At 35.5% G+C, this 288,358-nt stretch overlaps 1 protein-coding gene across 3 annotated transcripts; it reads right to left on the bottom strand.

Moving 5' to 3' along the window:
- Positions 1 to 143,056: 143,056 nt before the first annotated feature.
- LOC131075899 (uncharacterized) lies at positions 143,057 to 281,178 on the bottom strand. Of its 3 annotated transcripts, XM_059218583.1 has the most exons (12): positions 280,866 to 281,178; positions 280,634 to 280,779; positions 280,515 to 280,550; positions 280,393 to 280,422; positions 235,006 to 235,053; positions 181,028 to 181,078; positions 150,003 to 150,065; positions 148,850 to 149,874; positions 148,178 to 148,444; positions 146,805 to 147,941; positions 144,155 to 144,745; positions 143,057 to 143,886 (listed from the first exon to the last, which is right to left on the bottom strand). In XM_059218583.1, exons 1-12 carry the CDS (start codon positions 281,123 to 281,125, stop codon positions 143,404 to 143,406), a joined length of 4,137 nt encoding a protein of 1,378 aa, XP_059074566.1. In that variant the 5' UTR covers positions 281,126 to 281,178; the 3' UTR covers positions 143,057 to 143,403. The 3 variants fall into 3 exon arrangements, with proteins under 3 accessions (XP_059074566.1, XP_059074568.1, XP_059074567.1); XM_059218585.1 differs by lacking the exon at positions 146,805 to 147,941; XM_059218584.1 differs by lacking the exon at positions 235,006 to 235,053.
- Positions 281,179 to 288,358: the final 7,180 nt, after the last annotated feature.

The raw sequence follows: 288,358 nt of genomic DNA, 5'->3' as shown, positions 1-288,358 counted from the left end.
AGCAACCTTTGGTCATAAGCAAAATCAGTACATATTGTTGGAAAGGTCTTAACATGTGTTAGAGGATCACCCTTACCATTATAAAGCTCCAAATGCGGAATTTCAACATGTTTAGGGGGGATAGCTCGAACAATGTCAAGAGAAAGTGGGCTCGCAACATCAAATGTGGGCGCACTAAACTTAGATTGATTCATAGAGGCAATTTGTTGCTGTAAAGAAGAGACAGTTTGTGCAAGATTGTTAATGGTCGCTTCAGTCGAAGAGTTCATATTAGACGTGTTAGATTGTGATGGAGGTGTTATGTTATTGAAAGAAGGTAGAGAGTAAGGTGGTGGGACACTATGATAGTTAGTCATAGGAGATGATTGGAAAGGAGGAACACTACAAGGAGGAATGGAATGGTTAAATGAATTGCCCCCTTGCGTCATGTTTATTTGTGGAGATGTAATAGGGACACTCATTGAAGGAATGAATGAGGAAGTCAGATTGAATGAAGGAAGAGGATTGATTGAAGAAGAAGGATTGCCCCCATGACAGGTGATCATAGGTGGAATGTCTTGTATTGAAGTAGTCATTATGTTTGATGTAAAAGTAGGTATACTAGCAATAGAAGTTGTCAAAGGAATAGAATGATTAACCCGAGTAGGAGGTTGTGTATAACCTAAAGTTTCAGCACAACTCTTCATAGGCATCACATTCGAATCCACAATGTGTGCAATACCATGCAAAATATCAATTCCATTCTTATCACTTTGAACCATACGTTTTAGACCCTCAATTAATGAAAGAGCTTCACTATCGGGGTATTCTTGAGACATCCATTGTCGAAAATCATCAAATTGGTTATCCAATTTTGAAAGTTGTTCTATAGAAACCTCATGGAGAGCTTCTTCATCATTAAGAGGATTAGAGGAATTACCCATGTCCTCGTTAAAAAGGCCATTCAAATTAGGTTCCATCTCCTCAGTAATTAAACCTTGGAAAGACTTAATTCTAAGGCTTCGTCTAATGGGAATAGTGTAAGTAGGGCTTATTGTTGTAAAACTCATGCACTAAAGAAAGAGAGAAGATTTTGAATTTTAGAGGTAGCAAATTTCAATAAAACCAGCCAATCTCCTAGATTTAAGTTGTTAAATGCAATCAGGACAATCTCCCGAAATTTCAGAAAAAATGTCCTGGACCGTGGCGAACGGAGTGCACACGGTCCTCGCAACTTTTTTCGAAATTTTCAAGGATGAAAGTTATGATGATTTCAAAGCTAATCTGAAAAAATTGAGTGATTTTACGATCTGTAGATAGGCCAAATTAAAGTTGCAATCTCAAAATTGAACCCTACCAAGATTGTTGAAAAAAGTAAAATTTGAATTTTGAAAAAGAGGGGGAAATTGAAATTTTGAATTTTATGATTTTAGAGGGAATGTTGAAAGCAATGCAGGCTTTGAAATTTAAAATTTGACTCAATTTCATGCAAAATTCTAATTTGAAAGCGGAAATCAAAGTTGCCGTAATTAAACACTTAATTTCAAAAGTCACAAACTGCAAAAATTTGAATAAAGCACTGAAATTTCGAATGAATGCCAACACACTTTTCAGATTTAGGACTGTAAGAAACACAATTTTGATACAAATTTCAATTTCAACAATTTTTGAATGATTAGAAGCCTCAATCCAAGCAATTGCTAGACCAACTTTAACTTTAATTTTGAAAGTGTTAAAATTGATAAAATCAGCCAAAATTCTGGATTTTAGTAGAAAAATACAGTAAGAACTAGCTCCCGAAATTTCGGAAAAAATGTCGGGGACGATGGCGCTCAGGGTGCACACGGTCCTCGCAACTTTTTTCCAAATTTTCAGGGATGAAAGATATTGTGATTTTATTGCGGAATCCAAAGTTACAGCCGATTTGGAAGTGTTTTGATTAGTGAAATTATCAGTCAAAGGTTGAATCAAGAAGGTCTTAAAAATTAGGGTTTTGACATTTAACCATTTAATTTTCAGAATTAAGGCACAAATATGAATTGACAATTTGCAATAGAAGGGTAGATCTGAAACAAGCATTAACAATTAAACATTTCACAAGTTTAATTACTTAAAAGAAAATTTTAGGGTTTTTATGCAATTAGCCTCTAAAATTTGCAAAAGATCAAACATGGAAATGTAATTAAGGAAGCAAAATTTTCAGATCTAACCATGAATAATCAGAATGAGGATGTTCACGTCGGGTTCACCAAAATGTAAAGCGGAAAAATCGAACCCTAGTTGTTCTCCCCTCCCCAACTCCAAGGAGAGAGAAGGGAGAGTCACTAGGGTTGATGGTTTTCACTTAGGAGAGACTTTACATTCAAAAGAGGGGTTGAAACCCACAAGATCCAATCCCACACAATGCAAGATTGGATTCTATATGAGTTTCAAGGGTTAAGACATCAAGGATACCCTCTTTTGTAAAGAATGTAGATAGAAAGATTGAACTAGGAATGCATGTAAAGTAGGAAAGATTCGCTTATAAATAGAGATAGGGATATGGGATGAAGCTGCGAACCTGGAATTAGCAGTAAAATGTCGAGACAGTGTTGTTCTGCAAATTTGAGCGAAAGTTGACGGGACGATGGTGCTCGGCATGCACACGGTCCTCCGAAAAATCCGTGAAACGAAGGGGGATCTGTTCGTCTCTGCACAAGGATTCCAGATCTTCAATTACAGCTGCGTAACTGCAACCTACACATAGAAAAGAGAGGACGATTGGGGGGTTAAGGATGAGGGGTTTGCCTTTAGGTCAAACCCCGGTTTTGGAATTAACCAAGAAATGAGAATGCTGTAAATGTAAATGTTTGTAATGTAAACAAGTATTGATACCTTGTTGTAAGAATGTTTGTATTCTTACATGCGAAGGTGTAATGTATGTAGTATGTTGTATGTTGTATGTGATCTCATCTTCAATGGTTGAATCCTTGTCTTGAATGCAACACCTAGCCTTGAATGGAGACTTAGAATGCTCAATTGCTTGAAGGAATGCTTGAATGCTTGAATGTTTGAATGTTTGAATATCGCTTCCGCCTTTTGCACACATATGATTTCCTTCCTCCCTTTCTAGGAGAGGAAAAGTAGTTTATATACTTGTCAATTAGGGCTGATAGACTGATTTTCCCGACCTTAGGCCGACTAGGAAACATTATTTTCCAATTTGCAAACTTAAAGACCCGATGCCCAAAAGAGACCGAGCCCAAAATAGGGCCAGGGACCAGGGCGCTGGGCGCCATGGTCCTGGGGGATCAGGGCACTGGGTGCCCTAGTCCTGAAGGACTAGGGCGCTAGGTGCCATGGTCCCACCTCCCGGGACAACAGGGTGCAAGGAGGATCAGGCCAGGGTGCGGAAAAATGCAGTTTTTGGTGTCGTAAACAGGTTTCGGGGTCTCCATTTAGGTTCAACGTTGCGCCGCCATCGTGAAGAACCAAATGCAGTCGAAATTGCAAGTGTCGCAATTTTAGGACACTACACAGATGAAAAATCAAAAGGAGATGAAGTTGTGTTTCTTTCCATTAAGGAAGATGGACCTGTACTTGTTGATTCCACTAGCTGTATTGTTGAGGAGAAAGATTTGATTGCTAAATTAGAAGAGAAAGATGAATGGGTGATTGACAACAATTATTCACATCATATGACTGGTGATAAAAGAAAACTTGTGAGTATGGAAAAGTATGATGGTGGAATAGTTAGATTTGGAGATGACAAATCCCGTGGGATCCATGGGAGAGGTTATATGTATTTTGATGGTAAGCATAACACTGATGATGTCTTGTATGTTGAAGGTTTGAAGCATAATCTTTTGAGTGTTGGACATATGGTTGATAAAGGTTATGATCTACAATTCAAGGATGGAAAATGTTAGATCCTATATGCCTCCAATATAGAGATTGCATCTAGAACTAAGACTGAAAGGAACATTTTTTATTTGAATGCTGGTGAGAAAAGTTGTTTGATTGCTCAGATTGATGAGATTTGGTTGTGGCATAGGAGAATGTGTCATGTTAACTTTGATTGAGATTAATTCTACACATGTTGTTAGAGATCTATCAAGTTAACTTTGATGAGATTAATTCTACAGATGTTGTTAGAGATCTACCTAAGATTGTTAAGCTTTCTAATCCGGTATGTCAGGAATGTCAGTTTGGTAAGAAAACAAGGATTTCTTTCAAGAGCAAGCAACATACATCTGATGGACTGATAGATCTTATGCATACTGACTTATGTGGACCTACAAATGTTAAAAGTGTGCAGGGTGATAGATATTTTATGTTACTAGTTTATGATTATTCCAAGATGACGTGGGATGTCTTTTTGAAGGAGAAATTAGAAGCATTGGAAAAGTTCAAGATATTCAAAGAAAAGGTGGAGATTGAGTCTGGTTTGAAGGCAAAGTGTTTGAGATCTAACAAAGGTGGATAATTTTGTTCTGGTGAGTTCAATTCATTCTATGAGAAGCATGGGATTAGAAGACAATTATCTGCTCCTAGAATCCATCAACATAATGGAGTTCTTGAAAGGAAGAATAAAAATGTCTTATATACTACAAGGACTATGTTGATTGAAGGAAATATTCCAAAGATCTACTAGAGAGAATATATTTGCACTGATATTTACACATTCAATAGAGTTCATATCAAAGGTGATACTGGTAAGACTCCTTATGAGCTATGGTTTGGTCATGTTCCTACTGTGAGATATTTCAGAGTATTTTGGTAGCAAATGTTTGTCAAGAGAGATGAGGATATAGGAAAGTTTGATGCTAGAAGTGATGAAGGTATCTTCTTGGGTTATTCTGCAAAGAGAAAAGCCTATCGGTGCTACAATAAGAGATTGAGAAAGATAGTAGAGGGTGCAAATGTGAAGGTGGATAAGAACCTTGGAAAGGAGATCAGATCATGTGGTTATGATGATGGACAATATATTGTTCTAGCTCCTATTTAGACTAAAGAGCCTAAGAATAATAATTTGGTAGAGTCAGTTAACCCAGATTTTATTGCTATCAATGAAGAAGTGTAGGAAGCTAAAAAACAAAACAATCAGAAGACTCCAAGGTATGTAAGATTAAATCATTCTGAAAATCATATTATTGGTGATAAGAATTAAGGTGTGATGACTAGAAGAAGTTTAGCTATTGAAGAAGCATGTTTGATTTCTAAAGTTGAACCTAAAGATGTTGATGAAGCCTATAAAGATAAAAATTGGATGAGAGATATGGACGAAGAAATAAATTAAATTGAAAAGAATAATACTTAGGAAATTGTGCCTAGACCTAAGGATAAGAATGTTATTGGTAGTAAATTGGTATTTAGAAACAAATTGAATGAAGCCGATGAAGTTGTCAGAAATAAAGCTAGATTGGTTTGCAAATGATATTCTTAGAAAGAAGGAATTGATTATGAGGAGAATTTTTCTCTAGTGGCCAAACTTGAATCTATTAGACTTTTGCTTGCATATGCTTCTTATAAAGATTTCAAGGTATATCAGATGGATGCCAAATTTGCCTTTTTGAATGGTGAGCTTGAGGAAGAAGTCTACATTGAGCAACCTGATGGATTTTTATTATCTAATGGAGACATGGTATGTAAGTTGAAGAAAGCTCTTTATGGATTGAAACAAGCCCCTAGAGCCTGCTATGCTCTAGAGATTAGACAAGTATTTGTTGAAATTGGGATTTATTAAAGGTGTTGCTGACAGTAATATGTACTTTAAGATTAAAAATGAGAACATCTTGATTGTTGAAGTCTTTGGTGATGATATTATCTTTGGAGGTGATGATGATATGAGCATGGAGTTTGTCGGCGATATGCAAAAAGAATTTGAGATGTCTATGATTGGTGAGATGAAATTTTTCTTAGGTTTGCAGATTTCACAAACTGGAAAAGGTATATTCATATCTCAAACTAAGTATGTGAAGGAATTGCTGAAGAAGTTTGGGTTAGATGACTCCAAGCTAGTTGGAACTCCTATGGTGACTGGTTGTAAATTGTCTAAGAATGATGAACCTCCTAAAGCTAATCATAGTTTGTACAAATCTATGGTTGGTGGACTGCTATATCTTACTCATACTAGATCAAACGTTATGCATGTTGTGTGTATGGCTGCTAGATATCAAGCTGATCTGAAAGAGTGTCATGTCACTGCTGCGAAGAGGATATTTATATAACTGAAGGGAATTGTGGATTATGGTTTGTGGTATCCGAGGAATTATGATTTCATTCTATGTTCCTACACTTATGGAAATAGGGTTGGTGATGTTGATGATCAAAAGAGCACTACCGGTGGAGTATTCTTTTTGGGTAAGAAGTTGGTTTCATGGGCTAGTAAGAAATAAGATTTGGTGTTCTTATCTACTACTAAAGCTAAGTACATTGCTATTGATAGTAATTGCACTCAGGTGGTTTGGATGAAGTAAATATTGAAAGATATCAGAGTTATCTATGATGAGATTACTGTTATTTACTGTGATAATTTCAGTTCTATTAACATGTCAAAGAATCCAGTGCAACATTCAAAGACTAAGCATGTGTCAATCAAATATCATTACTTGAGAGAGCAAGTCAGTGAAGAGAAGGTGAAGCTAGAGTATGTATCTACAAAGGAACAAATTGCTGATATTTTTACTAAACCTTTGCCTATGGATACATTTGTCTATTTTAGAGACAAGTTAGGGGTATCCATCCCTCCTATTGAGAACTAGATGAATTGAGTTGCATCAATCCAATGGATTTTAGAGCCTTATCCTTTTATCTGAATTGGTGAGTTGGTGCTGCTCCTCTGTTGGAGTAGTCTGTTTTTTGGGAGAGACATTCATGTTTCATATTCAAAGGGGAAGAGTAAGTTTGATTATCTGTTTGAGATCTTTGGCATTGTTATAAAAGGGGGAGAGAGACCATGTGAAAACTGCTTTATATATCTTGATCTTAGGGGGAGTTTGTTGGAGATATCTTCTTTCTTTGCATTGATTATTTTTCACATTCATATGTTGCCATCAATGCCAAAGGGGGGGATCGTTGGATATTGTTGTGCATTGCTGCTGCTAGGATATGTTGTTGTCATTGATATCAACATATTCCTATGTATTTCTCCAGTGTATACAAATTGGGAAGATCTTATGATCTAGTTTGTAGTGTTGTTTTGCTGATCACTATTTTGCAGAGCTCAATATTTTCTCTGGTATATTCCAGTGTGATCAGATCTTGTGCTAAGATTTTGGGATATCATTTGGGATGGTCTTGTCTGTATCTTTAATTCATATAGTTTATGATTTGGTGCTCTACAAGTTATCTTTCTTTGTGACAGTTACTAATTGGTTGTGTTCTTGAGCTTTCAGATGTTGATTGATGAAGATTTTATAAGTGGTGTTGGTGTAGCTGTTTCTAATGAACCTAATGTGCTTGTTGGTGTTTCCTAGTCGTTGTTGGAATCCAAGAACACTGAAAGGGGAGGGGGGGTGAATCAGTGTTTTACTGGTAATTACAGTTTTGAACTTATTTATTATTAACCGGTTAACAGTAAATAAAATTAAAGTGCATACACCAAATAACACACAGAGAGGCAACACCATAACACTAATATTTATACATGGAAAACCATGCAAAGGGAAAAACCATGGTGGGGCCGATACCCACAATATCTATATACTTGATCAAGGTATACAAATATTACATGAGGGGGTCTGCACATGCAGAAAGGCCAACTACCTAGAGGTCACTGCTCAAACACAAAATAAGAAGTCCCACTGACTTACAAAATATTACAAAGTATTAACATATGAAAATGAACTTATAAATTGCATCTGACCATGCTGGATAAGTTCCAGTGAATGCTCTGATATCCTTCTCTGTCTATCAGTTGTCTCATGCTCTGTCTTCCCCTATTCTGCTATCGGTTATGATGTGCACATGAAACTACACACAAACGCTTCTAATCATTGACCAAAATGTATACCGATACTCACTGAAACATTCGCAACCAAAAATTTGCATTCCATCACACATCTGATCTATCGCTGCAATGATCTTCTTAAATATCCTTCCAACTTTACCATGTTAGCTTCAATGAGAAATATAAACATGTCGGTACAAATGATTTAAAAAAATAATCCTCATGACCATGTCGGCCATCACACATTACCTCAAAATCCATGAAAGAAATAATCAGGACCAAAATATTTCCTATCTAGGTCCTATCCATTACCAGGTTCCATATACACATCACGGGGATCAGGACTTAGCCGGGTATGAAGTGAATGCCGATGTTAGTGTAAAGCAATGTGAATATCGGTTAAGTGCAATGAATGCTAGTTAACCAAATAATGAAACCATTTACCTTGAGATGATGAGTTGCCATCAATGATAACCCAAAATTCCATTAACTCTTATCGGATGAGTGTCAATTGCCAATAGTTGTGTCCTATTTGTTTTGGTGATCTGTATTGATCGGTGTACAAATTTTTGGACGTTTTCATCAACCGGTGATGATTTGCATGTTATGCGGTTTTCTTGGTGGTGTAGCGTGTTGCAGTTGATCTTGGTGTGATTTTTGGTGGAGTTGTGCATTTGGGAATTTTAATTAGGTCCATGTAAATCATTGTATTGGTCTAGTGATTGATCTTTGTATCATGTGATGTAATTTTGTAATTGAGGGTTAAGGGTTTAGTCGACCTTGTTATCAAGGTTGATGAATTGTATATATAAGTGATATATTCATGTAATTTAGGTATCAATGGTGTGTCTACATTATCAAAGAGAGGATTATGTGCGATCAAGTGATCTATCTTTCACTGTTGTGATTGTGGAGAGATTGGTGTTGTAGAGAAGACATATGTGCTTAAACGGAGCTGTAATCAGGCATTTCTTTTAGTTTTGTTATTTCAGATTGTATTCTGAATCTTATTGTAAGTCAGTGAGACTTCCCTAAGGGTTGTCGCCTTTCAGACAATCACTTTTTGAGCAGTGAGCTCTAGGCAGTGTGCCTAAATGCCTGTGCATTCCCCATTATAATATTTTCACATACTACTGCAGAGTATCATCTTACTGTGGGTAGGCTCCCACCATGGTTTCTCCCTTAACCGAGTTTTCCACGTCAAAAATCTTGGTGTTGTGTGTTGTTATGTTAATTTTCTTATCTTCATTATTGTTGCAGTTTATCGGATCTATTTTTGTGATTAAGTTTTTGTATTCGGTGAAGATTGATTCACCTCTCCCCCTCTTAGTCTTCCTTCTTGGTGGCTGCTAATAGGACAAAGAGGTGATATGTCCAAATGGATTAGGGTAGTCTCCAATGTATATATTCTTAGTGAAATCAATGGATGAATACAACTAAAATACAAAATAATTGGCACATAATGGTTGAGAGCCATGGAAAGATGAAAGGAGGAAAAGTATCCTTGTTTGGTTGGAGGAGATGTTTGAAGAGGGACTGAGGAGAAAAGTGAGGGTGGAGAATTTATTTGGTATGAATGGGTGGACAAGATGGAAGGGGTACTTTGAAGTACAGTTAAGGGATGAGCAAGTTCTTTGACCCATGTGATATGGTACCAAGACCATATCACATGCACAAAGGCTTGTACCTTATGTAAAAAGAGAAATGCTTATACATTTCATAGAGAATGTGGAGGTTTGAAGGGGATTGAATAGGGTTTGTTATGTTCTTGTGGAGGAATTAACGGGTTAAGTGGTTTTAGACCTCTTAATGAAATAGTGTGGAAACTAAGTAAATTAAGTAAATAATATATTCATGTAATTTTTAACATGAGGATGGGGGATTTAGGTAAAGATATAATTATGTGTATTTACCTAATATGATCTAGAGAAGAGGGATTATTAAATGATTTAGGATAGCTATAGGTGTAGGTGAATAGTGATTTTATTAATTAAATAATAAATTATTATTTAATTAATAGGGAATGAAAATTAGATAATTAATTAAATAATTAAGATTCTATTAAACCAATTACAAAGGGAATGTTAAATTAATAATGAGGCAACAGTTTTAGGTGCCTACATTTTCCCCCTCTTTGAGATGGTACCTACAAAACACTTAGAAGAAAATGGTTAGATTAGGGAAGATGCCTCAATTATTTGAAGGAATGACTAGGAGGAAATATGATGAGAGAGAGAATGAGGATAATAGTGGAGATGCCCCTCAAGAGGACATGAATGTTCAGGAGAACATGAGTGTGGTCTTAAAATTGATGAGAGGATACATAGTAGATAAGGGAAGAGTATGCAAGATGATGAATAGGAGGGGGTAAAGGATAGGTGATGAGATGATGAGTAGATAATATAAGTAATAAGAGGGATGGATGAAATGCATCATTATCATACATTGGATTAAGAACTATTTATTCGATATAGTATTTAATATTATGTTCTGATGTATAAGGAGATAGGTTGACAATGTTTCACATGTATTGAAAAAGATAAACTTAAATCACAAGAAACCAGATATTATAGAAAACCATGATATCAATATGGTAGGTAGGTTACAAGGACCAATATAAATGCAAGATGAATGATGATGCATACAAACAAGCAATAAAACATACACAAAAAAATTCAAAGACAAACATGATATTCCCTCAAGGTAAACTTGAAAATCTAGGATGTTGTAGTATCGTAAATTGTACTCCTTTAATTATGGAGTCCAATTTCACACTCTCCTAGTGCTCATTTTAGTGTTTCCCACTCTTCTATATTTTTTAGGACCTTTATAGCATTAAATTAATACTTAACTAAAGAATATGAATCCTTTCTTATTTCAAAATCTCACCATAGTCTTATTTGAGACCTTATTTAAAGTTTGCCATTTATCTTTTATCATTTTAATTCATTATGAGTCCTATGCTATTTTAAATTTAAAAAATGCTTTTTCCTCCACTTGAATATTGTTATTTTTCATATAAATTACAAATACAATATCAAGACTCTATTATCTCATGATCCTATAAAATTGGGCCTATTTTGTTGGAACTATGTGGCTTAGCCACATAATTCAATACTTTTTGGCTAAATTTTTGGGAGGATAAAGTATTGGTCTTGACATTTCCAAATCTCTCCAATGTAAAAAATTAATTATTTTAAGTTGGTCGTTTATGAATTCAAGTCAAAATTTCATATATAAACAAGTTACCTTCCTCATTTGTGATATCAAATGATATTATGACATCCTTATGATGTGAAAGCTTTGCCTTGTGTGAAGATATGCAAATTCAAGGATAAATAAAAAATATCAAGTCTTCATCAACATTTATTCATCATGATGGAATCTTCAAGGGATGCTGGGGGATGATAGGGAATCACCAATAGATGATTGGATTGTACCTCACTCTAAGGGGTTTTGTATGATTTCATGTTATTCTCACATTCCTACTATGAGATTTTGCCAAGATCAAGGGCACAATGAAAAGAACACATAAGAAAGACAATAGTTTGACTAGAACAAACTGTATTCTCATCAATATGCAAAACTGATCAACTGGATTAACCAATACAATGAATATGAGCCTGCTTATATAGGCAAGGCCAAATGGATATGTGAGCACACAATTGAATAACATGTGGCTCAATGAGGAACAAGGGTAGGTAAGAAAAAGTAGGGGTAGGTAGGAGAAATAATATAATATTCCACAAGAGGTGGATCACCCACCGAATGTGGAATGTAACAGCAAGATAAGACCACAAAAGGTGGAATTTATCCTACAAGCAACATCCCTATGTGCACACTTCCCTAAGTGTCTCATATCCAAACTACGATAAGATGCATTATCCTAAGTTTACTTAATTAAAGTGTAATTATATCCTATAATAATAAATAATTACACCAACACCACCCCTTAAGTGAAACTTAGGGGAATGAAGACTCAAGTCAACAATGCAAGATGGGTCCCGACTACTAGGCCATGATAGGTACCCATGTACAATATGCAAATGCAAGAAAACCTATGCAATGTAATCTCTAACAAATGGAGAAAGGGAGAAAACCCAGTGGGAAAAAACTCTCCCCAAAAGAGAGATAAATGTACAAAGAGACTCTCAAAGAAGAAGGACAAAACCTCAAAGAGGAAAAAGTCCCCCCCATAAGAGAGGAAGGAGAAGTTAGCTGACCCCCCTAATGAAACATCCCACATGCCCAAGAGAGCTCACAACTACTGGAACTTACTCTCAATGAAGGGTTTGGTGAATATGTCTGCAACCTGCTCTGCTGTAAGACAATACTGCAAGACAATGACCTGCTCTTGTGTCATTTCTCAAATCTAGTGCATAGGAATATCGACGTGTTTGGTCCGCTGATGCTTAATCGGGTTCTTTGAGATTACAATAGCACTCTTGATTGTCACAATATAGAATTATCAGTTGTGGAGTGGAAAACCCAAACTCTGTGAGAATATGTTGAAGCCAAATTGTTGCTATTTTGATAATGTTTAGTTGTGATTGTCATTGATGGACACAAACTTATTTGATGTATGAGTTATTCTCAATTGGTAGTTGTTCCAACCGGTATTGTATGTCATCAAATGTATAATCTTTATTTGTTGAAGAATATCAGTGTTTTGCAGAAGAAGCTTACCAGTCCAACCATGACCAAAGACCCCAAGTGGTATGAAGACCTCAAGCGGAATGAAGACCCCGAGCGACACTTAATCTTTCGATCGGAGCACTTTGTTCCAATTTTCCAGTCTTTATTTGTTAACCGATAATCGATATATTGTGTTAAACTGGTATAATTGTAATGTGTGATGAGTTATCATCCACTGACACTTTGGCGGTGTTTCTGTGTCGTGTTACCAAATGTGTCTAGATGCACTGTACCTAGGAAATTGTAGTCTAATCTCATTGGACCGACATGAAATCAGGTTCCTATATGAGGACATCATGTCTAGGGTTTTAAATTTGTTGATGTGTGTGAGTGTTGGAGAGAATATTAGGTCTGTGCGAGAAAAGGTATCGCATGACAGAGATTGAGAGTGCAAAATATAGAAGAGTGAAGTAATGCTGGAATGCATTAACAGGGAGCTGTCAAGGATCTAATCTAGCATTTTGTGCTACTATCTAGATCATTCACTTGTTGATTACTAATATCTTCGACAAGTCTGAAACCCTTAACCGGGTAGGCCCAACCAAGCCTATTGTAAATCCTCTAACAAGGTGGTTCATACTTATGGATCTAAAATCCTTTAACAGGGTAGTCTTTAACATGACTTATCTCCTAACAGAGACCTGGATTCCTAACAAGATTTGTTCTGGTGAAGAACGTTGTAAGGCCTTAGCCGGTTTGACCTTAACTGGTCTGGTTACTATTCTACAGATAGTTGACTTGTGAGTTTTACTCACCGTGGTTTTTCCCATTTGGGTTTCCACGTCAAAAAATCTTGTGTTATGGTGATTGTGCTTCTGTGGGTGAATTATTTATTTTCTATTTGGCTTGTTTGTGTTTTAATTGATTTATTGTTTAATCTGCTACACCGGTTTGTAGTTAAACTGCTTAAGAGTTTTTAAAAGTTTTTGGGTATACTACTTCACCCCCCTCTTAGTATTAATCACAAATAGTCTCAGTCATTGCGTTAACAACCCCTTGATACTCAACCTCAATCAAAGAGAGAGCAATAACATGCTGCTTCTTGCTCTGCCAACAAATGGGGCCCGAAACAAGGTGGAAGCTGTAACCAAAAGTAGACTTACGATCATCAAGATCGCCAACCCAATCAGAGTCTATGTATCCAATGAAGCTGTAGCATCCTAAAATTGCAACACTTGCAATTTCAACTGCATTTGGGTCTTCACGATGGCGGCGCAACGTTGAACCTGAACGGAGACCCCGAAACCTGTTTACGACACCAAAAACTGCATTTTTCTGCACCCTGGCCTGATCCCTCCTTGCACCCTGCTGTCCCGGGAGATGGGACCATGGCGCCCAGCACCCTGGTCCTTCAGGACTAGGGTGCCCAGTGCCCTGGTCCCCCAGGACCATGGCGCTCAGCGCCCTGGTCCCTGGCCCTATTTTGGGCTCGGTCTCTTTTGGGCATCGGGTCTTTAAGTTTGCAATTCGGGAAATAATGTTTCCTGGTCGGCCTAAGGTTGGGAAAATCAGTCTATCAGCCCTAATTGACAAGTATATAAACTAATTTTCCTCTCCTAGAAAGGGAGGAAGGAAATAAGCAAGAGCAAGACGCGGAAGCAATATTCAAACATTCAAACATTCAAGCATTCAAGCATTCCTTCAAGCAATTGAGCATTCTAAGTCTCCATTCAAGGCTAGGTGTTGCATTCAAGACAAGGATTCAACCATTGAAGAGGAGATCACATACAACATACAACATACTGCATACATTACACCTTCGCATGTAAGGATACAAACATTCTTAAAATAAGGTATCAGTACTTGTTTACATTACAAACATTTACATTTACAACATTCTCATTTCTTGGTTAATTCCAAAACCAGGGTTTGACCTAAAGGCAAACCCCTAATCCCTAACCCCCCAATCGTCCTCTCTTTTCTGTGTGTAGGTTGTAGGTACGCAGCTGTAATTGAAGATCTGGAATCCTTGTGCAGAGACGAACAGATCCCCCTTCATTTCGCGGATTTTTCGGAGGACCGTGTGCACGTCGGGCGCCATCATCCCATCAACTTTCGCTCAAATTTTCAGGACAGCACCGTCTCGACATTTTACTGCTAATTCCAGGTCCGCAGCTTCATCCCATATCCCTATCTCTGTTTATAAGTGAATCTTTCCTACTTTACATGCATTCCTAGTTCAATCATTCTATCTACATTCTTTACAAAAGAGGGTATCCTTGATGTCTTAACCCTTGAAACTCATTTAGAATCCAATCTTGCATTGCATGGGATTGGATCTTGTGAGTTTCAACCCCTCTTTTGAATGTAAAGTCTCCCCTAAGTGAAAACCATCAACCCTAGTGACTCTCCCTTCTCTCTCCTTGGAGTTGGGGAGGGGAGAACAACTAGGGTTCGATTTTTCTGCTTTACATTTTGGTGAACCTGACATGAACATCCTCATTCTGATTATTCATTGTTAGATCTGAAAATTTTTATTTCTTTAATTACATTTCCATGTTTGATCTTTTGCAAATTTTAGAGGCTAATTGCATAAAAACCCTAAAATTTTCTTTTTAGTAATTAAGCTTGTGGAATGTTTAATTGTTAATGCTTGTTTCAGATCTACCCTTCTATTGCAAATTATCAATTCATATTTGTACTTTAATTCTGAAAATTAAGTGGTTAAATGTCAAAACCCTAATTTTTAAAACCTTCTTGATTCAACCTTTGACTGATAATTTCACTAATCAAAACACTTCCAAATCGGTTGTAACTTTGGATTCCGCAACAAAATCACAATATCTTTCATCCCTGAAAATTTGGAAAAAAGTTGCGAGGACCGTGTGCACCCCGAGCGCCCTCATCCCCGACATTTTTTCCGAAATTTCGGGAGCTAGATCTTACTGTATTTTTCTGCTAAAATCCAGAATTTTGGCTGATTTTATCAATTTTAACACTTTCAAAATTAAAGTCAAAGTTGGTCTAGAGATTGCTTGGATTGAGGCTTCTAATCATTCAAAAAATTGTTGAAATTGAAATTCATATCAAAATTGTGTTTCTTACAGTCCTAAATCTGAAAAGTGTGTTAGCATTCATTCAAAATTTCAGTGCTTTATTCAAATTTTTGCAGTTTGTGACTTTTGAAATTAAGTGTTTAATTGCAGCAACCTTGATTTCCACTTTCAAATTTGAATTTTGCATGAAATCAAGTCAACTTTTAAATTTCAAAGCCTGCATTGCTTTCAGTATTCCTTCTAAAATCATAAAATTCAAAATTTCAGTTTCCCTCTCTTTTTCAAAAATTCAAATTTTGCATTTTTCAACAATCTTGGTAGGGTTCAATTTTGAGATTGCAACTTTAATTTGGCCTATCTACAGATCGTAAAATCACTCAATTTTTTCAGATTAGCTTTAAAATCATCATAACTTTCATCCCTAAAAATTTTGAAAAAAGTTACGAGGACCGTGTGCACTCCGTTCGCCACGGTCCCGGACATTTTTTCCGAAATTTCAGGAGATTGTCCTGATTGCATTTAACAGCTTAAATCTAGGAGATTGGCTGATTTTATTGAAATTTGCTACCTCTAAAATTCAAAATCTTCTCTCTCTCTTTAGTGCATTAGTTTTACAACAATAAGTCCTACTTACACTATTCCCGTTAGACGAAGCCTTAGAATTAAGTCCTTCCAAGGTGTAATTACCGAGGAGATGGAACCTAATTTGAATGGCCTTTTTAACGAGGACATGGGTAATTCCTCTAATCCTCTTAATGATGAAGAAGATCTCCATGAGGTTTCTGTAGAACAACTTTCAAAATTGGATAACCAATTTGATGATTTTTGACAATGGATGTCTCAAGAATACCCCGATAGTGAAGCTCTTTCATTAATTGAGGGTCTAAAACGTATGGTTCAAAGTGATAAGAATGGAAATGATATTTTGCGTGGTATTGCACACATTGTGGATTCGAATGTTATGCCTATGAAGAGTTGTGCTGAAACTTTAGGTTATACACAACCTCCTACTCAAGTTAATCATTCTATTCCTTTGACAACTCCTATTGCTAGTATACCTACTTTTACATCAAACATAATGACTACTTCAATACAAGACATTCCACCTATGATCACCAGTCATGGGGGCAATCCCTCTTCTTCAATCAACCCTCTTCCTTCATTCAATCTGACTTCTTCATTCATTCCTTGAATGAGTGTTCCTATTATATCTCCACAAATAAACATGACGCAAGGGGGCAATTCATTTAACCATTCCATTCCTCCTTGTAGTATTCCTCCTTTCCAATCATCTCCTATGACTAACTATCATAGTGTCCCACCACCTTACTCTCTACCTTCTTTCAATAACATAATACCTCTATCACAATCTAACACATCTAATATGAACTCTTCGACTGAAGCGACCATTAACAATCTTGCACAAACTGTCTCTTCTTTGCAGCAACAAATTGCCTCTATGAATCAATCTAAGTTTAGTGTGCCCACATTTGATGTTGCGAGCCCACTTTCTCTTGACATTGTTCGAGCTATCCCCCCTACACATGTTGAAATCCCGCATCTGGAGCTTTATAATGGTAAGGGTGACCCTCTAACACATGTTAAGACCTTTCAAACAATATGTACCGATTTTGCTTATGACCAAAGGTTGCTTGCAAAACTGTTTACTAGAACATTAAGAGATAAAGCCCTACAATGGTATTGCTCATTGCCTTCCTATTCTATTACTTCTTTCGAACAACTTGCAAATGCTTTTATTCAACAATTTCAAAACAATATAAGTCCTAAAGTTACTTTGATTGATTTAATGCATTTTAAACAAGGTGTTAAAGAAAAAGTGATTGATTTCATTGGTAGATATAAACATTTGTATTCTCAAATTTCTTTTCCAGTACCTGACAATGATATTCAAAGAATCTTTATTTCTAATTTACAAAAAGATATTAGAGAAAAACTTTTGTTTTCTGAGTTTACTTCTTTCCACCAGTTGTGCGCAACTCTTCACAATTATCAACTGACTGTGAGTCAAATGGAACAAGCAAATCCTATGGCTCCGAGTGATAAGGGTGATAGTAGTCAACAACCATTTGGGAAGTTTAAACTAAACAGAAAGTCCATTAAATTCAATGAAAACATCATCAACAACAATGTGAATGCAGCATCAGGTGTGCCTCCTATTTCTAAGTTTTTCAAGAAAGAAAGAAAGTTTACTCCTTTGAATGAATCATTGCATAGTATTATGAATAAGTTATTGGAACAAAATGTGCTTACTCTTCCTCCTATAAAGAAAATAGATCATGCAAAGATTAATTCATCCTATTTTGATAACAAATCTTTTTGTCAATTTCATTGTCATCCTGGGCATGATACTGAAAAATGTTTTGCTTTAAAGGGTAAAATTCAAGATTTGATTGATAATAATACTATCTCTGTTTCTAGTGTGAATGATAAAGGCAACACATCTGTAGCTCCTCCTAACCAAAATCTTCAAATTTTTACTGATCCATTGCCTTCTCATACCTCTAATGCGATTGATACTACTGATTCCTTTGTCTCACCTAATGATCTTGTGTCCATGACTCAAAATGTGATTAACTTTGTAGAGCAGCAGAAAATCCCTAAAGAACCTTCCATCACATTTGATTCCAGTGAAACTATCAGGGCACCTGATGGTCCTTTATATATAGTTGCAAAAGTCAAGAATACACCTTGCCGTGGAGTTCTTATTGATCCTTCTTGTATGGTTTATATCATTACTGAAGAATTTCTTTTTACTTTGCAATTGAATCAAGTGATCTATGATGAAACAAATGTGGTTGTGAAACTATTTGATGCATTTTCTTCTCCTGCAGTTGGTTCTATTACATTACCTATTGAGGTCCATAACAAATCCCTTGATGTGGACTTTGCTATTATTCCATTGTCTGAACAATTTCGTGTGAAGCTAGGCTATCCTTGGCTGTCTTCCATGAAAGCTATTGCTTCTCCTATTCACAAGTGTTTGAAATTTCCCCATAATGGTGAAGTTGTTACTGTCAATCATAGCCTCTTTAAACCAGCTGAAAGAACTTCTAGTGTTCCTATTGATTATTTTTGGCCTAAACAATTCAAATCTCTTCCTCCATGAAGTGATCATCTTTTTAAATCTTATCAAAAGTGGAAAAAAGACATGATCCTATCTCTAAGTGAACCTAGAACACCCAAACTTGATATTCCTATCATTCTTGAGAAGGAAGTTCTTCCTTTGAAAGATAAAACTAATGTCTTTCCTCAAGAAGATTCCCAACCCATTCCTATGAATGTGACTATGCCTATATCTAATAAACTTCCTAAAAGTAGACCTATACCTCCTCGTCATGATGGACTTGGTCTCCTTCCTAAACCGAATATTCCTCCTTTGTATGGAGCAGTTCCTCCTCCTTCCTCTTATGGAGAGAAGAGACCTTCCTCTTCTCCTATTGTTCAACCTAAGAGACCACAACCTAAACAACCAAGTGATAAGGATGAGAACATTGCTCCTCCTTAGTCTTCTCAACTTCCTACTAAGACTAGACGAAATCGTTCTACACGTGAACGCCGACGAAAGTGTCATCTTAGAGCTCAGGCAGCTACTTCTCAAACTTTGCAATCCCCAAAAATACCTTCAGCCAGTATTATTCCATTTTCTCCTCGGCCGAAAATTGAGCCAAAATCTCCTAAACATAAGATGCATGATGGCCTTGATCCTGTGCAAGTTAAAGATCCTATTTTTATAAATCCTGATGATGATATAGATGAAAATGTTATTCATGATGAAAATGTTATTCATGATGAAAATGTTACTCCTGTTCATTCTGATAGTGAATATGAATATGTTGATGTTGATAACCATTTATCTAACGAATTTTCTAAAGCACTTATCCTAGCTCCTAGACAAGAACAACGTGGCTCGGAACATGAACATAGCCCTTGTTTGGATCTTGTGATAGCTCCATCTGCTGTGTTGGATGTTCCTCTTCTAGCGTGTTTCCTACCTTCCTGAAATATTGATCAGCAAGATCGGGGGGTAGATGACGTGCTAGACTAATTTCATTAGCATAGCAAACTCTCTCCTCCTCTCTTGATCTCTTTTGTTACTTCTTCTATGTGTTATTCTCATTCTTCTATTTGTTGTCCTTAGTGTTGTCTACTTGAGGACGATGCAAAGCATTGAGATCTCTTTTGGTCTCTCTCATGTTGACTCAAAAGACACATGTGTTCCCTTCTTCTAGGTGACCTTCCTTGATTGGGGAATGAAGAACAATTATGCATACATACATATGATATACATGAATTATCATACAACATACTGACCCCGAGGAAAGCGAAGTCACCTCGTGCTTTGTGTTTTGTGTCTATTATCCTTGGGTTTATCTCACACTTGGGGGCTAAATCCTTGTGATAACGTGCTCCTTTCCCTTCTCATTTCTTATATGTATCACTACCTTAAAGCAATCACCCTCGATGAGGCATGTGCGATCGCTTTAACATAGGGGGGCATACATCCCATTCATATCTTTTCAAGATACTTGAAAATTTCTTGACAAATTTAGCTTTGCCTTGAAAATTTTTGATATCTTTCTTGCATGACTCATAGTGAGGGAACCTTACTACTGACAGTCATGGTTCTCCCTCATGATCTTCCCTTTTACTTTGTCAATCGAAGTCGTAAGATCCTTAGGCCACTGGGGGCTTGGTGTATCTTGCCTCCTTAACGTGGTGAAAGTCTTTCAATGTTGTTTCCTTGTACTTTACTGGAAGTATGGGCGTACGCTTATACTCTCGTTAAAGTGGGGGCTAAATGTAGCATCCTAAAATTGCGACACTTGCAATTTCAACTGCATTTGGGTTTTCACGATGGTGGCGCAACGTTGAACCTGAATGGAGACCTCGAAACCTGTTTACGACACCAAAAACTGCATTTTTCTGCACCTTGGCCTGATCCCTCCTTGCACCCTGCTGTCCCGGGAGGTGGGACCATGGCGCCCAGCACCTTGGTCCTTTAGGACTAGGGCGCCCAGCGCCCTGGTCCCCCAGGACCATGGCGCTCAACACCCTGGTCCCTGGCCCTATTTTGGGCCCGGTATGTTTTGGGCATTGGGTCTTTAAGTTTGCAATTCGGGAAATAATGTTTCCTAGTTGGCCTAAGGTCGGGAAAATCAGTCTATCAGCCCTAATTGACAAGTATATAAACTACTTTTCCTCTCCTAGAAAGGGAGGAAGGAAATAAGAAAGAGCAAGACACGGAAGCAATATTCAAACATTCAAACATTCAAGCATTCAAGCATTCCTTCAAGCAATTGAGCATTCTAAGTCTCCATTCAAGGCTAGGTGTTGCATTCAAGACAAGGATTCAACCATTGAAGAGGAGATCACATACAACATACAACATACTACATCGCATGTAAGGATACAAACATTCTTACAATAAGGTATCAGTACTTGTTTACATTACAAACATTTACATTTACAGCATTCTCATTTCTTGGTTAATTCCAAAACCGGGGTTTGACCTAAAGGCAAACCCCTAATCCCTAACCCCCCCAATCATCCTCTCTTTTTTGTGTGTAGGTTACAGGTACGCGACTGTAATTGAAGATCTAGAATCCTTGTGCAGAGACGAACAGATCCCCCTTCGTTTCGCGGATTTTTCAGAGGACCGTGTGCACGCCGGGCGCCATTGTCCCGTCAACTTTTGCTCAAATTTGCAGGACAGCACCGTCTTGACATTTTACTGCTAATTCTAGGTCCGCATCTTCATCCCGTATCCCTATCTCTATTTATAAGTGAATCTTTCCTACTTTACATGCATTCCTAGTTCAATCATTCTATCTACATTCTTTACAAAAGAGGGTATCCTTGATGTCTTAACCCTTGAAACTCATTTAGAATCCAATCTTGCATTGCATGGGATTGGATCTTGTGGGTTTCAACCCCTCTTTTGAATGTAAAGTCTCCCCTAAGTGAAAACCATCAACCCTAGTGACTCTCCCTTCTCTCTCCTTGGAGCTGGGGAGGGGAGAACAACTAGGGTTCGATTTTTCCGCTTTACAGAAGCGAAGTCCTATTCCTGTTGCATAATGAATCCCATAATGATGTGTACCCTGGATGTAGTGTAGTATTAATTTGGTGGCTTTCCAATGAAGCTCATGTGGTTCCTACATGAAGCAGGAAACCATGCCAACTGCAAACGAAATGTCAGGGCATATGTGAGTCAAGTAGATGAGACTACCCACAAGCTGACGATACAATGTGGCATCAACTGGTGGAGAAGAGCAGTTAGCCTCAAGCTTGACTCCTGAAAGAAAGGGAGTGGATGCAAGCTTACAATCAACCATATGAAAGCATGCAAGTAGATCAAGAGCATACTTGGGCTGCGAAAGTGTAATCTTGGAAGGTGACTGTGAAATCTCTATCCCAAGAAAGTAGTGCAAAAGACCCAAGTCAGTCATAGAAAACTTGTCATGCAAAGTAGATTTTACATTGATAATGATGGATGCGGTGCTCCCTGTAATGATCAAATCATCAACATAGAGAACATGTATCGAGTATGAATCATCCTGTCGCAAAATGTAGAAATTTGGATTAGAATGACACTTGGTGAGCCCTGCTGAGAGAAGAAAGGAATCCATCTTAGCTTACCAAGCCCTAGGGTCCTGCTTAAGGCCATAGAGAGATTTCCTTGGTTGAAAAACCAATGAATAATCCTGGATGAAACCCTATGGCTGCTCCATATATATCTCCTCATCAAGATCCCCATGAAGAAAGGCACTCTTCACATCCATCTGATGAACAACCCAAACATGAGTTTCTGCAATAGCAAGTATCAAGTGAATGGAGTTAATCTTGGCTATAGGCGCAAAGGTCTCAGTATAGTCAACACCTGGAACCTGAGAGAAACCTTTCACAAAAAGTCGAGCCTTATAATTATCCACACTGCCATCCACTGCAAACTTGGTCTAATATATCCACTTACATCGAACCATCTTTCTCCCCTTAGGGAGAGGGACTAACTCCCAAGTTTTGTTCCTCATCAAGTAACTATATTCTTCCTCCATAGCTTGGTCCCACTTGGGGACCCCTGATGCTTCCTGATATGTCTATGGATCAAAAGAAGTAGCAATGTAGGCATGTGGAAGGTCCTGATGCTATGATCGAATCCTCCATGTATCTGAAGGATCCCCAACAAGAGAACCCATTGACTCAAGTGTCTATCGAGCCCAATGAGGTCTAGGTGGAGATGGAGGATGAGGCTCCTTAACTGCTAGTGGACCCTGCGAGTTGAAGTTGAAGGAGTCTCATCTTCTGAATCACTCTCATCACTATCCACAATGGAGGAAGGTAGAGGAGGAAGGAAGGCTAAGCTAAGAGAGATTTCCTCAAAATGAACACTCCTCTCAATAAACACCTCACGTGTCTCTAGATCCATCAATCGATATGCCTTAACACCCTCAAGATATGCAACAAAAATACAAGGCCTACTCTGAGGTTCCAATGCCTTGCATTTATGTGGAGGAATGGGAGGCCATGCTGGACACCCAAAGACTCTGAAATATCTCACAATCAGTTTCCTTCCAACCCAAGCCTCAAAAGGATTAATACCTGTCAAAGCTTTGTGAGGAACCCAATTTTGGATGTGTGTGGTACAGCTGATAGCCTCTTCCCAAAAGGTGGGATCAAGAGAACATTCATGTATCATACAAATAGCCATGTCATTGAGAGTTCTATTCTTAATTTCTGCAACTCCATTCTACTATGGACTGTAGGCAACTAAATGCTGAAGATTAATCCCCTCAAATGTACAAAAATCCTCAAGTCATTTGTTCACATATTCCCTTCCATTATCTGTGCAAATAATCTTGACCACTTTCCCTAATTGCTTCTCCACATGAGCCTTGAAGTCTAGAAATCTATCAGACACTTCACTCTTATGAAAAATAAAATAGACCCAAGTGAAGCAGGAGTAGTCATAAATGAAGGTGAGGACATAGTGGGCCCTACTAAATGAAGGTGATGGAAATGGACCTACTACATCATTGTGAACAAGTTGAAGAACTTCCAAAGCTCTCCAAGCTTTCCCCTTATCAAACTTCTCCTCGAGATGCTTGCCCATGGAACATCCTGAACATACACCCTCTGAAAAACTGATTCAAGGTAGACCTGTGACCATGTCTTTAGTGCTAAGCTGCTAAAGATAGTGGTAGTTGAGGTGACCAAACCGTTCATGCCATAGATTACTTTATGATTTTGAATGAGTAAGAAAGGCCCTAGAAGGAGAACCTGGTACAAAGGGAAAATGAATAAAGTCTTGAGTTGTCATTGACTTATCCCACTGCTACCAAGGCATCATTATCAAGCTCTTTTACCACAATTGAATTAGGTGTAAAGTCAACCTTTTTCCCATTCCCATAGTTTGTGACTTGGTATATAGAGAGAATATTGGTAGATAAGTTAGGAACATAAAGAATATTATCAAATGTTCCATCATCCATGGCAACCGAACCTTTCCCTTCAACCTCAACTTGTATATCATCACCTATGTAAATGTGAGTTACCTTTGATGGCTCCAATGAAGAAAACTACTCCTTTGTAGAACCCATGTGATAAGAGACATCCAAGTCAAGTATCCACTATTGTGAAGAACCTGTTTTAGCCACAAATGCTTGTTGTTTTCCCTTAGACTATGAGGAAGTGGAAGGAGATGATTCCAAATGGAAAATTGATGTTGTTCTTCTTAAGGAGATGTGTCAACTCATCAACTTGCTTGGTGTAGCATCAATGCTCATCATGACCATACTTCTTGCAATAAGCACAAGTTGGTTTATCCTTCTTAGGTGGATTCCCCTTCTTAGAAGAGGATGAAAAATCACCTTGTGATGGAGAATATGATTGTCCTTTTTTGTATTTTGGCTTTGACTTAGATTGCTTCTTCTTCTTATTGGAATCTTTGCCTTGACTTCCTTGACTCCCTTCATTAGCTACCAAATCCTTGGACTTTGAAGACTTGAGAATCCCAATGTTCAACAACTTAGATTGTTCCAACATCAACATTTCTATGAAAGCATTGAATGTAGGCATAGTGTTTGAACTCCCCATTATCAAGTGATGGGTTTGGAAGCTAGAAACAAATGTTGTATATTTCGGTGAAAGCTTGTCCAACAAGTTGAAAATCAATTGAGCATCCTTTTTGTCAATTCCATAATCCTTAAGCTTTTCTCTTAGCTCATTTGATTTGGTGACATAATCTTGGATTGTATCAGAACTGTTGGGATCCAAGTTGGTGAGCTTATTATCAATCTTTTAGCCTCTGATTTCATCAACTTGACCATACAATTTCTGAAAGATATCCCAAGCTCTTTGATTGTATAACACATCTCAATGTGAAAAATAAGGTCATCTGATACATACTTACACAAAGTTCCAAGAGCCATGCAATTTTTAGTGAGCCATTCTAATTGAGCATTAGGATCATCCTTAGAATTAGTTGGTTCTACTATCGTTCCATCTATGTAATGTGTGAGTCCCTTTTCCATTAGTTTTTTCCATGCTTTAATTTTCCAAGATGCATTGTTATGTGGAGTTAAATGTGGAAATTTATGAGGACTCATAGCAAAAAAAAATGAAAGAGCATAAGGAAAGAGAGACACAATCACACAAGACACCCCCTCAAATTCACTAAATCAAAGAACCCCCCCCCCCCCCCAAAAAAAAAAAAATGATGATTTGACACTTTATACTTAGTGCCTGTACAATGGGCCACTTGAAAAAAATAGCAAAGTGGACTTCTAATTTCAAATTTACAACTACTTGAAAGAGGCCAAAGGAAACTCAAACTGATAATGCAAGAGATCTAAACTAAGATCCAAGCAAATTACAAGTACCAAGTAGGCTAGAAAAGACCAATGTATGAAAGTAAAATATCCACTCAAAATCTTTGCAAACTGATGACAAATTATAAAACTAGACGAAAAATATGCACTTTCAAAAAAGACAACACCTAAAAAGAAGGTCGTATGAGCCCAAACGAAGCCTTTGAAGTTGCAAAATTGAGGATTGGACAGGTACTGTTGAGAGGATCTGAAAATTCTGAAAAACATATGCACCAAAATTTAAAAAACAATCATACCACTATAGAGAGCATGAAAAATTAGCCCAAATAAAAAAAAATGCACCCAAAAAGGAGCAAAATTGAGCAAGTTATGGGCCTCCAAAGTTGACCCAAAAAATCAAACTGCCCAATGGAGGGGTCTAAATTTTTTAAAAAGGTGCTGATGCAGGCTGATGTCAAATATTTACAATGTTAAATTTGATGGTTTTATGACCGTCGCACCCCCTTGCCCACTGTACAGATATGTTGATGTGGCGGATGACTATAAAGATGACATGGCGGCCCACTGGGTAGCTGATGGGTCACAAAGTCATACCCATAAGCCAGTGGCCACCTGCCATGTGGAAAACATGGGTCCTATTGGAAAAAGGTTACGGGCACGTGGCAGGTCGGTGGGAGGTCGCTGGCGACAGGCGGGAGCTGGCGAGCAAGGCTGGGGCCGACGATCGGTGGTCGGTCGATGATCGACGGAGCTGGGGGGCTAGCGAGAGCCCATAGGAAGTTGAGATGGGGGTCGACAAGGAGCAACAACCAGAGGAGAATTTCACTAGGAGGAGGTATGATGGTGATACACCTACAAACTGTGCAGGGTGCAGGGACGGGGGGTGGGGTCAACGTACCCCCCTGATAGAATATGTTTTTTTTTTAAAAATTTTTTACAACTTTTAAAAAAAAATCTGTGAAAATCTACTTTTCTTTTAAAGATTGAATGGACATTTTCACAAAATAAAATGTAGATACATATATTTTTAAAGTCCATACCGTACTACCCAAATTGGGTAAAAAATTCCTCCAACACCCAAAATTTGACTTTCGCCAAAATAGACTGAGTTTATACTCAATTTTTATGGAAATGGCCTCCCAGACACAATGGTGAGGTAAAAAATGCTCTAGGATGCCTCCAAAACATGCAGTACCTCAGATCCAAAATTACGAGCCTTCCAAGATGTCTCTCGAAACTAATCAATGAAGCCCCAATGGCTCTGATACCATGTGAGATTTTGCCAAGATCAAGGGCACAATGAAAAGAACACAAAAGAGAGACAATAGTTTGACAAGAACAAATTGTATTCTCATCAATGTGCAAAAGTGATCAACTAGATTAACTAATACAATGAATATGAGCTTGCTTATATAGGCAAGGCCAAATGGATATGGGAGCACACAATCATGATATGTGGCTCAATGAGAAACAAGGGTAGGTAAGAAAAAGTAGGGGTAGGTAGGAGAAATAATATAATATTCCACAAGAGGTGGAATTTCTCCTACAAGCAACATCCCTATGTGCACACTTCCCTAAGTGTCTCATATCCAAACTACAATGAGATGCATTATCCTAAGTTAACTTAAGTAAAGTATAATTATATCCTATAAGAATAAATAATTACACCAACACCTACAAGGAAGCTTCAAATTTAATTTTTATTATTAAGTTATGTGATTCTTTCATTCTTGAGTTACTTCATGTTTGACATTTGATCATTTTATTTAGGGTTTAATCTAACTTACTTGAGTATAACTCAAGTTTATATTTATGCACTAAGATCATTACAATCTTATATACACTTAAAATTCAGAGGACACACACTATTTTTATTTTTCAACTTGGCTATTTGTGGAGGTGGAAATCACCAAAATGGGGGCTTGACTAAGCCAAACCCCTATATAGCCACACATCATATTTTATTTAGTTTGTATGTTTAACTATAGGTTTCCAATAGAGTCTATGGACAAGGAAGTGATTAGGATCCAAAATCCAAGAACCTCTACAAATTTCATCAAACAATACTTTGACTAGGGTGCCTAGCACCATAGTCCTCCCAGTTCAGGTCCAAATTTGATAGGAATAAAGTGAAGAGTCTTATGGTTACAAATTTAGTCCCAATGATTCATTAGTAAAGACTAGAGCACCTAGCCATAACGTCTACCTAGTTTTAGTTCTTCTTTCAACAATGGGTACATTTATGACTGCCTATTTCATTTTTGTATTTTTTTTGTACTCTCAATTTTGTATCAGATAGTTTCATTAGTTTATGTGTCCATTTATGCATTCTTAGGATCTAGTTAGTTTCATTTTGAATCAAACAAGTAATTGAGAATAGAATTTAAGCCCAAGCCTATTTTTATCATTGCAACAGAGAGACTGTGTTTTCATCCTACACTAAAACAAATTTTAGCATTTTTTTTCTCTCATGCTGTTAGCAATTAAAAATCCCTATAAAGCTTCATATAACATTCATCAAATAGTATATATTGTAACCTAGAAATAACCTTGTCAAACTTGTTTTATTATAATCTATGTATCCTTAAATCATGATAAAATGGATGTCTCCAATGTTGAATGAGTAATATAAGGTCCCATTGGATCTCCTCTTTTCATTTGGAAATGAAAATCTTGAGCTGTAAGCTGCAATCATTAGCAATTGACCCTTGGCAGCACGAGATTATAGAGGTAAAGGAAAGATTTCACTCTTTATCTTTCACCCATATTTATAGTGAATTCAATACCTTGGTAGACCACCTCTCAAAGAGGGATCTTCAATTAACTCTAGGAGTCTTGTATTTTGAAGAATACCCAAATTTGGAACTCAAGTTGTGAGTGTCCATAAAGTTGTGGTAGTTACATTTTATCTCATCTGCTCCAGCTACCATTTACTTTCTATTTTTCTATTGCTATCTACAAGTTCCTCTAAGTCGGTTTAAGGTTCAGTTTGTCTAGGGTTTTCATACTCCTTATAGTTTTCTGAGATATTTTGTTGTTGTTATGACAATAACTTTGCTCTATTTGCATACTCGCCCATGGGTATTTTTTCTATTGGTATTGTTAGATATTGTAAACTATAACCAATCTTCAATAGAGCTCCTGGTTACAAATCAGATGATGAGATAGTAGTCTTGGATACATTTTGTGCTTAAGGAACTTTTATAGAGATTTTGTATATGACTAGCATAGTTATCACATTTATGTTATATCTCTAAACATGCCTTTGTGATGGTCTTTTGAAAAGTCAGTGAAACATATATATTAAATGATGTAATATTTCCTTTGTTTCCATGGAATATCAAGGATCTAGACCTTTAATTTTTTACTCTGAAAAAATGTTGACATGAAGTTGAGGATGAATTTGTAAAAATAGAAAAATGGAGTGGGTAGTGAAACAACCATTTGTAGAAGATAATGTATAGTATATAGTCATTTTATATTGCATAAGAAAACAAGTTAGATATCAAAATGAGTCTGTTACAAACTCTATTAAGGTATACATATAGATATGTAAATATACAATGCACATTCTTTAAGAAACCCTCATGAACAACACTATAAAATATAAAAATTATCATTGGGAGCGAAATTGCTAGTGTCAGAATCAGATGTCGAGTCAAATTGTTTTTTTAACAACCTTGAATTTCACAAGCTCTACATTAAGACCCTGAAGAAACTTTAATGGAAATTCATCAACAAATAGAGATGGATGATGATTTATCAGATCTAGAATAAGCTGCAACATTTGTTTCTTTTCTTCACAACACATCAACAACTCAACAATTTTAGCCAACGTTGGTGATAAATTATCATTCTCATCCTTCCACAAATTGATACAAAGTTGAAGAGAATACTTGGAATATAAGAAGACAACACATAATAACTATAGGAACTCAAATGATTAAAATAAGTTTAGATAAGATAGGAAGATGCAGGTTAGCTAAGAAAAACCCAACCAAGAGTGCAATAAATGATGAGGAATGAGCAAGTACCTATCTTGGTTAAGTAAGCCAAGGAAACTGAGTCTAGCTCTGCATAGCATGATGACAAGATTGGAAACAAAACCATGCATAATATCCCCATATGATCTGAGGACTGAAAAAATTGGAAGCTTACCACATTTGAAAGGACTCTAAATCATGAAATCAACAAAATAAAATCTACTTAGTGATAAAACCTAATCCTATTTGCATTGGAAAGGGGGACCAAATTTGATTGAGATTAGAGAGGATGATAGTTTTATACTCAATCACCTCAAATATTGATGAGGCTCAGTAGCAATGTTTGACTATGCTGTCCTGGAATATGAAGACCAACTGAAAAGTCTTGTCGAGGGTTTTTCTCATAAGAAACGTAAACAAAAATATTTGTTTTGTTAAAAAAAACTTGATGCCCTATGTGTGTCATATCCAATTTTGTATATAGTAGCATACTTCAAGGATTTAAGCTTTGAGGTGGCACTATCATGAGGAACTCCCAGTAGACAAGGTGAAAGGATAGGAAATCATTTTGTAATGTCCCCTACTAGGGTCTCGTATGTTTTAACCTAAAATTAATCTATTTGAAAGTAATTATGACTTAAATAACTTGATTAAGAGTCAAGTCTATTGTCATGTCCCCCTTCTTGATTGTTATATATATATATATATCCTAAATAAAGTAATTATTATTAATTAATATGACAATTATCAATAAAAGATTATTTGAAATTATTAAATATTATTTTCCAGTTAACATTTATTATTAATGTGATGAACCTTATAGTGTGTTTCTATCTTATAATATTACGTTTGAATGTTTTATATTATAAACATAATTTATATATTTAAAATTTAATTCATAAACACAATTTATTATAATCTAATTCTCACGATCCTAATGATGAATTATTGAGGAATACATTATGTGCAAGTAAAGAAGACTATCAGAGAAAAGACAGATTGAATAAGACAAATCTTGGAATAGGTCAAATTGAGTAGGTCGTGCATCACTGTACATACCATCAAGATCAAGGGTGTATCATTTTATCAAATTGTGGCAACAAGGAGTTAGGTGGGATTCTACTTATAGAGGACCAAGTCTATCTTCTCATTCATGACCTTCAATGAGAATGTAATAATCCTTTGGAGTGAAATGCAGGTGTGCAAGTTTAAACTCAGTTGATGAAATGTTAGAGGAACCGATGTATCATCTGTTCCAGTAGGAGAATGAGGAAGAAACAATGGTCGTAGTCAAGATCCTTGGCCCTAATTTTTGGTTTGGGGGTCATGTGCATGATGGAGCAGTGAATGAAAATTTGTTTGCCCCCATCGTTCAGATCTTGGGATACACTCTCAATGCGAATGAGATAGTGAGACACACAGTCATGGAGGAGAATGTATTAGGTGTTATGTCGACCTTGGGCCAACTAGAGACGTTGTCCGTGTCTCAGATAATGATGGGCTACTTTGATTTAAATGTTGAGGGCAAGAAGACCAACATGCTAAAGGCATGGAAGCTGCATAAGAAGGGAGCTGGGCAACTATATCTCTAGACAAGTTTTCCACATTCATGGAGGATAACAAAGATTTGATCCATGAAGCGATTGTAGAAACACTAATAGTAATTGGAGATAACATCGATTATCTCTATCACTAATGAAATCTTGTTTTTTGAATTAATAGAAAGGGTATTGCCCCTTACTAGTAGACTTGTCCAAAAATAAAACAAAAAGTCTAGTTCTAAATATTTCCATATCATGATTGAACCCATAATGGCATTCTTTTCTAAGCTTTGATGAGGTTAGGGAAAGAAAATAGTGGTTCAACATATCGTTATGACAATCAATAAGGTGTTCTTCATGTGTTCTTCATCCTAGTTTAAATATTGTTTTGACAAACAAAATAGTGCTTTCCATGGTCGACATTACTAAGTTAAAACATATGAAGGATAATAATAGTTCAATGGAGGGGATAAGAGTTTTCTAAATACCTATATAAGTATTGTTCCTAGATCCTCTTCTATTGTAAATCTTGATAATGACTTGAAGTTGTAGGTTTCCTTCCACTTCACTGCTTAGCCACTTCCCGCCTTCTAAATGAGCACTATTTGACTAGAGTGTATTTTATGAAACTCTAAATGAATATTATCTAAATTCAAATATGCATTTATTGCATCCAACTTGTCTTCCGTGATGCTAATTTGTGGCTATGTTGAAATTGTTTTCGATTTTTGCCCCTACTTCTGACATTTGTCAAATAAAAAATACCTTATAATATTTGTATTTCAATGTTAAATTTATAAAACCCCTATGTCCTTAATATATTTGCAATATATTATTTTTTATTTTCAAGATATTAAACCCCAATATGAACTCACACGATATAATATTGCCTAGCCAATGAAACCCCTTGTGCTTTCTTCTACCAATGATTGTCACAATTGAATTACAATCTATGGTAGTGGTCTTACAAAATTTTGGGCTGCAATTACTTTTCCAATAATCATGAACAATTTTATTTGGTATCTTCTAGCCTGAAGAATGATCTTGGTTGACCTTCAAATCTCAATTCTAAATTTAATGTATAGTCAACCAAACAACTAAAAGAAACCCTTTGGAATGAATGTAACTATGATAGATCAAACAATCTTAATGTGGTTTATACCATAATCTCCCCTAGATTTAATAAACACGAAAATATGTTCCTTTATTTCCACACACTTTAAAGAAGACTACAAATGGTGAAACTCTAATTTCTAAATTTTTTTACCTTATCCATCATAATATCAATTCGGTTTGTTACATTGGCAAACAAAATGACTCAAGCAAAAACTTAAAGGAAAATGAATCCTCCTTCCTTCATCTCTTGTCTTGCTCATTTCAAGTACTTTTTCTCTAGCTTTGGACAAACATTGCAATGGAACATAAAATCAACTTGAAATGAAAGATTTGGGATATCTGCGTGGGGATGGAATCCATTGCTTTTCACGTGGCCGCATGCCAACTCATTCTCCCCACCCAATGGGAATACCAATGCCAACATCACAGTCATTTCTGTCTTTCCTTTCATTGAAGATTTGTTCGCTACATACCATTTATTTGTACCAAACTAGTTAGCCAAGCCTTCACTTTCCATGATAGTGTGAATACCAGGAGTAGAAAATATTAAGGCAAGACAAAAGAAGATTCATATTTTTATATGGTCAAGATATGGGTATACAATTTTGACGACATTCATTCATCACCAATGGAATGCATATTGAATGCGGACGTACTTGTATATGCTAAAGATGCCATAATTACAATTTACAGTTAAATATCAAGATGGAATTTTAACAATTTGATGGATTGAATTACACCATCCTCTTCTTTCAAACTTGATTTTGGCATGTGGAAGATTTGTTTGATATTGTAGATGTCTAAAAATGGTCAACGCTTGCGGAGTCATACTTTAACATTTGCGCATTGCCTTATTTTAGGGTTTTTTGTGTCACATTAACATTTCTCCTATGATTCATACTTGGTCTTTATCATTTGCGAGCATCAAGTCTTTCTTCTGCATTTCTTCATTTATCTCGCTTTCGATTTTGGTCTTGTCGACAACAATCTTCAGTCATGATTTTGGTCAATCTTATCCTGTTGCATCAATGTGTGTGTTCATTTGTCATCATTTTGGACATCGTCAATCCTAATTAGGGTTTTGTCCTCTTATCAATCTTGTCACTTTGTGATCAATTTGTCATTGATCATTGTCCTCTTATCAATCTTGTCGTTTTGCGATCGATTTGTCATCGATCGTTGTCCTCTTATCAATCTTGTCGTTTTGCGATCGATTTCTCATCGATCGTTGTCATTTTCAATCTTGTCATTTTGCGATCGATTTGTCATTGATCATTGTCATTTTCAATCTTGTCATCTTGTGATCGATTTGTCATCGATCGTTGTTATTTTCAATCTTGTCATCTTGCGATCAATTTGTCATCAATCGTCATCTTTCTCAATCATGTCAATTTGGATCAATTTGTCATTGTTCCTCGTTAATTGGCGCATTTATCAATCAAATCGCTTATCAGCATTGGTCCTTTGTTAATCAGAATCATGATCAAAATGATCCTTTGTCAAGACCTAATTGTCGTCCTTGCATTTCTAATTCATCTTCTAGGGTTTAATGATTTATTCATTTAACCTTGTTTGTCCTTTCTCCCTCTAGGTTAAATGATTTATTTATTTATCCTAAGTCTTCTCATCGCAATTAAATGTTCATTTAATTGGCTAATTAATTCCTCCCTCTTTGTGAATTAATTAATAAATGAAAAATTGTTAATTAATTCACTTAATTCCTAATTTCCTCATTTTCTAATTTGCTAATTTCTAAATTCATCTATTTTTCTAATTCTCCTAATTTCATGGGAATGACATTTCAATTTGTCATAATTTGTCATAATTGACAATCAATCAATTTTGACATAGAAATTTGTCATAATTTTGTCAAAATTATCAATCAATCAATTTTGCATAGAAAGTGCAAATTTGTCATAATTTGTCATGTTTGTCATTCTTGATTTGAAATTTCCTTTCAAATCTCTTCATGCTAATCTTGTCTTTTCTCCAATTTGTCTATAAATTGGATGAATTTCTTCAATCAAGGTCCCTTGTCCCTGGTCCCTGGTCGAATCAATCACGCTTCTAGTATTCTTGCGCTATCGTCTTGTCTACTTGCTTTCACATCATGCTTATGCACTAGTAGGTGAGATCCATAGCAAAGCTATTTGAAGGAGAAAGAAGGACAATGGAGCCACATGAAGGAGACATTCAAGTTTGCAATGGTTTGCATTTGAATTGATGTCTTGTTTTCATGTCTTCATTGAGTGTAATTAGGATTGGTCATTGCAATTGAGTTTTTGTGATTGAACTAGGCTAATGTTTATATTGCTTTGATGATTTCCACATTTCCTATCTACATTAAATGGTGAACCCGACGTGAACATGCTTGGATCTAATATTTTTTTTTGAATGTTTTGTGAAGTTGCAGATTTTTTTGTGGAGAAATTGCAGATTTTTCTTCTAAAAAAAAATAGTCATAATCAATTGATCATGTAAAAAATTTCGTGCAGAATTAAAATAAACGATTTCTGGGTATATTAGATCACGTTTTTACCTTTCCAGATAATTTGACGGTTTGTGAGTTGGATAAATATTGAGGAAGTTGTGACTTTTTTAATTATGCTGCTGTAAATGGTCAAAATTTTCAAAAACAAAATCATGCAACCTTCATCTAGATTAATTTAGCTTGGCAAATTAATCATGCATTCATGCAAATTTTATCTAGATTAATCTAGGGTGGTAAATTTGATAAATTTCACATAGATTAATCTAAGAGGACAAAGAATCACAACTTTTATGGATTAATTTTGATGGTGATTTATTTCTCTTGATTCTCTAACATTGTTGGTAGCTTTGTGGCGAAACACTTGACAAAGAATTATTTCACAAACTACTAATGAATTGTTTGTAGGTTCACTAGTCAAAGACCAAACAAATCAAACTCCTAACTTAGTGATTTTGCAGGTTGCCTTATATTCCAACCAAACTTTGTGTTTGTGATTTTTAATTAGGCACCTAGTATGATTGCTAAGTAGGATGGAATGAACATGTGTTTGCTTTGTTTGTCGAGTTTGACGTTGGAGTAGGAGAGTATGCTCTCATCCTTCTTAGGGTGATCAGAAATCTAGATCTTCGATACCATTCTCATGTTTTGGATTATGTGTTACCTTTAGAGGGCCTGCCTTCCTGACCATTTGCTTTCTTTTGCAAGCAAGTGACAATCATGAGAAGGGAATGACCCAAAGTGAGCATAGCTAGAGTACCTTGGCATTCTAACTCGCTATAAATAAATACCTGATGGGTGAAAGCTTTGAAGGAAGGGTTACGTGGGAATTGCAATTACTTGGGAAGTGATGACCCTTGAACTCTTTCGCATATCAACATCTAAGCAGGACCTCATGGTCTAAATCATTCTTGCGCGACTACATTTGTTTGGTATCTTGGTGGGCTTAATGTCTCAATCACGCTTGCGTGACACCAGGGAGTAACGCTTAACAGAAATCCTGACTAAACACCTTGTATTTAGTGGCCAAAAATCCTTCTAGTTGCTTGAGAAGGACAAGTTCAGATACTTGGAAGAGATACTAAGTTCGCCATGGGGAGATTTCCATGGGGACTAATGCTTGGCTGCCCTGAGAAGTGAGTGCCGTGGAGGGGAGCCTATGGGGTCAAGCATCTATGTATTCTCCTTGAATCTCATAATGAGTCTACCTCTCAAGTACCTACTGCCCTTGCCATCCATAAGAAATGTGTGAATGAGCATGATTGTCTTGAGTCTAAGTTGAAGTATCTTGTCTTCTTTGCTTGTCAAAAGTTGAGTTGTGTCTCATTTCAAAAACAAGACAAATTGATTCAAAACAAGGTTAAACACAAGAGTATTTCATTCAACAAAGTTCAAAACATCTTCAAACATGGTTGTCAAACATTTTTCAAAATCTTGTCTCAACATTCATGTCACTTAGATTTAGGTTCATCCTAGGTTTGCATTTTGCAAATTCATTGTGAATTACCAAGGTTAAGTTTCACCTAGGTCATACTCCTTTGCATATCAATAAGGGTCATCCATTTGCATGTGTCCTCTTGCATTAGAAGTAATACCATTTCATAATTCAACCTTAGGTTTTGTCTTAGGTTGACATTGTCATACATTTGCATTTGCATCTTTGTCCTCATAACATTAGGTCACATTTGCATACCCTAGGTCACTTCATTAAGCTTAGGTCATTATCATATCATATTAGGGTCACTTGCATAGTAATTGTCCCTTCGCATATAGTGTCAAAACTAGGTTTTGTCATACTTGAGTAATGCAAATCTTTGATAAACCCTAAGTCATTGTTAAGGAGTCTAGACCTTATCAAACTTTTGTCTTTTTGTCATCAATGTCATTTGGTCAAACCTAGCTTAGTATCCAAGCATATAGGGGAGACAGTGTCATTTTGTCCTTTTGTCATTTGGCCTTTTGTCCTTTGAGGTCTAGACATCATTTCAATTTCCTAAGGGTCTCATTTTTAGAATTTCATTCATGAGTTTGTCAAAATCTTGAAAAACAACAAAAACATTAAGTTGCATTGTCATCCTTTAGGTTGCATTTGTCAATCCCATTAGTTGCATTGCATAGTGACATGTTTGTTGAAATGAGGTCTCAACCTTCTTACGAAGCCATGTCATCACATTTGAGCAATCAATCATGTCAATCCAATCTCTACATGTCTCAAAACTTGGATCAAACTTATCATGATGATGTAAATGTCCAAATACAAAAACTAGAGGAGAAAATAGCTCAAGAAGAGGAGATATTGGAACAAAGAGTGAAAAACATTGAGAAGAATAGATCACAAATGTCCAAAATGTTTCAAAAATTTCCAGGTCGAAATCCAAAGATTGAGCCAATTGATGTAAGATCTCTTCTTGAACAATCAGACATACCAGCTCTCCTCTCCCAAATAGAGATGATGAAACAATTTCAAGAAAAGAGACAACATCAATTTCAACATTATGTGCCTCCACAACAAGAACAAGAAGGTGTTTACTATCAATCAGATTTTCAACCAATACAGCCAATGGTTCAACCAATTGTTCAACATATACAACCAATACAACCAATGGTCCAATTTCAACAATATGTCCAACCAACTATACAATGTCCACAAATAGTTCAACCAATGGTGGAATATCAACAAGTTCAAGTTCAATCAACATATCAATGTCAACAACTACAACCAAACATTCAGAAACAAAGGTTGCAGCACACACCAACCCAAGTTTCAAACATGTCAGAACAATTGAACCAAGTCCAATATCAAAACATGACATCAGACCAGAACCAACTCCTTGCCAAACAAGTTCAAATTTTCGATACAACCATGTCAAAACCTTGAAAGAAAGGTGGCTTTATTGCAAGGATCTTAAGGAAATTACCAAGTGAGTTCTTTGAGGAAGATCAAGATAATACAATTATGTCTAGCAATGCCTCATCCCCCCACAAGCAAATTGACTATCCAGTGGCATCTATCCCTACAAATTTAGAAGTCTCCCAAGAACCTTATATATTGTCCTCATCAAACAATACACCCAAGGAAGCAATTATCCAAGGGTTATCCATAATTGATTGCCACGATAATCCAATTCATGATGCACATCCTCGTCATGTTTCAGAAATGCAAGACCTAATGCCACCATGCACTTTATTGCCATTACCTGTTTTAGAGGACCCCAGAATCCATCACAAATGTTCAAAGTGCATTTCCTTCATGCCAAACCATTGATCCCTTGTCAGAATCCCCCATGCATATCCACAGTCCAACCTCATGTCAAGAGGATAATTTAGAGCATAAAGAAATGCGTGTTAAAACAGATCAAGATCAAGATCCTGAAACCTTATCATCCCATCCAATTGTTGACCAGGATCTCACCTTCCCAGAAACTCATGATGATTCCCCTATTCTTGTCCATCCTATCCAAAGTCCTATTGACACTCCATTCCCCAGGCACAATCAAGATATCCCAGTTCATCCAATCCCAAATGATCCCCTTCCATTTCATGAACATAATGTCCTTTCAAATCCCATTGACATTCCAATTCCTAAGAAAGATCAAGATATCCCTTCCATCCTTTCCGATGATCCCATTGAAAGTCAAGAGAAAAGCACCTTTAAAGAGGATTCCAATGATCTTCCTCCTTGTCAAGATCAAATTATTCCTTCAGATCCTCCACAAGATCCACTTGTTCCTCCATCTCCTTGTCCTAATGCTCCATATACACTCCAAGATCACATTTCTTTTGATGATCCCATTATTTCTCCCATTCCATCTCTTGAAGAGCCTATCATTGAACCATGTCCACTACACAATCCTAGTTCCCCTCATGATCCTAATCCCCTTCATGATTCTAACATGTCAGTGCAAGATGTTCATGAACCCTTGACATTCATAATGGGTTCTTCCACTTTGGTGCAATCCGATCCGCTTCAAGATCTCATCATTTCTCTCATATCATATCCACCTCATAATGGACTCGCGTCTTCTTCCCAAAGAAAAGAGTATCCTACAAGTAGTCCTATGAGGAGGTCTCCGAATGCCATCGCTTTGCCAATGCGGTAAGTAGTCCTATGTTTGCCCTAATCTCAGGCATGAATGTGATATAGTATATCCCAAGTCTTGCTAATGTATCTCTATCTGTGCTTCTGAGTCTATGTCGTAACATGAAGCAGTCAGGTCGGTTCTCCCACGTGATCAAAGGATACTGTCGACTTTGCATCACAATTGGGGCACATTTTGTCAGTTTTAGGGTTTGCTCCTATGGGCTACATTTCCTTGTTTCATGTCCAAATCAGGGTGTTTCTAATCTATTTTGACCTATCCTACCCTTGTCCCCCCTTTTCAAATCATTCGCATGCTGTTTTTGACCAAAATTGACTTCCCAGGGGACAACTGCGCCTGTGTGATAAGTCCTGCACTTGTGTAGCCATAAACTGCGCCTGTGTACCCTACACAAGTGCAGGATACCCTACACAAGCGTAGGATGTGCTCACATAGGCGCAGAAGTCAGTTTCTGCATTCCCTGTGGTCCTCGCAATGTCCCGCAAGCGATCAAAATTCATAAAATTGACAATATGGGTTTTTGAGATACATACAGCTACTCCCACGTCATCCGATCATTTGTACATGTGTACATGTTCTCTGAGGTGATCTGCCATTCGCCATCTCTCTGCAAGTGTCCTTTTCTAGAGCAACAAATCCTCCTCTTTGGCTAGTGCAAATGAGCAATTTTCACTCTCTTTGTCTCATTTATAGACCTTTGTCAGTGCATAGATGGATGTGCACCCTCTCCATCTTATGCTGGTTGTAGTCTTTTGCATCTTTAATTGCTTATCCTTTGTGCATCCGGTCTCTGATTGTTAGTCTGTTTGCTTCTATCATGTTCTATCATTCTTATCGATCAATTGGCCTCTTTTCTGGATGTTTCCAGCCAATTCCTCGAGGGGTCATCCATATGTCATTGTCATTGTCTAGGGCATTTTCATTATTGTTCTTTGAAACAACGCTTAAAATCACATTGTCTCAAAGAGGGGCAAAATGTAGACGTCTAAAAATGGTCAACGATTGTGGAGTCATACTTTAACATTTGCACATTGCCTTATTTTAGGGTTTTTGTGTCGCATTAACATTTCTCCTATGATTCGCACTTGGTCTTTATCATTTGCGAGCATCGATTCTTTCTTCTGCATTTCTTCATTTATCTCACTTTCGATTTTGGTCTTGTCGACAACAATCTTCAGTCATGATTTTGGTCAATCTTATCCTGTCGCATCAATGTGCGTGTTCATTTGTCATCATTTTGGACATCGTCAATCCTAATTAGGGTTTTGTCCTCTTATTAATCTTGTCGCTTTGTGATCGATTTGTCATTGATCATTGTCCTCTTATCAATCTTGTCATTTTGTGATCGATTTGTCATCGATCGTTGTCCTCTTATCAATCTTGTCGTTTTGCGATTGATTTGTCATTGATCATTGTCATTTTCAATCTTGTCATTTTGCGATCGATTTGTCATTGATCGTTGTCATTTTCAATCTTGTCATCTTGTGATCGATTTGTCATCGATCATTGTTATTTTCAATCTTGTCGTCTTGCGATCAATTTGTCATCAATCGTCGTCTTTCTCAATCATGTCAATTTGGATCAATTTATCATTGTTCCTTGTTAATTAACGCATTTATCAATCAAATCGCTTATCAGCATTGGTCCTTTGTTAATCAGAATCATGATCAAAACGATCCTTTGTCAAGACCTAATTGTTGTCCTTGCATTTCTAATTCATCTTCTAGGGTTTCATGATTTATTCATTTAACCTTGTTTGTCCTTTCTCCCTCTAGGTTAAATGATTTATTTATTTATCCTAAGTCTTCTCATCACAATTAAATGTTCATTTAATTGGCTAATTAATTCCTCCCTCTTTGTGAATTAATTAATTAATGAAAAATTGTTAATTAATTCACTTAATTCCTAATTTCCTCATTTTCTAATTTCCTAATTTCTAAATTCATCTATTTTTATAATTCTCCTAATTTCATGGGAATGACATTTCAATTTGTCATAATTTGTCATAATTGACAATCAATCAATTTTGACATAGAAATTTGTCATAATTTTTTTAAAATTATCAATCAATCGATTTTGCATGGAAAGTGCAAATTTGTCATAATTTGTCATGTTTGTCATTCTTGATTTGAAATTTCCTTTCAAATCTCTTCATGCTAATCTTGTCTTTTCTCCAGTTTGTCTATAAATTGGATGAATTTCTTCAATCAAGGTCCCTAGTCCCTGATCCTTGGTCTAATCAATCACGCTTCTAGTATTCTTGTGCTATCATCTTGTCTACTTGCTTTCACATCATGCTTATGCACTAGTAGGTGAGATCCACAACAAAGCTATTTGAAGGAGAAAGAAGGACAATGGAGCCACATGAAGGAGACATTCAAGTTTGCAATGGTTTGCATTTGAATTGATGTCTTGTTTTCATGTCTTCATTGAGTGTAATTAGGATTGGTCATTGCAATTGAGTTTTTGTGATTGAACTAGGCTAATGTTTATATTGCTTTGATGATTTCCACATTTCCTATCTACAGATCTATCAAATCTTTTGGATTTTGATGGTGGAGATTGTAGTGTGGGATGTGAGAAGTACAACAATGACAAATTAACGGACATGTATATTCAGGTTCCAGAAAGACAGTACGGATTGACTAACACGCGTGTTAGTCACACATTTTACACCATCGATTTTGTAGTTAACGCTTGCGATTGACTAACCTGTCACTAACACGCTGTACGAAAGGTTTGTTTTGGAGCTAGAATAGCCGTGACCAAATTAACAAATGGTGGCACGACATTAATGTTTAGAAGACTATGGTTAAGTTTCTAACAAACAAAATGGGGTTAAGTTTGGAAATGGGATTAAGTTCAAAGAAAACAAAATATAGTCAAAGTCATGACATTGAGAGTTATATCACTAGGGAGTGGACGCATTTATTTTGGCTCTAAAACGACAGTACGGATTGACTAACACGCATGTTAGTTGCACATTTTACACCATCAATTTTGCAATAAACGACTACAATTGACTAACACATCACTATCATGTTGTACGAAAGGTCCGTTTTGAAGCCAGAATAGCCACGGCCCTAGGGAGTGGGGGTCATGGTAATTCATTTTTATCTATATTTTATTGGGTCCAAGTGATCTAGGTAGGTCCGTATCTAGAAGCACTTCATTTTATGTTCGTGTTATGAAAAAGTGAAATAACTATAGTAAGTCAAGGAAATTCCAAAGAGGTAAAATGAGAGCAAAAGACAAGGGTGGGTGTGGGAGTTGAGACTACTCACAAGTAGTTAGGATCTTGGATCTTTGTGCAACTGAATTGTGAGTGAACATCTTGATCACCATGAGTAGATTAGTTGTGAACATCTTGATCATCATGATAACTAAAAGATATAGCAAAAGAAAAATTCATGTGTTTCTAAATGCTAAACATATTTTTTTATTTACAAAATCATGCCAAATCTATGTAAACTTGATGGGAATCTTGATTCATTCTCCAATCATAGTCATATGCCATAAGAAAGGTTTAAAATTAAAAGGATTGAAAACATCATCAATCCAACTCTTTGAAGTTATGGCTTTGGGATGTAGACGTCCAAAATTAATTAAATAAAATATTTAATTAATTTTATCTTTTCTACGTAATTAATTAATTCAATTATGTTAATTTTATTCCTCTTAGAATTAATTAAATTAAATGAAATTAATCCTATAGTCTAATACTTGATTTATTAAATAAATTGATTATTCCTCATCTTCTAAAGTTCTCAAATTAATCATTTTTTCTAAATCCCCTCTTAGTTAATCAATGACAATTAATTAACCAAGTCATGTGATTCCTACAAATCACTCTCCCTAATTCTTCATTAGCCTAATTAATTATTCTAGAAGCCTACTTAACATTATTTCTTAATTTTTAATTCTTCCACTCATTCTCTCTCCTCTTGTCAAATCCTCCTACAAATCCAACTTATCTTCTAATCTTCTATTATCCCACCTAATCACCTCCCTAATCATTTTCTAGTGGCTAATCTCCATGATTAGCCACCAAGTCAACCAATAGCCATAAATGGCTAAGTCCACTTGTCCCCTCCTCACCTTCCAACCTTAAATGCACCTAATTGGGCCATTTCAAGGATTTCAAAAATTCTCATTCTTCGATGTACTCTCATCTTCCTAGAGAATTTGAAATTCCTTTTCTCATTTTCTTTCCCTATGCACCCCATTATTTGAGTTTTTAATTCTCTTGCTCATCTCCCAAGGAATTTTTAATTCCTTCTTGTCTTTCCAATGTACTTGGGATATCTTCCCCATGTACATTGTGGAGTGTGGAGACAAGAAATGCCTTTATGAAAAATCTCTTGGTTTCCACACCATGCCCTCTCAATCCATGTGCTTCCGCTCCTTCAATCTCTACCCTTCACCTCTCTTCAATCTTGACTGTCCATTTCTCCCCTTTCAAATCTATAAATTGGGGTCTCCCCCCTTCATTTCATATCTTCAACTTGTGCAATCCCATGTTGTCCATTTGAGCTTATAACTCACCCTTAGCAACCTCATTATAGTTATTTTGCATCCATAGTCACTTAGCAATCCAATCCACTCATCCACTTTGACATCCATCAATTCATGTCCCATTCATTGTTGTGCATCTTGGAGAGCAACCCACAAATCCACTAAAGACCAATCCAAACAAGTCAAGGAGGGGCACATTATTGGCTTCATCAAGGGTCCAATCTGAGGAACAAGTTGTTTCATAGCAAATGTATAAGGTTATTTAGTGTTTTATGAATGTTTATGTTTGTTCTAATTTAAAATAACCTTCTCACCTTTGCCTTGTTTCCCCTTGGTTCATGGGATACAACTTAAAAACATATTGGAGGGTCTATTGTTGACCACTAAATGAGAAATGGGGATCCCTAACATCAAACAAAGATGATATAGCATCAATAGGAACAAGGACTTCATTGTCTAAGCAATCTTATATCACACATTCATATTGTGGGGTTTAATATCTCAAAAATGAGGGTACAATATATTGCCTATTGGTGAAAATAGGGGGGTTTTAATTCTGGTTATGAAAAATACAATATTTGGCAAAAATAAGGGGCTTTTAATTCAGGCTATGTATTGGGAGGAGGTGACAAAAAAAGAGTTTAGGGAAATATTTTTTACAATAGGGGCATTTTTTTAGTATGCCATGACGCACGTGCTATAGCCCAAACTCACTAAGTGAAGCTCCCATGTCAATATGGAGGCCCTGGTAAACAATGCAAGCCTTGGTAAAGAATGCACTATGAAAATAGGCCAACTTTGATTCATTAATAGCCAACCAAATATTAATATAGAACCTGCATTGTCAAGAGCTTGGTGAAGACTAAATAAGCTATCTCTAGATCAATTTGAGAACCATGTGAAGTTGTTGAAAGAATGAAGCCTAACCTTTATTGGACAAGGTAGTAGGATAAAAGCACAATACTATGTCATGTTTCGGGCCAACTTATTAGCAAAAGTGAATGTAAGTTTTTCTAACTAAAAATTAATTTTAGTCAAACACATGGTCTATATAGATTCATTATAAATAAGTTATATATGAACCACAACTTTTCCAATTGGAAGTGTCTACTAAATGTATATTTATATCACTTTGGGTCTAGTTATAAAAAAAAATTATTTTGAAAAACTTGATGTTTCAAAAACTCCTACTCTTATAAATAATATCATTTTTGAAATATAAAATTACCCTTTTATATATCTACAAGTGAATATTCCAAGATATATCTCTTTTAATATTTTGATTATTTTTTATATTTTACATTTATTTTCATTGAAAGTAGGTCACCAAAACTTAAATATAAGATTGATTATCTTGACAAGAAAAAAATACTAAAATTTATTTAAAATCTTTGAAAAAAATATGATACACTAGAGAAAAGAATCTATGTCAAGATGATATAATTATCTTCTAATTTGGATAAATAATGAATAGAAAAGGTGGTGGCAAATGGAAAGAGTTATATTTCAGTACACACAACTTTTCAAATTAATTCAAAATATATATTCATAAAAAATGGTAAAAAATATATCCATGCACTAAAGTTTCAAGTTATCAATATACACAAAAAAATTGAAGAAAAAAAGGTAAAATTTATTAAATAAAGTGTTGCAGCTTGTGTAACTTCAATTTTAGCATTTTATCAACATCTAAATTATAGTGTTTACTTTATACAAAACTATATTCAAATATTTTTTAAATTTTTTATAAAAATTACAAACATAAAATATGCAAAAGAATATACATTTTATTAATTTACATCATTTCAAAATTCAAAACCTATATTTCACTTTCTATTGATTCAATTCAAAAAGTTGAATCAACATTGGCCATTTCCTTTATAAAAGTAGGGAAGCCTTGGTAAAGAATGCACTATAGAAATAGGCCAACTTTGGCTCATGAATAGCCAATCAAATATTACTATAGAACCTGCATTGTCGAGAGCTTGGTGAAGACTAAAGAAGCTATCTCTAGCTCAATTTGAGCACCATTTGAAGTTGTTGAAAGAGTGAAGCCTAACTTTTATTGGACATGTAGTGGCAAAATGGTATATTAAGATGTCATTTCCAATATTTCCACCAAGGTTTGAAGGTTTTAATCCTCATATTATTAAGCTTATTGGGCTCAGACACTAAATGAATAATTATTTGGTAAGTTTCCAAATCTTATTTAGCTATCCTATATGTAACCTTAACTTCTAGCTAGGAAAGAAAACACTTGGTCACCTTGGAAAGGAGGTTTGAAAGGTTTTGATTCCATTCTTAAAATAATTCAATACATAGAACCATTGTGTCTTTGTTAGAGGGCACCTAATTTTAAGAAGAGATAACAAAATACCCCCCAATAGATTATTGGTTCATAGAAATCCCTTTGCCAAGTTTTTTGCATCCCATATAAATCCCTTATTTAATGGTTTCCCGAGCTTTCCAATATTTTTGGCCATAAAAGTAATGATAGGGTTATTCATATTAAGATGATTATAGAAACCATGACACTTCTAGACTTGTAATCCATATGGGGTGCCATTTAAGAAATACAATAATGTAATAAAATATTTCAATGCTTCAATACTCTATTTTGCACACAAGGTTGTTCCTTGATGTTGAGTAGAAAGAAACCTTACTCTACTAAAATCATTTGGTAGTTATAAAATTTAGTCCATGCCACACAATGTAAACATTTAAAGTCATCATAGGAGGTCCAAATAAAGTTCATAAGAAGCTTTTCAAACTTTAATTAGGAGGCCTTATATTGGATCCAATTGGAAGAATAGAAATATGAGTGACAACAAACATTTTAGAACTCACCTAGAATTTTCCTACCAAAGAAAGTGGTTTACTAATCTAGGCTAACTTCTTTCTAATTTTATAACTAACTGCCTACCACAAGAAGGATACAAAATCTTCAAATCCAAATGATCAGCTACAAAACCTAAAAAATTTCTTAGACTCAATTGACACATGGATACTAAGCCAATAAACCATATTAGAGAGATACTACTTCTAACATTGGATTTTATGCTATTGAATAATCAAACAAGATGCTTTATGTAATGAACAATAGTTTATTATCTAATTTTTCCATTAAATTTATTCAATATCTAAAATAGACTAGAAATATTGACATGTTCATTTGAATGAGTTTATCAATATCTTTAAAAAATAATAAAGTATGCAAGCATCATGAAAATAATAGAATTATTTCCTTTTAAATAAACTTATCGCTCATGTACATTTGTATATAAATCAAATTGATAACTTAACTTTGTACATGAGAGTAGCTAATAAACATGCATACAAGTAGAAACATATAATTTTACAATCCTTTCAAGTATAACATGATAAATGCAACGTGTCTCTTTATATCCAAGCATTCCACATTCTTCAATTATAAAAGGAGATTATAATCTTAATGTCTTTCCTCCAACCCAATATTGGATTAATTTGAATATCACCTTAGTAATTAATTAATCAATAATTAATAACTTAGGTCACTTATTATTTTATTAAAGTTAAACTAAATTGAGAAGTGCTTTTCTATTATTATATTGAACTTTATAGGTCAAGTTGTCTCAAGTCATATGATTAAGACACTTTTCATGCCCTAATTTAATTCTCACTTAGCTTTTAGATATAGGGTTTTATCTTTATGCTTCTATACGCATTCATTGTATCCAATATAATCCAATTCATTACATGTTAATCTCAATGTTATATTCTCTCTTGGATCAACTCTCTCTGAAGATTGCATAACATCCATAATGGATTGTTTCTATTTAGATGTGATTGGTGTTTTAGTTGTTAGCGATTTCTAGTAGTTGTGCCAAGGTTAGCAATAAACTCCAACATGGTATCAAAGCACCAAATCAATGACTTTCTATATGTAAATTGAGAGATCCAACCTTGAAGGAAAAATCAACTCATCCAAGAGTAAAATGGATATCACCATTAGATATAGAGTAGTTAAAACCCTTAAGAACACCTATAAATTCACCAAATTTGGATAAGTTGAAATTAAAATTTAGGGGGCCAAACATCTAGCATTTGAATCCATATAGTCGTATGACTATTGTTGGGAAAATGGTGTCTCAACTTTGCACTTACATGAGGTTACTATTTATAGTAAGTTTTCATTTGAGCATGAAATGGTGTAAAATTATCTTTGAAGCTTCTGGTTGGCTAGATGAGCATGTTGATAAATTTTTGCCGCAAGATCATAACTAGTTTTGAAGATATTAAATTTTTCATTTTTTTAGGGTGCGATGAAAAGCTTAAAATTAATTTTGAGAAATTTAGAGGCTCTAAAACAACTTGAAAAGTGGGCTTAAATGGCATAGTGGTTTACAAGGTAATAGAGCTCACTTCACAAGCTTTCTGGAGCTTCAAATGGTTCATCAATCAGACACACGGTTCATAAAATTATGGCCTCCACAAGTTTGGACTCTTGAAATATAAGGAAATATAAATTACATCAAACACATAAATGAGTTGTAAAAGGGAGGAACATGTGTTGATGCGTGTTTTGACATGTCATAGGCCATCTAGAATGGAGATAAGGTGGGCTCTACTTTATTGGGTGGTTTTAGCCCATGGTTTTGTAATACGGTTTGATGGTTTCTTGTATTGTATCTTTTAATAATGAGGTGTGTGAGATAGAGGTTGTGTGTAAGAGTCTTATGGCTATTGAGTTACCTTTGAGTCTCTGATTAGTGGTACTCTTGTGAAGATCTTGCTCTGCAATTATATTGTAATCTATTATTGATTATTGAATAATATATTAAGTTGTTTTTGAAGTGTTGGGTTTTTCTCCCGAAAGGGTTTTCCCCACATAAATCACTATGTTGTTGTGTTGTGATATGCATGATATTTTGTTTATTTTTATAACTACTATAATGATCTATAATTTTTTTTGAATTACCTTCCTCTCAATGTTAGTGTAGGATTTTGTTCTGCTACTTAACTTCCTTACAAGTGGTATTAGAGCCTAATCACCTTTGGTTTCAATTCTGGGTTGTTGGGTTTTTTGAACTAATCTAGATTTGAGTGGGAGCTTGTGTAGAAGATACTTTTTGATCTTGTTGCAGGAATTTTTAGATGGATTCTTCGTTAGAAGATTTGAGGGTTTCACCTTTAGTAGATGGATATGGCTTTTGGGTACCTAAGGGTGCTCTTTCTTTTGAAGCAAAGTTACTTGCTAAGAATACTATGTTATGACACTCGAGACTTGGCCACATTAGAGAAAAGGGTCCGAGGACCTTGAAAAATTAAAAAATTATTGAAGTTTTGAATGATTGTAATCTTGACTTTGATTTTGTGAGAATTGCATTTATGAAAAACAAAACTGCATTCAGTTTTACTCAAGTTCTCATAAATCTTGTGGTGTTTTGGATCTTATTCATTCTAATATGTTTGGTCTTGTATATGGTCCTTTGATTGGAAAATCCACATATTATGTTTCATTTATTGATGATTTTAGTAGGACATGGGTATACTTTCTAAAGAGTAAATCTGAAGTTTTCAGTTGATTTAAAGAATTTAAAGCAATGATTGAGTTGCAGATTGGAAAGAAAATTAAATCTTTGAGGACTGATAATGGCGGTGAATTTTTGTATAATGATTTTGATAGATTCTGTAAAGACTGTGGCATTAATAGATAGAAGATGACTCCACATTCTCCACAACAGAATGGAGTTGCAAAAAGAATGAACAAGATACTGATGGAGAAGGCTAGGAGTATGTTGAGTGGTGTTGGTCTAGAACAAAAGTTTTGGGTTGAAGCTGTTGCCATTGCTTTCTACTTGATTAATAGGTCTCCTACATCAACTCTTGTTAATAAAACACCTATGGAAGTATGGTCAGGTCACAAGCCTTCATTGAGACATCTTAGAATTTTTGGTTGTGAGGTACACGCGCATGTACCAAAGGAGAAGCAAACAAAGTTGGAGAACAAGGGTGTGAAATTTATCCTCATCGGTTACAATTATGGTATGAAATGATACAAGCTTTGGGACCCTGTTGCACAAAAGGTAATTCATAGTAGAAGTGTTATTTTTAGAGAAATTTAAGTCTCCTCCTATTACATTGCAGCCAAAATAGACTAAATAGGAAGATGTGATTCAATTTCCTTCTACATCTGAAAGAGTTGAATCAAGACCATTTGATTGGAAAGAAGTTGAGGAGAGCTCATCTAGACTCGAATCTTCAGAAGAGGAGAAAGAACCTCCAACTTATCTTGTTCAAAGGTCTACAAGACATAGACAACCACTTGAAAGGTATTCACCTAATGATTGAAGATGTATTTTTTCTTTGAATACTAATGTGGATGAACCTAGATCTCTGAATGATGCAGAATCCTGGAAGATTGCTATGGAAGAATAAATGATAGCTTTGAGAAAGAATGATACATGGGATCTTGTACCATTGCATGAAGGATGGAATACTATTGGTTGAAAATGGGTGTTCAAGAAAAAAATTGGTTTAGATGGAAAAATTCAGAAGTTTAAAGCAAGTTTTGTTTCAAAAGGCTGCTCTCAGGTTGAGGGTGTTGATTATGGTGAGATATTTTCTCTTGTTACAAAAATGACATCCATTAGATTTTTTGCTTTCTATTACTGTTGCTTATGATTTAGAGGTTGAGAAAATGGATGTGAAAACTACTTTCCTTCATTGTGATTTGGAGGAAAATATCTATATGACATAGCCAAAGAACTATGTGGTGAAAGGTATAAGTAATTTGGTCTATAAATTAAAGAAATATTTGTATGGCCTCAAACAGAGTCTTAGGATTGTTGGAATCAAGGAACACTGAGAGGGGGGTGGGGGGTGGGGGGTGGGGGGTGAATCAATGTTCTACTAGTTATCAAATTTTCTGACTTAACCTTAAACCAGCAAAAGCATAAGCATGAAACTGAAATGCAGAAATGCAAAACAATCAACCACAAAATCATAACACCAGGATTTTTTATGTGGAAACCCAAATGGGAAAAAACACGGTGGGATTTGAACCACAATATTATTCTACTATGGTTAGTAGCAAAACAATATTACAAAAGGGAGTGCACTTTGCATTCAGGGACACTGGATAGATCTTACAACTCAATTATAATAAGGGATACAACCCTGAAAGGCTCACTGCCTTAAAATTATTTTACAAAGATGAATCACAATTGTTGAAATCCAAAATAGCATCAAACAATGCCTAGATGAGTTCAGCTAATTGAGATCCATTACCCGCCCTTCTATACTGCTAGTTAGGGCTACATTAGAATCAAAAGACTGTGAAATACGAGCTAGATTACCTTGGAAAATACTTATTTGCTTGTCTATGTCATCTCTGAACTTTGACAAAACTAGACAAGACTTATATATTTACCACCTTATGTTAGTGCTTCAAAGATTGTCTGCAAACCTTTATTTAATCTTACTCTGTCATCCTCTATCATTTTCTAGAATGTTTGCATACAAACCTCTTTAAATCTATCCAGTACTCGCTTGGTGGTGCTCTTGTCCAATGATTCAAAATTGGTATTTACATTACTTATAAACTGAAATATTTTTTCAGAGGGATTAGAGTTAAGATCTAGTGTTGTATTCGGTACTATGTCCTACAAAACATCAACAAACATATGAATAATCTTTTTGTCTTCATTTTCTAATTTGACCAGATCTTGACTGGGCTGAGCTTGTACTGTTAATGCAAGCATCGAATTCTTAGCTCGTGAAATTTGTCCAATATCAAGGGGGCCATCAAGATTGATTGATATTGGAGGTAGGGTCCTTGTCCCTTTGACTAGAGGAGTGTCAATTGTCAGAGCATCAACAACCCTCTTCCCTTTTTCTACTTTAGTACCTTGCACCTTTGTCTTCTTCGGTTCCATTTACTAAGCATCATTCCATTTATCTTATGCACCGATGTCACCACTTGGTGCAGTATTATCCTTTGGAACCTTAGGAATTTCTCCAATACTTTCTACCATTGGAGGATTCGTACTAATCTCAGCATCAAGGGTTACATGCCCTTGATCTTCTGGATACCCCTCTATCTGAGTTTCATCCTTTTGATCACCGAAGACACCTTCCTTTACTTCTAAATGGGAAGTTTGAACTACATCACTATATAAAGGGTTGTTCTTTATAATCCTTCTCCAAATTTCCTCAATTTCCTTCCTCGCTTCAACTCTGCCAATCATTAACCTGTTCACCCTACTTCTTAATTCCTTCTAATTTGCTTCCTTAATGAGCCTTTTGGCTTCATCTTGGGAGATACAGGTGCAGACATTGATCAATTCCCTCTCTCTTTCATTTTTTTAATCTATTTTACTAGCTGTTAGCCTCCCTGCATAAATAATATTATACAGATTCTTAGGGATGCTACACTCCAATTCAATCAAATTTTTACTAAAGTTGTGTAAGTAAAAAACAACATCTTCCCAACTTTTCATTTATCTTCCTCAACTATATTTTCATAGTATGCTCCAAGGTTCTTAAAATTTCCATCAACAATTATCTCATCAATCAATTGATTTGTTGTCATTGGTAGAACAAATGTATATTTACCTTGCAAATTCTTTCAATATCATCATCAAGTTGTCATCTGAGCTTCCTTCCCCTCTTGGGCCTTCTGGTAAGGGTAGGTTCTGACTTGGCCTTCTTGATCTTCTTTGTACCACCAGATTGTGGTTTTCTCACCAACCTTACAAATTCTCCTTTCTTTTTTTCCTTTCTTGCTTCTTCATATGATTCAGTCCACCAGAGATACAACAACATAGGTTCGTTTCGGTTTCTCCTTTTGCTTCGAAAATCCCTTTCCAGACAAGCTCTGTCCTATTGATGGTATTATTAGAGTAGGGGAAGACTTGGTCTCCTTTGGTTTTTCTTTGGAGGGAACTGATTCAGCCCTAGGTTTCTTGGATTCCTTCTTAGCTTCCATCTGAGCATGCTTCTCCCTTGCTTGCTTCACTACTTCTCTAGTGAATCCCATCCACATAGCCACTTCTTCAACCATTTTAGGTACTTTTCTGTTTCTTTCAAGCTCAATGAACTTCTTGTGCAACTCCATATCCTTCTCCATGAAGGTGCCAAACCTTAGTTCATTTGGATCCACCGGTTTGCTTTGAAGGTGTTGAACATAAACTTCAAGGGTTTGACCATCCACCTCATAACCCATCGGCAATATCTAGACTGTCCTATGCTCCACAGCTTCCATGTGACATTGATCTTTATCCACCATGAAGCATATAGTGCTCATATTTATCAACAATCTCTTTGGGAATCCTTTCTTTATCTTTCATTTGGCCTTGGAAAGTATTAAAGAAACTCCACAAAGTTGTTGTTTGATTTTATTTATTTCCCAATCTTTGCAAACCTTGTTTGATCTGGGTGGCCACTATTAAATCAAATTCCCATTGCACTTTGCCTGTACTGGGAATTTGGTTCATTAAGTATAATGCCAGACATACAACTAGAGAACCAAACTTAAATACGTGTGCTGAAAAGTGTGGAATCTACAAAAGAGAATCAAACAAGATCAAACACACACATGAAATATTATGTTAGAGTTAGAAATCAAAATAGAGAACTTCAAGCACGTCTCATGTTCCTCTATCTCCCAGGATCTTCAAGATTGACTGTGGCTCTCACTTGGAAGAACACTTGATCTTTTAGATGTCAACCTAAAGAATGAGATTGAAGGATATGCCAAGATCAAAATGAATGCAACTAAGATCCTAGCTAGGTGATCAAATGATATGAAAATATGAAATGCAAGATGGAATGCAATATATGAGACTAAGATTGATTCCAAATTAAGCTAACATTAAGATTGCTTATGAAATTGATATACTATGGCTATGAATTAAGCTAGCATGAAAATGGGATTAGCATGATACTATCAACATGATGAAAGTTAAAATAGCATGCAACTAAGATGATCTAAGTGCTTGAAGATGACAAATTGAGCTTCTTGATAACTTGAAAAATGACTATAAGTTTGATGCACAAGGTGATGGATCCCCAAGAGTGAAGGATGGGGCTCTATTTATAGGAAAAATAGAGAAATGGATGGTTGAGATTGAGAAATCTCAACAAGGGCTAGGATGGAAAGTTATCAATCCATGAGGGGAATTCAATCCAATCCCAAGTTGACAAATGCCACCTTGAGATGGCTTGAGAGGATGCTAAGAAACAATTAGATTCTAAGTAAGCATTAGGGATAACCTCAAGGGATGATATCATTCGATAATTCTATTATCCAAGGGAGCATGTTATTGTCCAAGAGGTAAAATCTTGTGCAAAGTTGAAGGATGGCCAAAGGGACAACCATCATGGGCTAGGGAAATGTCTTGTAAGAGGCATTCAATGCTCTTTGAAGACTTTGGAGGTTAACTTGTTGAAAGTTAGATAACCTTCAAGGATTTTGTAAGGGCCTTACAAGTTTGGAAGACTCTACAATTTAACTTGCTGAAAAAGGTAAAGTCTTCAACACATTTTGAAGACTTTCCCCAAATTTGGAGAAATAACCCCCCCAAATTTAGCGATGTGACATAATTAGAAGAATTAGGCTAATTAATGAGGGATTAGAGGGGTTCTAGAAGAATATTAGTATGCTAATAGAAAATGTAGGAGAATGCAAGTGGAGGGAAATAGGCATTTTTGGATAAAATAAAATTTTATTTTAGCCAAAAGGGGTGCAACTTGCATTTGTAGGATTTTGCGAGTGGGGGGACTATTCACAAATAAATAATGATTTATTTAAATGCAAATGGGTTTTTTTAATCAAATGTAAATTCAATTAAAAGGGAAAAAGGGGGTTTTAATTAAATAAATAAGATTTATTCAATTAAATGGCTAAAGGATACTTAATCAAACCTTAGTTTAATTAATAGGTTAGGCTAGAAGAAAAGGATTTTAATCCAATCTTTAATTTGATTAATAGGCTAATTGGAAGAATAGGGATATTAATTAAGCCTTAGTTTAATTAATAGATGAATAAATGATGATTAAATGAATAAAATTCATTTAATTAGTTGTCCAAGTTTTAGGTGTCAACATTTTGCCCCTCTTTGAAGCAACGTGTGACCACATGTTGATTCAAAGAAAAACGCTCAATATGTCGCCAAAATTCTTGATATGGTGTTGTCGTCAAAATTATCGATATGAGATTCAATGATAGAACTGATGTCGATATGCTCCCTCGAGAGATAAGTTGAGAAAAAATATGATTTTCGGTGCAGTATCACGATGCATGACAATTTTTGAAATTTTTGGATGATTTAAATTTTTTGGTTTTTTTTTGTTGAATTTTTTGATATTTATCTTTCGATAAATGTTATTGAAAAGAATAGCTTAAAATGATGAAGAGACTAGGTGGACATACCACGTACATTCCCCATATGTCCACCAAGGCACCACAGTTGCCTGTCTCAGCATGGGCTATATAAACCCTCAAGGGCTCATTTCAACTTCATTTGTGCACTTGGCATTTGGAGAGTGGAGCTTGGAGAAGAGAGAAGAAATGCCCCCCTATCACAAGCATCGATTTGAGAAGGTCAGGCATTACAATCGATCATTGGAGTATGGATTACCAGTAAGTTTGAATTTATAACCTTCTAGTGTGATTTTTTGTAATTTATTTCATGTTTTTTGATGAATTTTTCAAGTTTTTCATGCGGTCATACGACTAGGTTTTTAATTTTTATTTTCCTTTAGAACATATGAATTCTCCCATAACGCATATGTTAAGTTTTGTAGCGCATATGTTAATTGTATTAGCACATATGTTAAGTTGTACATCACATATGTTTGATATTTTGGCGTATTTGTTTACTATTATAGCGCATACGAAACAATGTTGATTTTTTTGAAAATTTGAAGTTTTTAACATGTGCAAATTAGATTTTTGTGTTTGTTGTGATATTTTGCACCTTTTCGATGTGTTGATATGCTTCGATTGCGTCTATTGAGATGCAAGATGTTGAAAAGTCGGTTTAGGGTCAGTATAATTCATTTGTTTGATATGAGTCAAATGTCGATATGGTTCAAATTTGATATGGGTCATGTTGGTATGGATCTTGATTGTTGATATGAGTCAAGTGTCGATATGGTTCAAATTTGATATAGGTCAAGTTGGTATGGATCCTGATTGTCGATATGAGTCAAGCGTCAATATGAGTCAAACTTTGTTGATATGGGGCAAACTGATTCGATATGGGTCAAACTTGTCGATAGGGGTCAAAATTTGTCGATATGAGTCAAACTGATTTGATATGGGTCAAACTTTGTCGATATGGGTTAAACTAATTTGATATGGGTCAAACCGATTCAATATGGGTCAAAATTTGTCGATATGAGTCAAAATGATTCGATATGGGTCAAACTTTGTTGATAGGATGCTTGATATGTGTCCTGGATTGATTTATTCATCTGATTGCGATATGATACTTGATTTGATATGATGCTTGATATCGATAGGTTGCTTGATTTCGATATCAAGCTTGATGCGATATGATACTGTGAGTTTGATATGATACTTTGATTTCAATATGATACTTTGATTTTGATATAATGTGTAATATTGATATGATAGGTTAAAGTAAACTCACCTAGTTGTTGAGAGTTTATGTCTGGAAACCCTTTGTGTGATATCGTGAGTGTTGTCACTCGATAGTTGCCCCTTTGATTGAGTTTATATGTGTAATTCCTCAGGATAGGTAAACTGATATGGTTGTGATACCCAAAGACGTGTTCTTCTGCTTCGGGAGAGATACCCAAAGACACTCTCTATGCAAGGATGATTGACTGATGATGATCAAGCGGTACTCAAGGCTTGCAGATTGATACACCTGTTACACATGCCTTCCTACCGAAAGAATAGAGCACTTCTGATGGCTTTGGTTGAGTGATGGTACAATGATCATAACACCTTTCACTTGCTGACAGGAGAGATCACAGTCACTTCTGAGGATGTTTATCAGATTCTCTGAATTCCAATCACCAGAGAGCTAGTAGTATATGATGTTGAGGAGGTTGGCGGGACTGGCACGCTGTGAGAGATTTTTGATGATCCCCACATTACTGAATATTTAGTTCCTTGGCAGGATATGGTGGACAGATATGCCCCACTCCTCTCAGTTGTAGCTAGATTGGTAGGTGGTTTCCTTTTGCTGGATAGAAGATCACATGGTTTATTAGTTGGATGGGGTTGTGGGTTACAATAGATGGTTTGACAGAGGACCTAATATGCATGGGGAATTTGTATACTTGCCTACCTATATCATGAGTTACATAATGTGGTGTATGATCGAGGGGCCAGTCTAGAAGCAGGGTGCACATTACTTTATCAGTCACCCAGTAGTACAAAGATCTCGAGCTGTTGGGACACTCTACCTTTTTATGTACATAGAGGAAACTTCCCATCCCATGCTTAGGAAGTTGGATTATTGGAGGCAAACGATAGGTGATATGGAATCAATGGTTTGGCAACCATACTTAGATTGTGAGCCATGGCTAGAGGATGGGTTAGAGATTCCATTTTTTATTTTAGACCGGATTCTTACTTGGGAGGACCCCCTATGTTGTCGAGAGATTCATTCTTCTGAGGGTTTACCATCAGTTAGGTCGACCACAATCGATGTTGTAGGGTATGGCCTTGTACGCGAGAGTGTACAAGGAGAGAGCAGAGTGGGGGTCAACACTGGATTATGCGACTGTGAGGGAAGAGTTCCTCTCTCTTCCTTATGTGGTATGGGACATGAGGTGGGTTGTGACAAATGTAGGCATGGTCAATGAGTACGGCCACTACTTTGCCACTCACAGATTTCCACGATTAACAGGGCCGGGAGAGCCAATCCCTTCTATTGATGAGGTTGATGATGATGACGACTAGGGTGGAGGAGGAGGCCGATGAGGTGGTAGGTGAGGCCGAGGTAGGAGGGGTGGTAGAGATGGTAGAGGGAGAGGTGAGGATGGTGGAAGGGATGATGTGGGAGATGCCAGAAGAGATGGGAGAGGAGCTGGTGGATAGGGAGTGAGAGGTTGAGGAGGGGGATGGAGACAATAGCTATGTCGAGGAGGACTTGTACAACCAGAGGCCATAGAAGCAATTGGAGGTGGTGAGGAAGAGAAGGGCTCAAATGATGAGGGATCTGAGGATGGGACTGATGAGTCCACAGTTATAGAGACTAATTTTGAGTAGGTAGGTGGTGGGATGGTTGGATTGAGTAGGATAGAATTTGAGGAGGAGGAGGAGGGGGAGGAGGACCCCCAACCTCTCGCTTGATGACACAGTTTATAGATGCCCCAGCCTTCCTTAGGATAGACTAGTGGTGCACCAGTCGAAGTATCACAGGATCCACAACCTTTGAGGAAAACACAGGTTCACATTTCAGTGCCACCACACCAACAACAGGCACAAATAATAGGGTTACAGTCCTTGGTTCAGAGCCTTCAAACCCAGCTAGTATAGGCTCAAGGAGGGATTGTCCAGTTACAGGGTGTTCAGACCCATCTCGCACAGGCTCAGGCTTAGATCACACGGCTATGGGCACAAGTGGCACAGTTGATGACCGAGAGAGATACATAGATAGAGTGGCGAGGCCATGTAGAGGAGACAATGAAAACACTACAACAAGCGACTGCATATGGTGTCACAGGGGAGACTATTAGGATTCTTGTCTATCAAACAAAGCAGGTTGCACACTATAGGACTTTGTACTTCCAAGTGGTTCCCCCAGAGCAGTGAGCTCCTAGTTATTCTATTAGCTTAGCGTGGTGGTTCCTAGAGACGAGGAGGTAGTGAGGGTGTTATGGGTCTTAGGAGAGATCCTCCTAGTGGCGGTGCAGGTGCAGGTGGCTCTGGGGCCAGGAAAAGAGATTCAAGAGGCATCCACTCTTAGCCTCCTCCTTGATGATGATGATGTACCCTTGATGTACGTCATTGATTATATACACACATCATTATATTTTTGATGATTCCTTCAATATGTACATTGTTGGATTTTGATTGATTTGATATGATACCCAGTGATCACTTTATTAATGTTGATGTCTCTTGATTCATGTACCTTTCTATTGATGTGATATCCAGGGACTTTGGACATTTATTATTTCACTGATGATTCATTTTGACTTATATCTTTGCTTTTCCTTTGGATCAGCATGGGTCACCCATGTGCATGATGCTATGATACTAGATATGCTTCTACATGTTATGGATGCCTTTATTTTCATGAGCTATATGATATGTATGATCGATATGACTTTTGCTTTGATAATGCAGATGATTGCCTATGTGATGTGTGTGATGATGTAATTTTATGATGCTATGATCTATATATTTTAAGGCGATATGCTTAAGATGTTTTGATGAAGATTATGCTTAACTATATGTTTTGTAGGTGATATACTTAAGATGTTTTGATGATTATGCAAATGAATGTGTTTTATGATTTATAATGTGATGAATGTATGCCTTTTATTGTGCTACTAAATGCAATGCATGAATGTACATGGATGACTATGGGAATGCGTTTAACATGTTTTTGTTCTTTTTATATATTTTTTATTTGATATGTTAATGTTCATGTATGTGAATGTACTTTGATATGAGATGATAATGATGATGCATCTAATGCAATTTGATTAGGATATGATAATGATGTGAAACACTGAAACGTATCTTGAAAATGAGATGTAAAATAAGAATGAGAATGATAATGATATGAGACTATGTGAGATGTATCTTGAAAATGAGATGTAAAATGAGAATGATAATGATAATGATATGAGGCTATGTGAGATGTATCTTGGAAATGATAATGATGTGAAAATGCAACTAATGCACTCGTAAAATGATATGAAAAGGTACATGTTACTAATAGTGATTGGAACATGATATGAAATGAGCTATGGTAATGCAATCTAATGATCCATGATAATGTAATGAAAATGAAATCTAATGAAACTTGAACATGATATGATAATGATAATGAGAATGCAACCTTAAGATGATATGAAAATGATAATGACAATGCAATCTAATGCAACCTTAACATGATATGAAAAATGATAATGACAATGAAATCTAATGCAAAGCTTAACATGACCACTACATGAAATGCACTCTCGTTAATAATGTTGCCATCTATTTTGATCAAATTGCCAGTGCTTCCCCCTTTTTTTAATTTCACCATTGACCCTTGATTTTTTGAAAGTTGATACAAGCATCATGGTATAATTGAACCATAATGACTTGAGTATAACTTACATGGATGTTGATATTGCAAGATGACATAAGAGTCAAGGTATAATTGAACCAAGATGATCTGAGTGTTTCTTGTGTAAAACATACAAGAGTTAACCTTTGTCCAATAAAAATCCAAAATTTCCTCAGTGATATGTTTCCTGATCACGTCATAGGACAAATTTGCATAGTAGAAGGCTTCACTCCCAAAGAACAGACAAAATACTACAATGATGAAGAAGGCTTCACGTTCCTTCCTTTCTTCTCTAGTCTTTGAGACATCCTTGAGTTTCTTAGGAGATATGAAAATAAAAAATCAACAACCATAAGTAAGCATGTATGCTATCTTAAGTGTATTCTTGTCAAATAAAACTTCTTGCAAATAGATCTTTTGTTCAGTTGAAACCATTTCAAGTCCTTGATGTCTATCCTTGATGGTTGCACTCTCATGTTGCTATGTTCACTGTTGGTTGTTTTGATCCTTGTTGTCCTACTATGTATTTGGTCCGGCGTCTAAACCTACAAGGTGAAATGCCCCTAGCGAGGTCAGGATTTTGCCCTTTGTTGTTGTGTGTGTGAAAAGTGGTAATCTGCAAGCAGCAAGTCACAAACACTTTAATAAATCATTGCATGCATGGTTAGATAGATGTAATCATGAATATAAAAACCATAAAAAATTGACCTATTGCCCTCTAAAAGATGCGAGTATAGACTTTCTCTTAGATTTATCTAAGCAATACCAATGACTAGACTACACCAAGATGAAGGATTTAATCTATATGAGCACAAAATTGAGATAAATGGATGCAAGATTAAGCTAGATGAATGAATATTAAGCTAACATGATTAAAATAATATGTGATAAACTAAGATGTAATATTATCAATGCACAAAATCTAAATGAACCTAGAGGAAAAACAACATAATAACAATAAATCTCTAGGGTTTTCTGATCAAGAGATGAGAGCCTGAATTTATAGAAAATCCAGAGAGTGACCAATGGTCAACATCGATTAATGATGAGTGGTCAAGATTCTCCAAGAGGAAACACAATCCAGGTGAATTGATGTGATTGGCTACTTTTCTTAGTTTTAAAGGAAATTGAGCTAAATTTAAGATAAAATCAGAAAAACTGATTTATTCCATATTTTTATTCAATTTTGATATTTAATTGATTTAATGAGATTTTTTAATTTATTAATTTTTAAGATATCTCAATTTGATTCCTTTTCCCAAATTAATTTATTTTTGCAAATTAATTCATTTTTAATGATTTAATGGCAAGTTGATCTATTAATTAAATATGATAGGATATTTAATTAAATAAATAGAATAATTGATTAATATGATTTACTTGGAATGATTAATTAATTAAATAAACATTTAATTAATATAGAATGATTTATTTGCCATGTGACATTGATGATCAAGGAGTTAATTAATTAGGTGCTCAAGATTGAATTAGTTGCCCTTGGTTAGGACCTTGGTGATGTAGATGAGATTAGGGGCCCATGGTTTAAGTGACCATTTTTAGGGTATTACATTTGCCCCTTTGAATTGATGTGCGAGCAATGCATTGATTCAAAGAATAGTTGATGTTGAAGAGATATTGGTTTTGAACTTGATGGACCACAAACCAATCAAGAGCCAAATGTTTAGCTTGATTTCAAGCGATGCAACTGAACAAATTGATTAAAGCGATACCGATCCCGAACTTGATTGAACTAGGACCGTTGGAGAGTGAGATATCGATCTTGAACTTGATGGATCAAGAAATGAGTACTAGTCTAGAACTTGATTGAACTAGAATTGGTTGAGCGAAGAAATAAAACTGTTTTTGAACTTGATTGAACAAGAACTAATTAATGAAATAGAATGTCCAACTTGATTTGATATGGTGAAACTGAACACCTATTTGGAGATTGATTCAGATGAGGACAAACTTGATATGCCCCTAGAGATTGTTTGAAGTTTGATTAAGATTTGATTTGAAAATATTTGCTGCTCGAATTTTGATGAAGATTTGAAAAAAAAATCTTGACTTTTCGATGATGTAATGAGTATGCCCCCTCGTGAGCGAAATTGAAAGATAGCGAGATCACAATAATTTTAGGCAATTTTATTTAATAATTTGATTTACTGATGATAATATAAGCACGAAGATTAATTTAAAAATTAATTTGAAATCGGAGTTGATTCGAAAAATATTTGAGCGTAGAATGATGTAAAGATTGATGCGAAGATAAAGGTGCCAAGTGGTCAACGTTGTAAAAAATTGACTAGAAAATTGACATTAGATTTTGATTTCAATCTTGAAAATGGACCCAGGACGGTTGATTTAGCTAAGAATACAAAGTTTGTGTCAATTGGAGCAAGTTTGAAAATTAGGGTTTTGCCTATATAAGGGGTATAAGGTGTCATTTTCAATTCATTTTTACCTCTCAAAGTTAAAAATTTCAAAAACCTTTTTTGGAGCAAAATGGCAATTCTAGGATCACAACCAAACTCAAAACTACCCAACAAGAATAAGTGACCGATCTTAAGCCTCATTAATTTCTCATTTTGTGAATTTTTGTTGAATTTTTCATGCTAAGTTTTGTTTTAATTCGTTTGGAGTCATTTAGTCATATGGCCAACTAGGGTTTGTCGTACAAGTAACTAGTAAATTTTAGTTTGTCATATTAAGTCATTAGATTAGTCATTTTGTATGTGCCCTAAAGTAGTATAAGAAAGTTTATTATGCCTCCTTTAGTCATCCATCACCATTCAATGACTTGTATAAAGAATTTTACTCATTCTATTTATATTATTTACTCGTATGATTTTTTTCCCCACTGTGAAAACTCGTATGGGAAAGAGTGTGTATTTTTGAAGGCATAAACGTGAATTTTTTATTTTCATGATTGATGAATTGGATTTGTGAGAATTTTTTACACCTTTCTAACTTAATTTGTATTGCGTACTGATAATTTTTTCGTTTGATTTTCCAGGTTAATTTGTTGGATATACAGTTTTGATGTACATATCCGCCCACCATGAGATTAGTTCAACAACTGACAAATGGTCAAAGAGCTCATATTGACGCATGTGGGTTGGGATGGTTTCTCTATACACTAGATATCTGTGTGAATCGCGGATTACTCACTACCTTAGTGGAGAGGTTTCATCCTGAGCACAATACATTTCACTTGCCTAACGGGAGATGAGTATCACTCCCAAGGATGTGTATAATATTTTGAGGATACCATTTATAGGTGGCAGAGTAGATTATGATTCTTCTCCTCAGTAGGGGATTAAAACATTGCGAAGAGTGTTTTATGATGACACTCTTATAGTTCATTCCATTACTTGGGATGGCATGTTGAGCAGGTATGGAGCACAATTTCTAGTTGCTTTTGTGCTTGTTGGCATTATCGGGTGTTTTGTCATGCCGAATAGGGCACAATAGGGGTTCTTGTGCAGCTGGGGGAGGATGCTTGATATGTTAGTGACACAACCGAGGACATTGGGTTGGGGTTCTTTCTTATTGGCCCATATGTATCATGAGATGCATGAGATCGCCTATCGATAGGCGAAGAGCATGGCTGATGGGGTTCTTGTTTTAAAAATTTGGGCATGGAAGCATATCCCAGTCCGTAGGCCAGTTATTGAGGATTTGAGATATCCACATCAGCCTATTGTCTACCAATGTGCAGATTATATTATCCAGCCCCACCTGGGAAAGACTGATTATTGGAGATGACAACTTGGTGACTTAATTGCAGTGGTATGAAGGCTGTATAGGGCTCTAGAGGTGTGGGATGATTGGAGCAGTCAATGAAGAGATATCTTTATGACGTGACCACTTGTTGGTAAATCCATAGTGAGTATTGAGTGTTTTGTGGTTAGTAGAGTTTTGAGGCAGTACGAGAGGCCATAGAGTATTTCCCTGGAGTTTACAACATATGCCCACTTTGCTGATGAGAAGAGATGAGGATGGGTGCCTTGACTGTCATATGCCCTGGCCATGCAAGAGTTAGCAGGATTATAGCCACAGAGGTGGGAGTATCTAGAGGATGTTGCAGATGTGGGGGTAATTCTCTAGTTTAGGGATTGGTTCTAGAGACATCCATTCCCTTGATTCACAGATCCTGTAGAGAATGCCCCTTAGATAGATGAGGGTGAGGATGTGCCAGTGCAAGCTCAGAGTGAGGAGACACCTAGGAGGGGAGGAGGATATTCAAATGCGAGCAGTAGTAGATCACTTGTTGTAGGATGATAATGCTGAAGGGGAGAGGGAGGGTCTTTAGGAGCAGTTGGCGGGGATGTAGGTGGTGATAGGGGAGGAGAGGTCAAGGTAGATATAGAGATGGGTGAGGCAGTGGGCCTTGTCAGTGAGGATGCTCCTAGACAAGTATGAAAAAGGTGAGAGGAGCAGGGTGACAGAGGTGAGGAGGTTGGAGCACGTGGTCAGACACCTACATATATCATTCGCGCGTTGAGAGGGAGACTTAGGGGCATGCAAACATAAATGGTAGTGATGTAGGAACATATAGCAGAGAGAGATGGGCAGATCGTGGAGAGATATCAACAACTGTAGAGTATGAGAGAAGAGTGTGACAACCTCCAGTGTGAGGTTGTACATTAGATGAGCAGGGCGACGTATTACGTGGCAACTTATAGTGCAACAGTTCCATTAGATAGGGAGGTTGTGCCTTATTTGCAGTATATGGCTCAGTCAGAGGGAGCTAGGGCACCCAAACAGGATGATGCCCATATTCAACAGCCACCACCTCCTCTTCCAGACAATGAGGGAGAGGCAGAGAGTTAGATTTTTTAGATGTCTTCCAAATTTTGTACCCCATTTTTGTAGTTTATATGATTCTTGCCTTGATTGATAGTATTTGTGACATTTGATATCATTTGTACCTTTTGACATTGATATTTTTGATGAGATATATATACGACACTTGATTTCACCTCATTATACTTGTGTTATTGATATGAGATGATTTATGAGATGTCTTTCTATATGCATTGTTCTATATGAATGCATGTCTTTTCAGTATGTATGTATATAATGCAAATGAATATGGATGTTTTTGTTTCTTTTTCATATGCAAATAGATGATTTGATGAGTGAAAATGATGAGCTAATAATGCAAATGTTTATTTTTTTGTTTTTGATGCAATAGTATGAATGTAAATGAATGCGTAACGGACTTATGGATCTATATGATATGTGCATGTTTGCAGCTAACATCTCATGTAGGATTTGTGATGTCAATACATAGGTACTTGATTGTGTCAATGATGATGATATAGTTGACCACTTGGCAGAGAAATGATGATTGATTCAGATTCAACTCACCTAGAAACATTGCTATGTTGAAGTCACTTTAAATGCAAAACATAGTATTAATGAAAACTAGGACATGCATGCAAACTAGGACCGAGTGACTAGATTTTAATTTTATTTTTATCATCACTGAGAATTTTACAATGTCAAAAATAGTCATAAGAACCAAGGTATGAAGAGCTAGGATGGCCTGAATGTCACGTCCTTTTTAATATAGCAAGAGAACATAAGCATCAAGGCATAAAGAGTCAGGATGACCTGAATGTTGCTTGCATGCAAACACACCAGATAAAGCAGAGTTCCTTCCTTTTCATATTCAACATTAATTATCTTGTCCACAATGATCCTTTTATCATTCATATCCAAGGAAAAATTTAGCATGCATCCAAATTGCATAATAAATAAATTTACTCACAATAGACAAGGAAATGATTCCAACCTCCTTGTAGCATACAAATAAACGAAGTTGAGTTATGTGTGGCAATTTCACCTTGATGTGAAGGAACTTATCACAGACACCCAGCTTATGAGATGTTTTTTCAGATCATCAGAATTATTCCTACAAGCAAAAAACAAAGAAAGGTATTATGCCCATAGTCCTTTTCCCTCTTAGTCAAGATAGACTTCCTCGAGTTACTCAGATGGAATAATAATTGAAAACCAATGTAAAATACAACACACAAATAAATTTCAATCATATCTCAAACAATTTTAGTGATTATTTTCATTGTTCTTGTTTTGCTTGGTTACTCAGTGGTAAAACTCTGCAGTAGTTTGGAGACAGGTGATTGACTTGGATTTGATGACTTGGTTAAACTGCTTAAGACATTTAGACTGGCTAGTCAATTACCTTAAGACTAGGATGTTGATTGGTTTCAAGCTATGAGGGTTCTAAGAAGAACTAGGGTGTCACAAAAGCGACTGAAAGAAATGTACAAGCTAAAGAAAAAATGTAGTACTTCAGTACAGGAAATAAGACTAATGTGGACAAAATCTAGCAACCATATTGATCTATGTCATTTTTTTGATTTGTGTGATCATTGATAGGAATGTATGGTTTCAAAGAGTGAGTACCTTGTATAAGACCGATTTGTCTGGTTTTGAGTGTACCCTTGTATAAGGCAAGTTTATGTTTGATAGAGTTTGATAGATTGATTAACAAGACATGCGATAAGTCTGATTGCAGACTTTGAGAGTTTGTCTATTGTTGCTTTGGTTTTATGGATGGTCTATGCTTTCTTGCTTTGATTTTTCTGTTTTTTTATTTTATTTTGTGAGTTTTTTATTTTTAGGATTTTTTTCAGGATATTTTAGGATTTTTAGGTTTTTTCAGCTATGCCCCCAGTATGCAGACCTATATGACATGATGATCTGCAGAATGCATGTGGAGATAATGAATTTTTGATATGACCTATGTTAATGCAATATGCATGATGAAGATGCATTTCCTATTTGAACAAGAATGACTATGTTTGTTTAGCATTTCATAATACACCAATTGAATTGGAGGTACAAAACATTTCATAGATAAGCGGTCAATCGATCCTTGGAACATCCAAATTAATACACTTAGTGACTAGGATATACAAATGGAGACGCAAAAAAATTCCCCATTGATTCTTGAAACTTCCTCTCTTGTGTTCACCAAAGATCCTTAACATCCTATATGGCTAGCTATGTAGATTATCCTAACTTCAAAAGCATCCCAAATAGAGCCTAGCTGCCAGCAAGCTTTTAGAGATCCGACGAGGTTATAGACTGTAATTTCTCAAATATTGCTCCATTTCCAACATGCGTTCATAGCCCTGAGGGATTTACTCACATGTTCCCATAGTCAAGATTTTTGTCGCACTTGTATGCGTGATATTTTAGTTATATATCATTTCTCTTTTGCATTGAGATAAATATTTGGCATAACATGTTTTATTTTTTTATTTTTCTTGCCTTGACTTGTAAGTAATGAAACCTACCCGGGTGTGACAATTATAGTGGTGTTGAAGTAGAATTTTAGATTTTTCACTAGTCATATGATCAACTAGGTTTCTAGAATGAATTAAAGATTTAGTTAATTTGTTTGAGTTATAGCAATTGCTAGATTTCAGGTTAAAAAGTCTCAAATAGTGAAATCACTACCCAACATAAGTAAAGCATCGTCATGGGGTAATGTTGAGAATGAATGACCTTAGAACCTCAAAGACTTCATGCTTGAATATCTAAGAAAGGAGATGACCCTTTGTTTGTCTTGAATGAAAACAAATGATAAACTTGGACAATTGCCTTGTTTTATTAACATTGCTATATGCAAATGTAGAAGTTTTGTGAATGTGATGCATTTTAAAAAGAAATTATAAAATGAGTCGGATAAAGATGTCTTTTATGCTTTGAATAAAATGAGATGCAATGCAAAAAGCAAAACCTAAACTAACCCAACTCTTAGATATAGTATCGTTTAAGGTGCATGTTATTCATAGGGTCAGGGAGTTTTGCGTAGGTAGTTCATTGGTCTTTTCTTAAAGAGTCAGATAAAGATGTCTTTTCCAATAGGATATAATGACTCAGCTAAGTGTACATGTTCAACATCTCCAATGTTGATTTCCTTAGTTTTTGGATTTTGTGATGAAACTAGGGTAAAGTCTTATGCAAAGGATGGGATAAGGGGGGTGGAAGAGTGAAAAAGAGGTGTTGGATAATGGATCAGATATTGAAAGTTTGGTGCATTAGTGAATTAAAATGTTGGTGGAATCAACATTAGCACACATCTTGAGGGATGGTGGAGTGATGGGGGAAACGTGGATATCAGATTTTGAGATTTGGATGGAGGAACAACTAGGGATTTTGGGACATAAGGATCCAAAATGGATGAAGGAAGTAATGGAGGAATAGATTTGGAAAGTTTGGATGGAGGAACAAAAAATTTGGATGTAAATTTGAATTTTCTTTCGATTGTTGTGATTCAAGGAGCTACTTAGGGATCCACATGGTTTTTGATTTTTCATGCTTTTGTAGTTCCTTGGAATGCATTTCTTCTACAAGTGCCTTAGGAACCCATATAAATTTTGATTTTTCTTTCTTTTGCTCAGTGGGTCATTGTGTCCTTTTAGATGGATGGAAGGTGTGTGAAGATGCATGCATTTGTTGATCCTGCATAAGGGATGGAGGGATATAGGGTCCTACAATGGATAGAAGAGATGAAGGGAAAGATGTGTATTTGGATTTTGGTTTAGTAGGGATACCAACATATTGAGGAATTTCACTAAGGCCATGACCCTTAATATTTTCTTTAATATGGAGGGGTTATTTCTTGTGAAGGTCTACCCCTTTGCCTTTATAAATATTTTGACTTGTAGGATACACTTTGCTTTGGAAAAACAACATGATTCCATTATGAGGTGGAGGTGGAATGTAGGAGATGATAGGATCATGAGAGGGATTTGTAGGAATGATGGATACTTGAGGTGAACATGAAGGATTATGACAAGGAGATGAAGAGATACTTTGATCTTGACATGGAAGAGGACCATTGGATAGAGTAGGAACAGTGTTTGACTCTTCATTTTGAATATGATCATTTGAAAAGGTGGAAGAGGCATCATAATCTTGCTTAGGAAGTGGATTAGGAATGGGATTTGGAAGGATTCTTTTCTCTTGAGATGGAATGGGATCCTCTTGGAAGAAATGAAAAGGTATAAGGGGATCATCATGGGATTCTAGGTAGGTAGGGTCTTTTTCAACCATTGGATAGGATGGCCCTTAAGGTAGCCCTTGAGGGTCAACATGAGAAGTTTCATCATTAGGTTCATTATTTGAGGGATATGGTATGGATTTTTATTGAGAAGCCTTAGGATATGGAGGCATCATGGAAGAGATGGAGGCTACATGTGGGATATTGCTAGACACAGGTTCATAATTTTGATCATGATTGGTAATGACATCTGGTTTCTTCTTAGGTGAATTTTTAGGATCTTCAATCTCAATAACACCATCATCAAGGAGGTCTTGAATTTTATGTTTTAATTCCATACACATTGAAGTTTTATGTTTGTTATGCCTATGATATGCACAATAATTGCTCAAAAATTCCCATCCCCATGTGGTCTTGTTAGGCAATATGATAAGGTTGTTTGCAAGAAGCTCTTCCAAAGCCAACTCAATAGATTGCCCCAAAGGTGTAAACTATCTATCCAGGGGATAGATGTCTTTTTGTCTTGGTGAAGATGTCTTGTGATCTTGTATGAGGTTTGGCTTTTGATTTTTAATTACTTTCTATTCCACCTTATATAATTGTTTTAGCATTTCTTGAAGTCTGGTGTTCTTAATATCATAAAATTTTATCTCAAGAGGGGCCACTGAATCTTTTTGTGGGGCTTGAATGTCATATATTTCTCTCTTGAGATCTTGAATTTGTTGGGCTAAGGTAGCCATGGAGATTTATGATAGTTTTGATTTGCAAGAATGGATTTGTTTGCAATGAAAAAGATTGTCCTTACTTTTGTTATCTTTCTTATGATAACTTCTAGTTTGAATAGGCATTTACAATTAACGTGACTGAGAGCTAGGAGTGATACAAAAGTCAAGATCAAATTGGAGCTAGTTGTTAATTTGAGGTAATGGTTGATTAAAGAGATTGAGATTGAGACTGGTTTTAGGAATGATATATCCTATATAAGACATGATTTAAGTAGATTAGGTTGATTAGATTGATGTAGGATTGATTGAACTAGCTGAGATATAATTGAGAAAATCATGTAACACAACAACATGTGTACACTACCAAGATTGTTTATGCTCAGGATGAAAAAGACTAGATATACGCTCACTGTAGACTGAATAGGCAAGTATGAAATATATGGAAAAGTGTGCAAAAAGATAGGATTTTGGACTGACAGAATCAAAGGCTCGTATGACATAATACTTTGAACCAGACGACAGTTTAAAGGATTCCAGATGACACATTGGGATCCTTGTACAAGTTGCCGCTTATACTCGTATGACAATTTAAGGCTTATTAGATGACAAACTGTTAAAGATGTTGATGACTTGTACGACAATTTACTATTATGAGATGATAATTCCCATTGGGTAGTATGACAAAGTAGAAGACTCGAACAACACAGGACTAGACAAGGATGAGTTTCTGACAAGGACAAAGTTTTGACCACTGAGGTTTTGATGTTTTTGATTTTTTTCCAGTTTTGGGGTTTCAGTTTTAGTTTCCAAGACAAAATACAACAAACATGAAAGATATAAAGTGACTTCAAGCACAACATGCTAATTCTAAGGAAGTTGGCTGAGAGAGAAAACCTTTGCTTGCAGACTCAGGCACACACCCAATAACTAATCAGAATACGACCGCTGAATCTCACGCAATGGATTCTCAACGCTGTATTAGCCAACTCCAAATGCTAATGGGGGTACAATATGGCAAGTATCTTAGGAGAGTTATTATCTCTCTTGCACAAAGATTATCCCCCTTTCAGAGGTGAACCAGGTAACTGCTATTTTAAAGTTCTTAGTAATGATTTTCATTCGAAATTACCCCTTGAAATCACACAAGCGCAATTGAGGCCTATAGCTCGACAAGGTACTGAAACAAGATGTCATCACACAAGCGTGATTGAGGCTCTGAGGCCCTAAAAAATGCCCAATATGAGAGATCTCAAAGAGAAAACTCAAATAATCTCGTCCTCCGAGACTTTAATCCCAAAAGGCTTATTTATTATAGTGAGTTGGAATGCTTGGGTCTAGCTGTACTCACTTGGGTTGTTATCATAGGGTGATTACTTTTTCCCACTGTGACAGGCCCGCTAAAGGAACACACATCTCAAAACTAGAAAAGATTCAAGGGTCTAGATTTTTGATTTGTTTGCCATGTGACATTGATGATCAAGTAGTTAATTATTTAGGTGCTCAAGATTGATTTAGTTGCCTTTGGTTAGGACCTTAGTGATGTAGCTGAGATTAGGGGCCCATGGTTTAGGTGACCATTTTTAGGGTATTACAGCTGTCGATACTACTTTGATAGGGATATGTACACTGATCACCAATCCATGGTGGGATAAGATTTAGATAACTTATTCAGATAATCAATGACAATGATTATGCTAAGTATGTCCGGGACAATGCTACGTGTATAAGTGTTCTGCGATGGTTATTGGTTTCAATCAGATGGGGCCAAAGATATGATATAGGTATTAATAGATAGAGGAGCTTCTCTATCACAAATAGTGCTTGTTGCTAGGTTTTCATCACTTATTTTTATTGCACTTTTTGATTTGTTTTTTAAATGTTTTCTATTTTTCTTGATTTTTTTTATTTTTTTATGCCACAAGGTGCCTGTTTACCAGGTTTTCACCCTAGTGACAATTTTTTGATTTTTTAGTTGCTTTTTCACTTGATCCATGCATTGGAGGACTCAAGTGTATAATTTCTTCAGATGGATGTTGTTGGTTGGCTCATTAAGCATATCCCCTTCTGAAGTTGATAACTGATATGCCCTCGATCCATAAACTGATACGATGACAAAGGGTCCCAACCAATTAGGTTCAAATTTCCCCTTTTTTTCCTGATCTTGTTGATTTTGGGGATTTTTTTGAGGACTAGATCACCAATTTTGAATGCCCTTGGTATGACCTTGTTATTGTAGCTTTGACACATTCGTTGTTGATATGCCTTGAGATGATCAAAGGGATATTGTCAGCATTCGTCTAGCAGCTCTAGCTCTTGCAGTTTGTTGACTCGATAATCTTCATCTGGAATGAGGCCTTTCAGTGATACCTTGAGTGATAGAATTTCTACCTCAATAGGTAGGATAGCCTCTGATCCATACACCATTGAGTATGGTGTAGCTCCTGTGGGTGTGCAGATACTTGTTATGTATGCCCAAAGTGCAGGATTAAGCTGGACATGCCAATCTTTACCAACATCATTCACTGTCTTCTTGAGCATCTTCAGGATTATTTTGTTTGAGGCCTCTTCTTAGCCATTCCCTTGTGGATAATATAGTGTTGAAAGGAGATGTTGGATATGAAATCGCTCAAAAAGTTCTTGTACATCTATATTATTGAAAGGTTGTCCATTATCTATGATAGTAGAACTAGGAATGTCATATCGACAGATGAGGTAGTTGAAAATGAAGGAAGATATTTGCTTGTTGGTAACTATGGTCAATGAGACTGCCTCAATCCATTTTGTGAAGTATTTTATGGCTGTGATGATAAACTTGTGACTATTTGATAAGGAAGGATGAATATTTCCTTTGAGGTCAAGTCCCCATTGGTAGAAAGGCCATGATGTGGTGAATGGTTGTAGCTCTTGGGCTGGTGCATGTATAAGATTGCCATGAATTTGGCATTTTGGACATTTTCTAGCAAATTGATATGATTCTTTTTCCATGGTTGGCCAATAATAGCCCATCCTTAGAAGTTTCTTGGCGAGAGTAGGACCACTTGAATGTATGCCACAAATACCTTCATGAAGTTCTTGCAAGATAGTTTCAGATTCATTATGATCAAGACATCGAAGAAGAGTACCATCAAGACCTCGATAGTAAAGTATGTCAGTGGTTAGGGTATAATGGGTTGCTTTCTGAATAAAGTTGTGTTTATGGTTTTGGGACAAGTCTAGTGGAAGGATATTATCTTTTAGGTAGGTGTAGATCTTTCCATAGAGGGGTGAGTCAGAACTAACTATGTGGTATATGACTTGGGATTCAGAATTGTCATAGGTAGGGGAAAACAATTGTTCCACCAGGAACTCATAACGATTTTGTTTGTCTGGTATTTGCAGAAGTGAGGCAATGGTGGCCTTTGCATCAGCAACTCTGTTGTCTAGCCTTGGAATCTTCTCAAATGTGATGTGTACAAATTATTTCTTGACGTCATCCACTATGCATTTATAGGGCATCAAATTGTCATCCTTCATTTGATAGTCATTGTTGACCTGATTGATCACAATTTGAGAGTCCCCATAGACTTTCAATTATGTGATCTTCCACTCTACGACCACTTTGATACCTGTCACTAGAGCTTCGTACTCATCAATATTATTGGTGCATGAGAACATCAACCTGTAGGATCTCAAAATTGTGTGTCCTTCTGGAGTGACGAAAAAGATGCTGACACTTGATCCATCTTGTGTATAGGACCCATCAAAGTATAAAATCCATTACTTTGGTGTAACAATGAGCACATCTATATCTAGAAATTCCACATGTAGTAGGTGTTTGTCTAGTAGTAGTGCTTCTGCCAGTTGATCTTCTATTTCTTGTCCTTTGATAGCCCTCCATTCTGTGTACTGGATGTTGAACTCTCTTAGGATCATGACCCATTTTTCTAACCTTCCTATGAGAGCAACTTTGCTGAGTAGATATTTTAAGGGATCAATATTTTCTACCAACTTAATTGTGTGAGCTAGCATGTAGTAGCAAAACTTTTGAGAAGCAAACACCACTTCCAAACAAGCTTTTTCAATGAATGTGTAGTTGAGATCATATCCATTCAATGTCCTGCTAATGTAGTATATTTCCCTTTCCTCACCTGTTGAATCTTCTTGTGCTAACAATGCTCCTAGTGATTCTTTTGTAGCTGATATATAAAGAATAAGAGGTTTTCCTGCTATTGGTGGTACCAAGATAGGTGGATTCATCATATATTTCTTGAGTTGGGGGAATGATTCTACACATCGATCTTCCCATTTGAAAGGTACATTCTTATGGAGTAGATGAGTGAATGGAAGACACTTGTCAGCTAGTTGAGAAATGAATCTTCGTATGGATTGTAGCCATCCTTTTAGAGATATTAATTGGATGATGTTTCTAGGAGGTGGCATCTCCATGATCGCTTGTACCTTTCCGAGGTCTACCTTTTTTTTTCTTTTTCTAAGACTATGTATCCCAAAAATTTTGCTCGATATTATATCGAAGACACACTTATTAGGATTTAGTCATACATTGAATTGCTCCAACCTCTAAAATATTTTATCAAGAATTTCCAGGTGTCCCTCTCTTGTGAATGATTTGGCTAGCAAGTCATCTATATAATCCTCCATAAAAGTATGCATCATGTCATGGAAGATTGTTGTCATTTCTCTTTGATAGGTCACACTAGCATTTTTTAAACCAAAAGGCATGAAATTATAACAATATGTACCCCATGGACATGTGAATGTCATTTTATCCTGATCTTCTAGAGCTATATTTATTTGGTTGTAATCTAAGAAACCATCCATGAGTGATAGCATCACATTCCCTATCGTGAGATCCACAATTGTATCGATGCTTGGTAGAGGAAAGTCATCTTTCAGATAATCCTTGTTGAGGTCCCTAAAGTTGGTGCAGATTCAAATGCTTTTTTCTAACTTGGAGACCAATACAATGTTGAAAATCCATTCTGCATAGTCTATAGGTTGGATAAAACTGACATCTAGTAGTTTCTTTAGTTCAGCTTTGACTAGCAATGCCACATATGGATTCATCTTTTTGAGTTTTTGTTTAATGGGCTTAGCTCCTGGAGTGATTGATAAGTGATGCATAATGAGGCCTGGATCAACTCCTGACATATTTACATAATACCAAGAAAAGTTAATTTTCTTTTCCTCGAAAAACCTTATGAAACTCGACTTTTCCTGATTTGTGACTAATTCAACAAGGTGAATGATTTTTGCTATCTTTGATGTACCAATATTTATTGATTGAGTAAAGGTGATCGCTCCTGATAATATTAAGGAAGAGTGTTAAGTCTCTCATCCATCAGTGCCTCAGTGAGGTTTTCACTATTGGATACGCCCTTTCTTTTTACTATTTTGTGATCTAAAACTTCCATTAAATGGGTTTCACCATTAGATCGATTTTGTCTTTTGTTCATTTTGTGACTAAGAGACTTGGGGTTCATTGGTGGAGCATGTTTTTGGGTTGACTGAGCATAAGTATTGAGCAATGGCATCATCATTTTGAAAGGTTGGTATATCAATTTGTTTAGGTTGTTCCCAATCTATAAGCTCAGGATGTATGAGAGGTAGGGGATCGTTTGGTGGGTCAAGGTTTGCCACTATAAGAGTCATGATAGAGACATTGTCATAGTTGTGATTGGATGTATCAAAGTCTAAGATGGTATCAAGGTCTTTGATAGTACTCTCTTTGATGGTGCTTGTTTTTTATTGATGTTTCTCATTCTCACTAGCCTCATAGATATGTAGCGGTCCAATGTCAAATGATCTAAACCTCTAACCTTTTCCATCATAGGGTATGGGTGTATATATGTGGATTGTATCTACCTCAATGTATTCAGTGACATCAAAACAAGTATCCCATTCATATTCATTTGAGTCCATCTCATGAATCACTTTCTAAGGCAACACTGTATTTGATAGGATTATTGTATAGCAAGGAGATTTCGCTAATAAATGATACAAGTTTTGTTGCTTGTGTTGATTCAGGTTCTGTGCTTGCTTGTACTCTTTGGATTTGTTCATAAACAGACTCCTCCCTTTGATTGGAAAGTTCTTCTTGTTGTGGTTCATTTTCATCTTCTCTTTGTTTTCTAACTGTTCTTTTTGTTACTGATTCTATATTGGCTTGATCAAGTTCTTTTATTGCTTACAAGTGATGTATCTGTATATAGGAAGATTCCTCTATTTGAATAGTGAGTTCCTCTTGTTTTTTCTCATATTATTCATCTTTTGGTTCTTTTTTTGTCTATTTAGTTGCTTGATGTATCACTTATTTCCATGATTCATCTTTATGTGTTACATTTCTTTTCCATCGGGGGTTTTGACGATGATCTCATTTTTGTACAGGTTGAATATGCTGGTCATACCCAAGTCCAGATTTATCTTTGGTAAGTTGTGAATGGGGTTGAATTGGTTCTCTGATGCCTTCTTGATGCTTGCCAATAGGTCCTTGCCCTTTGTATCCAATTCTCTGCATGATTTTGAATCCATAACCATATTGTTATGTGGGGATGGCAACTTATAGAGAAGTTTCTTTTTTTTCTTCCTTGTCTTTGTATAGCTGGTTGAGGATATCATTGTCTTCTGATTCTTCTACGAGTGTGCCTACTTGGATAAATTTGCCATCAATTTTTTGATAGGTTGTGAAGATTGATGCTTTGAATTTGATGGTTGTCTATGAGACCTTGGCAAAATTGGCAACATTGATAGACATAGGGATTCAAAAGAGTATTCCCCCATGCCTTTGTCTTTCAACTTCATACTTTTCTTAAAATCTATGGATAGAGTTTTGAGTTGATCCTTGTTTGATGATCCAGAAGCGAGAGCTTCCTTGTTATGGGGTACAAGAACATTTTGAACTTCTTTGAGATTATTGCAATATTGGAAAGGATTATTGTCTGCCATGATAGTAATTTCTCATCCATCATATAGGAATTTCAGGCATTGATGATATGTGGATGGCACCGCCTGCATTTCATGGATCCAAGAACGGCCCAAGAGTATGTTATATGTCAAGTCTATGTCTAAGACCTAACAAATTGTATCCTTTTACATAGGTCCTACCTGAATGGGTAATACCACGAGCACTTTTGACAACCTTTATTCATCATCATATACCTTGATAGTGATTTTCTATTTGGGATCAATAGCTTTCTCTGAGAAGCCCAACACACAAATAATTTTTAAGGTACATATATTTAGGCTAGCTCATCCATCTATTAGGATGGGTTTTACTCGGTGTTTGTGGATGAGAACTTCTATATGGAGTGGGGTGTTGTGTGGATGACTCAAAAAGACGTCATCATGCTCTAAAAAAGATAGGTTATGAGGCACCGTCATATGTGCCACCATGACTTGGAATCGATTGATGTCCAAGTTGTTTGGAACTGTAGTATCTATAAGAGCTTGTTCCAAAATGTCCTTATGTTTTGGTGAGATTTTGTGCAACTCTAATATCGATATTTGGATAGGTGTCTTTTGAAATTGGTCTACCAAGTTGTACTGAGTCTTCGGAAGAGTCATTGCTTTAGATGTGCCCCCCTTCAAAAAATATTTTTGTGCCCTTGTTGTCACAATCACCGGTGCGTGTTCTTGTTTATCCTTGATTTTTATGACATTCACTTGATTGTCATATGCTGATATATGATTAATGACATTGTCGTAGATATGGTTTATGTGGGCTCCTTTGTTGTTGTTGGATGTTGTTGCTCCTCCCTTGTCATAATTAAGAAGGGGAGCTTTGAATACCTCGTGATCATCATTGGTCTTATGAACATCAACCGTTATATCACCCTTGTCTATCATGTCTTCAACTAGGTTCTTAAACCTTGGGCAATCATTTGTGCAATGCCCCTTATTTTGATGATAGTCACAATATTGTGAGTCATTCCAACATGGTGGTTTGATTGGGGTTGAAAATTGCCTATGTGTGGCAATGTGATGAGTTTTTTTGCGAAGAGCTCTCGAAATGTGGATTCTATGGTTTGTCCCAATGGTGTAAGCATTCTTTGATATTGGGAAGGTGGTGTAAATGTTCTATGGTTTGTCCCAATGGTGTAAACGTTCTTTGATATTGTTGTTTCCTCAGTTGTTGTTGTTTCCTTGATAGGTAGTGCACTGATAGTTGTTAGTACCTTAATTGATATTTTTTTGATTGTTCTTGGGTGGTGTACTACCTTATAAATCTAGCATTGTTGTTTGGATTTTACATTGTTGGCATCAACCAGACCATCATTAACAACATTCTTGTTCCTAGTCTAAAACTTGGACTTGTCTGAGTTGTTGTTGTATTGAGTGTTATAGGTGTTGTTGTTTGATGAACTAACACCTTCCCTACAGAATTTCAAGGTTCCCTTTTTGATTGAGGCTTATTCTACTTCAATTCCATTCTCGATTAACTTTTGAAAACTAGGTAGACATTGTAATTTGAGTTGATAACTCATTTCATCATTCAAATTGTCTATAAATATTTCCATTTTCTCCTTTTCAGGCACATCATGTGGGTATGAGACCATGCACCTCCATCTTTATAAGGACACCATGAAAGTCTCATTGTTCTTTTATTTTGTATTGCATAGGTCAAGAATGGTGACCTCGTGTTGGATATTATATGAGTATTATGAAATAATTTTTTTCACTAACTCATCAAATGACCTAATAGGAGGTGTGATTTTTGAAAGCCACTCCATTGTTTGCCCTCCCAAACTTCTTGGGAATAGCCTCATCATGTGTCATTATGGGAAAACTCTAAGCTCATAGTACAAAATTACCTAACATGATCACGAGGATCACTCTTACCATTGTATTTGTGATACTTTGGTATATCCGAGTTTGGTGGAAAGGGCACCATGTTTAATCTTCTATCAAAAGGATAAGGACAAATGTCCTCCAAAGAGTACCTTGTCGTGGACCCTTGTTGCATATCCTGCATCTGTCGTTGGAGTTCTTGGAGTTGTTTTATGATGTTGTCTAAGGGAACATTTTAATCATTGAACCTTTGATGATTGGCATCCCCTTGTTCACTAATGTTGTCGTGATTACAGGTATTGTCTTGGTCACGGGTGTTGTCTCCTCCCAAGTGCTCTTGATTTTGAGTATTGAATGTGTAGGTCCTTTCCCTTGTTCTTGGGATTCTTTCATTGATATTCCTTGAATTTTCCATGTCAAAATCCTTAGGAATCTTGACTCCTTTATTATTTAGCATGAGGAGGCATTTTTGTTTGTTTGATTCTATAAGCCTTTCCATGAGTTTTTGGAAGGTGGCACTTTTTTGGCATTGTTGGATGAGATCCTCAGTGATCTCATCTTCCCCCATATGTGTGTATTCATAAAATGGATTGGAATCCCTACAAATCATGCTTGATTCTGGTTGTGAGTCCCACTTTTTGTTTTTCTAAGACCGAGTGAAAATGGGCATTGATATGCTTCTCAATAATTGAGTTCTTATTCTCTTAGTGGGGTTGATATTTCTGCCTCTCTTATTGGATTTGGTGGTTTGGGTCGAGCTTCATTGTAAGAGATACAAATGTTTGGAAAGAAGATGGGATTGATTTCCTCGCTTTGTTGAGACGTTGGTTGAATGTCGACTTCTGAGTATAAGTCCTACTTCTCAAAGGCTCTTCGTCAAACTCGTTGGTTTTTCCTTGAAGATATAATCACATGTGACATAAGAACATACGATGTAATACAAAGAGTTGATGGTTAATGTTGAGAAAATTTCTCCTCTTGATAAGCTCCCTAGGACTAGGTTGTCTCTTCTTCAACTTAGTCTTTTGATAAAGAGTTCTTCTTCTCAAAATATCGGGAGTGGTCATATAAATGATCAAAATGTTGATGTTGTTGGTTGATAGGGATACTTCATTTTGATACTCAAGATTAATAGTCATAATAGAGGGTTTTTTTGATATGCCCCTATGACAAAGTACGTCAAATGATATGGATAGACTTTCCCGATATGGAAACCAAATTTGACAAACTTGAATACTTAGCTAGGTATTGTTGTTGAGATAGTTTGGATGATAACTTGTGATCACTTGGTTTGATACTCCTCTAATCTTGTTGGATGAAAATATTGCCTAAAGATAGTTAAAAAGTTGATAACCATCTCAAAAGGTGCTTTGTTTAATTTGAAAATCTCCTCCACTTGTAATTTCTCTTTGTATGAACTAATTTTTGAGTTGGTTGATTAATATTTTTGCAAGATGTTTTAACATTTATGACAAGAATACATAACACACATGAAGATAATGGTCATCCTAATGCTAAACATTTAGTATATGTTCTTTGAGGATGTGTTCAAATCCTTGATGTTTTCACTGGTTTGGATACAAATAATACACACCAAGCAGACTGTTTATTCAAGGGTCATTGACAATACCATAGCCTAGAACTCGATACTTCTTCAGCTCAAATAACCATGTCACCCCCTAGGGGGGCGCCTGTTTTTTTGCCTTTTTCTAGAAATTAATCCAAAGAGGATTTATCCTCAATTGAGTACTTATCTTGGGAGATGTATGGTTAGCAAAGCATAAAATCTCCTCGTGGGCTTAAACAAGCCAAAATTACAAGTTTGGGTTACAATTTTTTTGCCTCTGTTACAAATATGCTATAATAGAGAATGTATGTGCTTAAAGATTTTACATATGCGCTATAACTAAGGACAAGCGCGCTACAAAGGACTTCATATGTGCTAAAACATACTACGTATGTGCTAAAATACATTTATCAGACAGAAAGCCACAAGAAATAGATGCGCTAAGAAAATGTTTATATGCGCTATAACAGAGCACAAATATGCTGGAACAAAGCATAGATGCACTAGAAAAGAGCACACATGCGCTAGAATAGAGCACATATGTGCTACTTTGTACCACGCATGCACTACAATAGTTGATGTATATGCTAAAATATTCTATCAAATTTTGGGTTGAACCTGTGCAAAAAGATTAACATTTTGATGAATTTAGGGGTCAAGACCCACGGTGGGCGCCAAAAATGTGTACTAAAAAGTGTGGAATTTGCAAAAGAGAATCAAACAACATCAAAAACACACATGAAATATTATGTTAGAGTTAGAAATCAAAATATAAACTAAACTAATTAAGTTAGCTTCAAAATCAAGAACCCCAAGCATGTCTCATGTTCCTCAATCTCCAAAGATTTGTTGGCATTGTTGGTATTAGGTTGTCATTGATGTCAACTAGTTTGGCATGGTCACCGGTGAGTAAGTAGTGATGACCAATATGGGTGAAGTAAGACATGATGATGTCAATCCATATGTGTGTAAGTAGACAAAAAGGTATGTTATCGGTACATATGAAATGTATTATTGATCGGTAAAGCAGAACCACCAGCAAGGCAAAGCAAGCAAGCAAAGAAGAACAAGAAGTTTAATGCTACCAGTAAGTGGACTTAGTAGATGGATGAACATGTTTGATGGAAGGCCAAGTTGATTCACCGATGGAGAAGAGGTCAACAGGTATGAAGGACCACTGGTGAAGTTAGATTATACCGGTAAGGTGAGTTGAACTGGTAGTTAGTCTTGGTCGGTGAAGGATGTCTAATCGACATAGAAAAATGAAGATGATGCCAAACCGATATAGAAAACTAAGCATAGATGGATGTCGACAAGGAAGATAGGTCAAAACTAGGTGGCAAGCAGACAAAGGTCGGTGAAGTATTCATCGACATAGTAGTTTACAAGCAGGTCGACTTTAATGAAGAACCTGAAAAATCATGGGAGGATGGCAGAATGTTGCGGCTCAAGGAAGACAAGGTGGCAAGGTGATTGAACTGACCTTGTAAGACAATCTAATCTTTGTACCTGTTTGCCGAAGGAAACAACCAATCCATTAATGGCGATTGATAGAGAAACGCAGAAAAGCATGTCGTAGACATCCCAAAATAAAAAAAAATGCACATTGAAAAGTGAGGAGATGGAGGTGTTGTTTGGTGTGATGCAGATCACCATTCCTGAAAAGAAAATCAGATCAAATCTAATACAGATCGAGTTGGTGAAGGTAAAACCTAACACAACACCATTTGAATGCAACTTTTGGTAGGAACCCTAAAAGATAAATATGTCAACTTGAGACTGAAATGAGTTGATGCTAGATGTGAGGTGTGAGAGGAAAGAGACTCTGATCAAGAAGAAATATTATCTGCCTTAGAGTTATTTCTTAGAGTGTTAGAGTGTGGGTTAGCAGGCTGAACTAGTGAGAGGGTCTAACTGGTAGAGACAAAGTAACTGACAAACTGTTCTGATTAATTAAAAAATAGGTTTTTAGGACCCGAAACCTTTACATCATAGATAGAGAAAAAGCATCGAGAAGAACAGAACAAAAGAGTCCGCAGACAAAAAGACTAGCCAAAAGACCAGCGAACAGAAAGAATAGCTTAACAAAAAAATAGCAAAGAAACAAGGAATGCGCTACACAGTGATTTTCTTTAGCAGATCCTATAACTGACAAACTATTACTATCTTAATAGTCAAGCATATCGGTAAGGAGTGATTGGTTAGGAAGGCATCCAAGAGTGACATTGGGAAGTGTGAGGCTTAGAGAGAGAGAAGAAAGGTTGGGAGTAATCAATGAGTGATCCAAGAGAGAAATATGATAACCGACAATGTGAGAACCAATGAAGAAGAGGAAATTGTGAATCAAAAGACATTCATTGATCAAGTGTTGCAAAACTTATTTGCAACTAGGTAATTTCATTGCTTTAAAATTGTATTGCATTATATTACATCGAGTTGGTGCTTGGTGCAGGGTTTGGTGCTCCTTGGGTTAGTGCCCTAAATCAATAGGGGTTGGTACTCCTTGGGTTGGTGCCCTAATTCATTGTAATATGTTATATCATTATGAGGCTGGATTAAAGTAGTAGACTCCAACAACATTTCTCATTGAGGTTTTTCCCATATTGGGTTTTCCTCATACATCTGGTGTTGTGGGTTATGCATTTGTGTGTTTGGCTCTTTTGATATCCACTTATCTTATCGGTATGATTATTTAGTGTATAGGTTGTTTACCGACACTCAAGGCTTGGTTTAAAAGGAAAATATTTTAGGAACCTCTAATTCACCTCCCTCTTAGTGGTACATTGTGTTCAATAATTGGTATCAGAGCCTAGGTTCCCAGTGTTGGCAAATACACACTCCAATGAGAAATTGTAGGTGATTAAATGTATTGTCATTGATGACAACCTTACAATCATGTGATATCGGTAGGAAAGCATAGGCATCAACACTGATAGAATCTACATTGGCATATAGATCACCGACACCAAAAAAGAAGATTATCGACACCATGGCCGACAGGAATTTTGTATAAATGTATTTTGTAATTAATGTAAAATCTTTTGTAAGACAACATGGCAGATTATAATATGACTCATATATGTATGAGATCATTGTAGATCATTTAAAAAAGAAGTATGAAAAGAATATAGTAGACCTTATGTGTGAATTATTAGGATAAGGGTTTATGTATATTGCAGAGCTTAAACTGGTACACAGTCTTAATATGATTTTCATGTTATAAGTTAAGAAAATTATCCAACTGGTAAGAAATGATTCACCCCCCCCTCTCAATATCTTTGGGAATCCTAACAATTTGTATCAAAGTCTGGTCCTCTATTTTCAAAAGCCTAACAACTTGAGGAAGATCTTGTCATCGGTAGAGATGGAAAACTTGAGAAAGCACTTGGAAATAACTCTTTTAGACTATGATGTAGAAAAGGTGAGGAATATCAAACTTGAAGATGTTTTGAAGGCTGCTCAATATATCATTCAAGGACTTCAAGAGAATTTCACTATTGCAAGGAACAAGAGAAGAGAACTTTGTGAAAAGATGTAGAATGATGAAGATGAAAAGGAAACTCTTAATGATCTAGTGAACCAACTGAGACAAGATAATTGTACAATGAAGAATGAGATGCAGGATATGACTATGAGGTTTTGTAAAGAAATTGAAGATAGAAATAAGAATGAAGATGACTTGAATAGAAGAATCAATGATGCTGCAAATGAAAATCTAATACTCAGTCATGAGAATGATATGCTAAAGACAGATCTAATTCACTTAGAACATGATAAAATTGAACTCATGAGACAAAAGGACTTCTTGGAAAATGAATTGGCTACTGCAAATCAACATAAGGAGAAATTCAAGAAAAGTTCAGAGGAACTTGATGACATGCTGAATAATCAAAAACCTAATGGTGATACAAATGGCCTTGGCTTTGAAGTTGGTGAAAGCTCCGGTACTACAAACAAACATGATCATGACAAACCGGTAAGACAACCTAATTCTTACAAATTTAATGGGAAATGCTTTAACTATAACAAGTTTGGCCATAGAGAAAATTAGTGTAGATCTAGAAATTATCAGAAAACTAACACACCCACTGGTCAATGTTCTAAATGCAACAAAGTTGGTCATAATTCAAAAAATTGCAGAATGAATATAAGATGTTATGTTTGTGGAAGATTTGGACACCTATCTAATCAATGCAGAACACATAATGGCATAGGATATGGGAAAGCTATTCAGAAAAAAATAATGTGACTTGTTATGCTTGTAACAAGATTGGACATATTGCTAAATTTTGTAGAAGGCATCACTGGCAAATAACAAAGGTCCAATTCTCAAAACAATGGATCAGAAATTCAGATCAGAATGTTGATGGGAATACTCCTCCACTGACAAAACAGAGTAAAACTCCACCGACAGGAGACTCTTCATCTAACTAAAGGAAAATCCTTTGGGGGTTTAGCAACAAATTGGAAAATATGCTATTATACCCTCGGTTGATGATGAGAAGTTGAATTACTTATTTATTGGCAAATGAGTTAAGTTGTGACTTAACCAGTAAGCATTAAATATGGTAGTTGGAGAAAATAACAATATAAAACAAGTATTTTGTCTCCTTTTTCATTCACCAAGCATTCAAATCTTCGAGAGCACTAAAATTCCCGAGCGAAGGAATCCTTAGCAAAGAAGTGAAGCAGTTCATCCAAGCACTCATCCTAAAGGTAGATTGAGGTATTTATAACTATGGATTCCTCATCCACTCCTGAATTTATTGCAAACCCTACTCTGACCGAAGTTATCAAGCACCCTAGACCTGTATTCAAGCTTGTTCCCGAAATAGCAAAGAAAGATGATACCCTAGGTGCATTTTCTCAAATTCCTAAGGGAGTAGTATATGCTGAAGACCCTAGGATATACATACATTTCCATATAGAGAAATTAGGAGATGATGAAATCAAGAACATGTATCAGACTATGATTTGTGATGAAAATGGCAATATCAAACTGGAACACAAGGTAATAGAAAACATTGGTTTTATGGATATTCTTAGCATTCATGATTTTATTGAAGATGTGATAAGAATAGTCCTAAGCAGAGTCCATGGTGAATTATTTTAGTTGGATTCAATTCATAAGATCACCAAAGAATCCATCAAGGCAGTAACAGGGTTACCTTCCACCGATAGCAAGCCTGACAGAACTAAAATGGTCTCAAATGACACAGTGATAGCCCTAACCGACACAACATTTGATAAAAGGTCTCTAAGGGTAAATGATGTGAAGGATATCAATGTCAGATTTGTCACTATGATTTTAGGCTACAAAGCTACGCATGCAAATAGGTTAAATTCAATATCTAGCTTATGTATCAAAAGTGCATATGACATGGTTAATGATAATGCTAGAATAGATGTGTGTGGATGACTCAAAGATGAATTAATAGACAATCTAAAGAAGATAAAGGGAGATAAGAAAGGAACCTTTAGATTTGGAAATTTACTTGTATGTTTAATGTTGTACATTACTAAGAAAGTACCTAGTATTGGTAGAAAAGATTTTGGCTTTGATATACCGGTAGGAAAGCAACTATTGGACATCTTAAACAACATGGGAGAAAACAAAGGGAAAAACATAAATGACAATTTTCAAGCACTAAAGGCTCGAATGAAGACAAGAATAAGACTATCACAAGCAATTGTGGATAAATATCAGAAGGGAATATGCTTTGTAATTAAAAAGGATGAAATCTGGATGGAGGCAATTGTCCCTAGGACTATCTGGGTAACTGAAATGGGGTATGAAACAAATGATAACATTATTGAAACTTATGCAAAAGCCCTCCTTGAAGCACCAAAAGAACCCACTGAGAAAGTCTTTGGCAGTGTAGAAACAATAGAAAGTGGTATTCAGTCTAGGAAAATAGTTAATAAAGTTGAACAAATAGTAAGGAAAGGCACTAGACAAGCAAAAGCACTTAAGGAAGATGTATTGAAGCAAACTGGTATCAAAGAAAGTGAGCTGGAAGGACTCCAACCGGAAACTCATCTTTCACCGGTTGCAACTTCCTCTGAGAGTGATATACCAGTGGTATTCAAAAGGGTAGAAAGGAAAAGAAAACCCTCACCGGTACCCTCACCCACTCCTAGCAAATAGTACAACACACTTTCCGCTGATGACAAAGAGAGCATGGAAAATAGTGTAATTTTACACTTGGATATTTACAAGAAATTTTTGATGGAAAATTGTTGATGAAATACTAGCTGGTTTGTATACAAGACTAGAAGCTAGAAGGGTATCTATTGTTGAGCTAGACAAGAAGATAAAAATTGAAAAATTACTTGCAGTACATCCAGTAAACTCACCTGATGAGATAGACAAATTAATCAGTGAGGCAAACTAGATAGTATTTTCAACTACTCACCGACATGTAGCACTAATGGCAGGGAGAGTGAATGAGATAATAGAAGAAACTGCGAACCAATGGGACATATTCTTCATTGAAAAAGAGAAACAAGAAGAGATACTAAGACCTAAGACCATTAGGGTATATCAAAAGGACAGGGATAAGGGGAAAGGTAAGGTAGGTGGACCTCCAAGCCTAAAGATAACTGATAACTTACCCCCACCTCCTTTGGATACTCCACCAGTAGAAACTACAGACAATCAACCAGCTATAGAGAGCATGGAGACTCCTCAAGAGGATACAAATCCTAAGTCCAAAATTTTGTACACTATGAATATAGATAAACAAGAGGTAAATGTTGTGGTTGACAGAGAAACCATTGAGGATAAAAAGAAAGATGTGACTACTAAGTCACCAGCTGTAGATGTTGAGGTTGAGGTTAATGACACTATAAACATAAGCACATAAAAACCTACTCAGACAGAGCAACTAGCAGAAGACACCCCTGGTAAAACATTAGAAGAATCAGTAGATAAAACTAAAAAACAATTAGGAGAACTAGCAATGGATAGTGTAGAGATACAAATAGAGAAACCGAAAGTGCATAAAGAGACTACACCTGAGAAACTAGCTATTGAGAGCTCAAAGAAACCTTTTGAGACATAGATGGAGAAACTAGAACAATAACTGGATGAGACACAAGTTCAGACCGAGACAGTGCCACCGACAAAAACTGAAAATCCTAAACCTTTGCTAATAGAAATGCAAACATAAATTGACCTACTAGAGGTCGAAACAAGCAAGGTTATCACTACAACCGACAACATGGAGATTGTAAAAAATAGTTGGGCAGACATCTGGTACTTCAATAGCAGAATTCTGACCTACAAATGTAATAGAGGTCTTACTGGACTCAATAAAGAAAATCACAAAGTGTAATGCACAAGCCTATAAGGCTATTGATGACACAATTCCTATTCTTAAATTAATAGCATCCAAGTGCATTATGGATAATAAAGATTCTTTAAGTCAATTAGACACATTGTCTAAATTCATCATCGACAATATTTTGATAGTTGATCAAATCAATGAAGACACATTCAAAGAGAGGATGAATAAGGAAAAAGAGAAATTCTTTGAGGAAATAGTAAAGATGAATAAGGAACAAACAAAAACCTTATTATCGGCATTAGGAGAAATAATTTTGGATTTCAATAAACTATATAGGGATACATGCAAAACCGACATCTTGACACATGACATAGATTCGGAGATCAACAAAACACAAACTGAGATTAACAATATTGCTGACAATCTAATAGGCACATCATATTCATTTTTGGAAATAGAAAATAAAATTGCAGATCTTGAAGAGAAAATTGGAAGTTAGAAAAGGATAAAGAGAAAATAAAGGATAAGGCAAAGAGCTTAAAATGTAAACTTGGTCGCAAACTAGATTACCTCATTTCCTTGAGAAAAGAAATATCTGAGGCTCTGGTTCCCGGACTCAAAACACCAGAAGAGAAAACGCACATACTCACCAGTACAGTTTAGAGAACACAAGAGGCATTACATGATAGAAAAAGATTCAGCGGAAGTTTAAATTTGGTTTTGGCAGATATTTTCTAGATTGTAACCCACCAGTTACAAAAATCTAGGTAGGAATCACACTCCACTAACAATGAATGACAACCTTTGTCATTGATGTCAAAGGGGGAGTAGTGAGATAAGAAAAATAGTCAGAACATGACATCATCAGCTTAGGGGGAGCATACATTTTTGGGCACACAATTTTGGTAAGACAATTTTGGGAGATTCTTTTCAGGACATCATTTTGGACACTTTTTATTTTTCTCATGAGTGTTGCCATCAATGCCAAAGGGGGAGATTGTTATTAAATGCACTTTCCAATGAGAAATTGTAGCTGATTGAAGGTATTGTCATTGATGGCAACCTTACAATCATGTGATACTGGCAAGCAAGCACAGGCTCCAACACATACAGACTCTACACTAGCATACAGATCATTGACACCAAAAAAGAAGATTACCAACACCATGACCGACATGAATTTTTTATAAATACATTTTGTAATTAATTATAAAATCTTTTGTAAGCCAACATGGCGGATTTTAATATGACTCATATATGTATGAGATCATTGTAGATCATTTAAAAAAGAAGTATGAAAAGTATATAGCAGACCTTATGTGTGAATTATTAGGATAAGGGTTTATGTATATTGCAGAGCTTAAACTGGTACACAGTTTTAATATGCTTTTCATGTTATAAGTTAAGAAAATTATCCAACTGGTAAGATACTGATTCACCCCCCCTCTCAGTATCTTTAGGAATCCTAACACTCGGTTGAATAAAACTTTCTCTAGCTTGGGTAGATTCTGGTCAAGGAACACGATGACAAGAAATGAGTCCGCCTCCTCAAAAGCTCCCATGTTTGATGGATCTAACTATGCCTTTTGGAGTAGAAGAATGGAGACCTATATTTCCTCTCTTGGTTTTGATGTGTGGATGTCTCTCAAGAATGGGTATACTTTCCCTAGTGTTCCTCACATTGATTTGAATTCTAAGGAGTATGCGAATAATGCAAAGGATAAACATGCTATCTTAAGCAGGTTGTCAGATAATGAGTTTGTCAAGGTCATGCAGTGTGCATCTGCCAAGGAGACTTGGGATGAATTGCAAAGATTATTTGAAGTAGATTCCAAAGGCAAAGAGGCCAAGCAACATTCACTAAGAGGTCATCTTGAAGGCATTGAGATGAAAGATGAAGAAAATATTGCAAACTACCTTCACAGAGTAGATGAAACTATGAACACCATCAGAGGACTTGGAGAAGAAATTGCTAATGAAATTATTGTCAAGAAGGTAATTAGATCTCTCACATATAAGTATGATACTAAGGTTTATACCATAGTGGAAGCCAAGGATCTGAAGAACTTCACAATGGATGAGCTATTTGGCTCTCTAACAACCCATGAAATGAGAACAACTGGTGAAGCATCTTCAAGGAAAGATGCAACGTTCAAGTCCACCAAAAAGTGCAAAGAAGAGGTTGCTCATAAAGGATCCAGTGAAGACTCGAATGCAGAGGTAGAAAACTTTGTCAGAAATATCAAGAGAGGATTTGACAAGTATAAAGGAAATTTACCACTCAAATGCTTCAACTATGGTAAAGTTGGACACTTTGCTGCAAAATGTCCTTATAATGAAACTGGTGGAGATAAGCAAATAAGTTTTTGTAGATCTACTGGTAAAGACAAAGAAGGGAATGTCTACCGACAAGGAAGAAGAGGCTACCAGAAGCAGAAAAACCTATATACTATTGAGGATGATGCCATAGATGAAGAAAGTGCATCAGAAGATGACTACCATGAGAATGAAAGAGAAGTTAATCTCTTCATGGCACTAGATTAATCAATTGGTAAAAATGAGGAAGAAGAAGACATTGAAGCTGAAGTGGATATAGAAGGTGAGCTCATAAGTTCTCTTAAGGAGTGAATTAAGACAATAAGAGAACTCAATAAGGTCAAGCTTACTGCAATAAAAGAACATGATCTCTTGAAGCAATCCCTGGATGAGTCCAATCAAGTTATCTTTGACTTAAAACTCCAATTGGAAGAAGCCAAGAGGATATGTGAAGTTATATCCTCCAAATTGGTGAAGAAGGAAAAGGAGCATCAAGATCTCAAAGTAGAAATAGTGAAGCTCATAAAAGATCTTGAAGAGAGTAAGAATGAACTAAAAATGAGGAGCAAATATGAGGGTAGCACAAAAGCCTTACACAAGATGTTGAGCAAATAGAAGCAATATAAAAAATATCAGTAGCTTAGGATTTGAAGAAGGACAAAGTTCAAACAACAAAGACACATCTAGTAAGGAGATACAGTTCACTTCTTCAAATGAAGGTGAAGAGAAGAAGACATTCATGGTAAGCAAGGATACCAGTAAGAAGACTTATGCAGAAATTGTTAGAAACCATCACACAAACTGGTATACACAATCAATGAACCGGAGGCCACACTCAATGTATCGGAATGCAGATCTTAGGAGAAATGCAAGGGTTTATCATGAAGGATTCACTAGAGTTAGCAACATGAAAGGAAGACCCCCAGTGAGATAGATGTTTGTAGGACCAAGGTATCCTAACCGGTATGTTCCAAACTTTCATGGTTATTGTTACCGGTGTAACAAATTTGGACATAGGTTAGCTAATTGTAGATTAACCAATAAGCCCACTATGATTTATGAGAATAGAAATCCATTTAATGCACTTCGAGATATGAATTTTGTTTGTTATCAGTGCAATGGATTTGGTCATAGGAGTTTTTAATGTAGGAAGAGTAAACCAGAGTCCTACAATAATCTTGAAGATTCATCTTACAATGTAAATGTGAAATACTATAACTATCAAGAGTTTGGACATATTGCAAAGCATTGTAAAAATAGGAAAATCAAGTAGAAGAGGACAACTCCTGAATAGGAACCAGTAGTCAAACCAGAGCATAAAATTGATGTTGACAATAAGAAGAAAACTCAACCAATTTGGGTTGAGAAAGAAAAGGACAAGGCAGAATCAAGTTTGATTGTGTAGACTACCCTACATGATGAAAGCATAAATCTATGGGTTGTAGACAATGGCTATTCCAACCACATGATCGACGATAAAAATAAATTTATCAAACTTGAAGAATGGAATGGTGGCTCGATAAGGTTTGGAGATAACTCATCTATCAAGATAAAGGGAAAATGTACTCTAAATATTGATGACAAACTGCAAGCACATGATGTGTATTATGTGGAAGGCCTGAAGAACAATTTGTTGAGTGTAAGTCAGATGTGTGACAAAGGTTATAAATTCATCTTTGATTCTACTAGCTACTAGATAAAGAAGGAGAGTACCGATCAGATTATAGCCGAAGGTAAGAGGACTGATGGTAATGTATACAATCTGATTTTTTTTTTTTGAATCCCAATGCATGTTCGAACATGTGGATGAAAGTTGGTTGTGGGACAAAAGATTAGGCCACATAAATTTTAATAATATACTGGCAGTAAGAAAAAAGGGTTATGTGAGAAATATACCACCCATCATCAAACTGGTAAGCACCTTTTGTGATGAATGTGTGAAAGGAAAGAAGACTAAGGTGAGCTTCAAGACAAAAGAACACAACATTTCAAGATCATTGTAGTTGGTACATACAGGTCTATGTGGTCTGACTAGGACAAGAGCTCTTGTCGGTGAAAGATATTTTATGCTCTTCATTGATGACTATTGAAGAATGACATGGCTCACTTTCCTACAAGATAAATCACAAGCATTTGACAGATTCAAGATCTTTTAGAAGATGGTAGAGAAGGAAAGTGGGTGCAAGCTGAAATGCCTAAGATTAGACCTAGGTGGAGAGTTTACATCAAATGAGTTTGAAGATTACTATGGAATCCGAAGGCAATACTCAGCCCCAAGGATACCACAAAAAAATGGTGAGGTAGAAAGGAAGAATAGGACAGTCAAGGAGATGGCCAAAACCATGTTAAATGAGGCAAGTTTGTCGGACATGTATTGGAAGGAAGCAGTTCATACTGTTTCATATCCCTTGAATCGGGTTCAACTAAGAACAGATAGCAGAATGACACCTTATGAGTTATGGTATGACTGGAAACCATTAGTCAAGTGCTTCAAGGTATTTGGAAGCAAGTATTTTATCAAGAGGGATATGGATGGTTTAGGTAGTTTTGATTCTAGGAGTTGTGAAGGGATCTTCCTTGGTTACTCAATTAATAGTAAGGCCTATAAATGCTACAACAAAAGACTAAGAAGACTCATTGAGAGTGTGCAAGTAAGAGTTGATGAGGATATGCACAAAGGAAGAAAAGCACAAGTGAACCAGTATGATGATTCTGGTGATGAAGGTGAAGAAGCTCAGTTAGATAATGAACTGAAAGAAGCATCCAAAAGGGTCCCTAACTAGTATGTGCAGATAAACCACTTGGAAGAGAAGATTTTAGGTAATAAGAGTGATGGTGTGCAGACTAGGAGAAGACTTGTTCGGAATGATGAACAAGTCAATTTTTGCCTCATGACTAAAGTAGAACTTAAAACATTCAATGAGGCCAACAAAAGTTAGAAATGGATGGATTCCATGGAAGAAGAGTTGCAACAGATTGAGAATAACAAGACTTGGGAATTAGTCCCTAGACCGGAAGACAAGAACATCATTGGCACCAAATGGGTCTACTAGAATAAGATGAATTAAGAAAGTAGAATTTTTAGGCATAAATATAGACTTGTGTGCAAGGGTTACTCTAAAGTAGAGGGCATTGATTTTGAAGAAACATTTGTGCCAGTAGCTAGATTAGAAGAAATTAGAATGTTTCTAGCTTTTTCAGCCTACAAGGGTTATAAGGTGTAAAGTGGAAAATTGGATCCTAGTGACTCCCCACCTAGGAGAGAGAAAGGAAGGCACTAGGATGACTTTCACTTGAGAAGAACTTTACAATCAAAAGAGGGGTTGAATCCACTAGATTCAAATATGAGGGAAACAAGGATGTGAAATCTGAGTGGATTGCAAGTGATTGAAGTGTGATTTACCCTCTTTTGTAAATGAGAAAGTTGACTTGTTGATTATGTAGAAAGAGAGAGGAAATGAGGTGCTACCAGTTTGGGATCACACTGTAACTTTGGATCTAATCTTATTAAATTGATGTGGATATTCCCTACAAATTTGGAGAAAAGTCATTGGGACCGTGACGGGAATGTACATGGTTCGCTACAAAATCCGCGAAACGAAAAGGGTTCTTCTGTCTCTGCAAATGAATCTTAAACCTACAATTACACTTGCACACCTAAAACCTACACACAAAAAGAGAAGAAAAGGGGGTTGTGGATAGTGGTTTGCCTCAGTCAAACCCTAGTTGGGGAATCAACCTAGAAAGAAAGTAATTGCAAATGACTGAATGTAAACAATGGAGATGTATACCTTGTAGATCTACAACTTGTTGATGATGATTGCTTTGCTTCTTGAATGTAATCAAAAATGTTATATGAAATGGCATGTAACATGACCAAACACTAACACACTCATGTTCTTGCAAATGAATATTGTAATGTTGCTCTAATGGATGAATGAAGAAGACTTGAATGCTTGAATGCTTGATGATGACCTTGAAATATTGAATCTTCTCTTTATGCTCTCTATTTGTCATTTTATTTTTCATCCATCCCTAAATGAGGGTATTGAATTCCCTTTTATACATGCCTCAAGGATTAAATTTCAACCATCGAAGGCCGACAAAAAGGAATTGAAAACCCCAAAGACAAATTATGCATAGGAGATCAGGCAGACTTGACATAGGGCCACCCTAAGAGGTGGGGATAGAGGCACCACACCCCTCTCCTAGGGGAAAAAGGGCACCACGCCCCTGTCCTACCCTATTTTGGAGCTTGGACAGGTTCTAGAGAAGACACAAGACATGAAGGAGGAAGAGAGAAGGGTTGGAAATGTAGAAATAGGTCCCATTTAAGGAAGGAGATGTCTTCATCAAGGTGAGGACCCCAAATGTGGTTAAAATTACATGGGTCACAATTTTCTGACACTACATTTATTCCCCACTTTAGCAAAAGTATGGCTTACACCACTACTACCAGTAAAGTAGAAGAAAAGAGAGATATGAAGATGATAGACGTGGAGCAATACCACAAGGAGTGTAAGACACCACCAATATTGAGGAGCAAAAAGCCCCCAATCTTAGGGTCTCAACTCATGCCAACATATGCAAGAGCACACAACACAAAAAGACACAAGACACACACAAAAAAGATAAAGCGCAAAAAGATACACGACAAGAACAAGACACAAAACAACAAACTACCTAGCCATAGAGATCTTGAGCTCAGATGTCTCAACAACTAATTAGGACACAAAGACCAATGCCATCACATAAACATGAGAGATCACATAAAAGAGAAAAGTTGACATCATCGATGAACTATCAATAGTAAAACTATGAGTTCATGACAGGAAGAAGAGAGAGAACATGAATACACACTTTGGTGATCCATGAGAAGAAAAGCGAAGAAGAAAGAAACCATGGACATCTCACCCCTGAAACTAGGTGATCCATGGAGAGAAGGACATGGAAAATCACATCCCTAGAGCTTTCCTAGGTGATCCATGTAAAGAGAGAGAGAGAGTGAGAACTCCGTTAGTTCCACTCAACCTCATACACATGTGTGCAAGTGAGGTTCGAAGCACCTCATAGGAGTCTATGCCCGAGTATGCTACAACCTTAATAGAACGTATAGTACAAGTGTTAAGAAAGGTGTGATATCTCTCTCTAAGAGACCATGCTCTGGTTCCAAGAATAATCACCCCACAAAAGTGAAAAGTGGCATCATCTCGCTCTGAGAGACCCTACTCTGGTTCTGAGAATGATCCACTGTACAAGAGAAAAGTGACGACATCTTTCTCTAAGAGGTTTCCTTAGTTTAAAGAATGTCTCACTGTATAAGAGAAAAGTGATGACATATTTCTCTAAGAGGTTTCCCTCTGGTTCCAAGAATGTCTCACTGTACAAGGTAAGAAGAAATGAAGACATCTCGCTCTAAGAGACTGTGCTCTAGTTCCAAGAATGACCCACTGTACAAAAAGTGACGACATCTTTCTTGAAGAGGTTTCCCTCTGGTTCCAAGAATGTCCCACCATTCAAGTGCATGAGAGAAGTATAGTACAAAGGAGCAGTGTGGGTGCCCCCCTTAAGATGTCAACATAGGTTGATGTTAATATCTTAAGGAAAGAAGAATAAGGATACCTACCTTCATCACAAAGAAGATATCCACTATGCAACAATGTCATAAATCCAAGAAAGAGAGGGAATACTCTTCAAGCAAGGATAAGATAGTTGAAAAGAGATATCTTGCTGTAAGTGTAAAGGTGATCCTTGGAGGAGAATAGATCTTTGTTCAAAAAGACATCTAGCCCCAAGAGGAGTTGTCTTAGACAATATAACATCTTCTAGAACAAGAAAATAAAAAACAAGAATGCAATCCTTCTATTTCTAGGTGAAAGAGATTCTTGATGAGGGATGCCTCACTTTTAGCCCCTAGAGGGATGGTTGGATCTATCATAGGTGTACATTACCAAGTGTAAAATAGGTCGTAGTCAAGGATTAACACTTCTTGTATAAGAGAAAATCCTTAAGTCAATAACCAACAATTCTGCATAAGGAATGACATCAAGTAATAGAATTCACACCATCCACTTAATAGGGAAAAGTGGATCCCTAGAGAAAGAGAGAGAGAAATATCATTCCCCCCAAGCTAAGGGATAATGAGAAGAGCTTACATAATCTACTAGAGAGAGATTAAATATAAGCAATCGTGCAATGAACTTACATGAACACATGCAAGAAAAGACATTAGTAAATGCAAAATACACATATCAAGAAGTGGTAATCTTCAAAAGGAAGAGAGAAAAAGCATAATATTCCCCAAGGGGGATTAGTCTTAAAAGCATACCATTGTGAGAAATGATAATCACATATGAACAATGCAACCCCTAAAGGAAATAATGATACAAGGGAAAGGAGTGAAAAATCCTTGCCCCCCAAGTGAGGAGAACAAGGAGAAATATTACACATTTTCTGATGGTGATTAGTTTCAAGTGATATGTTGTCCTATTGGAACAAATCCTTTCAAGGAAGGGATACATACTTCTCAAGAGACCATTTCCTGCTAAGGGGTATATCATACTTGTGAATAATCAAAACCATAGAAGAGGTAAGATTTCCAAGAGAATGAAGAAAAGAGAAGAAGTGCAGTACTCATTAAAGATGCCTCTCTTCAAGAAAAGAGGAAAACCAAAGAACAATTATATGCTCACATAGGAATAGGCCTATGCAAGAAAAGAGATCTAACAATGAATAATGCACAAAGATAGAGATAAATGCATAGAAAGAAGAAGAGAAATGGACTTCATGTTTCTTCCCTAAAGTATATTAAAGTGAAATAATACCACCACTAATGATAAAGAGCCCCCATTAAATGGGCTAATTATGCCATAGGGTGAAGAGAAACATGAAGGGAAAAGAAGTGCCAAGGCACGATGTTTTTACCAATAAATACAACTAGATCTATTGTGAGACAAATGTGTGCAAGATCATATTGTAGTTGAACAAATTTCTTAAATGCATAACATTTTCCAATAGAATGTGAATATATATCATGAAAAATGCAATATTCAATACCTTTCACTTTCTTAAGATTTTTGTTTTTATTTTGAGGAGGAAAGGAAATGTTTTTGTCAAGTTTCAATCTCCAATAGATTCTTGCAGCTAATCTGTCAGGATGGTAAATATCATCTTCCCATGAAGAAGAAGGTTTGTTAGAAGAAGGAGTTTCATTATCCACAATTCTAATTTTGCCACTATTTATACCATCTTGAATAGATTTTTGAAAATCAGGGCAATCATTAGCATTATGGTCATGACTTTGATGAAATGAACAAAAAAGGACGCTTTGAAGAAGAAGCATTCTTGCGGGCTCTCTTGATTTGTTGTTTTTGAAGGTAATCTTTAAAGTTTTGAATTATCAGGAATTCATCCATAGAAAGAGGGGTACCACTTCCTAGGCCTCTTGTAGTAGTTTGTGTAGGAGGATTTATAGGGACACGAATTCCATGCTCAAATTTCCTAATTCCTTGTCCTTTAAAACCTTTTTTTGTAATTATATGAAAGCCACGTCTATAAGAATGTTGTAATTGACTAGATGGAGGAACATGATCATGAATTTCTTTGAAATATGATGTGTAAGGAAGTAGAAAAGGATTTGTAGATGAAAGAAAAGTATCATGTGGAATGACAATCGCTTTGCCTTTATCAAGCTTATCCTTTTTTGAAGATTAGGGAAGAACATCTTCATCATCTAAAAGCTCATTTTTAGTGATTTTTATGCGAGGAGAAAGGTCATGAATAAAATGAATTACATCATCCTCTCTACATAGACTTTGATGTTGAAGATAGGTCTTAGGAGAATAAGGAGGATCGAAAGATGTAAGAATGTTGATGTTTTCATTTTGCCCCCTTTTCTCAAGGGTATGTGTAGAAGAAGAAGATGGATCCATGTTACTTTCCAATGCTTTCTCTCTTGTAGAAAGATCATTGGGTAAAGAATTAGATCTCATTTATTTCACACAAGATACCCTAGGAGAGGTACAGGGGTTAGGATCTTTAGGTTTAGGATCTACAAAAGCTTTAAGATGATTAACATAGGAAATGCATTTTGTTAACAACATCACCATAATGCAACATAAATGATACATGAAAGCTTTGAAATCTAATTGAAAAGAAAATAATTTGGAAATCCTAAAAACACAATAGGACCAAGTGCTATGAAGAAAGAGAAGCAAGAGGAAATGGAAGAAACTCTTATCTGACACATGATAAATATATGCAAAAATTAATATAATCACATGCAAAAGAGCAAGTAAATCCAATTTATTAATTGCCATTAAAAGTCTCTTAAGTGAAATCTGAATTTGCTGGAAAAGGAGATCTAAAATTAGGACCTTTTGATGAAAATTAATTTAAAGATGTGAATTAGATGAATTTTGAATTTGTGTTTGACTTTAGAGAGTGTTAAAATTGATAAAGGATTCTGATTTTCTGGATTTGAGCAGAAAAATATAGTGAATTCCGTCTCCCAAAATTTTGGTAAAAAGGTCGAGGATCGTGGTGGGAAAGCACACGGTCCGACCAAATTTTTTTGAAATTTTCAGGGATGATAGAGATTATGATTTTAATGCAAAATCCAAAAAAACAACCGATTTGTATTTGTAGGATTTTGCAAGTGGGGGGACTAATCACAAATAAATAATGATTTATTTAAATGCAAAGGGATTTTTTTAATCGAATGTAAATTCAATTAAAAGGGGAAAAGGGGGTTTTAATTAAATAAATAAGATTTATTCAATTAAATGGCTAAATGGTACTTAATCAAACCTTAGTTTAATTAATAGGTTAGGCTAGAAGAAAATGATTTTAATCAAATCTTTAATTTGATTAATAGGCTAATTGGAAGAATATGGATATTAATTAAACCTTAGTCTAATTAATAGGCAAATAAATGATGATTAAATGAATAAAATTATTTTAATTAGTTGTGCAAGTTTTAGGTGTCTACAAAATACACTCTTATTATCAGATTTTATCTTCTTCAAATTGCTCAGGAGCTCCTCAAGAAGGACTAAACAAAGATCATACCGAGTGTCTTCCTTCACCATTTGGTATGCTACATAAATGGTTGTTCCGAAGACTAAGTTCAGTTTGCTAGATTGGTAGACCTTGTATCCAATGATCATGGACACAAATCTTACACCATGCTCTCGGATATCATCAATTGTCATAGATCTATTAGCAATTTGTGCACCGGTTGCCTTTGTCACAGTAGGGTTAGTTACCTTTCTTAGATTAGGTTTGTCACTGGTTTGATGCAGACATGTGACTACATGAATGGCCTTCTTGGTGATTTTGTATGGCTTGTATAGCCAGATAAATTCATCATGCACACAACACAAAATATATCTAACCCACTCATCTTCATCAAACATGGGGAAATGCACAAATTGCGTGAAACCCTTCCTTTGTAATTGCACATATTTAAGTTTAAGATTTCCATCTCTATCCTAGAGGTGACTGTTGTAGAGTGCTAGAATCGCCTCATTTCCGGTCTCCTCAATGTTGCAGTAAATATAGGCTCTCACATCGTCAACATGCAAGACACTATAGGGCATGAATGAGAAGGCATCGTTTGGATCATCTTCTACAGACTTAAATGGGTGCTTCTTAAATTGTGGCCTTGCTCTTTCCAAAACCTCAACTATCAAAGGTGTATTAAAATAAGATCATGTGATTTTGAGAGATTTAGGGTTCAAAATAAGCTTCTAAAAATACCTCTTGTTCTTAACGAATGTACAATAACTTATGTTGAATCACCTCAAAGCTTTTGATCTCCTTGAAAATTGGTTCGCCTAACTCTGTTGCTTCAACTCTTTGCTCATAATGTGAGAAATGATTCACATTTTCCCTTTTTAACCTCGCAAACCATAATTTCAAGTTGACATAAATGCACTGATAAGGTTCAACCAGATTCCATGTGCAACATCAATCAATTCACCAGATGATCTAGATATCTTGATAGTCATTTCCAAGCATCTGCAATCTACCATGATCGATCACACATCTCTTCAAGGGGGTTATACAAGATTTTGCATGAAGATACCACCCATAAGGCCAAATGCCTTAGTTACTAGCTAAAGATCCTGCACTTGATTTAGGTACAATTCATTGTTTGCCTTAGATTCATCTTTTCTAATCCACATCTTCTCATTCTTCTCTCCGATCTCCTCTACTTTTGCCTTGCCTTTATCATCAGTTTTGTTCTTGTCTATCAAAGCACTCTTGTTCACATTTTTACTTCTGCAAAATTTTGCCATATGACCGAATTTATTGGATGCACAACAAACAACATTCCTCTACATAGGTCTAAAGTTCATCTGATTTGGTCTCATCCTGCATTGGTTAGATATATGTCCAAACATCCCACAAGCATAACATCTCTTGTTTTAAAAATTATTCATTACTGCTCTGCACATATTTGACTTGTGACCAAAATTGTTGAATATGAAACACTAACCCATAAAGGTATTACCATTGTTCATATTATTCATTCCATTATTCATCCTACTTCTGCATTGATTTGCCATATAACCAAATTTATTGCAAGTAAAACATCTACCATTGAATTTATACACATTAGGTTGTCTTACCGAAGGATTATTGCTCTTCTTATGATTAGGTTTTGCATTTCCTTATCCAAATCCGAAGGATTCACCCTTCTCAAATCCAAGTCCTCGCATGTCCTTTCCATGTCTTTGACTTTCTAGCATCTCATCAAGCCTTGTTGAGATAACATTGAATTTGTGTTTGTATTCATTTACAGTAGCAAGTTCAACTCTTAGGTTAACAATCTGTCTCTCACGTTCTTGATCATTATTCCTTGATTGTGTTAACTCAAGCTTCAACTGGTCATTCTCATAGGTGGGCTTGAAGCATTCATCTGCTTTGTCCTTCAATGATTGAGTCAAATTCTCTTCATTCTTCTTCCGGTCTTCAATCTCCTTAGTTAGCTTCATCATAATGTATTGCATCTCATTCTTTAATACAACATTTTATCTAGCAAACTCATCAGCTTTATCCTAATTTTCTATGCATTGATCTTCTTTATCCTTTAGCTTGTCCATCATCTCTTTCCTCTTGTCTCTTGAAGTGTTGACCTAATCTTTCAAATCATTAATAAAATCTTCAACTGCATTCAAGTTTCTCTTTAAGAAGCTCATCTCATTTCTTGCTACATCAAGATCCTCAAGTGCCACACAAAGTTGTCTCTGAAAACCAGAATCCATTGATTCAATCTCCCGGACTTTCCTCAAGCAGTTAGGATTCCTCAAAGGAAATAGGCTCTGATACCAATTATTGGAATCAAGGAACACTGAGAGGGGGGGTGAATAAGTGTTCTATCGGTTATTAAATTTTCTAACTTAACCTTAAACCACTAGAAGCATAAGCATGAAACTGAAATGCAGAAACACAAAACAATCAACCATAAAATCATACCACCAAGATTTTTACGTGGAAACCCAAATGGGAAAAACCATGGTGGGATTTGAATCCACAATACTATTCTACTATGGCCAGTAGCAAAATAATATTACAAAATGGAATGCACTTTGCATTCAGGCACACTACCTAGAGATTACAACTCAATTACAATAAGGGCTACAACTCCAGAAGGCTCACTACCTTACAAATATTCTACAAAGATGAATTACAATTGTTGAATTCCAAAATAGCATCAAACAATGCTTGGATGAGTTCCGGTTAAGTGTAAAACTTTGACTGTACAACCTATGTTACTCTGCTCCATTTTCTGTCTCAGTCAGCTACCAGATCAAGAATGCACACATGAAATTGTGTCAAAAGGATTTATCAATCACATCTTGCTCATATTACTTGATACCATACCACAAAAACATCTTCTAAAATGATCTTATATATCTGCAATCACAAAATAGCCAATTATCAATTCGACTTGTAGTATAACATGTAATAATGAGTTGAATTGAATTGGATCACCAAAAAGATGATAAAATGATGTCTCTATGTCGGCCCTATCATCCCATGCATGATTCATAACACCACATCATCAGAAAGATTCTGGACCAAAACTACTCTGCTCAACCTAAAATACCTATTAACTAGTTATTGGTTCACATCCACTTCCATTTATCAAGATCTATAGCTACTAGATAGATCCATGAAGAGTTTCCATCAATGGCAACCCTTAAACCAATAATTTCAAGCATCAATATCCACCAAATGAGTGTCAATTGCCAAAAAATGATGTGGTACCAAAAATTTGATACATATGAGTTGAGTTTGGGATTTGAGCACCCTAAATTGGACCATTGTGTTTATTATAAATCTGATCGTGATTATTTCTTATATATTTCATTATATGTTGATGATATGGTATTCAATGGTAATGGGAAATGTATGATTTCAGAACTAAAGTTTCAGCTAGTTGCTAAATTTTAAAATAAAAGATCTTGGTGCAGCGAAACACATTCTTGGGATGGAAATTAGAAGAGATAGAGTAAATAGAAAGATATGGCTAGGCCAGAGTAAGTATGTGAATTCAGTATTACAGAGGTTCAATATGCAATATTGTACACCATTATGTGTTCCCTTCACCGTTGGAATGAAATTATCTATTTCAGATTTTCCTACATCTCCATCAGAGATGGAAGACATGAATAGAGTGCCTTACTAGATTTCAGTTGGAATTTTGATGTACACTATGGTACCAGACATTGCCCAGGCTGTGGGAGTTATATTCAGATATACATCTAATCTTGATAGAGTTCATTGGGATGTAGTCAAAAGAGTCTTCAAATATTTGAAGGGTACCTCAGAGTATTCTTCATGTTATCATGGTAATTTGGTTGGAGATATGATTTCCCTTGATATTCATGGTTATAGGGATTTAGACTGGGCAGGTGATATTGACAGCAGAAGATCCACCAGTGATTACGGGTTTACTTTAATTGGTGGTGCAATTAGTTGGATGAGTAAGCGATAGGTTGTGGTTTCTTTGTCCGCTACAAAATTGGAGTATATGGCAGCTACTCATGCTTGAAAATAAGCCAATTATCTTACAATACCATGTTCAAATATTAGAATAAGACAAGGTGCAATGACAATTTATTGTGACAGTCAGAGTGTCATCTGCCTAGCTAAGAACCTGGCATTTCATGCCCGAACCAAACACATTGATGTTCAGTAGCATTTTGTTAGAGATATGGTTGAAGATGGTAGGAAAAACCTGGTTAAGTAGAGACTTTGATGAATATTGTAGATTCTTTAACTAAGGTTGTGAGCATAGAGAAGTTTAGATGGTGTTCAAAGTCTATGGGCCTCATGGCCCCTAGATATTAAATTATTGTGTTGATACTCCCTTTTCTCTTGCAAGGTATTTGGCAAGTGGGATAATTTTGAGAAAATGGTGTCTCAACCTTGCACTTACAAGAGGTTACTATTTATAGTAAGTTTTTGTTTGAGCATGGAATGGTGTGAAATTCTCCTCGAAGCTTTTGGTTGGCTAGATGAGCATGCCAGTAAATTTTCATCACAAGATCATAGCTAGTTTTGAAGCTATTAAAGTTTTCATTTTTTGAGGAATTAGAGGCTCTGAAAAACCCTAAAAAGTAGGCGTAAACAACATAGTGATTTATGAGGTGATAAAGAACTTCAAATGGTTCGCCAATCGAACATACATCGGTTCACAAGTTATGGCCTCCAGAAGTTTGGACTCCTAAAATAGGAAATAGAAATTGCACTGGACACATAATTGCCAAGGAGGATTTTTCACCTCATAGATTTTAACTCCACAATATCCCTTATTACTCCTAGACAATTTATAGGGATGATGCCATAGATTTCATTGTTGAAACTTTGTTAGGTAATAGATGCAATAAATCTATCACAACAACATTACCCATAAGTGTGAGCGAAAGGTAGTATTTATACAAAACAACGATAGGTTCTTTAAAATTTCTCCTCTTGAACTCAAAATTTATACAAGAGACTTTTTCTCTTCCCTCCTTCAAGACTCAATTTTGCCCTTTCACTTTGTACACACTCACAACCTATCATTCCACAATAAATTTGTCCATCCCCATCATGGCTTGTTATTGATATGCCTAAGATTAGTTTGTCATCCTAATAAAATCCTTTCCACCACTTTCCTTCACTCATAATAAATTAGGTCATGTCTATAGCTGGGGGCATATCCTAAACCTAGTGATGAAATTGGATCCTTGGCATCATATGTTTCAAGGAGCATTGTCTTTTCATTCCTTCCTTATTTTTGCACACAATCCATAATAAAAAATTAATTGCATCGCTAGTTTGCAATAAAGTTTTTTCTCTTCTCCATAATAAAGTATCAGTTTCATGGAGTATTTTAGTTTCAAATGAGACACAGACAATATTGAGCTTTCAACAAATCTATCTTTTGGCATATTTTAACTATAATAGGGGTTTTAAGCTTTTTTTTTCCTTTATCAAGATGATAATATTGTGACCAGATCAAACATGTTAACATATGTGGCGAGAAACACTTATGACTTGAGGATTTCAGTTTTTGTTAGTGTCAAGTCTTTGATTTCTTTTTGATTTGATCTTTTGTTGGGACATGTCTTTTAGATTTTTTTCAGGATGTCTCCAACTAGAGATTTTATCTCCAGGATGTCTTTGACTAGAAAGGTGAGGATGGGGCATGTTCACTAGTTTGCTGCTTGTGGATTCTCGTAGTAATACTATGGCTCATCCAAGGATAAGAGGACATTGTAAGTCTTGTGTGAACTGGGGTATTCCTTGTTTGCAACTGTTTGATCTCCATGCAAATGGTATGACGACTATCTAGGTCAAACCTATATTTGGATGGTCACACTACATTTTCCATAATAAGCTCAATGATGATAATAGCACAAGAAGCTCATTCACCTCCATATCATCTATCTTCCATCCCCCTTTCTTGTTCATCCTCCACCATCTTTCCTTGCTCTTGTGTAGTCCAAAACCACATGATTGAGTATAATGACAAGCCAAAACATCAACATTTCATGTAGCATCCATCTACATCATCATATGTTAGAATGCATTATACATATCATAAATAGAAATCATGTTTGCATCCAAACTGCATATCCATAGATTAGTTTCCATATGATCATATCATAAAGATGCAAATAATATCACATTCTTCACACACCACTTGTTAGAACATCATATACGCACAATTTTTATACATAAAACCCAGTGCATCGTATCTACATCATTAGCTCATACATTAAAACATAAATAAAATACATCTCATAAGCATCATATTTGCATGATAGGAACATCACAAATTAAACACATCTCATAAGCACCATAGAATCATATAGATTAATTTTATCATCATGATAGACATCATAAATCATGTACAATTAAATATCATAAGCATAAACACACATGCATCACATAATATCACATAGTATATAGTCACCACCAAAAATAGATCATCTCACACATATATCAAAACATAATGTGTCATGATACAATGATGTCAAAAATCATATGACTGCAAAATATCCCAGGTGTCTACATCATCATATAGAAAGAAATTATACAAAATGGACTTTAGAGAGATAAGATGAACTCTCTCCCTTAGAGCTAGCAGGCTTTTATGGAATTTGAGCTCTCGATGCTCTAGCCCCTGGATCCCCCTATTGTCCCTCCCCCTAAATTTGTTGGTGGAGGTGGCCTCATGACTCCACCACTGGATTCCATTTGTTTATATCTCCTCAAGGCAGTCTATTATGCTTGCTTGTATCTCCCTATCTAGAGGTGAGGAGAAACCATTGACTCATAGAGGTTCCTCCAATAAATGATCTCCCCTCTAGCTCAAAGGAAATATGAATATCCTAAACCTGAATCCACCTGCTGTGTGGCCCTCATTATTTGGATGGCCTCCTCTGCGATAATGTGTCACTCAATGACCCTTTCCCTCTCATCCCTGGCCTCTTGTAGTTCCCACATCAGTTTGGCTACCTCTTCCTCCAACCCCTTAATATCATCTTCTTGTGCCTATGCTAGCTCTCAGAACCTAGCTAGCTCATCTCTCTCATCCTCTCCCCCTACAGTCTCATCCTCTCCTCTCTCACTCTGGTGTAGGGAATCTTGTACAAGTGTTTGATCCAACTATTCTTCCCTATCCCAGAGTGGTCTCGGTGGATTTCCACCTCAATCTCCATCCTCTCCTTGTCATCCTCCCTCTCTACCAGTCCCTTTTCCCTGCACCATCCTCCTGACTCCTCCTCTCCTCTATCTCCTTCGTTTGGGCCTCCCATCCTCATCATGATCATCATCATCCAATCTAGGTGGTGGCTCTACTAGCCCTATCAATCATGGGAATGAATGAGCCCTGAAATATGCCTCATAATCCAGTGTCACACCTACATCCACTACATCCCTCAAAATATCCCAAGGCATCCAGACAAGTGCTTGAAAATTTGCCACTATAACCTCATACGATAGAATTGGTTCCCAGTATATATACCTGCTCCCATACAGTCCGTGCAAACTCCCCAGAGCCTCTCAACATTTGTTGAACATGACTGAACTATCTAGATACTATATTTGGTAACTGTCTATCTAAAATTTAGGGTGTCTGCCCAATCAAACACCTACTCCTATAAAAAAAGGGAAACTCTCTATCATCCTCAAGAAAGTCCTCGTAGTTTAGATACGGTCTCCAGATAATTGTGTCAATGTCATCAATAACTCCTTGTCAGTACTCCACCTTTCCTAACCTAGGTTGGTAAGTGATCATCAAGTAATAATGAACATATGCCTGACCATGCCCTCTGAATCTAAAGAATATGGGCCTCATGATTTCTATATGCTCATAAGCCCAAACCTGTTGTAATGTCACCCTACATCGGAGGCTGCATCCTCCAATGTATAAAAACTGGTGGAACTCGTGATGTAAGTGGGCCAATAGCCATGAACCCCATGCAAATTTGGTACTCTATCATAAGCATCTCCATGGTTCACCCCCAACTAGTAGCTAGTGCATGTGTCCAACTGTCAGGGTACAAGAATCTATTGATCACTCCGCCACAACCGTTGCCTGAACATGTCCACTACCATACATAACCTCCCAATTGATATGTCCTCCTCCTCAGATCTCTAGGTTTGAATTGCCAAAAACCTATCACAAAGCATCCAAATCCTCATCCCTATCATATAGCACCATCTCTCTAGTCATGGGTATCCTTAGTATCTCGTGGACGTCCTCCAAAGTGACAGACATCTCATTGGTTGGTAAATGGAAAGAGCAAGTGTTTGAGTGAAATCGCTCACCCAATGTAGTCAAAAAGCCCATGTTTGCTTGGATCTTAGGCATGAGCATGACATCTCTCAATACCATGGCCTCTATCACTCTATGATCATCCTTGGCTAGCTATGGCCATAGCCTCTATGTAATCGAGTATCTCTCCCAAGACTGCAATGTAGCTAGGTATTCTTGTAATTATACCAAGAAAAGTGCATCAACTATATCAATCCTAGTAGTACTTATGTTTATCACATGGTCCTACTTATCCTATCCTAGTAGTATGTATGTTTATCACATGGTGCTACTTGTCTAGCCCTATCTCTATGGTGCCTATGCTTATCACATGACATTTCTCAGTCAGGTTTGTCCTAGTGGTACCTATGTTTATCATATGATTCTATTTATTAGGCTTTATCTTTATAGGGCTTATGTTTATCACATGACACTAGTCCTATCCATGTATATGTTTATCACATTACACTGAATCCTATCTCTATTGGGGCACCTATCATAGTTTATCATCTTGACAATTTATCCAATGAACCACATATGTTTATCCCATTACCATTGATTTTTTCCCTAAATTTTTCTTTCCTAACATACACACATATACAATACCTATATGCAATTTTACTTGGAATATACACATTTTTATGCATATATGCACCAATGTATGATGTAGACACGACTCTGGAACCTATACATGACCTAACCACATATGCACTTTTTATAGATATATACACTATTACATGTACACATGCAAATTATACCTAGCTATACGCATCGTCTCATCACATACATGCTCAAAACCTTCCACTACGAGTTCAAACCCTAATGCACTCCTACTACATTTATGCTTTACATGACTTCCCACCCTAATATATGCAACATAAATGTAAATGTACAAGCAAGTTTAAGGCACACATTGACTCACACATGTCTGCTATCCATTCTAAGAATTGGACTCAATCAAATCGGTGCAATCTGACTGCCATGGCTCTCCAACTGCTAACTGCTCTTCTTAAGCTCTTTGGGTGCTTTGCACTCTGATCTCTCAAATTCTATGCATGCAAATGAGGTTGTTTTTCCCTACCGCTGCTATATATAGGTTGTGGAACCCTAATTGGCTATGCTCACTTCCTAGTGCCTTCTCCTACTTGCTGATCCCTTTTGAGTCCAGTTTTGACTCGCTTGAGCTTGTCATCTTATCCTTATCCTTTCTAGTCTTTCTTTCCTCTCTCTATCTCTACCTCCCTCTCTCAGGTATCTCTCTTTGCATTCCTCTCTCAAGTATCTCTCTCTCCTAGTATTTCCCTCCTTGTCTTAGGTCTCTCTCTCCCATTCTTTCCCTTCGTACCTTCCCCCCTCTCTCTTAGGTATCTCTCTCTTTCCCCAAAGGTGTCTGCCTCTCTTATCCTCCCTCTCTTAGGCATCTCTCCCTCTCTTCTCTCTTTCACTTGGGCTATCTCTTTCTCTCCCTCTCTCAAGTATCTATCTCTCACTCTCTCCCTCTCTCTTAGGTGTCTCTCTCTCTCTCCCATTCTCTCCCTCTCCCTCCCCCTCCTTTTCTCTTTCTCTCTCAAGTCTCTCTTTCTCCCCCCCCTTTCTCTCTCTCAAGTCTCTCTCCCTCTCACCCTTTATCTCTCTATCTCTCTATCTCTCTTAGCTGACTCTCTCTCCCATTCTCTCCCTCTCTGCCCTTTCTCTTTTTCTCATCTCTCTCTCTCTCTCTCTCTCTCTCTCTCTCTCTCTCTCTCTCTCTCTCTCTCTCTCTCTCTCTCTCTCCTATAGCTCTCTTTCCCTCTCTCCCTCCCACTCACTTTCACTTTCTCTCTCAAGTATCTCTCTCTCTCTCGCCCTCTATCTAGATATCTCTCCATCTTCCCCTCTCATGAGTCTCTCTCTCCCATTCTTTCCCTCCCCCTCATTTCGCTTTTTTTCTCAACTCTCTCTCTCTCTCTCTCTCTCTCTCTCCTACTTCCTTTCTATTTCTCTCTCAAGTCTCTCTCCCTCTCACCCCCCTCTCTCTCTCAGGTGTCTCTCTCTGCCATTCTCTCCCTCTCTTTCCCTCTTTCCCTCTCTCCCTCCCCTATCCTCTATCTTCCCCCTCCCTTTGATTATCTCCCTCCCCCTCTCTCCCTCTATCTCTCTCTCTCCCATTCTTTCCATCTCTCCCTCCCTCTCCATTTCTCTTTCTCTCTCAAGTCTCTCTGTCTTTCCCTCTAACTCTCTTTCCCTCTCTCCCTCCTACTTCCTTTATCATTCTCTCAAGTCTCTCTCCCTCTCACCCTCCATCTCTCTCTCCCCTCTCTCAAGTGTCTCTCTCTCCTATTCTCTCCCTCTATTTCCATCTTTCACTATTTGCCTCTCCCATCCTCTCTCCCTCTCATTATTTCCCCCCCCCTCTCTCTCTCTTGCATTCTCTCTCGCTCCCTGATCTCTCTCCCTTTCTCTTTCTCTCTCAATCATCTCTCCATGTCACCCTGTATTTCTCTCTCAAGTCTCTCTCCCTTCCCCACCCTCCTTCCCAAGCCTAACCTAAGAGAGAGAGAGAATGAGTGAGAGGGAGGAAGGGATCAAAAAAGAGTTTAGAGACCAAAGAGAGACCCCAAGTGAGAGAGAGGGAGGGAGGAAGGGAAGGGTTAAGAGAGAAAGAGGTTGATGGAAAGAGAGGAAGAGGCTAGAGATAGAGATAGAGATAGAGAGAGGCCATGTGAGAGAGAGGGAGGGAGGAAGGGGGGGGGTTGTGTGTGTGAGAGAGAGTGCTAAAATGAGAGAGAGGGAGGAGGGGAGATGGATAGAGAGAGAGAGAGAGATTAAGTGAGAGAGATGGAGGGAGGAAGGTAGGGCTATCTGGCTCTCAAGTCTCTCCCTCTCTTTTTCTCAATCCCTACCTTCCCCCCCTCTCTCTCTACCCCTCTCTCACTTAGGCTCTCTCTTTCGGATCATTTCTTAGCATATCCCTCTCTTTTCATTAACCATTCCCTTCCTCCATTACTCTCACTGGATCTCTCTCTATCTCTCTCTCTCTCTCTTAGTTGGGCTTTATCTTTGGTCCCTCCCTCTCATTTAATCAACCCCCCTTCCTCTCTCTCTCTCTCTCAGGTCTCTCCCTCTCTTTTAATCAACCCCTACCTCCCTCCCTCTCTCACTTAATCTCCCTCCCTTCAATCTTTCTCTCTCTTTCCATCCCTTCATCTCTCTCTTTTCATCAACCCTTCCTTTCCTCCCTCCATCTCTCCCACTAGATCTCTCCCACTAGATCTCTCTCTCTCTCTCTCTCTCTCTCTCTCTCTCTCTCTTAGGTCTCTCCATCAACCCATTCCTTCCTCCCTTTCTCTTTCACTTTGTATCTCTCTCTCTCTCTGGATCTCTCTATCCTTGGTATATTCATTTCTTTCCATCAACCACTCCCTTTCTCCTTCCATTTATCTCACTTGCTCTCTCTAGTCTCTCTCTCTCTCTCTCTCCTTGGTATTTTCTTTTCTTTCCAACAACCATAGAGAGGGAGAGAGAAAGGTGAAGAGAGAGAGGGAGAGAGAGATGAAGAGAGAGAGGGAGGGAGAGAGTGAGAAAGAGAGAGTGGGAGGAAAGTGGGTGTTGAGGGAGAGAAAGCCCAAGTGCAAGAGAGGGAGGGAACGAGAGGGAGAGACTAGAGATATAATTATGATACGAGCATACTAATTATTAAAATTTGATGAAGTTTGAGATTTATATGAATACTCTAAAAACTATAATCTACATTATAACTCCTAGAGATCTAAAACCACTCTCAAACATCTTGCCAATATATACATACAATATAACTTAAATATAAGTCACATTTTAAACATATTTATTAAAATGTGACTTATACTTAAATGTTATATTTTATGTATATATTTGGAGAGAGAGAGTGAAAGAGAAAGACAAATTATGCTTTTCAAAATGAAAAATGCACTTGTCAAAATGGATTTTCATATGGCACTTACCTTATTTTGTGCATGCCAAATAGATTTGGCATGACCAAACCTTAGGTTCGACATGACAAGCCTGTTTGGCATGTGCCAAAGGGCCTGATGGGGGCTAACATTTTTTTTGGCACCTTTTTGCTCCCCCATCTTGGTCCACTTGCCCTTACCATTTTCCAAGTGTTAGACTACTCAAGTGAGGTATAATTAATTAAAACGTTGCTAGATATGCAATTAAGTTGAATCCATTTTGGTAGTGTGGAGATAATATTTATTTAAGTCACTTCCCATAGCATTCAAAATATTTCCTTGAAGTTTCACAATTTTGAGTTCAATGAGGGGATTCTTTCTTAGCGGCTATGTTAATTAGCTGATAGACTATTCTATGTGAGGTAAAACACCTACGAAAAGTGTGATGTCTCACACCTAGTTGCTTGTTGCCATTTTATTTTTCTTTCATGCCATATTTTTTTTTCTAGATTAAATTTAAAACTTAATGGCAATTTTGTTTTGATTGTGGACATTCAATATATTGGAAATTTAAATGTTCTAATTTAACTTAAGGTAGGTGGTTGTTTTGGAATTTCACAAGTGGAAATCTAAATTGTAATTTGCTTGTTAATTTTTAGGCATATTTTTAAAAAGTTAAGTTGAAAATATCTCAAATTTTCACTAGAAATTAAAAAAATTAAAATAAAATTATAAAGTTTGAAGTTTTAATCTTTCTCTATCTATATTCATATGTAGAAATTTGGTCTAAAAAAATAGTTATATAAATAATTGTCATTTTGTTGTCGATATATAATAGAATTTAATTTTGATATAATATTGAATAATATGTATAATTATAAATCTATTAGAACATAATATAAATTAATATTAATATACACTAATAAATATTAATATAATAAAAGTAAATTTAAGTTTATATATTTTTTTATAGAAGATAATTGATAAAAAGAACAATGATTTAGAATAAGTTTAGATTACAAATCATATATATTGAAGAGAAAAAAAAGTAAGTGTACAATAGAAATCTTAGACAGAGGGAAAAAAGAAAAGTAATTTTACTAAGAATTCAAAGTGAAAAAAGAAAAGTAATTTTACTAAGAATTCAAAGTGAAGAGTAAGAATTTTTTTAATGTAATTTGGAAGGATAGGAATAAATAAATAAATTCAACCTAAATCTTTTCATTTAAAATTCATCTACATACATAATTATCCATAAGTAGATGTATTTATTTATAGATGTTAAAATTGTTTTTTTCCATAAAATTAAGTATTTTCACATTTATAAAACTAATAACATAATATAATATGAAATATTATTAATATAGTAATAAAAATAATATAATAAGTCAATAGTAACAATAATATAGTATTATCAAATTAAGAATAATATCAAAAAATTAATATAAGAATTTTAACATGAATATTAAATTATAATATTAATATATTTATATTTATATTATAATTAAATTCATAGTAATGTATAATTAAATTTATGTTTTATAGTAACATTTAAAAATAAACATAAATTATTTGATGTTCTTTATTATTTTATATGATTCAATTATGCTTTCAATTATAGGTAAAAGTTCAATTAGACTATGTTTAAGATTAAAGATCATTTCATATGATAAACATTAATGTAAGATATAGCTAAGAAAGTTGTGTAACAACTGTTCTTGTATAATTTGAAATGTCGAGCGGGAGCGAGATGGGAGTTAGGGGTTTGCTGGAGAAGAAGCTACAGGGGAGGAGGATGAAGTGGATGATGATGACTCTGTTGCTAAGGCAAGGCCGAGTAGGAACAGGACAAGGGTTAGGGGTTTTGCTAGGGAAGAAGCTACAAGGGAGGAGGACAAGGCGGATAATGATGGCTTTGTTGCTGAGGTAGGTGTGGCTTGAATCTTCTCTTTTGTCACAAGTCTATCATGGGATTTTTTTAATGCAAAAGCTTCCTTTGGTCTCCTCTTTGGTGGTGGTTGCTCATCAATTTTTCCAGGTTTTCAAAGCGTGGTGGAGGAAGCGGTGATGGGGATTCTGGAGTTGACAAAGATGAAGATGGGGATGGGGAGATGATTGTGCTGGATGCTCCTCCTGCTATGGTGGATAGAGATCTTGTGTTTGGGGGTCTATTGTGTTGGCATTATGTGAACCGGTATGTGGACATAATGACATTGTATGTTGTCATTGATGTTAATATGTTGAAGAGGTGTGAACCGACATATGTGAGAACCAGTATAACACTATGAACCGACATATGGTTATGAGAACCGGCACATGGAAGTGTTGTATGACTACCAGTTGGTAGTCTCAACTTCAGGGTTTCCGGTTGATGTGCTTCAGGCTTGTATGGCTCAACCAGTGACATTCTGTGATGAGTTAGCATTGTAATGAAGAACAGATCATGTTGCCATGTCAGCCTTGTACACGTGAAAGATCTTGCATGAAGGAGATTGTTCCTATCTACCTCAGGAATGTGCGAAGTCTATAAAACTGTGATAACGTGTGAAGGGTTATCAGCCTCCATGAAACCGATGAAAATGGATGATGGAGAATGTCTTGAGATTGGATCAAGACTGTTGAAATTAATGGAGTGTTCTCAACGGTCAGGATTGAACCGTTTGAATTCCTTAACCTAACAGGTTTAGGGTTTAGGGTTTATGCTATCGACCTATCTATTTTCCTATAAGGTCGATGTTGTGTCTCTCTTTGAGGTTGTTGGAAAAATTTGTGTGTGTGTATTCGAGAGAAGGGATACGTAATTCTTGCCAGACCAAAAGGAGAGAAGTGATACCTGCAGAGTGTGAGTGCAGAAGGTGAAGAGGAGCTTAAGTGGATATGCATTAGCACTGAGTGCTATTACTAGATCATTGTAATACTTGTTGATCTCTAACCACCTCAACAGTTGGAAAATCCCTTAATAGGGTAGCCTTAACCGACTTGCCAAAAATCCTTTAACAAGGTAATTCAAAGCTACTGAGTTTGGAATCCTTTAGCTATTGAATTCTTGAAATCCTCTAACAAGGTAACCTTTAACAGGGTTTAACCCTTAACCAGGTGCTCTTTAACAGGATCGGTTCCTAGCAGAACCTATTGTAATGTCTCTAATCAGACAAGGCTCCTAACAGAGTGAACTTCTAAAGAGTTCAAAAACAGCTTGTGGGTATTCATCCCCACCATGGTTTTTCCCAGTTGGGTTTCCATGTGAAAAATATGTGTGTCATGTGTTATGCTTTTATCTTGTGATGCTTTGCTATTATCTGTCAAGCATATGATGGTTATGTGTTTTATGCCCGTCGATAAAACATGTTGAACTAGCTGTTATTATGATATGATGATAGATTACTTGTTTATGCATAAGAGTGAAATGGTAGTGTAGTCTTGAGTTGAGTGAAAAGCTAAGTGAGTAACTGGTTAATGCTTGTCTCATACATTCTTAGCTTTACCAGTTGCACTTTGTTTCAAACTGGTGTCACTGTCTGCCAGTCATTCGAAGTGTCTATTGTCAAACCGATTTAGGACTGTACTTTTGTCTGTACTAATTCACCCCCCCTCTCAGTACCGGTTTGGTACTATTCACTCATCATTGAGTTATCATATTGAACCAGCCTTGCCCTTATTTTGCCTGACTGGCTACTATTTTGACTTTGGTGGAAGCCTGTTTGGATGCTTCAAGAATGGTTGCAAGGGTTTTCTCTTTTTTGGAGCATGTGTGTGGAGGAAAGGCTTGGGCCTTGAGTGGATTTAGGCTCTCCTAGATTACCCAGGGGTTTTCTATTCTTCCTACTTTGAGATACTTGTGTTTCATTATCTATGTTTTCCTCATGTGGGGATCTATTGCGGCTCTAGCTCTGTTATTTTTGTTTATGTTTGAGAGCCTTCTGTGGGGTTCGATTAGGGTTTGGTTTTCTACCCATATCACACTTAGAGTCACTTATATTGGTTGTGGGTTTGGTTCCCCTTTCTAGAGCACTGTCTTGGAGGATTTCATGGATATCAGTGACTTTATCTTTTGGGGTAGCCTCCTAGTGCTTGCTAAGGTCTCTTCCTCTGGTCTTCCTATGGAGGTGATCTTGTTCCTCTTTGTGGGGGAGACAGGTTTGAATGGAGAAGATGTGTCTTGCAGACCTGGGATTGCTGATCCTCTCTATTTTAATGGTGCTCTTACTACTATCTTAGAGGCCACTTTTGAGGTGGTTTTTTTGGGAAGCTGGAGATCTTGTTCTGATCCCCAAATTTATTGTTATATTCTTGGAGGGTGTTGTTTGTTATCGCTTATTTCATTTCTTCTCCCTTTTATACTTTTTGATTTTTGCATGGGAATGGTTGATGGATTTGGTCCCCTTGGTGCTATTTGAACTACCTTCTCTGTGGGTAGTTATGAACACATGGCCCTCTTTTTGGCTTCCCCCTTATTTCTTGGCTTTTGCCTCACTATCTCTTGTTTTCTCTGGTTCTTCCTATAGAGGTGGCCCTTTCTTCTTTAGAGGTGAAGATGGATGGTGTTGGAGATGACTAATCTTCTATTGAGGTGGAGGTGGATGTTGTGGTTGATGCTGAGAAATGCTATTGAGGAGTTGATATTGTGCTGACTTTTGGTTGGTTGGATGTACTGAGATTGGTATTACTACAAATTTCTTTCCTTTATCTCCTATTGAGGTGGAGAGTTGGGAGGGTTTGATATTCTTAGTGTTGTCCATCCTCAAGCTTAAGGTTTTGGGAGCCTTGTTAAAACCCATTATTAAGGTTAAGGGGGCCTAGAAAACCCCTATAGTCATTGTTATCTGAGTTTTTAAGTGAATGGATTCAACCTTCTTTTTGTTCAGCTAGTTCTTCAATGGTTCTAATTTGATGCTAGGATTATGGTGGGTTGTTGGTTGTCTCTCTCCCTCTCACCCTTTATCTCTCTATCTCTCTTAGCTGACTCTCTCTTCCATTCTCTCCCTCTCCCTCCATTTCTCTTTTTCTCATCTCTCTCTCTCTCTCTCTCTCTCTCTCTCTCTCTCTCTCTCCCTCAATTGGACAACTTTACAATGATAGACATATGCTATATTTGTTAAGAATATTACTTAGGAATCAAACTAAATTGCACATCTGAAGGTCCGATATGTAATTGATGTTGATAAGAGAGAGGTGTTCACAATTTTTCAGCTTCAAATTACATGGACCCCAGGCCACAACTAGAGGAGCACACAAAATTGACTCATGTAGAAGAAATGTTGATTGCGTGTGTCAACCCAATACTACAAGTAACACATGTAATAGGTGGCCAATATAAATACAAAGGACACACGATAATTTTTCCACAAAATTTTGAACATGTTTCAAACATTTTGCCACATACAATAAATCATTTGCCAATCATTATTGTTCAAAGAAGGGATCAATGTGACACCAATTATAACTTTATAATCAATAGAGATTGTGTGTATAAAGTGCTTAAGTACAAAGTAGACCATGACATATTTTACTCTAATGTTAGAATTGATGAAATTCTCTCGACAATCTATCAAGAAATTATGATGAAAATGTTTTTCACAGATTGAAGATAGTGTATGTGGAATTCAATTATGATGCAAATGAAATGATATTTGTGGGTCCAATGATGGACACATATGAAACTGATATGTTGACCACACAACATCAATAACTTCTAAACTTCCTAATTTTGAAAGAAAGATGGAACCAATTCATGAATGGGTTAATAACCATGACACAAATCCAACAACATTACTTGATTGGCTAGGGATTGGTGCATCTCCTATTAATGATTATGTCACATCAGGATTACTTGATATGGCATTCCCTACATTATTTCATGATGGATTTTGTGATTGGCTAGAACCTCCAATGAGGCGAGTGCATCTACATGAATTTGTGAAGCACCTATTGCAATATAGGGACCACCATTTTGGTCACCATCTAAGATTCAAATATTTTATGATGAATATGAAAATGAGACATCATGCACAAAGTTCATCATTTATATTTGTGAAAAGAAGTCTTCAAGACATGCCAATCACCATTAATGAGTTATGTCAGCACATGGAGAATATGTTGCAATCCCATCTAGCTGATAGACTAATGCAGTTTGGAACTAAATTCAGGGGTACACGATCATATTGGACCAAATGTCATTTAGAATTGATAGAAATGCTTCATCAAATAGGCTCTCCTACAATATTCTTGAATCTCCACATTGAGTGTTGCAGATATGTATTGACCCAATTTGCATCCATAAATGCCACACACACCACCAAGTAATCCACGAGAAGATCAAATTTAGCGAAAACAAAATGTCATAGACTATCCTCATATAGTCACACACTACATGCACATAAGACATTCAATATTTAGAAAAGAGATACTTGAAAAGGGAATGGATATAAAAGATTATTAGATTAGATATGAGTGACAACATAGGGGGTCACCACATGTGCATGGATTCATCTCGATGATTGGAGCACCAAATATGGACAATATTTATTGGTCAAATGAGGAGCAACGAAAAAATATTGAAAGGTATTTTCATTCCATTGTTCATGCATGGAATCCCAGACAAGATCCACATCAGCAAAATATGCAGGCATGTACCAAAAATCCAAACACATATATCTAATATATCACACAATCTTCTTATACTTCATAGTATAACTAACACATCTGTTTTTATTTCCTATTATAGTCATTTTAAAGTTTCCCTCAACATCCATGTCTGAAAAATACAAAAAAACTTGGTGAGATGGATATTGAACGTGACTATGAAGAGATACTAAGCTGTGTAGAATGACACACAGTCTATAGGGAGGGTGCATGCCTATGGAAAAAATGTGGAAGAATGGTTTGCAGGTAAGTATTCTTGGAAACCAATAACACTGAGAGGGGGGGGGGGGGGGGGTAAATCAGTGTTATACCAGAATAGTAGATTTTAGGTTTAAAAAAATATTCATACACCAACCGGTATACCGGTATAAAAAGAATTGAAATAAGTAAAGAAACCAATAAGCCAAACACATAAATGAGAATCATAACACATAGATTTATACGTGGAAAAGATCAATGAGGAAAAACCATGGTGGGATTTGTGACCCACAATATCAATCCACTGGCCATATGAAGAGATATTATAAAATATGAGGGGCCTACACTTGCAGGAAGGCTTATAGCCTAGAGTGCACTGCTCAATCACAATAAGAGCCTCACTGACTACATAAAATTCTAGAAAACAATTTGAAGAAGTGTGAGCTATTAAGATAGCATCTTCTATGCTAGAATACAGTTCTAGTTAGAAATCCTAAACCCCTTTTATTGGAATAACCCTTACAATAAATTCCTCACATACATAATATCTTTGATATATTTCGCATCATATTATATCATCATAATCTCCTATCTCATGTCTATCTTCCTATATCAAAATGATCTAATCAAACTACCCTATATACCCTATACAAATTTTATGCCTTATGTCATCTTACAAAGATTTATACAATATTAGATTACATGTCGGCCAGATAACATAAATGTATAAATATTAAAATAAGTCATTGATGCTGAATCCAAGATGTGTCAGCCTCCAATACCGATAACCTTTTCTATATCATGTCAGCTTGCATTGTCGGCGACCAAAGAAATCCTTCTGACCTGCCGATGCCAGTGCCAGTGCTGATTTAGAATATGTGAAGTGTCTGTCGGTACACCATAGAATCAAAACATGAAGCTGAAACACAAAATTATGTTTCCATGAATGAAAACATAGTGAAACCAACCAATAGAGTGTCAATTGCCAACAATCTCCCCCTTTGGCATTGATGGCAAAACTCATGTGAAAAATGGTCAAGGTTTCATCTATCAGTTTCATCCTACCCTGCTCCTCTTGAGTTGAATATGCAAAATAATCCATATCTCCAAAAATCTAAAACTTTTTAACTCCCCCTAATGTATAAAACTATTTTATTTTTCATATCTATACTACTCCCCCTTTGACATCAATGCCATTAAGAATTCTAAAAAAGAATGTCAAATAATATCCTCAAGAATGTCTTACCAGAGCTTGACCAATTTCATTTTTTTTGGATAAGCCTTCTCCAATAACTCCACATAAGTGTCCCATCTAGTTTTGAATGTATCAAAAATAGATACAAGTCCACTCAATAAATGTGCAAAAGATTTTTTTCATTTACCTCTGCCGGTGTGGGATTTCCCACCATATCCATGCATTCTTTCTTTTGTACACAGAGTGAATCCAATCTTGGACTCGCCAAGCCTCTCAGACTTCTGGCTCTTCGACTTATTGTCTCTTTCCATCTCAAGAGCAGAAATTTGATTCTCCAAAATTAAAATTTGTCCATCAATTGATGTTGTCAATGAAATTAATCCATCAAAAGAGTTAGCAATTTACTTGCGATTTTCTCTTGAATCTCCTTTATCTTTTTATCTACATTTTTTGTAAGTATTTCAGTATTGCGACATACCCTATATATTTGCTCATTATTTCAAAGAATTTTCTATTAGGATTAGCTTCTCCTCAATAGTTTTCTTCTCTATTTTATTTACCTGATCAAAAGTGACTCCCTTATCCCAAGTAAATCTTTCTAGTGCTTTCCGGTTTGAGATTTGTTGTAAGGATTGAAAGTCTTTTGATATGTGCTCAATGATTACCTTAAGCTTGCTAGAAGGGCTCACTTGATTTTTAATCTTACACTCTAGGACCAATCTGTGTAGAATATTGATTGATTCATCTATAATCCCCTTATCTGTGGTTCCTTCCTTCATCAGTTTTTGAGAAACCATTATCATTAGTTCAATGGGGCTCATCTTTGTGATGGTTTTCTTTTCTACCTGAGAAGTGTCAATTGACAATAATGATGGGCCAACAACTAGTTCCTTGTCAGATTCCCCTATTTTCTCCTCTGATGATTTATCCTTTAATACCTCCTCACTTGTACCAGTGGCTTCACCACTTGGTTCAATCTGTGTAACTGTTGGTTCCTCTGTAGGAACAATATCTTCAAACTGTACATTTGTATCCGGAGGACAATTGTACTCAATATTAGTATCCTGTACAATGTTATCATGATCATTCTCAGTATTAACCAGTATCTCAGTATTTGTCTGTACATCTGTATTTACTGGTGGCTCAATTTCCACTATCTTAATATTTTTCAAAATTGATGGTGAAGTGCCCATAATCCTCTTTCATTTTCCTTCAACCAGTGTATCTACAACGTCTATCTTGGTTTCTAGTGAAATAAATAATCTTTTGTTTTCTTCCACAAATTTAACCCATGCCTTTTGAGTTTCCTTTATTACTTCATTCACTCTCCCTAGCATCAGACTAGTTATCCTATGTTCGTTATTGAAGAATTTTTTGTCTGCCACCTCAATTGTCTTATCCATTTAATCTGGAGCTATAGTAATACAAATAGCTAGTATTTCTTGCATTTTAATGTCTTTATCTTCTTGCATAGCTGATAATCTTCTAGCACCTAACATGTTATATAACTCAACCGGTGTTTGATTTTCTATCTCTATTAAGGCTTTCTTATAGATATCCAAGTATAGTAAGACTCCTTCTTCTGATGAATACTAAGAGGGGGGGGTGAATTAGTATGCCAAAAATATCTGCACTAAAACACTTACATAGTCTAAAGATAAACTGGTAAAGCAGTCTAACAGTCAAACTGGTTACCACACATGCAAACCAAAATGCGAATAAAGCATTCACTCAAAAAACCAATACAACCATAACACAAGATATTTGATGTGGAAACCCAACAAGGAAAAAAAATGGTGAGATGGAACTCACAAGTCACTATCTGCAGAATAGAAGCCAGACCGGTTAAGGTCAAACTGGTTAAGGTCTTACAATGTTCTTCACCAGAACAGATCTTGTTAGGAATCTCGATCTCTGTTAGGAGATAAGTCCAATTAAAGACTACCTTGTTAGAGGATTTTAGATTCACATGTGTGAACAACCTTGTTAGAGGATTTTACAAAGGCTTTGAGGCCTACCTGGTTAAGGGCTATAGACTTGTCAAAGATGTGAGTAATCAACAAGTGTTTGATCTATCAAATAGCACAAACTGCTTGGTTAGATCTAGTATTGCTCACAGTTAATGCATTCCAACATTACTTCAGTCTTCTCTATCTCTCTCATAGTTACAACTTGATCTTCTCAGATAAGATCATTCTCAACTTCCACCTTAAACCCTAGCTCGACATTAACCCTTTCAGCAACAACTTAAAACCCTAGACATGATGTCCTTTTAAAGGAATCTGATTTCATGTCGGTCCAATAGGATTACATTACAATTTCCTAGGTTCAATGCATCTAGATGTACTCAGTAACACGACACAAAAAGAACCGTCAATGTGTTGGCACCATCAAACAATCGATGGATTGATAACTCATCACAAAATGTCGGTTGGTAACTCATCACAGAGTATTACCGGTTCATACAAAATACCGGTTGCCGGTTTGACAAAAATGAAGACTGGTAAGAATGTGTTGTGCTACTTTGCTCCCTTGTACCGCTTGGGATCTACGAACTGCTTGGGGTTGACATGCTGCTTGAGACCGGGAAACACATTCTGCAAAATCACCACTAGTCTAAAGACTAGAATACAACATACCGGTTGGAACAAATACTGGTTGAGCACAAGCTCATACACATAAAGGGGACCTCAATACAAGTGTGTGTCCATCAATGACAATCACAACGTAAACAACAAAAATGCCAACAATCTCCCCCTTTGGCATTGATGGCAACACTTAGGAAAATAAAAATTTTGACATCTAAGTGTTTTACAACAAAAACTTGCCATTAACAATTAACAAAATTGCTCCCCCTAAGCATATACACTATCCCTTAATAAACACAGTGTATAGCAATTTTGCATACAGAGCATAATCATCAGAGCATATAGCATATATCGCAACATATATCAAAATTTCAAAACCAGATATTTCTCCCCCTGTGTCAGAAGATCAAAATTTTAAAACCAAAAAAAAGATATACTTCTCCCCCTTTGCCAACAATGACAAAGTACCACTAAAAAACCCTGTTTCCATATATATATATAAATTTTATGACAATAATGAGTAATACTTGTCAAAAACCAATTTATAGTCCTGGAAAAATTGTTTCATGGATAGAGACCAGGACTCAAGTAGGGAGGTTGCCACTTCCTTCTCTGTTTGCATCTGGGATACCTGTTCCTCCATGGCATCTATTGTCCTTAGTTCCTTAGTGACTGTCAGGGAATCCAGGTTTAGATAAGTCTTCTGAAGAATTTGTAGTCGTGGAAGTAATACCAGTTGAAGCTCCTGCAAATCCCTAGACCATGCGTTGATCTCTTGCTCCATCTTGGCTGACTAGATCTGGAACCGGTGAACGGTTTGCCCATATGCTGCAAAGGAATCATAAGGTGTCTTAAATGTGCCCAAGTAGGACTGTAAGTCCATTTGAAGCTTTTGCTTCTTGGCTAACACATCGTCACAGAACAGATGAGGTTGATAGATTTTGCTGAGTAGCAAGTTTCCCTCATCCAAGGCATTCCTTATGTCCTTTTGATCTTTCAGCAGTTCAGTCCTAAGCTCATTCATCTTTTTCACTAGAGCAACAATAAGAGCCTTTTGGTGCTCTTTCTTTACATTGGCCTCTGCTGCTTCTTCTAGACTCTGCACCTGATCATCCACTACAGTACATAGAAGTTTGAGCTATGCTAGTGATGATTCAGTGTCAGGAAGATTAGTACCGGGGATTAAACCGGTAAGTGTGTCTACAGCCGCTTGAATAATATCTTGTTCCCTTTTCCTGCGAATGACTTCAAGGCACTCTTGGGCAACCTTGATGCTCTGCATAAGCTTAGACTCACTTGCAAATTGGAGATTAATAGGACTCAAGATAGTAGCCGGTTTGGCTTGGCTTCCGGTTGCCTTAGGAGTCTCCATCTATGTTCTCTTCATTGCTTCAGCTTTCTTGTCTGCTTCTTCCTTCTTTTTCCTCTCCTTCTCTTCTTTCTCTTTCTCTTCTCTCTTTTTATTCTCTTCCTCTTCCATGTTTTTCTTGTCTTCCTCTTCTTTTTGCTTCTGCTCTACTTCTGCCTTCTTCTTTGCTTTCTCTTCCTTCTTCTTCTGTGCTTCCTCTTCCTTCTTCTTTTGTTCTTCCTCTTCCTTCTTCTTCTTCTCTTCCACTTCTTCCTCTTCCTTCTTCTTCTTCTCTTCTTCTTCTTCCTTCTTCTTCTTTTCTTCTTCTTCCTTCTTTCTCTTTTCTTCCTTATCCTCTTCTTCTTTCTTTTTCCTATCATCTTCTCGCTTCTTCTTTTCTTCATCTTTTCGTTTCTCCTCTTCCTTTTTTCTCTTCTCTTCCTCTTTCTTCTTTTCTCATCTTCATCCCTCTTCTTCTTCTCTTCCTGTTCCTTTGCCGCTTTTTGTGTGTCCTCAGCTTGTTCACCACCCTGATCAGCGTGTTGCCCCTGTTCAATTCCCTTAGAAGGTATGTCCTGAGTGACATCTTCTACATCCAGGGCATCGACATTGATAGTGTTGATTGGTTCTTCCACTAGGTTTCCTTCCTCATCAAAAACCTCATCCGGTTTGGAAATAACCGGTTCCTTTTCCTTCTCTTTCTCTTCTTTCTCTTCTTTCTCTTTCCCTTCTTTCTCTTTCTCTTCTCTCTTTTTCTTCTCTTCCTCTTCCATATTTTTCTTGTCTTCCTCTTCTTTCTGCTTCTGCTTTGCTTCTGCCTTCTTCTTTGCTTCCTCTTCCTTCTTCTTCTGTGCTTCCTCTTCCTTCTTTTGTTCTTCTTCTTCCTTCTTCTTCTTTTGTTCTTCTTCCTTCTTTTTCTTTTCTTCCTTATCCTCTTCTTCTTTCTTTTTGCTATCATCTTCTTGCTTCTTCTTTTCTTCATCTTTTCATTTCTCCTCTTCCTCTTTTCTCTTCTCTTCCTCTTTCTTCTTTTTCTCATCTTCATCCCTCTTCTTCTTCTCTTCTTATTCCTTTGCTGCTTGCTGTGTGTCCTCAACTTGTTCACCACCCTAATCGGCTTGTTACCCCTATTCAGTTCCCTCAGAAGGTATGTCCTGAGTGACATCTTCTACATCCAAGGCATCAACATTGATAGTGTCGATTGGTTCTTCCACCAGGTTTCCTTCCTCATCAAAAACCTCATCCGGTTTGGAAATAACAAGTTCATTTTCCTCTTGGAGGTTGACCATTCATGCTTTGTGAGAGTTGATAGCATGAGCCATATGCTGATGAGTATCTTTTTCAACATCATCAATTCTCCCCTCCAACAACCAGAGTCTTCTTCTCCTTGTGAAGAAGAGACCTTTATTTTGATCCAGGGCATCAAATAATTCTGAATTTGAGAGTTCGGGGAAGTACTGTGCAAAGACTTTCTCCCTAATCTCTTGTTCCTTTTCAATGGCAATGCACCATTTATTATCTAATGCATTAAATAATGAATCTGGTGTCTGAGATTTAATCTCTGATGGTGACCGGTCATTTTTACACAAATAAAGAATGATTTCCTGTAGTACTTCATCTTTCTCCTCAATATTAAAATCATCATAATAATATACTAAATCATGAAGTAATTTTCTCCTAATATTCTTTACTGTTCTTTGACAATGTGTCAAAGGTTTGTATGAGGAGATATCAATATTTACTAGTGCGGATGCTACCGGTTCATTCTTCTTCACCTTCTTTGTCTGTCTCGCCTTCTTCAGCTTTTCATCAGACTTGGTTTCTTTGGAGTCCAGTTCATTTGTCTTAGTCTTCCTTTTTCTTTCAAAGACTTTTGCTGGTGTTACCTCCGGTTTCTTCTTTGTCGGTGACCACTTGGTCACTCTTGGAGTTGCAGTGGTAGCCGGTGCCGATGCTGCAGGCACTGCCTTGGCTTTCTTAGCTGCCAGTTCTTTTCCTTTCTTCACTGATGGTTCTTCAACCAGTGCAATCCTCTCCAAGTATGTTTCGGTCCTCTTAGCCTTTGGATCGAGAGGCAAGGCAATAAGGGTTGAGGCATACCCTTCCAGCATGTCAAACATAACTTCATAGCCCATTGGCTCTACTTCCTCCATTCTAGGCTCAACAACCTCCATTAAACATTTGTCCTCTTGAATAGTGAAACAGATGTCATCTTCATATTTCTTCACTATGTCACCTGAGATTCTTACCCTCTGACTCATATTTCTTCTAAACTCATCAAAATATTTGTTCAGTACTTCAGGGTAGCCGGTTCCAATGGCTTGTATGCTTTCCTTTATCTGCTTGGTTACTGGTTGGTCAGGGGACCACTGGACATCTCCTACACCAGGAAAGTAGCCTTGGAAATAAAATAACAACCCTACCAATAGTTGTCCAAACTTAAACCTCAGTGAATTATCTTGTTTGATTGCCTTAAGATTCAACAGGAGTTGCCTCTACATGCCGGTGCATAAGTCGAAAGATGCATCCTCTTTTATCATCTGGTAAGTGGCATTTATCGCTACAGCAGATACAGAATTAATCCTGTGGCTGAAAATGTTCTATATCCTATCACCATGCAGGCGTATTTCACCAGATCATCCTTGATAGGATTGACTGTCATACCCCATGAATCACTAGTTGAACCAGTGAGCTTGGCTATTTCGGTTTTGCTTACTTTTCTTAGGGCTGGCACTTCCCCTGTGTTATAAAAGCCGGTGACTGCATGAATTGCCTGAGGCATAATGTCATGCGTCCTCTCCAGGTACATCTTGTCACTATGGACTCTGCTCAAAATAATTTTGATGTGATCCTTCGTGAAATCTTCCAGAAAATATACTGCGTTATGGAATTTCTTCTTCTCTAAGATACTAAATTTTGGTTTGATCTTTTTGTCCTTGCCACAAAATAGACCTAACAGAGTGTGAATGGCTAAAGACCCTAGGTCTTCTATTTTGCAATCAATATAATCAAAAATTCCTTCTTCAACTATGACTCCAGCCGGAACTTGTGACAAAGCATTATATTTAGACTTCCTCTGAATAAAACTTTCTGACTCAATTGATGTACTCGAACTGGTATGAGATGCGGAAGCCATTGCAGAGTATTTCAAGAACACGAAAAATACCTTTCAAACATGAATTTAGGGCTTCCTGATTCTGCTTCACTCCACTCTCCGTTGGATGCCAAATCACCACTTTGTGTTCTCCACTACCGCTTGCAAACTGGATTTGAATCTCTTTCAAGGTTATTCAATTTCTTGAAATCTAAGCTCAAATCGACTTTTCTTCGCTCTGCACTTGAAAAATTTTCTTCGCTTGAAAACAAATAGTGAGAAATGATTTGAAAAATGCATTTATACATGTCTCTCACCTACTGTCATTAATGCTCCTCTATTAGGGCATAAACCCTAATTTGCCTTTTTATCGTTTCCAGTCTTCTGCCAAGTGACAGGTATCGCATACCGGTTAAGATCTTTTACCAATGTCAACTAGGGGTTCGAAAGCATTTTGCCATTTGCTCCCCATAAGCCTTTAAGGCTTAGTTTGCTAGTTCCGATATCTCCACACTAGGTGCAGAAACCGGTTCCTCTTCCAACATTGTTGGTTTCTTCCTCCATGTTTTCTTCATGTCCCCTTGAACTTTTTCAACATCGATTTCTCCTTCCTGAGTGACTGGTATATCATCAGATATACTTTTTCTGCTTCTGCAGAATCTTGCAATGTGACCTGGTTTGTTGCAGTGATAGCAAACAAGTCCAGGTGCTCTCCAAGGTCCATTGTACATGTTTCCATTCTTCCTTCTGTATGTTACAGTAGTGTGACCATAATCATGACAGATCATACAACTTTCTCTCCATCCAGTTGCCGCTTGATGGCCACTGCTTCTTGACTGATGATTGAAGACATTAAACCAGTTGTGGTTCCGGTTCACAAAAGGTTCAGGACCAGTTCCTTGGGTCCTTTGAGGATATCTTCCAGTGTTATCCATCACAGACCTGCATTCAAATGCTCTATGCCCAAACTTGTTGCATGCATAACAACGACCATTGAACTTATTGGATCTAGGTACATTGTTGATAAAATATGGAAAATTATTGTAGGCTTTGCTCCTACATACATTGGCAGTGTGTCCTTCTTTAAGACATTTAAAGCTAACAGGTTTGAATTTTTGCTTACCTTTTCCTTTGAGTGCCAGTTGCTTCTTTGATGCTTCAACATTTGTTCCTGAGGATTCTCCTTCCTCATGTCCAGAGAAACCAAGACCATTGGTGTTCTTTGCCGGTCTAGATGACTCAAGCTTTTGCTCTAGCTTGATAGTACTTTTGCCAAACTTAGCAAGTATTTCCTTTGACTCAAAGTTCTTTGGAAATAGCACTGTTTGTCTCCATTAGACTTGCATTTTCTGAGATGGCTATGTTCAGTTCTCCTTGCATGTCTTCTTTTTCCATTCTGCTTTCATGAAGATGAGCAGTCAATGCACTAATCTCTTGTTTCAACTTGGAGATCTCATGATCTCTATCCTTTATCCGATCTTCAGATTTTCTTTGGTTCTCAAGCTCTTGACTAAACCTAATAGTCAGTCCTTCCAACTCCTTTCTCAGATTGGAGTTTGAATCATTCAGTTTATTTACTTCAGCAATCATGGCTTCCATGTTAGCTTCATCTTCAGAACTACTTTCAGATAGCTCCATCAGCTTTTCTGCATGTTCTCTCCTTTTTGCTTGAGATGCCTTGTATTTGACCATAAGATCATCATAGGCTTGCTCAGACTTAGTGATTCGTTGAGTAAGTTCCCTCATGGTGTATTCCCCCATATCTCTTTCCAAGAGGTTAAACTTATAGAAAGGTAGGCTCTGATACCAATTGATGAATACTAAGAGGGGGGGGTGAATTACTATGCCAAAAATCTCTACACTAAAACACTTACACAGTCCAAAGATAAACTAGTAAACCAGTCTAATAGTCAAACCGGTTACCACACATGCAAACCAAAATGCAAATAAAGCATTCACCCACAAAACCAATACAACCATAACACAAGATATTTGACGTGGAAACCCAACTGGGAAAAACTATGGTGAGATGGAACTTACAAGTCACTATCTGCAGAATAGAAACCAGACCGGTTAAGGTCAAACCGGTTAAGGTCTTACAATGTTCTTCACCAGAACAGATCTTGTTAGGAATCTCGATCTCTGTTAGGAGATAAGTCCAATTAAAGACTACCTTGTTAGAGGATTTTAGATTCACATGTGTGAACCACCTTGTTAGAGGATTTTACAAAGGCTTTGAGGCCTACCCGGTTAAGGGCTATAGACTTGTCAAAGATGTGAGTAATCAACAAGTGTTTGATCTATCAGATAGCACAAACTACTTGGTTAGATCCAGTATTGCTCACAGTTAATGCATTCCAGCATTACTTCAGTCTTCTCTATCTATCTCACATTTACAACTTGATCTTCTCAGATAAGATCATTCTCAACTTCCACCTTAAACCCTAGCTCGACATTAACCCTTTCAACAACAACTTAAAACCCTAGAAATGATGTCCTTTTAAAGGAATCTGATTTCATGTCAGTCCAATAGGATTACATTACAATTTCCTAGGTTCAATGCATCTAGACGTACTCAGTAACACGACACAAAAAGTACCGTCAATGTGTCGGCACTGTCAAACAATCGGTGGATTGGTAACTCATCACAAAATGCCGGTTGGTAACTCATCACAGAGTATTACCGGTTCATACAAAATATCAGTTGCTGGTTTGAAAAAAATGAAGACTGGTAAGAATGTGTTGTTCCACTTTGCTCCCTCGTACTGCTTGGGATCTATGAACCGCTTGGGATCGACATGCCGCTTCAGACTGGGAAACACATTCTGCAAAATCACCACTAGTCTAAAGACTAGAATACAACATACCGGTTGGAACAAATATCGGTTGAGCACAAGCTCATACACATAAAGGGGATCTCAATACAAGTGTGTGTCCATCAATGACAATCACAACATAAACAACAAAAATGCCAACATCTTCTACCTCTCTCTGTTTGTCATCCTCTAATTTTTCATAATAAAAGTTAGCATTCTTCAACATACCATCTTTAGTGATTTCATCTATAATTTCTGCACAAGTTTTAGGTGGTATGATAGTTACATTACCGGTTTCAAGTGCTAAGTCAATGTCACTCTTCTTCCTCTTCCTCTTGGCAGTACGAGATGTAGTTGTAGGTGTAGCTTTAGGTTCTTTCTTTTGTGTCGGTAGCTTGATTGTGACCTTCCTAACTGGTTGCTTCTTTGCTTCCACCTTTGTTTCCTCTGGTTTCTTCCTAACAACCCTCTTAAATGATAACGACATGTCATCCTCTAATTTAGTTTCTATAGTAACAGGTTCAATACAAACTTCCAGGTCCTTCCTCTTTCTTCCTTTCTCTGGGACAACATTAATTAGTGCCTTGCTATCCTTTGAGACCTTCTTTACAAATTTACTTTCTATTCCTTCTTGTTTCTCCCTTTTCTTTCAGTTGAGCTTTGTTTCAACCTCTTGAGTTTTCTATTGTGCAATTCCACAAGGCTTCTCTGTCTCCTCTATTGGTGCATCAATTAGAATTTTTGCATAGGCATCAAGAATCTATGCATCTACCTCATAGCCCATTTCTTCAATCCAAATCTTCTGAGGCTTAACTACTTCCATAAGAGTCTCATCCTTCTTTACCTTGAAGAAAATGTCGGTAGAGTATTTTTCTACTATATGCTCAAATACCCTTACCCTAGACCTCATATATTTTTGAAATGCCTTAAAATAACCCCATATCTTATCATCTCTTTGACTTCCTAATGCAGCAATTGACTGCTTCAATTGTCTTCCTACCAGAATGTCAAAAGCCAATTGCATCTTGCTAGAACCGGGTGAATCATTCAGAAAATATAACATCAAGCAGACTAACAAGTTCCCATACTGGAAAGTGCCCTTCTTCTCACCCTTAATCTTTCTTAAGTTGATTAACAACTCATCAAGCATCCAACCACATAGATCTAACTTTACATTATCTCTCATTTTATATGCAGCCAAAATACATGAACTAGAAATAGAATTGAGACAGTTTGACTGAGTTACCTTATATCTGATAATCATGCTACCAAATTTGATGTCGGTGTCAGTGATAGTGCTCACTTTCATGGATCTCTTGTTAGATGTAGCATCGGTGATCTTCCTCATGAATTTGTTTGAAACTTTCTTATCTGGATGTTTCCTTACCGATGGCAAACCAGTAATTGCCCAAATGGCTCCCTTGCTGATTTTGTAAGGTCTATCCAACCATATGAATTCCCCATGTACTATGCTCAATACATATCTGATTATCTCATCCTCAAACTCTGGAATATCTATAATGTCTGTAAACCCTAGTTCTTCAATATGTTTATATGCCAGTTTGATCTTTCTAAATTCTCCCATTAGCTCACTCATATACATTCCCTTCATTTCTGAAGTTCCCAAGTCCTTGATATGATAGTTAATATAAGCCCTAACATTCTCTACATACACAACTCCCTCTAGAATGCAAAAAATCCTCCAACTGAGTCTTCCAGTGTAGCCACATGTGGATACAACTTGAACATTGGCCTGGGGCGGTCCTTGACCTCCACAATAGTTGGGTTTGGAATAAAAAGAAGAATAGAAGATGACCCTGCTTCCATGTTTGAAGAAAAAAACCTCTTGATTTCTCTTGGTGAAAACCTTCAACAAATTCTTCCAAATGCTAGTGAAATTGCTCAAGAAGAAATCCAATTTCCTTTGAATATCCTCTGATCACACTTGTCATTTTGAATCAATCTGAAATCACTCTGAAATGTAGGGTGATTAACAATGAAGTGTATTCATATCATTAACTACCTTAAAGGAATTTCCAAGACCTCATGGACTATTAACAATATTATTAAGGCTGCTAGGGATCTTATTAAAACCTTTGATAAATATTTTATCTCACATTTATTGGGAAGCAAATGGCCCAGCTGATTGGGCAGCTAACGTGATGGTCACTCATGACAACATGATTATTTGAAAGGGCGAAGAGGATCTTCTTAATGATGTCAGATCGATCATTTTTATGGATCAATATAGCTGCACCTCAAAGATTTTAAATGGATTATATAATGATTGATGACATGACTTGGAGGACTAATATTAATTATTATTGTGTCAGTACTAATAATGATAAGACAAATGCCACCTTCTCCCATGCTTTTTGGGTTCTTGGGGCCGCATCTAGAGATTTATTTCCATTAGCTACTTGCAACTCTCGAGTTTCTAGTTTGAGCTGTGAAATCATGGGAGGTAATAGGCATCGATACGAATCAATAATTGTAAAGAATGGAAATAAAAGGAGGAAATATGGAGTATCTTGCAGAAGGGCGGGCTAACGAAGTACATAGAAAGACTCTATGGGAGGGATACTAAAATCACTAAGTTTTCACCATAAAATGGAGGAAGGGCACCTTGAAAATGGGAGATCAAACTATCACCATCGACGAAGACCTCATTGCTTAGGTGACGGGTCTCCGAAGGAAGGGAACTAATTTCTACAAGGACAAAAAGATTAGCAAGGAGACCATCAAGCGATAGCCTGATACTACTAACGAGAAGAAGCACTTGGTTAAGCTTAGAATGACTTGCTACCCTCCCAAGGCCTTTTATAATCCTTGGAGGGAGGTTTTGTTTGCACTTATGTGCTACATCACTCTAGATGGTAGATTTACCAAAGTCTATAGCTACCATTTTGTGTTGCTCAACCACTTCAGGTATGAAGACAAAGTTAGCATGCCCTATTTCCTGATTTTATCGATGAATGCCACTATCAAAGCCAACATAGAGAACCCTAAGGGATAAATTGCTATGCACCAAGGTCTAATGGTTCTAATCTATGAACATATTAAAGCTAATCAAATTGCCTGCCCCCAACTTTCTATCTCTGAATCTGAGAAGGATTGGTCAGACTTTGAATTTTCTGTGGGTGAGGATTCTGCAAATGATTCGAAAAGTGAGACTGAGGAGACCTTGGAGGACTCTGAGGTTGAATTGGTTAAGAAAAGAAAATAGGAGAGTAGTAAGCCATCCTCTTCCAAGGGCAAGAAAAAAAGAAAAGAGAAGGTCTTCCAGATTCACTCTTCCTCCTTAGAGGAGGTCTCTAAGGACTTTGAAAAGGATGACTCTCTATCCCCTCAGAAGAAGAAACCTAAATCTTCTTCTCAGAAAAGGAAAAAGAAGAAAAGGAAGGGAAATTTTGAGCTAGAGATGGAGGACAAAGATCAAAGTAAGGATTCAGATGTGGACCAAAATGTTGAGGAGGATATTACGGGGGATGGTTTCAACTAGAGTGTTGGTGGTGATGTCGAACAAAATACCAGTGGTGAAGGCCCCAAAACCGATCATGCCAAGGTTGGTGAAAAAATCCCCCCTTCTAACCCTTTTGTTGAGGGTTTAAAGGGGTTTGTGGACACCCTCGACTGGCTCATAAATAGCCACAAGAAAGTTGTGGAGGAAAACAAGAACCTGAGTCATAGGATTCAAATTCAAGAGACTATTATCATCGGTGAAGGTAAATCCATTGTTGAGCATGTTGATGATTTGGGAAAGACTATTGTCAGAGTTGAAGAGATTAGGGATGCCTTCAATTCAAGGTTTGAGCAAGTGGAGAAGGCCCTGGAGGAAATAAAAAAGCAATGAGACTATTAGGGATGAGAGAATGGTGGATGCTGAAAAACATACTCAACAAAATTGATACCTGTCTCATAAGCATTGCTGAACACAGTTATAACATTCTTAAGGCCTCGGCTTACAACACCAAAAATCTGATAAAAAAGATGGAGAATGAGAAGGGATCCCTAGAGCAGGAACTTGACATGGAGGATGTGAAAGGTGTGCAAGGACAAGGCATGAGGACCAGAGGTAAGAAGAGGGAGAAAAATCCAAACAAGGAAATTGAAGAGCTCAAAGTTGCTTCGGCGAATTATGACCTATTGGTCATCAAGCCTGTTGAACTTCTTAAGTCTTTCTAGGTGTTTCTAGTTGTCTAGGTCTTTCATTCAAGTTTTTTCTTCTTTGTTGTTCCTAGTTTCTGGTTGTCCATTCGGGTTGTTGGCTTTCTTGCCAGTCTTTTGTATGTTGTCTTTATGTTGGTCTAGTTGATATTTATTTTGATCTTTTTGTAAAAGGTTTCAGGTCCTTAAAACTTGTTTTTCTAATTAATCAGAGAAATGAAGTGTATTTGACCTTTTAAGCATCAAGAAAAACCCTAATCTTCCATTGACATAAATGAATGTTGGTGAAAGATACCGGATCTCGCTTAGAACATATCCATGCCAGATAATCCTCTCCAATATATGGAACATCTTTCAGAATCTCTTCTTGGGGCATATGCAACATCTTCATAAATTTTATCCACCCCTAAGGCATCTGCCTTAGTTACCGGATGTGCTTCCTGCCAGTGCAGGAGCAGCCTCTTCTATCGGATAAGTAACTAGGACATTTGTTGGAGTTGAGAAAATACAACACCATAGGAGCCCAAATGATCTCTACAAGCTGAAAAACCTGTTACAAGGAGAAGCAAGGAAGCAAATCACAGAAGGAACAAAAACACATAAAATATGCTAAAAAAGAGAGAGCTCTATATTAAAAAAATGTGTAATGACATAATAATCCTTCTTACAATGAAAAGAAAGAACTCAACCTTTAATAGGTCAAGAAACCCTAAAAGGGAAAACCCTAGGCTTGCACATAATAATTAATAAAAGAATTAATTATTATGCACCTAAAGTTAGCTTAAATGAAAAAGAGATAAAGGGAACTTAAATAATTAAACAAATATTATTTAATTAATCAAGTAAATACCCGAATACTCTAACACCCCCCCTTAAGCTAGACTTAGGAAGAAGCTAAAACCTAGAACAACTACTAAAAGCAAGAAAGATGGGTCCCGACAACAAGGCCTGATCAGGTACCCAAATATATTGAAATCTCTATGAACTGGAGAAATAAAGAAAACCACGTGGGAACAAAAACCTACTCCAAAAAGAGATGGAAAATAACACCATTGAAGCATGAAGAACCTGCAAAATCTATCGAAGAATAACTGCTGATCTGAAGGACCTCCACTGAAATAGAACATGACCAGGTAGAGAAGACTGCAATCTGCATGAGTGCCCTCAAATGACACTACTCAAATCAGATGGCAAACAAGGCAAACACTGAACTCAAAGATATAGATGGCATGAGAAACCAAAGCCTAAAGAGATGATCAATAGAACCACAGAAGCATTAGAACAAACAGAACAAACCTCCCCATAATGCGGAAGAGGGAGAGGGACATGAACACTAAAAAGAACAGCCAAGAAGAACTACATGACAAAGAACTAGGAATATCAAAGGTGCTGAGAAAAGTACATGGTATCATGGAAGGAACACTCACTTGACACACATCATGAGGTGAATGTCATGGAAAGAACACCCACTTGACAAAGGAAGATGGCAAACAACAAGCAAACATCAACCCCCTCATGACACTTTATCAATAGTGCATGTACAACAAGGCACAAGAGGTGCAAGATTCCAAGTAAACAATGCATGATGGCACTTTATCTCAGTGCATTTGCATAAATACAATGCTACAATGATAAGAATACTAGAAACAGAAAGAACAGCCAAAACTGAGACATCCTACTCAGAGAAGAGATCCTAGGACCTAAAACAACCAAGATATCCACCAGAGTGCTGAAAAGAAAAAAACTGAATAAAATATGCACAGAGTAGAATCTGGAAATAAAACTCATATGGCTAGAAAGTACAAAGCACACACTTTTAGAAAACATGAAGTTTTCAAAAAATAGAGGTCGGATGCTCATTCTACGTCTCCTGGAGTGCAAAAAAGAGACCTCACTTTGACTAGAAAAAAACATAGTCAAACAACAAAACTAAAAAAAAATTACTAACATCATGAGGTCCGGCTCAAAACCAGCTTTCCGACACCTATTTTTTTTGAAAAAATGACTCTGTATGCCCAAGGTATGGCCAAAAAACAAAACCCCCCTTCAAAACAAGAGGAAGGGGTAGTCTGGTGGCTCTGGCAGGCGGAGGAGGCCAATGAGTGGCACTCCGGTGGTGGGTTGGTGGCTCCCTAGTGGCTAGGCGGCTAGGTCCGGGCAGCGGCCGAGCTAGGTGGTGGTTTCTGACGAGCGAGAGCTAGGAGGTGGGGTAGCCAGGAAGTGGCGACCAACAGGGAAGCGACGACCGATAGACTATGGGCGGCGGGGCAGCTGGGAAGCGGCGGCCGTAGGGGAGCAAGGTGTCGGGCGGGGAGTCGGGCCGCAGGGGTGGCGGTGGTCGGCGAGCGGAGGAGGCCGCAGGAAGCGCAGTGGGTTGGGAGAAAGGTGCCAGCAGGGAGGAAGCATAGTGGCTAGGGTTTGCAGCAGTGGTGGCATGGAGGAGGCCACAGGGGCGACGGTGGCTGCAGGGACGATGGTGGCCGCAAGGAGGTGCCGGAAGGGATCGGAGTCCAGTGCCGGCGGGAGGTGCAGGGTCGGTGGGGGCCGGAAGCCGAGGTCGGCAAGGGGCCAAGGGTTGAGGCCAATAGCAGGCTATTCTGACAGGTCTGGTCACTGTACAGCGGCCGGACTGTCAGCTCGATACCCTCCGAAAACGTTTTGCCCAAAAAATTTTATTTTATTTTTTGATTTTTTTTGCAAAAAAAAACAATCTCCTTTTTTAAATTTTTTTTCAACTTTTTTTACAAAAAAATCAAATTTCGGCTTGCATGTCATAAAAAGGAAAAAATTATTTTTTTAAAATTTTTTTCTCAAACTGCATGCTAGGGTCGTACGACCTGGATTTGAGAAAAAAAACTCCCAGAGGCTCAGGAACCAAAATAGGTCAAATTTTATATGACCATAGGGGTTTTCAAGCCTTTTGAGCATGATGGTGAGGTTCGTTTAGGCTTAAAGTTCTCAGAAAAATGGCTGATCCCTAAGTACATAAATTTTTTTCTTCTGAAACCCCAGATCTACTTCCAATGCAGAAAATCTCAAAATAAGAACAGATAGCTGCAGATCTGAAGCTCTGATACCATGTTGGAGTTGAGAAAATAAAACACCACAAGAGCCTAAATGATCTCTGTGAGCTGAAAAACATGTTACAAGGAGAAGCAAGGAAGCAAATCACAGACGAAAAAAAAACACAGAAAATATGCTCAAAAAGAGAGAGCTCTATATTCACAAAATGTCTAATGACATAATAATCCTTCTTATAATGAAAAGAAAGAACTCAACCTTTAATAGGTCAAGAAACCCTAAAAGGGAAAACCCTAGGCTTGCACATAATAATTAATATAAGAATTAATTATTATGCACCGAAAGTTAGCTTAAGTGAAAAAGAGATAAAGAGAACTTAAATAATTAAACAAATATTGTTTAATTAATCAAGTAAATACCCAAATACTCTAACAACATTCCCATTTGATGATTGTTCTCCAATCTTCCTAACCCATCTCTGAGAATGATCTTGGCAGATTTCACTAACCTTCTCTTTTCCTTTTTCATTTGATCCTCCATTACTAACTGATGGATTTCTATTTCTACAAAACTTAGCAATATGTCCAATTTCACTGCATACATAACATGTAACATTGTTCTTCTGAATTTCTTTGCTAAAACCGATGAAATTGATTGACCTGCACTGATTATCCATATGTCCAAATTTTCCACAAGCATAGCATTTTACATTCATTCTGCAATCTTTTGTCTTATGATCAAACTTATTACATTTAGAACATTTACCGAGAGCAGAATCAGGGTTTTGATTTGCTCTGTTTCTACATTGCCTAGCCATGTGACCAAATCTATTGCAAACAAAATATCTAACATTGAATTTATAAGCATTTAATTGTCTTACTGGTGACTTATGATTTTGATCTTCATTAGCAACATCAGAACTCTATCCTTGCTCAAATCCAAGTCCACTGGAATCTCCAATCTGCCTCTGTCTCTTCAATAACTCATAAAGTTGAGCTGAGCAGATCTTGAATTTTTCTTTGTACTCACTTGCAGTAGTTAAATCTTCTCTTTGTATTATCATTTGTCTCTCAAGCTCTTACTCATTACTTTGGGATTGTACCAAATCAGTTCTTAGCATATCATTTTCATGAACCAACCTACCACATTCTTCAAATTTATTCTTCAGGGATACAACAAGATTTTATTCCTTTTTCTTTCTGTCCTCAATCTCCTTAGACATCCTCATAGCTATAACTTGCATTTCATTCTTCATAACCATGTTCTCCTGACTCACTTTCTGACATTTCTCTTTAAGTGCATTTTTCTCTTCATCGTCCTAATTTTGTAAAAGTTCCTTCCTCCTAGCTTGAATATATGATAGCCTCTCTTGTAAGACAAGAACGAATTCCTTAGCAAAATTCAATTCATCTTGTAGCTTTAAGTTCTTCAACCTTTCAACATCATAATCTTCAAGTGCCATCTCAAACTGCTTATCTAAAGCCATATTCATGGATTCCGGTTTTAGGATCTTCCTCAAGCTGTTAAACTTCCTCCAAGGCACAAGGCTTTGATACCAATTGTTGGAAACCAATCAAACTGAGAGGGGGGAGGGTGAATTAGTGTTATACCAGAATAGTAGATTTTAGCTTTAACAGAACATTCATACACTAACTGGTATACTGGTATAAACAAAATTGAAAGAAGTAAAGCAACCAATAAGCCAAACACATAAATGAGAATGATAACACAAAAGTTTATACATGGAAAACCTCAATGAGAAAAAAACATAGTGGGATTTGTGAGCCACAATATCAATCCACTGGCCATACAAAGAGATATTACAAAATATGAGGGGCCTGTACTTGCAGGAAGGCTTACAGCCTAGAGCACACTGCTCAATCATAATACGAGCCTCACTAACTACATAAAATTCCAAACAACAATCCAGAGACGTGTGAACTATTAAGATAACATCTTCTATGCCAAAATACAGTTCCAGTTTAAGCTCTATCTATTCCAGTTAGAAACCCTAAACCCCTTTTACTGGAATAACCCTTACAATAAATTCCTCACATACATAATCTCTCTGATATATTTTGTATCATATTAAATCATCATAATCTCCTATCCCATGTCTATCTCCCTATATCAAAATGATCTAATCAAACTGCCCTATATACCCTGTACAAATTTCATGCCTTATGTCGGCTTACAAAGATATATACAATATCAGATTACATGTCGGCCAAATAACATACATGTATAAACATTAAAACAAGCTGTTGATGCCGGATCCAAGATGTGCCACCCTCCAATACCAATAACCTTTTCTATATCATGTCGTCTTGCATTGTCGGTGACCAAAGAAATCCTTCTGAACTGCCAGTGCTGGTGTCGGTGGTGACATAGAATCTGTGAAATGTTTGTCGGTACACCATAGAATCAAAACATGAATCCGAAACACAAAATCATTTTTCCATCAATGACAACATAGTGAGCCCAACCAATAGAGTGTTAACCAACAAGTATTACATTAATAAAAATATTAAGGTGATGTTTAAATATATAGAAATTATGCGAATCAATAAGATATGTGAGTTCATATTCATTGCAGGTATAATTCTCCTTGGCCATTGAATCTAGGGGGATATAGATTATATGAAGACATTGAAGCAGGAGACAAAAAATTTGAACCAACAAGAAATGATCAAAGAGTCAATACACATAATCGCTACATACTGCAATAGTGGAGAGAAAATATAGACTAACAACCTGTTCTTTCCAAACATGTAGTAATAAAATATATTGAAAAGTATGCAACAAAAGTAGAGAAAAGCTCATAAACATACAACCAAATGTTGATGCACTTGTCAAACATGAAAAATCCTGATGATTTGGCTGCGTGAGCATATAGAAGACTTCTAATGGAGATAGATATAGAAAGAGACATTGGAGCTCAAGAAACATGTCACATGTTGCTACTACTTCCATTAGTAGAGAGAAGTAGAACATTTGTTAATCTAAATATTTCATGTGAAGTATTCAAACCTGTAGCTATACATATTGAACATACCAATGAAGATCAAATTATATCTCTCATTGATGGATATAAAACAAGGCCTCCTTCCATGGAAGATGTATCATTGATTGATGCAACTAGATCATGGATATATAATCGTAAATGAAGAAGAGATAATAAATGGGAACCGAGACAAAAGCCATCTATTGTCAGATTTTTCCCTAGGTTTGTATCCATTCCTCCACGTGATTCAGATAAATGGATTGACTTTTGTCTATCAGAGTTATTATTGTATAAACCATTCCATGAAATAGAAAGAGATGTTGGTCATGATAATGATTCCATAATACAAATTGGGAATCGTTCAACTACAATCCTTGGCATGTGGATTGAACAACAACTGTAAAAAAAGTTGAAAATACCCAAGATTATGAAATTGAAGATGATGAACCTGTTCAAAGAAATACCATAGAGCATGAATGGTATATTATATCTAGACTACATCATGGCCAAAATATAGAAGTTTTTGAAATAGATATGTTGGGTAGAAGAGACATTGATAGGCATACAATATCAAGGTGAAGAGTAAACAATTAGAGCAATTAATTTCATAACCAACATGAGAGATCATGGATGTCTCACGAATGACAATGTACCACAATCCATCAACCACACAAACCTTAGTAATAAACAAAGAAAAGCGATCAACATAATTATGATACACTACGATACAAATCAAAATGGAGAGCCACTTTTCAGGATAATACAATCAACACTATGAACAAGAAAGTCATATTTAATTGGTGCCATTAGTCAAGCTCTTTAAAATGTAACAATCACATATAATTCTCCCCTTCTATTACTTGCACCAACAGGAGTTGCAAAATTCAATATAGGAGCCTATACAGTTCATTCGAAATTCAAAATCCCAATATGAGATTTTTCTCAAATAGAAGGAACAAGACTTACAAGTTTTCAAGAAGAGATGAAATATATCAAATATATTCTGATTGATAAAATGAGCTTCATTGGTCAAAACATGCTAGAAAACATAGATTATTGACTCCGACAAGCATTCCCACAAAATGCACATAGAAGCTTCACAGGTACACCTTTCATTATGACTCATGAAAACAACTATTTTATATAATACCTAATGTAATTCATATCTAAGAAATTTCTGCAATATTACTATATCATTTTGATTTTTTTTTTGATAATTATCTTTCAGTTTTGTCTATGATTTTGGTTGGAGATTTGGGCCAACTGCCTCAAGTCAATGATAGATTGGCATATGACAACAACAAACGAGCAAGGTTACTTTGCGAGGAATTCAAAACTGTTATTACATTAGATAAAAATTTTAGACAAGATGGAGAAAACATACAACAACAAAGATTTCGTTAACTTTTGACAAATCTAAGAGATGCAAACCCAAACATTGATGAATGGAGGTTACTTTTGACAAGAACCCCTTCTAGCATAGATGCTACAAGTAATTTTGAGTTTAACAATACTATCCATTTGTTTTCCAAAAATGAAAATGTTCATAATCATAATAAGAAAATGTTATATTCATTGAAGCATCTCGTTGCATGTGGTGTTGCAACAAAAATAGCAAGTGCACGTCCAACAAAAGATTTCTCAAATGATGAACTTGATCTAGAGATATTGATCAGTAAGAATTCAAGGGTCATGTTGACTTCAAATCTTTCGATAAAAGAAAGACTTGTAAATGGATACTACCAACATATGTGATGGTTGAGTTTGAAAATTATTCAGAAATACCATTTGAAGATGACCATCCAAATAAAATTCCAATAAAAACAATGCAAAGGGGCAGAACATATCAATTACCATTAAGATTGGCATGGGCATTGACAATACATAAACCTCAAGAATTGACTCTTTCAAAATCCACAATTGATATAGGACTCAAAGAAAGAACATGATTGACATTTGTTGCAATATCTCGTGTAAAGTCTCTAGAAGGTTTGAGAATAATGCCAACATTCACATATGACTGTTATCAAAAAATGGAAAAGGGTAGACAACTTGCCAAGCACAAAGCTGAAAAAAACTGATTGAAATTCTAGAACATAATTGATGTAATATTTTTTTCTCCAAATTTCCTTTGTAAAATTTAATGTTTTAAATATAAATATAATAGCTAATAGCACTTTCTCAAAATATAACATACTTAAAAAAAATATTGATTACATTGTGCATAAACAATTTGACAATTCAAAAATCTCAAAAATTAATGTAATATATTTTTCTTCAAATTTGCTTCCATGACTTTAATGTTTTCTAATTTAAAAATAAATAAAACTTCTATGAAACAAATTATTATTTATAAAATTGTCTTATTTTTACCATGGTGCAATAATAATTTCTAATATTTAATATACAATCATATGCTTTCATAATTTCTATGAAAGAAACTTACACCATTTTATAAATAAAATTCATGCAACCTATTTCTAATTTAATTGCATACATTTGCATCAAATGAAAATGTTTAGAAACTCACATCATTTTATAAATAGAATTCATGCAACCTATTTCTAATTTAATTGCATAAATTTGCATCAAATGAAAATGTCTATAAATTTATATTTTATATTAAGTTTAAAATATTTATCTTCTACTATTCAATATTCATTTAAAAGCTAGAAAGGATTCCAAATATGTAGCATTTTCTAAATATACTTCAGTAACCTTGCATCATTTTTTTATTATGATACAAAGAAATGTTACATATATGTTGCTCTTTTCTATTTCCATGCAGGTGAGCAAGATGTCACATAGTGCACGTGCATGGGTGTCCAATTGATTGACAAAGTACCACTACTATCTTCCAATCAATGTCATCCTTCATATAGAGGAATTAAGTGTTCGCTTCTAGTTGAGACAAAAAATGGTCAATAAAATTGACAAAAACGGACCAGAGAATAGTCAAACAAAATTTCAAAATTATGCTTCATACTTTAACTTCCTCTATGGTTCCAAGGTCAAAATGAACTTAGATGTAAAATTTTATAATCTACAAATTGACATTATAGATTTATGTGATTGGTCAATTTATCAATACCATGAGCTTCGAGATATTTACCTTGTTGGATGTATTTGGAAAGTCACTATTAGGCCAACGGTGATATTAAAAAAACACCACCTATCCGAACAACTCAGTATGAAGTTCATGAGATTTCTTAAGGGACAGTCACAGATAAGTTACCACATAGGACCACTTGAAGAATGGTTGCTTGCTACTCTTAAGTTTAATTATTCGATCAGATTCACGATGCATCAGGTCATGCCATCATTTTGGTTGTTACATGCACAATATGGGATACCTACATTATATTTGTGAAGTCCAATGTCTCAATCAAAGTTCAGACTCTTCTTGATGATATTGAAAATGAAGATATATTACTAGTGCATAAATGGTTAACAAAGTGAAAATTTCTTACAAATTTTGAATTACTATTTACACATTGTATCTATGACCAAATTCAATGCTTACAATATAGTATAGATGATGTTTTGATAGTTATTACTATTGCATGAATGATTAACAAAACAATTCTAATTTCTTTCTACAATATCATTATGCTAATTCATACTTTATCATTGAAAATATAAATATTGCATATTTCAAGCTTGATATCTCTTGGCATACTTTACTTAGACTTTTTTAAAATATAAGTATGCTAGTTAGATATTATAAGAAAATTAAAGGTAGTTAAATAATGAATTAAATAATTTTTTTTTTTGTTAAATCTCATAACTATCAAAATTTAAAATTTGAGATAGTAAAAAGAGAATTTATAAGTAAAAGTTGACTATATCAATATATTTATATCAATAAAAAGGTGTACAAAAAGGTGCTAGAAAAGCAATTGCAAAGTCAAAACTTGAGGGGCAACATATATAGTAACAAAAGCAACATGACGTCATAAGAGGAACACACAAAGTAGAGGTGGAGATGAAATTGTATTGTGGTTTTTAAATTAATTATTAAATAAAAAAAATTATTATATATCAGATTTTCTTTGATGTCTACATAGACAATTTCTTCTTAATATGCTCATGTAGATCTAGACTTCTTTTATTACATCAATTGAAATATTGCAATGTCTTAAAATGTAAGAAGAATTATAAATTATAGATGGTATAAAATGAATGCATTCAATATCTTTAAATAGTTTTTGGAGGGAGAAGACTTGGTGGTAGCAATAGAAAATTATGAATTTTGAAAGGGTCAAGGTCAAGCCCACAATTAAGGAGTTAATCTAGATAATGTCTATGCATTTGTATCATGAATGCATAGATAGACAAAAACTATCTGAATGTGTGATCATAGAAATGAGGTAAGGGATTAGTGTACATGAATCTATATAATGGATAGGTAAACATCATAAGATACGGGATTATCTTATTTATGAATATATCAATTCACAAAGACATTTTCTTAAAAATAAACACAAAATTAAAGTAAAAAAATTCAAAAAATAAAAATTCAACTATTACAATTTTATCTTTAATATTCAATATGATTTAAAAAATAAAATATTATAACTACAAGTATCTGAAAACAAATATTTATGCATTGATAACTCAAAGCTGTGAATATTTTATATAACATTTATTTTAATCATTTTAAAATTAAATTTTGGGAGATATTTTTTGGATTGGTAATGAGCCGAAGTCAATAAGGTGAACATTCTCTACCCCCTTGTGGGATTTGAACTTGTGACCTCTCTTTCAAAAACACAAACCCTCCACTACTAGACCAACTCAAATTGTACAAATCTTAAGAGATTTTACATACATATATTCTCTCCATTAAATTGAGTTTGATTTCTTTGAGAATTTCAAGACACTACTAAATGTTGCTACAGACAAACACTTCAATCTTGATGGATGTCTATAGATCAGGACCCTGGGCCATCTTCCTCCTCCTGTATTTTGTCAGAATTACTCCCCCTTTCTGTTAAGAAGTTGTATAATGCCTCGGTTGCATTCTCTATTGCAACAGCCTTTTTGATGCTTTCCGTTTCGGGTATCAAATTATCCAAATATAATACTCCCTTGGGATCCACTGCAAGTAACAAGGGCAACTTATTGAAGGTGGAGCGCCTCCTCAAGAGATGCATAACTACGGGGTTGATCGACCATGGGTCTGCAATTGATGGGAAACCTATTTTTTCAACACCTTTTGCATGGAGACTTCTACTCTCTCTGCCATGAATGACTCTTGGAATCCATACTGCCTCAAAATTTTCCTTGTTTTCCATGGACAACATCCCTTTGAGCTTATCGTACACACTTTTGAAATCTTCGCTTTCTTTTTCGATGTCATGAAGCCAGGACACTAAGAGGAAAACAAATTTCCCTTCAAGTTGTTTGATACCCATCTGAGAAAAAAAAAGTTATGAATAGAATTAAGTTTATTTATAACATATTGAAAAAGAACAAATGGAAATGGATTTTATTTAAATGTAAGAATGAAAATGAAAATCACAAGACGTTAAAGGAGGTACTGATAAGGTTAAAGAACCCTAATTCACTTGCGGCAAGAATAAAATAACTATAAGACTTGTGTGATTAATAAGCCCTTAAAAATATATCTAGAAGTATATAGTAAAGTAATAGATTGAAATAAACCTAGAACAAAAATTATACCTGACTTGTCCTGGTAACAAGGAAATCTATTTCTTTTGTGAGTAACAATGCTTGAAGCAATTTGATATTGCTATCCTGAGGGGTGTCTGTGAGTTCTTTTAAGCGCAGGTATTCTGCTCTTGGAACTTCTACTGTCATGGCTCGTAAGCTATTCTTTGTAATACCCATCCAAGTAGAAAAGGCTTTATGCTGCTTTGGTCCGCGTATTACATCACTTATGATCATAGCATATTCCATCTCTTGATCAAAGGACTCGACAGTGGACAGAGCTTCTTCAAAGAATACTTGAGCTTCATAATTATCACAACTGAAAACATGATGCTTGCCAGCCAGCTCTCTAGCCAAGGAACTCACAAATCTGCTCACTTGAAGTACCTGCATATCCTTACAACTGGCTCGAAGATCATCAAGTATTTCTCCCAGGGCATGTAGCTCTTCTTTCTGATAGCTATGATTGAAAATAACAGCTACGGTTTTGCCTTCCTCAAGACTAGTAGAGGAATAAAATGGCCGTCCGTTAACATCCACAAAAACCCATTTTCCATCGAAGAAATTGAATGATCCTTGTTCCAACTTCTTAATGTACGGGTCCTGCAATATGATAGGAAGCATCATCAACAATTGAAAGATCTTTTGGTTCTGCATTGCATTGTTTTTTCTAGTTGATGCAGAGCCTTGCTCTATTCTAATTAGTCCAAAATAGGGGAAGACCATAAAAGAGACTAGTTAGGGACAGCCCAAAACAATGGGACTTGCTCTTATTAGAGGCTGACGCGGTCAAGGATTGAAGTTGAACATTGACGTTGAAGTTAATGTAAAAATTTTTCACACTAATTTTAAATTACTTACAATTTTTGTACAACAGTATTTTTGTACAACAGTTTATTTGACAAGTACTTTGTTTATAAGTAAAATTTTAAGATCATATTATCAAATATGACCTCCATCAAATTTTTTATTGAAATATCAAAAATTATAATGTACAACTGATTTCTACATTGTCAAAATAGATCTCTAAATGATGCAACACATTTCCAAATAGTTGGGAGTGGAGTTCTATTTTCTAGCTTTGGAGTTTGGATTTTACTTTTTCCTAAAATTAAAACTAGAGATCATGGAGTAAATTATTTATGTTCTGATTGAGAAGCTGCCCATTAATTGTTGGTCGAAATGTTTATCACACTTTCTTTTAAAATATGTTTTTAAAATTAATATCTATTTTTAATATTATTTAATGGTAGAATTATTTTTTATATACCTTATATTCTAAAAAATAGTTTTGATTTTTTTAATTATATTTTAATGAAAAATAAAATATTATTAAATAATTTATAATATAGATTATTTTAATTATTTAAAAATAAATTTAAATTTATTTTTAAATAATTAAAATTTTAAATAATTATTTAAGATTTTTTTTTTTATTATAAATTAAAATTAAAATTAGAATGTAAAATTGTATTTTATAATTTTTAGTAGGTTATGTAATATTTCCACAATTCATATTAGAAAAGTGAAGACTTGTCCATACAAAGAGGCAGGGTGTGGAGAAGAATTGGGATTCCTCTCCAAGTTATTTTAGTTTAGAAAGTTATTTTAATTATAATTTTTGTTTTTTCTAAATTAGATTAGAAAGTAATTTTTTAATGCATAGTTGAAATTATTTTAAAACAAATATTATGTTTTGTATCTTACAAACATTAACTCACTCACACACATACATCATGTTGTCGTTTCTTGGCAACATAGATTATGAGTATTCATGAATCCATGATCAATTCAAACAATTTTAAAATCACAATTATGTATATAGTATTATTAAAAATAATAGACATTAAATTAACAAATGATATCGCAATTGTTGAAACATGCTCAATTACTAGACTAATTTTCCTAAAAATTAAAATAAACAAAACACATTTACCATAATCAAAGATGATAATATGATATATTCCAAATAACCATTCAACAAAAGAATGATAGATTAACTCAACCCAACTCCCTGAACAAGATAGACAAAGTAAAAGTAAATAAACTGTAACTCAAGCAAGTATCCTCCCATGAGTCCCATCTTAAGGGAATTCTCCCGAAATTGCTACCTGGATCATATAGTTTTCTAAAAATCTAAAAACAAAAATAGAAACAAATTGTAGATTCCTAAAGCAATTCTGTTGTGGTATATAAATAACTTTGGCTGCATTATTTTAACAGATTATATGTGTCTTGTTTTTAACTCTGGCGAAATTGTGGTTTGAACACTCTTCTGAGGTTTTTTTCTTATACCTAAATACATATTTGTTTGTGTTGAAGTTTGAGAAGAGTTTGCAGGTCTGCCATTAAATACAGTGTGCAAGAATCAAGGTTATTTACAGGTGTCGGCTATTGGACATTTTTTTAAAGTCTTGATTGAGTAAATTACATCATGATATTAGTTAGTACCAAATAAGTACAACGATGTTTGAGGAATAATAAGTGAATGAACTAATACTTTGATTGTTATGTGGATTATTTTAAGAAATTCTAGCACATAGAGGACGACTTTAACGACGAAAATCTATCCCGTTTTCTTTCCTTGAAGAGTATTGAGATGAAAAAAATAATGAGAAAATGCATAGGACATTGCCTTGGTATCTTAAGTAAGAAAACTTACCGACGAAAGGACATGGGATAAAAGACAAGCTACAATTGGAGGTCGGCTTGTGGCCACTGTGAAGTGGTAAATTTTATTCTGTTTCATCATCTGATTCCATGTATCCACTAGTTGTGGACTGTCATGAATGTCTACAAAAGTCAAGCTTTGTATCTTACTCAAACTTATCAGCCAGTGTCCCTTGAGTCCTTCACAATTAGACAGATTCACCTCTATCAATGATGGCAGACGACTCAGTTTAGTAGAGGGCTCCTCTAAATTTTCACATGAGCTTAAATTCAATTTTTGCAGATGTTCAAGCTTGTGAAAACGTTTGGGGAGACATACAAGACCTCTACATCCGCTCAAGTTGAGGCTCTTTAGACCGCTCAGTTCCATTGGAAAATCCTCTGGAAGTGACTTCAAACTGATGCAATCCACCAAATTGAGTTCTTCCACGTGAGCCTTGATGAAAGTGATGAATCCTTTTGATAATTCTTGTATACTTAAACACCAACTCAGGGACACCCTCTTCTGCAGCAAGATTATTTCTCCATTTTTTCCAGGAAGAGCTTTTAGTCTTTTGCATGACTCCAAACAGAGCCCCTTGAGAACCAACTCTTCAAATCCGTCTGGCAATTCCATCAGATAAGTACAGGCTTTCAAATTTAACACAAGCAATGTGGTTAGTTTCACCAAGCTTTTGGGAAGTTCCATGAGGCGCTTGCAATATGACAAATCAATTTTTTTAATAGAGATCAGCAAACCTATACTTTCAGGGAGATTCTTTAAGTTTCTACAGTAGGAAAGGTTAACCTTCTCAAGATTGCTTAGCCACCCAAAATCTGAAGGCAAGCTACTCAAAGTTGAACAGTAACTTAGATCCAACATCTTCAAAGATCGGAGCTCCCCGAAGGATTTAGGCAAACTCCGCAGTGTTCTGCATTTATTCAAAATCATCTTCTGTAAAGCATCCAATTCACAGACAGTGTTTGGCAATGTGTCCACATTACTGCCTCCTATATCCAACTCTATGACTTTACATTCCTTGGGCAGATTGTCCAATTTTAGTGTGTATTCAATTGGATAATTGTCCAATATTAGTTTGTGTTCAAATTCTGATCCCTTAGATCTCACCATTCTGAGTGTTGGGGGAACCTGCAGGCAGAAAAAATGGTAAACTGATATAGCCTTTGGTTTTATCTCTGTAATTGAAAGTTTCAGCTTTTACTAAAATAAGAATTTTGTCAATTTCGATTTAGAAAGCAAAGATGAAGTCAGCTTCACTTAGCATACTCTCCGTTTAAATTTCGGCCAGTCACAGCTATAGGATAGATTTTTCACGAAGTAAAAAAATCCCTAGCATTTAAAGAAGCAAGCATATAAATACAGACCTGTAGCGTGCTGATCCCCATTTTGCGGTCAGAGTTGTTGTCCATGAACCTTATGTTGTCTAACTGGCTGATATTGAAGGGTAGGTGCTCAACTCTTCCCGCTTGAAAATATCTGAGATTGCTAAAATTCTTTTTGCAGTCACCTTCCACTATTGTCCAGTCTCCTAATGCAAGGACTCTTAAATTTGGCATTTCATCCAGCTTTTGTGAGGATATACGGATTGGGCACTTGTTTTGTACCAGCCAGATGCCTTTTATTGAATGAAACTTCAGGGGATAAATCAAATCAACACAAACAAACAAGAGAGTGAGTGAATCTGAATGTACTTAAGGGTGAAATCACAACATAGATGCCAAAACTTTTCTAATAGAGGGTAATGGCGGAGGTTTCTGACTCAACTACCTCACTTATAACCACAGAAATGTGGTTTTATAGGAAATTACGGACCACCACAGCTCATATAAAATCAATCCTGCCTAATTACAGTCCATGATTCCTTAGCAAATTATGTTTTCTTGATGATCAGTGAGATGGCTTGCTGCACACATCTGATTAAAAGCTTCTAACTAGGTAACTTACAAAAGTTTGGGCAAGTGCCTTCCTGCTAAATTTTTCATTCTAAAAATATATCGACTTGTTTTTATCAAATTTAGGATGCAAGAAATACTTACCTTGCCTTCTGCTGGCACAGCATACAGATCAGTGGCGCTAGTAATTCGAGTTCCTTTCCCCCGAGAAAGACAATAGGTCATGACTTTATCTGGCACACATACTTTGTTTGACTCTCTCTTTACCATCTCCAACTGCTTCAGCTTGTCAAGTACGTCCTTGTCCAATATGCATGCTGTTTTATTCCATTCCCACCCACTGAAGAATGAACAAATGTCTAGAAGAGCCTCCTTTATGGCTGCCGATTGGTGGTTGAACTGTTCTTCGCAACTTAGATAGTCCATGAGTTTAGGAAACTTGGGTTCCTCAGTTTTAATCCATTCTGTTAATCTCCCGAAAGACTCATCATCCCCGAAGTACTTCATCAAATAGTTCCTGACCATTTTCATTTGCGTTTTATACCCCTCACATATCTTTATTATGACCCTCAATACAAGTGTATGAGTCTTCTCCTTCGGCAACTTTTTGGCGAAGAAATTTAGTGATTGGTTATAACTTAGAGATCTAATAACATACAGTTGTTTTCGAAACACAGAACCCTCTGTAGCAGATGCCACATTTTTATCCACAATGGTAACAAGTAGTCTCATCTGATTTCCTTCGCTTATCTTCTTGGGTAAAATCTTTTTGAGGAATTCAGCACTGGGGACATTATCAATGTAAATAAATACCTTAAGGGACTTATCACGTAAATTGCGTGAGACAACTTTCTGCCATTCATTATCACTTTCTATTTCCTTTATATTTTCTGTGCCCTTCTGATTTCCTGTTTGTTGCAATTTGGCTAAAAATTTTGAGCGCACACCAGGTACCAAGTCTAAATTTGATACAGATCCTTCTTCGGCCGTGTCTACTTCTGTGATTTTTATTTTGATTTGCTTCCAATTTTTCTTGCTGAGTTGACGTTGTAGTTTTGAGCAGACTTTGTCAGCAACTCTGCTTTTCCCTGTTCTCCACGGACCACATATGAAAACTGCAATGGCCGGTTCTTTGCTGTCGAGGCTAAGCATCTCCTCAATCTTGACAGCTGTTTGTACCGGTGAACAAAAAAGCATATAAAAAAATAGCATCTAATATAGTATAATATAGTTGTAAACTGAAACAATATCCCTGTATAAAACAAACAACAAAATAGATTTTTTTTTAAACATGTACCCGAGTCTTTTTCAGCATCAGAGGATTTGCCACTTGGATGCTCTGAACCAGGTCTCTGTCCATCTTAAAAACACAATCAACACATTAGTTAGTATAATCTAAGATTGTTCAAGGATGTTAGATCCCTACTTTCTTGATACTAATATCACTTTTTCTTATATATGTGTTAAAAGGTCTACTTAGTCTTGAGTGGTAGAGGCCATTTCATCTATTATATAACAACATTCAGTAACTCTTCTTAGCTATATCGTCAATAATATATTTAAATATCACATTTAATAATAAGGGTGCGATCAACTTGAAGGAAATTAAGTGGATAATGAATATGGTGAGAATGTATATTATTTAGTCAATTTTAGATGTATATTGAATATAATTATTAATTAATTGAAATTTCGAATATATTATAATTGATAAATATAAGCATATGTATATTTAGATTGTTGAATAGATGTTGTTGTGACAATAGTCTTTCAATCATAGATGGGAGTGGGGTTTCTAAAATAGAAGAGGGGTCTTTTCATTGTTCATGAAGCATTTCTACATTCAACTAGCTTTTCATATCTTATAATGGGATTGAGAATTAAAATTTTATAATGAGTCGGCTCAAATCTTTTTTGTTATTTAATCTTCAATCCATCTTTGTATGCCATCTTCTCCAATTACATCACTCATAATTAATGATGGTATGATGAAAGAATAAGGATCTAGTCAACTACTGAGAGAGGGGGAGGGGGGGGGGGGTTGAATCACTAGATAGAAAACTTTATACACTTTCACCAAACTCAAACTCAACCTCTCAAGACAAATACTAAACTGGCCGGTTTCAACACTGAACTTCAAATGCAATAACACAGACAAGATAAACCAGTTGACTGTTATAACAGATTAACAATAAAACAACTTGAAACTCACAAAACCTTTTATCTTGACCATCCAAATACTTTACTGACATAAGTTAAAACATATAGTAGTTAAGCAATTCAACAATAAACATAACCACAAAAGCATTCACCACTTGACATAATATTTTTGACGTGGAAATTGAAATAGAAAAACCACAGTGGGGATGAATACCAACAAGTATTCTGAACTCTTCTGAAGTTCACCCTGTTAGGAGCCTAGTTTGTTAAAGAATTACAAAAAGTCCTGTTAAGAACAGATTTTGTTAGGGACCACTCGGTTAAGGGATTGACTATAATGCCCTATTAAAAGCAATACCTTGTTAGGAGAAACATCAGTAGAGGGTTTAGAATCCAAACTAATGGATCACCTGGTTAGAGGATTTGAATAAAGAAGCTTGTTAGACCTTACCCGGTTAGGGGATTTAACTGTTGTAATTGTTAGAAAACAACAGGGGTTTGCTGATCTATTGAATAGCACTACACTTGCTTGTTCAGATCCTTTTCATGCTCTTATATGCCATTACACATACTGTAGATACATTATCAGGTTCGACAGCCACTCTCTTACTCTCAATTACAAGTTTGCCAACACTTGAACGAAAACAACTCATCGACCTTATAAACAAATCATCAGGTCGATAACACAACACAAACCTAAACATCTCATAGAGATTACAAACAAATCAGTTCAAGTATGACTGTTGGATTACATAGCAAATAACATAGAAATCAATGCACATCACTCAAGATATCCTTGACCGCTCCTTGATCACCACTTCATTGAACTCTATAAATCATCACACAGTTTGTATTATATGAAATAAACGTTCTCATTCCTAAGAATAAAACCATTGTCTCTATGTGCCAAGAAACATTTAAAACATTCTCCATTCAACATGCATATGTGTCATAATATTTGTCATTCACCATTTGATCATAAACCAATACAATCGATTCATCAAACTTCAATGGTTAGGGTTTATCATATCAATAGGTAGGGTTTACCGGTTCAACTCTCCATTACTTAGCAATACCAGTTTCCTCCACAAACTCACCTACCGGTTGCAGTTCCCTTCACTAGCTCTACTTACCAGTTCAAGAATATATAAACAAAATCATTACAAAATTGTAACCTAACATCATAACTTGACATTAGAACTGGTTAATTGACATCAATGGCAACATAACATATCATTAATGCAATCTTCTAGCAAATACCAACAATCTCCCCCTTTCGCATTGATGGCAATACAAATACCAAAACCCTTGATTGTGATGATGTGTATAGGAATCCTAGTTTATATTTTACCACAATCATACAATACTCCTCATTGTCTTATAGTTATTCTCCCCCTTTGACAGCAATGCCAAAGTGAAAGTAAAAGATGCAATGTCAAACTTCACTGTTCAACATCATCAACTTGCAACTTGATGCTCCCCCTGTGGAATAGCTTTCACTCTACACCAATCCAGCTGTAAAATTTTGCAACTAGCTCTGGGATTGATGTATTCCTACATCATTCTCAATTGACCTCATGAAGGGGTACAACCCCTAGCTGACCTCTAAGATACTGAAAAGTAGTCTTAGGCAGAGGTTTAGTAAAGATATCTGCAAGTTGTTCCTTGATAGAAACATGCTCCAAAATCACATTCTTACTCTATACTTTTTCTCTCAAGAAATGATACTTTAATTCAATATTCTTGGTTTGTGCATGCAAAATAGGGTTCTTGGATTTAATATTTATGACACTGGTATTGTCACATAAGATCTTTACTAGTTCAGAAAACTTCATCTTGAATCCTTCCAAAATGTGTTTCATCTAGATAGCCTGGGTACAATTCATATAAGCTGCAACATACTCATCTTCAACAGTAGACTGAGATATGCAACTCTTCTTCTTGCTACTCCAAGGTACAAGTCTTCCTCCAAGAAGGAATGCTCCACCGATTGTTCTTTTTTTGTCATCAACATTACCTACCCAATTTGCATCTGTATACACCTTCAAATCAAAGTTATCTGCATAAGGATACCATAAACCATAGTCAATAGTACCTTTCAAATATCTAAATATTCTCTTGGTTGTTATCAGGTGTGTTTCTTTCGGATTCTTCTAAAATCTAGCAACTAGACCAACTGCATGAGCTATATCTGGTTTGTTGTGAACAACATAGTGCAACTTCCCTATCATTGACGTGTACTCCTTTTCATCAACAAATTTGGCTTCATCTTCCTTAGACAGTTTACAACTTGTAACCATTGGTGTCCCAACTGGTTTACAGTCACTCATACCAAATGTCTTTAACACCTCTTTCACATACTTAGATTGTGTGATAAAAATACCATTCTTGATCTGCTGAATTTGCAAGCCTATGAATATTTTTATTTCTCCCACAAGAGACATTTCAAACTCATTTTTCATTTAATTTGCAAAGTCATTGCTCATGTCATCATTTTCTCCAAATATTATATCATCTACAAAAATTTTACTCACCAGTATCTTATCTCCTTCAGATTTGAGATATATGTTCTTGTCTTCACTGGTTCTTTGAAAACCTATCTTCATCAAGTGTGAATGAAGCCTCTCATACCATGCTCTTAGTGTTTTCTTCAAACCATATAGTGCTTTGTACAATTTACATACCATATCTTTATGATCAGTCAAAGCATAACCATCTGGCTTCTCAACGTATACTTCTTCTTCAAGTATCCCATTCAAAAATGTTGACTTCACATCCATCTGATATAATTTGAATCCCTTATGTGTTGCAAATGCAAGTAAAGTCCTGACACCTTCAAGTCTAGCAATTGGTGCAAAAATCTCACCATATCCTTCTCCTTCTTCCTGTGCATAACCTTTGCAAACCAATCTAGCCTTGTTTCAGACTACAACACCATCTTCATTTAGTTTGTTCCTGAACACCCATTTAGTACCTATCACATTCTTATTTACCAATCTTGGTACTAAGGTCCATGTGGTGTTCTTCTCAATTTGATCAAGCTCTTCCTCCATAGCTTTGATCCAATGATCATCTCCAAATGCTTCCTTCACAGTTCTAGGCTCAATAGTGGAAATCATGCAAGAATTCTCTCTGATTCTTAGCAATTAAACAGTTGTTGACTTTAGCATTCAGGTGAAATAGGTTGCCTTTAGTCTTCTTGCTGGTTGTAATCAGCTCACCTTTGCTACCATATATTTTGCACATACCATCCTTCAATTCCAATGGATAACCTTTGTCATTGAGTTATGCAACACTCAAAAGATTGTTCTTTAATCCTTCAACCCAGTAGACATCATTTGCACTTCTCTTTTCATTAAGAGAAATAGTTCCCTTTCCTTTTACCATGCATGGCGAGTCATTACTGAATCTCACAACTCCTCCATCACATTCCTTTAGAGAAAGAAATATTCTTCGGTCACCAATCATTTGATGTGAACAACCACTATCAATGATCCAATCATTAGAACTATCCATGCGAGACACTAATGCCTTATGATCAGATGTCTCCTCTTTGATGGCAACAAAGACAATGTCTTCATTAGCATCACCCTCAGATTCTTGATTAGTGACACCACCATCAACTGCGATAATACAATCTCTTTTTCCTTTGTCTTTGTACTTATTGAACTTTTCACTCTTATGCTCATTATCAACATTAGGATAGTTAGCTGCAATGTGTCCAATATTGTTGCATGCAAAACATTTCAAAGTTAGTTTACCTCTGTACTTACCAGTACCTCTTGGCAACCGCTTAGCCAACAATACTTCAAGCTCAACTAGAGTGTCTTCATCATCAACATCTCTACTGGATCTAGATTCATAACTATGACTGACATCTCTACTTTTCCTCATAGATGGGTTAGAAACAAAAGCTCTAAATGAAGATTCAGACTTCTGAACACTACCATCATAACCATTTAATTCAAAAGCAGTAAGTTTACCAATGATGGAATCTAGAGTTACCTTAGTTTTATCAATTGAGTTTATCTCTAGAATGGTTGCAACTCGGATATCGTAGACCGGTAGAAGGGCTCTCAACGCTAATCACTATGACATCTTCAACTTTACCACTAGAACTCTTGATCTCACTGACTATCTCTTTTATCCCATGACCATACTGTTGGATATTCTCACCTTCAGCCATCCGCATGTCATCAGCTTTTCTTCTTAGACTCTCTTCTTTGGCAATCTTCACATGCCCATCACCGCTGTAGATTTCTTCAAGTTTCTTCCATACCTCATATGCAGTCTCTAGACCATGGACATCAACATATTATGTATCAGACAAAGAACTAATAATAACCTCTAATGCTTGATTGTTTTCTTGTTTCTCTTTCTTTTAATCATTAGTCATAGTCCCACTAGGTACAACATATTGAGTAACAACATGTTCCCAGTATTGACTTCCAAGACTTCTGATATATAAATTTTCATTCTATCACTCCATATCATGTAGTTCTCTTTGTTAAACTTTAGACTTTCCTTTTTCATCATGATCTAAAAGATCTAGTTTACCTCAAGCTGTAAGGCTTAGACCTTAGAGGACCTGAAATGCTCTGATACCAATTGATGGTATGATGAAAGAATAAGGATCTGGTCAACTACTGGGAGGTGGGGGTGAATTAGTTGATAGAAAACTTTATACACTTTCACCAAACTCAAAATCAACCTCTCAAGACAAATACTAAACTAAATGGTTTCAGCACTAAACTTCAAATGCAATAACACATACAAGATAAAGCGGTTGACTGTTATAACAGATTAACAGTAAAACAACTTGAAACTCACAAAACCTTTTATCTTGACCATCCAAATACTTTACTGACATAAGTTAAAACATATTCTAGTTTGCTTCTGGTTGTCATAACATATCAAAGTGGATTTCGCAGTTAAGCAATTCAACAATAAACATAACCAAAAAAGCATTCACTACTTGATACAATATTTTGACATGGAAACCCAAATGGAAAAAACCACGGTGGGGATGAATACACACAAGTATGCTGAACTCTTTTGAAGTTCGCCCTATTAGGAGCCTAGCATGTTAAAGCTTTACAAAAAGTTGTGTTAAGAACATATCTTGTTAGGGACCACCCGGTTAAGGGATTGACTATCTAGTGCCCTATTAAAATCAATACCCTATTAGGAGTAACCTCGATAGAGGGTTTAGAAATCAAAATAATGGATCACCTGATTAGAGGATGTGAATAAAGAAGCTTGTTAGACCTTACCTATATTTAACTGCTGTAATTGTTAGAAAACAACAGGGGTTTGCTAATCTGTTGAATAGCACTACACTTGCTTATTCAGATCCTTTTCATGCTCCTATATATCATTACACATATTGTAGATAAATTATCAAGTTCGACAACCACTCTCTCACTCTCAACTACAAGTTTAACAACACTTCAACAAAAACAACTCATCGACGTTATAAACAAATCATCAGGTCGGTAACACAAAACAAACCTAAACATCTCATAGAGATTAAAAAGAAATCGGCTCAAGTATGATCGTTGGATTACATAGAAAATAACATATAAATTAATTCACATCACTCAAGATATCCTTGACCACTCCTTGATCACCGCTTCATCGAACTTTGTAACTCATCACACGGTTTGCATTACATGAAATTAACTTTCTCATTCCTAAGACAAAAACCGTTGTCTCTACGCACCAAGAAACATTTAAAACATTCTCCATTCAACATGCATACATGTCATAATATTTGTCGTTCACCATTTGATCAGAAACCAATATAACCGATTCATCAAACTTCAACGGTTAGGGTTTATCATATCAATAGGTAGGGTTTATCGGTTCAACTCTCCATTACTTAGCAATACCGGTTTCCTCTACAGACTCACCTACCTATTGCGATTCCCTTTACTAGCTCTACTTAGCGGTTCGAGACAATATAAAAAATATCATTACAACATTGTAACCTAACATCATAACTTGACATCATAACCGGCTAATTGACATCAATGATAACATAACATATCATTAATCCAATCTTCAAGAAAATACCAACAATTAATGTAATCTAGTTTTGATGCTTCTCAAGAATTCAACTATTAAAAGGTAGTTTTAATCAATAAAAGGAACACATATTTATCGCTTTTTACTATGATTGAAACATTATATTATTAGATATTTAATCATAGAATAAAATAATATTTAAATAGAGAAGTCTTAAAATAAAAAATAACTTAACTCTATATCTAGAAAGATTTTTTTATTTTATCTCATGTTAGACTTTTACTGAAAATTCGAAGTTGGATTTTTATATATATCTTAAATTTGGTCTATTAATTAGGATTTATGATACAAATACTCTTGCATTCGAGTATGAAAATGTTATAACAAAAAGACTTATTAAGAGTGTCACTACAAGAAAAAATCAAGATTCAACCAATCTAACAAAGCATCAATGGTTTACAATTATTATCAATATAATGGTGTAATAAAACAACCCATACATGTATTCTTCATTTCTAATCCATCTCTACAATTTGGTAGAGGGAGATAAAGTCCCCAATAGGCAAGGGAAAAATTACTACCAAATAATTGAATTACATATATAGAAGTGCTTGTTTTTATTAGTGAAGTAAGAACTATTTACTTCTTAGCCAATTGAGATTTAACCCAAAGAGGCTATGGAGGAGGATTGCATATATTCTCCCTCCTACATTGTGTAGAGGTTATTTTCATGGAGAATTTTAAAAAGACTAATGTTTTACTTCTCAGACTCTCAATTCCCTATTATGATATAGTGTATCATGTGGTTGTTTGTTGTGTAAAAGCCATGTTGACAAGGGTAGTCAATTCTTGTTCTCAAATGTATTCTCTCATGATATTTGTATTGTGTAATAAAACTATCTTTGTGAATTAGTAAAATTATCACTAGAAATATTTTTTTAGTATCATCTTACGCAATAGGTGAAATAGAGGGATCACACAAGTAGTGAGATGACCAAAAATTGAACAAGATAGACACTTTTTTTTGAGACAAGAATCTTTTGATTGGAGTAGAAAATCAGAGGAGAACTATTACATCAAACAAAACTTGCAAGTTCTCTATAAGACTTAAAAACAATGTTCCACTACACTTTGGGATGAACCAAAGGAATAAATTACATCATCAAACATAACTGCAAGCTTTCCCTAGGACATTAAAATAGTGTTCCACCAATTTTTAAGATGGGGGGATAGGGGGACAAAGGGCCTAAGTTCGGGGATGATGGGGGGATGCCAATGAAAGGTGGCAGGGGGTGGTGCTGATATACATCTCGTACTTGAATAACTTTCTATGAAAATTCAAAAGATGTAAAAGAATTACATTTCAAATGACACTTTAGAAATTTGAAATTAGTAAAATACCAAAATTGTAAATACTAAATACTAAGATTTATGATTTTTGGGTAAGTGCAAGAAGTTGAGTTCACTAAGTGTGGAAGTTTTTCACTTAGAAACAAATGGCAAATCACATGGAGTGCATGGGAAATGAAACAAGATCCCGTTATGGTTCAAGGTCCTGAGCCAAAATTTGAAATAAGAGCCCATTTCACGTCAGGATCTCGAGCCTAAATCTAAGAAATGAGATATCGTTCTGCGTCGGGATCTTGAGCCTAATCTAAGAAACAAGATCCCATTTTTTCCTTTCTTTTTGTTATTTTTTTTAATTTATTAAAAATTACCTATATATACATGAAATATAACGTTTAAGTATAAGTATCCTTTTTTATACTTTAAGTTATATTTCATGTATATATTGGCAGGATGTTTGAGAGTGGTTTCAGATCTCTAGGAGTTATGCAAATTCTAGATTTGAGAAGATCTTAAAAAATTTCAGACTCAGTCAAATTTTAGTAATTAGTAGTTCAACATTTTCTAGCTCTTTTTATCTCAATGTTTTTATCTTCCTTGAGCTCTATAATAATATCTCTCCATATCTATATTGGCAAGATGTTTGAAATTGGTTTCAAATCTCTAGGAGATATAATGTAAATTCTAGATTTTAGAAGATCTTATAAATTTTTCAGACAGTCAAATTTTAGTAATAAATAGGCTCCTATCGACATTGTATAGCTCTCTTTATCTTCTTTGAGCTTTAGAATCATCTCTCTCCATGAAAATTTTCCTTAATCCCCTCTCTACCTCTATATCTCATTATTTTCTCTCTATCCCAAAATCTAGATCTATCTCTCTATCTCTCTATCTCTCTCTCTCACATCCCTAATTCTCTACTCTTTCTCTCCTCTCTCTCTACACACCTCTCCTTACTCCCTACCTACCTCTATTTCTATACATATATAACTCTCTCTCTCTCTCTCTACATCTCTACCTCTCTACCTCTTCCCTCTCTACTTTTATCTCCCATCTATTTACTCTCTACCTCTCTATCTCACTCTCTCCTTTCTCTCCCAAAATCTAGACCTATCTCTACCTCTCTTTCACACTCTCTATCTCATCTCTCTCTAACATCCCCTCACCACCTAACTACCTCTATTTCTCTATATATACCTATCTAGGTTCTATCTATGTACCTCTCTCTCTCTCTCTCTCTCTCTCTCTCTCTCTCTCTCTCTACTTTTATCTCCCTTCGATCCCCTCTCTACCTCTATATCTCACTCTATCCCTTGTCTCTCGAAATATCAAACTATGTCTCCACCTCTCTCTCACATCCTTAACTCTATACTCTTTATCTCCTCTCTCTCTACACACCTCCCATCACCCACTACATTCCTATATTTCTCTATATATACTTCTCTGTGTTCCTCTAAATTTACCTTCTCTATCTCCCTACCAATTTATCTTTCTCTACATATGTCATAATAGGTCCTACTAAGGGGTCTTTTGTCATAAAAGGTCATCTTAAGGGATCTTATGACATAATAGGACTTACTATGTCATAACATGACCTATTATGTCATAACATGACCTATTATGTCATAACATGACCTATTATGTCATAATAGGTCCTATTATGTCCTATTATGACATAATACCCCTTAATAGGTCCTTCTAAGGGGTATAATGTCATAATGGGCCCTCTTAAGGGGTCTTATAACATAATAGGACCTATGATGCCATAATAAGACCTATTATGACATAATAGGTCATATTATGTCACAAGACCCCTTAAAAGGACCTATTATGAAATAATTGGACCTATTATGTGATAATCGGTCCTATTATCATAATACCCCTTAATAGGTCTTACTAAGGGGTATAATGTCATAATAGGTCCTCTTAAGGTGTCTTATGACATAATAGGACCTATTATGACATGATAGGGCCTCTTAAGGGGTCTTATGACATAATAGGATAAGGGGTCTTATGACATAATAGGACCTATTATGACATGATAGGTCCTCTTAACCTAGGTCTTATGTCATAACAAGTCCTATTATGTGATAAGAAGCCCTATATGACATAATACCCCTTGACATGTCTCACTAAAGGGTATAATGTTATAATAGGTCTTCTTAAGGGGTCTTATGACATAATAAGACCTATTATGTTATAAGACCTAGGTTAAGAGGACCTATCATGTCACAATAGGTCCTATTATCACATAATACCCCTTAATAGGTCCTACTAAGGGGTATAATGTCATAATAGGTCATCTTATGTCTTAAGACCCCTTAAGAGGACTTGTCATGTCACAAAAGTTCATATGCATTTGAGCATCCAAAATCTCTAGAACCAACCAATGCTATAAATTATGAAAAAAAATCAATCTTTGCTCTTATTTATTTTTCAACATATGGAATAAAATAAGACTCATCAATGTTATTATTTTCCATTTTTCTCAATAGGCCTTAAGGTTGGTGGAGCACCCATATTAAATTGAGTAATTTGGCACAATGTTCTCAATGTGTATCACTTTGGAGACCATATGTCAAAAATAGGCTTTAAACTAGGATAATTCTCCCTGTATTATTGCAATGCCTATAATAGAGTATGATAACTATTGTATTTTTTCTCCAATTTATCTATTATCTTTTTGAGTCTATGATAGAGAATGTTCTCCAATGCACCCAAAATTTTCTCTTTGTTCTCAGTTCTTGCTCTCATTGGAGCTTCTTCTAACACTTCTATCCTCCATATGCTTTTATTTTAATTACTCGATGTCAACATATGGGGTAGTGGAAGCAATTGGTTGGCAAACAACCATTATAGAGGTTGTAGGAATGGAAATAGTTGATGCCAAGGCCTTTTTCAACTTTGCATTATCTGCATATAAGTCATTATATGTAGCCTTTAAGTTGGCCTGATCCTTTCTCATTTAGTCATTCTTGTGCTGCAAGTTCCTTGTAGTTGCTTGACTAAATATAACAACATGAATGTTTAGTGTTGAGGCTTCCAAAGCTATTGTATCTTTTAATGTGTTAAACAATACATTACCTCTTATTTCTTATGTTACCTCAACCATTTTGGGGTTTTGGGTAGGAAAGGTAATGACCCATAATGCCAATGTTTCTATCCTTGGACTATATCTCGACCCCTTTAAACCTTTAGCCTCAAAATCAAAGATAAATATTATGTCCTTTTGGCTCCTTATTGCATCCAACGTGAAAGGAGAAGAAATGTCCCAACTTGGGATGAGGAGTATACCACTTTACTTTACTAACTATCTCCACTCTTGAGGCGTAATTTTAAACTCAATAAAATTAACCTCTTTCATTGTAGAGGTTGCAACCTCACCATGTTGTGAGGGTTCAACTCTAATCTTATTGGTTTCGATTTTTTCAAAATATTTCTTCCCCTTATTTTTAACCAAAATATCTTGAATTCACGAGTCTTAATGAATTCATCATCAACCAAAACTTGGGCAGATGCTATAATTCTCTCATCATCTTGTAGCTCAAGGGTTATCTCTTTGTGCATATCTACCCTGTCTTAAGGTATCTTGGTTGCATTAGTCTCCCTTGGAGGTGATGGTATAGGATGATTCACCTACTCTTCACCCATGGGAGATGCTCTTGTTGCTACTTGCTATGTGTCCTCATCCTCTCCTACAACCAATGATTATTGTAATAGTTGTGGTTGTTGCTCCACCCTCTATCTTTTTTATTGCTACTGTGGTGGGCTAGGAAGGGGCACTTGAATAGATTATACACCTTATTCAACTTTATGAATTCTTTTAGGCCTAGGATTTTTCTTTTGAGGTGGCTTATAAGTTGGCCTTTCCTCCTCCATAGGGTATTTATCATACATTTTCTCAATTTTTTTGAAAATCATCCCAATTCTCTCACTAGAATCCTCAATTTCAACATAAAATCCCTTAAAATTACGATTTTTCTTTTTTCTCTTCTCTTCATTCTTTTGAATAGTTTTCCATTTTCTCCTTCTTTGATGTACATCTTGTATATTGTGAGATTTTCTTACTATAAAGCACTTTGTGCTTATAGGCTCCTATTTTCTCCCATTTCTTGATTTTTTCAATATGTTTTGGGTCAAAAGCCCGCAAAGGAGCGAAATTCAAAAGATATTTCTTAAGAAGGATAAATAATTTCCAATCTACTTACTCCTATATAAAAATAAAAAATAATTATGCGGTAGGGAAAAAAGGTACCCTTCTTTTGACCCTCCATATGTGCTTTCTCCACACACATTAGCTGCCACATAAACTCAATAAATTCATTTTTTGGGGGCACAAATCTTGGAAAAATATGAGGTGCCATAGAGAAACCATATTACCTAAAAATAATGTAATTTGAATGAATTAACTAGTCAGCCCAATTATTGTCATGACCATATTTAGGCCTCCTCTCCAAAGGTCTTAGCAATGTAATAATTTATCTAGAAAATCTTTCCACAATGGCTCCAAGGGATCTAACTGTAGACACCTAAAATTTGCACAATTAATTAAGTGAATTTGATTCATTTAATTATCCCTAATTCTTTCAATTAATTAAATTAAGATTTAATTAATATCTCTATTCTTCTAATTGACCATTTAATCAAATTAAAGATTTGATTAAATCTCCTTCTTCTAGCCTAGCCTATTAATTAAACTAAGGTTTGATTAAGTACCCTTAGCCATTTGATTAAATAAATCTTGTTTATTTGATTAAAATCCCTTTTCCCTTTTTTATTAAATTCACATTTAATTGAAAATCCCCTTTTCAAATAAATAAATCATTATTTATTTGTGAATAGTTCCCCCACTTGCAAAATCCTACAAACACAAGTTGCATCCCTTTTGGCTAAATTAAATCATTTTAATTTGCTAAAATACCTATTTTCCCTCACCCACTTGCAGTCTCCTAAATCTCCCACCTATCATCCTTCTAGAAACCTCCTAATCCCATCCTAATCATGTCTAATCTCCTAATCATGTCCTTTCCCTAAGTTTGGGGGAGCCACTTCTCTAAATTTGGAAGAAAGTCTTCAAAATGCATTTAAGAATTTATCTAGTTCAACAAGTTAACTTGTTGATTCTTCTAAACATGTAAGGCTCTTACATAAACCACTACTGGTTTTCCTCTTTAGGAAAGTTATCCTCCATAGTCTTCAAAAGGCATTTAATGCCTCTTACAAGCCCACACCCCTTAGCCATGATGGTTGTCCCTTTAACCATTTTCCCATATTGCACAAGATTTTACCTCTTAGGTAACAATATGCCTCTTAGGTAACGATATGCCTCCCTGGTTAATGACATTATCCAATGATGTCACTCCTTGAGGTTATCCCTAATTGTTTGCTTAACATCTAATGCTTGTTTAGCATCCTCTCAAACCCTCTCAAGGTGACATTTGTCAACTTGGGACTAGATTGAATCTATCCCATGGATTGATAAATTTCAATCCTAGCCCTTGTTGATATTATTCAATCTCAACCATCCATTTCTCTATTTTGCCAGTAAATAGAGCTCATTTCTTCAATTAAAGGATTCCAATCTTGTGCATCAAAATTATAGTCTTTTGCAGGTTATCAAAGGAGCTCATCTGTCACCTTCAAGCATCCAAGCCTTCTATCATTAGTATAATAGCATTTAGATTAATTGGGCTATGTTTTAGATCATCAATTACATGGTTTTTTCATATTCGTCAAGCTTAATTAGCTCATCATAATGTTCAATTTCGAATTAACTTAGCCTCATATCATCTCCACTATCTTGATCATCACTAGATTTTCATCTTTCATCCTTAGCTTTTATTCATATCATCATCTCACCATTCACTAGGATCTTAGTTGCATTTATTTTGATCTTGGAATCATCATTTACTTCTCATTCTCTAGGTTGACATCCAAGAGACCAAGTGCTCTTCCGAGTTAGGGCCACCTTGAATCTTAAGGATCTTTAGGGATAGAGGAGCATGGAACAATTTTGAGAGTTTTTGGTTAACTAACATGTTTTTGTGATTACTAACTCTAATGCAATGTTTCATGTGTGTGTTTGCCCACTATCGATGAGAGTATAAAAGTAAATCAAGAGGTGTTTGTGAGGAACTTCAATACGAACGAGGCAATATCAATGAGAGTACCATCGAAAACCTTGAGACTCTTATAGACCTCACCCATGCTATAGACAACTATGACAATATCTCTATCATGACTTTGACAATGATAGATCTTAACCCGCCAAATGACTCCTTGTCTCTCATATAACCTAACCTTATAGACCGGGAAGAACCTGAGCACAATGATATACCAATATTCTTAAATGATGAGGCTATTTTTCAATACCTCTTCTTTGTCAACCCTGAAACATGCTCCACCAGTGAACCACATAAAGATATCTACAATCGAGGGAGTATCAAGTCTCTTATTTGCAAAATGAACAAAATAAAAAATTGATCTAATGGTGAAAACCATCTCATGACAATATTAGATCACAAAAAAGTAAAAACAAAGGACATATCTAATGGTGAAAACCTCTTTGAGGTGCCTGAAGATGAGAGACTTAACACTCTTCTTGAACATTACTAGTAAAGATCACCCATCTTGATTGATCCAACTCAATCAATAAATATCGACACTAAAGAAGCAACAATAACTATACATATGGCAGAATCACTAATGAAAAAAGAAAAAACTGACTTTGTCAAATTCTTCAAGGAGAAGCAACTCAACTTTTCTTGGTCTTATGAAGACATGCCAGGAGTAGATCCAAATCTCATCATGCATCACTTTTCAATCACTCCTAGAGTTGAAATTGTCAAACACAAACTGAGAAAGATGAACCCACATGTCGCCATATTGGTCAAAGTAGAGTTGAAGAAGTTACTTGATGTAGGATTCATCTGACCCATTGATTATGCAGAATGGATTTCTAACATTGTGCCAGTATCTAAATTAGATAAAAGCATCAAGATTTGTACAGACTTCAGGGATCTCAACAAGGCTTGTCCGAAGGATGAATTTCCTTTACCAAGCATCGATACATTTGTTGATCTAACAAGAGGACATGCTATGTTATCCCTCATGGATGGTTTTTCTAACTACAACCAAATCAAGATAGCTCCAAAAGATCAGGATAAAAATGCATTCACATGTCCATGAGGTACATACTGCTGGAACGTCATTCCTTTTGGCTTGAAAAATGCTGGTGCAACTTGTCAAAGAGAAATGACAAATATCTTCCACGACATGATGAATACTTTTATGGAGTATTGTTTGGATAACTTGCTAGACAAATCATTCACAAGAGAATAACACTTGGACATCCTGGATAAAATATTTCAATGACTAGAGCAATTCAATGTCAGATTGTACCCTAAAAAGTGTGTTTTTAGGGTCACATCCAGAAAAATATTAGGATACATTGTATCAAAAAAGACATCGAGGTGGATCTAGCAAAGGTTCAGGCTATCATGAAAATTCCGCCTCCAAGGAACATTAGTTAGCTACGATCTCTTCAAGGCAAGCTACAATCTATCGGAAGGTTCATTTCTCAATTGGCAAACAAATGTCTCCCATTCAACCATCCACTGCATAAAAATGTACCTTTCAGATGGGAGGACAAGTGTGCATAATCATTCCATTAGCTGAAGAAATATCTCATGAATCCACTTGTTTTAGTACCACCAATAGCAGGAAAGCCACTCATTCTCTACATATCAGCAACATAAGTGTCACTGGGGGCATTACTAGCACAAGAGGACTCAACGGGAAAGGAAGAACCATTTATTACATTAGTAGGGCACTGAATGGCTATGAAATCAATTACACTTTCATCAAAAAAGCTTTCTTAGTTGTAGTGTAAGCTTCCCAAAAGCTACAACACTATATGTTAGCTCATACTATCAAGATAGTGGCAAAGATTGACCCACTAAAATATCTACTTAGCAAAGTCGCTCTCATGGGGAGGTTAGAAAATTGGGTCATGATCCTAAGCGAGTTCGACATTCAATATACAAAACAAAGGACTATAAAAGGATAAGCAATAGCATATCAACTGGCAAAAGCACCTCTACCAAACAAGCACCCACTATAAGTCAAATTTCTAGATACGGATGGGTTGACTGTTGCACCAAAAAAATGGACTCTATACTTTGATGGATCCTATACATAGCATGGATCAAGTGTCAACATCTTGTTCACCATTCCAGAAGGACACAAAATTCTTCGATCCTACAGATTGATGTTCTCATGCACCAACAATATCACCGAGTATGAAGCTCTAGTGATAGGTATCAAAGTAGCCATGGAATGGAAAATCATAGAATTGAAAGTATATGGGGACTCTCAATTAGTTATCAATTGGATCAATGATAAATATCTGATGAAAGATGATAAGTTGATGCTGTACAAACGCATGGTGGATGATTTTAAGAAATATTTTGTACACATCACATTTGAGGAGATTCCAAAGTTAAACAATAGATTTGTTGATGCAATGACCACTATCGCCTTACTTCTATAAATTCCAGATAAACATAATCTCTATGAATTCCTGGTGCAGCAATTGTTTTGCCCGACCTATGACAATTTGGAATCCTGAGTCATTTGTGCTCTAAACAGTTCTAATTCACCTTATACAAGAAGATCTATGCCTACCTCAAAGACAATACCCTCCCACCAGACCTATCGCATAACCAAAAATGAAGCTTTATCCGAAAATCAGCCCGCAATACCTTAACCAATGATATGCTTTATCGGCGAGGTCTTGATGTTACTCTTTTTCGATGCCTCGATCGTAACAAATCTGAATCTGCCTTACATGAGCTTCACGAAGGCATTTGTGGTATGTATTCAAGTGGTCCTACTCTCGCCAAGAAACTACTAGGGATGGGATATTATTGGCTGACAACGGAAAAAGAATCCTATCAGTTTGATAGGAAATGCACTAAGTGTCAAACTTATGGTAACCTCATACATGCACAAACACAAGAATTGCAACCATTCACTACATATTGGCCTTTCTATCAATGGGGACCCAACCTAGTGGGAAGGATTCATCCTTCCTCTTCAAATGGACACAAGTTCATCATCATGGCCACCAAGTGCTTCACCAAGTGGATTGAGGAAGTTCCATTAACTACGGTAACCGACAAACATATAGCTTACTTCATTTTGAATTACCTCATCTATCGGTATGACATCCCTAGTTCCATTATCTATGATAATGGAAAACCTTTCAAAAATAAAGATATACAAGAGATTTGTGAGAGATTCCATATCGAGCATCACTTTTCGACACCTTATTATCCACAAGGAAATGGCCAAGCATAGGCTGTGAACAAGACAACCTTGAAAATCCTCAAAATGATAGTGAATGATGTTGGTAAAGACGGGTATGTCTAGCTTAATCTCGCACTTTGGGCCTACAGAACGAGTATCCATACACCTACAAGAGCTACACCATACTCATTGGTTTATGGATTAGAAGCTATCTTACCTATTGAGGTAGAGATTCCATCACTCTGGGTGTCATTAAAGGGCCTTATTCCAGATGATGAATATTGAGTCAACAGGTTGCAAGTGCTAGAACTGTTAGATGAATGTCACCAACGTGCCTTTGATAATCTCAAGGCATATCAACAAAGAATGTGCAGAAGCTACAATCACAAAGTCATCCCTCAGATATTCAAAATTGGTGACCTAGTCCTAAAGGAAAATCCTCAGAATCATCAAGATCGAGAAAAGTAGGGGAAATTTGAACCTAGTGAGTTGGGACCCTTTGTCATCATATTAGCTTATGGATTGAGAGCATATCTGTTATCAACTTCAGAAGGGTACATGCTTGATGATCCAACAAACAACATCCATCTGAATAAATTCTACACTTGAGCCGCCCAATACACAGATCAAGTAAAAAAGTTAAAAAAATTGTTACTAGGGTGAAAACCTAGCAAAAAGGCACCTTGTGACACAACAAAAAAAGCAAAAAAATCAAGAAAAATACAAAAAAAATAAAAAATTCAAAAAGTGCAATAAAAACAAGTGGTGAAAACCTGACAACAATCGCCATTTGTGAAAGAGAAACTCCTCTAGCTATCATTAGTCACATCATATCTTTGGCTCCATTTGATCTAAGACGATAGCCATTGCAGAACACTTGTACACACAACATTATCCTGGACATACTTAGCGTAGTCATTGTCCTTGATTTATTTGAATCATATCTCAACATGCCTTGGTGATTAGTGTAAATATCCATATCGAAGTAGTATCAACAACAAGGGGAAAAATCCTGACCTCGCTAGGGACATTTTTCCTTGAGGGTTTTTGACATAAGTCAAAACATGTAGCAAAACAACAAAGATTAGAAAAACCAACAATGACAACAATGATGCAAAAAGGATAGACATCGAGGAATTGGACTGATTTGAACTGAACAAACAATCTATTTGGGAATTTGAGAGTGAAGCCTTCTACTATTTTCTTTGTCTACTATTTGGGATTGAAGCCTTGTACTCTGCAAATCTGTCTTACGATGTGATCAGACAACATATCACTAAATATTTTTCATATTTGTATGGGACTAAGGTTAACTCTTGTTTGCTTTACGCAAGAAACACTTAGGTCGTATTTTTTCAATTATACCTCGACGCTTTGTGCCATCTTGCAATATCAAAATCGATGTAAGTTATACTCAGGTCATTATGGTTTAATTATACCATGATGCTTGTATCAACTTTCAACAAATCAAGGCCTAATGATGAAAACAAAGGAGGCACTGACACTTTGATCCAAATAAATGGAAACATTTGGGAACGAGAATGCATTAGTATCATTTTATTATCATTATCATCGTAATCTTGCATTAGGTTGCATATCATTTTAATCTTGAATTAAAGTATCATTTCATTATCATTGTCATCTTAAAATTGCATTAGGTTGCACATCATTATCATATTAATCATGCATGTAGGCGCATTCTCAGTATCATTATCATTATCAATATCATTATAGGATGAACTAACAAAGTTGGTTCCTACTTTTTGGTACGTCCTGATTTTTGTTGAAATCGTACATTTTTTAGAAAATATAATGATTTAAGCTTTAAGAGGTCCCATTTGAAGTAATTAATTGAAGAGAGTTAAATAAAAGGTTCTTAGATCAAAATTTCTTGGATAGAACCTCTCTACTTCTAAATCATACTTGCAATGGAGTCTCCTTTGCATCTATCAAATACTGATAAAAAATCAATTTTACATTAGCTTTTGGGGGGTCAAATTAATTCATTTAATTTTTTATTTTTTTTAGGTATTTAGTCCTTATTATAAGCTTTCCAAATAGTATAACTTTTAATATATTTAATTTCATTAATATATTTTTATTTTATTTCTTATGAATGTAGGTTTTTCACTGAACATGAACTTCTTTGTTCAATGCATTGGGAAAAATAGTAAACTAATTCAAAAAATTTCTGAAAAATATCTATGCACTAGGTATTGGTGTTTTCTTTCTAAAAACAAAAACAAAATTGAATTTTGATATATATAAAACAAGCTATGTGTTTAAACGTACACCTACATCTGAATTATAATTAGTCGAACTTCAAAAATTAATAAAATGATAAATATTCAACATATCACTATCAAACCAACTGCATGCCCTGGGTATTGATGTTACAAACCAAAATTCAAAAGAATTAATTTTTTATCATTTATAGAAAAACAATTATGCATTTCGGGATACACATCACTCTTAAATAATGTTGTTTGCTGTAAAAAACTACTTTTTGAGGGAGATGGAAAAATCAAAAAAAAATTATTCAAACAAATTTGAAAAAGCCATATTTAGAATCTACAAACAAGATGCTAAAAATCACTAGTTTATATCATCTTCAAATTCTTAAAGGTTTAAAATTTATAGGTGTCGGAAAGTGAAGTTTTTTTTCAAAATATTCATCTAAGTGTCAAAGTTGGTCAAAAAGTGGGAACCAGTATTGTGAATTCACCCATTACCATATCATATTAAGATCACATTAGGTTGCATATCATTATCATTATCATCATCATATCATTTTAAAAGCTTGCATCTCATACATTTCAATTTCAAGATACATCTCACATCATACAATGCATTTTGAAGATACATCTCACATCCTACATCTCATTTTCAAGATACATCTTGCATCATACATCTCATTTTCAAGATACATTTCATGTTTCAAATCATTATCGTATAGTGCATATCATATTAAGAACATTTGGCATTCTAGATCGCATTATCTGAAGCAAATAAAAGCACAAAAACATGTTACAAACATTTGTACAATCAAAAGCATCTGCAATCATCAAATCCAACCATCATAGGCATATCACCTTCCAAACATATAGTATCCATTAGACATACATTGCAATCATCATAGAAGCATGTAGATCATAAAAATTAAAAACACACACATTCATATCTCTTGCATCATCATGGAATCTTTATTCACTTTCATATCTTCATCATTCATCCAAATCTCATCTATCATGTCTTATACAGGATGTATCTTTCCTGAAACCAGATGTTTTGATCAGGTCTTATAAAGGAGATATTGTTCCTTAAACTAGACATTTTGATCATCTTTGTCTTATACAAGAGGTGTCATTCCTAAAACCAAACTTGATTTCAATCTTATCAATTCTATCAATCCATTTCATCTGATCCATTCTATCATGTCTTACACAAAACGTATCTTCCCTAAACTAGATGTTTTGATCTGGTCTTATACAAGATATATCATTCCTAAAAACATACGTTTTTATCATCTTTGTCTTATATAGGAGGTGTCATTCTTGAAGCCAGACTTGATCTCATTTTTATCAATCTGATTAATCTTATCAAATCAAATAAATCAGATCAATCTTATCAAACCCATGCATGTCATCGACTGTCCACTCTTCTATCTTTCAAATAACATTCTTCTTCTTTCGATAGATCATTCATTCCTTTAGTGCACAGACGATCTCCCGAGGGGGCATTATCATATCAAATCTCCTTATCAATTTCATATCAGTGTCATATCGACACCAGCTTCATATCAACAAAATCACATTAGCGTATCATATCAATTTATCAATTTTTCATATCTAGGGAATCATATCGACAGTTTTGGCGACAACATCATATCAAAAAGTTTTGACGACAAATTGAACTGTTTTCTTTCAATCATGGTCACACGTTGACTCAAAGAGGGGAAAAATGTAGACACCTAAAAGTTGCACAATGAATTAAGTGAATTTAATTCATTTAATTATCCCTAATTCTTCAAATTAATTAAATTAAGATTTAATTAATATCCCTATTCTTCTAATTGACCTTTTAATCAAATTAAAGATTTGATTAAATCTCCTTCTTCTAGCCTAACCTATTAATTAAACTAAGGTTTGATTAAGTACCCTAAGCCATTTGTTAAATAATTCTTATTTATTTGATTAAAATCCCTTTTCCCCCTTTTGATTAAATTCACATTTAATTGAAAATCCCCTTTGAAAATAAATAAATCATTATCTATTTATGAATAGTTCCCCCACTCGCAAAATCGTACAAATGCAAGTTGCATCCCTTTTGGCTAAATTAAATCATTTTAATTTGCTAAAATACCGATTTTCCCTCACCCACTTATCATGCTTCTAGAAACCTCCTAATCATGTTCTTTCCCTAAATTTAGGGGATTCACTTGTCCAAATTTGGAAGAAAGTCTTCAAAATGCATTTAAGACTTTATCTATTTAAACAAGTTAACTTGTTGAGTCTTCCAAACATGTAAAGCTCTTACATAAACCACTAGTGGTTTTCCTCTTTGGGAAACTTAGCCTCCAAAGTCTTCAAAATGCATTTAACACCTATTACAAGCCCACACCCCTTAGCCATTATGTTTGTCCCTTTAACTGTTTTCCCATATTGCACAAGAGTTTACCTCTAGGGTAATAGCATGCCTCCCTAGTTAGTGACATTATCTAATGATGTCACTCCTTGAGGTTATCCCTAATTGTTTTCTTAGCATCTAATGCTTGTTTAGCATCCTCTCAATCCCTCTCAAGGTGACGTTTGTCAACCTGGGATTGGATTGAATCTCTCCCATGGATTGATAACTTTCAATCCTAGCCCATGTTGGGAATACCCAATCTGAACCATCTATTTCTCTATTTTACCTATAAATAGAGCTCATTTTTTCAATTCAAGGATCCCAATATTGTGCATCAAAATTATAGTCTTTTGCAGGTTATCAAAGGAGCTCATTGGTCACCTTCAAGCATCCAAGATTTCTATCATTAGCATAGTAGAATTTAGCTTAATTGCATTATGTTTTAGATCATACCAATTACATATTCATCTAGCTTAATTAGCTCATCATAATCTTCAAATTGGAATTAACTTAGCCTCATATCATTTCCACCATCTTGATCATCACGGGCTTTTCATCTTGCATCCTTAGCTTTTATTCATATCATCATTTCACCATTCACTAGGATCTTAGTTGCATTCATTTTGATCTTAGAATCATCATTTAAATCTCGTTCTCTAGGTTGACATCCAAAAGATCAAGAGCTCTTCCAAGTGAGGGCCACCTTGAATGTTAAGGATCTTTAGGGATAGAGGAACATAGAACGATTTTGAGAGTTTTTGGTTCACTAACATGTTTTTGTGATTACTAACTCTAACGCAATGTTTCATGTGTGTGTTTGAGGTGTTTTCTCCCCTTGTAGGATGATCCCACATTTCTAGCATACACTAACGATTCTTGCAATAAGATAATTGTGATAAGTGACAAAATTTGCATTGGAGTAGTGCATGTCTAATACATATGCTCAACATTGGACAAGCTACGCTCTATTATTCTTATCATACATTTGAAGCTACAAATTATTTCCACAACCCTCTCCAGGTTCATACAATATAAAGTAGCACGAGGGACAATAAAATATGAAGTTGATCACTCTCTCATTTTTCTTTATTATGACAAACCCCTCATGGACCTTTTTAACAATGTAGGATGTATAATCAAATTCCACATGCACTTAAAGATTCTAAATATGCATAGCCATACTCATGAATTCCACTAGAATTATTTATTATGTATGTCTTACAAAGGTCTGACAAAGTGCATGATATGTCTTGACAAAGCACCTCTCAAAAGTAGTAATCATGAAAGTCTCTTCCTTTTGACTAGAATGAGAAGGGTTTGGTTCTTGTATCGCTTTAGTTAGTATAATGGGACCTCTCCATTTCTTAGGGTTCCCTTTTGCATCTCATAATTCTTCTTGTGCTACTTAAAATTAATTTTCATTATGAACGCCTTACAAAACATGAATGTACCTGAAATTATTTTCTTATAGAGGGTGACCAATGGTGCACCATCTCTCTTAATGATTAACATTTGGATAATATGTGCTAAATAAGACTCTGAGAAAATCAACATCCATAAACACATTCAACACAATGAGCATGCTCAAATCACAATTACATACATTGGAGATAGGAATCTCCCTAAATTTATTCCCACAAAAGTATTTAAACAAATTTCATCCTAAGATAGGGACCTTTGCATCACCAACATTGCTCACAAGAATATGTCCAAAAGGTTTTTATCTGCTAGCAACTTCATGTTTGTTCTATGAAGGAGATCCAAAATGTCTTGATAGAGGGGTTGCTTCTTCCCACCAAGGGTGGAAAATTGGTTTATTTGGCTCATTTTTACTGGCTTAGGAGGACTAAGGTTCACACAAAGAGGGTTATAGGGCACAATTTCAATCCCAACAACAAAATAAAATTGACAATTATTTCAAGAAGACAACTTCTAGTAGCTTAGAACACTGAGAAAAGATTGGAGGACTTACTATTTTAACGCCTTGTCGAAACCCTCATCACTGCAGAAAATGCTTTGTAATCAACAAAGCACTTGAATTCGTCTTCTCGATTTCAAAGTGAATAATTTGGGGCATCAAATTGAAATTTATTTGTCCTAGTAGAGAACATCTACCATAGTCACTTCTGTAATTAGCCGATAGGCTATTATTGTTGGGTATATGAAGCCCAACGATTATATGATTGTTTGGCTTCCCCAACTCTTCATTCATGGCTGAATAAATGTATAAATAAGATGTGTATGGTCATGTAAGATTGATATTGGTTAATGTGATAGATCCCTGCTTTGAGAGCGGACGTAGGTAATTTGCCAAACCACTATAAATTCATCTTGCGTTCTTGTTTTATTTTATTTTCTGCTATTTTGTGTTTATCTTATGTTCTTTTCTGCTCATTCTAAACTAACAATTGGTATCAAATCCACGGGTAGCTTGAGCAAAGATGGAAGAAGATGAAGCGGATTGCGTCATTGACAAGTTTCTTAGTAACTTAGACTCAGAAGGGAGTGAAGTTGTGCAAGTGAAAGCTGAAAAAAGGCGCCATGTACATTGGTGGGATGGCTGGAAAGATGAAGAAGAAGATGCCAAGTTTGTGGACAAGATCCAAGAATATGATGATGAAGAAAGAGGGAAGAGAAAAAGAGATCCTGAGAAATCACAAAGAAGGTCAAACTATAAACCTAGAGATGGTGGTTGCTGGTATTGTGGCAAGCGAGGCCACATTAAAATAAATTGTTGGAATTATAGGAAAATTGATGTCCTCCTTATTCTTGGCAAAAAGAGATAGCCTGGGGAGACAGTTTGCAGGCTTACTCCCCCCATGCAGAAGGCTCGGGAGGTTAAATCGATTGAACGAGCATGCGGTTAATCTATTGAACGGGCAGGTGAAGAGTCGCAAGGTTCAGGAAACCTGTGAGTTAAGTCTCTGCAATGGTGACTTGGATTTCATGCCCCTTAACGAGGGCAGCCGTGAAGATGAGGCCGAGGTTATAATTCCGATGGGTGGGATGGCCATTCATTCACTACCCACGCAAGATGATACATGGGACCTCAAGACAGCTCCAAAGGTCACAGAGCTCGTGTTGAAGACATTCGAGTAGGAGCATGACTTGGTGAGCTGGAGTAGCATACATGGGCACCATGGTTCGCAGGTAGGAATTCTACAAGGTAAATTAATTGGATCTGTTGTAGAATGACCCAAAGAGAGATTTGTCAGCAAATTTCTTGATCGACCTGAAGAAGATGCTCATGTGGAGCACACGACTCCGGATATCGTACCTCCTTCATGTTCGGACAATCCATTGATGTCGTGACAGTGCAGGTTGGAGCCCATGAAGGTGAAGCGGGAGGATGAGGCAGATTAAATTTTAATAGAGTCCGGAATTCCAGTGCAAGGTCGAAGTGATGAAAACTAAAATGGTCCGCTTGTTTCCCTAACGTCTGGGGTAGCTGAAGCGATTTATTTTATTGTTGGGTTGGAATATGGTCTGAAAGACGTCATTGAAGTAGAGCCAATGAACCTTTTTTTGTATAAGGCAGAGCACGAGGAGGACAAATTTTTGAGAATTTGAGTTAATCTATGGAAGGAAAGTCTGCAAGCAACATAGCAATGTGCCAAACCTACAATCACATAGTTATGGCAAGTAAAGCTATGAATTTGGTGATAGACATAGATATGGGTACAACGTACTCTTGCTTGAAGCACAAGGAACAAGTGGACCTCTGGCAAGCGGAGTCCCCAGAATGGGCAGAGGAGCCGGTGAAGATGGTGGAATCAAGGAACAACAGAAAGAAAGCAAAGCCCGATAACAATGAGCTCGTTCAACCGCGGAATAATGATGATTTGTCTGTTACTGGTAATACTAGCTATGATGAATGCATCGTGCCTACAGAGAACATTGCGAATTTATACCATCGTTTGATGATTTTGACCAACAGTTTCCCTGGCGGCACAGAAGAGAGAATTGAAGAATGCTTGATTGCGCTGATGATCAATCGACAATATTACCGACTATGGCTGGGGGTAAATTTGAGCACAAGAAAGTGGAAACTCGGGACGATTTTGAGGCTTCACCTAGTCTCAAAAGTTATGATTTGGCATGTCGGGTTCTGCCAATGACCGCCGAGCTTGGCCTTGGACAAGCAGATATCGGAGATGCTCTCGGGTGGTTGAGGGTCGTTTGTGCTGGGAACCAACACAGGGAGTATGACAAGGAGTGTGTGGCGGGGATATGTGACTGTGTGGTGACTCCTCCATGGGAAATGAACACCGTAGCTTCGAATCCTATGAGAATGCCAGGAATCTATGTACCACCTGTGGTAGTGTCGTCCAGTGAAGGGTTAATTGAAATCATGCCATCATTTCTTTTGAGAACGACCAACTCGAGCCCATGGTGTCTGAGGAAGATGGCAATTTTTTTGTTCTATTACGGAGGAGCATAAGAGCAGGAGACGTTGATGGAGTGCATTTTGCACCTACAGATGGTAGTGTTTCTGGTTATGAATTTATGGGTGCATTTGTGTCTAAGAAAGTTATAAGTGAAGATGTTTGACTGTTAGATTTTGAGGAGTCTGATTTGATTTGGAGAAGGCGTATCCGCAGCGTATGTGAATAAGAGTTCGCAAAGTTAAAGTCTTGCAGGCTGGTTACGATATGAGACTCGAATTGGAAGCAGGGATGTCGTTGTGCATGGCTGTACCAGTTGGGCTTCACGGAGGAGATTGTTGGTATATGAAGCCCAATGGTCATATGACTATTTGGCTTCCCCAACTCTTCGTTCATGGCTGAATAAATGTATAAATAAGATGTGTATGGTCTTGTAAGATTGATATCGGTTAATGTGATAGATCCCTGCTTTGAGAGTGGACATAGACAATTTGCTGAATCACTGTATTCTTATTGTCTGATTTTCTTTTCTGATATTTTTTGTTTATCTTATGTTCTTCTCTGCTCGTTCTAAACTAACAATTATAACGTCGGATTTGCCCACAGGAAGTGTCTCAAGATTGCCGGAAAAAAGTTTTCGTCTGTTTTCCCCACCGGATTTGTCTCTAGATTGCCGGAAAAAAGTTTTCGTCTGTTTTCCCCACCGGATTTGTCTCTGAGTTTTTTCCGATCAGTCTTTCATAATAAAGCGAAACCTTGTGTCCTTAGCTTCACTGCCAATCTGAACAGTGTTTCTAGCATAATAAACCTGTCATAGTGTTCGCATCAGCTTGGTTGTCTTCAAGAACACGGGATAACCTACAGCTCTATTCTTGTCGTTTAGATACCCAATAGCTTATCTGTAGTTTATATTCTTGTGGCATAGATAATCCTGTCCTGTATAGTTGAGTTATGGTATTTTCTGTCTTTGAATTTAGATCTGAAAAGATTATTGGTCTTTTACAAAAGATTGCCCTGCGCTCTCCATTCTTTCCTGAACCCACCGGATCATTTTGACTCCACCCCATTCCAAACGCAAAGTGTAGAAAATTAATGGAACTCTAAGCATACATTTAATTCCACTCGCGAAATTCTTCAAGTTTGCCATAAATTCTGCGAAACGATAAATATATTTAGTCTCTGGACTTGACTAAATTCAACTCTCATCTTTACCATACCAAATGCTCTTAGTTTTGATCTACGGTGGATTCTTCTCATTTCCAGTGCTTTTGAGTGGAAAATGTGTAGAATCTTTTGCAAGCCAAAAAGTTTTAGTTATTTTATGATATAAATTATAGGTACCGACCATCTTCTCTATTTAATTTCTTCCCGTGTTTGTTCTTTACAGATTGTTGGGTCAGGTTTTTGTAGGCTGTACTCTCTACAATTAAGTCGCATTTAATAGGCATGTTATCGTTTCCTAAAGCTTCTGGATATTTAAGTCCATTGTTATTTAACCCTAAACTACACGCAACTCTATCTACAACTCGCAGGAAACCGTCAATTTTACACTATACGGACATTGAATTTATATGAAAATTGAAAAATAAACTTGTCGATTAATGGTAGATAGGAGGGCAATCAGTGTGGAGAGCAGCTTGTGTTTTGGATGGGAAATCCAAATCTTTCCAGATTCTTAATTGCATGCTTACAAACCTTTATTATTGTGATTGTGAATTTTTTCATTCTCATTCCAACTCACGTTTTGTTTAGTTTTGGAACCATTATGGTGGAATGATTGAACATATTAATATTTTGTCAAAATGTTACTTTTTAATTTGAAGTTAGGTTTGTTTTTTCATTTTTATTGTTCATTTTCATTTATATATTTTTTATATATTTGATTTTGTCTTATTGATAGTTTTATTTTCATGTTTTATCATTTATTGACGTTTTATTTTATATTTATTGTGTGTCTATAATATCATCAATATTGAGACATTCATTCTTAATATATATATTATTGTTTAAATTTCTTAAGTCAATTTAGTAGACATGAGATTGATCTCATATCCATATAGATTTGATCTCTGAAATTTTAAAATTAAGATTCAAAATTTAGCTTTCTTTGTCATTTTTTTGTTCTTGTCTTGAGCTGGCTTTGTAAATGTTTGTGTTGGGATTGAAGCCCAACAGTCACGACTTTTCGTCTTCTCCAGACTCTTCATTCCAAACCTGAATGTGAATGTATATATAAACGTGTACAGTCATGTATTGTAGAGAGTTGTATTTGCATTATTGATTAATAGAAGAACTCTCTGTGTTTCTGGTGGACGTGGCCACTTAGTGGTGAACCATGTTAAACTTGGCTTTTGCGTTTATGTTATTAGCTTTCTATTGTTTTGTATTAATCTTTCTTTGCTTGTTTATAACTAACAATTGGTATCAGAGCTATTGTGAAATGTTGAGTACAGATGGGATCCGATTGGGTAGTTGATCCTAGCCCTTACTTTGTGTTTGATCCCGGAGTTGGGTGCTTTTATGTTATCGACAAACAGGGTGAAGATTCAAATGGTGAAGCCGATTTAGATGATGAAGTCGAATCAGTCATCGAAAAATTTATTGGTAGTCTAGACTCGGTAGAGAGTGATGTCCAAGTGGAGGTTGAAACCAAACGACATTAGTGGGATGGCTGGGAAAAGGAGGAGACTTTGTCTGAAGAAGAAGAGGGTTTGTTGTATTCACTGTTCGAAGAAGAAGAGACTGGTTTGTTTGCCTTCCAAGATGAGGAAGATGTCTCCCGGGGTGAGGAAGATGCAGTCTCGGAACTAGCGAATGAAGATGACCCTGAAGAAGGTGAGGCCTATAGCTCAAAAGATTACCTATACGAACGAATTGAGAAACTGTGGGAGGAAAATTTTATTCTTGCAGAGCGAATATGTCGTATGGAAGATGAAATGGCAAAATTGAAAGAGCAATTTACCAAAGAGTGGGAGTTTTCTGTAGAAAAATGAAATGAAGAGCTGAAAAAGGAATTGGCTGCCCTCAATACAATTTTTACCACATTAGGCAAAGGTCTTGTGGACGTGCCAGTAGAAATGAATCCATCATGGATAGATTTAAGTTTTGATGAGGCTGCAATGGCAGACGCTTCTCTGGATGAAAGAGGAGTTTATTTTGAACTTGATGGTTTGATGGGCAAGTTTGTGCCTAAGTTTGTAGTAGGAGAAGATATTTTTGAGTCTGGTTTAAATTGGAAAAGACTTATTCCAGTGTCTGTGAGCAAAATTTGGCAAAATTTCAAAGTCTTTGATGTGCAAATGTATATATAGATGTGTATAGTCATGTATTGTAGAGAGTTGTATTTGCATTATTGATTAATAGAAGAACTCTCTGCATTTCTGGTGGACGTAGCACCTCTGATCACCTCTATTACTATTGATCTAACGTAACACCTCTGGTGGATGTTTGCATATATTACTATTGGTCTAACCATTGCACCTCTGATCACCTCTGATCAGTAGTTTAATTAGCCAGGCGTAGATGATTTTGAACTTAGGTTGTTCATCCTTTTGATTAAATGAATAAGATTTTTTTGACAATTGCCGATGTTTACATGTCATCCTCCTTTTGAGTGTGTCCTCTAGACTTATATTTTTCTTATCGCCTACTGCAGGCCATAGTTCGTCCCACATAGTCTCCCTTGTGCGTGCGCAGTGAGAGTATCCGTTTCCATTATACACAGATGTAGCATTCTCTCACTTTTCCGTTCACAGTTACAATTTCTTTCTCCTGCATGCTCGCGACCTTTCTTTTAACTGTGTCCTTTTGACCTGTGTGGGCGTGGGCTTCTTAATGTTTTGAGTGTGGAGTTTACACTTCTTTTATATTGCATGCCTGTGGGTATGACATGATCATTTATATTTAACCTAAGGGATGGGGAAGTAGTCACAATATGCATGGGATCAGTAACTTTAAAAAATTTAAACAGTTTCAGCTTCATTTTTTAGAAAGTCCTTCTCAATAAGACCCAATCTAAAGAAGCAAAAAGATAGCCCCTGCTAAGATGCAGAATCTTGAAATACAAAAAAGAAAAGAGATGCTCACTAACATACGAGCTTGACAGATAATTCAACTAATTTTGTATAAATTTACAAAATAAAAGAGACCAATTACATAATAGGCTCAAATGATGCCTTGAAATACCATATTCCACGGGATATAGGTCGCCACAAAAATAAAAATAAAGCAAGACAACAACACAAAAAGGCTTAGAGTTTTAGTAGTGTGGTATAGATAAAACCTATAAAAAACTCATAAAATTCAAAACTTTCTACATACCCTAACAAATTGCCTTTATTTTCTTTTAATAATATGTCATTGTTGTTATTATGATAAACAATTTATTAATTATTTGAAATGTTTTATTAATGATATTTGTCTAATTATTTACTACTTTTATTTGTTAAGGGTTTTAGAATTTTCTTACCTTTTTTGCATATTCTATGGAGTATTCCATTGCAAGTCCTTCGTTTTCCATCTGCCATGATATTCATATGATTTTTAGTATGTTATAATGTGATAAAAAATAATATAATTGAAATAAAAATTATTGATATTTTTAAAAAGATAAAATTAATATATTACTATTACTTTAATCATATGGAAATTCAAGATAGATACAATAAAATTTCGATAAATTTGTTTCAAATTTTTTTTTAATGATTAATTAATAAAAATGGTTTATTGACAAATTTCTAAATATTAAGCTACAATCTTGAAGATATTACATCATAATTAGAAAGAAAATAGAAATTAAATTAATTACAAAGAAAATAGAAATTAAATTCATAGAAATTTTCTTTTTAAATTATTTTTGCAATAATAACATTTGATCTAAAAAATATGGAAGTAAATTAACAAATCCAAACAACAATAAAAATTATTGAAATGCACATAGGATATTTATTTTGTCAAAATAAGTTTGAATAATGCATAGCATCCCCACTCAATAATCTATTGTATTTAGGTAAAAATAGTAGAGGTTTTCAAGCTATGATTTAAGGGTTATTTTTAGGTAAAACTCAAAGTATTTTATTTTAGCACTCTAGCCTTTCCATAAAATCTTAAAAATTTATATACGGATCTATACCATCCTAAAGCTTTAGTTGCTAATGAGGTAGAGGGTGGTGGATAGGGAAAAACAATTTTATCTTTATATAAGGTAATGCTCTTGATAGTTCTTCTCAGATAGTATATTTAAATTATGTTTGATATTAATAATTTAATTTTCGATTGGTATGAGAATTACATTATGCCAATCTACTATAAAAATGTTTCCTACCTTTAATAATTTTATCACCATTTGGAAGAAGCATACTTAGAAAACCTATGGAGTACATAATGTGGTTATTAAATAAACATTATATTTTTTTAAATTACCATAAGAAATGTCAATACTCTTCAATTTATACAACTATTATTTTTTGGGTAACACTCTTTTTATTTTTATTTTGGACTTATGAATTTAAATTCATTGATTAAAGGAATAATACAAAATTATGCATCATTTTCTGGTTAGAAAGTGAATGGTGATAAATCAAAGATTTTTTTCCTTAATACATCACAACTGGTTCAGCATAGGTTGCAATCCTTTTGGGGATTTGAGACTGGAAATCTTCCATGTACTTACCTTGGGATTCCTTTCTTTGTTAAACAGGATAAGATTGGTTTTTGGGATAGGATTATTTCGGTCATTTCTAAAATAATTATCTCATGGAATCATAGATGGTTAACTCTGGTGAGTAAAATTGTTCTCATCAAGTCTATTTTGAATGTTGTTCCCATATATCTCATGTCTGTTTTGAAGTCTCCAAAAGCAGCCATTGTTAGTTTACAGGATACTCTTAGAGATTTTCTTTGGAACAATAATAAAGATGGCAAGAAGAAACTCCCTTTAGTTGCATGGGATAAGGTATGTTTGCCTAAGGAACTTGGGGGAACAAGAATTCGGAGTCTACAGAATCAGAATTCAGCCTTAGGTGCTAAGTTGGTTTGGAAATTATATGACAAGCCTAGCTCCTTATGGGCATAGATTATGTTTGCCAAATATTTAAATAAAGGACCAAGAGAGTACATTTTTAAAGTCTCAAATTTGCCTTCGGGTTCTGCTATTTGGAATTTCCTTTGTAAATGTAGATCAATTATTTTGCCTTATCTTTCATGGATTGTTCATAATGGTAGAAAGGTCAGATTCTAGGATGAAGTATGGAATGGACACACACCTTTGGTGAATATTAGGGATTGGTCTCCTCTGATCATTGTTCTTTCCTCCCTTTGGGGTGTTTTTGTAATAGATTATTTTGAAATTGTGACGAGTGGACCCCTTAAGCTAGCTAGATGGAAGTCGATTGATTTCTTAGATGTTGATCAAAGCATGAAATTAGATTTTGAAAAGATTTTGGGAGATAGAATTGTATTTCTTTCTAATTCTGAGGATGAACTTATTTGGACAAAGAATATTTCTGGTAAGTACATTGTTAAAGATGGTTACAACTCTCTTATGGTTGCTAAAGATTTATCTTCTTGGCCTTATAAGTTGTTTTGGCATTCGGCTTGTCTTCCCAAAGCTGGAGCCTTTGCTTGGTTGGTAGTTCAAGATAGAGTCCTTACAGGTATGAGACTAGACAGGCTTGGTATTACTGTTGTTTTCCCTTGTGTCCTTCGTAAAAAAAAATTGGAATCTTCTTCACACCTGTTCCTACATTGTGATTATGCTTATGAATGTTGGCAGTGGTTGTTTGAGAAGTTAAATATATCCTTTGTTATTGGTAAGGATCTCATTTCCTATTTTAGATCTTGGCCCTTTATGTTTGTCTCATCTTTTTATGCATGCCTTTGGATCATATCTCCATCTATTGTGATTTGGAATGTTTGGCTAGAGAGAAACAACGGGATATTTAAAAAAACAAGGTCTCCTGTGTCTGAGGTTCTATTAAAAATTGAGTCTTCAATCTCTGAGGTTGCTTTGTCATTTATTTATAAGAATTTGGAAAATCTTACTTCTTTTTCGCACTGGGATAGTAGAGTTACTAGAGTTTGGAAGCTGCTATCAGTTTTACCCTCTCATGGTTCAATTTTAAAAAAGAATGATGCAATACTTAAGAGATGCCTTGCTAGATGGAAACCTCCTCTGCAGGGGCACTTTAAACTGAATTTTGATGGGGCCTCTCGTGGTAACCCTGGGCCGGCTGGGGTAGGCATGGTAATTCATGATCACAATGCAAATTTTATTCGAGCTAAGTGTCATGCTATTGGTTTTAAAACTAACAATTATGTGGAATTTCATGCTTTGTCTTTTGGATTGGATATGGCAATCTCTTTGGGAATTAAGGACTTAATAATTGAAGGTGATTCTATGGTGATTATTCAATGTGTTATAAAAAAGAAATCGGATTGTTGGAATTTGCAGTATATACTTGATCCCATTTTACAAAAAATAGAATTGTTTGAATCTTTCTTGGTATCCCATTGTTACAGAGAAGTTAATAAGATTGCAGATTATTTGGCAAATTTAGCCATTGATAGAAATGCTAATCAGCGAGAGGTGTGTTTTCAGGAAATTCCTTCTAGGGTATGGGAAGGTTTGCAGCAATAGTCATATGATTTTCTTGAGTAACGTCGATGTAAAATTTTATGATGATAATTATTCACGCTTTCCCCTTTCATTTCAAGTATTCATGTTCGTTGTCTGGAGAAGAGTTCGAGGTCATGGTATTTGATATAATAGTGTTTTTCAAAGGTTTTTTGATACTTTCTTTTTGGCAGGAAGGTTTTTGGCTCATGGGATTTGGCATAGGGCTTTGGAAAATTTTGTCTTCTTCCATTGATATGGGTTTTTTTGGCAAATTGTCATATGGGCTCTATGCAAAACTGATATTATATGTGTTGTGACCACATTTTGTTTGTGGTTTTGGGCGGGGTGTATAAATTGATCCGTTAGATACTATAGGTTTATTTTATGAGCCGTGACCAGAGGTTTTCTTATCAGGGTTCTTTCCTCTGGTATGCTCTTTTAATCTTGTGTAAAAAATAAAAAATATTAATAAAAAAATTTAGTGGAATAATCCACTTTTATTGAAAAAAAAAATAAAAAATTCCCTAAGTGTGTAGAACTTACAAGAATTTTCATTCCCTTTTATGCATTTTAAAAATATATGGTGTAGTTGGTAATGGAGGAGTATTTTTAGGTATAAGGTAATCTTACATCACCCAATTTATTTTTTAATTTATTTGTTTTACACAATTGTTTTTTTGTTAAAAACAATTTCTAATTCATTTTGTCACTATTGATTTATCTTAGTTGAATAGAAGTCATTGCGGTAGTAAATACTTGGAGGTGTGTATCCCATTTCAAGATGGATAATTTTAATATGTTTCCTAACATGGAATATTATGTCATGGATATTTTCAAATAGAATTCCAATTTTCAAGATAAGACCAAAGGGAGTTACCAACTAATTTTAGAAGAAGGAATTCATAATTTTAACATACCATCAAATAAAGAGAGTATTTTAATAATATAGGTGGAAGAAATATTGAATGTCGAAATGAAGGTTTGTATTCATATGTTTTCAAGATTTAAAATTGTTAAATGGTGGGAGTTACAAAATAGGCACACAAATCTTTTATTAGGGGGCTACTCTTTTAACATTATTTTCTTAATTTCAAATGTGCGGGAATTTTTTTGAATGACCGAAAGGGGATTTTTGAGAAAAAAAAGAGAAATATAGTGGACTTCATTTATAGGTTTTTGTCATGCATGAAGATAAATTAAGAATAAAATTCATGAAGATAGCTTTGATATTGCATATTTGACTCCGGATTTTAGGTTTACAATATCATAGGATATTCTTTATTAATGCAACATTTTTTACTTCTAAGTATGTTATTATTATTATAAAATAGATAACATTTTTTTAACTATACATTTAATAATTTTCATGTTGAAGGAAAAAAAGTCTACATGAAGAAGATCACCCCATTTGAAGAGTTTAGCTCTAGATTGTAGTGACTACATAATTGAGAATATTTTGTCCTAGTCTAGATGAATGTGTATAAAAATACTTACAACTATGAAAATAGGTCTTGAGGCTCTTGTTTGACAGTAATTTCATATTTTAACATGTGTATTTAATACAAATATGAAGAACCTGTGTTGGTTTCTTTCATCTTGTGTAGCTCTACAAGGAGCACAGATTGTGTGAGTATGATTGTGAGTATGATTCTAAGACGGGATACCCTTCATAGGAGTTTTATTTTGTTTTTGTGAGCACGTGATTTGAAGTGTAGTACCCTTGCATCAATTGGTACTAGATTGGAAGTTATTGAATGCGTAGATAGATCATTAAAAATGAGGTAGTTTGCACCAGGACCTAAGGTTGTGGTATGCACATAAATGGTTGTCGTTTAATAGAGATAAAGCTAGGTATAAGGTGTAAAAAATCTACCCACTATGGGAAAATAGATAGAGTGGTTTTGAGAGGTACAAATTCTAGAATATTTTTTGGCTAGAGGATAGGTTTAGATTGCTTGAGTTGAAGGTGTAATTTAAGATGCAAAATAAGAAGAGTATGAGGTTTGTCTTGGTTAAAATTTTTAGTTCTTACGAGAAAAGAATAATAAATATTATGGAAAATAATTTCAAGGGTATACTCTGGAGGATGTGAGGAAAACAATGATATATATACACAAGTGGAAATAATAAGAGAAAAATATGGGTAAGGATAAGGCCTATGACTTTTCTATTTTTTTAGATGAATCTATATGTATAGGTTGAGAAGAAATAGATGTAGTAGACAAGGTAATGGCCTTTTAGGATCCCGTATTTGACAATCTCATCCATAATATTCCAAAATTCAATAGCTTAATTTTGTTGTATGAACTCATTATAATATTATTTGTGTATTTTTTTATATAGTTTTGTATTATATTGGATTATATTTCCCTACTTGTGTAAGTCTACCATATTGGTTATCACCCTTGTTCCATACCACATTTTAAATCAAAAGCCCTCCACATTTATTTTAGTATTCTTTATCTTTTTTTCTCACCTTTGGGGATTTTTATTTATTTAAATGTATAGTCAACCTAGGTCCCTAATAAGGTCCATATAGAAGTTTTCAAAAACCTACCAACTTTATTTCTTCCTTTTCAATTTCCTAGGCATTAAGTTTTCAAAGGGTATTATTGAATACGACCTTACTATATTTTGATCTCTTTATTATTTATTGGGTAAATGCATAAAGTTGTGTCACACTTTTATAAAGGAAATGACCAATGTTAATTCAACTTTTTAAATCAAATCAATAGAAAGCGAAATATATGTTTTTAATTTTTAAATGATGTAAATTAATCAAATGTGTATTTTATGTTTGTAATTTTTTAAAACTTTAAAAAATTATTTGAATATACTTTCTTATAAAGGAAGCACTATAATTTAGTGGTTGATAAAATATTGAAATTGAAATTACAAAAGGCGTCAAACTTTATATAGTAAAGTTTACCTGTTTTTTCTTCAAATTTTTTTGTGCATATTCATAACTTGAAACTTTAGTGTAAAAATATATTTTAACTATTTTTTATGTATATATATATTTCAATAAATTTAAAAAGTTGCATGTACTTAAATATAACCCTTTCCATTTGGTGTCACCTTTTTTCTTAATTATTTATCCAAATTAGGAAAGAATTATATCATCTTGAAATAGACTCTTTTCTCTAGTGCATTTATTTTTTTTCAAAATTTTTAAATAAATTTTAGTATTTCTCCTTTATAAGATAATCAACCTTATATTTTAGTGGTGATGATCTACTTTCAATAAAAATAAAATATAAAATATAAAATATAATTAAAATATTTAAAGATATATATTTTGGAAAATTCTCTTATAGATCTATAAAAGGGTATTTTTACATTTAAAAAAAATATTATTTATAAGAGTAAGAGTAGTTGAAACATCACTATTTTTAAAAAAAAATATTGGTAATTAGACCAAAAGCGGTATAAAATATACATTTAGAAGACAATTCCAATTGGAAAAGTTGTGGCCCATATATAAGATAGCTATAATGAATCTCTATACACCATATGTTTGACTAAAATAATTTTTTTAGGGAGAATTACTTAAATTCATTTTTGCTGATAAGTTGGACCGAAACGTTATACAATTTTGTGGTTTTACCCCATTACTTCTTCAAATAAAATAATTTTATTCTTGAGGATCTTACAACTAAATACTACTAGAAGATGAGAGGTGGAGGGGAATCAACATTGACCAAAACTTAAACATATTAAGTTATTTGAACAACAACAATTATCACAATACATGTGCATGAAAGTAAACAACCCAAACATCCAAGCACTCTCACAAGAACACCAATATTTTTATGTGGAAAACCAAATCTTAGAAAAACCATGGTGAGATTCAACTCACAATAGATAATAATTGTTTTATAATGAACAAGTCTTCTTGTCAAAAAGAAATTACTACTTCGAACTTGCAGACTGAGTTCCACAACCTCAAGCAAGATACAAAAGAGGACTTGCACAACTAAATATAACTTCTTTAGGGCAAGATACAAAACTTCTCTCACAATACAATAGAAATAGTAGATTGAACTATATACAAATAACATATGTTAGAATGCAGATAACATTCCACAATGCATACTCGTTTGTTTGCTCAATACATCTCTAAAACTTCGCACAACTTTCATGTCATCTCATATGAATATTTATCTCATCTAACACACATTCATATCTCCATGCATATATCACTAACACAACCTATTTTATAGATATATATCAATCAGATTCAAAATAAACTTTACTAGGTTGGCCTAAAGAATATGAAATGTATACATAGAATCAACCCAAAAACACATCATCTAAAAGGTATAAGAAATATGTGAGGGTTCACACCAAGTTGGCACACCTTCCAATTAACATCAAAAACCTTTATGCACAACTATTTAGACCGATATGCACAAATCGATACAATATTTGATCTGGTAAATATGTTGAATATGAGGGCAACTGAGAGGGGGGGTGAATTAGTTGATTACTCAAAACAATTACTTTTATTCTTTTCACCTCTGGATCTAAATTAATATAATTAATTAACACACGTACAATATGAAAGCAAAAACATACAATAAATCACACAATGAAAACCAAATATGAAGTGGAAAACACAAGATGGGAAAACCCACAAAGAATGTTAATTCTCAATAAAAACATAGGTTAAGGTGATTTTTACAAAGGGTGGCTCACTACCAGAATGCTCAGTGCAAGTGGGCTCACTGCCCAGAAAAAGGCTCACTACCGAAGGAAGATAGAAAGAAATAAAGAATCCACCATTGAAACACAATCTACAAAACCAAAGTACTTTTTGTCCCTCAATACTAACACTCTCTCACATATCACCAACACTTAGATCTTTCCTTTCTAGTGTCGCATATCTTTAAAACAATGTCACACTTTTCTATCTCACATAATCAAATCATCCTCATATATATATAGTGTCTTCCAGGAAGCATAGTCTTCCAAGTCGGCTAAGACAAAGATCTAAAATAGGTCAACACTAAACATTTTGGTGTTGGGAAGGAACAAGTAGTAGACCATACCACAATGCATATCAATGAATAGATCAACACGTTATACTCATTATAAATTTCGGACCCAAAAGCCATGATACACATACTACACTAGAAGTTGCAACACATACTCAAATTCCAGACCCAAACACCATCGCCCAAAGAAACAAGAATAATAATAGGACAAAGATACATACTAATACCAACGATCAACGCCATATTCAATAACCTGAACTATCTGGATCACCAACACATCTTTCAGAGCATCAAAGATTTTGAGTTCATATATTTTGGATCACCAATATTAGGAACATCAAAGACATAAATGCCAATCAATATGTTGACATCAATGACAACTAATTAACAATACAATCTCATCCATGACAATCACATCTAAAACAATCTCCCCCTTTATTATTGATGGCATTATCCATCAACAACAAACATAAAATAAAACAAACATCTGAAACTCTCAAGATCTCTCCCCCTTTGACAACAATGACAAAGGTGGGAATAACCCCTCGTATGAAACTCACTCATGCTCCCCCTAAGAGAAAGCACCCAAGCATCAGTCCAAATAAAAATATGCAATCTTCTCATTGGACCAATGTACATCCAAATGCACATTAGTTCAAACTGGAAAGGGGTAATACGCCTAACATCTATTGGAGATACTCAAAAGTATCCTTGCATAATGCCTTCGTGAAGATGTCTGGGTGAACTCACAATACTGGTTCCCACTTTTTGACCAACTTTGACACTTAGATGAATATTTTGAAAAAACCTTCACTTTCTGACACCTATAACTTTTAAACCATTAAGAATTTGAAGATAATATAAACTAGTGATTTTTAACATCTTGTTTGTAGATTCTAAATATATTTTTTGCAAATTTGTTTCAATAAAATTTTATTGATTTTTCCATCTTCCTCAAAAAGTAGTTGTTTACAACAAACAACATTATTTAAGAGTGATGTGTATCCCGAAATGCATAATTTTTTTTTCTATAAATGATAAAAACTTAATTCTTTTGAATTTTGGTTTGTAACATCAATACCCAGGGCATGCACTTGGTTTGATAGTGATATGTTGAATATTTTTTATTTTATTAAGTTTTGAAGTTTGACTAATTATAATTTGGATATAGGTGTACGTTTGAACACATAACTTGTTCTATATATATCAAAAACCAATTTTCTTTTTTTTTTAGAAAGAAAACACCAATACCTAGTGCATAGATATTTTTCAAAACTTTTTTGAATTAGTTTACTATTTTTTCCAATGCATTGAACAAAGAAGTTAATGTTCGATGAAAAATCTACATTCATAAGAAATAAAATAAAAATATATTAATGAAATTAAATATATTAAAAGTTATATTATTTGGAAATCTTATAATAAGGACTAAATACTTTAAAAAAAAAACTTTTAAATGAATTAATTTGACCCCCCAAAAGCTAATGTAAAATTGGTTTTTGGATTTGCGTCACCATTGGAGTTTGTATTAAGTTTTGGTTGGGTCCTACTATTCCTTGTCAGGATTTGCATTGTGTTAATACATTTGAAGGATATGTTTTGGGCTGATTGGTTATATGTTATGTTTGCAACAATGCAACAAATTAAGAAGGGGGTGGGTGAATCAGTTTGCTCAAAAACTTACTGCAAACTAAACCACAAATTAGATCTGATGATTAACAGTTTAACGCATGAAACAATACCACATCAATAATACACATAACACCAATATTTTTGGTGTGGAAAACTTGGTTAAGGGAAAAACCATAGTGGGAGCCTACCCACAATTAGGTAATACCCTGTTAGGAGTAAGTGTAAATATTACAATGGAGAATGCACTTGCATTCAGGCACACTGCCTAGAGCTCTCTTCTCAAATACAAGAAACCCAAAAGGGCTACAACCCTTAGGGAAGGCTTACTACCTTACATCAAGTCTCGCTGATTTAGAAAAGCATTCAAATTAATTCTAGAGAATCATGAACTGCTGAAATAGCATCTCCACATGTTTGAGTATAGTTTCAATTAAGATCACAGTCAAATCTTCTCTGCAACACACTTCTTCTCATAACTTCGTACAACCTCCCTACTATTGAATGAGTGATACAATATTTTCACTTAGCATGATACCTCTCAATGATTATTAAATTAATTTATACAGGTCATCAACTCATGAAATAGAGGTCGTCCCAACATGCTACATATTACCAAAAATATAATTATACATGCTATAACAATACATGCAGACCCAAACAATGTTAGCTAACACATAGTTTGGACATAAACAACCACCACAAATATGAAACACCTCCAAGAAGTATGCCTTGATCATCTGCAATGCGCTACCACATCATGAATGTCGTATAACACGAAGAAAATCACCAGACAAGGAAAATATTCAATAACGCGCACAATAATCAATGCGGACCACCAATACACATATAAAATGATCTAGAAACATTCACAAGTAATATTAATTGTATCACAAGAACCACAACAACTCGGATTACTAGAATCATCATCATCTCTCTACCGGAGCTCAAGAACACCAACATACTTGATTGTCAACCTAAAATATTCACTTGTGGATTTCCAAATGATGAACCAATCAAATTGAGGATATACATCAATATTCAAAATACATCCCACACATCCACAACAAAACATATTACAATTATGGATCAATACACATAGATTTTACTTGAACTTGTCAACACTTAATAATTGAAAAACCAAGCGACATGCAGCAGGTATACCAGATCACAAAAATTTATCAATTATTTATGTGGACCTTTGATGCTTTTGTTGAATCAACTACAGATAAGTATCTCAAAACCCATTAATCCACATCAGCTTAGCTACAACACACAAGCTAAACCAACTCATTCAATCTGACTACAACATTGAGACACAGATAGAACATATTCGTATATCCAACAATTCTCCCTATATGTCAATCTCCCCATATGTTGACATCGATGACAACATATCAACCAATATCCAACAATTTTTAACAATCTCCCCCTTTGGCATTGATGGGAACATATGAATGTGAAAAAAAATCAATGCAAAGAAAGAAATCAACTCACAACAATCTCCTTCAAAATCTCAAGAATCAACTCCCTCTTTGACAAACAACTCAAATAAAAAATCTTTGATTTCCTACCCCAAAATGCTTCAAGGTTTTTCACATTCTCTTCTCTCCCCGTTTGGTATCAATGACAAAGGCTCAAGAATCGAGATTCTCTCCCCCTTTGAATTATCTTCACAAATCTATATATCTGAACCACTGAACACCAACACTAACTACTTCCCTTGAGTAGCAGCCTCACTCATCAATCCAAATCACAAAATATCTCTATGAAGTTCATTGGACTGATGCAAATATATTCATCTTAGTTCTCATCGGGAAGGGAAATCACCCCTAACTTCTCTCTAAGATACTCAAAAGTATCTTTAGGAAAAGGCTTAATAAAGATGTATGCAATATGTTCCTTTGTAGATACATACTCCAATCTAACTTATTTCTCATTCACCTTCTCTCTCAAGAAATGAAAATTGATTGATAAATGATTTTTTTTGGAATGCAACACCAGATTCTTTGAAATATTGATCACTTGAATTATCATGACATATAGCAATAGGCTCATCATAAATAACTCCTATATCCTTTAACATCTGCTTCATCCAAATTACCTGAGTACAATTGCTAGCAGCAACAATGTATTCAACCTCTGCAGTAGATAAAGAAATAACATTATTCTTCTTACTTGCCCAAGAGACCAAATTCTTACGTAAAAAGAATACACCACCAGTAGTACTCTTCGAGTCATCTACATCACCTACCCAATCAATATCTATAAAAGCACTCAAGGTAAAGTCATCATTCTTAGGATACCACAAACCAAAATCAACTGTACCTTTCAAATATCTGAATCTTTTTTACAACAGTAAAATGAGATTCCTTAGGATCAGCTTGAAATCTAGCAAAATGACACACAACATTCATTATATTAGCTCTAGTTTGAGTCAAATACAATAATCCACCAATCATAGATCTATATCTATTCTAATTAGCTTTCATAGAATCATCATCCTTTGTCAACTTACATCATGTCACCATAGGTGTACTAGTTGGTTTAGAGTCCTCAAAACCAAATTTCTTCAACAATTCCTTTGCATACTTGGATTGAGATATGAAAATACCTTTATCCAACTGAGTAATTTGCAATCCTAAAAATAATTTGATTTCACCAATCATAGACATCTCAAATTCATTCTACATCTCTTCAACAAATTTCTTACATAGGGAATCATTTCCTCCAAAGATAATATCATCAATAAAAACTTCAACAATCAAAATGTTATTTTGATCAACCTTGAAATAAAAATTACTGTCACGAGTACCTTTATTGAATCTAAGCTTCATCAAATACTTATATAATCTTGCATACCAGGGTCTAGGGGCTTGCTTCAGTCCATACAATGCTTTCTTCAACAAGCAAACCATCTCCTTTTCCTTTGTCAACTGAAATCTATCTGGTTGCTCAATATAGACTTCTTCTTCCAACTAACATTAAGAAAGGCTGATTTGACATCCATTTGAAAAAATTTGAAATCTTTGTGAGTAGCACAGGCAAGAAATCATCTAACAACTTCAATTCTAGCTACTAGAGAAATTTTTTACTCATACTCAATTCCTTCCACCCGTCAATAACCCATACAAACAAGTCTATCTTTATTTCAAACATTTTCACCCTATTCATTCAACTTATTGCGGAATACCCATTTAGTTCCAATTACATTTTTATCCTTAGGTCTAGGAACAAGAATCCATCTATCATTTTTCTCAATCCGATTTAGTTCTTCTTCCATAGCTTTAATCCAATTTTCATCTTTACATGCTTCATCATCATTTTTTAGGTTCAATCTTATAAATTAAATAAATTTCTTTAGGAAGTCTTCTCCTAGTCATTACACCTTTATTCTTATCACCAATAATCTCATTTTATGAATGATTCGACCTCACATACTTAGGAGTTTTAGGATTTTCATGAATTTCAAGCTCTTGAACTCTTTCTTCTGCACAAGCATTTGCACCTCTCTCTTCATTCTTTGACTTTTCTGGATCAATATGAACTTGACTTTGAGTCTACACTTGTTTACCTTCATCTGAACTGACATCTTGATCATTAGAGTCATATCTGCAAGATCTAATCTATCTTACATTACCTTCATCAACCTTCACATTAATACTTTCAACTATCTTTCTCAATATTTTATTATAACATTAGTAGGCCTTACTTTAAGTAGAATAACCAAGAAAAATTCCTTCATCACATCTAGTATCAAACTTTCCAAGATCTTCATCTCTTTCGATATAGCATCTACTTCCAAAACTTCTGAAATATCTAACAATAAGGGCATGACCAAACCATAACTGATAAGGAGTCTTACCAATATCACCTTTGACATTTACCAGGTTAAGAATGTATACTACAATTCTCACAACTTATCTCCAATACACATGCAGAATATTTCCTTCAATCATCATGGCTCTAGCAGCTTCTTGAACAGTTCTATTCTTTCTCTCTTTAACACCATTATGTTGTGGTGTCCTAGGAGTAGATAATTGTCTCTTGTTAGAATAACCAGTGGACAACTGGGAGGAGGGGGGCTGAATCAATTATCAATAAATTATTTTAATCAAACCACTTAATAACCTTTAACTGAAGCTCATAAACATGAATACCGGAATAGCAGAAACAGATACCGATAAGCAATAAAAGTTAAGAATGAAACAAAAAATTAACACAATGCAACCATACCACATAACACCATGATTTGTACATGGAAAACCCAGTAAGGGAAAAACCATGGTGGGAAGCCTACCCACAATCAGATAATACTTCTACAGAAAGTATGTGATACAAGGAGGAGGCTGCACATGCAGGAAGGCACACTGCCTAGAGTATACTACTCATTACAAAGGAGTCACACTGACTACAAAGAGGCTATAACCACCTCAATATAAATGGACAACAATCTAGGAGAATGAATTGCCAATGATAGCATCTACCATCCTTGATTACAATCGTTGTTAAGCTCAATACTGGAGTCCTTTGATCTCTCACATAAACCCAATTCGATCTTCAATGATCGACCAAATCCCCTACCTGAATGATATTAAATTATTCGTAAATTACATTTCCTTTTCCACGACCACTCTTATTCCCATTATCTACAATGAGATCTTACATCAATTTATACAAACCCTAAGGCCTAAACCAATTAGGTCGGCCACCTAAAAGATATTACAATAAGATCATTACATATAACCACATTACAATGATATGCCATGTTGGATTTAGACCAGAGTAACATTAACCAATCCATAAATCATCTTGGTAATGTGTAGGGAACACATTATATGATACCGATCCATAACCTAGATAGGTACCGGACCTAATCTGGGTCCACCATGCCAAAGCAATGTCTCCAATCAGTTGAGGCATGAACACAATCACCTTTAGCATCCTGAATTCCATCTAGAAGCCGCACCAACACCACTTATACATCCTATCAAAGATTCTCAGTAAAAATATCTACCGGTAAAACCTTAAACCCTTACTGGTATAGGCTTACTAGAATGTATGATAGCATCCGATCACCAAGTCAATACCAAATGACCAAAAAATACTCTAGAATAACACATCAAACCAAACATATTCCTTTGATCCAAACATGTCGGTGGTCTCCAACTGATAGTCCCTTCTGTCGGTAACACTAGTTCTTCTACTAGTAGCCAAAACTTGGCTACCGGTAACCAACCATAACAACTAGTGTTGACATCAATGTAACACATAATCAATTCCTTCATATTGCCAACAATATCCCCTTTTGGCATTGATGGCAACACTAGATGTGAAAAATAAAACATCTAAGTGCCAATCCATGCCAGAAATTTCTCATAGAGGATATAACAATGAATAACTAAAGAATCCTAAAAAATCTTAGCAACTCCCGTTGAGGAGTGCAGTCCAATCTGAAACCTGATCTGAATCTCTCCCATATGACATTATTTTTCATATCATGTATCTCTCCCCCTTTGATATCAATGCCAAGGATATGACATAGATATCAAAATCCCATGACTCTCAAAGTTGACTACTCCCCATGAGTAGTAGCACCACTACATCAATCTAGAGCAAAGGATAATGTTGATGATGCATACTAGACTGATGCATTGCTCCATCAGTTAAGTTTTTATCGGAGAGGTAGATACCCCTAACCTATCTCTCAAATACTCAAATGATTCTTTAGACAATGGTTTAATGAATATATCTACAATCTACTCTTTAGTGTTCACATAAACCAATTTGACTTCCTTTTCTTCCACCTTGTCCTTCAGAAAGTTATATTTTATTGATATATGCTTAGTCTTAGAGTAAAATACTGGATTCTTAGACATGTCAATAGTTTCAAAGTTATCACAATAGATAGCTATTGATTCACTACAATTTACCTTGATACCCTTCAACATTTGCTTCATCCACAAGACCTGTGTACAATTAGTTGCTGCTACAAAATATTCAGCTTCTCCAGTAGATAAAGAAATACATGACTATTTTTTGATGATCCATGAAACTAGTTTCTTTCCAAGAAATAAAGCTCCACCAAAAGTGCCCTTCCTATCATCAGTATCTCCTGCCCAATCTGAATTTATTATGCACATAAAGTGAAGTTATCATCTCTAGAATACCATAAGCCATACTTTGTTGTTCCTTGCAAATACCAGAATATCCTCTTTACTGCACATTCATGATTTTCTTTAGGATTACTTTGATATCTTGAAACAATACTTACTACATTCATAATATCAGGATTAGTCTGAGTTAGATATAACAAGCCACCAATCATAGACTTATACCTTATCGAATTTACTGGTGCAGATATGTTTTTGGTAGATAATTTATCACTTGTCACCATAGGAGTACTTACCAGTTTGGAATCATCCATACCAAACTTCTTAAACAATTCCCTCAGATACTTGTTTTGATAGATAAAAATCCCTTTGTCAGTTTGAGTACTCTGCAAACCTAAGAAAAATCTCATTTCACCACTCATAGACATTTCAAATTCATCCTTCATATTATTAAAGAATTCCATGCACAATTTATCTTCACCTCCAAAAATTATATCATCAACAAATACTTTAATAATCAGAATATCATCATCAGTGATCTTATAATATAAATTACTATCAACACTGGCCTTAGTAAAACCAAGCTTCAAAAGATATTTATCCAACCTTGCATACCAAGCTCTAGGAGCTTGTTTCAAACCATATAAAGTTGTCCTTAACCTGGAAACCATATCTTTGTCATCTGTTAGTGAAAATCCATTAGGATTCTCAATGTATACTTCTTCCTCAAGCTCACTATTCAAAAATGCACATTTAACATCCATTTGATAGACCTTATAGTTCTTATATACTGCATAGGCAAGAAATAGTCTAACAGCTTCAATTCTAGCTACAGGTGAAAATGTCTCACCATAATCAATTCCTCCCATTCGACAATGTCCTTTACAAACCAGTCTAGCCTTGTTTCTTATAACTTGACCATTCTCATTTAGTTTATTTCTAAAAACCCATTTAGTTCCAATAACATACTTATTTTTAGGTCAGGGAACAAAATTCCAACTGTTATTCTTCTCTATTTGATCTAATTCATCTTCCATAGCCTTTAACCAATATTCATCTTTACAAGCTTCAATAAAAAATGTCGGTTCAAGTTGAGAAATAAGAAATACCTCTTCATTTGTCAGTCTTCTTCTTGTCATAACTCCCTTGTTCCTATCTCCAATGATTTGATCTTCAAAATGATTTAATCTTACATACCTTAGTGTCTTTTGAACTACAAGTTCTCTGTCCTAATCATCAGTCATAGTTGAATTTTCTGATTGTTTCAGTGTAATTGTCTTAGTGTCTTGTATCGGTTGAGGCATTATCGGATTACTTATGATCATTTTCATTGTCGGTTCTCTGTCATATAATATAGATTGATCTCTATATTTCTCATCCACTCTCATATTTGTGCTCTCCACAATATTTTGTAATCTTTTGTTATAACATCTATATTCTTTGCTCTTAATTGAATAACCAAGAAATATCCCTTCATCACATCTAGGATCAAACTTCCCAATTGAATCATCCCTTTTGATATAACATTTACTTCCAAAACTTATAAAATATTTAAGAGTAGGTGTATGTCCAAACCATAATTCATAAGGAGTCTTACCAGTTTCACCTTTGATATGAACTCTGTTGAATGTGTAGACTGTTGTACTCACTACTTCTCTCCAGTAGATGTGAGGCAATTTGGCTTCTATCATCATGGTTCTTATTGTATCCAAAATGGCTCCATTCTTCCTTTCCACTACTCCATTCAGCTGAGGAGTCCGTAGTGCAGATAACTATCTCCTAATTCCATTTGTCTCACAATAACTGTTAAATTCATGACAAGTGAACTCACCGCCTTGATCTGATCTTAGACATTTGATTTTGAATCCATTTTCTATTTCAACCATTGCTTTCAAGATCTTGAATTTATCAAAAGCTTCAAACTTCTCCCTTAAAAATTCACCCACATCATTCTAGAATAATCATTAATTATTAGCATGAAATATCTATCACCTTGAAAGATTTTGGTCCTTGTTGGACCACATAAATCAGTATGTATCAAATCAAGCACATCGTTAGATTTATCATAGATGCTCTTAAAAGAATTTCTAACTTTCTTTCCCAATTGACATTCCTTACATACCAAATTATGAGGCTTTATAATCTTAGGTATATCTCTAACTGCCTTTGTTGAACTGATCTTAAGAATATAATCAAAATTAACATGACATAACCTCTTATACCATAACCAACTCTCATCCATATGAGAAATAAAATATGTCTTATCACCAGTGTTCATTTGTTTAAGTGAAAGATATTACCTCTAGTCTAAGTACCGATTGTAATATCCAAACCAGTTCTGTTAATGATTTTGCATTTTCTGTCTTTGAACTGAAGTTGGAATCCCTTGTCCACCAATTGACCAACACTTAGAAGATTATGCTTTAAACCTTCTACATAGTAGACATTATCAGTATTATGCTTGCCATCCAGAGAAATAATACCTCTACCTTTGATCAAACATGCTTTGTCATCTCCAAATCTGACTTGACCATCATGGAATTCTTGCAATGATAGAAATTTTCTTTTATCTCCAATCACATCATGCGAGTATCCACTATCAATTACCATTCATCCTTGTCTTCAACTTTTTCTGCTAGTGCCTTTCTTCATTCTGGATAACTAGTTCTGATTCATCTTCCCTTATAGCATAGAACACCCATTCCTTTCTGTTGTCGGATCCACTAGCAGAGTCTCTTGCCGATTCATCATCTGAATCATCACTTACTCCTTCCTCATCTGCTATGCAGATTTGTTTTTTCTTGAATCTATATTTGTTCTGATTAGGCTTAAATGATTTCTTAACTCTTTCTTCAAATCTTGCATTCCTTTCAGGATATCTAGATGCAAAATGACCAATATTATTGCATGCAAAACATTTAAAAGATGCTTTTCCTTCATACTTGTAACTTCCTGTCAGTCCTTTAGGTACTCTTCTAGCAAATAAGGCTTCATGTTGCTCAAATTCTTCATCCTCTTTCCTCATATCTTCCAATTCCTTTGCATATAGAGCTCTCCAATCACTTTTATTGGTAGATGATGATGCATGAAAACTAGGTTCAGATTTTGTAGTTCTAGAAGGTCCAAATTCTTCAAGCTCAAAAGCAGATAATTTCCCAATCAGAATGTCTCTCTTAACTGAAGTGTTTTCCATTGTTCTCAATTCATTAATTGTAGTAGCCTTCATTATCTTCCATACCTTATCTTGCAATAGCCTTCAAGTTTTCATACCTTACCCGGTAACCATCAAGTTTAGCAATTTTGATAGCAAGGTCACCTTCCTTCAAAATTTGCAATTTATCCCACATAACCTTTGCATATGATTTATCAGTCAATCCCATGATTTTCTGATCAGTAAGTGCACACAAGAGGGTTTCTCTAGCTCTGCAATCATTTTCAATATTTTTGTCCAAGTCTGCTGGAGTAGGATTGTTAGATGTTAGATCATAAGGTGTGTATCCTTTCTCAGTGATTTTCCAAATATCCTTGCCAAGACATCTAAGATGAGTCTCCATTTGTATTTTCCATATCCCATAGTTTGTTCCATCAAGCTTAGGAATTTCCCTTCTGAAGATAGTTGCTGGTGGATTTGAATTGTTAGTTAACATAGGATCTACCTCAAGCGGCTAAGATTCTATAAAAGAACACCAAAGCTCTGATACCAATTGGTAGAATAACTAGTGGACAACTGAGAGGGGTAGGGGATGAATCAGTTGTCAATAGATTATATTAATCAAGCCACTTAATAACCTTTAATTAGAGCTCATAAACATGAATACTAGAATAGCAAAAATAGATACTAGTAAGCAATAAAACTTAAGAATGAAACAAAGAATTAACACAATGCAACCATACCACATAACACCATGATTTGTATGTGAAAAACCTAGTAAAGGGAAAAACCATGGTGGGAAGCCTTCCCACAGTCAAATAATGCTTCTGCAGAAAGTATGTGATACAATGTGGGGCTTGCACATGTAGGAGGGCACACTGCCTAGAGCTTACTTCTCATTACAAAGAAGTCACACTAACTATAGAGAGGTTATAACCACCTCAATATAAAATAGACAACAATCCAAGAGAATGAACTACCAATGATAGCATCTACCATGCCTTATTACAGTCTCGGTTAAGCTCAATACCGAAGGCCTTTGAACTCTTACATAAACCCAATTTGATCTTCAATGATCGACCAAATCCTCTATCTGAATGATATTACATTATTCACACATTGAATTTCTTTTTCCGTGACCACTCCTATTCTCATGATCTACAATGAGATCTTACATCAATTTATAGAAACCCTAAGACCTAAACCAATTAAGATGGCCACCTAAAAGATATTATAATAAGATCATTACATATAACCACATTACAATGACATGCCATATCAACTTTAGACCAAAACAACATTAACCAATCCATAAATCATCCTGGTAACATGTAGGGAACACATTACATGATATCAGTCCATAACCTGGATAGGTACCAGACCTAATCTGGGTCCGCCATGCCAAATAAATGTCTCCAATCAATTGAGGCATGAACACAATCACCTTCAGCATCCTTAATTTCATCTAGAAGCCACACCAACACCACTTATACATCCTGTCAAAGATTCTCAATAAAAAGCTCTGCTGGTAAACCTTAAACCCTACACCACTTATACATCCTGTCAAAGATTCTCAATAAAAAGCTCTGCTGGTAAACCTTAAACCCTTACCAATATAGGCTTACTAGAATGTATGATAGCATCTGATCACCAAGTCAATACCAATTGACCAAAACATACTCCAAAAACATGTAACACATCAAACCAAACATATTCCTTTGATCCAAAAATATCGGTGATGTCCAACTGATAGTTTCTTCTGCTGATAACACTAGTTCTTCTACCGGTAACCAAAACCTATTTGTCGGTAACCAGCCATAACAGCTAGTGTTGACATTAATGAAAAAACATCAATGTAACACATAATAAATTCCTTCATATTGCCAACATCTCTTAACTCAATTCTCTTCATAGTATGTATTAAACTCACTGAAAGTGAATTCTTCACTTCTATCAGATCTTAGACACTTCATATTCAATCCAGTCTTAGTTTCAGCCATAGCTTTGAAAATCTTCATGAACTTCTCAAATGCTTCAAACTTCTCCTGTAAGAAGGTAACCCACATCATTCTTCAATAATCATCAATCAACAACATGAAACACCTCTCACCCTACAAGATTCTCACTCTAGAAGAAGGACCACACATATCAGTATGTACAATATCCAACAATCCATTAGAATTATGTTGTTTTCTCTTATAAGTAACTCATGTCTTCTTCCCTAATTGATATTCCTTACATACTGAATTGGAAGGCTTTATTAACTTCATTAGATCTCTCACTGCTTGAGTAGAACTTATCTTAACCATACAATCAAAATTTACATAACACATTCTTCTATGTCAACTTTCATCAATCTGAGCAATCCAACAAATTTTACCACCAACATTTATCAATTTGAGCAATCAAATAACTTTTACCACTAGCATTCAAGTAAAAGATATTACCTTTAGTCTTTATACCTGATGCAATCTTTATTCTAGAAAAACTCAAGATCTCACATTTGTCATCCTTGAATTGCAAGTTATATTCCTTATCAACCATCTGACCAACACTCTAAATATTATGCTTTAAACTTTCAACATACAACACATCATCAATATTGTTCTTACCATTAGGAGAAATAGAACCTCTACCATAGATTAAACAAGCTTTGTTATCACCAAATCTTACTATACCACCATCATACTTTTCCAAATTTATAAATTTACTCTCATCACCTGTCATATGATGAGAGCAACCATTGCCAATTATCCATTCATCTTTCTCCTCAAATTTAGCAGCCAAAGCTTTCTCCTCATTAATTCATCTTGTAGATCTGTATTTACAAGATCATCTTCCTTGATAGAAATGAACACAAATTCATCTCCTAAATTTCCCTTATTCAACTCATCATTTGTCACACCTTCATCAACAATATAATAACACTTTTTCTGATATTTAGGCTTATATGGATTAAATGACTTCTTAGGATTTCTATCTCTTTCCAGACACCTTGATGCAAAATTTCCTATCTTATTACATGAAAAACATTTAAGAGGTAACTTTCCTTCATACTTACTGACACCTTTAGGAAATCTTCTGGCGATAAGTGCTTGAAGCTCCTCAAGCTCTCTTTCTCATATCTGGATACTCTTGTAGAACTTTCTCTTGGATCATATCTATGCTTCCTAGAAATAGTAGCTTTGAATGCAAATTCAGTCTTAGGAAGAGAGTCTCCAAACTCACTCAGCTCAAAAGCAACAATTTTACCAATCAATATCTCTCTTGTCACATTTGTCACGGTCCAGATCTCATCACTAGCAACAACTTTATGTTTGTAAGTAGGAGGCAAGAATCTCAACACTTTAGCAACAATCTCAAATTCTTCTAATACTCCATTTGTACATCGGATTCCACACACAAGATAATTCACTTTCTGCATAAAAGAAGTAATGTTCCTATCTTCACTCATCTTCAAGTTCTCCTATGTTCCCTTCAAGCTCTACAACTTGACAATCTTTACATGACTATCACCTTCATGTGAGTTCTCCAATTTTATCCACATTCCATGAGAAGTCTCTAAGTCCATAACATTAGTCATTTCAGAATCTAACAAGGCACTCAAAAATGCTTCCTTAGCTCTAATATTGAATCCTACTTCCTCTATCTCATCTAGAGTAGTAGGACCATTTTGAGGAACATTATATATATATTTAGTATTCTAGTACTCCTATCCAATGCATCTCAAATGACATTGCATCCATATTTTTGAGAGAGTGTAGTTCATTCCATCAAATCTCAAATCTAAAACTTACTACAACTTAAACCATAAATTAGATCTAATGATTAATAGTTTAAAGAATGAAACAAAACCACATCAATAACACACATAGCACCATGATTTTTGAAACCACAGTGGGAGCCTACCCACAATTAGATAATACCTTGCTAGGAGTAAGTGTAAATAGGTGTAAATAGTGCAATGGGGAATGGACATACATTCAGGTACACTACCTAGAGCTCACTACTCAAATACAAGATACCCAGAAGGGCTACAACCCTTACGAAAGGGTCACTTCCTTACAACAAGTCTCATTGACTTACAAAAACATTTGGACTACATCCGAAGAATCATGAACTAATTAAATAGTATCTCCACATGCCTTAGTAGAGTTCTAGTTAAGCTCACTATCAAATCTTCTCTGCAACACACTTCTTTGCAAAACTTTGCACAACTTCCCTGCTACTAAATGAATGATACATGTTACTGTGCCATTTATTCCTCATGATAAGAGCGAGTCATCCTTTAAGATTTTCAGTCGGAGTCCTAATCTTTCTTGTGATACGTTGGTTCAAGTCCTTAGTACGTCTGTAAATCCTTTTTCAATCATAAAATTCAAGTTTAGGTAATTGGTTGAACTCTGTGAACACGTTGAACCATTTTGAACCGGGTTCAATAGGTTCATTTAGGTTCCATAGGTTCCTAGGTGTTTAGGGAGGTTTTTTCATACTAATATTTTCTCTAAGTGTCTTGTAGCGGCTCTCTAAAAGTTTCTTGTTCGGTGATATGTTACTTTATTTCTCTCCGGGTTTTGAACTCATTGAACCAAGTTCAAGAGGTTCAAACATGTTCAACATGTTCAATATAGCACAAGTGGTCAGCAGCTTGATATTATTAGTTTTCTTGGCAAAATTCTCCTTGAGCGTGGCATACATCTTGAACTACTTAAATGCCCATGAAGTCTATTTAGGATGTTCATATGTGTTCGAAGTTGGTGGGTCCCATGGGTTTTAATGATTTGATGGTGCATTCATTGCTAAATATGAGGAGGCAGAACCATGTCTTAAGTGACGTCAATCCTTGGTTTTTCAAAGTAAGTAATCATTTTGGGAACTGGCGGTTACTTCAAAAACGCTGCCATGCATTCAATGCATGCGTGCGATGTCTAATCCACAAACTCAACACACTTGGACTGAAAATTGGAATTATTGCATTCAATGTTTCAGTATCATTGCCTTCACTAATAAGGTATGAAGGATTGTTAGTGCTCCGCATTTGTTCCTCGCTGCTGTGTCTTTGTTTTTCCTGGATAGGAGTCTTGTTTGCTGCTAGCCATCGTCTGGTTGTTCAACTGTGAAGGTGAGTCTTTTTCTTGTCCTCTCTAGTGGTTTTTGCTTGCATTTTCTCTCTTACAGAAAGTTTTTCTGTAACCGATTTAGGCTTATTGTTTAAAATTATGAAGTCCACACTACATTTGTTTGGGAACATTTTTAGCCTGACATCCACTAAACCCATAGTTAGTGATACTAACCTAAAAGGGGAAAACCTTGAGGTCTTGAAATAGAGGGTGTTCAAGGGAATTGACAAGTCTTTTGGTGTGGAGATTTTGAGTAGTGGTCTCGTAGAAGCTGCAACTTTTCCCCTAGCCATACCTTGCCCAGAATTAATTCGGGAATGTATTGCTAGATACGACCCAGTGTCTGAAACCATTAGGAGAGATAATGGTGAAACCATTCTTGCCATAAATCGTGAAGTAAATTCCTCAGTCTTCAAGATACCTGATTACCAGTTCTCCAACTTTTCCCCTGCTCAGTCAATCACTGAGTTCAACGCTGATAGAACCGGACATCGTAACAATGTAGCCAAATTCTGGTTGAAGGTTCCTCAAAGAGGTGGTTCCAGGTTACGCAAGAATCCTAATAAGAATCACATGTTGCCTCACATTCATGACATAATGCTTTTGTTGCACCGAGCCAGAGGATCCGCTGAAGCTTATAGCTTCGACAATTGGATTTATTGCTACGTGTAGCTGGTTTTAGAAGGGAAGCAATATTTGGATTGGGCTGAATTGATTGCTGACTCAATGAGAGAACAACTGAGTATGGCTAAACAGTTCAAATAGAACTTCTTTATGTCTTCATATCTCTTGTATTGTTTGGCTTGTGTTAAGGAGTTGGTTGGAATACCGAAACAACTCACTGAGGAGGATGTCCCCGTATATGAGTTCTATCCCATGCTGCAAAAGGATAAAGCTTTACAGGATTTTAGAAGGGTGCACAATGCTTTTCTGGGTGATTTGTGTCATCAATTGAAGAATATGAAAGCCAAAAGAATCTCTGAAGATGCACAAACTTTGATAAAGAGGTTTGGTAGATTTTATATCCAGTTTCCATGCTTTTGTTACATATGGGTAGGTGGCTTTGAAGAGGAGCTCTTCAAGCTCCCTCACTTCTGTTCAGATTGCTTTGTTCTGGTGGAGATATGCAGGCAACTAACCTCCGTAATAAAAAAGGCACAACCTAGGGACAAATGGGAAGGTCATTTTCCCATCCAATTAGGTGTGTTGTCCTATAGTTCGATGTCTGATGCTTTGAGTATAGGAGCAGACCTCAGGAATTTCAATTTTTCCCTGTATCCTAAAAGGAAAGGTTTTGATAATAAGGGATTTTCCTGAAGTCTTGGTCTAATGCCATACCTTCCAATGCCACAGTTAGAGGATTTTTGGGAAGATTGCACAGATGAACTCAAGGTATTCAAAAGGGGAAACATGAGATTAGTGTTAGAACAAGTTGTTTCATTGTAGATAAAGTTCGATACTAAGGGGCTCGAAGAGAATTATCTAGAGGTATTCGAACTAGGGTACTTAGCCCATGCAGAAGTTGAAATGCCTCCAATTGACTGGGATGAGGAAGAGAAAGATGATATACAATTAAGGACCAAAGGAGTTTTGGAAAGGACCGCGACGTGGATGGCCAATAAGAAAGCAACGAAATCGGGCATTAAGTCTAATTCTACAAGAAGTAATAAGGATCCTCTACCTTCACCAAAGCATCTTTCTAACAATGCTTCTATGCCTGTTCGTGCAGGTAAGGATAACAAGCCGCCTTAGCTTAGACATAGGTCTACTTCAGCTTTGGATTTTTGTACTCCTCGGCATACCCGGTCCCAAAGTGCCACTCAAAGAAAGATGCATCAGGCAAAGGATACAGGGTTGAAAGATACCATTCTTGATGCCTAGATATTTGAAATTGAAGACTTGGATGGCGATGTTGCTAGTGCCCTGGATTCTCACACAGTAACTGTGGCTATGACGCCACCTTCCAAGATGATCGAAGGAACCACTGGTTCTAGTGCAACTCCTAAGTGGTTGACCACCTCAGTGAACAAAAAATGGATTTTTCTTCCCATGACTATTCCAATTCAGGAAATGGTTGTTAAGTACACAGAGAAGAATCCAAAGCCGAAAAGGTTCAAGACTACCGCTCACCTGGACAATGATGAGGGAACTAGAAAATGGGTTGCTGAAATCACCTCGTATAAACCCAAGGATGAAAACAAGGAGGCTAGCCCTGATGATTTTGAGATCACAAAGGTGGAATTGGGAAACATGAGTAAAGACACAGACAATCATTTCTTCTAGGTATCGGCAAAGAAAATGCTCACTAGGTCAAAGAAGGATGGGTGAGAAAAGAGAGAACTAAAGCGACACATAAACGTTCTGGCCCAGTTCATCGATAGTATTGGTTGCCTTGGGGCACTCCCAATATCTCATGCTACAGAGAAATTCGACCCAACTTCGCTGGAAAATAAAAAGCTAATGAGCCAAGTTCAATGGGCCAAGAGTATTGCTAAAGCTATGGAGAATTGGATTGAGGGAATAATCAAGGATGACGAGAAGTACATTAACAACTCCTAGAGGCTATGCGATGAGATACAGGGCCTTATTGCCGAAGTTCAAAATCAGCTTGTGCCATGGGAGAAGGAGGAGCACAAATGGCAGAATATCTTGCCTTTGTTTGCCAAAATAGAAGAATATGGAGTTACCAGGTTTTTGATAGAACACTCAATCAAGATGGTGGCAGATGAATGTCAGCTTTTTGTGCTGAAGAAAACCATAATGTGGCAGGTGCTTACCTTCAAGTCTATGATCACCGATGCAAAGACCTTTGTTTACGAACTCCAGGATATCCAATGCAGCATAGTTAGTGATAAAAAGGTGGTTAACCCTGACCATGATTGGCAGTTGGGAATTTGTGGGTTGAGCACACAGGATGCAATCAGGTCTTTCCGGATGAACATGGAGAAAATCAAGGCCAAGGGTAATTTCACTCCAGAAGATATAACAAGGGTGGCTAGGATTGAGTCTATGACTTTCATTGGAAATGATCAACTGCCGAAACATGGCAAAAAGATGGTGAAGCACCGATGGAATAAGGAGGTGGCGAAGGCGAAGCTCAATGCAATGAAAGTTCCAAACCAATCCATTGTTCAAGAAATCACAACCGCTCACGATGCCCATGAAAGCAGAGAGGATGATGATGATGGAAAAGTGGCATAATGCATTGATTTAGGCCCAGTTCCCTTTATTCTTGTAATTTCTCATGGTTATGCAAAGACTTCAGGACATCTGTCCCAAAATACTTCTTGTTGGTTTCATAACTATTTACAGGGGAGGTCGATTTTTCAAGGAGACCTCCCCTGTTCTAAAACTATAAATTAAGGAAAGATAGATAGTATGGGGGTTAGATTTTGTGACCAATTTTTGGTTGGTTTTTTTTTTTTTCATTTTTCCCTCTGTTTTGTGGATTTTTTGTTTTATAGAAGGAAGAATCAGACTGCTAAATCTGGAATGGAAAATATTTATACATGTATTTTCGTGCCTTTGTTGCATAAGAATAGATATATAGAATGATCATACTGTTCTTGGGAGAAGGAAAATCTATGTGTTTTGAATCTGTGTAGATACATGTCTTTGCATATGTTTATCTAATGAAATAACAGTAAGGATCTTTCCATTACAGAAAATTATTATTCTCCTAATATTCCTTCCTTTGAGTGTTTGTTTTCTTCTAGAGAAGATTTATGTTTGAAGACAGATTTGGTTTCTTAAATCTGTTCATTCTTTATTAAACTTGTGGAAATGGTCTACTGAACTTTGTTTCAGTTGCTGTCATCTCATATATTGAAAAGATAGGAAAAATTGCTTTCTCCTTTTTAGGAAACATGTGTGAAATATCGACCTCTCATCCAAGAATGAAGTAGGTAGCCTTACATGCTTTCGGGTTAAAAGCTACTATTCAAATAAAAATAGTTAAAAGAATTCCTTAAAAAACTGAGATAGGGAGCTATACCTATGAAAAATTCAGAGGGAAGTGGTTTATACAACACTTACCCAACTGTTTAGTGAAACACTTGTCCTTAAAATAAGGTGACAGAGCTCAAAATTGATCATTTAAAAAAAGGGACAAATTTGTTCACTAATAGATTTTTGGTGACTCTGCTAGGGAGTTTAACAAAGTGAAAACCGAACATTCAGTAAACTGGTATGCCATAGACATAACAAAATGGAGCCTATAATTGGCAAAAATTCACAGAGTTTGTTTTGTCAAAGACACAGTTCTATAATTCAGGAAACCGTTGAGATTGAGATTTGCTTGAAAGAGCTTTGGATTCCTAAGGGTGATAACACTCGATTCTTGTCCATATACCAGAGCGCAAAGGAGAGAAGGAATAATTGATAATTGTTTTGAAGAATTGCAAGGGTTGTCATTTGCCACAAACTTTACTCCCAAAAGAAAAGCTAAGAGCAAACCTTCCTCTCCTGTCAGAGTTACTCCTATACCTTTTTCTTCAAACCCTTGTCAAGCACTAATGCTTACTGGAGTTCAAGCCCCTCCCCTTGTAACCATTTATCCTATGTTCATTATGGCCCAACCATGGGGTGCTGTTGTTGGACCTCTTGCTCTCGCAACTCGTAATACACTTCCAAAAGGGGCGAGGGATGTTTTACCTAAATATAATGGAGACGGAAAAGTCTCAGTTGAAGAGCACTTGAATTCTTTTAATTTGGCCATTGGAATTCTGGCGGTCCAATATGAGGATGTGGCCGTTAGGCTTTTTGCCCAAACTCTCACTAAGGGGGCAACAGATTCGTTCAGTCATCTGTGAGCAGGATCCATAACTAGCTCGCAAACAATGAAAACTGCTTTTGAGAAAAGGTTCAAAAGTGCTGATGATGAACATTTTCTACTGGCTCGGCTCACACAAATGAAAAAGGAAATTCATGAACCAATGAGGGACTATGTAGCCAGGTATAATAAGATTATCCACAAAATTCCTCAAGCCAAAAGACCAACTGTAGATAATCAACAATGTTTCTTCATAAATTCCATGCCACCTGACATGGGTTTTCACCTTAGAAGAAGTAGGCCGGCTGATCTGGAGACTGCACAAAATGAAGCTATACAGCTTGAAGATGATCTGATAATAGTCAGGAAATGGAGGAAATATGTACAAACCCCTCAGGGCCAACCTCAGGCATCTACCTCTTCTACTAACCCAGTTGTTCAGTAGCTTGTCAATGATATGATTGCTTTGAAGAGGTAGATACCCAAGCCTAGAAGTTCTTATCCACAGCCTTATCAGGATATAAGCAGGAAAACTCCAAATCAGTATAACTATGGATGATCGTTGCAATTACCTGTTGTTCCACAAAGATTACAAATAGAGGCACCTCCTGACAAAGGTGTCATGTGTTCATTCCATCTTACCATAGATCATGATGGGGGTTCTTGTCCCGATATGATAAGACATGTTCAGATGCAAAACACAAAAGATGAATTAGGTGAGTTCACTGAAGCAGAAAAAATTCAAGAGGTACCTGACAACTCTGGAACATTCTACCTTGAATATGAGTTAGATTCAGAAAAAGGTAGTAACATTTTGGCGACCCTTGAAGGTCCTGCATGTGCAATTCTAACAAGGAATCAATGAAATTCCTAGGCTTCTTCTTTTGTGAATCCTTCTAGAAGCAATTGCAAAGGTAAAGATCTCCCAAGTAATAGCTTTTCAAAGACCCCTGAAGTTAGGATTTTGCAAAGGAACCATGAAGATAACAATAGCCCTTCCTCTTCCTCCTCCTTTGACATCATTGAGTTTTGTAAAGCTTCTACTGTTCAACTTCCCACTACTGAGTATTTGAAACTGAACCCAAAAGAACTAGATAAACTGGTCAAATATGTTAAGGGAGATTCTTCTTCGGAGACCCTAGTACACGGATGTGTGGAGAATAGTGATTTAACTGCTGCTGAAAAATCTTCATCTGTCTCGTGCTCATTAGCTAACTTGGATGATCCCTGTGCCTTTCATGATGCTAAAAATGGGCTTGAGGTTGAGATTCTGAAACCCGAACCTTTCTACATATCTCTTCTCTTGAATGGTCAGAAGCTTAGCAATTGCATAATAGATTCAGGAGCATCAGACAACATAATGCCTTCACTTGTGGCTAAGTCTTTAGGTTTGACTCTCACAAAAACATTTGGGAGATTCTTTTCGATGGATGGGAAATAGGTTCCTCTTATTAGACAGTAAAAGACGTCCACGTAGTGCTAGCAGCATGCCCTAATAAAAGAGTAAAATTAACTATCCTGGTTGTTGATATTCCTGCAAGTTATGGAATGCTTTTGAGTATAACTTTTTGCAAGGATCTTGGAGGTGAAATCAAAATGGACTGGTCTGAAGCCATTATTCCCCTTGGAAAATAGAGAATCAAGCTTGAACCCGAGCCTAAAAATAAGTACACTATTTTCCTTTAGACAACCCCAAAGCCTAGATTTTGTTTCAAGAATGCGAGTTTGGAAACTATCTCATTCTTGCACCTGGCGAAAGGGAACCAGAAGAAGCTATTGATGAACTTGGCAGGTTGTGGCAGATGGAATTTGATGGAAGCTATGCCAACTCCGGCTCTGGAGCAGGGGTAGTTTTGTTGTCACCCACTGGTAATATTTTCTCATTTTCTTTCAAGTTGGATTTTAAGAATACTAATAATACTGTAGAGTATGAGGTATTATTATTAGGATTAAATGAGGCTAGATGTAAAGGTATCAAATTGCTCAAAGTTAAAGGTGATGCAGAGTTGATTGTCAGACAGGTGAGAAATGTTTATACAGTTAAGAATGACAGATTGAGACATTATAGAAATAGGGTTTGGGATGAGTTAGAATTCTTTGATGCTTTCTCGATTGAAGCCATTCCGAGGGAACAAAATAGTAGGGCAGATTCGTTGGCCATTTCAGCTTCACTTTTATTATCGCATCTAGACTTTAAGGATAATTCATATAGGATTGAAATAATTTATAGGCCTAGTGTCCCTGATAATGTAAATCATTGGCAAGTGTTTGATGCAGATGCACAGATCAAAGATTTCCTAGAATGTGTTCAGTCATTCTCCCAATCATATTTTGAAGGTTCTGAAAATGCCTACAAGGAGTTTAGTCCAGACCCAGATGTTGATCCTACAAATAGTTTTATTCAACTCAAAGGCAACAAAATTCCGAAAGGGCTAGTGACTCTGGAGAGGTTTTCCACTAGAGATGATGCATTCAAGGCAAGAAAGTTCCCAAGGATGACAGGAAAGGAAGTTGCGAGAAAATAAATTTGGGTGATGAGTCCAACCCAAAAGAGGTAACAATTGGCAAGTGTTGTTCTACAGAGGAGAAGCGAGCACTTGGCACACTGCTAAAACAATACATTGATGTTTTCGCTTGGTCCTATGATGACCTGAAAGAGTTTAGAGATGGGCATTTTCAGCATCAGATTCCGTTGAAGCCAGACATCTCTCCTTTCAGGCAAAAATTGAGGAATTTCAACCCCATAATGGCGGATGCAATTTTTAAAGAGGTTGATAAAATGCTTAAGGCCAAAATCATATATCTAATTCATCACTCTACCTAGGTAGCCAACATTGTGCCTGTAAGGAAGAAGAATGGGGAGATTCGTATTTGTGTTGATTTTCGTAATCTGAATCAGGCAAGTCTGAAGGACAACTATGCTTTACCCAATATGGACCACATTCTGCAAATGGTATCCAAGTCAGAGATGATGTCGATGTTAGACGGTTTTTCTGGTTACAATCAAATTAGTGTTGCAGAGCATGAATAACACAAGATGACATTCATCACTCCATGGGGAACATTCACATATAACCGTATGCCTTTTGGTTTAATAAATGCTAGAGCCACCTTTCAAAGAGCTATGGATTCCTCTTTTAAGGATTTTCGAGATAGAATTATTGTTGTTTACTTGGATGATCTCACGGTATTTTTGAAAGAAAGGAAGAACCATCTTAGGGATCTGAGTGCAGTTTTGTAGCGTTGTCAAGAGCATGGAATCTCCCTGAACCCAAAGAAATCAGTTTACAGTGTCACGGAGGGCAAATTGCTAGGAGATATTGTCTCAAAGGGAGGAGTCAAGATCGATCCTGAGAGAGTTAATGCAATTCAACATCTCAGTTTACCTTCCAACCGGACTGGAGTAAGGTCATTCTTTGGTCAAGTGAATTTCTTAAGGAGATTCATTCCAGAGTTTGCAGAAACTACAAAACACATCATCAGCTTGTTAAGCGTACAACATCCTTTCAAATGGACTGAAGAGGCCAAAGAAGCTTTCGAAAGAATCAAGGGTTCAGTTGCAAATGCGCCTACTCTCATTAACTCGGATTTCACAAAGGACTTCATTTTGTATTGTTATGCATCAGAGCATACGATGTCTGGAATACTGTTATAGTTGGATGAATCTGGGGCCGAAGCACCTATAGCGTTTATGAGTATCCCACTCAAGAAGTATGAGCTTAAGTACTCACTCTTGGAGAAACACGCCTATGTCATAGTTAAAGCTGTGAAACAGTTTTGGTACTATATTTTGCACTCCCACTCTTTGGTTTTTGTCCCAGACTCCACAGTGAAAAGCATTTTAACTCAGCAAGAGGTTGGACAAAATAAAAGAGCAACTTGGCTAGCAAAAATTCAAGAATATGATTTAGATATTCGCCCTATGAAGACAGTCAAAGGACAAGGCTTATGCAGGTTGATACCAGAAAATGAGATGGAAACAAAAGCTGAATTACCATTAACTCTTTTTGTTGGATTGCAAGATACCTAGTTCTTTGATGTGGCCTATTATTTGACTTATGGTAGCTACCCAAGTCATTTGTCAGCAAAAGAACAAAGGAATCTTAAGTTAAAAGTTGCTAAGTATGTAATTTGGTGGGATGTTTTGTACAAAAAAGGTTTAGATGGAACATACTTAAGGTGTGTAGATAAACCTCAACAGCAAAAACTCCTGGAGATCTACCATGGCGAAGCCTATGGGGGACAGTTCTCATCGTCTGTTACTGCTTTCAAAATTTTAAGGAATTGTTCTTATTGGCCAGGCATGTTTAGGGATGCATATAGCCAACTCTTTTCCGGGAAGCCACATTTGGCAGCCCTGCCTTTAAGGCCTGTGGTAGTAGATGAACCTTTCAAACAGTGGGGCATTGATTTCATAGGACCAATAAACCCTCATTCCAGTGCTGGTCATATGTATATTTTGACAGCAACTGACTACTTTACCAAGTGGGTAGAAGCCATTCCCACTAAAAAGGCAAACTCAGAGGTTGTGTGTGGTTTTCTCAAGGATTACATCCTAGTCCGTTTTGGGGTTCCCCAAAAGATTGTTGCAGATAACACATCATATTTCTCTTCTGAGGAGTTGACTATGTTTTGCTATGAGCATTAGATTACCCTCTCGCATTCCTCTGATTACTTTCCACAGGGTAATGGACTGGTAGAGTCCAGCAACAAGGACTTGATAGTCATCATGAAAAAGTTGGTTGACGAAAGTGCTCGAAATTGGCATAAGAAAGTATATGAGGCTTTGTGGGCAGATAGGATCACGCCCAAGAGGGCCATTGGAATGGAACCTTTTGAGCTTGTGTATGGGGTCAGAGCAAAACTTTCTTTACCTCTGGAATTATCAGCAGCCAAGCTGCAGATAGTAGTGGAAGATTCTTTCTTTTAGAATGCTTTGGAGAAAAGAATTATGTACTTGATGAAGTTGGAAGAGGAGAGGGAGTTGCTGGTGGATAGAATCTCAGAGATTTAGAGTCGAGTGAAGAAGATTTTTGACATGAGAGCTCGGCCAAGAGGTTTCCTAATAGGAGATGAAGTGTTGTTATGGGATAAAAGGAAAGAGCCAAAGGGTGCTCACGGCAAGTTTGATTCATTATGGAAAGGCCCTTTCAAGATCTGTGAAGCGGTGGGACAAAATGCTTTCAGACTTAGTTACGTCGACGAAGTGATTATGCCCTATACCTACAACAGGCAAGATCTCAAGCTCTAAAAATTGTAAGTCCTGTGGTCGAGAGTTTTGTATATAGTAGCTTAGGTGTTCTTAGTTGTGAGTCACCTTATCGTTTCCCCTTTTTGTTTTTGGTCATGTGAAACCAGAGTTTGAGAGTTCTTTACATTTTCCTTTGTAAAATACAATCCCCAGTCAGAGCCAATGTTACTGCGTCATTTATTCCTCATGATAAGAGCGAGTCATCCTTTAAGATTTTTAGTCGGAGTCCTAATCTTTCATGTGATACCTTGGTTCAAGTCCTTAGTACATCTGTAAATCCTTTTTCAATCATAAAATTCAAGTTTAGGTAATTGGTTGAACTCTGTGAACACGTTGAACCATTTTGAACCGGGTTCAACAGGTTCATTTAGGTTCCATAGGTTCCATAGGTTCCTAGGTGTTTAGGGAGGTTTTTTCATACTAATATTTTCTCTAAGTGTCTTGCAGTGGCTCTCTAAAAGTTTCTTGTTCGGTGATATGTTACTTTATTTCTCTCCGGGTTTTGAACTCATTGAACCAAGTTCAAGAGGTTCAAACATGTTCAACATGTTCAATATAGCACAAGTGGTCAACAACTTGATATTATTAGTTTTCTCGGCAAAATTCTCCTTGAGTGTGGTGTACATCTTGAACTACTTGAACGCCCATGAAGTCCGTTCAGGATGTTCATATGTGTTCAAAGTTAGTGGGTCCCGCAGGTTTTAATTATTTGATGGTGCATTCATTGCTAAATATGAGGAGGCAGAACCATATCTTAAGTGACGTTAATCCTTGGTTTTTCAAAGTAAGTAATCATTTCGGGAACTAGCAGTTACTTCAAAAATGCCGCCATGCATTCAATGCATGCGTGCGATGTCTAATCCACAAACTCAACACACTCGGACTGAAAATTGGAATTATTGCATTCAATGTTTCAGTATCATTGCCTTCACTAATAAGGTATGAAGGATTGTTAGTGCTCCGCATTTGTTGAAGAACTCACAACCGCTCACGACGCCCGCGAAAGTGGAGAGGATGATGATGATGGAAAAGTGGCATAGTGCATTGATTCAGGCCTGGTTCCTTTTATTCTTGTAATTTCTCATGGTTATGCAAAGACTTTGGGACATCTATCCCAAAATACTTCTTGTTGGTTTCATAACTATTTACGGGGGAGGTCGAGTTTTCAGGGAGACCTCCCCTATTCTAAAACTATAAATTAAGGAAATATAGATAGTATGGGGGTTAGATTTTGTGACCAATTTTTGGTTGGTTTTTTTTGGGGGGTTAGATTTTGTGACCAATTTTTGGTTGATTTTTTTTTTCCCTCTGTTTTGTGGATTTTCTGTTTTGTAGAAGGAAGAATCAGACTGCTAAATCTGGAATGGAAAAGATTTATACATGTATTTTCGTGCCTTTGTTGCATAAGAATATATATATAGAATGATCATACTGTTCTTGAGAGAAGGGAAATCTATGTGTTTTGAATCTGTGTAGATACATGTCTTTGCATATGTTTATCTAATCAAATAACAGTAAGGATCTTTCCATTATAGAAAATTATTCTTCTTCTGATATTCCTTCCTTTGAGTGTTTGTTTTCTTCTAGAGAAGATTCATGTTTGAGGACAAATTTGGTTTCTTAAATCTGTTCATTCTTTATTAAACCTATGGAAATGGTGTACTGAACTTTGTTTTAGTTGTTGTCATCTCATATATTGAAAAGATAGGAAAATTTGCTTTCTCCTTTTTAGGAAACATGTGTGAAATATCGGCCTCTCATCCAAGAATGAAGTAGGCAGCCTTACATGCTTTTGGGTTAAAAGCTATTATTCAAATTAAAATAGTTAAAAGCATTCCTTGAAAAACTGAGATAGGGAGCTGTACCTAAGAAAAATTCAGAGGGAAGTGGTTTATACAACACTTACCCAAATGTTTAGTGAAACACTTGTCCTTAAAATAAGGCGACAGAGTTCAAAATTGATCATTTAAAAAAAGGGACAAATCTGTTCACTAACAATACAATATTCACACATAAAATAATACCTCTCAATGATTATTACATTCATTTATACAAGTCATCAACCCATGAAATAGAGGTAAGCTCAACACATGCTGCATATTACAAAAATATAATTACACATGCTATAACAATGCATGCGGATCAAAACAATGTCGGCTAAGATGTAGTTTGGACCTAAACAACAACCAAAAATATGAAATACCTTCAATAATTATGCCTTGATCATCTACAACATGCTACCACATCATGAATATCACATAATACGAAGAACATCACCAAAAAAGGAAAATCTTCAATAACATACACAATAATCAATGTAGACCACCAATGCACATAGAACATGATATAGAAACATTCACAAGCAATGTGAATTGCACCCCAACAACCGCAACAACTCAGATTGCTAGAATCATCATTATATCTCTACTAGAGATCAAAAAAACCAACATAACTGATTGTCAACCTAAAAGATTCACTTGTGGATTTCCACATCATGAACCAATCGAACTGAGAATACACATCAACGTTCAGAATACATCCCACATATCCACAACTAAAGATATTATTATTCCAGAGCAATACACATAGATTTACCAAAACCTTTCAATGCTAAATAACTAAAATAACCAAGAGGCATGCCCGATAGGTATAATGGATCACAAAAATCAATCAATTCTTTATGTAGACCTTTGAGACTTTTGTTGAATCAACTAGACAAAACCCATTAATTTGAATGAGCTCATCTACAACACACAGGATAAACCAACTCATTCAATTTGACTGCAACACTGAAACATAGAGAGAACATATTCCTCTATCCAACAATTCTCCCCATATGTTGACATCAATGACAACATATCAACCAATGTCCAAAAATCTCTAACATGCTACATGCTTTATATACTCATTACCATGTTGCTAACTTTGGAGGATGTACGCTAAAATGCAATGTTTGGGACTACTTTAAAATATATGTTATAAGATGTTTTTTATTCCTCTGTATCTTTTGAGTTGGACTGCTTTCATTGCAATTATATTGTATGGCCAACCTTGTAGGATTACTCATTGTCCCATGTTCTAGTCAACCTAATTAATATTTTATGATGATGCAAATAGTATATATAGAATATTATTTCATTTGCATGTGTGTGGATTAGATTTGTTCGAAAAATATGTAAAATTGAGTTTGTATATGTGTACTGGAAGTAATAGAGCCTGATTGTCAAATGGTTGCTTGAGGTAGTGAGTCAAGAGCAACTACATTTCAGGGAGATTTCTAGATGTAGTGGTAACATGCATAATAAATTCAAATGATTAGATTTAGAGGTCAAAATAAAACAAGGATGACATAAATAATTACAAGAAAATATTTGCAATCCTAAGCATGTAGGTATAGAGTAATTTAGTGAAATATATATATATATATATATATATATATATATATATATATATATATATATATATATATATATATATATATATATATATATATATATATATATATATATATATATATATATATATATATATATTCCAACTATTTTGGTTATTTGAGAGTAAAGCACATAATTATTTTAGAAGGATATTTTCACACAATTAGACCACATTGAATTAGTGCAATATGGACCATCTAACTATATATATGTCATGTATGATCTTGTATATATGCATAAGTGAAAATAAATATAAAGTATGAAAAAAATATATTTTTGATTCATGCAAATTACAACTGAATTTAAATTAAGTTTTCTTTAAATTCTAACCTTGCATTCACTTATAATTAGTGTAGGTAATGCTAGGGGATGTGTTCCTATCATATTTTTGTAAATAATGATAGGATGGTATAGATACAAAGGGAAACAATGGATGTATATGAGCATTGAAATATTAAACACAATTGATGCTTTGAGTATTAACTATGTGCATGCATTTGATCTTGTAATTGTTAGGTCCTAGAGACAACTGAGAGGGGGGGGGGGGTGAATCAGTTGTCAAATAAATTCAAAATAAAAACAACTTAACTAGCTTACTGCTTAATACCGGTGAACCAGTCTTTTATACCGGTGGACAATTTTATCAGATAATTGCAATACCGGTAAAGATTAATGCATGAAACAAAAAGACAAAGTCATCCACAACACTTAACACCAATATTTGTACGTTGAAACCCTATAAGGGGAAAAACTACGGTGGGAAACCTTACCCACAATCAGATGATACTACTGTAGATAGTAAGTGTATACAAATGGGGTCTACACATGCCAAAAGGCCAAGCGCCTAGAGCTCACTGCTCAAACAAAAAATAGGAGTCACACTGACTACAATTGGATGGTTAAATCCAATAAGGATGTACTGCTCAAAATAGCATCTTCATATGTTGAATTCAGTACCAGTGTAGTTCTGATATGCTTTCATAAAAACCTTGCTTCACCTTCAAATGATGTTTGCGTGTATAGCTCTGCTTAATCTTGCATATACCTTCACACAATTCTTCTTCGCATTCCACATCTGATCTTACAAATAAGATCATACATTTATATCATAACCTAGGACCAATTTTAGTAGGTCGGCTCTAAGAGATATTACAATAAAATCAATTTACAAATAAATTAATGCCCGATGCAATAACCAATTCAACATGTCATCTTAATGCATTTACAACAATAATAAGTCATCTCCATAGCGTGCCATGCTGATTTGGAAAAGATAAACCTGCCGGTGTATAACTTGGACCTGTTTGCCGGTAACAATAAATATGCAAATACGAATATGCTAATAAATGATTTTCCAAGACAAAGTGTCCAAACGATGTCTTCAACATAACCAAGTGTTTTCCATGCCATTCCAAGTGTCAGTGATCATTATATCCTGCCGGTGTACCAGATACCGGTGACTGTGCATAAGTCATTTGCTTGCCAGTGAATGTTGCCGATTCTCCAAAGTGCCAGAGTTCATAAGGTTTAGTAGGTGTTGAAATCAATGACAAAACCATACCAAAATACCAACAGTAATTGGATGAAAGGTATCTATAATAGCTAGCCCACAGAGCAAGTAGAAGGTTCATGAATTAATATACTTTAGGTGAAGCAAACTAATATGTTAGTATGCAAATAGTTTAAGTGTTTAGCCATTATTTTTAACACAAGTAGATTAAATGGCTAACAAACATTCATGTGCAAAACAATTAACCTTTTTTATAAGACATCTTTTCAACACAAATTTCAAACTATTTTATTCATACATGTATTTTAAGTAGGTTAATTTTAAGATATTTTAATTAACTATTTTTAATTTATTATCTAAGATTTAAAGTTTTGTGACTTTTTTTTTTTAAAGTGATTTATTTAATTTACAATAACTACTTTAATTTTTTTTTAATTTATCACCATTTTTATTATAATTATTTTTAATAAATGATTTGAAATAATTAATTAATAATACTTATTCTAACAATTTATCAGAATTCATTGGAAGAAATATACCAAACTTCAACAAATTCTCGGTTATCAGTGAATGCTAATGTTTTATGAAAAACTTCTACCATGTGTCTTACTCTCTTTTCCCCCTCCAAGTGTAAGCCAACCAAGAATGAAGAGGAAGGGGTTTGGCAGGTGGTGGAAAGGAGAAAGACTAGACATCGGAGGAACGCCCATCATATCCTTTCAGTCCCTAATGTGATTCTCCTTGGTACAACGACTCACTCTGCATCCTCGACCAACCCATTGCTCAGAGGCACTAAATACACCTACTTTCCCCCTTCCTTTCCTCCTCCCGTAGGACACTTCAATAGATTGGTGGGTCAAGTTAGAGAATACAGGAAGGTTTTAAATCATAGATGGCTCAACACGAATCCTACATCACGGGGCTTTTCTTGGAAACTCATGGTGGATTCCTTTAGGGTAAATAGATACGGGAGAGCAACTCCTCCTCATTATGCAAAGTATGAAGATCGGTCGTAGTCGATTCCATCGAACCCTAAAGGATGAAAACTTGAGATAAGGCTGGATTTAGAGATTCTCCATTAGAACATCATCTTTCACCAAAGTAATAGCTTCATTGCTAAGTGGCGAGGCTCTCATCATTCCTTCGAAGATGTTAAAGGTTGGTGGGAGACTAAATTTCATAACCTAGTAAGTACCTTCAATTTGGGCTCTCAATGCATTCTAATTACATGCATTGACTCTAGTGTTAAGTAGGATATGCTCATAAGTAAGGAGAACTTGCTTAATGGATGTATTTTTCACTGCATTGACTGGGTTCCTAGCTTTAACCCTAAAACTTTTGTATTCAATAGAAACTTGCATTAGGTCAATATTGGCCCCCTTCCTATCGAATTTCATGTCTCAAAAATAATAGAATCACTTGCGTTAGGGCTAGGGAAATGCCTGGCCATTGTAGGTATACGGGATAATTTTTTTGAAAAAGACAAATTTACGTATCAATCTCAAAACTACTAACCCTAAATTGAGCCCTTTTGAATTAATCACCTCAACGAGAAAATGGCAGATCGTCCCTTCAATTTATAATGGAATTATTGATGCTTTTGATATGGCCATCTATCATAAGAGAAACACAATTAAAGAGACAATAATCAATCATAGCTTCATTTAAAACAACCAAAACATTCACATGAGGCAGCCAATCTCAGCCCCTGAGTCTCACCCCAACCCTCTCCCAACCGCGCCCTCAGTCGGCCCGTCTCCCTCTGACAAAATCAGGGCTGATTCGCCTTCCTTTGCCCCACCCTTTCACTCCTTAGTAATGGCATCCAAGAAGGATAAAACCACACAATCTACTTCAATTAGAAAAGGAGATCACATTTCCCCTCTTAGGGATCCACATTTAGTCCCAATCCACTCCCCCATGGATAATAGAAATTCGAGCCATCCTCTTCCTGACAAGCAATATCCTCCCAACACAGTCCAAGTTAATAACAATTTGGACAAACAATCTATCTCCCTTAGCAAAGAATCCCTTAACAACCTACTTGAATTCACCAATGCCTTGAAGGCGGATATAGTAGAACAAATAGAGATAGTGGAACACAACCTACTTGATAAAGATGAACTTAGAGAAAAATACCACATTTTAGATTTAGGAGGCCCAAAGGATTTCAACCTCAAGGAGGCCTAGATGGATTCAATAATCAACACTTCTCTGCCTCCACCATCACTACGGTCTTTGACTAAATTCAAGATTCCTGGAGAAGCCTCCCTTGATCTTTGTATTGAAACCCATTTGGAGGTAGGCCCGCTTGGTCTAGCTCTTAATTTGGTTGGTAGGAATAAGCCAAACTATGGATCTTCTTAGAAGAGAAGAGGGAGAAGATCAAATTCAGAGCTAAGACTCATGGATGGGAAGGCTCTATACCAATCTAGGTTAATAGACATTTTCAATGTAGGGAGGGGGAAGTTCCCTCCCATGTCACCATGAAGTTAATTACTGGGAATGTTAGGGGCATTAACACCCCTAACAAGAAGCGCATCCTCAAGTGTTGCATTGTCAAGGTTAAAGATGAAATAACTATTATTCAGGAAACAAAGCTAGATAGTGATGGAGGAGAAATTTTTGGCAAATGTTTAGGAAGCTTCAATTGGTCAGGAATCCTGACGGTAGGGGCATCTGGAGGTCTAGGTATTATATGGGACCCCAGACGTATCTCATTAGTAGCTTTAGAGACTAATAGATTTTGGATGGGTTCAGAAGTTAAATGTGATAGCAATAACCTAAATTTTATTATGATCAATGTTTACGGCCCCACTCCAAATGATTTAAAGTGAATAGTCTGGGATGAACTTTCCTCTTTTATGAATAAATATAAGAACAAAATTTTTATCATAGGCAGAGATTTTAATGCCATCTGCAATCTCGCTGAGAAATCAAGTGGTTTCTCTAGAGAACCTCAGTCTTTAGTAGATTTTGGAAACTGGACCTTCCAGAATAACCTCATGGATATTCTTATAGACAATGGAGTCTTTATGTGGACCAATAGAAGATCTGGTTTGAGTATGATAGCAGAGAGACTAGATAAGTTTCTTATTAAGGACAACTTAGGAACCCTTAACAACAACCTAGTCAAGGCTTTCATATTACCTATCTTAGGTTCTTATCACTTTCTAATCCAACTAACCATAGTCGAAGACCTTAAGATGATAAACTGCCCATTCAAATTTGAGCTCATGTGGCTGAAGGAAGAAAACTTCATTTGCATGGTAGAAAAATGATGGTCATAATTTAAGGTTTCTAGATCTAAGCTATTTTGTTTTGTATCTAAGTTAAAAATGATCAAACAATCTCTCCTAACATGGAATCATGAAAACTTTGGCAACATCTTTGATACTAAAACCCAAATTGAGTTAGAGTTAAAAGAAGTAAATGAATCTGTGATTAAAGTTGGAATGGATCAAGACTGATATATGCAAGAAAAACTACTTATGAAAAATTATGAAGATATTTTGTCAAAAGAGGAAACCTTCTGGAAATAAAAAATTGAGAGAAACCTAGCTTAGTGAGGGGGATAGGAATACAAAAAAATTCATGCTAGCACTAAAGCTAGAAGAAGCACAAATAAAATAACCAGTATCATTGATGATAATGGTCGCTTGATAGAAGATCCCGAAGGAATAGCCAAATTAACTGTTAACTTCTTTCAACTCCTACTTAACTCAGAATCCTCCAACCTTGTAACCCTGGAAAGTCTTCTACAAAATATTCCTAAATTAATCACTCACAAGCACAATATGTCTTTAAATAGAAGTTTCACAGCAGATGAAATTGAGAAAGCAGTTAAAGAACTACAACCGGAAAAAGCACCCGGGTTGGATGACTTTCCAGTTGCCTTTTTTCATTCATGTTGGCATTTTTTGGGATTACATCTAGTGGACGCTCTAGAGGGCACAAAAAAATTAGGTAGGTTTTTTTGAGAGATTAATAATACCTTCATTGCTCTCATTCCAAAAAAGGCTTTGGCAGCAAGCCTAGAAGAGTTTAGACCTATCGCCCTCTATAATACACTCTATAAAATCCTTACAAAAGCATTATCTAATAGACTAAAAATCCTCCTCCCAATTATCATCTCAGAAGAACAATCTAGTTTTGTTCCTGGTGGATCTATTCAGGACGGGGTTATCCTAGCTCATGAGCCAATCCACTCCTCTCAAATCAACTCCAGTCCTTTAATGCTCATTAAGTTAGATATTAAGAAATCTTATGATAAAGTGGACTAGAGGCTCTTATGCAAGTGCATGGCAGCATTTGTTTTTAACAAAAGTTGGGTCAACCTGATATTCGAATGCATCTCAACTCCTCATTTCTCAATTTTGGTAAATGGTTCCCCCCATAGCTTCTTCACAAGTTCTCAAGGATTGAGGCAAGGGGATCCTATATCCCCCTTCCTATATATTATTATGGCAGAATCCCTAGGTAGGACAATCCAGAAGTCTCAAGAGCTTATCAACATAGAAGGGATTAGAGTCACTAGTAATGTTGATCTAGTTACTCATCAACAATTTGTAGATGATACGCTATTGCTGGGTAATAGTTCCCTTAGTGAAGCCAGAAGCTTCAAACTAATTTTAGATTGGTACGCGAAAGCCTCTTGTCAAGATGTGAACAAAGACAAAACCAAGGTTTTTTTCCTCAACACTAATGAGAAACGAGAAAAGGAGATTCTCAATCTTCTAGGCTTCCATTCAGGAACCCTTCCATGTATTTATTTAGGACTCCCATTGGAAAAAGGGGTTAGAGAAAACAAACTTTGGGATGGTGTGCTATCCAAACTAGATTCAAGATTGCAATCATGGAAATGTAAATGGGTGTCGCTAGCAAGAAGAATTTCCTTGATTTGTTCTATCCTCTCCACAATCCCACAATACTACATGTACTACCTTCAACTCTCAGGAGGTATTAGGGACAAACTTACTAGGATCTTGAGGATCCTCCTATGGTATGGTTTGGAAGATAAGAAAATATTTACATTAATTGCACTGGAGAACCTGTGTTTACCCAAACCTAATGGAGGATTAGGCTTTCGAAACCTAAAAAGTCAAAATAGGGCACTTGGAGCCAAATTAGTATGGAGAATCTATAAAGAGCCACAATTCAAATGGGTAAAAATAATTAGGAATAAGTACCTGGGCAATTTTGACCCATCCAGCATCTTCAGAATTCCTTCCTTACCCAAAGGTTCTAGAATTTGGAACTTTATTTCCAATTGTATAGGAGTCCTCTCTAGCCAACTATCTTGGAATATTGGGTTAGGGGACACAACATTGTTTGGGGAGGACTCCTGGGGTGGGTACCCCCCTATTAGTAGTTTAATCCATGATGAATCCCTAAAACAGGAACTGGAAAACTGTGTAGGCAAGTTTGTCAGAGATTATGTCACCTTTTTCAACTCGAACCCTACTCTAGGCTAGATTTGGAAGCCTTTAAACATATCTTCTTCTAATCAAAGAGGGTTCTCTCATCTTCTTTCTATTCTCTAGTCCAACAAGCTCTCTTTCAACTCGATCCAAGATAACTTAATTTGGTTATGTTCCCCTAATGGAGAATATAGTGTTAAATGGAGCTATAGGATTTCACATAAGATAGAAACCAAAATGATCTCCAACCCCGCCTTGTCCCTCTGTTGGCATAAATCATGTTCTCCGAAAGCTGGGACCTTTCTCTGGGTTTCTCTACAAAAAGAATCCTCACAATGGATTGGTTTTTGAAAGTGGGCTATGCTGGTCCCTCTAGGTGTCCATTATGTTGCAAGAGGGAGGAAGATGTAGACCACCTATTACTCACCTATAAATTTACCGCTTTTTGTTGGCATTGGATTTTTAACAAACTTAATCTAAGTGTGGCCTGTCAACATGGCCTTCTTTTCTTCCTGTAGAGTTGGCCTGTCTCCCAAAATTTCAGCCACTACGGGCATATCTGGATCATTTCCCCTTCAATCCTCTTCTAGGAAGTCTGGAAAGAAAAAAATAGAAGAATTTTTAAGGAGAAATTCCTCAATTTTGTAGCCCTTCTTGTTAAAATCGAAGCATGTATTACAGAGATTGCCAACAACTATATTAGGAATGCCCTTTGAAGAACTCCAAATTTACTCTTAGGGACAAAGCCATAAGGAAATGCTAGGAGGGCATCATTCTTCCCTTGTATGTCGGTTTAGGGGAAAACCATAACTCGGTGGTTAGAAAGCAGTGTGTTTGGGCTCCTCCGCATCCCAAATGGTTCAAACTCAACTTTGATGGAGCATCTCAGGGCAACCCTAGCACAACAGGTGTAGGTTGTGTTATCCATTCCTGGGATGGGAAAGAGGTTGATGCACTCGCAAAACCTTTAGGGATAGTCACTAATAATGTACCAGAAGCTAATGTAGTAGTAGAGGGTCTATTGCTCTGCCACAAGATAGGAATTCAAAATCTGTAAATCAAAAGAGACTCCGTGATCATCATCAATCACATTAATAGGGAAGGTAATAAAAGAGTAGATGAACTAGCCAATCAAGGAGCAGATGGCAGGGAATTCGTGAATCAAGGCATAGGTTAGAAACCCAGCTTGTTTAGTTCTCCATTTACATTCAAACCTTTTCTCCTTCATCCTTTAAGAATTCATATAAAACTACTCTTAGATATAATCCATAGCTTAAAACCATATCTTTAATATATATATATATATATATATATATATATATGTATATATATTTACGTGCATATATGGATAGGAATATAGATATCATATATATGTACATATATCACACATATACTATATATTTTTGTACACATATATATAAGAATTCCTATATATATACATGTATATACTCATATATACTTATAACAAAATCTCATAAGTCGGATAAACATAGTCATCACTTTAATACCTTTCCCCTAAACTCATATACACTTAAATGCATATATATATATATATATATACATATATATGCATATATATATATATATATATATATTAACATATATACACATATAGAGCCATACATATTTAATTTAAAGACACGCATTCGCATTTTTAGTTAGATATCAACACTTATAACAATAATATGTATATCTATATTCATATACATAGATATAGATAGAATTGTTTTTCTATATATACGTAAACATGCATATATTCATAGATACTCAGAAATTCATAACCAGATGTAATATACATATAAATATTCATATCTTCTACTTAGTTTACTATATATATTAATTTACTTCTCCACATAAATTTATACAACTCATATTAGTATATACAAATATACTCAACTTACATTCATAACCATTTATAAACCTTCTTATCTCTGGATATATAAATTTATTCATTTATTAATATAAAGATATAAATTTATATTTACAAAATATACTCATATACATATACGTAGATGGGAATATATTTATAATATATATATATATATATATTAGTACTCATATATGCATATATATAATTATGTCAATATATATATACACACATATTCACACATTCACACACATATATATAGAATGCATATACATATTTATAACTATATATTTATACATTAGATTATCTCTATCACATTCCCCTATTTATATAAGTTAAGATCGCAACCTTATTCACCTGCTAGTTAATCTAGCACTAAAAATGTATAGGAATATACACTCTCATTCAATATCTTATTAACTTCTGATCTTTCTCCATTATTATTAGGTACTTTCTTGTATTTTTTTAGCATCCTAAACTCTTACCTTCCCAGTCACTTCATTTCCCATCTCTACTTCCTCCCATGTTCTTCCCTTTCATGCCCATTACCTTGAATTCTCTTCCTTTCACATTTAACTCTGATAACCTCATTTTTCGGCCATGTCTTTTAATAGTCTCAAAATTTGGAAACCTAGTGGTACCTGCCCCGATATTATTACTATCTCTGGCTCCAATGCTTCAAACATTCCTTCACACATGCCATTCATGCAAGATTTTAATTATACACTAAGCATGTGCGGCGTCGGACGATGGTAATTATGAGAAGGAAATGTAAATTATTTCTCTATGAGTTGTTACTTGGGCTCGGTTGTCAAGTACCTCAATCCAACGTTTCATAATGAAGGAGAATCATTTTGGCTCAAACTACATATCCATTACTCGCATCCTGAATTGCTATCTCCTCAACCGACCCTTTGGCTTTATAAAGGCTCCTCCCCTCATTTGCAACATTTAATTTCGATAGATAGCGCAATACAAGATGATATGCACATAGTTGTAAAGCTCAAATGCTCTAAGAGACAAATGGTTGTAACTGGTGAGATTAAGGTAGCTCATTTGAAAGGTATTGCCAATTCTCCTCATGACCTAGTTATACGCCATTTTATAAATCCTAGGGGAAGATTTCATTCACAATGAGGATAGAACCAGAGAAAACTCTGATATCTCCTCCATGTTTTTAGCAGTAGTGTTTCATTTTGAGCCTAACAGGGAGTTTATCAGGAAGCTATGCTTAAAGGTCTTTAAGCATAGCATCCTGGGAGAACTTGACTGAGTAATGGTAAATGTTACCAATGATCTTTTGGCCCCTAATCCTCGACTTTCTGACATCCTAATGTGGAATAATCGTCAAGTTCCTCAGTTCCCAATTCTGGCAATCGATAATCCTGCAAAATTTGAAAATATGCGTCCTATCATTCAGAGGAATACCAATTTACTCATGTGGTGGCTTCATGTGAAATTAACCCCTACAAGCATTGGCTGGTTGTATACCTTTGGGATGAGGGACTAAACATGGATTTGGCAGAAGGATTGAGAAATCCTGACCTGAAGTTTCTATCCTCGCCGAATAATTCACCATCGGATCATCCAGGGATCCAAGGGAAAGGGTTTGCCACTTGTAGCTAGATTTGTGAAGATGATCTCCTTCTAGACATTTCTCTACTCAGACTCAGAATTACTTTAATTATCTATAGTTTGCTGCTGACTATTTTTTTGAAGTTTAGAACCTTCCATGCTGTTCTTCGTCACTATATAGCTGCCTCCTTTGTTAATATATCTATACTTAGACTCATAATAGATATGTACATATATATGCTTAATCCTACCCTGTTTAGATAATTTTTCTTTATCAGATAATCTTAACTATGAATTGGGATATTTACGGAATTGTATTATACATGGGTTTTCATATATGTAGGCATATATAGATTTGTATTTCATTGGTATATATATACTAACATATGCATAAACACATAGATGGAGGTGCGTATATATACTACTATATATATATATATATATATACACCCATCTTACATAAGCATAGGTATAGACTCATGCATGCTTTATACTCTCTGCCACTTTCAAATCTGTTTCTAGTGGCTCATTCCTAGCTATATGTAGTACCCCTACTCGTTTGGACTCATATTTTATTCTTGGTTGTTTTCAGTGGACACATTACCATGTTTTGTTATTCAGAATTATATGACATTATTTCATTCTTTATCTAGATATGAGATGCATAATTCATTTGCAGTATTTCAGTACTTGTGATTTATGGCATTTTATGGATTATTGCTATGTACTGACATTTTACTTTATCTATGCAATGTGGAATTATATGTTGTGTGTCTGCGAGTGTATTGGATGCAAGGGGACGATTTTCCTTCACTCATTTCAGTGAGACAGGGAACATCACGATTCTCCTTCATCAATGTGTATGCCATGTTTTCTATATTGTATATATGCATGTGTGGTTTGGTGATGCATGATATTGCAGGTACAAGTACTGGGTAGGTACGGGGTATCGTCTCCACCTGGCTTCACAGGTCTGAGCTGCCTTATATTTTCCAATGGAAGTGGAGGAGATAGTAGTTGACCCTATTTTATTCAGTTACACTTGTGTGAGCATCGTCAGTTGGTCATCTTGTCAATTTGTTCGGCCTTCATATTTTATTTGTTTGATCTTTTATGAGTATTTTCTTTAGGTTTGCTCAGTTTGTGTGTTTAGTGATTTTAATTATTGCATGTTATGTTTTATTTGTCTGTGAAGGGTGAAAAATTGTTGATAATGTGAATTAAATAGTGATTTTGTGTAGAAGTATGTAAATTATTGAAACTATATTTAATGTTTGGTTTTCAAAATTATACTATAATTATACGTATTTTATATGTATATTAAGACTCGATATATATATATATATATATATATATACATAGGTAAATATGGTTCATGTTTAATTATATGGATTATTTTAATATGATTATTTGGAAGTTGAATAAATTAGAGTTTACGACATAACGTACCATATATCGAATGATTATTGTCTTTTGTAAAGAAAGGCATCTTTATTAATGGTCGTTTTTATATTAATGCAAGTTAAATATATTTGGTAGTTAATAACCTTGATTTTATCGAACACACACACACACACACACACACACACACACACACATATATATATGTATATATACATTTTGAGGTGAATTTGTAAATTAAATTTATACAATCATTGTCTTACGATACAAACATAATTATTCATAAAAACATGTTTATGAATATTGGCATATACGTAAATTAGGATTATATATTATAGGCATGAAGATGACTTTTAATTATGTGTATTTATTTTAAAATTATGTTTAAATGATTACTTTATCATTAGACAATCTTGTCAATTCAAGATATTATGTTTTTGAATACACATGTATATAATTTGGAATTATATATATATATAATTTGGAATTATATATATATATATATATATCCTATTTTATTAGGTTTTTTCTTAAATATATCATATATTATAAAGTCATGTATATCATTATTTATCATATTTGAAAAGGTGGGGGGTTATAAGTTTGACAGTTATTGAACTGGTGGTCGAGTCGATAGGGAAGCCGATGTAACTAATCAACTTGTCACCCTACAGCCCACGGTAAGCGACAAAGTAAACTTGGCATCCCATAGCTGCAGTGAATAGTAAGTCGATGGTCTATGGACAACCCGAGAGACATGGCAACAAAGGTATTTAACCACCCCTCCTTCCTTTTTATTGAAAGCAAACCATGATTGCCAGTAAACGATGGAGGAACAAATGAAAAGAGGTCGACCTGGCACCATGACTCACAGTGAAACGACAGACTTGGGTTGGTAGTTCGATATCCATCGACATAGGCAAACATGGCAGATAATTGACAACGATAGCGGTAAACATACTCCACGTCGAATGAGGTAGTAGGTGGGTTTAAAGGTAAGTTATTTGAATTAAGGAAGGCATAAACACCATTGACTAACACTCCTGCTCCATTAAAAATGCTAACAAATCACGTTGTAGTCACATACTCGATATGGTGGTAGGAATTTAATACCAGTCATAGTTAAACCCATGTTGCAACTTTGGTTTCTCATGGACCACGGCAACCAACCCATGTACGTGGTAGGCATCCAAAACTTTTGGTCTTGGAAAACAATACGTGCAGATTTGAATTTAGTTAACCTTGCATATTTTTAGGAAGTTATTTTTAGTAAAGCCAACTTAGTCTTGGAGTTAAAAGCCACATGGATAATCTATAATTATGGACTTAACAACTATGGTGGTGGGTGTCATGAAATGGATAATGGATAACTTTGCATGGTGAACACATGGGTGTTTGAATCTATTTAAGATTGTTATATTGTAATTAAACCATGTGTGGTGTCATTTAGAATCAATCCACCACTAGGAGAGATAGCCCAAGAATAGGAAAGAGGGTAGATGATAACACTATATAGAGACCATTGAGTTGGAAGAGAAGGGGGGTGAGATGCAACGAAGGATTAGAGAATGGAATGAAGAAAAGAATAATAGAGGAAAAAAGATAGAAGATAGAAAGTGGAGTAGAGAGAAAGATAGTAAGTTAGAAGAAAGATTAGAGAGAAAGCATTTTAGAGCAGAGATAGAAGGAGAATAGAAGATTTGTGAGAGAATTCGTGAGCCATCAAGGAAGAAGTAGGTCAATTTAGAGGAGGCACAAAAGAGTTCATTCCAAGCTAGTTTCAAGCATAAAGAGTTAGGTTCTTTATTTAATTTTGGTTATTATTTAAGGAAGTATGAAATTGCAGGTTTTAGATATAGGTTACGATTATTTATATGACTTTGCTTATATCGTTGTTTATTGAAAATGTATTATTATTCGGTTGAAATAGAGGAATGGAAATCATAAGAGAAATAGATGTTAATTAATTTAATCGCTATAGTAGTGAATAGGGGTATTTAATCTCTTAGTTATATTATAAGGTTAGTTGTTAGGAAGCATGATAGAAGTTACGGAACTCATAACATTGTATATATGTTTCTTTTTTCGCTAAGAAATATCAACATTTCTTATGGTTTAAAATACTAAGTTTAGATCACCTAAGTTCTCTATATTCCCATGTGTCCTAGTTCATTTACCACTTTTCTCAACAAATGACAACATTGGTTTATTTGTATTAATATAGTTGTAATTCTTATTTTCTGGAAGTCTTAAGTTGAAAGCTATTTATGCATTTTGCTATTTTAAGAAAAGATTGCCTGTATTAGGATCTTGTGTAAATGGTGTTTTCAGTCAAGTTTAAATTTCGTTGCAATTCTGGTTGAGTTGTCATTGTGTCCTATGTTATTATATTTCCTTGGTCAGGTGTTGATGTATAACCTTATTGATTTGAGCCATTGTGTATTTTGTCCAAATGGTCAATCTTTGTTTAGTGATTGTGTATCCTTCACCTGTGGTTTGTCAGGATTAGGTATGGCTGTTTATTTCGCCATAGAGTTCTTGTAGAGAGAATTTTCCTGTAGTGTCCTATGAGAGAGAGTGGCTTTTGAGCAGGGGCCATGCCCGAAGTGGATGAGAGGATAACCCATCAGAAGTTAGATAAAAAGTGATAACCTAATAATTGATTAGGGGGTGGTTAGAATAAGTATTAATTAAGATAATGTGCCTTGTGCATAGGTGTAGTGCTTGTATAGGGCTCATAATGTTACGAGAAGGCCTGGAATGGAAAACTTACCACCTTGTCTTCACAAAAGGATTGGTAGGGTCCGCATGAGACTTAGTTGGAGCCAGAAGTCGGGAGAGGTTAACAGGACAGAGAGCGGGGACCTAGGAGGTTGTACCATGGTATCCATCTTAAGCTATGTGATGACACTCTCTCCTTAGAGTCACTAGTTTTTGTGAGTTGAGTCACATGGATGTTTGTGGAGTCTTGTAGTTCTTTTGTACTTGCCTTACTTTGCTTGCTTGAGGGTTTTCTACTATCTCCTAGCATGGTGGGGTGGTTCCATTTCGGGATCACATGGTCAGGTGGTAGTGCCACTTCCCATTGGATGTTCTGGAATGTATCTTTAGGCGAGGAAGGGCTTCGCTGGTGTTTCTTGGTTCGTGGTTCATGTACCAGCTCATTTTTGTGATCATTGTTCAGTTGAGACCTTGTGGTCATTGTATCAAACTTTTATGTAACCTTGATTTTGTAACTTTAGATTCCGTGGTATTATTGGAAGCCATGTATTTATGGATATAGTAATATTACGTTAGTGGAATGTATATTAATTCAGTTGCTTTAATCTTTTGTATATATGATCTATGGGAAATGAATGCATTGGAATACTTTGATTCTTTCATTATGGAATTTAGATGTATGTGTAGATTTTATCTTAAGCATTTAATTTTGCTAATTAGCTGAACAATAGGATTAACCGTGGTGTTAATATAATCTACGAATTAATCTTCGTTGGTAACCCTTAGGAGATCATACGTTAGACTTCCGTTGTGTCGTTAAACGTGCTATCGATATGATTATGCACTTAATCTTTAGAAAATATTTATTACACCCTTTTAGTTTCCTAGTTGTATTGTTTTCCTTTAGGGTTTCTAGTGGGGCATTACACTATATTTTAATTAAGGGTTATCTATTAAACTGTATTAGTTTTTTCATCATTAATCGGATAACCTATAATTTATTCTACTCTCGGTCCTTGCTATGTTGATTCTCTTTATTAAAAATATTTCCTTTCCTATATTCTAAGATGGCTTTATCTTCATGCTGAACATTTTTTCTCCGATTTTCTAATCTAATCTCTAGTGGTCTGCGGCTGTAATGGCCCTGGTCTGTTTAGTCACATTTAATCTTTTGTTTTAGAATCTTTAACAAGATGTCGATGTAGGTTTTAGCCTCTATACTTATTATTAGTTTGACTTACTATTGGCCAGTTTTAGGCCAACAAAGAGAATTTGTGACACATGACTCTGTGTCTAAGGTTTGCTTTATGAAGTTGGGTAGGCTTATTATCTTCCCTTGCTTGACAATTTTATACATATCTTTAGTTTAATTTGTTTTCAAGATTAACTTGAATATCCACACTGTAGGAGAACCATGTTTCAATTATTCACAAGATCCATAGACAATTAGGAATCCACTTCCCGATCAAAGCAACCAGGATTAAAAGCATTTCTTCTGGGATACTATAGAATGACTCTTCTCAGTTGGCAAGACTCTACCTTTGATTTGGGGATCTCATCATAAAAGGTCAAGTTTAAAAACACTGTCAGAGGGGCTAATGTTTTATGTAATCTCCCAAGTAGCCATCCATTGGCTATTTGGCTCTTCAGGATATGTATTGATGTTCTATGATTTATCCTTGGGCTAGACCGAAGGTTTTCTTCATTCGGTTCTTTCCTACCGGTACCCATACCGAATCGAACTTGTATTAACTTGTAATCATTTATTTTAATTAATAAAATATACAACTATGGCCCATTATTGATAAAAAAAAATACTTATTCTAACTATTTAGTATTTTATTATTTCAAGGATTTAAGAATGTTGTTACCTTTTTTGCATATGACATCAAATCTTGAAAAACAAGTTCTCCTTTTATCTACCATAACATTCATATGATTTTTAGTATGTTATAATGTGAAGGAAAAATGTAATTGGAAAAAAAATTTACTATTTCAAAAAAATATTAAATAGATATATTGATATTTCAACAAATAAACCAAGGTAGATATAATAAAATTGTAATAAACTTACAAATTTTATTTTAATAATAAGTTAATAAAAATTGTATATTCTAAATCATATGTATTTATCTATAGTCTAAGATATTATAGAATAATTAGATTCTTTTTGAAAGTATATTAAAAAAATTAAATATTAAATTAATTTCTTAACAATAATATTGTATCCAAACAAATATGAAATAAAATAAGAAATCTAAAAGACATAATAAAAAATCAAATGACATACAATATTCTTATTATGTCCAAATAAAGCTTCCATACTGTTTAGCATCACCACTCAAGAGTTAATATTACTTGAATAAAAATACTAGAAAATTTCAAGAAGTGACTTCAAACACCAATATTTTAAAAGTTTTCTTTCACATTCTATCCTTTCCATAAAATAAAAGTTGAATTTCTAGGGTGAATTAATTCTTTCTCTAATATTTCCCTTAGAGAAGCTTAAAACTTTATATAGAGATCTAGAACATGCTTAAAAATGTTATTTCATTGAGGGAGAGAGTGGTGGATAAGAAAAACAAATAATTTAATAAAGATGTAAAATAAGGTAATGATATTAATAGTTCTTCTTAGATAGTATTGGTATGAAAATTGTAGTTTAATAATTTCATCTTCTAAAATAATTATCTCACCAATTTGGTGAAGCATACATAGACATAAAGTGGTTATTAGGAATCTTACAAATAAATTTTTTTTTCAATTTTTTAAAATAATAACAAAAATATATTCTTAAATGCATGTAGTTAGTAGTTTGTGTGAAACATTTTTTTATTTTAAATGTATTATTTTAAATATATTGATAAATACTATCAATAATTCTTAAAATGGGTGGAAACCTCTAGAATTTTTATTGCTTTCTAGGTATTTTTAAAGAAGATAGTCTAGTTTGTAGAAATTTTTAATGTCGTGAGTTTAATATATGTTTTCTTATGGTCCTTAAAAATGGTTAATATATGTAATTTTTTTTTTTTTTGATCGGTAATAGGCTAAAGGCCGAAAATCTTATTGATTTAAAGTATATTACATCTCAGTTCAGTGTGGGCAATATATGTAATTTTAACTTATCAAAGACTCAAAATAATATTTTTCCATTCAATTCTGTCCTTTTGATTTATAAAAAATTGATATATAGTAATTTATATCTAATGTATTTATTTTTGGTAATAGGTGTCATACCAAGAGATATGAAAAATATACTTGTCTATATCATCCCTCCTCTAATAAAAATTATGAAGACTTATGATCACCATGATGGGTGAAAAAAGTTGAATAAAGATCTTGTGAATCCTATAAAAAAATTTAGGCTGAGATACCATGCACAATCATGAAGGCACATTAGTATGTTAGGAAATATTAATTTCCCTCTACTCCTTGCTTGGAATAACAAATTAAATCATTATTAATTTCTTTTAAACATTTCAATTACTTTAAAATGAACACCATATGCAAACATTTGTGTTTCTTATACAACGTGTCCCACAATGGTGATGAATTGTTAAAAGATGATACTGAGTAAACACAAACATTATTTTAGTGGTTAATTTTGTTAATCAAAGATAAATAAATTTAGTAATTTTAGTCAATGGATATATACATCAATGGATCCTTGTGAAGGATTCTCCACATGGATGTGATGTGATGGAATGCATATGCCTTTATTTAATATTTTGACAATTTCTATGTAATTTCTACTTGCCAAAGTATTGAATTGTTAAAAAGGGGATAATGAGAAAACACCAAATCTATTTTAGTGGATGATTTCTTCATCTAAGACAACATACTCTCTTGAGTATGAAATCTTAGAATTTTAGTCGATGAATATATAAACCTACGGATCCTTGTGAAGAATTCATCCACATGGAGTTAATGTGATGGAATGCACATGCCTTTATTAAAGATTTTGACAAATTTTATGTAATTTCTACTTGTTAAAGTATTGGTTGCATAGATGTGAAGTCATTTTTTATAATTATTATTTTTTATATTTCATATTAGTCTATATTGAAGAGAAAATAATGAAGGCTATTTAGTTTGAATTTTTTTATAATGATGGTTTTTGTTTAAGGGTAGAGAAATTTTTTAAGGGACCCAAAACCCTATTTACAAGAAGCTAACATAAAGAAACACATAGCCACCAACAACCTACAAGATGTAATAAAGTAGACACAAACCAACAACTAAGAGACAATCATTGAACAAAAAGACAACATAGCCATAAGAAAGAACAATTACAAGAGTTTTTGAGGGCTTAAAAAATCTCAATGTCCGGTCGGTTAATATTTTGATACAAATTGTTCATATTATGCACATCAATTTTAGCCTACTTAGCGAACTTATTCATGTTGCCCCGTCTATGCGAACATGGACCTTTATTAGCAAAAACCTGATTACCCTTAGCCAAAACCTCCAAATTAATACATACACCATCAAAAATTTTAATAGTCAGAAGTCTTTGCCATTTATCCATAATTCATTCAATACTTTGAGCACTCTTATGAATAGCCTTGTAACTCATATTAATCAAATTGACTAGGTTATCATGCACCTTCTTCATTTTGACCTCTTTCCCAACAATATAGCCCTCATACTTAGTTTTTCATAATATTCGCATCTTCAAAAACATTCTCAAGAATAACCAACACTTTCCTCTTTTCCTCCTTAGACCTAGGAGTATCTTTACTTCATTGTATAGATACAATGTTACTCTACATGGAATGAATTCTCACATTGATTTGGTTGATCTCTAAAAAGAACCATTTTGAGAGTTTGAAATGGTCAACAAATCTTTCCCTAGAAGCTCCAAGAAAATCATCCAAGTCTTCATGGTTGGAGTTAAGAAGTGGAGAGTCTTGTTGTAAATTTGTAGGAAAAGGACATCACCCATCACAATCTCCACTAGTCCTACCGAGAGAGGGAGAAGAAAAGGATTACCCTAAAATTAATTTACTTGCGGGAGAAGTTTTATCATTGTCCCAAGTTTTAAGTTTTTTAACCCTTCTCCACCCTAAATTAGTCTTCCCACTAGTTCCCATATCATTAGTATCTGGCCCATTAGAGAAGTGATTTTTTTAGTGGCTAATATTCGCCAATTGGCTAATTTTTAAAATCTGAAAAAAACAAATTTTGGCTAATAGTTCAAGTTTTAAGGTGACCTAAATCACCAAAGTTATATAAAATTTTATTTTATTCTTATTTAAATTGCTAGAGGGTTTATTTTATTAAATTTTTGAACTCAAAGATTCGCCAAAATATTTGATACATGATTGGATCAAATTCGTCAAAATTTAATAATTTATTATAAAATTTTAAATTAATTTGCCAATAATAAATCATAATTATTAGTTGCTTTAGGGTTTTATCAATAATCTTTAGTTTCCACTGATAGACTTATAAAGCACTAAGAGGGGGGGGGGGGGGGGGTTGAATCAATGACACCAAAAATAATACTACTTTAAACATTGACTAGTAGATATACTTAACAAGTTTATTCAACAATATGCATGCTATCCAAAATGATATTAAAGAATCCACAATAAGTAAAACATCCATCATAACACAAGTGTTTATACATGGAAAACCCAAATGGGAAAAACCTTGGTGAGATGAGACTCACAAGTTAACTATCTGCAGTAATAGATAATTGATCGGTTAAGGTCTACAAAGGTGCTCTGCTAGGAGCCAATCTTGTTAATGATCCCAAAGCTTTGTTAGAAGCTATACCTTGTTAAAGGTAGTACCCTATTAAGAGTAACCTCGGTAGAGGATTTCTGAATCCAAACTAATGGATCACCTTGTTAAAGGATTTGTACAATGAAGCTTGTTAGAGCTTACCCGGTTAGGGGATTTTTCTGCTGTAGTGATTAGAAAACAATAGGTGGTGTGATCTAAAAGTAGCACAACTTTCTTGAATAGATCCTCTTCTGTGCACTCAAAACTACATAACCATCATACTTCGCAATTTCTTCAACATCTTAACACTTATATCTTCGCATCAAATCATCTCATATCATATATCATCTCATATCATCATAATGTCATTATATAGACATTAAGATTTCATGTCAGCCTTAGGAATTATATCACAATTTCCTAGGTGCAGTGTATCTGGACAATCAAACATAAGTCATCATGAATTACCACCAAAATTTGTCGATTAGGATAACTCATCATGACCAGTGATAACTCATCACACAATCAGTGAATACCGATTCACTGATACTGGTTGGAGTTAACCATATCAACATGTAAACCGATTGTCCTCCATTTCTTCTTCGATAATCTCCACTGGATCTTCAAGTTAGTGTTGGGACATTTTTGTATATACCAGTTGTCTACATGTACCGGTTTGACACTCTCTAAACTATCGCAAACAAAACTTCTAATACCGGTTGCAATATAATACACGTAACTTTTAGAAGTAGTATCGATAGACAATGTGAGAATGTGTGTGTGTATACATGTTCCATTACTGACAACATATGAAGTCATTCATTACAATCATCATCAAGCCAACAATCTCCCCCTTTGACATTAATGGCAACACTTAAAAAATTTACAACTATACAACTAAGTGTGCTTACAAAAATTGTACATATATATATCTACTCCCCCTTTGACAACAATGCCAAATTGAAAAGAAAATACATATATATATATATATATATAGAAAAATTTGTATCAAAATGTTTACATATACAAAAACTTAAAAATCTAAATCAAGGAGTATTCATTGCAATTCTCAGAAAAATGTCACTAAAAGTACTCTTCAATTGAGAAAAATCATTTTCCCATGTCTCCAACAAGGTTTTAGTGATCTCTATTGTAGTCATGTTCTGAGTAAAGAATTATTTCATTGCATCAAGTGTACATGTCTCTAGAGTAGCCAAAATGGCTTCTGCATTCTTGTATGCTCTTTGTAACATGTCCACTTTGGTCTAAGTAAATTCTTCAACTCTTTCAGGGATCAGAGTCTTTTTGCCTATTCACAGTCATAGATATCTAACCGGTTTTCCAAATCATCCACAAATTTGCCAAAAGCAAAGATTGAATCCTGTAAAGGTATGTAGGCACTACATATATTTTCCAGTTCCTTCTCAGTCTTTTTTCGCTTTTGATTGATATTAGTATTATAGAATGAAACATTAGATGTAAATGCAAGAATTTTCCCTCCTTTTTTAATAGCTTTTCATAACAAATCTTTATTCACAGATAGGGCAATTCTCCCTGCAACAATATCCGTCGTGATCTTTTCTCCTCGCTTCTTCTTGTAGCTCTTCTCTGCATAGGTTTGCGCTACTTCCTCAAGGGACTTAAGTTGGCCAGAGGCATCAACAACCAACTGGTGAAGCTTGCCAATGGGAGTTGACAAGTTCCCTACAGTAGTTTCTGGTAGAAGGCTTGATAGAATATCTACAACATTTTGAATGGTTTCAACTTCCATTCTCTATTCCTTAAGCCTCTTCATCTATGCTCTGGATTGCATGACCATTGCAATCTTCATTAATTCCGATGCACTCATACTATCAACATTGATAGGCCCTGTGATGCCTAGGGAATCATCATCATCATCATCATCATCATCATCATTATTATTTTGTTGTTTGACTAATGCCTTTTCCAGTTCAACAAATTTCTCCTTCTTAATTTTCTCTTCCTTTTGTTTTTTCTCCTTTTCCTGTTCAAAGGTCCGATCAACAACTTTTTCAGCAGGTTCCTCTTGAGTAGCCTATGAAACCAGTTGGGGTTTCACTGGTTGATCTTTTACCCGTGGGGGTGGAATATCCACACTTGGTTGAGTTGTTGGTATCTCTAATGTATTAACCTATGAATCAGTAATTTCAAGTGGCTACATATCTAGTGCAATAATGTTTCCAGATAGATCTATAGTATCATGTATATCATCAACAAAAATTACCGGCTGGGAGGTAGTGTCATCCTTTTTCTTGATAGGATAGACAACATCAGCTTGCACTATATCTTCCTCATCCATTTTTGGTCGTACTGCAGGCTCAATTTTCTCATCATTAGAAGACTTTGAATGCTTATGCATCCATTGAACATTTCAAGCTATCTAATGAGTCTCAACTTTAGCAGATTGAATTTTCCCAATCATTAACTTCAATCTCCTTTCCTTAGATATAAATTGTCCTTTGTATTTATCAAGTAAGGCAACTAATACATTTCTAGATAATTCAGGAAAATATTGAATAAATACATTATCAATAATTTCTTGATCTTTGTCAATAACAATTTGCCACTTATTTGTAATAATATAATACAAAGGATCATAAATATTATCTTTAAGATCCTGAGGTTATCAATTATATTGACATAAATAGTTGATTACTTGTTGAACAATTTGTTCCTTTTGATCTTCATCAAATGAATCAAAACATTTCTTGACATTACCAAATCTGTTTCTTCCCAATGCTTTTATTGTCTTCTCAAAATTAGTCATAGGATTATAAGATAAGACATTAATAGGAACAATTTCCTTTGGCACTTCTTTCACTGGTTTAGCTATTTTACCAGTTGCTTTCATTTTCTTGGGTTCCTCCTCAGTATCAGTATCATCAGATTCTACTTAGAGAATCATTTGTCTACCTCTCTTCTTTGTTGTAGTCTGCTTCGTAGCAGTTACTTTGGGTACATGTTCCTTTTTTATTTGGAAACTTTGTGTCACTCTAGTACTTTTTGACACCGGAAGCGCTTTCTCAACCTTATTCTTCTTTCCTTTACCATTACTAGTTGGAGCACTACTGGTTTCATCTTTTGTAGTTTTCTCTTCAATAGTATCCAGTCTTTTCTTCTTCTTGTCCACTAGAGATTCCAATAGGTTATTGGCATAACCGATCAATAAGTCATAATTGACTTCATAGCTCATGTCTTCCATTTCATCTTCTCTTGGTTCAATAGCTTCCATCAGACAAAAAATAGTGGTTACTGTTAAAATGATGTTCTTAGCAAAGTTTTTCACCACATCCTCAGGTAGCCTTACCCTCATACTCATTTTCTTCTAAAATTCATTGAAATATTTGTTCATTGCAGCCACGGAAGTGTTCTTAACAACTTTAATGTTGTTCTTGATCTAGGCAGTTATCGGTAGGTCTTTAGACCATTCAAGATCACCAATTCTCGTAGGAAATTCTGAAAGTAAAAGAATAAACCAATCAATAACTGACCAAATTTGAACTTCTGACTGTTTTCCTTCTTGATAGACTAAAGATTCAACATCAATTGGCTCCTTATGACCTCACACGGGTCATAATCTACATTCTCAACAATTATTTTATAGGTAGTATTCACTGTTGCAGATGGCACACTATTCATTCTACTCGAATAGAATACCTTGTAGCCTATAATCATAATAGCCAGTTTAACCGATGGGTCCTTAATGTTATTAATAGAAAAAGAATGCCCATCAGAGGTAGACGAGGTTAAAGTGGTTACAACCTCTTTTGAAATTCTCCTTAGCTTGGGAACTTCACCGGTTGATCAAAATCCAATCACAACTTGAATAGCCTCCTTGGTTATAGTGTCTATCCTTTCCAAATACATATTTTCCCCATGAGCACGAATTAGAATGATTCGGATATGTTCCTCTTCAAAATCCTCAAGAAGATAAGCTGCATTATGAAAACCTTTCTCATAAACCCTAATATACTTGGGTTGAATCTTCCCATTCTTATCACAAAGGGATTTCAACTGAGAATAAATTGACAATGATCCTAAATCTTCAATTTTACAATCAATGTAGCTAGACAAATCACCCTTTATAATGACACCGTCAAGAACTTGAGATAAAGCATTATAAGACACAATTCGTTCTGATTCTACAACCTCCATAGGTTCTGATGTGATCATTATCCTTTATACTTTCTTAGATGATGAAGTCATTCAAATAAACTGGATTCAAAATGAGATTTACAAAGAAATACCTCAATTCACACGCATTGCCTTGGTTACCATTTTATTTCTCAAGTGCACACTAGTTCAACCTCCACTAATCATTGAATCAACTTTGATCACACAAATCACGACACAAATTTGACTAAAACCAGCTAGCAATCCTCTCTTCTCTCTGCAAGTGCTCAAGAATTCTCTTGAATTCATTTAGGGTAAAAATAACATAGTAAGACTCTCTTGTATCCTTTTTACCTACTACATTAAATGCTCGATCACTAGGGTTACAAACCCTAATACACCACTTAACGATGCATACAATATTAACAAATGTAAAACCGGTTGATAAACTTTTGAAAATTCAATTGACAAAAGATATCAAGATTTCACACATAACAACTCAAAATTCAAACTCTCTTACCACTAATCTTTCAAGGGGTCCGGAAGTAGATTTACTGCTATGCTCCCCTTAGCCCTATTGAAAGGCTTAGTTCACCGGTATAGGATTCTCCACATTGGGTGAAGGATTACGTTCTTCTATAGGAATATCATCACTCTTCTTTTTCTAGATTTGGTTCATCTCTTCTCTGGTTTCCTCAACATTTACCTTCTGCTTTCCTTTCTGATCATCAGAATGATTAACTGGTTTGTTCTTTCTAGATCTAGAGAACTTTTCCATGTGTCCGGTTTATGACAATGATATTAAGCCATTCCAAATAATCTCCAAGGTCCTGCATTGCCTCTTCCAATTCTCCTTCTACAATTCATATCTACATGACCAAAATTGTTACAAATGGTGCAAATGACATTAGTTACCTTTTCCATCTCAACTGGACTAAATCGGTTGACATAGGGTCTCTGCCAATTCATGTTACCCCAGTTATCATAGGTTATCATCTAGTTACCATTAGGTCTTGGATTTATGTGAGGCACTGGATTATTTTCTCTATATCTGCATTCAACTGATCTATGTCCATACATTTTGCATGTGAAACAATGACCTTCAAATATCTTAGATACATACCTAGTATTTGCATTGTAGCCTGTATTCCCATTGGGTTTGTTTCTACACACATTTGTAGTATGTCCAGGCTTATGACAAACAAAGCAAATAGGTTTAAAAACTTTCTTACTGGTAGGCTTATTAGCCTTAGGAGCATTTTTATCCTTGTGAATGTTGCTTTTTGTACCAAAAGATTCTCCTTTCTCAGATGTGTTAAAACCTAGTCCAGATGTATCACCTTTCATCCTTTGTGATTGAATCTTCTCATCGAGCATGGTAGAAATTTTGTTCAAATTTTATAATTTCCCATTAGCCTCAGTGAGTTCTCTAGTAAGATCTTCATTGTGTTTTGCAAGAGTCTCTCTTAGAGATGATGCCATTTCAAGATCTAGCTGCAAAGCCTCTTTTTCTTCTTTTTCAGCATGCCAATTCTCATGCAAGGTTGCATTCTCTTGTTTGATCTTAGCAATTTCATGATCTCTTTCTTTGATAAGATCTTCAGCTATCCTCCTGGCTTCCAACTCTTGACTCATGCGGATAGTTAAGCTTTCTAAATCTCTCCTCAAATTTAGATTTTCACCATTTAGTTTTCAACTTCTTCAACTAAAGCATCAATATTGGCTTCATTTGAAGAACTATTGTCAGATATTTCCAACAGTTGTTCAGTCAACTCTCTCCTTTTGACTTGTGAAGCCTTAAATCCGACCCTTAGTGTTTCAAGCTCATCCTTAGTAGCTTCAAGCACTCTAGCCATCTCAAAGTAGCTCATATCCCCCATGGTGGCTTTAGAATTCCCTTCCATGCGATTAAGCCTTAAAGAAGTTAGACTTCGATACTAATTGATAGACTTATAAAGCACTGAAAGGGGAGGGGTGAATCAGTGACACCAAAAATAATACTACTTTAAACACTGATCAGTAGATATACTTAACAAGTTTATTCAATAATATGCATGCTATCCAAAATGATATTAAAGCATCCACAATAAGTAAAACATCCACCATAACACAAGTGTTTATATGTGGAAAGCCCAAATGGGAAAAACCATGATGAGATGAGACTCACAAGTTAACTATATGTAGTAATAGATAACTGACTAGTTAAGGTCTACAAAGGTGCTCTGCTAGGAGCGAATCCTGTTAGAGATCCCAAAGCTTTGTTAGAAGCTATACCCGGTTAAAGGTAGTACCCTATTAGGAGTAACCTTGGTAGAGGATTTCTGAATCCAAACTAATGGATCACCTTGTTAAAGGATTTGTATATTGAAGCTTGTTAGAGCTTACCCGGTTAGGGGATTTGACTGTTGTAGTGATTAGAAAACAATAGGTGGTGTGATCTAAAAGTAGCACAACTTGCTTGAATATATCCTCTTTTGTGCACTCAAAACTGCATAACCATCATACTCTGCAATGTCTTCAATAACTTAACACTTCTATCTTTGCATCAAATCATGTCATATCATCATAATGTCATTATATAGACATTTAGATTTCATGTCGGTCTTAGGAATTATATCACAATTTCCTAGGTGCAGTGTATCTAGACAATCAAACATAAGCCATCACAAATTATTGCCAAAAGTTGTCGATTAGGATAACTCATCATGACCGGTGATAGTTCATCACACAATCAGTGAATATCGATTGGAGTTAACCATATCAAAATGTAAACCGATTGTCCTCCATTACTTCTTTGATAATCTCCACTAGATCTTCAAGTTTGTGTCAGGACATTCCGGTATATACCGGTTGTCCACATGTATCGATTCGATTTGACACTCTCTCAACTATCACAAACAAAACATCTAATACCAGTTGCAATATAATACAAGTAACTTTTAGAAGTAGTACCGATAGACAATGTGAACATATGTGTGTGTATACATGTTCCATCAATGACAACATATGGAGTCATTCATTATAATCATTATCAAACCAACAACCACCATTGATTCAAAATATAATCTAATGATCATCATTGCATTCCATGAGGAAAATTGTACCTACAAGTTGTAACACTCATGGTGGTGTGTTTCTTTTCAATTGTTGACATAAATGGAAATCAATGGAATAAAAACAATTTTGGGCCCCATGAGTATTACAAATTTTAAGTACATTTTATCTAATAAAATACAAAGAGGGATATTAGATTAATTTAAATTAATGATAGTAACTAAATAAAGTAGTGTCTACCGTTTAAACTCATTAATGATTTCCACCTTAAGTCTCTACTTTTCTATATAAGAATTTATTTTTTTAATTGAATTATTTGCAATACTAATTAATGCATACTACATTATTTTCAAAAATTTTCCAAGATTTTCTACCAAACAATTTTGATGTAAAAAAATTTGCCAATAAAACTAATATTTTTGTTTAAAAAAATGAAAGATTCGCCATTAAAAATATTATTTTTATCGAAAATAAATAAAAATTCACCAAGATTTTATGTATGTTTTTAATGGGGGTTTCTCAAAGTTATCTCTACATTAGAGTTAGAATTAAAATATTTTCTCTCTTCATTTTCTTGCACTTACCTTTCACATAAAGAGGAGTCAAATGCATCTCCTTAGAATTTGAGTCATTCTCCTCAACCCTTCATTCCTATTCCCCAATCTTAGTATTAGTGTCTTCCCTAGGCTTTGTATCAAATTCCCCATCATCAACCAAGATAGGGGAGTCATTCATCTGAACCCTAGCGTTGGAAGGAAAAGGGAGAGATTTCATGTAATCAAGAATAAGGAGAACCAAACCTTCATGTATAATTTGGTTTATAGAATTCTTCTTGTGTTATTTAACACTAAATTCTAATAAAGGAAGGAGATAATACAAGAATAAAACCCATTTCTTATGCCTAAAATTATCAAGCACAGTAAAATGGAAGCTAAAAATGGTGGTTAATATCTCATCCAAGAATAAATAGTGCATAATTACCTTAGTGACTTTCACCAAGAGAGGTTTGAGTGAATTGATATCATAACCACCATTAGACTTATTTACTAGTTTCTCTCCCATCTTTTTGAAAAAATTATTCACAGCCACCTCATAAGACTTTGTCCTTGAAAATATTCCTTCCCTACATAAAAAGCCTAGTAACATATGTAATGACTTATTCACTTATCTCCAATTCCTTATCAAGAACTAAGAGCATCTACTCCTTTCAAACTTTAATGAAGTTTTTTGATGATTTAGGATCATAGTTGTGGAAGATGTTCCAATAACGGAGTAACTCCACCCTTTTCCAAAATTATCTCGATGTTGGTATTTCTCTTTACATCATGGTAGGTCAAGGGGTCAACCATGTTCCTCTTTCTACCTATACTCACACAAATCAATAGAAAATAAAAAATATTCGTAGTCGAGAGCCTACCCCACAACATCACCAGAAGAATAATGAACTAGTAAACATATTTCCACCTACACCATAGAGAAATGCAAATGAATGAAAAACCCATAATTCATGTAGTAATTATGATATGATAGGGCCTTTCCATAAAATCATAAATAAACTAACCTTCCACATGCCAAAACTAACATAAGTCATATGAAAAGAAGGGTAATTAATTGTAAAAACCTCTCCGACCATGAAGAATATCAAACTTGATAATGTTATCAACATTAGGAGGGATGGGGACATTTCCTCTACCAGCATAGCTCATTCATTCTAGTAACACCAATAGTGACAAATAAGTCAACAAGAATATTAACCTCCCCAAAAATATGGTAGATATGGGAGGCATAAAAAAAATTAATAATATGAAGAGTCCTTAAATAGAGACTCAATAGACCAAATTAACTTATTTACCTTCTTTAGACATTGAATAATGTTGAGAAACTAAAATTCAATCCAAAAAAAATTATACTCTTGAGAATGAGAAAGTTTTAGAGAATGATAAGTCATTGTTGCTTCAGCTAGGTGATTGGTCTAGATTCCCAAAGGAAGTGCTACCACTGTCAAAATCCTTCCACATTCATATCTCAACACTCCCCCAGAACCTCCTAGGACTAGATTTCTATCGGCCACCCTATCAAAGTTTAATTTAATCCAACCAAAAGGAGGAAATCTCCAAGCATCATTATCTCTAGAAGTTTTAACTTTCTTGGTCATAATGGAGATATCATAGTCAAGACCCTAGTTTCTAGAACCTGCAAATCATAATCAACATTGGCCACTTTCCAAAAATTGGATTTAGAGTCAAAGATCACTACCTCAAAATGTTCCTTGATATTATGACAAATTCTGAAGGAAACTATTGAATAGATAAATGAGAAGTCTTTAAAGAGACTACTATTCTTTTCCTTCCACACCCCAAAGCAAGATGAGCAATTATAAAAAACAAAAGGAAAGAAAGCACAAAATTAAAGGGGGTAGACTATTGAGTCCATAGGTCACAAAGAGAAGAAGGGAAAACTCAAATGAGCCCAAACATCCCTAACAAAAGAAAATCTCAAAAAAAGATAAAGAGCTCTTTCAAAATGCATAACATAGAGGTGGAATCTATTAGCCAAGGCAAAACCTCTCTTACAAAAGTTATCAATAGTAAGAAATTTGCTTTGGATAATAAGCAAAAAAAAAAATAATCTTATAAATCAACTTAGAGTTTCACACCTTAGTCCAAAAAGGGGGAGAGGAGAGATGCTTAACTAAAATATAGAAGGTTCAAGCAACCAGAAACATACTAGAATGATAAAATTTCCAAATCACTCGATTAGGATTAGGATTAGGAAAAGTTAGAATGTTCACATGACCAAGTAGTCTTTTGATAAGGTAGTTATATTGTTGTAAACCCTTTGTTAGTTGGTAGAAAGTAAAAAGGCATGGTAGAAAGATGTATAAGCCCCCCTCTAGCTACTAGGCCTTAAGTGAAATGATTGCCCCAACTGATCAATGCAAGGAAAGAACAAGGCCGAAAAATCTAAGGCACAAAGCCTTAAAAGGGGTTTAGGTTATAGGAACTTGGGGAAATAATAGGGGTTTTTAGCCAGTATGTTATCACAAATCGGTTATCAGCATCGTCAAGCTTGACAAAAAAATGGTCAACATTTCTAGTGACTTAGAGGGGGTGGCAATCCTTCTTTGCATATGATCAATAGCCTGGGAGATCTATTGGGCACAGAGTCGAGACTACAACAAGATGAAAAACCTCTACCTTCGTAACCCATAAAAGATCAAAAATTTTCTATTCCAGGGGAGAATAGCCTATGCTTGTACACTTCTTGGAAAGATGAAAACTAAGAAAATTATTTACAAGGTCCACAGATCACCTCAAGAACAAGATTTAAGGTGGATGTCATTGAATACAATGGGAAGAAATTCACCATTAAGTCTGGATAGATGGAAGGAATTGGCCTCCTTGTAGCTGGTTATTATATATGAGCCATTCCAAATAGCATCCAATTTGGAGTGCCTACCCGATTTGGCTTGGGCAGTATCCCACTTTAGGACAAGTTCATCAACCCTGAAGTCTTATGAGTGGCTCCTTTGTCAAAACTTCTTTTGACATGTGCCTGATGGATATCAAGGGTTTGCATGGCCTTACTTTTGATTTCTTCTAGCTCCATCAACTCTACATATCTGACTGTCATGGAATCATTCTCCATAAGATCTATCTATTGCACTGAGTCAAAAGAGGGAAACTTAAGAGACAAAGGGAGCCTTTCTTCTCTCCCATATACTAACATCAAAGGTGAATTACCAGTTTATTTCTTAGGTGTGATCCTATTAGCTGATAAGTTTGTTCCCAAATTCAAATGCCAAGACATCTGGTTGTCATATAGAGTCATCTTTATGATTCTGGTAAGGTTCTTATCGAAGGACTTAGCTAGGCCATTCCCTTGGGGGTAGTAGTTTGATGATGTCTTTAAGTATATGTCATGCCTAACTACCCATAAACTGATTTGAGCTCTGATAAAAGCCTTGGAGTTTTCAAATATGATGGTGGAAGGGGCACCAAATCTCTTTGTAATTCCCTCTAGGAATTTAACCACTGAACTTTCAATAGCATCTTTTCAAGACAACTGCCTCTATCCACCTTGTGAAGTAATTTGTGGTGGCCAAAATCCACTTATGGCCAACACTTGACAGAGGGTTAATTGGGACAATAAAATCTAGGCCCCATTGAGAAAAAGGGTGATCAGTCTATATAGGATGAAGAGGAAGGGAAGCCAACCTTTGTTTACATGAGAAAAGGGAAAACTCTTGACACTTCCTCACCCACTTGTGTGAATCCTTGAAAAGGGAAGGCCAAAAGTAGCCTGCCCTGATTATTTTCATGGCAATAGTCCTTGCAAAGAAATGGCCACCTGAGGGACTATCATGAAACTATTCTAATAGTTTGCTGAGTTGATCCTCTTTGATGCATCTCAGTAAGACTCCATGAAGGTCATTTTTGAACAAAATGCCATCCACTAATACACAAGGGATATACTGAAGCCTGAAGTGTCTTCTCTTAGTCCTGTCAAAATTAGGAGGGTAATTACCATCCCTCAATAAGGTATTCATGTATTCAAACCAAATGGTTTGTCCATTTCCACTGTTGGCTAGTCGTTATTCTTCTTGTAACACAATGGTGGCCTCTGGGTCCTTTTTAAAAGATAAAACAAATTTCTCACACACTCCCTTGCCTCTTACAAGTTTCATGATTTTATGTTGAGGTTGTATTCCATAACCTTGGTGATCCATCCGACCCTCCTCTCACTGATATCCTTGTTTAGGATAAAATCCTTCACACTTGTATGTGGGACTAGGAGCTAAATCCGGTTGTTGGATAACATATATTTGAACTTCTTCAATGCCTTGACCACAATGATAATCTGCTTCTCCACATAGCTATATTTAAGCCCATAGTCTTTTAGACCTTCATTGAAAAAGGCAATGGGTTTCTCTAATTCATTTTCATTTGGCTATGTTAAAACAACTGAGATACTTGCTTCCCCTCCCAAAGTGTAGAGGATGAAGTCTTTGTTGTAATTGGGATTCACTGTGGTTGTGGCCTAGGCAATTTCTTGTTTCATCTATTCAAAACCATATTTTCCCTCCCTGGTCCATGTGAACACTATATCCTTCATTAACATGGTCGTGAGAGGTTTAACCATGGAAACTAGGTTTGGAATAAATCACCTTACAAAATTGATCCTACCAAGGAAACTTTGCAAAGCCTATTTGTGACTTGGTATTTGGAGAGATAGAATGGTCTCCATCCTTTTTGGACTTATAGCCAAACCCTTTGATACGATGTGTCCTAATAATTTTCTATAATCAATAGAAAATACACACTTAAATGGATTTAAAGATGCCCATATTCTCTATATTTCTGGAATACGTGTTCAAGGTGACTGAAGTGGTCTACCAAGTGCTTGGAATACACAATTATATCATCTAGGTATATCAGCACAAATTCTTCTAATACTCACTAAAAGGCCATGTCCATAGCTCTTTGAAAAGTGGCACCTACATTGGTTAGTCCAAATGGTATCTTACAATACGCATAGGTGCCCCATTTAGTAGTAAATATAATCTTGAATTAGTCTGATTCTTGGACTAGGAGTTGATTATATCCTAAACATCCGTCCAAGAATGAAAATCTCTCTAAACAACTTACTTCAACTAATATTTGTTCCATGGAAGGAAGGGGATAATGATCTTGAAGGGAGGCCCTATTGAAATCCCTAAAGTGTACACATAACTTGATTTCTCCATTCTTGTTCCTAGCTAGAACCAGATTAGCTACCCAAGAGGAGTGTTTTATTGGAAAAATTATATTAGATTCAATGAGCTTGAACATGTCCTTTATCATTAAGGGTTAAACCTTGGGATTTATGGGTCTTTGCTATTGTCTGTCAGGCCTTACATTTGAATCTAACTCTATTGTATGTTGGGCCAAATTATGATCAAACCCTTTCAGATCTTCATAAGTAAAAGAAAATATATCATTATATTCTTTACAAAGGTTAATGAATACCTCTTGGTCTATTTTGGAAAATACCTATCCTAAGTTGAGAGCCTTTCCATCATCTACTAAGATTGTCTTGTAGTCTCATTTGCTTGCGACTAGATTCATATCCTTCCCTTTCACTTGGTCATTTTAATTGAAAATCCCCTACAAGGTGAATAATATTATGGGTATCTTGTTTGAATTGAACTACATGATCTGATCTCCATATCGGTTTTGTAGTAGGGGTTGGTTCTTGACTAAGAACTCTGCTTCTTCTTGTAAAAATTTGACAATCTGCTAATCTAAATCAAAAACTTTCCAATTGACTCGTTTGTCTAGAATGACAGGTCTAACTATAAGCCTGACTTATTGCTCCCTTTTGTTTGCCACATGAGCTGGTATTTCATGTTGAGCACCAACTGTTGCTATCCTATTAGCATGTTTGTTTTGAATTATAGGGACACTAGACATGTTGAAGGCCTCAAACCCTTCTACTAAGTTCCAAACTCTATGCTTGTAAGATTTAAGAAGGTTATTCTTCATTATGATTTGAGCTCTTACCTGACTGACAACCAACTCACTATCCCCATGTGCATGTAAAGATTTGATCCCTCTCTCATGTTGTTTGGAGACCTAAGATCAATGCTTCATACTCAACTGCATTATTGGTGCAGCTAAAATGAAACCTAAATGAAAAATAGTATTTCCTCTTGTCAGGAGAGATGAGTAGGACACTAGCCCCTGCACCATTTTTGATTCTTGAGCCATAAAAAAACATGTTCCACAATCCCTTGAAGTCATTTCTTGCTTTAGTGAGATTGGGAATAAGAGTACCCTCCTCATGAATGCAATAAGTACCAAGAGCTATATTTGTAACTTCACTGATTGGGTCAAATTGAAAAGCATTATCCCACTGATCAAGTAGGCAGTCAGGGACCTTCTTTGAAAGATTAGCACAATCTCTAATTAAATAGTCTTCCTTTCTCTCATGGAGAGTACAATTCATGTTTATGGGGCTCAAAATATAATGTGATCCTTTGCAATGGGTTCTGATTTTATGGTAACCTTTGTACCATATCTCTTCCTAAACAACATATTGGACTGGTTCGAACACAGGTATCCTCCTATCTTGGCAATAAACTCTCTTGATAAACAAATAGGAAAGAAGGAAAGGAGGTCAATGACTGAAATGTCTTGTATGACAGTACAACCAAGGCATGCATGTAAGGTAAAACATACGTCTTTAATCACTCCCACTGTCTATACTGAGATTCCATTGAGCTACACAACACCTTCATCCATAGGTTCATATTTAATACCTAGATGGTTAGCCATTTTCTTGGGCATGACTAAGCTACTAGCCCTTGAATCTATCATGCAATTATAAACTAAACTATCTCCTATAATCAAAGAGAGATAGAAAGGAGGTGGCTTACTAATTTTGTAGAATTATTTGCTTCAAAATGATCTACAAAACTTGTTGAGGAGAATGATCTATTTCATGTTTTTGTCTCCCCTGCATTACTGATGTCCTTTAGGGCTTCCTAGAGAAAATATCTTTGAGATGTAATAGAGAGCACATCCCACATGGAAACATTGAGATTATATTTCTTCATTTTCTTTACAATTCTAGAAGGAACTATAGCTTTGGTAGGGCCTTTAGTAGAAATAAGGTCAAGTCTTGTTACTGAAGAAACCTTGGGCTCTTCCTACTTCTTGTTGTTCTAAGTTACACTATGATCCTTGTTCTTGTCTGGAGCTTTTGGAGTTATGGTTTGTGTAGCAGCTGGAGAATCTTGGGCTATTGTGGAAAATGTATCATCACCTATGGCCCTCTTTTTTGACCTAGTGTTGTTAACCACAAGGTCACTATTCAATTAATTAACGCCACAAAAATCTACGTCCTGCTAATTCATAAGGGTAGAATCTTCCTCTGCATATGTCGAAAAGCCATGAAACTGATGTCCTGAAGTGGTTGGTTCACATTGTGCTACTAGGGCTTGAGAAATTTCCCTTTGGCATGCAATCTGATTGTGAGGTTGATTGCATGGAATACACCAGTCTTGCTCTTGGCCCAAGTTGTTCTAATTTGGAACTATTGCATTTGAGTTATTTGTAGGAGTAAGATTGAAACTATTCAAAGGCATGTCATTGCTCCATTATTTTTTCCCTTGAAAAGGTGGCCTATTCTATTGGTAATTTTGATTTTGTTCTTGGTAGGGCATGCTAGTCTGAGACTGATGTCTTTTTATTGTAACCAACTCATTGCCAAAACCCTCCATCATGGCCTTAAGCTCCTGAATCTATGTGGATGATGAGGTAGGCACAGGTGTGAGTTGTTGAGCTATAGATGCTATTGGGAGTGGTGACTAATTGGGTTGTTGTGTAGGAGCCTTTGAAAATAGGGGCATTGGGGGTCTAGGAGCTATCTTTCTTGCTTGTATTAGACAATTTTTTTCCCTAATGGCCATGTCATATGAATCTAGTAGGTTCTCTCATCCCATTGATTGTATCATGCTAGGGATATCACTATTGAGGTCTTTAATGAAATGTAAGAAAGCATGATTGGAATATGGCTTGATGAAAGCAGGGATCCTATCCCAAGTCTTATGGAATCTATAATTGAAATCTCCCATGAATTCATGGAGCCCTTTTGATAGTGGTTAGTTGTTCTATAAGAGATAAATGATCACTCTTGTCTTCAAAGTGTCTACATAATTTCTCTCCTAACTCATCCCAATTGTGAATGGAGTTAGAGGGCAACCCCCATACCATTGTATAACCTTACCCTTAAGGGATGGTGCAAGAATCCTAACTGCTACATTATCTTTAGTTACATCAAATATAGTGAAAATGCTAGCAACATCTTGGATGTGTTCAGCTGGGGTAATAGAGATTTCACTGAAAAACAAAGGTATAGAATTTAAAGAAACTATTGGTATATCATCCTTTTAGGCTAAAACATGAGGACTACCTCCATTAAATGTAACAAAAATATGATTTATAGGGACAACCATAGGAAATAATGGTCTATTGACTTGGGTAGTGGGATTTCTAGGCTATGATGGTCTTATATTTGGGGGAATAGAATTAGACCTAAGGAGTGTAGATGTAACTGTACTTCACTGCTCCTAACTAGTGATAATAAAAGTCTACCCCTCTCTCTTCTAGAATTTGAAATTGTAAGTTCATAATATTGAAAGTTACCTCTAGAAGATGCCCTTGTTTGAATTCTTGGAATGAAATTAGTAACAGGTCATGAACAAGAGACTGGATTTGTCATTAGAGTCACTAATTTCTTGAATTATAACTACCTCCAAAGGCTAGGATACTAAGAACAACACTAAATCCTTAGCGTAAGTGGAAAAAATTAATCCCATCGAGCGTACCAGAAACTATTGTTACAAAACTGTGCACCCTTGTTGAACACTAATGATCAACAACCTTGTCAAACATGGAAACAACCTCAAAGTGTGGGACCTTGCACATGTGAGGTTGAATCTCTGAAGAAGACCGACTTTCTTTCCAATTAAGATACAATTTTGAACCAACCCAAAACTTATATAAACGAATATCTTTATGTGCCAAAACCTTCTAGAAACTCATCACATGCAACATGATTTCATGGCATCTTCATCATTGATCATCTTTTGATCATAAATCATCACAACCGATCTCCAAGGTCAATCGGTTAGGGTTCTACTTCTCAACTAGATAGGGTTACCTGTTGATCTTCACTGCTTCATTACCGATTTCTTTGCTGCTTCATTACTGGTTTTTATTGAAATCAATGACAACAGATCCTAATATAATTCTTCATGCAATGACAACATTGTCCCCCTTTCGCATTGATAGCAATACAAATATCAATACCAATTGATTGTCATGATTTATAATAAAACATATACTATCCTTCAAATGATTTAGGTATAGGAATCATGGTTTACAACTATCCTTCAATGGTATCTTCATATCTTCAGCTGGTAACTGGTTTGCAATCCATCTTCACAATCTGTTTTCTCTCCTTAACATATAAGGCTATCAATCATATACTTTTCCTTTTTCCTTTTTTTTTTCCTTCAATCATATACTTTTATCCCCCTTTGACAACAATGCCAAAGTGAAGGTAAACCATTTTGTTTCTTATCCATGCTTCACCGATCTGCAATTAGTTTCTCCCCTTGTGGAGTAGCTCCATTCTTCACCAATCCTTCTTCAAGATTTTCAATAGGCTCCAAGGTTGCTATCTTCCATATATGCTTAATTGACTTCATGTAGGGGTACAACCCCTAACTCACCTCTGAGATATGCAAATGTAGCCTTAGGTAAATGTTTAGTAAAAATATTTGCTAGTTGTTCTTTAGTGGAAACATACTCCAGTGATACATCTTTTCTTTGAACTTTCTCTCTCAGGAAATGATACTTCATCTCTATATACTTTGTCCTAGCATGCAACACCGCATTCTTAGGAATATTTATAGCACCTGTGTTATCATAGAAAATTCTTATCGGTTCCAATATCTCTAGCTTGAAACCTTCCAATATGTGTTTCATCCAAATTGTTTGTGTACAATTCATGTAAGATGCAACATACTCAAATTCTGTTGTTTATTGAGAGATACAACTCTGTTTCTTGCTGCTCCATGACACTAATCTATCTCCAAGAAAAAAATGCTCCTCTAGTTGTACTTTTCCTATCATCAACATTGCCTGCCCAATCTGCATCGGTATAGACCTTTAAGTCAAAGTTTTATGCATATGGATACCATAATCCATAATCTATTGTGCCTTTCAAGCATTCAAAAACTCTCTTGGTTGCAATCATGTGTGACTCCTTCAGATTTTTCTAAAATCTAGCAACCAATCCTACTACATGAGCAATGTCCAGTCTATTGTGGACAACATAATGTAGCTTACCTATCATGGATCTATATTATTTTTCATCAACTGGTGCATAATCATCTTCCTTTGACAATTTACATCTTGTAACCATTGGTGTTCCAATTGGTTTACAATCTCCCATTCCAAAAGTTTTCAACACTTCCTTCGCATACTTGGATTGTGTGATAAAAATTCCTTCCTTCATCAGTTGGATTTGCAAACCTGTGATATTTTTTATCTCACCTACCAGTGACATCTCAAATTAATTCTTAATTTCATTAGCAAAATCATGACACATATCATCATTACCTCCAAAAATGATGTCATCAACAAATACCTCACTTACCAGTATTTTATATCCTTCTATCTTGAGATATATGGTACTATCTTCACTGGTTCTTTGAAAACCTATCTTTACTAAGTGAGAGTGCAATCTTTCATACCATGCTCTCGGTGCTTGTTTTAATCCATATATCTCCTTATGTAGCTTGCACACCATATCCCTTTCTTCAATTAATGCATAACCATCTGGCTGTTCTATGTAGACTTTTTCTTCCAATATTTCATTTAAGAATTTTAATTTAACATCCATCTGATATACCTTAAATCCTCTGTATGCTACAAATACAAGTAGAATCCTTACTCCTAATCTTTCTACTAGTGAAAATGTCTCACCATAATCTTCACCTTCCTCTTGTGCATATCATTTGCATACCAGTATGGCTTTATTCTTGACCATTGCTCCATCTTCATTCAATTTGTTTATGAATACCCTTTTTGTGCCTATTATATTCTTGTTTTCTGGTCTGGGTACCAATGACCATGTATTATTCTTCTCTATCTGATCAAGTTCTTCTTCCATTGCCTTGATCCAGTGTTCATTTGCAAAGGCTTCTTTTACTATTCTAGGCTCAATGGTGGAGATCATACATAAGTTTTCTCTTATCCCTCTTCTAGTTAACACACCTGCATTCTTGTCTCTAATAATCTGATCGAGGCTATGATTGAGTCTGACATACCTTGGAATAACATGATCTTGGTTTTTTAGGTTCTTCTTCTTCTTCACTTTCTTCATCTTCTATTGGACCTTCCTATTCCAGATGAACTGGGGCTTCTATGTTCAGTGCTCCAACTTCTAGCTTTACCAGTTCTGGTTCCAAAAAAAGTGTGTTTGGTTCTTCTTCTTCTTCCTTCTTCTTGCTGGCTTCCTCAGATTTTTCAAGGAATTCATCTACTCAAACATTGACACTTTCAATGATCTTCTTAGTTCGGTTGTTGTAGCACTTGTAAGCTTTGCTCTTGGTGGAGTAACCAAGAACTATGACTTCATCACTTTTGGCATCAAACTTTCCAATATAATCATTTCTTTTAATAAAACATCTGCTACAATTTTTTTTGAAGTAACTAACATTCGGTGATCTACCATACCATTATTCATAGGGTGTTTTGTCATTACCTCTTTTGACAAATATACAGTTCATTGTATAAACAACTACGCTGATAGCTTCTCTCCAAAATGTCTTAGCTACACCTCCTTGGATTAACATAGTCCTAGCAGCTTCAACCACTGATCGATTGTTCCTTTTTGTAATAACGTTCTTCTGTGGTGTCCGAGGTGCATATAGCTTCCTCTTGATCCTATTGTTTTCACAGTATCTAGTGAATTCCTTTGAAATAAATTCACCACCTTGATCAATCCTTAAACATTTTAGCTTCCTTCCACTTTCATTCTCAACCAAGGCTCTGAATGCTTTAAATTTGTTCAATGCTTTTGTCTTGTCTTTCAAGAATGTGACCCACATCATCCTTGAGCAGTTATTGGTAAATATCATGAAGTACCGATCTCCTTGAATACTCATAGTCTTCATTGGTCCACATAGGTTAGTATGAACCAAATCTAGAAAATGTTCAGCTGAGAAAGATTTTCTCTTGAAGGTTGAGGTTTTCATTTTTCCTAAATGACATTCCTTGCACAAAGCATTCACTGGTTTGTCTACCTATGGTAATCCTAGATTACTGATTTTAACTTGCTGACTCTTACAATGTTATCAAAATTCACATGGCAAAACCTCCAATGCCAAAGACAACTATCTTCTACTTTTGCAATCAAACAACTATTGATTTTAGAGTTTAAGTGAAATAGGTTACCTCTGGTTTGTTTGGCTATTACAATCAGTTCACCTTTACTTCCAAAGATCTTGCAAAATCCATTCTTGAATTCTAATAGGTAACCTTTGTCATTGAGTTGAGCAACACTCAAAAGATTGTGTTTTAGACCTTCAACCCAGTAGACATCATCTGCACTACTCCTACCATTCAGGGAAATGGATCATTTACCTTTCACCATGCAGGGAGAATTATTCCCAAATATGACAACACCTCTATCAAATTCGTCCAATGTTAGAAACTTGCTTTGGTCACCAGTCATGTGCTGTGAACAACCACTGTCTATAATCCAGTCATTTGAGTTATCCAAGTGAGAGACCAATATGTCTTTTGATTTGATATGTCTTCTTTGATAGCAACAAAGACAATGTACTCATTTGTATCTTCCTCGGATTCTTCATCTACAATACCTTCATTCACTGCAATGAGACAATTTGTTTTTCCTTTTCCTTTAAACTTCCTATATTTCTCTTGTTTTTCCTTGTTATCTCTTTTAGGATAGTTAGCAGCAATATGTCCTATCTAGTTACATGCAAAACATTTCAGTGGTAATTTACCTTTATACTTACCGGTGCCTCTAGTAACTGCTTGGCCAACAATGCTTCGAGTTCCACCAGGCTTTCTTCATTATCTACCTCTTTGCTGGATCTAGATTCATGATTGTAACTTACTTCTCTGCTTTTTCCTTACTGGTGGGGTTGAGACTAAGGCTTTAAATGCAAATTCTGACCTCTGAACACTTCCATGAAAACCATTTAATTCAAATGCAGTCAATTTACCAATGATAGAGTCAAGAGTTACCTTTGTCTTGTCAATAGATTTGAGTTCTCAAATGGTTGCAACTCTGATAGTGTATATCAGTAGAAGGGTTCTATATAGCTTGCTAACCATAGTGGCATCCTCCACTGTACCTCCACTTTTGATTTGTCCAATTATCTCCTTGATTCTCTGACCATACTGTTGAATATTTTCTCCTTCAACCATTCTCATATCATCAAATTTTCCTTTGAGACTCTCTTCCTTAGCTATCTTTACATGCTCATCACCGCCATAGATTTCTTCCAATTTATTCCAAACTTCATGTTCAATCTCCAATGCATGAACATCAACACATTTTGAATCTAAAAAGGTACTAATGATGGCTTCCAATACTTGGTTTTTCTCCTGTTTCTCCTTCTTCTGATGATCTATCTGAGTTCCACTAGGCAAGTTATACTTAGTAACAATATGATCCCAATAATGACTTCCCAAGATCTTGATGTAAATCTTCATCATATCACTCCAGATTTTGTAGAACTACCTGTATTGAACTTCAAACCTTCTCTCTTAATCATTTTCTTTGGGATCTTTTCCTCAAGCTATTAGGCTTATACTCAAGAAGACCTAGAATGCTCTGATACCAATTGATAATATGATGAAACTATAAAGATCTGGTCAACTACTGAGAGGGGGGGTGAATCAGTAGTTGGAGAATCAACTGAATTTTACCAAACTTATTTTCAACTAGTAATCAACTTACAAAGTTTATCAGTTTAGTCACTTTAACAAATCTGCAACTACTCTATTAAACCTTACTGGTTGACCTAATACTTCAGTGATATAATGCAACAGATCTGAATCTTAAATATCCTTTGACCAAAACCTTAAATCACTTCACTAATACAAATAATAACATATTTCAGATCATTTCCAATCATTTAAATATATCTATGTAGATTTACCAATCATTCATATCAACCATACAAAAAACAATCCACAAAATCATTCACCACTTGACACAGTGATTTTTCACGTGGAAACCCAAATGGGAAAAACCATGGTGGGGATGAATACCCACAAGTATTCTTTGAAATCTTCTGAAGTTCACCCTGTTAGGATCCAAGCCTGGTTAGAAGCTTATATAAGAATGTTCTGTTAGGAATAGATTCAGTTAAGGACCACCCAGTTAAGGGATTGACCACAAATACCTTGTTAAAGGTAACCTCAGTGGAAGATTTGAAATCCAAGCTAATGGATCACTTAGTTAGAGGATTTCAACAATTAGCCCGTTAGAGCTTACCCTATGAGGGGATTTCAAATTATTGTAATGGTTAGAGAACAACAAGTTCTTTGACCGATCTGGAAATAACACTTCCTTGCCGAATCAGATCCTTTACCACTCCTATCCGCCTTCACATCATTCTGCAGACACACCTTCTGGTTTGGTAACAATCACTTTCACACTTTATCAAATTTTCCAACAACTCATTCAATCAGTCCATCGACCTTATAAACAAATACATTAGGTCGATAACACAACACTAAAATTCTCATAGAGATTACAAACACATTGGTTCAATCTTGACCATTAGATTACATTACATAGGGTAATATAACAACTTTTCATTCTTCTAGGCATCTACAACCACTCTTGGATCATCTCACTTTGAATCCTGTAACAGAACACACGTTTGTCACTTCATACTATGAATTTGATCATTCCCAAGATAAATGGTTATCTTTTCACGCTAAAACCTTCTAGAAACACATCACGTGCAACATGTTTTAGTGGCGTCTTCATCACTGATAATCTTTTGATCATAAATCCACAACCGATCTCCAAGCTCCATTGGTTAGGGTTCTTCTTCTCAATTGGATAGGGTTACTTGTTGATCTTCATTGCTTCATTACCAATTGCTTCACTGCTTCATTACTGGTTGCTTTACTACTTCATTACCGATTTCTATTGACATCAATGACAACACTTCCTAATGTAATTCAAAATGCAATCTTCATGCAATACCAACATGAATGACTGAGATTGTGCCACAAAAACAAGATAGCCCCACCAGCTATACAAGCTTTACCATAGTATCTTAGTCAAGGATGAAACCTGATCTTTAAACACTATGATATGGGGATGACTATTTCTCAGCCATTGCAAATTCCATCACCATCTTGCGGGGGAAATAAAATGCTACCCCCAAAATCCCATGGTAGAGCGATAACTGTGAGATTTTGCCAAGATCAAGGGCACAATGAAAAGTATAAAAATAGAGACAAAAGAATGACAAGAACAAACTATATTCTCATCAATATGAAAATGATCAACTGGATTCACCAATACAATGAATATAGGCCTTCTTAAATAGGCAAGGCCATATGGATGTACGAGCACACAATCATGACATGTGGCTCAATGAGAAACAAGGGTAGGTAAGAAATACTAGGGGTAGGTAGGAGAAATAATATAATATTCCACAGAGGTGGATAACCCACCGAATGTGGAGTGTAACAGCAAAATAAGACCACAAAAGGTGGAATTTCTCCTACAAGCTCTATCCCTATGTGCACACTTCCCTAAGTGTCTCAAATCCAAACTACAAAGAGATGCATTATCCTAAGTTAACTTAAGTAAAGTGTAATAATATCCATAATGAATATTTATTTACACCAACACCCCCCCTTAAGTGCAACTTAGGGGAATGAAGACTCAAGTCAACAATGCAAGATGGGTCCCGGCTACTAGGCCATGATAGGTACCCATGTACAATATGCAAATGCAAGAAAAACTATGCAATGAAATCTCTCACAAACAGAGAAAGGGAGAAAACCCAATGGGAAAAAACTCCCCCCCAAAAGAGAGATGAATGTACAAAAGACTCTCAAAGAAGATGGACAAAACCTCAAAGAGGAAAAAGTCCCCCCCATAAGAGAGGAAGGAGAAGTCAGCTGACCCCCCCTAATGACACATCCCGCACCCCCAAGAGAGATCGTAACTGCTGGAAATTACTCTCGATGAAAGGTTTGGTGAATATGTCTACAACCTGCTCCGCTATAGGACAATATTGCAAATTGATGACCTGCTCCTAAATGAGCTCTCGGATATAGTGCATATGAATCTCGATGTGTTTGGTCTGCTAGTGCTGGACCGGGTTCTTCGAGATTGCAATAGTACTCTGATTGTCGCAATGTAGAATTGTCGGACGTGGAGTGGTGAACCCAAACTCTGTGAGAATCTGCTAGAGCCAAATGGTCTCAGTCGTTGCATTAACAACGCCTTGATACTCAGCCTTAGTCAAAGAGAGAGCAATAGCATGTTGCTTCTTGTTCTGCCAACAAATGGGGTCAGAACCAAGGTGAAAACTATAACCAGAAGTAGACTTATGATCATCAAGATTGCCAGCCCAATCAGAGTCTGTGTAACCAACCAGGTGAAGTCCTGTGCCTGCTGCATAGTGAATCCCATAGTGATGTGTACCCTAGATGTAATGAAGGATGCATTTGGCGGCTTTCCAATGAAGCTCATGTGGTTCCTACATGAAGCGGGAAACCATGCCAACTGCAAATGAAATATCAAGGCGTGTATGGGTCAAGTAGATGAGACTACCCACAAGCTGACGATACAAAGTGGCATCAACTAGTGGAGAAGAACACTGAGCCTCAAGCTTGACTTCTGAAAGAAAGGGAGTTGAGGCAGGCTTACAATCAGCCATATGAAAGTGTGCAAGTAGATCAAGAGCATACTTGGGCTGCGATAGTGTAATCCTAGAAGGTGACTGTGAAATATCTATCCCGAGAAAGCAATGCAAAAGACCCAAGTCAGTCATAGCAAATCTGTCATGCAAAGCAGATTTGACCCTACTAATGATGGATGCGGTACTCCCTGTAATGATCAAATCATCAACATAGAGCACAAGTATCAAGTGAGAGTCATCCTATCGCAAAATGTAGACATTCGGATCAGAATGACACCTGGTGAACCTTGTTGAGAGAAGAAAGGAATCTATCTTGGCATACCAAGCCCTGGGGGCCTGCTTAAGGCCATAGAGAGATTTCCTTAGTCTGCAAACCAAAGAAGTATCTTGGATGAAACCCTGTGGTTGCTCCATATAAATCTCCTCATCAAGATCACCATGAAGAAAAGCACTCTTCACATCCATCTGATGTACAGCCCAACCATGAGCTGCAGCAATAGCAAGTGTCAAGCGAAAGGAGTTCATCTTGGCTACAGGTGCAAAGGTCTCAATATAGTCAACACCTACTACCTGAGAGAAACCTTTCGCAACAAGCTGAGCCTTATACTTATCCACACTACCATCCGCTACAAACTTGGTCCGATAGATCCACTTACATTGAACCATCTTTCTCCCCTTAGGGAGATGGACTAAATCCAATGTGTTGTTCCTCATCAAGGAACTATACTCTTCCTCCATAGCTTGGTCCCACTTAGGAACCCCTGATGCTTCCTGAAATGTCTGTGGATCAGAAGTGGTAGCAATGAATGCATGTGGAAGATTCTGATGTTGTGATCGAGTTCTCCGTGTATCTAAAGGATCCCCAACAAGAGAACCTGAAGACTTAAGTGTCTGTCGAGCCCAACGAGGTCTAGGTGGAGGTGGAGAACAAAGCTCCTCAACTACAAGTGGACCCTGCGGAGGTGTAACCCTGCAAGTCGGAGTTGAAGAAGTCTCATCATCTAAATCACTAGCATCACTATCCACAATGGAGGAAGGTGGAGGAGGTAGAGAGGCTAAGCTAGGAGAGCTTTCCTCAAAGTGAACACTCCTCTCAATGAATACCTCATGTGTCTCAGGATCCATCAATCTATATGCCTTAACACCCTTAGGATATCCAACAAATATATAAGGTCGACTCTATGGTTCCAATGCCTTGCATTTCTGCGGAGGTATGCGAGCCCATGCTGGACACCCAAAGACTCTGAAATGTCTCACAATCAATTTCCTACCAGCCCAAGATTCAAAAGGAGTAATACCTTGCAAAGCTTTGTGAGGAACCTGATTCTGGATGTGTGTGGTACAACTGATAGCCTCGGCCCAAAAGGTGGGATCAAGAGAACGTGCATGAATCATACAGCTAGCCATTTCTTTGAGAGTTCTATTCTTGCATTCTGCAACTCTATTCTGCTGTGGAGTGTATGCAACAAAATGCTGAAGAACAATTCCCTCAAATGTACAAAAATCCTCAAGTCTTTTGTTCACATATTCCCTTCCATTATCTGTGCGAAGAATATTCACCACTTTCCCGGATTGCTTCTCCACACGAGTCTTGAAGTCCTGAAATCTGTCAAATACTTCACTCTTATGAATGAGAAAGTAGACCCAAGTGAAGCGGGAGTAGTCATCAATGAAGGTGAGGACATAGCAGGCCTTACTAAATGAAGGTGCTGGAAATGGACCTACTACATCGCTGTGAACAAGTTGAAGAACTTCCAAAGCTCTCCAAGCTTTCCCTTTATCAAACTTCTCTTCGGGATGCTTGCCCATGGAACAACCTGAACATACACCCTCTGAAAAACTAATTCGAGGTAGACCTGTGACCATGTCTTTAGTGCTGAGTTGATGAAGATAGCGGTAGTTGAGGTGACCAAACCGCTCATGCCATAGCTTACTTTCAGAATTTGAATGAGTAAGCAAGGCCCTAGAAGGTGAACTTGGCACAAAGTGGGAGAATGAATAAATCCTTGAGTTGTCATTGACTTGTCCCACTGCTACCAAGGCATCATCATCAAGTTCCTTTACCACAACTGAATCTGGTGTAAACTCAACCTTTTTCCCATTCCCATAGTGAGTGATTTGGTAGATAGAGAGAAGGTTGGTAGACAAGTTAGGAACATAGAGAACATTCTCAAATGTTCCATCATCCATGTCAACTAAACCTTTCCCTTCAACCTCTACTTGTGTATCATCACCTATGTAAATGTGAGGTACCTTAGATGGCTCCAATGAAGAAAACTGCTCCTTTGTAGAACCAATGTGATATGAGGCACCTGAGTCAAGTATCCATTGCTGTGAAGAAATGTTGTAGCCACAAATGCTTGCCCTTTTCCCTTAGACTGTGAGGAAGAGGAAGGAGATGAATCCTTCTTTTTGTAGGTGGATGGCAAGTTGATGTTGTTTTTCTTGAGAAGATTTGTCAACTCATCAACTTGCTTGGTGTGGCATCGATGCTCATCATGACCATACTTCTTGCAATATGCACAAGTTGGTTTATCCTTCTTAGGTGGTGTCCCCTTCTTGGAAGAGGATGAAAAATCGCCTTGAGATGGAGAGGATGATTGTCCTTTTTCTTGTTGTGGCTTAGACTTAGATTTCTTCTTCTTCTTATTGGAATCTTTGCCTTGACTTCCTTGATTCCCTCGATTAGCCACCAAATCCTTGGACTTTGAAGACTTGAGAAGCCCCATGTTCAACAACTTAGATTGTTCCAATATCAACATTTCTGTGAAAGCATCAAATGAAGGCATAACATAGGAACTCCCCATTGTCAAATGATGAGTTTGGAAGCTAGACACAAATGCTGCATATTCTGGTGCAAGTTTGTCCAACAAATTGAATATCAACTGAGCATCCTTTTTGTCAATTCCACAATCCTTAAGCTTTGCTCTTAGCTCATTTGCTTTGGTGACATAATCTTGGATTGTATCAAAACTCTTGGGATCCAAGTTGGTGAGCTCATTGTCAATCTTATAACCTCTGATTTCATCAACTTGACCATACAATTTCTGAAACATATCCCAAGCATCTTTGATTGTAGTACACTTCTCAATATGAAAGGTGAGGTCATCTGATACATACTTGTGCAAAGTTCCAAGAGCCATGCAATTCTTAGTGATCCATTCTAACTAAGCATTGGGATCAGCCTTAGGATCAGGTGGTGCTGCTATTGGTCCATCTATGTAATGCGTGAGACCTTTTTCCATTAATTTGCTCCATACTTTAATTTTCCATGATGCATAATTATGTGGAGTTAAAGGTGGAAATTTATGAGGACTCATTGCAACAAAAAAAAAGACCACAAGGAAAGAGAGGCACAATCACACAAGACACCCCCCCAAATTCACTCAATCAAAGAACCCCCCAAAAGTGATGATTTGGCACTTTATACTTAGTGCATGTACAATGGGCCACTTGCAAAAAATGGCAAAGTGGACTTCTGATTTCAATTTTAAAACTACCTCAATAAGGCCAAAAGAGACTCAAACTAATAATGCAAGAGATCTAAACTAAGATCCAAGCAATTTACAAGTACCAAATAGGCCAAATAAGACCAATATCTGAAAGTACAATTTCTACTTAAAATCTCTGAAATCTTATCATAGATTATGAAAGTAGATGAAAAAACATGCACTTTAAAAAAAAATGACACTTGAAAAGGAGGTCGTGTGAGCTCAAATGAGGCCTTTGAAGTTGTAGAATTGAGGATTGGACAGGTACAACTGAGAGAATCTGAAAATTCCAAAAAACTTGTGCACCAAAACCAGAAAATAACCACACCACTGTGAAGAGCATGAAAAATTAGCCCAAATCAAAAAAAATTGCACCCAAAAAGGAGCAAAATTGAGCAAGTTATGGGCCTCCAAAGTTGACCCAAAAATCCAAACTGCTCAATGGAGAGGGGTCTAAAAATTTCCAAAGAAAATGCTGACTGGGTGCTGACTGGGTGCTGCTGATTGGGCACTGACTGTGCGCTATTGACTAGGTAGAAGGTACAGATCCCAAAAATAATTTTCAAACTGGAAAATAATTTTCAAATTTTTTTTTTTTTTGAAAAAAATCTGAAAATTTCATACCGTACCGCCCGAATTGGGCAAAAAATTTCCTCCACACCCAAAAATCAATTTTCGCCAAAATAGGTCGAATTTATACTCGATTTTTATGGAAACGGCCTCCTGGACGCAATGGTGAGATCGAAAACGCTCTAAGATGCCTCCGAAAAATGCAATCCCTCAGATCCAAAAATAGAAGCCTTCCATGATGTCTCCAAAAACCAATCAATGAAGCCCCAATGGCTCTGATACCATGTGAGATTTTGCCAAAATCAAGGGCACAATGAAAAGTATAAAAATAGAGACAAAAGAATGACAAGAACAAACTGTATTCTCATCAATATGAAAATGATCAACTAGATTCACCAATACAATGAATATAAGCCTTCTTATATAGGTAAGGCCATATGGATGTACGAGCACACAATCATGACATGTGGCTCAATGAGAAACAAGGGTAGGTAAGAAATACTAGGGGTAGGTAGGAGAAATAATATAATATTCCACAAGAGGTGGATGACCCACCGAATGTGGAGTGTAATAGCAAAATAAGACCACAAAAGGTGGAATTTCTCCTACAAGCTCTATACCTATGTGCACACTTCCCTAAGTGTCTCAAATCCAAACTATGAAGAGATGCATTATCCTAAGTTAACTTAAGTAAAGTGTAATAATATCCATAATGAATATTTATTTACACCAACAATAACAAACCCTCACACCACTAGAATCTTCTCACCATATCACAGGGTCAAGTGGCAGTTAGTTATAATCTCTATGACCTTGCGATAACATCATAAAGCCTCCCACCATCGGTCATCTCATTGCAAAAGTTACCCAGTGGCTACCGTAGATGACCACGATAACGTAATAACATCTTAGAGTCAACAATAGTGTCCATTTCCATATCACAGGGAGAGGCAATCCCTCTTGACCATAGTGATATTGTGGTAAAGCTACCAAGTATCGCAATGTTGAGTGAATGGTTAGCTCCAACTGTTGCGATACTGCAATAAGGCCATTATATATTTGTAAGCCCTTTGCCAGCCGGTAGCAGGTAAAAAGGGGTGGTAGAAGAATAAATAAGCCCCCCTCTAGCTAGTGGGCCTTAAGTGAAATGACCACCCCAACCAGTCAACGTAGGAAAATAATAGGGGCCTTACGAATAGGGGTTTTTAGCCAGTAGGTTATCTTATAATGGTTATCAGCATGTCTAAGGTTGACACAAAAATGGTCAACAGTCACTAGTTTGATGATGTGAGAAAAATGGAGTGTTTGAGGAAGAAGCACCTTTAGATGGACAATAGAGTTTGTGTCTTGCAAAGTACTCTTTAATATTTTAAACTCTAAGGAGATCATCCATAGGTGAATGATAAGAATGTCCTAGACATTTAGTATTAGTTTGTGTAGGAGGGTTTATAGGGACATTGATTCTTTATTAACTTTTTTTAAGTCCTTGTTGTTTATAACCTTGTTTTGATATTATGTTATAGCCACTCCTATGAGATCTTTTTAATCAAGCAGTATAACAATTAATTTCATTAAAATTTGTAGTATAAGTATATCTAGAAGGAACAAAGGGAGAATTATATGAAGAAGGAATATCCTTTGTACAAACATTCTCCTTTCTATCATCATGCATATCCTCTTTGATAGGCTTGGAAGGAAGATCCTTATCATCTAAGGCCTCATCTTTTCTTAATGTTATGTTGGGGGATAAATAATAAATGAAATGCATAACATCATATTCTCTACAAATGTTTTGATGGTTAAGATTAGTTATAGGAGAATAAGGTATGTTGCACTTCAATGCTTTCTTTCCATTAGAGAGATCATTGATAGGAGTATAGGCTCTTTCTTCATTCACATGAGATACTCTAGGAGAGGTACAAGTGTTAGGTTTTTCATTAGCATCTCTAGGATTATCATCTACAAAATATTTTATATGATCGACATATGTAATGCATTTTCCTAAAAATATCACCATAAAACAACATGCATCGTGGATAAAGCTTTGAAATTTAGTTGATTCATAAGAAACATTTTTGAAATTCCAAAAATGCAATATGCCAAAGTGCTATAAATGAAATGAAGCAATGTGAAATGAAAGAAACCATTATCCATCACATGATTATGATAAATATAAGTAAAAAGCAATGTAATCATATGTGATATGGAAAATAAATCAGATCTATTAAGTGCCATCGTGAATGTATAAGATCAGTTCTAAAAATAAAAGTTACAAATTATACAACCCACAAATCAAATTAAAAATAAATTAGGGTTTTTATGAATTTAACCTCTAAATTTATGTAATTTGATTTAAAATATAATTTGAGTACAAATTTGAAAATTAAGATGCCTAAAAATCAGATTTGAGAACACAAAATAGAAATAGTGGTGTAAGAAGCCAGGTTCACCAAAATGTGATGGTGAAAATTAGGGTTGGGGTTAAATTAAGATAATAAAACCATTACATTTAGGAGGAGAGAAATATAATAGATATAATCTTTATAGAACACGAATCTAATTAGATTCAAGGCTCTTTTAATAGGATTCTATCCTCCTTAAATTGAATTGAATTGAATTGGATTGTACAAGATTAGGGCAAAGTAGGTGATTATTGAAGTGTTCGGGAAGAAATAGTGATCTACAATTGTTGTATGGAGACACCAACTTGGATCTAATAAAAATAAGATGTCACGGATCTATTTCTAGAAGTTTGGCCTAATTTTTTTGGACTAAGTAGTAACAATTTATCGTGGTCCTCCAAATTTATCATGATCAAAAGATGAACCTATTCATCTCTATGAATAATGTGTTGGCAATTGACACTCATTCGGTAAGGGCTAATGGTATTTTGGGTTGTCATTCATGGAAACTCATCTCTAGGTGTTGATATACTTTATCATGATTCAATAATTTATCATATTTCTTTGATTAGGTTAACTGATATTCTCTACACTCAACCGATATTCACTTTTCTTCACAACCAATTAATTCATCATCCCGGTAATGTGTATTTGGAACCTAGTTATGGATTGGTCTCGACCAAGTTATATTGTGGTCCCGATAATTTATGTTAAGGAATTTTTAGTAATGTGTGAAAGTCGACATGGTCATTGGGATTAAGTATGAAATACCTTGTGATCCAGTAGCCGACAAGATTATATTCTTCATTGAAGCCGACATGGTAAGAAGTTAGAAGGGTATTTAAAGAGATCCTTTCAGTGATGGATTAAAGAAGTTATGGAATGCGATTTTAGTTGTGAATCTTTCACAGATCGATGATATGATTTTTGGTCAATGAAAGGAAGAGTTTGTGTGCAGATTCACGTGCATAGTCTAAACAGGTAGCGGAACAGAGAAAAATAGAGAATCAACAAAGTTGGTACACAATGAGGGTTAACAGAGCTTAAAGAAGAACTAATCCAGCATGGTTAGATGCATATTATAAGGTCATTTTTGTTTGTAATCATCTTGTAATACTATGTAAGTCAGTGAGACTTGTATTTGAGCAATGAGCTCTAGGCAGTTGGCCTAATTGCATGTGCAATCCCCTCAATGTAATATTTGTATACCTGGATCAAGTATATAGATATTATGCGTATCAGCCCCACCATGGTTTTTCTCTTTGTAGGGTTTTCCACATATAAATAATGGTGTTATGGTGTTGCTTCTTTATGTGTTATTTGGTTTATGCACTTTAACTTTATTTACTGTTAACTAGTTCAAAAGCAATAAGTTCAAAACTACTATTACTAGTAGATCATTGATTCACCCCCCCGCCCTCTTAGTGTTCTTGGATTCCAACAATTAGTATCAGAGCTAGTTCCTCAGAAGAAGTTTAAGCACTTGAGGAAGATCCAAAATTTCGAATCAATGGAAACCTATCTGCAACAACAACTTCAACTAGCTTTTGAGGATCTTGATAATGAGTAGATGGAAAATAGTAAACTGAAGAATGAACTAATGCAAGCCAAGGAACACATCATTTCATTGCAAGGAAATCTCTCAATTTTTCAAGCTAAGAGGAAGGAACTCTGTGATCAATTACAAAATTAGAACAATGATGAGGAAGATGCTATGAAGGATCAATGTCTGAAACTTACTTAGGAGAACAATATCTTTAAGAATGAGATGCAAGCCCTAACCATGAGAATGTGTCAAGAGATTGAAGATAGGAATAAGAATGAAGAAAACATAGCTCAAGCATTAAAGGAAAGATCTGATGAATGAAACAGATTGACACATGAGAATGACATGCTAAAACTTGAGTTGACCCAATCTCAAAACAATGAATAGGAACTTGAGAGAAATATTATAATCATGAGAGATGACTTATTCACTGCAAATGAATACAAGGACAAGTTCAAAGACAGCTCTGCAAAACTTGATGAATTACTAAAGAGTCAAAGAGATGCTAATGACAAGAGAGGTCTTGGTTATGAATATGGAGAAAGTTCTAATATTGCACAGCATGATCATTCATTCAGTCAAAAGCATAATCAGGCCAACAAGTGAAACCATGAATCACCAGTAAGATAACCTAATCCTCACAAATTCAATGGTACATGCTTTGTTTGTAATAAATATGGTCATATAACAAGTCAGTGTAGAAATAGGAATAATCAGAACAATGTATCATTCATCGGTCTTGGAAATGTAAGATGTCATGCATGAAGTAGATTTGGACATATGGCTAACCAATGTAGATAAAAAAGAAATCAAGGAAATCCAGGGTTAAACAAAGCAATTTAGAAGAACAATATTGTTTGTTATGCATGCAACAAGATTAGACATATTGCTAAATACTGCAAAAGTAAGAACCCACTAGTAACTATTAGAAATGCAAATGAGAAAGGAAAGGAAAAGGTGGAATATATCAAAAAACAACATGAGAAAAGATGGGTAAGAAGATCAGATACACAACCGACAGAACACCTGATAGAGTCATCAAGTCCTGCACCGAAAGCAGGAACAACTGGTAACTAAGGCACTCTGCCTTAGGGGTAGGCAAATTATTAAAGATCATGCAAATACCCTGGATTAGATCTGTAGTCAGATAATTCTGATTGTGGATGGATACTTGGGAAATTTCAAGTGCTTACCAAAACCTACTCGCGGACTATGTGACCTAGCAAAACTTCTCGATAGCATTTATGACTGAAAAATTAGGGTTAACGACGATAAAAAGGGAAAGTTGAGTTATTTTCTTCACACAGTGATCGAGCATTTAGAAGAGAGATTTCCAGAGCATTCAAGAGTCCAAGGCAATTTGTGCGAGCATTTTCTCTCGAAAGCAATTTCATCTTCCAACAATTTCTTGAGGTATTTTTCGTTAGCAGAAACCCTAGTTTTGATACTTCTTTGATCATGGCTTCTTCATCCAATATCGATACTCCTTTTTTGTTGGAAATTAAGAACCACCCTTAAACTGAATTCAAGAAGAGCCCCTTCAAATCTCTTTTGGATGAACCATTGGAAGCCTTCTAGAGCGTCTGCTATGTTTTTCTTCACACGAAAGACATTAGGGCATATATTCACTGCGACATCGAGGAGCTTGGGGATTATGAGTTATCTTGCATTTTCAATAAAAACCTCATTACAGATAACCAGCTGAAACTAGAATTTGCCCACTTGTAGAGGAAGGGTTTCAGTTAATTCATGGATTTTCCTACATTTGACGAATCAGAATAGGTCTGTTATTATGAGCCGTATTCATGGTAAATTCATCTAGTTGGACCGGCCCTATAAAATCACATAGGAAGTGATGAAAAACAACCTACTTCCACAAGATTGGAGGTCTACTTGGCCTTAGGTGCAAACTATCCAAAGCCAAACTTTGCAAACTCACTCGTGCCACTTTTGATGGTCATTCGATGAGAGTTGATGATGTTAAATTTGCTGCCATAGTAATTAGATACAAAGTTTACTAGTTAAACCAGCTGAACTCTGCCTCTGGTAACAACATTTTGATTTCTCACCAAATGGTGAATGAGGATGCACACTACAATCTCTATGGAGTGATGCTGAAGGAGTTGATTTCAAACCTTCAGAAGATCAAGCAAGATAAGAAAAACACCTTGTGGTATGGTTCTTTTGTCATTTGCCTAACATTCTACTTTTTGGGTATGGTTCTTAGTTATGCGAAGATACAATGGGCTTTTAATTGCCCGGTAGCCACCTAGATAGCCCAAACTCTAGATAGTCAAGGGGATAAACTAAAAAAGGCAAATTTATGGGTATTTTTCAAAACCTTTCAGGAGGAAATGAAGAACAAGTCTAGGATTCCTAAATGTATAGCAGAAAAATATATAGATACAATATGTTTTATGGTAAATAAGGATGAATGCATGATGGAAGAAGTCTAGCCTAGGATAGTCTGGATCATTCCTATGGGTTACGAGGTGGATGAGGCCACACTAGATGCTTATGCTCAACATCTACTGCAAGCAACAGTTGATGAGAATGAGGAGAAATTTAGCATAGCCTAGGGGAAAGGTCTGAAAATTCACCAAGAACAAGTTGCATTAGCCATTAGAAGGAAAATGACCAAGGTTTTACCTGAGACCCTAATAAGTGAAGGGCGTGATAAGGAAAAGGTAGAGGAAAGAGTTAAAATTCTTGAAGCCCAGAGAAAAGAAGAAATGCAACACAAAATGAAGGAAGAGAGGGAAGCCAAGAAAGCTGCTCAACCCACACCCAATGTGGTCCTGATACATACTGATTCTTCCAAGCAACCGAAAGCATCATCTATTGAGCCTATCAGTTCTAAACCGACTGAACAAGTAAAGATAAAATAGAAGACAACCCGATAATATATGACAATTTCTTTGGAGGAGACCAAATCAGATGAAAAAATTAAGGTTACTCTAAAGAAGAAGGGTATTTTTGCAAGGGTAGTACGGGAGAAGAAGGAAGAACAAAAGGCTAAACCAGCTAAAGAGCCTCCCCGCAAACTTAAAATCACCATTGTACATAAATAAAAGCCTAAGTCTGATGAGCAGTCTAAATCGGACACCAAAAGAAGAACTAGTAAGAAGAAATTAGATGCTCAAGAAATTATTGATCAAATAATTAATGATGGTGATTTGGACAGCATTTCTACATTCTTTAATGAATTTTATGAGAAGGATAAAAAGACGATTGAGGAAGAAATTCTTTTATATCTTGATTCTTTCAGTAGAACATTAATCGAGTTAGAGAAAATTTTGCCCAAAGGATTGTATGATAATCTAGAAGTCAGCAAATTACATGCACAAAATTTGGACCAACAGATGAAGGAAACTGGGTTAGTGAATCTTTGTCCATCAATAACTCTGGCTGAGGTTACTGATTTGATTAATAAAACTGGCTCATCTGAATTCAATCTAAAACACAAAATAAATAATTTAATGTTGGAAAGATTTGAAGAAATCAGGAAGGAGACAATAGACACTTGGGTTTGAATTCTTTTAAATTTAGGTTATGAGTTGAGCCCCAATTTTATTCAATCACAGAACATACAATTACCAGGGGACAACAAAATGACACCAATAGAGAAACAAAGTATAAATATAGATCAACCGACTAGAACTCCACTAGATACCACTGTATCGGCTAGTGAGTCAAATTTTGTAGCAGAGGATAACTCGCCAATCAATGTACATGATACAAAGGTTAATGATGAGAAAGAAAAGGATACAAAGGTGGATATAGCTAAGGATATTGACAATAGAACTACTGAGGATGTACAGGATAAGGATAAGGCACCAAGTGGCGAAGCCATTGGTGTAGAGCAAATAAAGGATTCAACAAATAATAAATCTCTAATAGACAAAGGAAAGGAAACTATGACAGATCTTCCTACCAGCATGGAAATTGACACCACATCCATTGCCAAAGGTAATTTGTCATAAATCTCCACTAGTTTTGACAAACCCTACCATAAGATTTCTCTGGCAGAGAAAATTTTGGCGGCAGCAACACTCCAGGCCAAAGCAACTCAAGAGGTTGCCCAGGAGGAATCTAAGGACAAGGAGTTGATTAAGCACAATTTTGAAGTTTTGAACTGATTGCTACCTGAATTCCAGGCACAGGAGAGCGCAAGCTCATCCGGTAAATTGCAAGAGTTAATTTATTTCATTCCTAAGCACTATGATTCTTTGCTCAAATTTTCAATAAATGAGGCGAAGGATAAATTTGTTGAAGCCCAAAACCAAACATTCTTACAAATGATTGCATCTAAAAAGGGTAAACTCCAAAATTTCTTGCAATCCATTGATACAACATTGGAGGAAGGAGGTAAAGTTTACAAGACTTGTCCAAATTTTGCCAAGCTCACAGCTTCGCTAGACAAGCAGCTTTTAGACTGCAAGAATAATTAGATTTAGATTTCCAGCTCCTACAACCAGGCAGCTAACCTTACAAGTTCTTTGGATGGTCCAATTTTGGTAATCATGGATCAGATTTTGAAATTAGAAAAGGAAAGGGACAATCCAATAAAGTGAGAAATTGAGCTTCAGAATCTCATTGGTCCTTGATTGGATAATATGTTATTTCACAAGACTGAATGTATATCTTACATGCAGATGCAGGATTTGACTATACTAGAAGAAATTAAATATTATGCAAGTCTCTTGAATGGATTTACCTCCATTCTTGACTCTCTCAAGCAAGGTTGGGACTCCTATTTCTCATTTTTCAAATCTACGTATGCTGATATTTTGAAGCTTGTATAGAACTGACATGTGTATATAGCTATACATAATTCTTTGTGGGGACCTCACTTTGCCATTGATGTCAAAGGGGAGGAGTAAAGTGAAAAATGTATATATTGCTCGGGAGGAGTATTAGATGTATATAGAAGATTCATATACAGGTCAGGATGTGCTGATTCAGAGGTCGATTTAGTGATAGCATCATTTTTCACATGAGTGTTGCCATCAATGCCAAAGGGGGAGATTATTAGCAATTGACACTCATCCGGTAAGGGATAATGGCATTTTGGGTTATCATTGATGGAAACTCATCTCCAAGTGTTGGTATTCTTTATCGAGATTCATTAATTTATAATTTTTCTTTGATTGGGTTAACCGGTATTCTCTACACTCAACCGGTTAAGTCATCATCCTGATAATGTGTATTTGGAACCCAGTTATGGATTGGTCCTGACTAAGTTATCTTGTGGCATTGACAATTTCTGTCAAGGAATGTTTGTTACTTGTGAAGGCCAACATGGTCATTGGGATTAAGTATGAAATACCTCGTGATCCAATAACCGACAAGATTATATTCTTCATTGAAGCCGACATGGTAAAAATTTAGAGGGGTATTTAAGGAGATCCTTTCAGCGATGGATTATAGAAGTTATGAAATGCGATTTTGATTGTGAATCTTTAAGAGATCGATGATATGCTTTTTGGTCAGTGAAAGGAAGTGTTTGTGTGTAGATTCATGTGCACATTCTAAATCGGTAGCAGAACAAAGTAGGAAAAAGCATCAGCATAACCAGTACATAGTGAGGGTTAACAAAGCTTAAACTAGAACTAATCCAACATGGTTAGATGCATATTATAAGTTCATTTTGTTTTGTAATCATCTTGTAATATTATGTAAGTCAGTGAGACTGTGAGACTTCTATTTGAGCAGTGAGCTCTAGGCAGTTGGCCTAATTGCATATGCAATCCCCTCAATGTAATATTTGTATAACTTGATCAAGTATAGATATTGTGGGTATCAGCCCCACCGTGGCTTTTCCCTTTGCAGGGTTTTCCATGTATAAATATTGGTGTTATAGTGTTGCTTCTTTATGTGTTATTTGGTTTATGCACTTTAACTTTATTTATTGTTAACCAGTTCAAAAGTAATAAGTTCAAAACTACTATTACCAGTAGAACACTGGTTCACGCCCCCCCCCCCCCCCCCCCGCCTCTCAGTGTTCATGGATTCCAACATTATGTTGATCCTTCCAAACATAGCTTTGTACCAATTTTCAGTACACAAAAAGAAGGGGGAAATTGTTGGGAATAGAATTTTGCCTAACTCAAACCTTGATTTAGGAATTAACCTTGAAAGAAATAATTCAAATACTAAAATAAATGTTGAATAGATATACCTCAAATATGCACTTGTTGATGATGATGCTTTGCTCTTTGAATGAAATCATGTGTTGTATGAAATGACATGACAAACACAAAACCATAATCCCACACACATACTTTCATAATATTGATGTAATTTAGCTCCACAATGGTTGAATGAGCAATATGAAGCCTTGAAGATCTCTGAAAATGCCTGATAATGAATGCTTCATGGATGCAATAATGTTTTATGTCAAATTTAGATGGAGACTTCAAATGCTAAGATTGATAAAATGTCTTTATATAGTGGCTTCTAGGTCAATTACTAATTAGGCTGACCTCCAACAGTCATGCGGAGCAAGAGGATCAAATATGCCGATGAGATATAGCCCCTACCCCATTTCAAGTTAGGGCCTAATTGAGCGGGACCATGGCATTTTGGGGCACCATGGTCCATACTAGGGTGTTCTATGCCTTGGTCCAACCACGATCAGGACCAAACCAATGCTAAAATGAGGTGGGTATCCAATGGTAGGACCCACAAAAGGTTGTTCATGGCCTTAAAGTTGGAGAATAGGCACAAACAGACCTAGAAAGGTGATGAAGATAGGACATGTCAAAGTAGACAACGCTACACATGTATATATTCTGATGAAGTGAATGAATCTAATATGCAGACAAAGATAGAACCAAAAATTTAAGTGGCCACTTTTTGATGGTCCATCTTAGTGCACATGCCCTAAATTCCTAACATATTGAAATGTTCAATATGCTAAAAGAAATATATATGTAAAGAAAATATTTGATATGTCACACTTTTCATAGATTCAAAAACCTATAAAAGGTGTGAAAATTTTATTCATTCACAAAAATTGTTAACTTGTGAAAAAGGAGATTTAAGGAAAATGAATAAAAAAATGGTAAAGATTCCATATGTTACACTTTCCGCATGTTCACAAACTTAAGAAGAATGAAAAATAGTTTATTGTTTTAAAAATGATTTGACTTTGTAACTAGGATAAAGTGAAAGAGACGGTTCGATTTTTGCGATGTCCAAAAGTAAATGAATTGTATAGAAATGAGACAAAATCCTAAAGGTTTAATAATTCCCAAAATTTGTGAAACGTAAACAAGTTTTCAAAGTTTGTAAAAAGATCCAAAGTATAATATAATTTATTAAAGTAATAAAACGAAGCTTGGGTCAAGTTTTCAAGATATTAGACAGAATTCGGAGTCAAATAATACATGCAGATACCATTATATTTTGTTCTATATGTGTGTGTTGGGGGGGAGAGTTAAATCTTGTTTAATATTATCTACATGAATGGCATCCTATGGATTAGTCTTAGACCTTTTATAATATGTTTATGAACCTTTATTTAACGCTCATTAATGACAACCTTGGCCCTCGATAATAAATTATGTTTTAGAATTGTAGACCTACACTTTTAGAAACTAGCATATCATAATTATATTACGCATGTTAATATTCAATATCATTTTGTGTTTGAGAAATGATTGATAATGATAAGGTCTTATTAGATAAGGTTAAAAATTTCAATAATGTTGTAGATTTTCTTGAAAAGCTAGTGAGACTGGTATAGTGTAGGAATGTCATGTCTTAATTCTTCTACTTATTATATTTTCATTTCTTATGGATGTATTTGCATATAACCAAGTAAGATCAAATGTTAGATTTAGGTGTCATTAAAATTACAACTGTAAGTATATTTTATGTGTCTCCACCACTCTTAAAAAGTGATCTTAGATTCAGAGCGTGTGCTTGAAAAATAATTTATCATTAATATTCTTCTCGAATCTTGGCATTGGTTGTTATATGCATTCATGAAGAGGATGGAGTTAGTAGTGACAATTAAGGAGCTATTTTTAATAAATCTCTTAATTTGGTTGGGAAAATTGAGTAGTAGATCTTCTATATTGTTGGTGGGTCACATCTAAGTTGAGTGATGATTTTGGATGCCTAGCAATGAGATATGAGCTTTTAAGAGGAGTTTCACTTTAAAGATGACATCTCTTATCGTTGTGGAGGTTAATTTTTCTATTCACAACTCATTTAGAGTTACATTTTATTCTTGGAAGAGTCTCTTCATTTTTTGATGTGCGTTTCTTTTATTTTTCAAAAATTATTTGTAGTTCTTCCCATTTCTCTATAAATTGCAAGCATGAGATAGTAATTTCATAGTTTTTATAGGTACATTATTGTTGTTAGAGTGAATAAAATGCTAGTGTGATAAATATATACATTCGTTGAAAATTAACACATATTTTCTTCTTTTCTATGAAATTTTTTCAAAATACTTTCTCCACAATTTGATACTTTCTTTCTAAGTTTTTGAAATTTTAAGTTAGGTCAATTGGATATTTTTATTTTCTATATTAGACTATTAAATTCATGTTTGGTCTAAGTCTACGTTATGTTCTTATATTTAAATGCATTCAATGTTCTAGAAAACACCATTAAAATACACATTCTAAAGTACTAAAGGTGCAATCAATAATGACGCGCATTTATTTGGTGCACTAAAATGCTCAATGATTCTAAATACATCATCTTAGGAGGCTATATTAATTGTATAAATTAGAACAATTTATGTCATCATAATTTCCAATAAAATGCAATAATTGTAAAGAAGGTACATGACAATTCATTTAATCAATTAAAAAAAAAAACTTTACCTTTGGTCTTTCCATCCGGTTGATTTCCACCTGAGAAGAAAAATTCTCAATGATATAACAAAAAGTCTTGATATAAATTTACACACAACATAACCATTTCATCTCATTACGAATTAACTCACCTCCATGTGGAGAAGTCGGTAATGAAATAATTTCATCTGAAATACAACAACAAACAACATAAATAATTTGACATTTAAAAATAATAATGATGATGAAAAAATATTTAAAAAATATTAACCTTCGTTTAGTGTTTTCTTTTTCTTAAGCTCGTGTCGTTCTGTATAATCAGCAAAGATGAGTTGGAAGCTCAGATCGTGTTGTAGCTTCTCTAATCGCTTTGCACACGAAGAGATTTGTTCTTCATTCTTTGAAGAAAAGATAAACCTGCACCAGTAGAAATGATGGACTTAACTCCACTCTATAAACTCCAGAATTAAACAAAATCTACACAAGATTTTAATAATGCTTACTTGTGAAGTATTGGGGAGTGTATGATAGACAAACAACAAGCAGCACTTTTGGCGATTACGGTTTTTGCCTCTGTTACAGTGGATTTCATTTCATCTGGTATGACTTGCAATTTGCTAAATCTACTCAGAGTTTTCCCCACTGTGTTAATTGATGCCAATAATTCAAGGCATTCTTTGTTAACACGTTTGGCAGTCTCAATGTTGTGTATAACAGCAGCTACAACCAAAAGACCTGCCGTAGCCCAATGAGCCTTCCCCATTACTGCACATATTTCTTCAGCTGTCTTGGCTATATTATGGTACTTGGTCGATTTTAGCTAACAATTTCACCACGCAATGACAGTAATAAGTTAAATCAACCATCATATTTTTTCTTCCATGGATCTCTTAAATACATCTTAATGTTAATCTTTGTTTGTTTAGCCTAAGGAATAGAAAGAATCATGTTGTTCTAACAAGAAATATAAACAATCTAAGAACAAGCCACACATCAAGCTTAGTTCTTATATTACTCTAAAGTAGATTCCATATCATCTTAATCTAAGGGGAATTCATTAAAGAAACAATTGCTAATGTGTGCTTGCTATAAAAATTAGTTGTGAGGAACATCAACGTCATTGTAAGAAAATTTATTAGCCTAAAAATCTTCTTAAAATGAACATTTATCTACCCACTTCTATAGTAGAACAATCAACCATTTCTTGAAAGCGAGGTAGACAGAAATTAACAATACTTATATCTGTAGACACCTAAAAATGGTCAACGCTTGCGGAGTCATACTTTAACATTTGCGCATTGCCTCATTTTAGGTTTTTGCGTCGCATTAACATTTCTCCTATGATTCGTACTTGGTTTTTATCATTTGCGAACATCGAGTCATTCTTCTACATTCGTCATTTATCTCGCTCTCGAATTTGGTCTTGTCAACAACACTATCCAGTCATGATTTTTATCGATTATATCTTATTGCATCAATGTGCATGCTCATTTGTCATTATTTTGGACATCGTCAAATCCTAATTAGGGTTTTGTCCTCCTATCAATCTTGCGATCGATTTGTCATCGATCGTTGTCCTCTTATCAATCTTGTCAATTTATTGTCAATCCTTCAATCTTGTCGATTAACGATTGATTTGTCATCAGTCGTTGTCATGTTCAATCTTGTCATTTTGCGATCGATTTGTCATCGATCGTGGTCATTTTCAATATTGTCGTTTTGCAATCCTTGTCTTTTTATAAATCTTGTCATTTCGCGATCAATTTGTCATCAATTGTCATCCTTTTCAATCGTGTCAATTTGGATCAATTTGTCATTGTTCCTCGTCAATTGGCACATTTTCTCAATCAAATCATTTTATCACATTGGTCATTTATCAATTTACAATCATGACCGAGTCAATTATCTTTCAAGACCTAATTCATCTTCTAGGGTTTCGTGATTTAATCATTTAACCTGGTTTGTCATTTCCCTCTTTAGGATTAATAAATTACTTATTTATCCTAAGTCTTCTCATTGCAATTAAATGTTCATTTAATTGGCTAATTATTCCTCTTTGTGAATGAATTAATTAATAAATGAAAAATTATTGATTAATTCATTTATGTCCTAATTTTCATCATTTTCCTAATTCACTAATTTCCTAATTCCTCTTTTTCTAATTTTTCTAATTTTCTAAATTCCTAATTTCATTTTCCTCCTATTTCTATCCTAAATTCATGGAAAAGACATGTTAATTTGTCATAATTGATAATCAATCAGTTTTGACATAGAATGTGTCATAATTTATCATCAATTATCAATCAATCAAATTGTGCATGGAAAGTGCATAATTTGTCATAATTTGTCATATTGATTTGCAATTTCCATTTGAATTGCATCATGCTAATCTTGTCATTTATCCAATTCTTCTATAAATTCGATGATTTTCAATCAAAGCCGATCCCGAATCCCTAATCAAACTATCGAACTTATGCTTCTAGTACTCTTGACCAATAACCAACATCCATCTTGCTTTCAATTGTATGTGTGCACTTGTAGGTGAGATCCACAAATCCATTTGAAGAGGAAAGAAGAACAATGGAGCCGCATGGAAGGAGCATCCAAATCGTCATCTGGTTTGCATGATATTTTCTTTTGAATGCTTTGTTTTTATGTCTCTATTGAGTGTGCTTAGGATTAGATCATTGCAATGTGTGAATGAGCTAATAATGATTAACATGTCTTTATATTTGTTTGTGATGATTTCCTATTTCCTATGCTACAATATCTTCTATAAATTCTTTCAAATATTGAATTTTTCAATTAGGTTCTTCACACCATATGGGTTTCAATCAAGAACAATTTTCTTCATTGGAGCCTTATCGTGTGCCTCATATTTCCATTAGTTATAATTCTTTGATGGATGTCTTTGGAAAGGGTTTAGTTGACATCGATATTGAGATGTATTTAATGATGTTCTTTGTGTTCTTAATTGTCTTAACAAACCTCATTTGAATCTATTAGACCACTTGTCTTGAGAATTACAAGAACATCAAATATACTCATGATTCTACTAGCATTAAGAATTTTGAAGATAATAATCTCATTATAGTTTGTAAGGATTTCCATCAGTTGTTAGATCCATATTTTCTCATTTTGTACATAATATGTTTTTTCTACTACTTTTCTCATTCATTTAGATTCTAAGAAAACTATGGTATGGACAATTCAGCCATCTCAATTATTACTAGATTTTGTAGCTTAGCACAAAAGATTTTCTTACTTTTTTTTCCTTAGATCAACTTTTCAAATGGAATTTTTTGAGGTTGTGCATTGGGAAAGCATCTTGAGGATAAATTTAACAAACAAAATTATTGGAGAGCTTTTCATAAATCCTTGAGCTAATCTAGAGTGACTCCATCCTTTGTTTTAGGAAGGCTCATTATTTGCTCATGCTTATTAATGATTCTCTTAGATACACAAGGGTCTTATTCCTACACTAAAAAGGTAAAGTGTTTGAGTATGTGTGGCAATTGGGGATTATTCACACAATCTTTAAGTGGATAAATGCCAAAGCTAGAAAAAATGAGACCATTAATAAAAGGATTTAATAATATTGGTCACTATTCCATGAGAATTATACCTCTTTCTATTACTTTGGTATCTATCATTCAATGTGATGCTAGGATGTTTAGCATATAATGTTTAGTTGGAATATCCATGGATCCATAAAATGAATACAATTGGGAGTTATAACTACCTTATCAAAACAAAATTTGTAATAATAATAGATATTAACACCTATTGAGTCTTTGTTAGGCTACTAAGGAACAAATATATTTTATTACTCAAAATTAATAAAAAAAGGAAGTACCTCAATAAGAAAGTATTCACTAAGAGCAACAAAAAGAAGTATATTCCCCACAAAATGACAATTATGATCTTGGAGATGTTTTGGGTACATTAGATTTCATACAATCTTCTATGAGTGAATATAAGATAAGTTCTCATGATTTTGATATCCCTCATTTATATATGGTTTGATGTAGTTCAAGAAGCATAATGCTACTAAATATTCTCTTATAAATTTGAGATTAGTGATACATATCTTACACTTTACACATATTTCATGGTTATGACTACTACAAAGTGTTCTACATCCAATAATTTGTTTACAATTGATCATGGAAAATTTCTTATACAATGATTAATCAATTACTACTTGAAGTGTTTATTGATTATTATCATAAGGGTGCATCCTAATAATCTTAATTTCTATAATGATGGGTGTTCTCTAACATGTAATGCTAATGGCTATATATCTTTGAGCATTTCTTATAATTGTATTGATTGTTGTATATGTTTTTAGATCACTCTTTTATAAAATTTAAAAGAGTTTTCTAGGTCACTAACACTCTTACAAATATAGGTTTGTATATCTTTTGGGATATATTTTATCAAAAGAGATACATATGGGTATCAATATTTATTTTTATTTACTTTACACAAAAAAGTCATATCTCATACTACTTTGGTTCATTTATGAGGCATGATGATCAACGCGCAAACCTTACTTCATATAGGGTTGCGTTATTGTGCTTGTGTATACATGAACTACATATCCTTTCATGTTTATAACCAAATCATTAGTCACCATCACCTTATCCTTTACCTGACAGAGATTGGTAATTTCTAGGCACGTTATTGTCCCTTTTACATGTTCTTTAACCATCAAATCAACATAAATTACTTGATGGTTATCATATGAATCTATATATGATATGTATTAAAAATTTACCTATGTGTGTTGATCTTGCATGATTATATATTTTCACATATTGTTTTTCTACTCCCCTCCAATTCATTGCACCATTTTATATACAACTAATTTAAGGAGAGTATATAATGTCACTAACACTTTTAAAATTTTTGGTATAATGAGTCTCTAGGGATTTTATATTGGACATCCATGGTTATATTGTAATGAAGTCAAGACAACAAAACAACTTCGTGCAATAATATTGAGAAGAGGGTAATTTGAAAAACTTTTTAAATTTTTACAAAAATAAAAAAAGTAAATATAAATAAACATAAATAACATTCATAAATAATGATTTACATAGAAAAACTCCTTTCAAAAGAAAAGTCCCACACTCTAAAATTTTCCCAGTAGATTATTTAGAAATAATTAATATTACAACATACTTATAAAGGAATATTTTCATCTATAGGAGTATCACCACCTAGAGATTTAGAGGCAACTCAAGGGTTATGAGAATCTCGCAATACATTGCAGTGCATAGGCAAAATACAATGCACTCATAAAATAGGGTTTCCTTCTAGGGACAACAAAGCCAACATAATATTTACTCTTAGATCTAATCCCTAATGATGAATGGTGTATATTTGCGCAATAATCAAATATACATAATATGGCTTTTAAGAGTGCTACCTAATTCAAGAACCTTCGGGCTCACAAGAAATCCTACATTGAACCAAAACAATGTTTTCTTTTTTAATGTTCATTTTTTGCATTTTTTGTTAGGCATCAAGAGCATCTTGTGAAGTGTTATAATCATTTGGCATTTCATTCTTGTCTTATTCTTTCAATTCAAGTGGAAAAATGGAAGGAAAAATTTGTGAATTTAGAAAAAAAAGCTAATAACTCTTCAATTGCCAAAGGTGCATGAATTGGTTTAGTATTTAAATCATTTTCCAAATAAAAATATAACATCAAGACTTTTTATATGGTGCAACATAATTGACACCACATTTTGGAAGAAAAAATTATATTTTATTTCATGTTTTTGAAGGAATCTCAAAGGTTAAGCTAGGGAGTGAAAGAGAATATTTGTGTGCCCCTTTTTGGTTCCTAACACAGGTTTTAATATCTATAAAATGCACATTTTAATGATGTTATGAAGTAGAAATGAATAGAAGAAAATTTGGAGAAAGAACTTATAGGTTTCTCAAGAGAATTGCATAAGAGAATAGGAAGTCGGGTTGCAAAGAGGGGAGAAATTAAAAAGTCATTACCTTTGTTGCTTGTATAAATCCTCAATATATGTAATTGTTCTTGAAGGAATTTATAATATATACATGTTTCAAACTTTTTTTCAAATATGTTTATGTGGGTGGGATGATGAGTAAAGGCTATAAAATTGGGCAGTTTGATAAGACTCCCCAATCTTGATAAAAATAATTTTACCTTCCAAGTATATGAAAATTAATTTTTCTATTGTAGACACCTAAAAATGTTTTGATGCCTAGAATGCAACACTTTACTAATTTTCCTCTTAATTAATTAAATAATTTTAATTATTTAATTAAAATAACTTTACTCTTCTATTTCAAATTCAAAAAATAAAATTTCCCTCCCTTCTCACAATTAAATAATTTTTCATTATTTAATTTTCCTCCGAAATTAGTTAAATAATTTTAATTATTTAATTAATCATTTTTGCACAAATAAGTAAATGATCTTTAATATTTAATTATCCTCATTTTCTTTAACCATGCACACATTAAACAATTTTAGTTATTTAATTTATTTTATTTTGTTTCTCTCTCATAGTTAAATAATTATTGTAATTATTTAATTAATTAACTAAGTCTTCTACAATTAGAAAAAAAAAATTATTTAGTTGTCCATCTTTGTTTTTAAATCAATTTTTTTTAAAATAAAAAAAATCCTTATTTTATTCTATTTCTCGTAATGCACATGTTTAAATGATTTTAATTATTGAACTAGCTAATTTATTTATCATCTTAACTGACATTCATTTCCACTTCAACTCACAACCACCATTTTCTAAATCAATTCCTATCAATTTAAACTCAATTATTGATCATTCTATCGATCTTTTAATTTGAACCATTGATTGATATCCTGAAATATATAAAAGCAAATCTGATTCTCAATAATCATTAAAAAACAACCACATTCTTTGAGCTTTTGTGCAATCACGCTACCAAGTAAAGTGCTACGATTCTGAGAGCTAACTTCATATATCACAAAAGGGAGAACAATTGAGGCCTCTTCCAAGGATTCAATATTGGTTTGCATTTTTTATTGAATTATTCATTTGTTGTGTTTGTTTGTATTCTTCCATTGGTTGTGTTTGAGAATTTAGTAATTGATTTGAATTTGTGGTTGCTTGTTCAGTCACTTACTATTTCCCCCAATTTTTAATGTTTACATTTTTGGTGAACCCAACATGAAATCATGCATTAATTAGATCTATTTTGTGAGTTTTTAGATCTTGCAGGTTACAGGTTTTGCATACTGCAATCGTGAAATAAATAACACATATGTCAAAATCTTTAACGCTTATGCTTGAATATCTAACACATTTGTAGCAATCTATCACACATTTGAAAGAATATATCATGCATATGTAGACAATACTCCATACATAAAAATTTGTATTGCATTCACTTGGTGAAGGTAGAAGGTACCCATTTCTCTCATTTCAAGATTCTACTCTTTCTAAATGTTTGAGTTCATAGGAAAAAGACTTTTATGTTACTAACTATTTATTTAGCATCTTGGCGATGAAAGAGAAAGGACCTTAAAAAGAAAAAAATCAAACATGTTTGTTGTAGGAACTAAGTCAAAGACAATTTTTTTTTAAACCTTAAGTGTTTGTGATTTCTAGTGTAAAAAGCATTTCAATTTCTTAAGGTTAATGAATGACTATCTTCTGTATCTAGTGCACTTGTAATTTTGTTGGGTGGACATGAATAGTTATACATGTATCCTCTCCCCTTGTCTTTGTGGATCTTGGGCATAAGAGAGACATATAATGAAACCTACTTTTATTTTTAGTAGGAGGCCTACCTAGGGATTTCATCACCTCAAGGTTCAACACAAGCACACAATCACCAATAGGATATATAAAGGAACAAGAGAAATATTTGTCGTACAATCCTATTAGGTTGAGGCTAGTCATTTCCTTGTGTTACATGTTGATATAGAGTACTAAGGGGTGAGGATCCAAGTCTAATCATGAAA

The sequence above is a fragment of the Cryptomeria japonica genome, chromosome 3, assembly GCF_030272615.1.
Source record: "Cryptomeria japonica chromosome 3, Sugi_1.0, whole genome shotgun sequence".
Taxonomy (NCBI): Eukaryota; Viridiplantae; Streptophyta; class Pinopsida; order Cupressales; family Cupressaceae; genus Cryptomeria; species Cryptomeria japonica.
The sequence above is the reverse complement of the archived record's forward strand: the minus strand, read 5'-3'. Positions and strand labels throughout refer to the sequence as shown.

Excerpts from the sequence above, each read along its gene's own strand:
- LOC131075899 (XM_059218583.1), bottom strand. The coding sequence starts at position 281,125 with ATGGGGAAGGCTCATTGGGCTACGGCAGGTCTTTTGGTTGTAGCTGCT. Across the intron at positions 280,551-280,633 it reads AAAGAAAACACTAAACGAAG|ATGAAATTATTTCATTACCG; the intron begins GTTAATATTTTT and ends GTTGTATTTCAG. Across the intron at positions 181,079-235,005 it reads TGATGTCATATGCAAAAAAG|ATGGAAAACGAAGGACTTGC; the intron begins GTAACAACATTC and ends ATATCATGGCAG.